General features: G+C 40.1%; 1 protein-coding gene and 1 pseudogene across 4 annotated transcripts; both read left to right on the top strand.

The window, feature by feature from the left end:
• The first annotated feature begins 46,378 nt into the window (after window positions 1-46,378).
• On the top strand, window positions 46,379-279,348 carry C11H11orf87 (chromosome 11 C11orf87 homolog). Of its 4 annotated transcripts, XM_078059036.1 has the most exons (3): window positions 46,379-46,382; window positions 276,153-276,227; window positions 277,319-279,348. In XM_078059036.1, the coding sequence occupies exon 3, from the start codon at window positions 277,578-277,580 to the stop codon at window positions 278,172-278,174; it is 597 nt and encodes a 198-aa protein (XP_077915162.1). In that variant the 5' UTR covers window positions 46,379-46,382; window positions 276,153-276,227; window positions 277,319-277,577; the 3' UTR covers window positions 278,175-279,348. The 4 variants fall into 4 exon arrangements, with proteins under 4 accessions (XP_077915162.1, XP_035932263.1, XP_035932265.1 ...); XM_036076370.2 differs by lacking the exon at window positions 46,379-46,382 and having other exon boundaries at window positions 276,057-276,227; XM_036076372.2 differs by lacking the exons at window positions 46,379-46,382; window positions 276,153-276,227 and adding an exon at window positions 276,347-276,501.
• LOC118525592 (52 kDa repressor of the inhibitor of the protein kinase-like) lies at window positions 259,264-261,630 on the top strand (annotated as a pseudogene).
• Window positions 279,349-288,279: the final 8,931 nt, after the last annotated feature.

Below are 288,279 nucleotides of genomic sequence, written 5' to 3'. Positions count from 1 at the left end.
GACACTCAGTGGTCCTTTTAATTTGTAAATTCATGTGTGTGTTTGTGATTTCTCTTCCTCCTTCTATTTGCTGTGTTCTCTCTTTCTGGGAGAACACTTTACCAACTGTTTCCTAGCGTGGGCCATTTCTGCCCGTGTGTTGAGTTTTATTAGCTTTATTAGTTCTGGCCTCAGGATATGTTCCTGTCCTCTGCCAACATCTGCGAGGAGCTTACTGCAACCCCAGGTGCCCCAAACCTTGATCATCTTTTGGCACACAACTGTGCTGAATAAGTATTTATCTACTGCCACAATGAAACTAGTTAGGAGCCACTGCAAGACGGACTGAAATGGGACGAGCTGTAGGGTCGTCTCTGCTTTAGGTCTGCTGGACGGCCCTGCCTCCCCTCCTCCTCTCTCCGTTTCTTTTGTTGGCCTCTGTGGGTTCCTGACTCTGATTCCCATAGATGTCATAGCACTTTCAGTTGTGTCTTGATACCCCCTTCAGTGACCCATTCTCCAAAACCATCTGCCGCACAGTCCCCGATTTCTCTGTCTTGCTCCAGAGTCATGCATTTAACCATTGAGTTCTTCCGGCTCTAAAAATTCCCCAAATTAAGAACCACCTGAAGATAGTTTCCATTTATTGAGCTCAGGTAGATCTCACAATCTCTGTTTTTCGTACGAGGCAACTGAAGCTTGCTTGGGTGAAAGAGTGAGGCTTCCAATCCAGGTCAGCCTCTAGGGTTTCATGATTTTCAACCTTCCACGCTGCCTCTCGGTCCTCACAGTGTAATTGTAAGGATCAGATGAAGCAAGCAATGTTAGAATCTGCACAGACGTTGGTGACATGGATGGGCGTGCAAGTTCTCTCTAGAGTTTTCTCATCTGAAAAGGTGATTTCTGGAGCTAGAGTGATTAACAGAAAAGAATGAATCCCTGATGATAAGAATTAAGATGAGCTAGCGGATGAGGGGAAGGTGAGCGAGGTGGGCTGGGTATCTGGGGAAGGGAGGCCTTTTGGACCTCATCCAGGCGCTGCTTGGACAAGACGAGTTAGGTGACAATAGCAGAGCTTTCGTTGGCATTGCTGCTTCTACGGATGACAAAGCCAAGGACAGTGTGTTCCAGCTTCAGGGGAGAAGCAAGCTGTGTGATAGGAGGTAAATCTCTGCCTCGCAAAAGGTTGAGTAACATGCTTCTTTAAAAAGTTCACCAGTTGGCTAAATTTAGGGTGGTGAACACTATCAGGCCAAGAATATACTTTGGCTTTGGGCCCATGGCATTTTCATTTGACGGAATTGGATGCATTTTCATTTTCTCTAAGCTTTTCTCTTGACTCTTAGTACCTTTGTCTTTGGAGGCAGGAGACTGTGCTGATAGTTGGGTGGAGCCCTGTAGCTGTGACTAATGTCCCTGTTGATAATGACAGTTAATAATCACCCTGTTTTTTGGGGGGATACTTTTTTTTTTTGTGAGTGGTTGGGTGTGCACTGTGATGTTTTTGTATAATTTTGTTTCATCAATCATCAACCTAGAGGGCATTTCTTGACACTTCTCTGCTTTTCTTTCTCTTCTGGGTTCCCTTCTCTGATTGTTTTCTCCAAAGCTGTTTTCAAAGACAAGAAGATCTTTGGCAGCATGAGCCCTTTGCCAGCCACAGGTGATCGGTCTGAATGCCTGCTCACCACCTTATCGATTCGGCGCCACCACTCCCTGTCGCTGCCGCAACTTCAGGGGTGTCTAGCTTCCCAGCCAGCGTGTTGCTAATCAGGTTGGGAAAATAAACATCCAGACCTATCGAAGTTGAGAAGCCATGAGGCAGAGTGAATAAAGTATTGATTCCAGCGTCAGCAGGTCCAACTTCCAGGACCAAGTTTGCTATTTATTGGATGCATTCTTTGCTTCTCTGAGTATTGCTTCCTTATCTGTAAGATGACGATACCACTTTCCTTGTTAGCTTTTATTTGGGTTAAAAGAGATGTGTGTCGGTGCTCCGTGAGTGGTTGTTCCTGTCCCTCTCTTCTTAGAAGGAGCAGATGGCCTGGCCTTGTAGTGAGGCCCTCTGCCACTCTACATTCAGCAACACCAATCCCAGGCTCAGGGACAGAAGCGAATCCATCGTGACCTCTAGGGAGAACACCTAGTTTTCACACTTAGGGACTTCTTTCTTTTTTTTTTTTTAAAGATTTTATTTTTTATTTATTTGAGAGAGAGAGTGAGAGAGAGGGGGAGGGTCAGAGGGAGGAGCAGACTCCCCGCTGAGCAGGAAGCCCGATGCGGGACTCGATCCCGGGACTCCAGCATCATGACCTGAGCCGAAGGCAGTCGCTCAACCAACTGAGCCACCCAGGCGCCTGGGACTTCTTTCTTTTTACCAGGTTTATTGGTTTGTTCCTCAGTAGACCTGAGTAGTTTTTTTTAATACAATTATTAATCTGACTCAGATTTGTTCATTCATGCAACAGATGATTTATTAAGCACTTCTATAAGCTAGCACTATGTTAAGTGCTAGAGACGTAGTCTCTGTCCCCAAGGAACCCAGAGTTCAGTGGAGAGATGGACTAGTCAACCTATAACCACAGAGGAGCCAGCTAATGCTAGCAAAGTAGGTGAGGATGCACAGAGGAAGGGCATCTAAGCCAACCTCGGGGAGTTATTAAGGGCTTCCTGGAGAAGGGGACATTTATACTGAGATCTAGTGATTTGTAAGAATTGGCCAGGCAGGAATATGACAAGGGTGGAGTGGGTCTGAAGGATGGTGAAGGTGGAGACAGTCCTATCTATGCAGCATGGAATGGCCTGGGCCAGCCTTGGTTCTGTCTCCCTAGAAGCTCCTGAGAGACTACGAGGCCCAGATGTATTTCAGAGGGTTGTCAAGGATGACTGATGAGAATTGTTCTTTTGTGGAGCATTTTAAAAGAGAACTTTATTACTTTTCGGATGGTATTCTGAAATAGTCCCAGTGTGATATTTTTGTTGGTTAGTGGGTGGGTGTTTGTGTGCATTTATGTGTGGAGAGGTGCAAGGTGCAGGGGAGAGTCACTTCTCCCAAGTTTTATGGTATGATGTTAAATGTGTTTTCTTTGTAGGGGTTCATGCTTTAGGCCCAGGCAGTCTGAAGAACAGGCTGTGAGACCTTCACCCCAGTTGGCCCCGCTACCCATCCCCACCTGAGTTGCTCATGAAACTCATTGACTCTGAGTGAGATGCTCCTGCATTAGACAGGGTTTAGACTGGCTGATGGAGAGGAAGAGCACATAATACTAGCAACAGGGGCCATGGATCCCTGCCCAGACATGAGGGGCACAGAAGTGTGTGTGTGTGTGTGTGTGTGTAAAGCATGTGGGAGGCCAGGATACCTCCGAAGCTAAATGCCACTTTTCACCTTCCTTTTCCACTGTTTCTACCTTGCTCATCTGTTGCAGATGGGGAACCTGACCTGGATTAGCCAGCTAGGGTCACAGGGCTCAATAGTTTCAAGTCTGTCCTGGTTGGGTAGGAGGCTCTTCCATTGGAAACTTGCATCTGTGATTTCAGGGGATGAGGATCATCCCTTTTATCTTGTTCTCTGTCCTGCCTTCCCACCCCTGACCCCAGCTGCCTTTGAGTATAATACAAGGGAGTTCTCTTTGGTCCAGACAATCTAGTTCATTTTGCATGTGATGAAGCTGATGCATCATGAAGTGCAGTGATTTGTCCAAAGTCACAGAGTGAGCCGGTGTGAGGACTGGGTCACTAATTATAGCCCAATACTTTTCCCAGTAAATATCGACAGCTTGATCTGACTTTCCTACATACGGTCCCCAACACTGGTGTTAGAAGTGTGAGAGAGAATGAACATGTGCTAAACATTGTGCTAAGGGACTTATACATACTCATCTCATTGATTCACCATTCCAGGCCTTCCAGTAGGGTGTGGGCATGGGCAGCAAAGGAAGGAGCAGGGAAGCACGTTACCCACGGATGGAACCGGTATTTGGAACAAGGTCCAAAGCCCACGTTCTGTCTTCCAGGCAACTTGAGCCTAAGAACTGAAGGGCTTTGGATTAGGGTCAGGAGTCACTGCCTTTTGTCACTGACACTACGCAGAAGTTCAAACCTGGGTCTGACTCTACATCTTCACAGTTTCCCTCTACACTGAGGCCTTTGGGGCTTAGTCCCTCCAGAGATAACATTACCACAATCCTGATTGAGTTCAGTGTCTTCCCTAGCTCGCTTTTGGGAGCATTTTTTTTTTTTTTTCTCAGCCTTCTTGATTCTACCCAGATTTATTCTTGGCTTTTGGACCGGTTAAAGAATATTTGCTGACTATGGGAGGAATATGTTTAAAATGCGAACTTACTAATGTCAGAGATGGATCTGAAATTCTTTCAAGTAGCCTTTCATAATGCTTTGCTGGCTTCTTGATCTCTACTTGCCTTTGACTCTTGGAGAATTGGAATGTAGAATTTCAAGGGGCTAGGATGGAGTTCTAGCAATATTTGTTGTCTTCGATTTGAGTTATTTATGTCATATCTGGGGTGTCTTTGTGCATTTTGAGTTCAATGTGCTTGTCTGAGATGTGCCAGGATGTTCTCATATGGCTGCACACTGTCTCTGATTTTCCTGAAGCCATCACACGTTTCTTAAATTTGCTCCTTCTTCCCATTCAGTCTCAGCTGCCTCTCACCTTCATGACAGAATTTTGAGGAAGTCTCAAAGCTCAGCACCTTTCCTTCCTGGCACATAGAGCACAGGACCAGACGACTCCCCAAGGCCAGGCTCCCTCTGGAGGACGGCGTCCTGCAGGTGCGGAGCGTGCTTTCTTCCTGGCTTGTGCGCGGATGTCTCTGACATTCCCAGCCAACAGCTCTCTGGCTTTTTACTGAATTACTGACCCACTGTGAGCTCTCACATTATCTTTTTCTCCCAGACCTGCTGTGGACTGATTTTTCTTGGGAGAGAAGCTCCTGAGACATACCAAGAGCCAGAAGGGCACTGGGGGAAGAGCACAGCTTATTTGCCTGCATGATTCCTCTGCAGGGGGCTGGGGGATGAGGTGTGGGAAGATGGCTCTAACTCTTCCCCCTTTTCAGAGCAAGACCTGTTTTTAGGAAGCTTTTGCGACTCTTCTAAACCCTCCAGATAATGGAAGGCTATCAGAGGCTGTGGGTATCTGAGCAAATAAAGGGGCTTTTCCGTGTGGAAGTGTGCTCTAGTACATCAGCTTCGGACCTTTCTTCATGGAAGTGTCTTTCCCACCCTCCCCCTGCCTTTAGTCTCCTTCCCAACCTATTTTTAGGTAGCAATAAATATGCCTTTATATTAAGTTCCTAGGGTGGTATTTGGCCCACACTAGGCATTCAGTAAATATTTGTTGAGATTATAAGCTGTGCTAGCTTTATCTAGTATCCATTCCTGATTTCTGCCTTATTCGATAACTTACCTCTCCCCTGGAACCGGTTGGATTCTCATTGCAATGTGTTCTGTGATGGTTTTCAGCTCTGGGTTCCAGTATGCCTTGTAGTTCTTATTCTCCTATATTATTATTCTCTAGAGTCTGGTGGTCTAAGTAGAATTCATCTGGGTTTGGGGGTTAAATTAAACCTCTGTGTGTTATTGCCTTATTTTAAAGATTACAAATGCCTCAAGGTTATGGTCTAGCCTGTCCTTGCAGTAATGCTCAATGCCTCGTAGTGCATGCAAACACTGACCTAGTACAAAATGCCAATGATGGGGTGAGTAGGTCCCCAAGGTGAGATGACAAAGGGGATTGTCTCTCTGATGGCATCCAGCCTAAATTACTGAGATGGAAATGCTGGTGGGGCTGGCTATATGGTCTCTCTCTTTAATCTTACCTCTTGAAGCTGCTTAGTATATTGCAAGAGTGAGGGGAAAATATGGGTGTGGGCTTACTGCTCTGGAATCCATTTATTTTGTAGAAAGGATTCCAGAATTAGGTGCTTTTTCTCCACTTCATTATCTGCTAACAGATTTTCTCTCCCTGTTACAGTGTAAGATTGATTTCTGTCTTCAGAATGTGTTCATGGGGATGAGGGCTTTTCAGTAAAAGCATTACAAATCATCCACAAACATCAGGCATCTTTGGGAGAAGGGAGGCTGTGTCTACAATGCTCATTTTTCACAGAGAGCACTACCACCTGACATCTTCCTGAATTTCCAATTTCAGATTGTCCTTGTCTGTTTGAAGCTTGGGTATGTGAATTCTCGATGAGCTTGTGCAGGCTTTTAAAATGTGCATGGTGTGAGGAGAAGGGGCAGTGACAGCTGACTGACACAGAAATGGCTAAGGAAGCCAGGCTGAATCAGAAACCCTGCTTCCGATGAAACCCCCATCTTTGCTGAGTGCCGGCTTGTCACCAATGAGACCATATTTCAAAGTGATTTCACAGGTACTCATTCATTGACTCCTCCCAGCATCTCATGAAAGAGACAGAGGAGGAAGGATTAAGTCCACATGGCAGAAACGGAAGCTGGGAGCGTGAATGTTTTTGTGACTGAGCCTTAGCCCAAAGCCGGTCAGCAGCAGAGGTGGGATAAGAACCCAATTCCTTTTCCACTGTACTTGGAGGGACGTGTTCCTTAGGAGTCTATATAAAGTGCCTTAGGTTATATAATAGCAAGGAACTCATAATGGATCAGAAAATTAGTCAGAAAAGATCTGGATTTTTAGGTAGCAATAAATATGCCTTTATATTAAGTTCCTAGGATGGTATTTGGCCCACACTAGGCATTCAGTAAATATTTGTTGAGATTATATGCTCTCGTCTCCAAGCCCTAAGCTCTGAGAAAATAGAGCTCTGTGTTCAGCACAGGATGTAGAGAGATGAGTGGCCACACCTACAGAGGTACAGCCCAGGGGCTTTGAAAAGGACCTCAGGGGCAGCAAAAAGTGTGGTGCGAAATGAGCCCTGGGATGCCTGCATCTCAGCCACACACAGCTTATTCATTTGATCCCATAGGTTTTTTTTTTTTTTTTTTAAAGATTTTATTTATTTATTTGAGAGAGAGAGCACGAGTGGGGTGAGGGACAGAGGGAGAAGCAGACTCCCCATTGAGTCGGGAGCCCAATGCGGGGCTCGATCTCAGGACCCCGAGATCATGACTTGAGCCGAAGGTAGATGTCCAATTGACTGAGCCACCCAGGTGCCCCGATCCCATAGGGTTTGAATGGACTGTTCCAGGGATTTTTTTTCCTTGAATCATTCATTTAGATTCTGGGAGCCTCTGTCAGGAAAAGAAACTGACGTTCTCCATCAGACATCTTTCATCGCTTCCATAGTCGCCTGGGACATGCATGATCTGACTTCTCCCACGTTGCCAGCCTCCCATTGGCTCTTTTTTTTTTTTTGAAGATTTTATTTATTTATTTGAGAGAGAGAGAGCACGAGCGTGAGTGGGGGGGATGGGCAGAGGGAGACAAGCAGACTCCCCACTGAGCAGAGAGCCCCATGATCCGGAGATCATGACCTGAGCCAAAAGCAGACACTTAACTGACTGAGCCACCCAGGTGCCCCTCTCACTGGCTTTTGACCTGTGATTTTCTGACTTGGAAATCCACCACATTGCTCATATATGGTTTCTTGCTTTGGATTTTCCTGATGCTCTTATGCCTTAGCAATGGTGTCTTCTCACCGAATATCTGGAGATGCTTTTTGAGACCCTGGGCTCCCTGACGCCTGCCTGCCTGCCTGACTTCAGACCCCAGCCTCCATCCTAACCTTTGGCTTCTGGGCTCCTCTAACCTCTGGCCTTTTGACCTGAAATGTGTCTTACTTTCAGTCTTGCTATTTAAAAAATTCTTTTTGTCTGACCACTCTTACCATTTACATGTAGGGGAGAAGTTATTTTGTCAGTTGAGAGTAGAACAAATCAAAATACCAATGGATAGAATTTTGAAAAAAAATCTTTGTCAAACTCTCCAATTTACTGATGAGGAAACGGGCCCAAAGAGGTTTAGTGGATTGTCTCACGGTTCACAGAGAGAGTTGACGGATGGGTCACGTGTAGAACCCAGGTGTTTTGCTCCCCCACTGCGTAACTATGGTGTCCCCTATTTTTTCTTAAATATATGAAAACATCTAAATCATACTGACAAAGGAAAGGACCAGCAGAAACCTCTTTCCTAATGGAACGGTGCACACCCCTTTCCTGTGTCCCCGGCCCCTAAATTACTGAGATGGAAATGCTGGTGGGGCTGGCTATATACTTAAGGTCCTAAGGCAGGAAAGGAATTTAAAATACAAGTGCTCTGATTGCTTAATGCTTCTGGTCTCCCAAGAGTCAAGGCTATGGGCCATTAGCAAAAGCATTACATTTGATTCCCACAAAGAAGCAGGAAGTGATCCCCATGGCAACCATGACCAGGATGGAAATGGCAGCTTGTATTGTATCCTGGAGCTAATTGTTGGCCGCAGAAGACCACAGACCGCAGATGTAATGAGCTCCATGGGACCCATGGTCTCACGCTGGTGGTCCTGGATGCCAGCCAGAGTTTGTGAGTGAATGAGCTTGAACAAACATGATTTGTTAAGCTGTGTAGATAAGAATCAGAGTCGGAGGAATCACATTTGAGATTTGGCCTGTATTTTGTCCTGGAGCATCTGTGCCCGGCTCAGTGCGGGGTATGATGCACTTTCTCAGTGTCTGAGAAACAGGGCGGGGCCAAGGGACAGCCTGGACGGGCCAGGTTTGTGTTTGATCCTGTCTCTCCTTTAATCGTGTCATCCCCCCTTGAGTTCTATCTTCGGGAACAGCCCATACTTTGTAGGAGCCCCACGTGGCCCTCTAGTTCTGCAGGTGGAACCGCTTGGCCCAGCTAGGACTTGGGGTGGAGTTCACTTAAAGGGGTGATGGTCTTGGACGTGAAGCTGCTGTGAGCCAGTTCACTCCCTCAGCCCTCCACTTGCTGGCTGGGAATGACTGCAAATGCAGGAACCTTAGGCCAAGGGTCAAGTTACTGAAAAGCAGGAGAGAAGAAACAGTGGCTTTAGACAAGTTCAGATATATGTTCACATTGTCTAGGTTGCTTCCTGCCCCAACTACCGTTGTGTTGTTTCTCTGCTCGCATTATCTTGTCCCCCTGCTGCTAAGCTTTCTCCCCCAGCTCTGTCAGGAAAGGCAACAGACACTTTCTGGCAGACATTTGTGTAGCCTCAACGGCCTGGGGCAGACACAGCCTGATTCTCTTTAGAGATGTTGTTGGAAAGGCTCAGCAGGTTCGGACTGGGAAAAAGGGAACTCTAGTGCTGGCTTACAGTAAGAAACCTCTTCCGTTCAGCATTCAGTGCTCAGTACACCTTCGCTGAAGCCTATGATGGGCCAGAACACAAGGGTGAATGATGGGAAGCTTCCTGGAGGAGTTGGTACCTGAGCTCTATCTTAAAGGATGTGTGAGCCAAGGAAAGAGCAGAAGGGAATTCCAGCCAGCATGATCAGCAGGAGCAAAAGCACAGAGGCAAGGAAGAGTGGGGTGTGCAGGATGCCCCCAACATCTGGATTTTGCTAGTGCATGAAGTGAATTGAAGCATGAGATTGAGACAGGAGTATGGGAGTCATTTTTTATGATGAGCTGGCCGCACTATTGAGTGTATCACTGTTGCTATTTGAGGCACCTTAAAGAAAGCTCTTTTCTGATTATCTGTTAATGGAGCTTCAGACGTTACAAAATAATGCATAATTGTCAAGTCACTTAAATCTGGCCAGAGAAAGTGACCAGGAGAGAGCATGGGAGTAAGGCCGGGCTTCTTCCCCTTTCACTAGAAGATCCGTTTGAGGGATCTGGGATCTGCCTGCAGCATTTCCTTTGCTCTGGTCTCTCAGTTGTCCCCTGGGGCCGTCTGAGGGTCCCACCTTCCTCCCTTTAGCCATGCATGCTGGGGAGTGGGTGGGAGAGGCCTGGGGCTGGGAATAAGGCTCTAGACCTGTCCCTAATACTTGACCTGGCTGATCTCCGACTAGTCAGTTCACCTTCTGAACTTCAGTCGGCCCCACTGTGAAATGAAGGGATTAATGCTCTGAAATCCAGGTGGGGAACTTTGCTCTGAATGCCCCTAGCTCTAGAGATGGTGCCAGCCATGGTTTTCCTGAGTTGTGTTTTTATCTTATTAAAAAAAAAAAAAAAATACACCCCGACACATTAAAACACGAGATAAAAATCCAATTATAAAATGTAATATTATAAATATAAAAAGTATTAAAAGTATAATATATAATATACATGTAGTTACATGTATATGACGTATACACATATACCCACACATTTCAGGGAATTAGAGCAGTTGTACTGTCTTAGCTCACATTTTAAAGTCATCTTTGGATTTTGGATATTTTGTGGTATCATTTCAGATAAAGTAAGTAAACCTCTGGGGAAAGCCGAATTGAAAACTGCCCCCACCCATCTTCCTTTTTTTTTTTTATAGTACAACCTAATTGGAATCTATATTAACCATGTCTTTTGGGTATACAGGGTGGGAAAGAGAGCTTTCCACAAGGAAGTGGGTTAGTAAGAAATGGAACATGGCCTGAAGACATTCCCAGGGCCAAGTGTGCTTTAGCTCTTAGAGGTAATGAGGAAGCCATTCAGTATATTAATAATACAATAGCTCCCATGAATCAGGTATGGCGCTCCTTATGCATTAGCTCTAACCTTTATACAACCTTGCGAGGTATGTATTATTTCCCCCATCTTGCAGGTGAGCGAACTGTGCCCCAGAGTTTCAGCAACGTGCCCATAGTCACACAGTGCCTAGGAGTTGGATTGTGAACTAAATCTGTCAGGAAAGCTGGTTTTTCCTTCTTGTTTATGCTGCTCCTCAACTAGAGTAACCTTAATGGGTGTGACACAGACCGTACCCCCCCCCACCCCCGCCCGAGAGTTCTAGGGAACTTGGAAACTGAGGAGTGTAGAAGCTTCATCTTCATCTGGGAGATGGATGTGCAATGGATTCTTAAATAAGATTATAGGAAGGACACAATGCTTACTGTCAGGGACAGCTAATTCTCTCTTTTGGGTGTAATAAAATACTGTGCTGTTAGCCCAGTAATTGTAATATGTAGCTAATTTACCTTGTTTGGTGGATACTTACTGTTTATATGCTCTGCATCTGCTGCTTCTGGAAATGGCAGCCCCCAAATATATCTCTGTGGTTTCTGCCAGAATGGCTAGATTTTTTCATGACCTCATCCCTTTGACTACCACGGACAAGTACAAGGCTGGACACCTGATCCGAGCGGGGCCGGTCCAAGTAGCCTGCTGTCTTGGCCACTGTTGACTGGCCCAGGTTTGGGAATCCGTCTGGATCTGGGCTGCAAAGCTCCTCCTTCATATGTTTTTCACTGGGATCAGAGAAAGCGGGAAGTCAGTCTCTGAGTGCTAGACCTTTAAGACCTACAACTCTGGGACTGCTGTTGACCACACTTTCCTCCGCACTGGTCCACCTGCAGAGAGAGAATGAAGCAGAGACTAGAGAATGGGAAGAACCCTGGTGGTGCCTGTGTTCTTGCTTTGAGTTGTTGCTGAGGTCAGAATATTCCTGACGTAGGTTCTGTATGACACCTCGGTCTACTTCTTTTTGCCTAAACTATTTCCAGTTGAGTTTCTATCACCTGTACGCAGATTAGCCTTCATGTTCTCACTTCATAACTTCATTTTTTGAATAAGCCTAGTAATTGTTGGTGAATCGGGTTCCACAGGGGCTGGTTATTTGAGTGTTTAGAGGGCTGTCCTGATGAAGCCAAGGGTTCGCAGTGTATTGAGATGCCCGGTGCCACACTGGCTAATTCACCGTTTCTTAGCTTACTGTTTTGTTAATGGTTGGCCTTGTTTTTCTAATTATTTTCAGCTTTGGGCCCATTTATTTAAAAGTGGGGAGGTGGGATGCTGCAGAACCAGAACTTCAAACCCTCAGCCGTAAAATAAAAGTGTGTTGGTAAATCCCTGGACTGGTAACAAATACGTTCTGTGCTTCGTGCTGCAGTTTTGCTTCTTGCTCTCCTACCTTCAGTTTGGTGCCCTAACTGGCTGCATCTGTTTTCTGACCTCTGAGCTTAGCCTCTGACTCTGGCTTTCAGCCAGCTCCATCTACACTGTGATCGTGATAGGTTGGTACGACCTGGCACCCTAAGTCCCACTGATTGGATTCTCAGTGTTCTCCTTTTCTGGGTCCTGGGTCAAGGTCCTAGAGCCTTGTTGGAGGTAGGACTCAGCTGCTGCCTTTGGTAATAAGAGAAAGCATTTAAAAGTATGTGGCTAGATCAGTTAAAATTCATGATCACTAGTTTTGATCACAGGTCAGTAACACCATCTTTTTTTTTTTTTTTTTTTTTAAATAAAAAGCAGCCTCTGTATTCATGTTCGGATGAGTTCAGCTTTCTCTAAAGTCTAGATGGAAAGCAGAGATAGCAAGGAAGGATGGGGCCTTCTTTCCCCCTTTGGGTTCCTGGGAACACATAGAGCTCCTTTTTTCAAGTCACATTACACAAAACATTTTCTCTGTTCTTATTTTTAAATATATTCACATAAATTTGAAGTAAAAAGATAAGAGAAAGTAATTTTTAAAAAAAGTACAAGTTGATATTCTGGCAATGATGTGTGTGTGTGTGTGTGTGTACATCTCAAGCATCACTTTGAACAACTATTTCCAATGCAGTTAAGAGTATTTTACTCAATACAGTTCCCATTTGGTTTTAAAAAGCATGAATGCTTGAGTGAACACCGAATGGCTATTCTGCAAAATGAAAATAAGTAGCTAATCACTTCTGGATCGCGTCTAACAACACTGGGCTATTACCATTGGAGACTACCGTTGGGATGGAGGGACGGCAGCAATGAGACTGGCCACATAGCCCCATGAAGACCCAACTACTTTTGGCTATAAATGCTCAATAAATGTCTGCAGAATGAAGATAGCTAGAGAGCACAGTGTTTGCTTATTGAGTTACATCCCAAATTGGGTATGCGTGTGAGAATTCTGCTCAAGGGACATGCCCCCCAGGCACCACACAGGCCTTCCCTGTGGATCCCAGGTTACAAGGGTTTGCTGAATGCTCTGGGACAACGCAGGCTTTTTCCACCTGCGTTATTGGTGTTATCTCATACTCCTATTGAAGTGGTGCTGTTCATCGCAGTACGTCATCAGCTATTTTCAAGGCGGGAGAATGGGAGCGGTGTTGGGGAAGAGAGCAGAGCGAACCCTGGGCAGAAGAGGTGAGGGTGCAGCTCCTAGAACAGGGTGCTGTTTGAGGAGGGAAAATGGAACAGGGATCCCTTTAGGATATGAAGGATGGGACTTCTCTCTTGTGTGTTCAAAGAGAGCAGGCAAGGGCCTCTTGGTTCCCTAGCCACAGCCTGTTCTAGCCTTATTTCTGCTCTTACGATTTCTCATTATATGCCTTATTTTTCAGTTACGTTATTCTCTGAAGAATGCTGGGGGTTCTCCACCCCATTGCTCACACTGATTTCTCAGTCTGGACCACACTGACGTTCTCCTGACCCTCTGTCTCTTTCTAGGAATGATGTCTAGTGCTCAAAGTCCAGCTCACATGTTACTGCCCTGTGATATCTTCCTTGATTCCCACAGGCAGAAAAGGTTCTCTCTCAAATTCCACACTTGGTATCACTCCTTGATCATTTATTACATCTTGCCATTTAGATAGATGCTATCATAGTGTTTGTATTTTTCTGCGACTTGCTTTACCCCACTCTTTTGTTTTTACATTCATCCACATCAATGTGGGTAGCTTTAGTTCATTTACTTCATTGCTATAGAATATTCTGTAGTTTCAATTTGCCACAATTTACCAGTTTCCCTTGGTGATACTCATTTGAGTTGTTTTCGTTTGGTTGCTTTTTACATATATTACTGCTCTGTCTTCTACCACACATATGCAAGTGCTCCTAGAGTCTAGTATAGCTTAAGGTGGAATTGTGGTTCACTGAGTGTTTTAAGGTTTAAAGGTAGTGTTAAATTATTTTGCAAAGGGACTGGATTCAGTGATAGTCCTGCCTACCAGTATAGGGGGGTTCCCACTGTCCTGCATTCTCACCAAAAATTGAAACTGTCAGAGTTTAATTTTTGCATTTCTGATGATGCAAAATTGCCTTTCATTGCAGTTAAAATTTGTGTTTCACTGATTACTGACAAAGTTGACAACTTTTCCATATGTTTACGATCAGTTTTTTCTGTGGAACAGTACTAGATAAACTTTTTGTCCAGTTTCCAGTTAGGTTCTGACTTTCTTATTGATACACATGAATTTATTATAGATTCTGGACACAGATTCTCTGTCAGCTACATTTCTTGAGCTCTCTTTTTTCCTAGCTTGTTGCCTTTTTTTTTTTTTTTTAGTTTTTAAATAGCATCCTTTGCTTCACAAAAGTGTCACATTTGTCATAGTGAAATATAGCAATCACTTTTTGTGCATGTGTGTGATTTTTGCGTCTTGCCAAAGTTTATGGAGATATTCTGTGTTTGCTGCTAAAAGTTTTGAAGTTTTGCATTTTACAGTTAGGTTTATAATCTACTGGAAACTGAGTTTTGTGTATGAAGGGAAGAAGTCAAATTTAATTTTCTTCTATATGGATAACCATTTGTAATAATGCCAGCTTTTAAGTAGTCTTCTTTTCCCACTAACGTGCAAAGCCACCTCTCTCATATATGAAGTTGCTATATACGCACGGCTCTGTCTTTTTTCTGTGTGGCCCGTTGGTCTATTTGTCTATTCTTGTTTGGTGGACATTGCCACATTGACTCTATTGTTATAACTTTAAAATAGGTTTTGGGTATTTGATATGGTGAGTTTTCCTCCTCCTTCTTGTTCAGGACTATTGTGGACCTTTGTTTCTTATATGGTTTTAGATTCAGATTATTAGCATCCACAAAACAAAACAAAAATAAAAAACATTAGCATATTATAATAACATTGAAGCTATAGATCAATTCAGGAAAACTGATATTTTATGATACTGAATTTTCTTACCTATGAACATACATCTCGCCATCTATTTGGGCATTTTTCAGTACCTTTCAAGACAGTTTTTTAATTTTTTGCCCTAAAGGCCGTATACATTTTTTTGTTCTTAGATTTTTTCCTAGGTGACTTTGCTTTCTGTTGCTATAGTAAAGATTATTTTAAAATTACTTTTTCTCTTTGTTGCAGGAACATAGAAATGCAAGTAATTTTGCATATTGATTTTATATTAATTCACTTAACTAAACTCTCTTATCAATTGTAATTTCTTTATAGTTGCTTTTGGGTTTTCTCTGTAGAAAGCATTAATTTACGAATAATTTATTCTTTCATTCAATAGACATTTATTGAGTATCTCAGTGTGCTAGGCTCTGCTCTAGGAATATTCTGTTCTAGGAAGTTAACAAAAGAAACAAAACCTCTTGCCTTAAAGTAGCTTACATAGACCATTTACCCCCAGTCCTTGTGTCTTTTAGACTGGGAAGGGAAAGGTGAGCAACTCGTCTGTAACCCACGCTGTTCAGGGAAGAGAGGGAAAAAAACTCAGAAGAATTAAATGACCTGGTCACATCTCCTTATAAACATAATGTAAATCTCCTTCTTATATGTGGGCTGCTTTTATTAAGATATGTCTGATCTATGTAGGTTGTTTGTATGGTAAACCAGTTGTTTGTAGATTTATGTGGCATGGCCCACTGGAAAATATCAGTATCAGCCATGTAATTTCTGGTGTACAAAATGGAGATGTTTCATGATAGAAATTTCTCCCCTTCGTGGAAATGATGTCCAGCATGCATCCTTACAGAACGCAACTTAAATCTGGACCGGGGAGCTTTCTTTCACAACCCAGTGAGGGAAGCTATCAGAATTCTCCGTAATTGAGCTGCTTCTTGTGGCTACCTGTGTTCTTTGAATCATTAATAAAGTTTGATATTAGGTAAGATCTCTGATTTTTGTGAGTTTGACTTGACAAATGGACAAGATCACTAATGGTCATCACAATGCCTTATTTTCTTACTGTAATGAAGTAAGATGATGTTAGTGGCTATCCGTGTTGTTCCTGATTTTATATAGAATATGTCTAATGTGCCTGCCTTTAAAATCTTTTATGTTTTGGGTAGATATTCTTAGCAGGTCAAGGAAATTCCCTTCTATTTTTTTTTCTTTCTTTTTATACTCATGAATAGGTATTGGATTGCTTTGAATGATTTTTCTCCATCTGTTGAAATGATGAATTTTTCTCTTTTAATCTGTTAATGGGGTGAATTGTATCATTAGATGTTAAATCAAACTTGCACTCCTGGAATAGATTCAGACTGGTCATGGTGCATGTACTAGTCAGGGTTCTCCAGAGAAACAGAACCCATAGGATATATATAGATACATGTAAGAGGAAATGTAGTATAGGAATTGGCTCATGTGGTTAAGGAGGCCAAGAAGTCCCATGATCTGCTGTCTCCCAGCTGGAGAACCCTAAAAGTTAGGGTATAATCAGTCCAAAGGCCTGAGAACCAGGGAAGCCCATGGTATAAGATCCAGAGTCCAAAAGTCCAAGAACCAGGAACTCTGAATTCAGAGGGCAGGTAAAGATGGATGTCCCAACTCAAAAAAGAGAGAGTCAGTTCATCCGTCTCTCACCTTTTTGTTCCATTTCGGTCCTCAGTCGATTGGATGGTGCCTGCCCACATCAGTGAGGGTGAATCTCTTTACTTAGCCCACTGAAATCAAATGCTAATCTCTTCCAGAAACATCATTATGGACACACCCAGAAATAATATTTGTTAGCTATCTGGGCGTCCCTTAACCCAGTCAAATTGACACATAAAATTAACCATCACAATGTAGATCTAATATATATTACTGGATTCAATTTGTAGGGTATATATAGGAGAGAGATTTTTCTCTTCTCATACTTTTCTGATTTTGGAAGCATGATGATATATTCTTAAATATGAATTAGGAATATTATTTTTTATTTCCTAGAGTAGTTTTTCAAAGATTCCATTTATTTTTCTTTCTTTGTGGGAAGATCATTAACTACTAATTTAATTTCTTTAACGATTATGGGGCTATTCAGGCTTTCTATTTCTTCATGAGTCACTTATGACACATTTCTTTTTTCTAGGGTTTGTTGGTTTTATATAAAAGTTTACTGGCTGAAGTCATTATCTTTTGAATTTTCTGCTCTATCTGTAGCATGGTCCCCTTTCATTCTTGCTATTGTATGTTTCTGTCTTCACTCTTTTTTACTTGATTATTCTAACCAGAGGCTTAACAGTTATTAGTATTCTCAAAGAAATATCTTTTGGATTTTTGGGCACTCTGTATTGTATCTTTGTTTTCTCTGTTGTTTATTTCTGCTCTTATGTTTATTATTTCTTTCTCTTTGGGCATTTTCCCATTTTTTTTTTTAATCTTAAAAGACGTGGATATTTATCAGAAATACAATTTTTGGGGGGCATCTGGGTGCTCAGGTCATGATTTTAGAGTCATGAGATTGAGCCCTGTGTCAGACTCCATGCTGAGTGTGGAGCCTGCTTGAGATTCTCTCTCTCCCTCTCCCCCACCCCCCTCCTGCTCTCTCTCTCTCTAAACCACCCCCCCCAAAAAAACAGTTTTTTTGAAGAGCCTGTGTCAATGACATGCCAGTCAGATATTTCAGAAATCACCAGGACGGGGGGGCTGGGTGGCTCAGTTGGTTAAGTGTCTACTTTTGGCTCAGGTCATGATCTTGGGGTCTTGGGATCAAGCCCCGCATCAGGCTCCCCACTCAGTGGGGAGCCTGCTTCTCCCTCTCCCTCTGCCCTGTTGCTCCCTCTACTTGTGCTCTCTTTCTGTAAAATAAATAAATAAAATCTTAAAAAAAGAGAAAAAAGAAATCACCAGGACATATGCTTGTTAGATTCTAGAAAGTCTTATCTAGAAAAATTGTGCTGTTTTAAATTTTTTTCTGAGGTAGACTTTCAACTTTTAAATTTTCAGCCTTTCTTCTATAAGCATGCAAAACTATTAATTTCTTCAAATTATTATTTTAACCTTCCACAAGTTTTGATATGTATTATTACTACTATTTAATTCTAAATACATTTTAATTTCCATCATTTTCTTTGACTCATACGTTATCTAGAAATACTTTATTTCCAATCATAAGGGGCTTAAATTATCTTGTAACTGACTTTTAATTTAATTGTGGTCAGAGAATATGCTGTGTGTGATAGGGATAATTTGAAATGTGTTGAGACTTATTTTATGGCCTAATTTGAGACAGTTATTGTAAATGTTCAATGGATCTTGATGATAACATGTATTTCTTATTGTTGGATGCATGTCCCTATAAATATCCATCAAATTGAGCTTGGCATGTAATTTTTGTCTGCTTGAATACTAATAATTGAGAGAGGAATGTTGAAAACTCCTGGTATGATAGTACATTTGTACATTTTTGATATTCTATTAACTTTCATTTTATGTCATTTGAAGTTATCTTGTTGGGTGCATATATGATCCTTATTTTTTGAAAATTTTTATCATTAAGCAATGACTCTATAAGTGCTTTTTATATCAGAATTAAATTTTCTGACATTACTTGCTTTCTTTTGATTAGTACTTATGCATCTTTGTTATATATAAAATTTTTCCATGTTTGTACCTTTTATATCTATTTCTTAGAAATAACATTTAGCTGATTTAAAAAATCTGACAATCTTTTAATTATGAATTACATTTACATTTATTATTATTACTGATATATTTGAACTCATTTTTACCAACTTATATTGTACTTTCTGTTTGATTTCGGTGTTCTATGCTTCTTTATGTCCCATTTTTTGACCTTATTTTAGATTATTTTTTCTTGTTCAACCTCCAGCCCTCACCCCACCTCTGGCTCTACTTGTTAGGATTATATACTCCACTTATCTCCTTTTCCTGGTTTTCCTTGTAGACTGAAAGTTTAAAATTAGCTTCTGCACTTCTTGAATAATGTAAGGGTCTTATGGTTCTTTATCTTTGATTATCCCTGTCTGGGCTTATGAGCTGTTGTTATTCAAGATTTTATTTCTAGCATTTACAAAAAAGGTCTTGCAATTTAAGTATTATTATTGTATTATACACAAAGATTTTTCACATTTGTCTAAATCCTTACTAATTTCTTTGTTCACCATTCTTTATCTCAAATCTTACCTTTTGAATAGTTTTCCTTCTTTTTGAAGTTTATCATTTAGAAGGTCTTTTTTTGAGAGTTAGTGGTAAGCTATCACAGTTTATGGTTGTCTAAAAATGTCTTTATTTCACCTTTGTTCTTCAAAGTCTTCCTGAGTATGTAATTGTAGAGTTATAGGTCTTTTCATTCAACAATTTGACCATTTCATTAGATTCTGGCTTCTGTTACTCTTGAGAAGTTTGATGTCAGTCTAGTTTTCATTTATTTAAAAATTTGTGTGTGTGTGTGTGTGGCTGTTTTTAAGATATTCTTTTAAGATCTTAAAATGATCTTTCATGTTCACCAATTCCATTTTAATATTTCTGTCTTTGTTACTCTGTGTTATTCTGATTGTAATTCATTGGTAATTCCTGAACCTGAAAATTGTATTTCACAAATTCTAAAAAATTCTTAGTCATTCTCTCTTCAAACATTAGATCTCCTCCATTCTGTGCATCAGCTTCATTTCTGAAATATCAGTAAGATCTGTTAGATTCTCTCACTTTATCCTCTGTACCTTAATTTATTTTTTCAATTTTTTGAAATCTCCCTATCATTTGTGTTTAATTATGGATAAATTCTTTAATTTTCCTTTCCAATAGGTTATCTTTTCACCTATGTCTAATTAGATTCAAAGTCTAATTATAAACTTTTAGTCTAAAATATATCTATATCCCATTTGTGAAATTTAAGACTTTGATAATTACATATTTTATTTCTAATATTTTATTTGGTTCTATTTACAACTTGGTCATTTTTGGTAGTCTGTTATTCTTGTTTACTTTTTGACTCCATTAAAAAATGTCTTTAAACATAATATATGTAGTATTTTATATTCTGAATCAGGAAATTCTGAGTATCTGAAGTCCTTGGTGGGGGGGGGTTATATTTTCTTTTTTCCTCTCTTTTGACTCTTGCTCTTAATATCTTATTTCTTCACTTGCTTAACAGTTTTTATTTTGAGCTTGTTTTATTTTTGAACTTAGTCTGTGAGAAGTCTTGGGGCCTAATTTTGGTGTCTTCACCCAGAAAGAATGACATATGTTTCTTCTGTGTACCTGAAGATATTAACAGCTAGGGTACAATTTTATTTACTCTCTGGATTTAGGGTTTCTCTGACTGTACCCAGGAGTGAGCAGACCTATGACTGTGGCTTGTAAATTCTTAAGGGGTAGCCATCACGAATGGGAATCTATCCTATTGTTTGCTACCACACCAGAGCAGAGGGAGATAGGTTTCCCTGTAGGCTCACTGTCCTGGGAGACAGAGTCTCCTAGCTCCGTCTCATTAATGCAGAAGTCTGGAATCCTTTGGCAATCCAGTGAAGCCTATACACCCTTTCTGGAATATTTTTGAGTGCATGAAACACAGAGGATGAATGACTACAATTTTATTGAAGTACAGTTGTTAGAGGCTAAATATGTCCCCTCCAAATTCACATGTTAAAAAATACCCCCAGTGTGATATTTTGGAGATGATATCTTTGGTGGCTAGGTCAGGAGAGCAATGGCATTAGTGCCCTTATTAAAGAGACCCCAAAGGGGCCTTTGCTTTTTCTGCTGTGTGAGGACACAGCAAGACAATGGACCTCTTTCAACCAGGAAGCAGGTTCTTACCAGACACCAGATCTGCTGGTGCCTTGATCTTGGACTTCCCAGCCTCAACAAGAGTGAGAAATAAATTTCTATTGTTGATAAGCCATCATATTTATTATATAAAGAAGTCATTGTATATAAGTCTATGGTATTTTGTTACAGCAGCCCAAATGGACTGAGACAGCAGTTATTAAAACACTAAAAGACAAATGTGTGATATATTAATACATGTGCTTTTTAAAAAGATTTATTTATTTTTAGAGAGAGAGTGAACACGTGATGGGGAGGGGCAAAGGGAGAAGGAAAGAGAATCTCGAGAAGACTCCTCCCTGAACGCAGAGCCTGATGAGGGGCTTGATCTCACCACCCTGGGATCATGACCCTGAGATCATGACCTGAGCTGAAATCAAGAGTCGACACTTAACTGACTAAGCCACCCAGGTGCCCCAATATATGTGCTTCTTTATTCATGTGCTAAATAATGGGATCTGATGATCTGTCTAGTAACTATCATAATTACAAAAGAGTCATAAGGAGCATAAACATTATTTCAGGTTACCTGCAACAGTAGAAATCTGTGATTTTTATTGGAGGCAAAGACGTGGCTATTGCTCAAACTACTGTGATGTGTTGCTTACATTTAGTAATTAAAGGAAATTTTAATTAGAGATATATGAAAATAAAGACATAATCTTTTTCCCAACCAAGCGCATGGATTCTCCTAATTCCCTCATGAATACCTTGAGAGCGCATGGACCCCAGGTTTAGATCCCCTGGGAGGATTAACCTTGTCTTTCCTTTTTTGCTCAAAACTCTAGGCTCCTGGTCTTAGCACTTTCCTCCCAGTGACCCCTGGCTTCTGCCTTACAGGTCCGGCTCTGGTTTCAACCCCACCTTCCTCTTCCCCCCTCTAAAGATTCCCTTACTTTCTTAGAGATCAACAATGTTTCAAAGTTTGCTTTTGTTACTTCTGCGGGAGCTCCTTGCCTATTTCAGAAGGACTCTTCATTATGTAAACGTGGCACAGTCTCCACACTGCCAAAAATAGAACTGTAGGCATCTCCCCTTATTATCAGGTCATAGAGGACAGGGGCTTTTCTTTTTGTTGTTTGTTAAACCAGCAGTGGACAAAGTGTCTACATGTAATAGATTCTCAGTAAATATTTGTTGAATGGACAAATGAATCCATGAGTGCAAGACTCAAAGATTACCTCTGACTTTTCACTTCCCAGAGCCAACTCTGTGAACTGTTCAAGGAATTTTATAGTTCCAAGGTTTTAAGATGCAGTCCTCCTGTGAACACTGTGTGACCTATGTTCACAGTGAATATTCTAGGTACAGATCTATATATAGAGATAATGAGTGAAGCACATATACCAGGCTCGGCTATATATAGATTTATCTCGCTCCAGAGAGCGAGGGAGATTAGAACAGAACTCTTACACAACTTCAGAAAGATGGTCACATTTTCTACATTTTTAATTGCTCTAATAAAATCATTTTTTTACAGAGAAACATTTTACAGGATTGTCTCTCAAACACTCAAATTTAAGTACCACACTTCTGTCTGAAGATAGATTAGTTTTCTTTTTGGTTAATATCTTAACATCAAGGGCAGAATCGGCCAGACTTCTCACTGCCGCTGCTTCATTCTGTCCTGCTGCCAAACAGAAGACGATGGGCTATAAATCAAACTTTGGGACAACTTTAGTACCAACGTAACTGTTTCCCCAACTGTCATTATTTCAAGCTGCTCTTAAGAATAAGCAAAAACACCCGGATGTGTTAGTGACATCTTCTGTTATGAAAGCTAAAATTGAGTGCTTGCTATGTTTGGCTCCCACTGTAATTAGTCTTTCCTTTATAAAAACATCGTTGCTCCATTACTCCTCTGCCATTTGTTAAGAGCAAATTATATATTACTTTTAGCATTTCATTCACCTTTTATCTACAAAAATGTGGTGCTGAATAAGAAAAGGACATTTTGTTCAGAATGTGCGGTGTTCTAGAATGCCAAGTCTCTATAGAAAGAAGAAAAATGGGAGCACAAATAGAGAAACCACAATAGAGCCATTTCGGATTTATTATGTTCAAGCATAACACACTTGGATACGCACATGCACATCCGTTTTGGAGTGGGAAACAGTGGATATAGCTCACACATCCCTTTAACTAAAAGGTCAGATAAGAATCTTTTTCTCTTTGTTTATTGCCAGATACATACTTTCTCCCCACTGTTGCGAGAGTTATATAGGCAATATTCAGGATTAAAAAAAAATGTTATTAAATAAAAATAGTGGCTGTGTGCTCTGAATTTCTGAGGTCTTTGGGTTATCTGTGTGTTGTCCTGTGGGGAAGCATTGTTTCTTCCCCACTGGCCGTTTCCAGGCCAGGCATTGCTGCGGCTCCCCATCTCTGTCCCAGAATACTCTGGGCTTACCTCTTTCAAAACACCACATTCTAGTGCAGTGGTGCTTTCTTTAAAAAAGAGTTGTTATTTAAATTCCAGTTAGTTAACACACAGTATAATATTAGTTTCAGGTGTACAATATAGTGATTCAATACTTCCATATGTCACCCGGTGCTCATCACGACAGGTGCGCTCCTTCATCCCCATCACCTGTTTCCCCCATCGCCCCACCCACCTCCTCTCTGGTGACCATCTGTTGGTTCTTTCTAGTTCAGAGTCTGTTACTTGGTTTGCTTCTCTCTCTTTTTTCCCCCTTTTGTTTGTTTGTTTTGTTTCTTAGATTCCACATATGAGTGAAATCATACAGTATTTGTCTTTCTCTGACTGACTTATTTTACTTAGAATACTCTCTAGCTCCATCCATGTCATTGCAAATGGCAAGATTTCATTCTTTTTTATCGCTGAGTAATATTCCAGTGTGTGTGTGTGTATATGTATACACACACACATACCACATCTTTATTCATTCATCAATTGAAGGACACTTGGGCTGTTTCCATAATTTGGATCGTAGATAATGCTGCTGTAAACATTAGGGTGCATGTATCCCTTTGAATTAGTATCTTTGTATTCTTTGAGGGAATACCCAGTAGTGCAATTGCTAGATTGTAGGGTAGTTCTATTTTTAACATTTTGAGGAACTTCCATCTGTTTTCCAGAGTGACTGCATCAGTCTGCATTCCCACCCACAGTGCATGAGGGTTCCTTTTTCTCCACATCTTCACCAATACCTGTTGTTCCTTACACTGTTGATTTTAGCCATTCTGACAGGTGTGAGGTGATATCTCATTGTGGTTTTGATTTGTATTTCCCTGATGATGAGTGGTGGTGAGGTCTGTTGGCCGTCTGGATGTCTTCTTTGGAAAAATGTCTATTCATGTCTTCTGCCCATTTTTCAGTTGGATTCTTTGTTTTTTGGGTGTTGAGTTTTGTGAGTTCTTTCTATATTTTGGATACTAAACCTTTATTGGTATGTCATTTGCAAATATCTTCTCCCATTCTGTAGGTTGCCTTTTAGTTTTGCTGATTGTTTCCTTCACTGTGCAGAAGCTTTTTATACTGATGTAGTCCCAAGAGTTTAGTTTTGCTTTTATTTCCCTTGCCTCAGGAGACCTATCTAGAAAAAAGTTGCTATGACCAGCGTCAAAGAAGTTACCATCCGTGTTCTCTTCTAGGATTTTTATGGTTTCAGGTCTTACACTTAGGTCTTTAATGCATTTTGAGTTTATTTTTGGGTATGGTTTTTTATTTAGCTCATTGTCTGTCTCTGTCTCTGGTCTGTCTCTGCCACTGGAGTCTGAGGGCTTGGGGGCAGGGTGTCATTTGCATTCCATCTTTGAATGCTTTGTTTTCAGCATCCTGCCTGGCAAAGAACAGGCTCTCAGCCTTGGAACAACAGAGCCTCTGCCCTCAAGGGCCTGTAGTGCAATCTGGCACCTCTTTTTCAAAGCAACATTGACAAATGGCAATGGCTTTCTATTCGAGCCCACATTTGTTAATGCTGCTTTATAACAAAAGGTGCCAGCATGTTATCCTGGCACCTTTGCCACAACATAAAACCGTCATCGCCTCGAGACGAGGGCTGTCCTGAGACCGGCCTCCGTGTTGGGGGACGGAGGTGCAGCAGGGAGGAGTCAAAAATTTACTGGTGTGTTGAGGATACGGGAGATACCTCCACATTCCTGGTTATTTATGTCCTTCTACCCAAGTCTCTCTCTAGCAGTGACTTTGGTTAGCTGTGAAAGGCCTGGCTTTAAATTAGTGGCGCTGCTGCTGTTGACTTTTGGGAGCAAATCTGAGCTCCTCCATATTTTAACTGATCTGTCAGGTGTTTCCAGTAGCTGCGAATTAAGCTGCCCCCCTCCCCCGCTTGCCGTACCATACTCGTCGGCCAGGACTTCCTGGCTGCAGCCGTTCTGTGTGAACGTGCTTCTTGGAATGGGACTGTCCCAGCGGTGGTTGCTTATTTTCAGGAGGTGGCCTTCGCGCAGGAGCTCATCTGTCCCTGTGTCCGGGCAGCCTCGTCCACCAGCTGCTGCGGCTGCCGCGGGCGTCCTGCCAGCCGAGCCCTGCAGGCAGAGAGTGGCTTTCTCTGCTGCTCCTAATTCCCCTTCCCTGCCATGTGTATTTCCATGATAAATCACCCAGGAAAGATTTTCAATGCGTTTTGACAGGATGAGGCTGTGTGATTCGGCTTGATCTCGTTAAGAGCCCCATAGCCAAATCCCTCCGAAGCACAGAAGACAAGCAAAGCTTGCAGACTGCGGAGGGTTTGTCTTTCTAGCTGAGAGAGACACTGGAAGACCTTAACTGACACGGCTGACTCCCTGTCCTTGACCTAAAGGAGAGAGGGAGAGAAAGATATTGCTGCAGGTGCTCATCTGCGAGGTCCCCGTGCAAGTGAAGTGTAGGTCAGTAAAAGCATTCCAGTAAGGGGCAAGCACCCAGGCTTCTAAGGAATGTACTAGCCCTCTTCGTTCGTTCGTTCATTCATTCATTCATTCATTCAAACATGTCAGTGCTAAATGTAATAGGCACTGTGCTAAGTAATAAATAAGACAAAAATCCATGCCCTCAAGCAGCTTGCAGTATGGTGGGGAAGAGAGACATGCAGATGGATGATTAGACATCAGTATGTGGAATGCAGTGGTATAAAAAAAGCCCCCGGTATTACAGTGAGCAAGGACATCACACTCCATCTGGAAGGGGTGGTAATGGGACAAGCTTCCTGGTGGAAGGATGCTGAGACTGGGTTCATAGGCACAGGTGTGAGCAAGGTGGATTTGGGGGGGTGGAGGTGGGCAGTCTCGGGCAGAGAGGGCAGCCATGAGCCAAGGCCTCTGTGCCCATCCCTGTTGTCTTCGGTTGCAAGATTTGCTTGTGGGCTGTGATTCTCCTCTTTGTTCCTTTTGTGTTTTACATCTTGAGATGTGTGTTCACTGTCTGCCCTGATTCTGTGTGGATTTCTTTGCAGGGACCAAATTTCTGCATCCTGCTTAAATGATCTGGACCATCTTCAGCCCACTCCTTGATTTTAGGTACCCCACTCTCCTCTTGATACGGACAGCTGTGGTGATTCTTAGGGAATTCATAACCAGTTAAAAGACCAAACGCACTTCCTCAGAAACATGATGGCCTTGCCCTGTATCTAGGTTGACAGGAAATTTAAAGTTGGGTTTGGGTTTTCTCCATGTTTTTATTCCCAACTGCCTTATGCATAAGAGGGGAAAATGGACAAATGGGTGGCCCAACTAAAAGGCATCCTGTGTATTCAGTGTCTCTTATCATTCTGTCCCTTCAAGAAGCAGGGAGCAGTGGTACCCACACCATTTTTATGAAAATTCAACTTATCTGCACAGTCAGAAGGAGCCTGTCGGATTTGAGAGAGCCCATGCAGTCAGGTGACCATTAGTGTATGTGACATGTAGGCTGTGGCAGAATAGAGAGGGCCCAACTGAAGTAAAGGCGGGAGCCATGAGCCCAGAGACTGCAGGCTGGAAAATCAGAGCAGAAATGGTGATGGAGATGGATTCATCTTTATCCTGTCCACAGTGGCTCATATTTAGGACTCTTTGCCTTGGCTAGACAGGAAGGAACTTCTTTTCTGCATATGAGAGAGGCGGGAATGCTTTTTCCAGGCAATTAGCTTAAAAAGAGTGCAGTTTCTTGGCTTTACAGAAATGCCAGAAAAGATTATGAAGTCTCTAAAGATCTGACAAAAGCCAGGGTGGTGAGTGACATTTTATTCATTAGGATGGATACCCGAGTATTCTGTACCTCTGAGAATGTTTTGTCCTTTGTACACGGGGATGGAGCCTCTGGGGCACCATGAGTTCCTAATAACAGCAATAAAACCACCTTACATTTGCACGGCACTTTGCAGTTGAACCTTGCTTTTATGTATGTAATTCAAATGATAGAAGGAACTTCTTGTGGGGGGAGGGTGGGAGGAGGAGATTTCCAAGGGGAGAGTGACTGTTTCTGTCCTTCAGGAAATTTAACCATCAGCTAAGGCTTTGTCCCTGGCGTCTGATTCAGGCTCGGCTTCAGCATTTCTCAGGGTAGGGTTTCATAATTAGGAGTGTGACCTTTCTTGGCTCTCCCCCACCACCCTGTGCTCCAGTTGCCATCACAAGGAGAGTCTTGAACCCGAGTCCTTCCTCGAAAAGCCTGAGACTCTGCATTCAACCCCACTCACAGTGGCACGTGGCTTCTTGCAGTCTTGGCTCCTGCCCTTGGTGGCTCAGAGTCTAGAACCTGCACGCTGAGAGCAGAGCTTCATGATATCACTGATTGGATGGGCGCCTGCTACTTGCTCCCTCGATCATGGTTCCAGAGCCCCTGCCACTGAGACCAGTCTGTATCACTGGACGGTGTCCTGCATCTTTCTGTAGTCCTTGTCACTGTGGCCATCACTGATTTTGATGACGGTCCTTCCACTTTAGTCTCCCTGTGGTGCCCGTTGCCACTGTAACCACCATGGCTACCATTTTTGTCTCTTTGACCACGTGTGGTATGTAGGCAACTCTACAACTGATTTCTGTGCACAACTTGTATCTCTTCGGTTTGCCCCATTTTTAGGTGCTCAGGGCCAAGAGAAACAGGATCTCATGACATAGCTATCCCGGTTGCTACTGGACTTGGCTCTTGCTTTCAGAGAAAACTGACCTGGCAGAAGTGATGGCAACACTCCCCCTTTCTCTCAACCAACCCATGCTTGATGGAGAAAACTTAGTTGAACCCAGGAAGACCTAGGGCAAATTTTAGTTATGCGCTCTTTCAATACAAGAATATATGGTTGTCATCCCATTTCATTATCCTGCCAGCAGGAGGGAATAATAATAGCTTCCTCCCAAGGGCGAGGCAAATAATATGCATTTATTCTAACGATCACAACCACCTTACACAGACGCTGTATCTGTGTTACAGATGAAGACAGGTTCGGAGAGGTGACATAATTGGCCCACATCATGTGGAGAGTAAGGGCCCCAGAGCTGGATGTTATGCTCCGATTTTTCTGGCCTCTAAGCCTGTGCTCTTTCCACCCCACGAGGTTTCTTCTTCTCCTTCCTTTCTGTAGTCAGCTGAGAGCACGCCCCAGGAGAGGCTTCCGAAGCAGGTTATCTAAAGCCATGTCATCTATTTGGCCTTAATCATTTTGATAAATATTCATTATCTTATTTGAGCCTCAGAAAACCTCTGTGAAGTTGGTAAGGCAGTAAGTATGAAAATAATAATTATAAATTTAGGAGACTGGAACTTAGAAAGGTTAAACGATTTCCCCAAAGTTAGAAAGCAAAGAGGTGATAGAAAATAGGTTTACTTCTAGGTTCTCTGGATCAAGTGCCTGTGAATTTTAAAGTAATCTCATTTTAAATCTGATTACAAAAATAACTTCTTTTTCTGATGAAAAAAAAAAGAACAAACCCTACAGGGAATAAAGTAAGGATCACACATAAATCCAACTTCCAAAGATCCTGTGTCCTCCCATCTGCTATGTCTGTGCAGGGGTGTTTCTGTGTAGGGGTGACCCCGTGTACTCTGGGACATGATTGTGCCCAGCCATGACCTGACTGCATGGGGTGGCATGCTGAGGAGGGTGACCATGAATTACCCACCTTTCCTCCCTGTCACCCTCATTAGTGTCTTCTCAGATTTGATCCTGCATCCTGACATCTTCTTCAGCCTTTTCTCTTGTCTCTGAAGACCAGGTTCTACCCAGAACTGCTCAGGACAAGTGACTGCCATGATGCTCTCCCAGCTGGGTGGTTAACCAAGACTTGGGTGGTTTATGTTCACTTGAGGATGCCAGGAGTTTCCTTGGATAGAAGAGATAAAAGAAACAACATGTTCACCTCCTTTAAAACCATTTACCTCCCTTAGACCTTGAGGGAATGATTAAGAGTGTCTTCAAAAAGTTGTCTCACTAAGGAAAGAAACATTTTTATAATTAAATTAGATCGTGTTGGGCCAAATGGGGAGTGATAAGTTCTTGATTGTCATCAACTGATCCATTTACTGGAGGGCAGTGACCTATGCAACCCCAGCTGAAACGTGCAGGACTCAAGGCTGGGGACCCACCCACGGTCAGCGAGGCGATGGAGGAGAGCTGAGAGAGCAGCCTGAGGAGGCAAAGTACGGGTGGCCTGAGCAGGACCCTGGGGTTGGAAATCTGATTTCTCATTTGTTCTGCTCACCAATTTCTTACAGTCGCCATTTTTTCACTTGCTCCTGTTTGGCTTCATGGAATGTAGTAGAATATGTTGATGACTGCCTGGAATTCTGAGTTTATCAAACTCACACAAAGACTCAGAAACACACTGATAAAAAATGGAGATTGCTGATGGAAAGTAAGCTTTATGTTCTCATAGCTCTTTACAGGCTGGGCTTACACTCACTGAAAAGCAGTCCGACTTTATGTCTCTGTGGGGTTAGGACAGCAAGCCTGGCTGCGGACCAACCCAAGCATCTGGCTCTACCAGACCTGCTATCAAGCTGGCGTTGCCTCAGGGTGACCCACAGGTGTCAACAGTGAAGGACAGAACAGCCATTTGCCCCGTTCCCTGGTCTGCATGGAGCTCTAATGTGACTAGACTCAGGCCCAGGGCTTCCTCTGTCCCCTGTGACCCCACCGGGCCAACCCTGCAACAGTTACTGCTTCTGAGGTCTTAGCTTCCTGAGCATTCCTGCAGCTGTAGGGAGGGACACATACTGGACATGCTTTCCTTCCTGTGTTCTATTCTTGGCCTGGCTTCGTATAATGAGAGAACCACTTTCCTCTAGTTCTAGGGACACGAGAGCAATGCTTATGTGACATTTCCAAAATGGGCTGGAGTGAAAAAGAAAAGGTAGAATTAGTGCTGGTGTGATCCTTAAGCTGCTCTTGATATTCCGGGTCGATACTGCCTGACTTGACTGTTTTTCAACAGTTAGAGACAAACTGATTATTCTCCCACCCCACCATAGTCTGTTCTTCCAGGCTTATTACCTGACTGTGATTGGGGAAGTTTGGTATAGCGTGGGTAGCCCTCTGTGATGAGATGAATTGCTATGTAATTATGGTTTTAACCATCTTATCCTTAAGCAACCTGGGTGCCCATCTGGCTCCTTGTCTTACTGGATCTCCCAGAAGCCATGATGCTGGTTTTCCAGTTTAAAAGGGCTGATCTTTAAAATATACACACCCTTGAGAAATTTTGCTGCCATGTATTTGGGACCCAAAATAATTTTTGACCAAAATGTTTAGGTTAGTTGTTTTTATGCAAATTTAAATGGAGACCAATCCTATGCCAGAAATTGGAAAGATTGTTGGGTTCTATGACAGATTCTAAATGGGATAAAATAGAGTGTGATCTATGGTAGGGTTTTTAGGGGGTGGGGGGAAGATGATTGTGTTGGTTGTTGGGGTCTCTGGTGGAGGATGGGGACCAGTCCTGACTCCACAGCAGCAATCAAGACGTGGTAGGAGAATGGACCTGAAGCCCACTCCCATACCAGGGGACGGCAGGAGAAGGCCGCACCTGAGGAGTGCTCCTCCCATGACCAGAGGCTCTGGTGGGAGGTGCCTGGCAGGGGGCTGAGGATGTGTTGGAGGGGAACTCTTGTGGCTGGCTAAGAGTGGAGTCAGGGGCAAGGGGTGCAGGGCCACACACCCTGTGTAAGTTAGTCTAATGGTGCCGCTCCTACAGTCCTTGCCCACTAGCGGGCCTGGGTACCAGAGACCTCAGCTGTTTCCTCCCTTCACCTTCTGCCACAGCTGATTGGCTCAGGGGGGACACCGGAGCCAGGGGTGGGAGTCTGTAACCTGACAAGTGGCTTTTGACATGTTCTGGGGTGAGGCTCTGTGTAGAGTTGAACTGGGTCAGCACGGTTCTCTTTCTGGGGGTCTCTTGCAGGAACTACAAGGTGGTGACGTGGAGCTGGGACTGGTAGCCATGTTTGTCCATGCACAGAAGTGCAGGCCGAGGACTGTGCTAAGAGAGAACGTTCCTCTTATTTCCATGTGGACAGGTTACATAGAGGGACACTCCTGGCCTCTTTCTGCCCCCCCCTTTTGAGAGGAGGGAAGTAGTTAATTGATGGAAGCCTGATCTTCCCTCTGATGCGGTCATTGGTGAGCGTAGGGGGCCTGCCTTTGCAAGGACTCTGCAGTGACGGGGGGCCAAGTTAAAGATAATATTTTAATCTCGGTCTGCTTGATCCCTATTCCTCTATCAACTGGTTCTGAATTAGATAGATGATGATTTCTGGATCCCCCAAGCCCCAATACTGTTAGATGATCTGGGAACCTTGGGAAGGAGATAAGATGCAGAATTTGGGGATTAAAATAACTGGAATACCCCAGGCTGGCAGCTCTATCAGGAAGCGTTAGTCGGTGTCTGCACTGACCTGTATTAGCTATGTGACTAGCATGAGAGGTTGTGTAGTTGACTTCTGATAGGCCTGGCCTTGGAAGTGGCTTTAGACCCTGGGTTTGGTAAGTCCGTCATGAGCAAATGATACTAGTGGGTTGTTGCGTACTATGGCAGCTTTGTCTGTAGGCAAAAGGATGCTTTAAAAAAAAAAAGATTTATTTATTTATTTTAGGGAGAGGACGAGAAAGAGAGCGAGCGAGCGAGACAGTGAGTGCAAGTCGGGGGAGGGGCACAGGGAGAGAGTCTCACGCAGAGTCTGCTGCAGGGCGCAGTCCCATGACCCGTGAGATCATGACTTGAGCCAAAACCAAAGTGGGATGCTTAACGACTGGGCCACCCAGGCGCCCCAAAAGGGATGTTTCTACAGAAGGAAGCGCGCGCATCTCCCCGGGCAGGGTTGTGGGTGGGGGCTTCGCACAGGCCTGGCAGAATGGTGGCCGCCGCTGGTGTTAGTGTGGTAGGGAAGAGGCTCAGAGAGGGACTTAATCCTCAAGAGGGAGCCTCGAGTCCCACTGAAGACCTGCCTTGAAGCAGGGGGCTGCCGGCACCAGCCGTTCGCCGCTTACCGTGCTTCTCCTCAAAGGTCACAAGCGTAGCTGCGTTCCAAGTGGAGCTCACTAGTGTGTGTGCGTTTGACACTCCTAGCTATAAATTGCTAATGCCAGAGCCAGGTAGCTTCTTTGAACTTGTGGCCTCGAGTTCCATTAATTGTGCTCAGGGACAAGGGGAATGGAGGGTGTGGGGCAGCCCAGGATTCTTTGTCTCAAGAGTCACTCGTCCAGCTCTGCTCCAGCTCAGGGTCGCATGTAGGCTTCATTTATGTCTCTAAGAACTGAGCGGGGGCATCGTCTAGCCTGGGTTCAGGTAGGGTTTTGTTTGTTTGTTTTGAGATGATCCCAGGAAGCTGAAGAGAGGGAATGGGGTCAGTGAGAAACGGCAGGCAAGCGCAACACAGGGTGTCATGGAACTGCTTCCCCTTGTGGGCGATGGTCCACTCGGCGAACGCTTGTCCCTCTGCAGCCTGAGAAACTGGACTACTTACCCACCGGCCCCTGTTCTCAGTGACTGAGAGCAGCTCTCTCTCTCTCTCTCCTAGGCTATATCTGCACAAGGGCAGAGTGACTTTCTGAACCTCTGGAGGGTCCTGAAGCAGAGGAGCCCTGGGAAGTGTCTGAGAGGGGACACTGGTGACACATCAGAGCGGTCCACCTCAGCTATGTTGAAGTCAAATAGTCTCAGTGGGGCAGGGAATGTGGATGGGGCCCCCAGAGTTTCTGTTACAGCCTGTTAGTTATAGAAACTCTGACCCTGACTTTGGCTTTCTGAGATCCATAAAGTAGCAACTGATTTTAAGAATAAACAAATGCAAAAAGTCCTTAGTGTACAGAGAATACACCATCAATAAGAACTGAAATAAAAGTTATCTTGATAAAATTATTTCAAATCCAAAGGCTAGAAAGGCTTAAGCCTGGAATCCTTGGTTTCTAGAAATCAAATTAACTTGGGAAATCAAAGAGAAACAAGAGGAGTTTGAAAATATATTTCAGTTTTATTATCTGAATGGTAACAAGGGAAAAAATAAAATAATGGAAGAAAGTATCATTAAGCTGTGATAGAGGAGAGATTTCTTCAGGAGATGTGTTGCAATGGAGAGGACAAACAGGAAGATAATTGAAAATTAGATATTTGAAAGCTAGGATAGACAGATAGGGAAGGGAAAATGAAATATGCCTGGGTATCGGGACTCTTTAGCAGGGCTTTAGAAAAGAGGGAAATATTTTATGTGTTACTAAATCAGACAGAGTGACCAGGGTCCAATAAAGGTGAGAAAAGTAATGTCTTAGGGAAAAACTGGAACAGCTCCTCAGAAGGTGCCAGAATCCAGAACACAATTGAAAAACACTCTTAGAACAGCAAGTTCTCCGTAGTAAGAGCAATGGGCCACCGTCCTTGCAAACTGGGTATGAAAAAATTGAGAGAAGAATACTAGGAAGAGGAATAACTTGGAAACACAGACATCATGTGCACCGTGAGGGAACATACCCAAGAAATGTATGGAATTGGTGCAATAAGAAGACACAGAAAAAAATGGGATTATTTTTGGGAGAAAAATGAGAGCAAGTAGATAGTAATAGATGAAGTCCAGGCTGGGGTTGACCTGGTGGGAGAATGTGTCCTCGGTGAATGAGATTGGGCATCCCAATGGGGTTTTGAGGGGGGGGAAGCTCTGTTTGAACAGTGGCTGATTGCGGTAGATCCAGATTGTTTCGATCTTGTATTTCTTGCTGTAGAATGTGCAAGACAAAATCTGAAGGAGTGTATTCGAAAATCATATGTCTGAGCCAGAAGGGAAAGTAAAAGGAAACAAGATAGGCAGAGCTTAGCATTACCTGTGTTAGAACAGAAAGGGATGCCTTAAGAAGCATCTTGAACAGTTAGAAACTCAAATGAGTCTTCCTGAGGGGAATAGGGAAACAACAGTGGGAAATGAGACGTACAAGCAGGGCTAGACGTTCTCCACTGAGTCCTCCGTATCCACTGTCCGTCCTTCCAGACCCTGCTCTGTGCCTCTGGAGGTAGACTGCTGTCCCTGAAGCTGCTTTACTCTCTAGATCCGGTGGGCTGTGGCCAATGGAAGGCCAGGGATCAGAGAGCAGGAGTGGAGAGAGACTGAGGCGCTAATTCGCTGGCTCCCTCCCATTACCCCTGCAGTCTGAGCTGGTCACCGCTTCCCTGCGTGGTTCCCTTCTCAGCTCCCTTCGCCTGCCCACAAATCCTCGGCGTGCTCAGAGAAGCAAGGAGAACCTAGAAGTTGTTGGTGCTACACCACTGCGGAACTCTGACCTTTGCAGTAACAGTTATTTCTTGCAAGAACATCTTGAATACCATTTTTTTTTAATAAAAAACATTTGATTTCTTAATCTGTTTGGATTACCTCTAAGGAGATGAGTAATGAAGGAAATTCGGGATTAGTACACAGGAATGGCTTTTAAGAGACTGTCTAGACTCTGGGACTCTTTCTCTTTCACAGAACTCCCCCTGAATATTTTTAGAGAAAATTCTCTGCCATATTCTTAAATACTGTGAAGGAAAGGGGATTAAGAAACTCTCTGCATACCAGTCTAGTGTCTAATACACTTCATAATCAAAATTGTTTTCTTTGAATTTTTTTTTTAAGATCTCGGATTGCAATTTGTATTTTCTATTTATTTTTACTGAAGTATAATTAAATGTAGTGGTGTATTAGTTCAAAGTGTACAGCATCCTGATTCAACAATTCAACACATTTTTCAGTGCTCACCCTGACAAGTGTAGACCCCATCTGTCACCAGACAGCATTATTACCATCTCACTGACTGTACTCCCTATGCTGTACTTTTCATCTTCATGACTTATTTATTTCGTACACTTGATCTTAGCCAAAAGGCCAAGAAGCGATGACTTATTTATTTTGTAACTGGAAGCCTGTACCTCTTGATCCCCTTTACCTATTTCATCCATCTGCCCACTTACTGCCCCTCTATCAAACTCTTGTTTGTTTTCTGTATTTAAGAATGTGTGTGGGGAGCTTATCTCTTTTTTCGCTTTGTTCATTTATTTTGTTTCTTAAATTCCACATGTGAGTGAAATCAATATGGTATTTGTCTTTCCCTGACTGACTTATTTCACTTAGCATTTTATTCTCTAGGTCCATTTAGTTGCCACAAGCGGCAAAATCTCATTTTTTTAGAGCCAAGTAATAGTCCATTGTACATATACACCGCATCTTCTTTATCCAGTCATCTATTTTTTTTTTTTAAAGATTTTATTTATTTATTTGACAGAGAGAGACACAGCGAGAGAGGGAACACAAGCAGGGGGAGTGGGAGAGGGAGAAGCAGGCTTCCCGTGAAGCAGGGAGCCTGATGCGGGGCTCGATCCCAGGACCCTGGGATCATGACCTGAGCTGAAGGCAGATGCGCAACGACTGAGCCACCCAGGCGCCCCTATCCAGTCATCTATTGATGGTCACTTGGGCTGCTTCCATACCTTGGCTGTTGTAAATAATGCTGCAGTAAACATATGGGTGCATCTATCTTTTCAAATTAGTATTTTCATTTTCTTTGGGTAAATACTCAGGGGCAGAATTACTGGATCATATGGTATTTTGATTTTTAATTTTGGGGGGAACTTCCATACTCTTCCAGTATATCTTCCACCAATTTGCATTCCCACCAACAGTGTATGAGGATTCCCTTTCTCCACATCCTTGCCAACACTTGTTATTTCTTGTCTTCTTTGAGAGGAAGACAGCGCAAGGGCGGATTTCCCCTCAGGAATAGTAAGTACATAATGTCAAAATTAGCCTCCCATTGGGAGCTCTTCCCCCATTGAGTTGAAGAGCACAAATGAGGCCCTCCCAACGATAGCAGAGACTGTCAGGTATCCTGGTGAGGCTGAACCCAGGGATCTTTTTTTTTTTTTTAAGATTTATCTGAGAGAGAGAGAAAGTGCAGGGAGGAGGGGCAGAGGGAGAGGGAGAGAGAATCTCAAGCAGACTCTGTGCTGAGTGCAAACCCGATGCAGGGCTTGATCTCACAACCCTGAGATCATGATCTGAGCCAAAACCAGGAGTCGGATGCTTAACCAACTATGCCACCCAGGAGCCCCGTGAATTCAGGGATCTTTATTGTCTGCTGTTTTCCCCTCATTACGCTAAGTCTTGCTATGGTCTGGGGTATACTCAGATTAATGATACGGAAATGCAGGGATTAACTGCTGTAGGGTCTTTATTTCATCAATATGGGACTAGTGCTGTATTAATCTTATGTGTCCTGTTAACTCTTTTGATTCTTTAAAAATGAGACGTATACAAGGCTTGTCATTTAACTCAGCCTGGGAAGGTCTGAAAAATGAAATTCATACAGTGGACAGTAGCCCAGGCAACAGCTACTGAAGAATCCAGTGTCTACCCAGGCACCATGAATCTTCTAACCTGAGGCTGAGCAAAATTAAACATTCACAGCAATTATAATAATCATATAGACTTAAAATTCTCTAGACCTTGGATTTAAAAGGCTGAGAGAATTTGATTTTGGACTTTACCTTGCAAAAAGGTTAAGTTCTGGACATTAATTTTTCCCTGGAAAATTAATAATTCAAGATGATTTATACTCAAACTTGGGGACACACTGTTGGTATTAATGGATTACAGTAGTTGTATATTGTTATTTAAGAGCATTGCAAAACCTTTGATGAGCTGTATTATATATAATGGTTAGGCAAATTTGGGTTGGGAAATAGAGAGTGAATTTTTCAGCTTTGAATTTAATTGAGTTAATGAACTGTGTTGTCAACCCATTTCAGAACTCTTGGAAAGCAAAATGCTACCTGCCCTCTGGTGGCCCCAGAAGAACCCACAAGGAAGCAATTGCTGGCTTTGGGAGATTGACCTCATGGAGATGGGGTCTGACCTCCTCCCCACTTACCTGTTTGAACGTGGGATAAGTGCAGTGGTTCTCGGTGGTGACTGCCCATTAGAGTACCCTGGAAAGCTTTTAAAAAACCCAATACTCAAGGGGCGGCCACCTGGGTGGCTCAGTGGTTAAGCTTCTAACTCTTGGTTGCGGCTTGGGTCATGATCTCAGGGTCATGATCTCAGGGTTGTGAGATCCAGCTCTGTGTCAGGCTCCGTGCTCAGCGTGCAGCCTGCTTGTACACAAACAATGAAGCATGGATCACTACGTCAAAAACTAATGATGTACCGTATGGTGACTAACATAACATAACATTAAAAAAAAAAAAAAGACTCTCTGCCCCTCCCCCGCCCAAATAAATAAATACATCTTAAAAAATTGCCAGTGCCCAGGCCACTTCCCAGACTTACTAAATCTGATTCTTTGGAGGGTAGAACCCAGGCACCAGTATTTTTAAAGTTCTCCTGGTGTTTGCCGTGGTGGCAAAAGTTGAGAACCACTTGCTTAAAGCTTGAGCAAAGAAAAGAAAGAAGGAAGGAAGAAGGAAGGAAGGAAGGAAGGAACCCCAATAAGTGTTAGACTGAAAACCATATCCCCCCTTCTTCCTGTTTCCTTGTGGGATGACTTTAGAGATTGGTATTCCTGGATACTTTCTGATCTCACTCGTTACCCTTTAAGGTAGTAGAACAGATTTTTGACTGGAGGACTCTGGGAGAAGTAACTGGGAATACACGTGCCTTCTCTTTTTTTCCTTTGGGTCCTCCTTCTGACAGAACGGTTTGCTCTCCTCTGGCTAAGAGGTAAATTTAGTGGTTTTTTTTTTTTTTTTTTTTTAACACTAAGGCCTTTGCTTTTTTGTTTTATTTTAAATGCTTGGGTTCTGTTTTAAAGACTTTTGCTTTTTATCAAGGGCTGTGTTGGTCCATCTCTGCTAGTTAGTAACTGGGCACGTAGAATTAATTCAGGGCTGAGATGTGAGAAAAGCCACTTGGTCCAGATTTCAGTTATATTCTCCAACTGGCTTTTTCAATTAAAAAAAAGTCAATATTTTTTACATTTATCTGCCTGACTTCTGTGGTTTTTTTCCCCCTCAATTTGTTGAGAGAAGATGAACAGAATAAACCAGGACTTGGGGTGGCTACCAAAGGCAGGGTAATAAATTGACAACCCTATCTGTTTGTTTATTTATTATTGAAGTACAGTTGACACACAATGTTACATTATTTTCAGGTGGCTAAGATAGTGACTTGACAATCCTGTGCACTATGCTGCGCTCACCGCAAGCGTAGCTGTGATCTGCCACCATGCAATGCTATTATAATACCTTGACTCTATTTGCTATGCTGAATCTTTTTATTTTTTTAAAGATATTATTTATTAGAGAGCACGAGCAGTGGGGAGGGGCAGAGGGAGAGGGAGAAGCAGATTCCCCGCTGAGCAGGGAGCCCGATGTGGGGCTCGATCCCAGGACCCTGGGATCATGACCTGAGCTGAAGGCAGATGCTTAACTGACTGAGCCACCCAGGCGCCCCTGCATCTTTTATTTTTATAACTTATTCACTCCATAACTGGAAACCTGTATCTTCCACTCCCCATTGCCCATTTTGTCTGTCCCCCCAACTCCTCCCCTTTGGCAACCACAAGTTCTCTGTATTTATGGGTCAGTTTCTGTATCTTTGTTAGTTGTTCATTTTGTTTTTTAGGTTCTACATATAAGTGAAATCATGTGGTTTTTGTCTTTCTCTGTCTGATTTTTTTTGCACTTAGGATAATAGCCTCTTGGTCCATCCATGTTGTCATAAATAACAAGATCTCATTCTTTTTATATATATAATAGAATATCCGTGTGTGTGTGTGTGTGTGAGTGTGTGTGTGTATACCACATCTTCTTTATCCAGTCATCTATTGATGGACACTTGGGCTGCTTCCGTAGCTTGGCTATTGTAAATAATGCTGCAGTTAAACAAAGGGGTGCGTGGGGTGCCTGGTTCACCTAGTAGATTGTGTGACTCTTGATCTTAGGGTTGTAAGTTCGAGCCCCATGTTGGGCATAGAGATTACTTAAGAAGAAAAAAAAATTAAAAACCATAGGGGTGCATATATCTTTTAAAATTAGTGTTTGACAATTTTTAAATCAATATTTTAGAAATACTTGTTCAACATTTTTATAAGGGAGGGGGGAAATTTATATTTTGCTAAGAACATTTTTATGCCTCTTCCTTTATGTCCAAAATTACCTGCATTGTACCAGATGTAATCTAACATTTTAACTTATTTATCTTTCATTTCTAGATTTTTATAGCACTCATGATTGGATAGGTTTAGTCACTCAGACTCACTAAGGATGGAAGTAATTTACATAGAAATATTTGCTAAGTCTTATTCAAAATATTTTGAAAGCTTTTTTTTTTATTTTTTTTTATTACCCCTGGCTTATATGTAGGCAAAGTATTTCACACTTGTTGGTTGATTCTGCTTTAACTTCATTTTTCTTCTGGAATTTTCTGAAACAGCCACCTTCCGTAGAGTAATACGAAAAGGTTTACAATATAGATAGTAGTCAACTGCTCATTTGCAGCAAAAGGCATTACACAATGTCGGTTGGGATTGCCAGCTTCACATTACTGCAGTCACATCATGAAATGTATATAACAGGGGTGCCCAGGTGGCTCAGTCGTTAAGCGTCTGCCTCCGGCTCAGGTCATGATCCCGGGGTCCTGGGACCAAGCCCCGCATCGGGCTCCCTGCTCAGTGGGGAGCCTGCTTCTCCCTCTCCCATTCCCCCTGCTTGTGTTCCCTCTCTCGCTGTGTCTCTCTCTGTCAAATAAATAAATAAAATCTTTAAAAAAAAATGTATATGCATACCTTGTGGAAATAGTCAGCACAGAGAGGTGAGCACCAGCTAGGATCACCTTCTGAAAATTTCACTTGAGGATACTGCCCTATTCCGTAGAAGCTGGCTCACAGTCTGCCTGTGATGCAGTCATATGTGGAAACTGGTACCACAGTCTGTTGTATTCCCTGATGCATTAGTGTCCCTTACAGACTGATTACACTGGGCACCTACCTTCCTGGCTCCTCTCTTATTCAGGGGCTGACCAGGATGAATCAGCAGAGACTGCTAGCCAAAGTGCCAAAGAGACGCCAGCCTTCAAGTTCGTGGTACTTGGATTATTCTGATGATGGCGGCTAGGTGAGAAGTGGAGGGTTAGAGCATAATGTGCACACCTTTTAATGTAAGGTCCAGAGGCCTTACCAGGTAGATAAATGTAGGGAGGATTCTGATGATGAACTGTTTATATAATATGATGATTTTTGACTTCACAAATATAGGAATTAAAATATTATGTATCTAGGATCCCCAGCGCAAATTAGTGAAGTGTTGAAGTAAAATAAAGTAAAATACTTTTCATCACTGAGATGCAGTGGACTATAATAGTCTTTAAGGAAATAATTTAAATAATTTAAAACTGTTTATGTGTATGCCCTACACATAGGGTATTATTATATCGATTGCATTATATAAACTTACTGAAATTTTGCATTAATATGTAACTGGCTTATTGATAATAATACTCTCCGTTTTAAAAAAGATTTTATTTATTCATTTGAGAGAGAGAGCGGGAGAAAGTGAGATCTCAAGTGTGAGTCGGGGGGAGGGGCAGAGAGAGAGGAAATAGCAGACTCCCTGTTGAGCAGGGAGCCTGATGCCAGCCTTGATCCCAGGATCCTGAGATCATGACCAGAGCTGAAGGCAGATGCTTAACCAACTGAGCCACCCAGGCGCCCCAATAATACTCTCCTTTTAGGTCAACTTTCTTCAGAGAAAATCAGAAATTAGCATCTGCAAAGATAATTAAGTGAAGACACACTGGATTATTTGGGTCATTTAGGAACCAACGGAGTTAACCACCTTAGGATCTCTTAGTCCTTGTATTAAAATGTAGCACTCTTCTTTTATCCATCTGTCATCAGGTGCAAAAAATAACCTGAAAGCACATAAGAACTCAGGGGTGCTCATGTCCTAGGTCAAGCCCTGTGTCACCTATAATTAACGAGGAGACTCCTTCTCCATCTAGACCTTTATTCCTCATGAAATTTGTGTCACTCTATTCATTGGTAGCACTTTGTGCAACTTACCTCCTCCTCCTTCAATCTTGGAAGATGGACAGGGGCCAAATATTATTACTTTATACCTAATAGTTTTATAAATTAGGGAATTCACTCAGTGTAACAATTAAGGGCCATGTCTATTTCATCTCTGTATTCCCAGCATAATTTTTAGTACAGAGTATATTTTCAGTGCATGCATGTTGAATAAAGGGACATATTTCTGGAACTTCTGCCCACCAACGTATTTTATTGAAGCACATTAGGAAGTCGAAAATGTATCTGCTCCCATCTTATTTTAAACTTCAGAATTACCCATAAATCAAATAAGTAGTACCTTCATAATCTTTAGAAGGGTTCAAATTTGATGAAACTCTGACATCATTTCTGAATGTGATAATGGTATAGATTGATAATGTAAAACTAAAAGTGGTTAAATTGGCTGAGATTTCACTTTGCTCAGCAAATCAGCTTTCCAGTCATTAAGAGTTGGCAGGGATGTGATGGAGCATTTGGACGTATGAAAAGACACTTGGCAGAAGCTTTCTGGTTTACACACTGAAAATCTGACAAGTTTTACAAAGAATAATTAATGATAAATCTTAGGAAAAGACAGGAAGCAGGAATACTCACATTTGTTATGATTATTTTATTTCCCCTACTCTCTTCTTCAGATGGGATTAATTTCTAGGGCTCTGTCTTCAAGTTTACTGATCCATTGTCCATTCATTTCCAATCTGTTGTTTAGCCCCTTGAGTGACTATTTCATTTCAGATACTGTAACTTAGAATTCTAGAATTTCTTTTTATTTTTTATAGTTTCCATGTTTCTGTGAAGAATCTCCATCTATTTACTGATTAAGACCATATTTTCTTTAAGTCCTTGAAGATGTTTATAATCACTAGTTTAAAGCCGCTGTCTGAAAATTCCAACATGTGTAACACCTCAGGGTCTGTTTCCATTCATAGTTTTTTTTTTTCTTTTCTTTTTTTTCTCGACTGTGGTCCACATTCTCCTGCTTCTTTTGCTGCTTTGTATGTCTAGAATTATTTATTGTAGGTTATAAATTATGGATGATACACTGTAATGGGTTTGGATTGTATTGCCTTCCTTTACAGAAATATTGAGATACCTAATTTTTGGGTGTCTCTCCTTGATCTTTTCAGGCTTGGTTCTCAGCTTTGTTAGAGTCGGGCTATCCAATAAACCTTTCTGTGATGATGGAAAAGTTTCATATTTGTACTATCTAATGTGGTGGGCACTAGTCACATTTAGCTACTGAGTATTTGAAATGTGGCTAATGAGACTGACAAAGTGAATTTTAAATTTTATTGAATTTTAATTAGTTGAAATTTGAACTTAAACTGCTGTATCTGGTTAGTGGCTACTATATTGGCCAGTGTGGGTCTAGATTTAATCTTATTCTGGGGTATGGTCCTTCCTCCTAGACCTTTCTGGAATCTCACTGAATGGCTGGGGTATTGATGAGTCTATCCATTCTGACGGGGCCAGAGCATCAGCATCCCCTGGAATTGTGTAACCTCTATTATCTTTGTTCTACTTTTAAATGTGTAACTGCCATTCTCTGCCAGGATTTTTGAGTTTCGCCCTGCATGTGTACACCCCAGCTCTTGGCCAAAAACCTGGAGGGAACCTTCACACAGACGTAGGCCATTGACTTGCTATAACAAGGACTTGGAATTTTTAGCATATTTTGATGTTACATATTTCCTTGTTCTGTTACTGTGCATAAAGATGAAGTTCTAAAGTGATCTTGAAGACTTAAAAAGTAAGGAAAGCAGTAATGATGGCTTTTTTGGCTCCTTCCTTCCTGTTCCCAAAGTACTTTCCCTTCCCCAATTCTGTCTCCCATCACATTGCTCTAGTGAGTTATCCATGTGTGTCTTCCCAGCCAGTCTACGTGCTACTTACGAGCACAGACTGTGGCTTTTCCACTTTTGTGTCTTTAGTACCAAGAACATGATTGACGCATAGTGATGCTGTATTTATTGAATTTTAGAGGGATTGACAGAAGGCAGGAGGCACTGAACTTTTTTTTTTTAGGTTTTTTTTTTTTGTATTTTAAGATTTTATTTATTTTATTTTATTTTTTATTATGTTATGTTAATCACCATACATTACATCATTAGGTTTTCATGTAGTGTTCCATGATTCATTGTTTGCGCATAACACCCAGTGCTCCATGCAGAACGTGCCCTCTTTAATACCCATCACCAGGCTAACCCATCCCCCCCCCCCCCAGAACCCTCAGTTTGTTTTTCAGAGTCCATCGTCTCTCATGGTTCGTCTCCCCCTCTGAATTCCCCCCTTTCATTCTTCCAGGAGGCACTGAACTTTTGACAGCCTGGGCAAACCAGCAGAGCAAAGGAAATCAGTCCTCGAGCGAGCTGTCCAAGTGAGCTGAACGAGGCAGCCAGGCAAGAGAGCTGTCACGGCACCACACACCGATAGTCTTGTAAAAGGTTAGGAAATTAAAAAGACTTTGTGTGTCCCGACATTACTCCACTGTTCCAGTGGGGTCCTAAGAGGGCAGATCTTGATGGCAGCAAATAAAAGTCATGTGAATAAATTCTCAAGCCCACAGTGATGTTAAGAGCAGATGTAATTTGAGTAACTGTTAAATGTCAGGCTTTGTATAAGTCTCTCACAACAACCCTATAAAGTAGGTGTTGTTATTATCTCTGTATAACAGACAAGGAAATGGATATAGAGAGAATAGGAACTTGACCAGTTTATAAAAAATAGGACTTGTCAGAGAAGGGATCCAGCCAGGCAGTGTGACTCCACAGCTCATGCCCTTAGCCTTTATATGATCTTGACTCTTGGATTCATTTCTGGATTATTATCTTGACATGAGGAAGAAGGATGCGTATAGCGTTGCTTACCAGCATCTTCCGCGTCAGTATTTTCGGCAGACACACCTATTCGGCAGGGCTGTGCTAGACATCGATAGTTAAAAGGTAAACTGTATATAGCCCTAGTCTAAGAAACTTGAAATCTTGTGGGACAAATAAGACATAGAGCTAAAAATTGAATAATGATGTAAAACATATGCTAAATATAATTAAAGTTCAAACAGCTATTATCAAAATTTATTATTACTTAGGATACTTGGGCCAAATGATCATATAATCTAACCATATTACAGGTATGGAAACTGAAGGACACAGAGGTTAACTGACTCGCTCAAGCCCTTAACACTCACTTGGCTGTCTCTCTGTCTGTCCATCCATCCATCCCCAGTATTTACCAGGTACCTACTTTTTAAAGATACTGTGCTTAGGTCCTAGGGGTCTATGTAAGTAAGAAACAGCCCTTATTTTCAAAGATTTTATTTATTTATTTTTATTTTTAGAGAGAGCGAGTGAGCTCACAAGCAGAGGGAAGGGCAAAGGGAGAGCGAGAAGTAGAGAATCTCAAGCAGACTCTGTGCTGAACACGGAGCCCAGTGTGGGACTCAATCTCAGAACCCTGAAATCATCACCTGAGCCAAAACCAAAAGTCAGATGCTCAGATTGACTGAGCCACCCAGGTGCTCCAAAAATCCTTATTTTCGAAGAGCTCCTGATCTAGTGTGAGGACAAGCCCATAGCACGAACAACTATCTAGTACACTATATAATATTTTTTTGTTTTATTTATTATTTTCCTCCATTATGGTGAAGGCAGATATGTATGTATATAAATATGTATTTATATATAACATATTTTTACTTTTTTGTTATATTTATATATTAACATGTTTTATATATATTAATATTAATATTATATATGTATATTTTTCTGTTTGCTTCACTCCTATGCCCCCATCTCAGGCAGATGGAAGTTTTGTGGGGCTTAAAGTTTATACAATATTTCAGTTTCCTTTGTAAGAAAAATAAGACAAAATTATTAACACAAAATTAGTTCTGAAGGGATACTTGTTTGGAATAAGAAATCACACTTAAGTGATTTAATTGCTTTTAAAATACACATTTATAAAGCTGACAAATAATATAAACACACATTTCAGAAAAATAAGATGATATTCTTATTAATTAAATGCCTTCACTGCCATACGTTTTCTTTGTATAGTTTTTGGCTACCTACTCCTTGATCATTTCATTTATTACAATAATTTTATAATTTCTATTTAAGATAGAATTATAATTCTTTCAAGGTTGATCCAATTTGTTTTTATTATTGGAAGTTTGGAGAAGTTTCTCTCACCTTGGTAGTTTGTTTGGTATCATCTGAGCAGCTGTAGACACACTTGCTCTTTGTAGTATGGTCACAGGGTTGTGTCCTATAAGCATAAGCCTTTTGATAATTTCAATTTTGCATGGTCTCAGTCTAAAAAAGAAAATAAATATATGGTGCATTTTTAATTGTATGAATTACATTATTGGATGTATTTTGGAAAGAAGATCTTGTTTTGTCTTAGAGTTGATGAGGACCAAATTGCTTATGTTTTTCCATATTTGGTTTTGGACAGACTAGTTTCTGGCTAGTGTGTTTAAGCCTCATTTCTCTGCCAGACACATACTTCTTGTGCTGGGCACTGTGGGAGATGTTCATCTTGCAAGACCAGGTCTGGCCCAGCATCTCTGTGTCACAGTGGCTGATGGGTGGGCACAGTGCACTGGGTATTCCTAGAAGCCATTCCTACTAGCAGAAAGGCTAATAATAAATTAACTGTGAACCATGTAAATATACCTCACTAAACCCAAAGTAAATATTGTCCACTTCAACTTCCCCTTGGTCAGATCCCCTGAGTACTTGCTGCATCTTCTGAGGGGAGGTCAGAGTGGGAAGACAGGGTGGTTTCAACTGCTAAGGTTAAAGTATCTTACTTGTGCAAATATGGCAGAAACGTATGACCACATGTTAGGGACCCTTCCAGGATATTAGAAGGTGTACTTTTAAGTGAGGGGCTCTGAGGTGCCATTTTTAGCCTTATGATAAAGCCACGTGGTACCTGGTACGTAGGGTAGTGCCCGGGACTGTGTAAATTGTGTGCTGGATGATTGAAGGATGATACAAAGAGCTCAGTGTCCTAACACAACGTTGCAAACATCCCGTGGAGGTTAAGTGTGGGCACGGTGGTGTCGGGAAGTATCTCCAACCGCATCTGGTGGAGAAGAGGAAGCAGCGACACGGTGTGAGGTGACACTTGAGTACGGGGCACACTTGGAGGGTTGTGCGTTTGTGGCAGAGGCCAGTTCGCAGGAATCTGTCATCTCGGCCCAGTGCTCCCTCCAGCACATCAGAGCAGCGGTTCCGTAGCTCTTCACCGCTTAGAAGCTGCTCCGCCGAGCCACAGTCGGCTCCCCGCTCCTGCCTGCTCTTTTTAGGACGTGATGCTGATACTCTGTGCGCTGAGGGGTGGGGTGACAGGGCAAGGAGTGCTTGGCTCCCTAGATGTTTTTACACTATGACACTGAACATGGCAAACATTTCTTTCACATGGAGGATTGTGTTAATTAATGTGCAGTTTTTTGGCTCCTGATTTTAGGCATTTACTTTTCTTTGGTCTTGGTGACAGCTCTGCTTTCTCACTTGTCACAGATACAGCTGCTACCAACTTTGCTTTCACTTACTCAGCACAGCACTGCTGAATGTCCGCTGTGCGTCAGGCACGGTTCTAGAGACAGGCGGTGTAGCCATGGACAAAACCAACAGTCTCTGTCCTCACAGAGTCTCTACGGCAGTGCGGGGCGAGGGGGGAATAAATACACACATACAACATAAAATAAGGTTAGATAGTATTACAAAGAAAAATATTGTTACATAGAAATTCTGTTACAAAGAAAAAAGGGAGTAAGGATGTAGAATGTGATGGGGGATTCTTTTAAATAGGGTGATCTAGAGACATTTGAGTAGAGAATTGAATTGAGTAATGGGCAAACCATGAAAATATCTAGGGGAATAGTATTCCAGGCAAGGAGAGCAGGTGCAAAAACCCTAAAAGTACTGCATACGTTTTCATCCTCCCCAGGGGACCTTTGCATTGCATCAAATGCTTGGGGGATGGGATCTGGGTCCAGTTGCTCTGTTACTGTTAACCACCTCTTCAGCTTCCCAAAGGAAGCTACAGAGCTGCCTACCCTGGAGCCGAGACCAAGAAGTGGGCCCCAGGTTCTAGGAATGTTCATCCTCCGACTCACAGCCATATCAGAACCCTTGCAGCGAGGGGTTAATTCTCCTCGGTGGTCTTTGGAGCACTGGGGCCAGTTTTGGTCTCTAAATAGGGTGATGAGTTTCCTGTCTCTGCTAAAGGCTCAGCCCCGGAGTCTCTAGTATCTTACTTTTCAGCAATATTACCTTTTACTTGCTAATATGGGACTTTGTTTGCATGGAGTATTGGTCCTAGCAGCAGGTAGTCTCTGTTGTGTTTAATTACCTGTTTACTGCATCTGCTTGCTGAGATGTCTAGTGGGAGAGAGTTGGGGCATTCTGGGAAGGGTATGGACTCTCTGAGGGCAAACTCATCCACCACTCAACAGCCATATGGCCTCAGGCAAATAATGCCTCTGTGGGTCTCAGTTTACTTATGTGTAAAATGGCTAAAAATGAGTCCTCCTTGATGTAAGTCCTTCTTAATTCCATTTCTCAATTCCTGGACAACTCCTAGCTGTGGTAGTGTTAAATTACCTTAATTTACCTGGATGATAGAGTAAGAGACACTGAAGTGCACAGTGAGCTTGCTCCCTAGATGGCAATCTACTGGTAGACCCACTAATTTTAATGATCACTCATTCACTTTTTCTCTTGGCAGTCAGACACTAGTTACTGGCTCTTGAGAGAGCCATTAATCTTGTTATTGGGTACACAGGCTGGGAGAAGAAACATAGTGTTCAAACTCTAACAAATGGCTCTCAGACATTGCCTCCTAAGTGTTATGGGTGGATCCAATGGCACTTGGAAGCTTAGATACCTGGCCTGGAGGGTATTGTCTGCTTTTCTCAAGTTTGAGCTCTCATGTGAGCTCATATGGTGAGAGTTGCTGTGAATCATTGTGAATAGCTCCTGGGAATAGCAGCATGTTTCCAGGGGATAGCAAATAAGTAGGGCCCATCTTTTCTATCCAATAAGTAAGTTATTCTTTCTAAAAACTGTGAGATGATAAGTCTTAAATGATAGCCGGCAAAGTCTATCTTTACTAGACACTGAAATGTCTCTGAGAAAGGCTATTCTGCAAAGTAGGTTGGCTTAGACAGGATCACTGCCTTGCACGGAAGCACCTGTACCATTATCCTAACAGAATGTTGTGTGTTCATTACCTGATGAGTCTGTTATTGTATCATCTTTTAAATCACAGAAGGGTACAAGTAAATGCCCTAAGTGATTAGACCCCCCCCAGCCTAGAAGACTTAATAAATCAGAGGCTTGTATAATAGGGCTCTTAGTGGAAAAAAAATTGTTACTTATTTTAGGAACTATTATCTTAATCTGTGTTTTCTCCTACATGTACTTACATTGTTGCTGTGATATCTGCCTCCAGTGTAGCCAGATAGCCCTCAAACGGGCCACCTCCATGCTAGTGAAACCCCTTGCTGACCACGGGAACTGGTCACGAGGGCTGAAGTGTTGGAGGATATCATCTGGAGGATGTGACCATTAGTTGACCCTTGAGCTGGATCTGGACACTTGGAGGCTTCTTACCTCCTCCCCTGTCTTTGGAATGTATGTTCAGCCCACCATTCCTGCAGCCAAGCCATTTTCAAGGACACAGGCTTGAGAGAACAGTGTGTTGTTGGGAACATCTAGATAGTACACTAGACTGAACCCAGTTAAGTCCTCTATATAAACTTCTAAGATTCTGGAAGGTGGGTGTGGAGATCTACTCTCATCTTAGGGCTGCTCAAGACAAGCCTCATATGTAAGTTCCCTTGCATACTAAACCTGTCACCTACGAAAGAAACAAACAAACAAAAATTGTGAAGAAGGCAGAACAGATATTCTTTTCACTTATTCATTCAGACATTCATTTATTCATTCATTCAGTTATCACATATTGTGTCTCAGGCAGGAATGGGTTTTTTTTCTTTTGTATATGTTATCTCCTTTAATTCTCAAGATGCCTTAAAAGGAGTTCTCAGAGTTCCCCCTTTCCACATGAAACAGCTTCAGAAAGATGAAGTACTTATCCAAAGTCCCCAGACTAGGAAGGATCAGAGCAGGGGTGATTTTCAGCAGGTGCACACCAAGGAAACTATACTTTTTGTTAAAACATCAAAATATTTCAAAATCTGTGATAAATAGTCACTGCCTGGGGCTTCTCAAGTGCCCCATCCCTCTCCTCTGGTCTCTTCCCCCCACCCCCAATTCCTTCCCATGACTTAATAACGAACTGCTCAGTGCCTGGCACAGCAGGGAGCCAGGATCCTGCTCCAGCATGGCAGCCCGTGTTGGTTCAGATTGGTCAGTGCCTCTGCCATGCTGGTCAGTCTTTGAATATCACTCCTGGACAGAGGGGAAATCAAAGTTTAAAGAGATGACATGGGTTGTTGAGTGTCCTAGGGAGGACTCAAACCCGGGTGTTCTGACTCTAAGTTATATTTTGTTTGCTTGTATGTTTCACCAGCATGACCCTATCTCTCAGTGAAAGGAATTGGAAATATTGAGTCTATAGATTTTAGATTTTTCTCTCTAAACAAAAAATTTAAACATTATATGGCTTACTTCTCAACAGGTTATTTAATAGATATGCCCAACATTAATTGGTGTAAACTGTAATGCTTTTATCAGACAGAAGCAAATAAGGGAAGTGTCTTGTGCAAAGGGTTTGGTTCTGGAATTTGTGGGGGTTAGTAAATTTAGGGTGGAAAACAGCACACTCTTTATCAGGAGTGTGCTTCTGTTCTCAAGCATATCTCATTTCATCCTCACATCCCTCAACAGAATCTCCTCATAGCTGGAGTGTCCCTGAAATTTCTGAGCATTTACAGTGACATAGCCGCTGTAGGCAGGGCCTACAATCAAGGCATGACGGAGAAGGAGGGAGTGCTCTGTGAAGAGCTTGAGCATCTTGGGGGATACAGAAGGGAGGGTTAAGAGGGGGAGGGAGTGGGAGGGTTGAGGTTGTAACTGGAGTGAAGAAAGCTCAGAGCAGCATGAGGATGAAGGTGTGTGAAGGGATAAAGGACTGGCTGGCTGGCATTTGGGGCAGGACTCAAGGAGAAGAGTGCAGGGCGCCTGGGTGGCTCAGTCGTTAAGCGTCTGCCTTCGGCTCAAGTCATGATTCCAGGGTCCTGGGATCGAGCCCCACATTGGGCTCCCTGCTCTGTGGGAATCCTGCTTCTCCTCTCCCACTCCCCCTGCTTATGTTCCCTCTCTCACTGTGTCTCTCTCTGTCAAATAAATAAATAAAATCTTTAAAAAAAAAAAAAATGAGAAGAGTGCAAAGCTGGCCCCAGTTTCCCAAATGAAGGAACCATTGAGGTTCTTTGAGTGCTGATGGGGCTGAGGTCCTAGATGGGGTCAGGGACTCAGAGCACATGCCAGAAGATGTGCCTTTGTCTCAGGTTCCAAATGGGATGTGGCAAAGAATGCCAATGTGCCTCCACAGACGCCCTTGTCCACCTGGGCAAGAGACAGGATTGCTCTGCTCCCAGAATCTTCACCTTGGTTTAGAGAACTCCTATCTCCTATAGCTGGGAGGAGCCAGCTGAGGCCTGGGTGGGTTCTGCTGGAGAGGGGATTGCAGCCCAAGTATGCAGACAGTGGTGTGTGTTTGCTCCCAGGATCTTCCTCTCGTGCAGTAAGCATCATCAGCCATCAGCCACGGGTCGTAAATGTGTTACATGTCAGATTTGAGATTCAGTGAATTATCCTTCCCCCCACCGCCATTGAAAAGATTCAGTTTCTGGGAAAGTCTAGTTATATTCAGACTCGTTTTATTCAAATTTACTTCAAAAGTCTAAAAGCTGGAAGTATGTTCTCTCTGTTGTTAAGAATCCATGCCTTTAGAGGAAGACATTCTATTGACTTTAACTCATAGTTCTGGAGGTGTCACACTTACTTCACACTGAGACCAGAATTCAGTCTCTCTCACTAAATGCTGAACTCTTGAAGGTTGGTTCAGAAGGGGTGTTTGATAAATGTTTGCAGAGCTAATAGTAAGTTTTTGACCATTTCTTGCTATGATGGCAGCTACTTCTTCTGTAAAAATACCTCTTTCAACAGTCCTTTCTTTTGCATTCTTGCCATCTCCGACCCCCATGATAGCGCAGGCTCTCATATCTCATACACTGGGTGGGCTTTTTCACTAATGTCTCTTCCTCCAAAATCTGCTTTCTCCAAGCTATCCTGAGGATTATTACCTACTATCTGCCCTAAAACGTTATGTTTACCGTGCCAATCCATTGTGCAAAAGCCATCCCTGGATCACTCCCTAAGTGGTAACAAGTAGTGTTCAGGATGTGGCACTGAATGCCTTCCATTATATGACCAACATTTTCCCAACTCAGTCTTTTATTTATCCTTTAGGAACCTACCTTTTCAGCCAAATTGATAGGTTGACTGTCTTGTGTTCATGCCTTGCACTTTCTTACCTCTCTTTCATTTTTTTAATGTTCCCCTTGCTTGGAATAGCAAACTTTCTCTTCTACTTATTTGCTGCTTTCTGAAACCAATGCGTGTTAAGAAATTCTGTGGTATTAGCTATAAATACAATGAGAATTCACTTGAGGTGAATCTAGGCTTTCACTCCACCGACATTGATTGAGCTTATTACTATGTGTTAGCTCCTGTTGGGCAATCATACTAGTAGTTAAAATGTATACGCTAGGCGCTATCCTAAGTGTTTTACATATAATTGCTCATTGAATCCTCTTAATTAATGTAGCTCAAATAATAATACTTTACTCTGAATGTGAACCACATAATCTCATAGTCTTGTTGGGGGAGACAGAAAGTTAAAGACCATTATGATACTATGTGGTAACAGGGTTAATCGCATGGTGTGTTGTGGGATTACATGTGGTATGGTAGTGGTTTTATGTTACTGTGGAACAAATCATCACAAAACACAAATTTATTATCTCACAATTTTTGTTGTTCAGAAGTGTGGGCATGGCATCATTGTATCTTTTGTGTATGGTCTTATTTGCCTGAAATTAAGGTGTCAGACTGTGTCTCATGTGGAGCTAGTGATTCTCTTCCAAGATTACTGGTTGTTGGCAGAATTCATTTCCATGAGGTTGTAGGACTTGTCCCTTATGTCCTGCTGGCTGTCAGCTGTCAGCTGTAATTCTCTTTTCTCTCCTAGGGGCCTCTGTAAGGTCGTTTCCTTGTGGCCTCTTCCAATGGCACCTTAAAACACCTTCATGCTTCAAACTTCTTACTTCCTCTTCTGCAACAAGCCAGATAAAAGTCTGCTTTTTTAAAAAATATATTTTATTTAACTTTTTACTTTTTAAAAGTAGGTTCCACACCCAGCATGGAGCTGAACATGGGGCTTGAACTCATGACCCTGAGATCAAGACCTGAGCTGAGATCAAGAGTGAGATGCTTAACCGACTGAGCCACCCAGGTGCCCCAACTGTGCTTTTAAACAGTTCGTCTGATTAGGTCAGGCCCACATGGATGATCTCCCAATTAACTCAAAGTCAACTAATTCATAACTTCAATTACATTGGCAGTATCCCTTTGCTTTGCAAGGCAAGATAATCATAGTAGTGATACCCTATTGTATTTACAGTAGGGGGAATTATATGTAGGAGAGAGTCCTTGCAGGTCATCTTGGAATTCTGCCTGTGGACATATGGGACAAGCCCTTCACCTAATTTTGGGATTGAAATGGGAACAAGTAAAGCAGGAAAAAGCTTTTCAAAGGAAGTGATATCTAAGCAGAGAACTGAAGGGTTTATAGAAATTAACCAGGTGACCAGGATGGTAGGGGTGATATTTGATATAAACCAATGTTCTTTTTGTTCCATATATTTCTTTTTGGCACTGAAATCTTTCATTTATTTTGTGTTTTTGATCCTGATATTTTCTTCTGCACTGTAACCCATCCATTTATTTCAGATGGTAGCTAGGGCAGCCTGGGCTTACAGCTTCAGGGAAGGGATGGGTCAATATTTAGCTTTTGTGTTCTACAGCAGACTTTTAAAATTCATGGAAGAACCAGTAGATAAAAGGCGAGTGTTTTTTTCTTTTTTTTTTCCAGATCAAAAGTTAAAACCCCGAAGAATTAAGACACAGAATTTTGAATTGTTAAGATTGAGAATCTGTCAGAACCAGTTTTTTTCCAAATGAAAAGATAGAAATTCCTCCTAGAAGAAGAGAGGAGAATTGATGAGAAAAGAAAGAGTTAGAAACCAGTGTAGGTATCCGATCAGGGGTGATGTACCCTGTACTTGGTTTGAGCCCTGTCTGGGTGAGGACAGTAGAATCACAGTACAGAGCAGAGGCTCTGAGAGCAGGACGGAGCTGAGTCCTGCTTCCCTGTTTGGAGTCTTGAGAATCATAAGTCTTAACAAAGTTCCCCTGCCTCCAGGGCAGGAGGGCATTAGTAAAGAGGTGGCTGTGGGCATGTCTAGACAAAGAGGCCCGAGGTAGCCTCACTCCATTTTCTATCACCCCAGAGAGGCTGAGAATATGAACCGCAGACCTGACCAGGCTTTGTGGACAGAAAGCAAGATGCAGCGGACAATGCTGGGTTAGTTTGTAGAACCAGAGACACATGAGAACTCAAGCCCAATACAGATTTAATACAATAAAGACTGATGATGGGTCAGTGGGAGGGTGCACTTCTCAGCAGGTGCCAGAAGCAAGAGTGGACAATACCAAGGTGTTAAGGTCCTCCTTACCCATTCCCCAACCTCAGCATTATGTATAAGCCTTCCTGGAATTTAGATGCAGCTCTATGCAGAAGAAGAGGCTAAAAACCCATAAATAACTGAGAAATCTCTGATTTGAGCAAGAAAAACCTAACAGGACCAGGATTAAATTACTACCTCTAGTTGGTATGGAGGCTTGAAATGGAAATCACATTTAATTACAGAGAAATAGAATTACATTCCTGGATACCTGAGTTTGTGGCCTGGGAAATTTGTACTCACTGCATAATTGTGAAAATGGGGGAAATCTTTGTGCCCAAGGAGGCTGGAGAGGGAGGGACTGGATTTTAAAGGATTTGCAGGTCAGAGAGGACAGTGGGTGGGGAATGAGTATAGAGAGCCAGGGAGGGAGGGAGGTAGAAATGAGGGTGAAGAGGGCTGGGAGCCTCGTTGGGGCACAGAATCATGTACAGAATGTATTCAGATACGTGGTTGCACATGGAGGGTCTAGTCAGATTATGAAGGGCAAGGTGGGCCTGAAGGGGAGGTGCTGCATGGGGTTGTAAGATCTGAAGCTTAATAGAGAGGGGAAAGCAAGGCAACATTTCTTTAGTGATTTTGAGGGCCATGCACTTTGCAAATAATGTAATAACCTTCAAGGCATGTATTATCCCCATTTTTACAAATGAGTACACTGAGGGGATGTTAATTTCCTTCTCTAAATTAAAAAAACTGATGGTTGATGAAGCATGGATTTAGGCCCGTACCCTTGGCCTGCAGCAGGGGCCATTTCCCACTGCATCCCTGAGCCTTCCTTCAGTAGATTTTTGGATAGGGGAGAGTCCTGAAAAATTAGCATTTTTGAAAGATTGGCCTGGCATAACTGTGAATAATGGATTGGAGAGGGTAGAGGTTGGAGAGTAGAAGCTGGAGCCTTAATTTGGGAAGCAGGCTCGATTTGGGAGAAAAGATATCTCCAAGAAATGATTTAAAGGGAGAAGCTTCATAAGATGGATCTGGTAGACAAGACAGGTTTTTGTTTTTTATTTTTCTTTTCTTTTAGTCTAAATGATTTCCCTCCCCAGTTTTCAAAGATTTCAACCACATTCTCCACAAACCTGCAGCCATTAAAAAAGAAAAAAAAAAAAAAATCATATAACATTAAAAAGTAATAGCCCAGGGCTTTTCACTTTTGGCAGGTTTCTTTGAGGACATCTCGTTCTCATAATTAGTTTCCAGAAGGTATGAGCTCTACCTACAGCCTTTCAAAGAAATAGTTTAACTTTCTCCAGGCTTTTTGATAGGAAAATTGACTTAGCCACTGTTGCAGCTTGCCACACATCAGAGCTACACAGACTGTTCTTTTGTAACATATGGGAAAAGAACAATGAAAGCACAGTCCTCTGCGATGTCTGAAATTTATGCAGTTTTATGCCCACGTTCTCATGGAATTTCTGGTAACAAGACATCTGGAAGCTTGCTATCAGCAGTCTGCCATCAGCAACTGGTCCCTCTTTCTGAGGTAGGTCTGCATATCAGGGGCTTCCACTGCTTTGTGAGAAGGAGTTCATTTTCCTTCCTCTGAGGACTTGCCATCACCTGCAGTTACGTGGCCGTCCAGGTTCTATGTAATATGTCAGGTTCATTGGTCGCAAGCAGTAAAAACAGATGCTGGCTAGCTTAAGCCAAAAAAAAAAAAAAAGAAGAAGAAGGAAAAGTAATGGAAGATTCCCGAGGTGTTTCATGAGACTGAAGGAAAAGCTAAAAAGTTGGAGATCTAGGGCCGTTGTGGAGATCTCAGCAGCAGGACTCAGACTGTTGCAGGATTCGGTGCCCATGGTTCTTGGTCACGCCTCTGCCGAGAACGAAGAGGTAGACCAGACGAAGAATGGGCAGCACAGCAGTTTACTGAGTGATAGCACAAAGCTCCCAAAGAGGGCGGGACTGAGAGGGTTGCCACCAGAGTTTCTAAGTCTAGGGGTTTTTATGGGCTCGTTGGTGGGCTGTTTAATCTGATTAACCCTCCCCATCCGTCTGTCACCAAATCAGGTTTTTGTCCACACGCTCATCTACCTATTAGGTAGTTGTTCACGTGGGAAAGGGTGGAGGGCTCCTTCCAGGGTGCTATAAAATCCTTTTAAGGGTGATTTCCTCTTGGGGCAGGTGGGGGTAGGGAGCCCTTGTCCCTGCCTGCCTTTCTTCCGACTATCCTTCATTAAGACCTCTCTAGAGTCCTGAGATTCATGCCATCCAGCTATGAGGGCTGGGGTGTCTCCCATTCACAGTTTATATTCCCAGGAGAGAATCTGATTGGTCCAGTTAGATGTGGCGTTCCCTTTGTGTATCAAAGGTCTGTCTTGGAAGGGAGACTCAGTATGAGTCAGGCTGGCATCCTATAATAGGTTGACAACAGTGGACTTGGAGGCAGATAGATTTGGGTTAAATCCCAGCTGTTCTCTGTTCATGTGTTTATTCATTTACAAATATTTATTGAGAATCTACTGAGAATTTATTGAGAATGTATTTCATACTTATAGGTGTTCAATAAATGTGGGTTTCCACTTTCTAGGGAAGAAATATAGACATAGTCTCCGTGTTTAAGTTCTGACAGTCAAGTTCATTATTCAAACAAGAAAGAGCTTATAGACCCTACCTCTCCTTCTCTTAAGAAGACAAACCACAGAGGACCCTTGATATAAATACTGAGAGGTATTTAGGGCAACAAGTGAACTACTAGGTGAGACTTCAAGATTGAGTCTATAAATGTGAATTTGTACATTTTTCAGGAGGATAAATAGTAATACACATCAAAAGCTTTAAAAATGTTTATTTTTGACTCAGAGATTTGACTTCTAGGCATTTGTCCAATAGGAATAATACACCAAGGGTAGAGATATCATACTATAAAATATTCAACATGGCAGGTTTAAAATTAAAAAAAAAAAAATGGGTGGACTTCAGGCAAGGCAGCCCCAGCATGTCCCAGTGTCTGGGCAAGGTTTAAAATTTAGAAATGATCTGAATGACAATAGAATGGGATTGGTTAAGTTGATAACCATATTATATATGTAACAAACCACCTAGCCATTAATATCATGTTGTAAAAGACTATTGATATGAAAGATGCCTAGTAATACAAAGCTTGCAAAACTATCATTCCCATGTTTTTTGGTGAATAAACAAGAAAAAGTATATACCCATAATATCTCGAGATAACAGTACTTATCTCTAAGTAGTGATACAAGAATTCATAGTTTTTACTTTTTATTGATTGCTTATATTTTTTCAATCTTTTTCCACAACAAAAGCATTCTTTTTATAATTAAAAAAAAAAACCCACAACAATTAAATATTTTGAAAAAATCCCAACGATGCCAGTTTGCTACTTGGGAAAACTTTGCCAACACGAAGGCCCCAAATCACTTGGCTTCCTATTTTAATTAGCCAGTCAGATCCTACCTCCATTTGCTGCTGTCAGAATCTTGAAGGAAAGCTGACCTTTCTTTTCCGTTTTTTTTTTGTCTCTTCATAACAGAACCAGCCTTTACATAGTCCGTCCTAGGTCACTATCAGAACATCTGCACTTGGGAAGTAACTCAGGGGACGTTAAAGAGGCAGGAAGAGCAGGCTTGGAAGGATCTGCAGAGAACAGTAAACAAATGACGGATTTATGTCTGCCATTGGTATCCTTTACAACAAGTGGATCATGAAGTATGTTGTGCCTCTCCTTGAGCCACAGAAGCAGGACAAGCACTCCAGTTTGCTTTGTCCCCTGGGCTGTTTTAACTTTATCTTGAAGGGTTTAAAAGGAAAGAAAAATTTGAACTCGTAGCTTCTGCTCGTTGCTTGGCAAGGCTTTCCTGAGACAGAGGCTTTGTGGAGGAAGAGCTGGCTGTATGTTTGTGTGCACTTTCCCAACCACTCAGCAGCTCTGCATCTTGGTTTACTCATTTGTAAAATGGAGGTCATAATACCTGAGCATTTTGAAGGTTACATATCATGTATGTAAAGCACTGAGCATGTTCTCTGATGTGTTAGCAAGCACTAAAATACAGTAAATAGTATCATCATTTGGGGCTACGTGTTGTAGCCACGGGAAATCCAACTCAAAGTGGCTTGTGTGCTAGAGGAAATTCGTTGGCTGACTTATCTGAAAGGATGAGGGGTAGAGGTAGCCTTGGGTGAGATTTGATCCAACTTCTTAGTAGTAGCACCATAAAAATTTCTTTTCATCATTCCACCTGCCTTCACCACCAGTGAGCTGCCTACCTTGACACTCTGGGATCTCCTCTTCTGACTGTAGTCAAAATTTCAGATTGTCACTTTCTTTCCTACAGGGAAACAAAGAAAAAGTCTCCTCTGGTATTTGTAGTTGAAGAAAGAAGAGGTTTCTTCTACTTGAAACTGTAGCTTCAAGTTGCAGCATTATGTTTCGCTGGTCTTGATTAGGTGTCATGCTCATACCAAAGATCATGGCCCAGAAAATGGGGTATGTTAATTGTCTGGGCTCAATCAAATTCTGTCCCTAGAGTTAAGGTTGGGTTGAATCGCACCCAAACCACACAGCTGAGAATGAAGAGGTGGTTTTATAAAGGAAATTTGATTATAAAGGTTATTGGATACTCCCAGAAGGAGAGGGATGGATAGATGTTAAACTGCAAACAACAAATGTTTACTACTGTGGTTTTAATTTGCATTTCCCTTATAAATAATGATGGTCAGCAGTTTTAATATGCCTATCGGCTTCTCTTCTTTTGTGAAGTGACTGTCCGGTTCTTTTGTTCATTTAAAAAGTTGATTTGTAGGAGTTCTTTCTGTATTTTAGTTATGAATATTTTTGCCAGTGATATGAGTTGCAAATATCCTCTCCCATCTGTGGCTTGCCTTTTCATTCTCTTAAAGGAATCTACTAATGAACAGAAGTTCTTAACTTGAAAAAGTTCAACTTCTCGGTATTATTCCTTAGGATAGGTACTTTTTATGTCTTGCTTAAAAACTCTTTTCCAATCCCCAAAAGTAAATTTTAGGTTCAAGTGGTTTCATATACTAAGTTTAATTCCAGCTGGATTGCAGACCTAAATGTGGAGGGTAAAATAAACAATAAAGATCACTTTTGGGGGAAAGTTTTTAATTATAAATTCATATATTATAAATATATTTGAATTATATATCTAATAGGCATTCACGTGTTTTATTTCTTCTTGTGTCAGTTTTGGTAAGTTGTGTTTTTTATGGAAATGTGTTTTTTTCACCTAAATTGTTGAATCTTATTGGCATAAAGTGATAAGTAAGATTTCTTTGTTACCTCTTAATGCTTGTAGAAGGGCTTGGCAAGCTTTTTTCTTGTAAAAGACCAGATAGTAAGTCTTTTAGCCTTTATGAGCCTTCCACTCTCTGTCACAAGTACTCAACACTGCTGTTGTAGTGGGAAAACAACCATAGATACTATGTAAATGGTAGCCTGGCTGTGCTCCAATAAGACTTTATTTGTGGGCACTAAAGTACAACTTCCATATAATTTTCATGTGTCACAAAATATTGTTCTTTTGATTTTTTTTTCCCCTCAACAATTTTAAAATGTAAAAACCATCCTTAGCTTGCAGATTCTACAAAAACTGGTGGCAGCTGATTTGGCCCACGGGCCATATGGTTTGCTGCCCCATGGTCTGTAGCATTGGGAGCACTAGCTTCTCTTGCATTCTCCAGTTGATAATTTGTGCCTTCGCTTCTTCTTTTTCTTGATCAGTCTTGCTGGAGGTTTTCAAGTTTTATTAGTCTTTTTAAGAAGTAATTTCTGGCTTTGCTGTGTTTCTCTATAGTTGCCTATTTTCTATTATATTGATTTATGTTCTTTATTTTTCCATCTACTTTATGTTTAATCTTACATCATCAATTTTGAGGTTCTCTCCTTCTCTAATACAAGAATTTCAACCTATATATTTTCCTCTCCAAGCATTACTTTAGGTGCATCCCACAAATTTTGTATTTTCAAAGTCGTTCAGTTCACAGTATTTTAAAATTTTCCTCTGTTTTTCAATTTATGGTGCAAATCTTTTAGATGACATTGTTTTTTTCCCTTTTTCCTTTTTTACTCTATTCTGACAATTGCTTTCTTAATCATAGTGTTTTCTGTATTCATAATGTCTTCTCTATTTCCTCTCTATTTGTTTAATCAATTTTCTGTTTGTTTCTCTTTCCCTGTCTTCTTTTGATATAATCAATAGTTCTTATTATTACAATTGTTTTTTCTGTTTGCATTTTGGCAATACCAAATCATAGGTTTATATTGCAAAATGACTGCAATAATTCTAACTAACATCCATCACTACACATAGTTACAAACCTTTTTCTTGTGATGAGAACTTTTGAGATCTACTCTCTTAGCAACTTTCAAATTACAATACAGTATTATTAATTATAGCTGTATGCTATAAATTATGTCCTCATGACTTACTTATTTTGTAACTTCAAATTTGTACCTTTGGACAACCTTCACCCATTTTAACTACCCCCACCCACTGCTCCACAGTCACCAATGTGTTCTGTATCTATGAGTTTGTTTTTTTTTGAATATTCTACACATACCTGAGATCATACCGTATTTCAGAATTTGTCTTTCTCTGTTTGACTTACTTCACTTAGCATAATGCTCTCAAGGTCATATATCACAATTTCTTTATCAATTTAGCCATCAAAGGACAGTTAAGTTGTTTACATTTCTTGGCTATTATAAACAATGCTGCAATGAACATGTAGATATCTTTTAGGGTTAGTGTTTTTGTTTTCCTTAAATAAATACACAGAAGTGGAATTGCTGGATCACATGGTAGTTCTATTTTTAATTTTTTGAGGCACCTCCATACTGCTTTCTGCAGTGGCTGCACTAATTTGCATTTCCACCAACAGTGCACTAGGGTTTCCTTTTCTCAATCTCATCACCACCACTTGTTATTTCTTATCTTTTTAATAACAAGTGTGAGGTGATATCTCATGGTGGTTTTGATTTGCATTTCCCTCATGATAAGTGAAAAATGACTGTTCAGGTCATCTGCCCATTTTTAAATCAAATTGTTTATTTTTTGCTATTGAGTTGTATTTTTTATATATCTTGGATATTAACCTCTTACCAAATATATAATTTGCAGATATTTTCTCCCATTCAATAGGTTACTTTTTCACTTTGTTGATTTTTTTTTTTTTTTTCTGTGCAGAAGTTTTTTAGTTTGATGTAGTCCCACTTGCTTGTTTCTCTTTTGTTGCCTTTGCTTTTGGTATCAAATCCAAAAAATCACTTCCAAGACACATGTCAAGTGGCTGTGGCCTGTATTTTCTTCTAGGAAAACTCCTGGTTTATGGTTTCAGGTCTTATGCTCAAGTCTTTAATTCATTTTGAGTTAACTTTTGTGTAAGATGTAAGAAAGTGGCTTATTTTCTTTCTTTTGCATGTAGGTGTCCAGTTCCCAACACCATGTATTAAAGAGATTGCACTTTCCCCATTGTATATTCTTGGTTCCTTTGCTATGCATTAATTGACCATATATGTGTGGATTTGTTTCTGGTCTCTCTCTTCTGTTCTGTTGATCCCCATGTCTGTTTTTATGCCAGTACCACACTGTTTTGATTATTACAGCTTTCTAATATACTTTGAAATCAGGAAGTGTGATGCCTACAGCTTTGTACTTTTTCAAGATTTCATTGGGTCTTCCATTGTATTTTTTAAAGTGAGTTTTCTAGGATTACAGTGTGCATTCTTACTTTTTCATACTCTACTTCATTTTAATATTCTGTAACTATATGTAAAAATGTAAGAATCTACAGTGGTACATTCTTTTTATCTTCAAACTGTGTTCTATTGTTGCCATAGATTTTACTTCTATATATGTTGTAAAGTCTGCATGATACAGTGTTACTATTTTTGCTTTACAAATTAGTTGTTTTTTTAAAAATTAAAAGAAAATATAGTTAAAAATTTACTTACAGGGGGGCACCTGGGTGGCTCAGTCGTTAAGCGTCTGCCTTCGGCTCGGGTCATGATCCTGGGGTCCTGGGATCGAGCCCTGCGTCAGGCTCCCTGCTCAGCGGGAGGCCTGCTTCTCCCTCTCCCTCTGCTCCTCCCCCCTGCTTGTGCTCTCTCTCTCTCTCTGATGAATAAATAAAAAATATTTAAAAAAAAAATTTACTTACATATTTGCCATTTCTAGCACTATTCTGTTGAACTGAATTTCCATTTGTATTATTTCTCTTTCGTTTGAAGACTTTAGCGTTTCTTGCGGTGTTGTTGTACTGACAATTAATTCAGCTTTTATTTACCTGAAAATGTTTTTATTAACCTCCTTTTTGGAAGGTTGTTTTTCCAGATATGAAACTCTTAATGTTTTAAAAATACTCTAAAGAAGTAGTTTCTTTTGCCCTCCATGGTTTTTGGTGAATGGTAGCTGCCATTATTATAATTTTCCCCCTGTGTATAATGTATCACTTTTCTCTGACTGCTTTGAAGATTTTATTATTTGTTTTCAGCAGTTTGGCTATTATGTAACTCAGTGTAGTTTTTCTTCTTATTTATCTTGCTTTGAGGTTTGCCAAACTTTTTGGACCTGTTAGTTGATTTATTTTACCAATTTGTGAGACTTTCAACCATTATTTATTGAAAAGAGCTTCTCTGCACCATTCTCTTTCTTTTCTCCTTCACAGATTCCAGCTACACATATGTGAAACTACTTGATAATTTTCCAAATATAATTGAGGCTCTGTTAATTTAAAAAAAATCTCATTTCTGTCAGTGTGGATAATTTTTATTGATTTGTCTTCATGTCAATTTACCCTTTATTCTGCATAATCTAATCTACTTTAAGCTCCATTGGTGAATTTTTCTTTTCAAATATTATAATTTTCAATTTTAGAATTTCCATTTGGTTCTTTTTTTTTTTTAATAGTTTCTACTTCTTTGTTGAGATTCTCCATCTGTTAACTCATTTTGCCTATCTTTTTCTTTAAATCCCTCCACACATTTCTAACAGCTGTTTTAAACTTCTTATCAGTTAATTCCAGTATCTTTGTTTTCTTTGGGTTTTTTTCTTTTGACTTCTACTTCTCTTGGTTCTGGGCCACTTTACATGTCTAGCATTTTTTATTATATGCTGCACATCATGAATGGGAGTTGGATCATGTGACCTTGTGTCTCCATTCAGCCCTCACTTCCAAGGGAGTTTCTCTCTGCTGAGGGTTGTCGAATCTTACTCTGCATACAAACAGCCCTGCATTTAGCCAAGGGCCTAAGGGAAAACACCAAGGTAAAGTTCTGAGGCACTTACTTTGCAAAGCTTTTCAAATTCTAGTGCCTTGTCCCACAAAATCCAGTCACCTCAGGAGGAATACACACTGATGTCTGCTTCCTCAACTCAGAGAGATAGCTGCGCTCTACTTTCTATCTCACTTTGGGTCCGCCCCTCCCCCACGCCTGAAAGGGTCCCCAGGTAGAAATCCAAGGCAAATGCGGCTTTGACCTGAGTTTTCTTTCTCTCAAGGACTGTGGTTCTGTGCTCCTTACTGTCCAATGCATGACAACAGTTATCTTACACATTTTGCCCAGTTTTATACTTATTTGTGGCAAGAGAATAAGTCTAGTTACATTAGTTATTCCATCATGTCCAGAAGCAACTCTTCCTATATTATAAAAATGAAGAATGATTTCTCTGGTGTTTTGAACTATTTGTCGCCATCATTTTCTTGTCTCTGTACTCATTCACACATTTTAGATAAAGGTGAAAGTCATTAGAGTTTTGCTTGCATTTTGGTGGTTCTCAAATTTTGATATGCTGAGGAATCACCTTTAAAAATATATAGGTTAGGGGGGTGGGAGGATGGGTTAGCCTGGTGATGGGTATTGAGGAGGGCACGTTCTGCATGGAGCACTGGGTGTTATGCACAAACAATGAATCATGGAACACTATATCTAAAACTAATGATGTAATGTATGGGGATTAACATAACAATAAAAAAATTAAAAAAAAAATATATAGGTTAGGGGCGCCTGGGTGGCTCAGATGGTTGTGTCTGCCTTCGGCTCAGGTCATGATCCCAGGCTCCTGGGATCAAGCCCCACATCGGGCTCCTGTCTCAGCGAGGAGCCTGCTTCTCCCTCTCACTCTGCCTCTCTCCCTGCTCATGCTTTCTCTCTCTCTCTCTGTATCTCTGTGTCTCAAATGAATAAATAAAATCATATATATATATATATATATATATATATATATATGTTATTTGGAAATGGGATGGAGCCTGGGATTATGCATTTTCAACATGTACATAAGGAGATTTTTGGTATGTTTGATCTTAGTTCCACACTTTTCAAAACACCTTCTGTGTTGTGTTGGATAATAGCTTATTTGTCCCAGTGAAGTTGCACCTTCAGCAAATCTGTATCCCTGAGAAACGTCATGAAAATTCACATATATTATTTCCTCAGAGGGATGTAATCACTTTACAGTGATGGTGCAGCATTTTCTTTAGACATTTATTAGCCTTGAGAACTGATATGTAATTGGGATTTTATTTTGTAAATTGGCAGATTATTTTCCCCTGATAGACATAAGTTCACTACATGTAATTTAAGACTGATTTTAAAATATAGGAACCCTGGAAGTACTTAAAGATGACATTATAAATCAGGCCCCATTTAGTTTCTTGTGATAAAGACTAAAATGTTAGGGGTTTGGAAGTCTGCTACATTTAAAGTTTACAAATTGCTCTCCACAGGAAGCGTCTTGCCCTAGGCTCTGGTATGATCCTCCGTAATTTGGTTTGACAGAAGGAATCCATGAGGTTGTTTGATTGTTTGCTTTTTGTGTACCTTCTGTGGCACATTTCTTTTCTGAGGTAAAGAATTTTTGTTGTACTCATGAAAGGATGTTAATCTTCCCCATTACTTGCTTAATTCTCAGTCTCGCCTGTTTGAAATGTATAAACACTGAACTTTGTCTATATGTATCCAAACTAGAAATTATACAGGAACATGAGCAGATATAGTCCATTATTACTCTTTTTCAGACATTTTCTGGTTTTGTTGAATAATGAAAGTCAGCATAGCTCAGGGAAACATTAAATAGAGTTCATGAAATAATGCTGTCCTTAGGGAGTCACTATTTGAATTATAGTCTTCATATATTTAGCTCTTATTTACTAAGCAAACACTTCTCTCAATGACTGAAAAATCCCTAAGAGATGGTAGCAGAAAAAGGAATGGGGATAGTAGTTTTCCATGGATGGTAATATATTTTCTTTTTTCTTTTTTTTTTTTTAAGATTTTATTTATTTATTTGACAGAGAGAGAGACAGCGAAAGAGGGAACACAAGCAGGGGGAGTGGGAGAGGGAGAAGCAGGCTTCCCGCCGAGCAGGGAGCCCGATGCGGGGCTCGATCCCATGACCCTGGGATCATTACCTGAGCTGAAGGCAGACGCTTAACACCTGAGCCACCCAGGCGCCCCGATTTTCTGAGTGTGGTTAAGAAGGACCTGAGTCATACACTGTAGTGATTTCCTTTTTGTCAAAGTATGGGCAAAGTAGTCACCTCCCTGTAGTCATCTTCATGGAGGGTTCTTTTAATGTTGATTCCAAGAGGGTACTGTGAGCTTACTATGTTTCAGGCATTGTATCAGGAAGTTGAAAGCTGAGACTGAGTGTCTTATTCACCACTGCGTCTCCATTGTTTAGCAAATGCTCAATAAGTTTCTTTGGAATAAAGGAGTAAGTGAAAGTTTCCACCCTTGAGGAATCTAGATGAAGCACAGAAATGTAAATGAACTCTTATGATAGAATTTGATATGTGTTCAGTAGAAAGAGGTATGAAGTACTATGTGATTAAGCTGGAAGGAACAACTAGGTTTGGAAGGGGTAAGTGGTTTCTTAATACCTTTTTGTAGGTGAGGACCATTAATGTAAGAACATTAAGTGTACCCACTAAATTAAATTAGGAAAAAATGTGGGTTCCTGTTGTTGGAGAAGTGGTTGAGCCCCTAGTGGTGCCAGCATGTAACTGCTAGATGAGGATATGTTAAAAGGACACAGGAGCCAACCTGAAAAAACTCAACAATGGCCAAAGCTGAAGCAGTTTGAGCAACAAATCAATAAAAATAGTATTGGATTACAACTCAAAGAATAAAATGAATATTCATAAGTGCATATAAATCAATGAGTAAAAAATAAAGGGATAATTCTTCCTTACAAAAGAACTCAATGTAGAAAGAATGAGGGACATAGAAAATCACCATTAGAAGACCAGTAATAATTGCTGCAGACAAGATCCACTGATGAATGTTAAAATCCGTGGAGAAAGAAGATTTTTGCATAATATTTACTCAGTACAAAAGGAAAATATTTACTAATTACAAATAAATTTTCTACAAAAGTGGAAAATCTGGGCACACTTCGTTTTAACAGAGTGATCCAAGTTGATACCCCAGTGACAGCTCATATGGGCATCATGCACTCTGTTTTGGGATGCGCTGAGACAGGCCTGTTCCCTCTGTTACATTCTTCCCAATCATGGATAACCTCGGTCTAGTCATGAGAAGCCACCAGACAAACTCAAACCGGGAGACAAAACACCTGACCACTACCAGTACTCTTTTCAAGAGTGTCGAAGTCATGAAAGACTGAAGAACAGTCACAGATTGGGGAATACGAAGGAGAAATGACAAATGAATGCAGTATGGGAGCCTGCAATAGTGAACATCTGGTGAAATCTGAATAAAGCCTATGGTTTAGTTAATATTATTATGTTAATTTCTTAGTTTTGGTAATTATACTGTGGTTGCGTAAGATTAAAACATTAGAGGAAGCAGGGAGAAGGGTATACTGGAATTCCCTACTATTTTTGCAACTCTTTTATAAGTCTAATACTATTTCAAAGTAAAGAGTTAAAAAATTAGAACCTCTGCAGTTAAGCTTATTTTGCTCCTTTGGGGACAACTGTGCACTTTGTCCTTATTGAATTGGTCTTTGCTAATTGAATGGAAACAAGGCTGACGTGGATACTAGTAGGTGGATGACTTGGAGGAGACCGTTACAAATGCCTCCGGTTTGTATGACCACCAGACAGTAACACTGAGGCAGCTCTTTCACATCTGGTGTCTCACTCTTCAGTTAAGGCAGAGGGTAGGGCTCCTCTAGCTCTTGGGTAACCACTTAGGATAAGAGCACTTCTATATCTTCAGCAATCTGAATGCTTTCTTATTCTTCTATGGAAGAATTGACAAATGCTTTGAGCCCAGGACAGAGTTGGTTTGTGTTGATGATTTTACTCCTGCATAGTATTCTATGGGGGGCAGATCTCAGAGACAGGGAGATAATATATTGTCAGATAATATTTTGACTATTAAATCTGTGAGGGGCTTAGGAATCTGGGAAAGAGCAGAGTTACCAAGGTTTTACAGATGGAGGGTTTTATAGATCCTTCCTAGGAGGAACAAAGTTTTCTAATCAAGAAATCTGTAAATCATTTTTACCAAATTAGCAAGTTTTTATTGAGCAAGGACTTTTCATGGGCTAACCCATTTAAAACATAAACAGAACAGTTGGAAATACAGGTGAGGAAACTAAGAGAGGTAGGTTACCCAAAGACACAAACTTGGCAGCCTTACTTGTAGGTGGAGGAGCATTCTAAGAATATCAGGTCCACCCGTTAAATTAGATAAAAAGGACACTTGGTACTTTCAGGGTGTGCAGTATGTGCGATTGAAGCGCACAGATTCAGAAAGTCTGATTTTAAAGTGAAATGGGGGAGCTGGGATAAGAACCCAGTCTTGTCCAAATGAAAAACTGGGATTCTTTGTATCACATCAGATGAATTTTGTAGGCATTCAGATGGAAGAGGTGAAACTTGGACTCGAACTGGATGAGTGGATAGAATTTGGATGGACAAGGAACAGGCAGAGATGTAGTCATGTTGGAAGTAGACTAGATTCTTAATGGTTCCTCAATGATTTAAAGAATTTTTACTCATCTTCTACCATTTTTTCCCCTGAACATGGGTATCTCTTCAAAGAAATTCATCTGATGAGTATCTTCAAGTCCAACTGATAAAATCATATTTACTTTTTTGTTGGTAACTTGTTCCCAGATTCTTAAGAATTTCTCTCCTCCACTCAGAGGGGGCTTGAGATAGTACTAACATGCTGAAACAATGCAGAGTCCTCCTGCCCTGTGCCTTCTATCTGACAGCCCTGGCCTAAGTCCTTCATTTCTTCTAAAATGTTTTGGGTTCTGCAAGAGGGTGTGGTCTGAATGGGGCCTTTGATTAAGAGCTCCTCTTGACTGTCAACTTTGCCGAGACTTAGGCATATTTTCATAAAGATGATGCACGGGCAGATCAAAGATAGATCCCTGTAGCTTTCCTGCTTATCCTGTCTGCAGCCCTTCTCATTCATTAGAGAGAGCTGTTTAGAATTTCAGAGGGACTAGGGACACTATATCATATTTAAAGGGTCTATCCATCAAGAAGATCTAACAATTGTATATATCTATGCCCCCAATGTGGGAGCAGCCAATTATATAAACCAATTAATAACCAAAGTAAAGAAACATATTGATAATAATACATTAATAGTAGGGGACTTTAACACCCCATGCAGTGAACAGATCATCTAAGCAGAAGATCAACAAAGAAACAAGGGCTTTGAATGACACACTGGACCAGATGGACTTCACAGATATATATAGAACATTCCATCCTAACTCAACACAATACTCATTCTTCTTGAGTGCATATGGAACTTTCTCCAGACTAGATCACATACTGGGTCACAAATCAGATCTCAGCTGATACCAGAAGATTGAGATTATCCCTTGCATATTTTCAGACCACAATGCTTTGAAACTGGAACTCAATCATAAGAAGAAATTTGAAAGGAACTTAAACACTTGGAGGTTAAAGAGTATCCTGCTAAAGAATGAGTGGGTTAACCAGGAAATTAAAGAATTTAAAAAATTCATGCAAACTAATGAAAATGAAAACACGTTGGTCCCAAACCTATGGGATACAGCAAAGGTGGTCTGAAGAGGGCAGTACATAGCGATTCAAGCCTCTCTCAAAAAATTAGAAAAATCAAAAATACACCAACTAACCTTACACCTAAAGGACCTGGAGAAAGAAGAGCAAATAAAGCCTAAACCAAGCAGGAGAAGAGAAATAATAAAGATTAGAGCAGAAATCAATGACATAGAAACCAGAAGAACAGTAGAATAGATCAACGAAGCTAGAAGCTGGTTCTTTGAAAGAATTAATAAGACTGATAAACCTCTAGCCAGACTTACCCAAAAGAAAAGAGAAAGGACCCAAATTAATAAAATCATGAATGAAAGGGGAGAGATCACAACCAATACCAAGGAAATACAGGCAATTTTTTAGAACATATTATGAGCAAGTACATGCCAACAAATTTGCCAATCTGGAAGAAATGTATGCATTCCTGGAAATTTATAAACTACCAAGACTGAAACAAGAAAAGGTAGAAAATCTGAACAGACCAATAACCAGCAAGGAAATTGAAGCACTAATCGAAAATTTCCCAAAAAACAGGAGTCCAGGGCCAGATGGCTTCCCAGGGGAATTCTACCAAACATTTAAAGAAGAAATAATACCTATTCTACTGAAACTGTTTCAAAAAGTAGAAATGGAAGGAAAACTTCTAAACTTGTGCTGTGAGGCCAGCATTACCTTGATCCCAAAACCAGACAAAGACCCCATCAAAAAGTAGAATTACAGACCAATATCCATGATGAACATGGATGCCAAAATACTCAACAAGATCCTAGCCAATAGGATCCAACAGTCCATTAAAAGGTTTATTCACCACGACCAGGTGGGATTTATTCCTGGGATGCAAGGGTGGTTCAGCATTCACAAATCAATCAATGTGATAGACCACATTAATAAATAAAATTAATTTTATTAATTTCTATTATAATAGAAAAAAATTAATAAAAGATAACTATATAATCCTCTCAATTGATGCAGAAAAAGCATTTGACAAAATACAGCATCCTTTCCTGATTAAAACTCTTCAAAGTATAGCGATAGAGGGAACATACCTCAATATCATAAAAGCCATCTATGAAGAGCCCACAGCGAATATCATTCTCAATGGGGGAAAAACTGAGAGCTTTTCCTATAAGGTCAGGAACACGACAAGGATGCCCACTCTTACCTCTGTTGTTCAACATAGTACTAGAAGTCATAGCCTCAGCAATCAGACAACAAAAAGAAATAAAAGGCATTCAAATTGGCAAGGAAGAAGTCAAACTCTCTCTCTTTACAGGTGACATGATACTTTATGTGGAAAACCCAGAAGTCTCCACCCCAAATTACTAGAACTCATACAGCAATTCAGCAATGTGGGAGGATACAAAATCAATGCACAGAAATCAGTTGCATTTCTGTACACTAACAATGTGACTGAAGAAAGAGAATTAGAAATTGATCCAATTTATAATAGCACCAAAAACCATAAGATACCTAAGAATAAATCTAACCAAAGAGGTAAAGGATTTATACTCTAGAAACTATGGAACACTTATGCAAGAAACTGAGGAAGACACAAAAAGATGGAAAAACATTCCATGCTCATGGATTGGAAGAATAAACATTGTTAAAATGTCAGTGCTACCCAGAGCAATCTACACATTCAGTGCAATCCCTGTCAAAATACCATCAACATTTTTCACAGAGCTGGAACAAATAATCCTAAAATTTGTATGGAACCAGAAAAGACCCCGAATTGCCAGGGGAATGTTGAAAAAGAAAACCAAAGCTGGGGACATCACAATGCCTGACTTCAAGCTATATTACAAAGCTGTGATCATCAAGACAGTATGGTACTGGCACAAAAACAGACAGATCAATGGAACAGAATAGAGAGCCCAGAAATGGACTCTCAACTCTATGGTCAACTATTCTTTGACGAAGCAGGAAAGAATATCCAATGGAAAAAAAGACAGTCTCTTCAATAAATGGTGCTGGGAAAATTGAACAGCCACATGCAAAGAATGAAACTAGACCATTCTCTTACACCACACACAAAGATAAACTCAAAATTGATGAAAGACCTAAATGTGAGACAGAAATTCACCAAAATCCTAGAGGAGAAGATAGGCAGTAACCTCTTCAACACTGGCTACAGCAACTTCTTTCAAGACCTGTCTCTTAAGGCAAGGGAAGCAAAAGCAAAAATGAACTATCATCAAGATAAAAAGCTTCTGCACAGCAAAGGATACAGTCAACAAAACTAAAAGGCAACCGACAGAATGGGAGAAGATATTTGCAAATGACATATCAGATAAAGGGCTGGTATCCAAGATCTATAAAGAACTTCTCAAACTCAACACCCAAAAAAACAATCCAGTCAAGAAATGGGCAGAAGACATGAACAGACACTTCTCCAAAGAAGACATACAGATGTTCAACAGACACATGAAAAAATGCTCCACATTACTTGTCCTCAGGGAAATACAAATCAAAACTACAATGAGATACCACCTTATACCAGTTAGAAAGGCTAAAATTAACAAGTCAGGAAACGACAAATGTTGATGAGGATACAGAGAAAGGGGAGCCCTCCTACACTATTGGTGGGAATGCAAGCTGGTACAGCCACTCTGGAAAATGGTATGGAGCTTCCTCAAGAAGTTAAAAATAGAGCTACCCTATGACCCAGCAATTGCATCACTGGGTATTTACTCCAAAGATACAGATGTAGTGAAAAGAAGGGGCACCTGCACCCCAGTCTTCATAGCAGCAATGTCCACAATAGCCAAACTGTGGAGGGAGCTGAGATGCCCTTCAACAGATGAATGGATAAAGAAGATGTGGTTCATATATACAATGGAAGATTACTCAGCCATCAAAAAGGATGAATACCTACCATTTACACTGACATGGATGGAACTGGAGGGTATTAAGCTAAGTGAAATAAATCAAGTAGAGAATGACAATTATCATATGGTTTCACTCATATGTGGAATATAAGGAATAGGGCAGAGGACCACAGGGGAAAGGAGGAAAAACTGAATGGGAAGAAATCAGAGCAAGAGACAAACTGTGAGAGACTGTTGACTCCAGGAACCAAACTGAGGGTAAGGATAGGGAGAAGGGTTAGGGGATGGGGTAACTGGGTGATGGGCATTAAGGAGGGCACATGATGTGATGAGCACTGGGTATTGTATGCAACTAATGAATCTTTGAACATTGTATCAAAAACTAATGATGTACTATATGTTGGCTAATTGAATTTAAATTAAAAAAAAAGAATTTCAGCAGGACCAAGAACAGTGTTAAGTGAACACTGAACATTGAACCACTCATTTTACCATGATAAGTTCTAAAGGTTAGAAAAATGTCCTTTGCTACCATAGAGTGGACAATTCATGTGCTGAGCAGAGTACAACAAATTCTAACTGGGACCTTAGGGGGAGTTACAAAATATATGAAGTTGTGTTATATAGTAGACATTTAAGAGAGACTTAAAAGTTTTATTTAATTCTTTCCAGGGCAATCCAATAGTTTCCCCATCTCTTTCAAAAGTTGCTTGCCCTAGAATGGAAAAAGATTGATTTAATCAGTAAGCACTTGTTAAACAAATTTTTTTCCTTTTCTTCTTCTTCTTCTTTCTCTTCTTCTTCTTCCTCTTCTTCCTTTTTTTTTTTTTTTTTTTAAACACTATTTTCAAGTGTTGTGTTAGGTGCTAGAGGTAAAAAGATGAATAAGATATTGCTCCCACCCTCAGAAATATGGTAATCCAATGAGAGAAGCTAACAGTAAGAAGGTATAGTAAAATGTCATGGTACTAGAATGAAAGTCTATATAAAGATGTGGGGAGGGGCTGGGTGGCTCATTCCGTTAAGCATCTACCTTTGGCTCAGGTCTTGATCTCACGGTCCTGGGATGGAGTCCCACATTGGGCTCCCTGCTCATCAGGGAGTCAGCTTCTCCCTCTGCATGTCCCCACACTCATGCTCTCCCTCTCTCTCAAATAAATAAGTAAAATCTTAAAAAAAAAAAAAAGGTGGGGAGTGAGAACCTCTGCAGGTTGGAGATGGTTGTTCTAAAATCACATGGATTCATGGTCATCAGTAGCTTAGAATTTGGACAATGTGTGGTCCCTTTGGTTGTTAAAGGTTTGTCTTAGTCTGTTCAGGCTGCTGTAACAAAGCATCATAGACTGGGTGGCTGCTAAACAACAGAAACTTATTTCTCACAGTTCTGGAGGCTGAGAAGTCTAAGATCAAGCTGCCAGCAGATTCAGTGTCTTGTGTGGACCCACTTCCTGGTTCATAGATGGCTGTCTTCTGTTTCACATGGTGGAAGGGGTGAAGGACCCCTCTGGGGTCTCTTTTATAAGGGCATTAATCTCATTCATGAGGGCCTCATGACCTAACCACCTCCCAAAGGCTCCATCTCCTACTATCATCACACTGGGGTTTAGGATTTCAACATATGAATTTTGGGGGAACAGAAATATTCAGTCCATAACAAGGCTCTAGCAGAAGTGTTTCCTAGAGTCAGTATAGACTAACAAAACAATTTCCTGGGTGAGAAGTTTTTAAAAAATTAATTTAAAGGCCAAACTAATCCCATGAAGCTGGGAAAGAATCCTAAATGAAATCAGAAATTTCTAGAGCAATTAGGGTATTGGTGACTTTTGTGGAGATAAAGATGATTTTGATACACTGATAAGACAGGGGTAATAGATGAACTTAGCCAATGCTGGCTTGATCAGCTCCATTTTCTTTTACTTTTATTTTTTTGAGGGTGGGGGGATTTTGAATCTGAGTGAAACATCTTTAAATGTGAAATCTCAGAGGATAGAGAGGCATGTTCTACCTTAGCTTGCTTCAAAAGATGCCCTAAGAGTATATTTCAATGTTAAGAACAGGAAACAACATGAAAAGTAATGTACTTCTATGTGCAGCTGGTGGCGAATTATTGTTAATAAACCAGCTCCCTGTGTTGGATGTTGGCTCACTGTCATCTGTCTTATGGTCTACAGGGTGTACGCATAGGTCAAATTAAATTCATCCAACTTTTATTGAGAGCTTGTTATTCACCAGGAACATAGTGTATAGGATACAAAATGGACCTGGGAAACTGAATGCAAGAAGAAAGAGTGTTGGCTTCATTCATACTTTCTGTTATCACAAAGTCAAGGGATTTTAACAATTTGTAAACCCAAGAATGACCGAGAAGAATACAGATTTTTGCCTATTACATGTAGCTTGTTGAAACAAATTGTTATCTTAACAGCTGGTGCCAGAATTTCTCTTAAAGAAGAAACTATCTATTTAGGGAAGTACCTTGCTAAAGTGCTTGAATAAAAAAGTGAGACCCTGAACTGATGGTTTAATAGAAGGTAAAACAAGAAAAGGGTGTAAGACACTTATCCTTAGATCTGAAGAGAAGATTATTGTAATAAGGAAGCCAAGAAGGTAGGAACGATGTGGCAGAGCATCCTCGGATGGCTCCGAACAGGATGTCTAATTCAATTTTAAGTTTTCGTGTTGTGGTGAAATCTCCTGTTTCTGTCCCTCCCACAAATCTTCAGTAAACTCTGCTCCACACAGGGCTGTGTGTGCGTGTAGACAGAGAGGTGGAGGGAGAGGGAGAGAGAAAATACCATGGAAGGGGACTCTCTTCCATGTCTGTGCTGACATCCAGGTTAGAAAAGACACAAGGCCATTAGGTGAGTCAATCTGTAAAAGGAATAAATTTGCAAAACTGTGGTAGAGGTGACCAAGAGAATTTGGGCTACCTCTACCTCGAACCTCAAACTTAGAGATATTTTGGGGGAAGCCATTGGACATTGAATCTGTCTTATCTAGAGCTTTAGTGTCATATAATCCTATTCAATCATCTTACTCTGTTTGATTGCCTTTATAGCACTTGATATTGCCTGAAATAATCTAGTTATTTTATCTGTCTTTTTCTTTCTTTTTTTTTTTTTTATGATTTTATTTATCTACTGGAGAGAGAGACAGAGAGCTTGCACAAGAGAGAGCATGAGCAGGGTGTGGGGGGGACTGTAGAGGGAGAGGGAGAAGGAAGCTCCCTGCTAAGCCACCCAGGTGCCCTTTATCTGTCCTTTTCTTGTTTGTTATCTTTGCCCTCCTCCCCCCACCCCCATGCCTTGAATATCAGCCTTTCAGAGAGCGGGATCTCGCCTGTCTTGTTCCCTGCTGTAAACCCAGTGCTGGCACAGTGCTTGCTACGGTAGTAGGTGCTCAGAAAGCTTGTGCTGAATGAAGGCTCTTTGAACTACGGGGACGACATACAGCTCACTCTGATGTTGGCCTTTGAAATCTTCCTCTGCTTGTGGTCAGTAACACCCAGTTTTGCCTATATTTAGACTGTATTTCTTTTCAAGTGTGTTAGTCAGTGACTATTTCTTACACTCAGTAGTTTTTAAAGTCATTTTGGAGTAAAAAAATGAGGCATTGATACTTTCATCCTTATTTTTAGAAAATGCCTTTTCTTCCCCTTTCTGTCCCTTAACCCCTCACTATTTCTGACTCAACATCAGCATGGCCATTTCTGTCTGTACCCAGATAGTGGGGGAGTTGGAAATGGTAATTTATTTAAGTGGATAAGAGGGTCATCCTGAAAAGAATTATACGTCAGTTGGTGGGATCGGGTGGGTGTAGGTGATAGACCATATCAGGAGGATGCTGTCCATATTCCTTGTGCATTTCCCTCTTGTTGCATGTTGATCGAAAAGATGCTTGTAGCTGGAGATGGCTAAGGACCCTCCACAAAGATCAGATCCACATAGGCATGGAATAGTTTGCCAACTTTTCATTTTGATCTAGGAATGAAGGCTTGTATTTGAGAATTCCCATGGACATTTTCCTCCCAGTGTTGAATATTCCCCTGTTGGAAATTCACATTTTTGTATGAAGTTTGATCTCCAATTTTTGACACTGAGATACTGTTCATTAAACCTACACTTTTACTGTCTCTCCTCAGCATTACTTAATGTTTCAAATTTCTCTTGGGGAAAAGGTTGTCAGATAAAATACAGAATGCTGAGTTACATTTGAATTTCAGATAAACAATGAATAATTTTTTCGTATAAGTATGTCCCATCCAATATTTTGGACATACTTGCATTAAATTATGTATTGTTTCTCTAAAATTCAAATTTTTCTAGGCATCCTGTGTTTTTATTTGGTGAATATGGCAACCTTACTTAGGAACATCCCTTGGGAGTGAGATGCTAAAATCTGCATTTTAGGACATCTGTAGGTTATGCAGCAGTATGAGCCTGTCTCGTGCTGGGAAGAGAACGTGAAGCCACTGCAGTGTATCACCCTGGCAGGAACTGAACTGCTTTTCCAGCATTTTCTTTTCAAAACACGTGCCAAAGTAATTTTCTAGATTGGAGTAATGAATTCCAGATCTTTTAATACCATGTACTGTAATTAGCTGGATAATAATCTGTAATTATTCAGGGAAAGTGAGCCCATGTATAAATTATTAGAGTTGTAAACTATGCTCTTTCAGTGGAGGAACTTTTGGCCTTTTCTAATCAGCAATGGCATTCAGAATCCTGTGATGAGTATTTGGCCCTCTACGCTGGGCCGCCAGCCTCCTGTCTTCAATATCCTCCTAGACCTCACTCACTTTCTTTGGAGAGCCAGGCAGATGATGCTGGGTCTGCTATGTCAGAACATGGCACAGAGCCCAGACCAGGCACACAGAAAGCAATGTGAGTTCTGCGAAGCAGAAGGCACTTCTACAGTAGTTAGGGATGTTGATGTCCCCAGGTATGTAGCTTGGATGTCCTGAATCAGGCAGTCAGGTGGGAAGGGGAGGGTGTGGTGAATGAAGGGTCCTTTGGTGAAAATCACCTCCTACAGAAGATTACAGTGGGATATGCTTTCTCCATGCAGCACCTCTGTTTGGGCAACGTGATGGTCAGAGCTGTGAAGTCATTAAACGTTTATCATTAGAGCTCACTAGCACCTTTGTTCTTGATAACCTTCTTATTCCTATAATTCTCCCAGTCTGCTTAGTCACCAACAGCTAACTTATTATCACTCTCTCAAGAATTGAAACTTAAAAGAGGAAATCTGGCAAGGACTGTTTCTGAGACTTTATCCAAAAAGCAAGTCTCTAACAGTGAAATTTCAAACACTATGGAGACTCTGGGGGAAATATGTGGGAAGTGGGAACCTTCTGGCCTTCCTTGGTTCATACTACATGTAAAACTGATATAAGGCAAATCATGTCTCCATCTTGGTGTTGAAGATGGAGAGGGCCCAGTGTAGTGACAGATTTTCCCAGCATTATATCCCTCAGCTGCCATCCTCATGGATTCTTGGTGGTCCTCTGACTGAAGGGTCCAATATCCAGGAGTCTGACAGTCTTTCAAATCTCTTCTAACCGAGTTTTGTATGTTCACTGTTAAAGGATCCTGATGAGTCTGCTCATTAAATATGAAAGGGAAAAAAATCCCATAATAATGCTTATAAGTGCCAAGTATGTGTTTAATTTTCATAACATCCCTATAAAAATATCGCTGGAGTCATTTTACACTTAGCAGAGTGAACCTCACTGAGGTTAATGATTTGCCCAAAGTTAGTGGTGAAGTCAGAATTTGAACCCAGGTCTCTCTGTATCCACACTGTTTATGGACTCCCATTACATTCTATTGTTAAAGGTGGTCACAGAGTGGCACCCGGTGAAGAACCTGCCTCTGTTTAAATTTTAGAGCTTGGAGACAACACCTTAGAGACTATCTTGTTTCCTGTCAGCACTATTTCCTTTCAACGACTGCATGACTTTGTGACTCATGTTTCAGTTACAAGATAGGTTTTGGTTGAGGATTGGCTATTTATGCATCCTTGTAAAGAGTGCTCCTGCCAGTATGCCTATTTTTGTGACCTCTCATAGGGTCAGGGATCAGGTCTGCCTTGTTTTCTTTTTGCAAGACCCACATCAGGAACAGTGAGACGTTTGATGATGATGGTGATGATGATGATGGTGTTGATGATCATGGTGATGATTATGATGGTGATGATGGTAGTGATGGTGATGATGATGATGGTGTTGATGATCATGGTGATGATGATGATGGTGATGATGGTAGTGATGGTGATGATGGTGATGATGATGATGGTGTTGATCATGGTGGTGATGGTGATAATGATGGTGATGGTAGTGATGATGGTGATGATGGTGATGGTGATGATGGTGGTGATGGTGATGATGGTGATGATTATGGTGATAATGATGGTGATGGTAGTGATGATGATGGTGATGGTGTTGATGATCATGGTGATGATGGTGTTGATGATCATGGTAGTGACAGTGATGATGGTGTTGATGGTAGTGATGGTGATGATGATGGTGATGGTAGTGATGATGGTGATGATGATCATGGTGAGGATGGTATCCTTTAGGAGCTTTTGATTGAAGACACATAAATGTATTCTCCAGGCAATACATATATAACCAGAGACTAAAGCATAAACAGTAAAAAAAAAAACCCACTCCTCCTCTATACGTCAGTGCCTAATACCTGATGGATCAGTTGGTTGGGTAGAATTACAAGCCAATTTTGAGGGCCACATATCTGATATTTGTTAATATTTTTTCTTGCCTGCAACCTCGTTTCTTTTAGGCCCTGGGTTTTTGTTGATATGTATCGACTAGTGATATTTTTCTTAAATATCATTTTAACTAAAGCATACAACTGTTTGGATGTACAGGAAAAGTTTTTTTCCTCCCTTTTAAGGCTCTATCAAGTACTGTTACTTAGAACTTCATCAGTGACCCATTCAGTCCTAATAGGACTACTGAAATAGGAAGCATTCCCATTGATTCGCCTCAATGTACAGTTACTGACTTCCTGCTATAGCTCGTGCAGTGAGTAGGGAAATACAAACTTGGCAAACACGTCTGAAATCTACACAATGAAATGAGAACTGAATCAGTGACAAATGAGTGCTGTGCATGGTAGGATCAGAGGAGGAAGGTCACTTTGAGCTGGTGTGGCAGCTGAGGCTTCATGAACTACGCAAAATATGACCTGGATCTGAAGTTCACTTGGGATATTAAGGCAACACGGAGATGGTCAGTGTGTTCGCTACACTCCGAAGAACAACTGTGGGATTCAAAATGGTGTTGGTGAGTTGGAGAAAAGGTCAGAAACAGATGAAGCACAGTCCAGGAAGGCACTGCCCATTCCTTCAGGCAGAGAGGACAGAAAGGGAGGGTGTGGTTCATTTCTTTGTTTTTGTTCAGTTTTTGTTAAGCACCTCCTAAGCACCTCCTATGTGCACAGGATACGTTGGTGAGCAGAAATAGATGTATCCTGACGGAGGTCTAGGGACAAACACATGCTTTTCTGGGCTCTGTACAGAACTAAGTCTGTTACTTAAAGTCTAGATAATGAAGGGTTGAAAGGTTGAAATTCCTAGAGACAGAAAAAAGTGTGAGGACAGTGGTTGGTGCTTTTGGGCCGAGAAAAGGCAAGAGATCAGAGTGAGTAGAGCCGCTGACGATAGGTCAGTGATATGACACTGCGTTATCATTGTTGTTGCTATTGTTTTAAAGGCAAGCCTAACACTGGCCTTGCATAAAGAAAATTTCACTGGGTAAACAAGGGATCCTATTATATGAAGGTAAATACTCTTGCGTCCTCAGCATCCAGAAATTTTGTTCTTTCATGGATTAAGACCACACCAGGGAAAAGCAAAGGAAACGAAGGGATGCACTCCTTTTTGTCTTGGTCCTATCCCACTTTCTTTCCACTTTCAGCCCCTTCCTCATCCATGCCTTCTCTAAGAAATAGATGAAAATGTAGAGACTTGTAAGAGGCCGTCTATCACGAGGCATGTACCCACTGAGATTCTGCAAACTATTCCCTTGTAATTTCCAGCGGTCACTTTTCTTTGCAGAATGTGGCCAGCACAGTGCCCTCAATATCAGTGCCTTCCTGATTTCCAGCCGGAGAGCTGGTCTATTGTACCAGTAATGGCCGTATTTGAGCCTAAGAGTTGAAGCCGGAACCTACTGTCTATGCAGACAGGGGAATTCACAGAACAATTACTGTGGGAAGTGATTGTTCGCAATTTGGTGAAAAACAGCCTAGCTGACTTATATGCACTGCAGGATAATTTAGCTCTGAAGTGCAGGGAATAATAACCAGGTCCTTTCTGGAGGACCCCCATAAGTGAAAACCAAAGCCACAGCAGCTGACTACATGAGTTCAGAAAGTGCCCTCGGGGGGAGCTCTTAGCCTCTGAGAGCCTGTAATACAAGCTTTGTCAGTGTGCTGTTTTCCATTGTTTTCCTTTTTCCTGCACAGACACACACAGCCCACCCATCTCTTTACCCATGCACTTCAGGGTTGGGGTAGGATTCTGTCACTCACTCAGCCCGCTGCCTTCCTACTTTTATGGCTAATGCATTTTAGGTGGAGGGACACATCTTTGAGCTAATTCATAAGGATGAACATTAGTCGCTAGCAGGCGGATAAAAGAATCTAGAACAAGTAGCTTCTTTTCCTGTGATAAATCCATTCCTTGTCACGGATTTTACTTCAATTTTCTTAAATAATAAAATATTTTGACCTTTGAAAAACCTGTCGTCTTTTCCCAGAGAGTTTATTATGCCCAGTAGATAGGGAATTAAGGGTCGTCAGTTTGAATGCCAGGTTTGTCGCTAAGGACCTGTGTGACCCTGGGCAAACCACCTTCGTGATGAGTGGGGGTCAGTTTCCTCATCTGCATGTAGCTGCCGGGGTGCCCCTTGGCTGAGCCCAAACATAGATTGGGCTGGGGATCCTGACAGCCCACGCCCACCTTCCACTGGGCCTGTTCTCAGCAAATGGCATTCGTGGGGACCTCTTTACCCTTCTCGGTGGGGAGAGATGGGAAGGACGTTTCTGTAAAGGTACGAGGGTGACACAAGAAACGATTAAGATAGTGAAGGGGCAAATAATTTGGATTGATTTTGAGCCCGTAGAGCCAGGTGAGTTAGAGTCAGAAGCTGAAGAAACCGTTTTTGGGAGAGTCTCGGTGAATCTGTAAGCACAGGCGATGCTGCTTCCGGGCGCTCGTGTGGCACAGTGCCGTCCAGGAGTGGGACGAGGGCTGTTCTCTGCCGTCAACGACAGGCAGCAGTTCAAAAGGGAGGAGAACTCAAAGTAAAGCCTTCTTAGGTTTGGGAAGGTTGACTGCTCTTTAGGGAGGGTACCGGGAAAAGTGGTGCTGGGAAGGGGTCTTTGGCATCCTCTCTGGACACGGAGATCTAAACAGATGGCCCTTTCTAGAGAAAAATGTTGGACCCTATCAGCCCTGGCCAGACTCCTTGGCTATGAGACAGCACTCCCGCAGCCTTGGCGTGCCGTCAGAGAAATACATTTTTATAATGGAGAAAATGGTGAAGAAATTTGATCAGCCTCTTGTAAAAAGGAGGTCACAAAATGAAGGCTTTCTTGGAGAGTTCTCTTTCAGCCTTACGAAAAACCTTTGAACTTTGGCTGAAACATGCCTCCTGAGAAGCCTGCTCTGGAAGGAAATAAAAGAAGGATGTTGACAGTTTGCAATGGCTTTTCACTGTTCTGGCAGATAATGCCTGCATTGCTCTGATGGAGAGCTGGGATATATTTAAAGGTTTATTTGTTTATTTTAGAGAAAGAGAGAGTGTGAGAGTGAGCAGGGGGAGGGGCAACGGCAGAGGAAGAGAGAGTCTTAAGCAGGTTCTGCACTGAGCATGGAACCCGTTGTGGGGCTCCATCTCATGACCCTGAGATTACGACCTGAGCTGAAACCAAGAGTTGGATGCTTAACTGATTGCACCACCATTTCTATTTAACAGAAATATGAGAAACCGTAGGACTGTGCAGGTTAATTTTCTTAAGCCTGAGCACCTGGAAGGGGATGAATGCACTCCACCTATGTGTGTCATTGTTCATATAGAAAGCCATAGTCTGGTGGTTTTCAAACTGTGTTCCACAGAACCCTCAATTTTCCTCAGTGCCTACTTAAAGGTGTGGGGTAAGAGGCCAAGGGAATGGGACTCCTGGTCTCCTACTCCTGCTTTGAATATTGAACCACTGCTTATGACTTTGTTTAAAGAAAGCACTCACTAGTTAACCATGGCCATTGTGATAGAGGCGGTGGATAGAAGTGCCTTAAAAACTCATTGTTAGAAAAGCCTTAACGCAGGGCTTTGGTGAAGGCTCAGGCTGCAATGACAACATGAATAAATTTATGGTTCTCTGGACTTCTCATGGGCTTAGAGAGAAAAGGAAGAACCTCAGACCATTTGGAATAGTCACTAAGATCCTGCCAGGGTTGAGGAGATGGTGCAGATAGTACATTCACATTTCAGATCATTGTCCGGGTAGACTGCCAGGCCGCCAAGACTGCAGGGAGCCTCATCTAACGCTGAAGTGTGAGTGTTTCCAAAACAAGGGCCAGGGACTTCTTGAAGCAGAAAAAACCCACTGTTCTGTTATCGTTGGACAGAGGATAGCTATTTCTAAGAGGACTGCAAGTTTGGGGAATGTGTAATTAAGGATTCAGAAGCAAAATGTACTAGAGAGCATGCGATCTGTGTAGCCTTTTCTTCCTATCCCACCATCCCCCAAATCCCTAAATTCTCAATTCCCAAATAGTAGAGCCTACTTCCCACCTGCCTAATGTATTCGAGAGCTGATGGAGCTCTTGAGGAAGGGGTTATTGAAGGCATCTGTATTCTCATAGCTGTTCAGGCCAAAACCTTGGCATCTTTCTTGACCTCATATTTCGTGTCCAATCCATCAGCTTGTTTTGTTGTGTCTGTCCTCAACATGGATTCACAATTCTGCTTCTTCTCGCCACTTCCCTATCACCCTATCACTCAGTCTCCTTTTTCTTTTATCTGGATTCCTGCAACAGCTTCCTAACTTGCATCCCCACTTCCACCATTAATTCTCAACAGAGAAGCCAGGATGAATCTATTAAAGTGGAAGGAACTTGGGTCAAAACCCTGTTTCACTCATGGTAGAAGCCAGTGTCCTCATAATGGCCTATAGGGCCTCTCTACTTGACCTGACCTTCCATTATTTCTCTGAACATCTCCTATTTGCTCCAGCCTTTCTCACCTCTTTCCTGTTCCTTGAACATTCTGGACTGACTCTTGTCTTAGAGTCTTGCACTATTTGTTCCTTGTGCTTGAAATGTTCTCCCACTGATGTCCCCAGGATTAATGTACTCATAACCTTCAAGCTTTTGTTCAAATGACATTTTTTCAATGAAGTCTTTCCTGAGTACTCAAAATTGTTCCTAGGCCCTTAGACCATATAAACTTGCTGCTCTTCCTTACTTGGTTCTACTTTTTATTGTTTCCAAAGCATGTTTTAGTGTTCTATAAAGTTCACTTCTTTATTATGTTTATTTTGTATCTTTTCCTGACTGAATGTTAAGTTTAGTCATGAGGACGGAACATGTCCCATGAGGACAGGGATTCTTGTCACTTTGGTTTGCTACTGTATCCAAACTGCCTAAACTCATGCCTTGCTCATATTAGGTGCTCTATATGAATTTCCTGAATGAATAAATGAATGAATAAATGAATGAATGAATGGATTGCTAAGGGAGCTGGCCTAGATTCTTTCTATTATCTCTTTTACTTTAATGTGGTGTGATTCTATCATAAAAATAAAGAGCATTTTTTAACACCTTTGTTTTCTGGTCAGAAAAAAAAAATACTAGATTTGGGGAGTAAGATAACCAACTGTATCTCTTCTGATTGGACAAAGGCTCTTGCAACAAGTATTCAGCACTGTTATGTGCTTGGGGATGGCTTTTAATGACCCCACTGTTGTATTTTAATGAAAACCCAACAGGAAGAAGGAAGGGGGGGAAAAGAAATCAGGTTATGATGACTAATTTCCTCATCCCAAGGAGAAGAGCTCTTGTCAGCACTGGGAGCATATGGTAAGGTAGCTGCCTAGTAGTCATACCTAACATGAATGTTCTGGTCTGTGCTAATATTTCTAACTGTAAATTGATAAACTGGCATTCAGGCATGCAACTCAGTCTCATTTGTGTTTTAGTGAATGAGAGTTAGGTTCTCAGCCTGAGCAGAACCTGAACGTGGTGACCCAATTGTGGTTGGGCCTTTTGAGGTTCTGCTCAACTCCTGCTGATGCTACATAATATTGATATATCTTCCATCACTCAGTCTACTGGTTTGATCAGGAACATACCTGTTTGAGAGAATGGGATGATTTACATCTTTATTAACTGGAATTATTGATAAGAAAGTTCTTTATGCCTAAAAATATGAGTTCTTTAAAAATCGTATGGTTGTGATGATTCTATCCAAACCCCAATTTTATCATTTCTACCAACTTCTCTCATCCTTACTTTATTGCTCAAACTTGTTTTACCATTCTTTATTTACTTGTAGAAAACATCTTCAGAAAACCCAAATGGAAGTAAGCAAGAGCAGCAGTACACGTGGGCTATTCTTTTTTCCCCCAGCTTTTTTGAGGTATAATTAACAATGAAAAATTGTATATTTTTGAGGTGTACAACTTGATGGTTTGATATACATATTCACTGTGAAATAACTACCACAATCAGGCTAATTAACATATACATCACCATATATATATATGTGGTGTGTATGTGTGTGTGCATGCGCAATGATCTTAAGATGATCATCTTACAAATTTCAAGTATACAACACAGTATTGTTGACTGTAGTCTCAGTGTTATACACTAGATCTCTGAAATTTATGCATCTTGCATGACTGAAACTTTGTACCCCTTGCCTGATACACCCTCAGTTCTCCTCATAGCCCCTGGCAACCACCATTCTACTCCCTGCTCCTATTTGACTATTTTCAATTCTACATGTAAGTGAGATCATGCAGTATTTGTCTTTCTGTGTTTGGCTTATTTCACTTAGATAATGTCCTCCAGGTTCATCCGTGTTATTACAAATGGCAGGATTTCCTTTTTTATGGCTGAATAATACTCCATTGTGCATATACAACATGTTTTCTTTATTCACCCTTTGATGGACACTTCAGTTGTTTCCGTATCTTCTCTATTGTGAATAATGCTGAATTTAACATGGGAGAAAAGATATCTTTTTGAGATCCTCGTTTCATATCTTTTGGATATGCATTCAGAAGTGAGATTGATGGTTCATAAGTTAGTTCCATTTTTAATTTTTTGAGGAACCTCCTTACTGTTTTCCGCAATGCCTGCCTGCACCAATTCACATTCCCACCAGCAGTGTACAAGGGTTCCCTTGTCTTTACATCCTCACCAGTGCTTTTTATCTTTCTGATAATAGCATTCTAACAGATATGAGTTGATATCTCATTATGGTTTAGATTTGCATCTCCCTGATAATTAGTGAAGTAGAGCACTTTTTCATATACCTGTTGGCCATGAGTCTATCTTCTTTGGAGGTGTCTATTCAGGTCCTTTGCCCAGTTATTAATAGGGTTATTCTCTCTCTCTCTTGCTATTTTTTTGCTATTAAGGTGTATGAGTTCCCAATACATTTTGAATATTAATCCCTTATCAGTTATCTAGTTTACACATATTTTCCCCCCATTCTGTAAGTTGCCTTTTCACTCTGTTGGTTGTTTCCTTTGTAGTGCAGAAGCTTTTTAGTTTGATGAAATCCCAATTGTCTATTTTTGCTTTTGTTGCCTGAGCTTTTGATGTCATTTCTAAAAAGTTACTGACATGGGCTAGTCTTTATGTTAATATCTGGAAAGCAGAATAAACTGAGTTTCGTAATAATCAAGTTCTCCTTTGAAATCATATGTCACTCCAAAAATGTACAGGTAACCATTTTGTGGGCAATCAGTGGAGAAGAGGCAGTACTCACATACCCGGAATCAAACCCACAAAGCAGCCCTCCAGAGCCTTTCTGGGCACAATGCATGGTCATGTCCCACGATGTTGATTATTATTGTGTCCCACTTTTCAGGCTGGAAGGAGGGAATGTATATTAGCCATTCCTCCAGGTCCTAGACAGTTTTTTTTTTTTTTTCCCCCTCTATTCAATATATACTCTGCTCAGAGATTGGATCCTGGGAAATTGATTGCATCTTTTCCCTAGCTACTTCATGTTAATGGTCTTTTCATCTGAGCATTGGGTGAGTGATTGCAATGACCCAGTTTGTTGTAATATCATGTGCATGACTGTATTGTGTATTGTCACACTGCATTAGAGTATGGTGATGGCTCTGTTTGAGCACAGGGGACATTTTATAGAATCTCTGCTGTGTGATTTGAGAATATTACTCTGCTGCATATGGACTTGCCTTAAGTACTACAGTGAAAAAACAACACAGAACTTCCCACTAAAATATAATAAGTCCAGAGTGGAATGATGCAGTTCTGAACCTCGCTTTCTTTCACTTCCAAACATGTACCTGTAAGAATTGCTCAGAGGCTCTGAATATATAAATTGTAGAGCAAGCTAGGTTTTATGAATGCAATCTCTTTTGGTGGTTATGGGTCAAACCAACCCTCTTAACCTCCTTTGGTCAGATTGAAAAGGCCTTCCTGTTTCTTATTATATATTTCAGCATTTGATGGTATATGTGGATAAAATACACAGACTGAGCTTATCTTGAAAGAATTCCAGGAGCTCCAGCATTTTGGCAAGGGCAGTAATGATGTAAAATCCCTTGTCTGCTGGATGATTAGTGAGGCTCATTTTGTGTTCCTTCTTCTAATGTATCCTTTCTCTTTTGGGCCAGCTTTAGACAAGTGATTTGACAGCTGGCTTATTAGTTGGAGGATTTAGATCATAGGTTTAAATTGTTTATTGGTTGCCTCTGGATTTGAGTAACCGACATCTTCACATCTTTCAGCAGAAAGATTGTACCTCCGTAGGCCCTCAGTCATTGCTAGTGACTATTCTTACCTCTTTCTTCTTCCCTTCTGTATCTCCCTGCGTGCTGGGCAATTCTTTGTGGTGGAGGTAAAAATATAAATGGGGAATTTGGGGAGAAATGAAAAGCAAGAGAGTTTTCAGTGCATCAGGCAAATAGCACACAAAGGTATACAAATAGTTGCCAATGAGCTTTTGGGTTGGAGGTCTGAAGGCCAACAACGGTTGCAGTTTGTCTTGGAACATGCTTCTCACCACCTGTGGCTTCAGGCCAGTGGTCCACTTGGCCCTGGGGGCATAAGAAGTGCCCCTGGGCTATTGGCGGAGATATTTCTATTCCTCATTCCTCCTGACCTCTATTTCATGGTTTCTGAAGTTGAGGGTTTTATGAATGGTCTGCGCTTTGTATCCTGCTGGGTGAAGCTGCGGAACTTGTGATGTCAGGTGAGTTCTGCCCAGAGGAAAATGGGATTCTTTAGGGCACGTTCCTCGGGGCAGACCTGCTGTGTTTGGTGCAGAGCTATGCCTAAACACAGGTCAGTGAGAGGGGGAGATGTGCTGGGGTTGCAAGAATGGTGGGTGGGTGGATATATTGGAATTTGGAGAAGAAAGGTGGAATTTATATCCTTATACAGTGAAACTATGGGAATTATCATCTTGGCCTACTGTTCCCGATGCAGATTGGCCCACTGCCTTTTGGGCTGATCTGGACCAGAGCAGAATTCCAACCTGCATCTTGAAGCTGTGCTATACCCTTGTTTCATTCACTTGCTCAATTGTTTGTTCATTTATCCCATCCATTTACCTATCCGTTCGTTCAACACCTGTGGGCTAGACTTTGAGCTGAGCTCTTTTGATTAAGAGTAAAAAGCCACTGTTCTCTCCTCACATTCTGGTAGAAGAGATATAGACAGGTTGGTGATTATAGCATCGAGTGCTGTTGTGCTAAAGGTAAGCACAGAGCTTGGAATTGAGACCTTTGTGGAGTCTTATAGGATGAGAGAGGGTTAGTGTGGTGAAGGAGGAGGAGAAGGGACTTCTGGGCAGTGAGACCGTGTCTCACCATCAGATTGAAGATGCTGTTTCAAAACTTTCCTTCTCTATTTTCAGACTGACTGGAAGAGGCCTGGTATTGTCTGGGGCCAAGTTTCTTGCATGTTTACCGATTCACCTGACAGCTTTGAGTCTTATTTGCTCTAGCGACTGTTCAGTTCTCAAGAAGAACATGGAAGTGCCTGCTCAATTGATTTCAGGAAAGACCGATGTGTGTGCTAGCTGCATAGACACCTTTATGGAGATTCTGCTTTTCTTTTTAAGGAATTCACAACAAGTTTTGTAATGAAATCATTCCGGTTAAAATAATCCCTACAAACTGATGAAAGCTTGGATAGTCTTCAGGATTTCCTGCCAAGACTGGTATTCAATGGCAAGACCGGAGGTCAGAAGATAACTACTTACAAAGGTGGTTGCAAGGGAATTGTTAAAGAAACGTTCTAACACGGTGGAGTTGAATCCATTGGCTTGGCCCTGTTCTTTGAAACAAAGGCCCAGCTTTGATCCTTTCACACCAAATCTGCAGTGGTTCACAGCAGACAGTGTTTCCTCCTTTATCCTGTTCCTCATGTATACCGCTCCTCCTTCCGCTCAACCAAAAGCTCATAGATTCATTTTTGGCTTTCTCAAGATGCCTGAGAGGGCTGAGGTATCATACCACACACTGCAGATTCTCTTTCTGACTGTCAGGAATTGCCGAAGGTAAAGGGACCTTTTCCAATATCACATTACAGTGTCTAGGTATTTTTTCCTCTCTTTTCTGAAGTGGGGGGAAAAAAAAGAGGCCTCGAGTTTGAGCACTGCCAATTCCTATCAAGTGTAGGATCTCCATGATGAGAGCGCTCTGTGGCTTCCACACCCAAGACTTATGTTTTGGTGAGGTTCAATGGTAAATACCAAGCAACAAGAGGTGGCACCTAGGTGACTCGTGCCCTAGTTGACGTCTGCTCTGAAAATTTAGAGGTAGGTCCTGATTTTTAGACTAAGATAGCTAATTTATGTTGAGGCACGGGGAAAGTGTTTAGATCAGAGAAACCTCTTTAATGGGCTAGAGGTAGGGGATGATATACATGTGGTGGTTCAGAGGAGGGAATTGAACCAATAGATGAGGGAACACTGAGCTTACATGGAGATTGAACCCACGACTTTGATCCCATTCCAACCAAACTCATGCGCTCTCATTGAAGTTCTCAAGGGGCTGAAGGTGGGAATGGGAAAGTAGGCACATTAGTGTGATGTATGCTCATTGGTATCGAACAGATCTGGAATTCAGATCTGGGTCTCCCACTCATGAGCTGTGTGGTTTTAGACAGGTTACTTAACCTCTCTGATTGTCCATTTCTTTCTTTTTTTTTTTAAAGATTTTATTTATTTATTTGACAGAGAGAGACAGCGAGAGAGGGAACACAAGCAGGGGGAGTGGAAGAGGGAGAAGCAGGCTTCCCGCGGAGCAGGGAGCCCGATGCGGGGCTCGATCCCAGGACCCCGGGATCATGACCTGAGCCGAAGGCAGACGCTTAACGACTGAGCCACCCAGGTGCCCCTGTCCATTTCTTCTTATGTAACATGGAGAGAATTAATTTCAGGATGAGTAGTAAAGACAAATTAATGAATACTGAGATAAAAAGAGGTATGTACAAACATGACTAGGCACTCCATAAAGGAAAGCTAAAATAGTAGGCAAGATTAGCCAGAAAGTGAGGAATGTGGGTAAGACAGGGCTGAAGCACGGGTGACTGCTGGGACGATGGGAAACCTTGATAAGACAATTGACCGCACCACTGACCTTCTCCACTTCAAAGGCAATAATCATAGCAATAAAAACAATAATAACAAACAACAATGTGGGCTTTAGTAGGATTTTGAGGTTATTAAATGGTATGACTCTGACTCAGCAATGCTCAAATGCTGTCCAACCTGCATTCCTTCTCCCCCCAGCACCCCTCTTGGGGCCTGAGCTTGAAGCTTAATTAGCACTACCTTCCTTCCAAGTCTTGGGGTCTGAAACACTCTTATTAGCCACATAGATGAAGTGGTTAAATAAGTCGGAGAGCTAGCCGCTCGGTCTACAGAACAGGCTTGGACTCAGTCCACCCCCAGCTGCGTACCTATCGGGCAGTAGAAAAGCACCGAAGAGAGATGGCAGGCCCAGCTCTCTGGACAGTGTATTCCCCCAGCAAGGTGCATACCAGGAAGGAGAGGTCGCAGAGCCCAGAGGGATTCCCACCCCATTAGGAAGACATGGTCCAGCCTATCCCTGGCAGCTCCTTCATCCCTGGAGGAAAAGGGGCCCAGGGGTTGAAAGTTTCTCTCCCCAACAACAAGAATGGTAGCCAGCATTTGCTGAGTGCCTACCGGCAGGACTGTCTGGCTCCAAATCTCATGTCTTTTACCTCCCTGCTAGGAAGTCCCAGAAAGGAAGAAGTGCTGCCTCTCCGATCTCAAAGAGAAGAGCGTGAATCTTCTTTGTGAAAAGTATCCTAGCTCTGGCACATACTAATGTTTTCGATTTGCCTTACGTTTTAAGCTTGCAGAGTGCCTTTAATCATACCCTACTTCAGGTGTATTTTCTCCCGCTCTCAGCTTTTTAAACTGCCCAGCTTGGTAGATAAGTTACTTTATTTTCATCTTAGAAATCTATACTGAGAAATCTGTGTCTGTTATCTTGCCAGGCAAGCATTCTTGTCCTCGGTGCAGAGAATCAATTTTGTTTACATGTTAATAGACTTAGGTCCGGGTGACGTGTCCTTACGTCTTCTTCAGACAAATACGAGCTTGTGATGCTCTGTTAGAATGCACCTAGGGTGCAGAGCTAAAACAAAATAGATCCAGCTACGTCATTAGGTGCTTCTAATTACACACTCAACAATGCTAGGAAACTTCTCCATTCACGTCTTCTCTGAGGAGCAAGGACACAAAAAGCCAGCTCTGTCACCGCAGATACACCCCTCTTAGGCTGTGGTCTTGGATTCTCTTCTGTGTACTTTCAGAAGCCTGATGGGTTGATGGAAAGGTTTTTATGTATGGGGAAGCCGCACCCTAGCATTACCTGTTCTCACTACTGTTATTTCAGCAGTAATTTGGTGCTATCCAGAGAAGGTTTGTTAAGCCTGGCACATTCCAGATGTTTTGGAGAATTGTTTTAAAAGAGATCACAAGACTTAATTCTTCCCCACAAAGAGATTATAATTTACTGGGAATATCTGGCACAAACACCTGGCATTCATGAATGAAATGAATTAGAACACTGAAGTGCTCAATTCAGTGTAGAAAAATTTTCAGAAAGTGTTTCGGGGAATAAGCATATTAGGAACACACTTGGCAGCCACAGTGTTATTACACACTCACATGTTGCAATCAGGTGTGAGAGTCATTGCAGGTCATTTATTAGTAATAATAACTGAAGTCCTAAAATTTGTGAATTACTTCTTTTTCATATGAATTAAGGTGGATTCAGTGTCATCCCTAAATTCCTCGCTTGTTTGCATGTTGGCATGCTTTCTTGAAGGAGAAAGAATCAAAGTGGTTGAAGCTAACAAGCTGTAATTACAATACTGCTCCCTGGTTAGGAGCTTGCGCCCTGGAGTCAGGTCATCTGAGCTCAAATCCCAGTTCCCTCACTTTGACCTAGCATTGCTGAGATTCCTCGTTTTGCTCTGAGGATGCGAGGAGATCATCCGGGTACCGCCGCGCTTACCTTGCCATGAGGCAACCACTAGATAAATGTCAGCCAGTGTCATTATTAATTATGTGCTGTGCTGGGTACACAGCTATTGTTCTAAGAGACCAGAAAAAGGAGTGAGCAGTGTTGGCCGTGGTTCAGAAGGAAGGCCTAACTGCAGGGTCAGTGTAGGGAACAGTGCAAGCTTCCAAGAGGGGTTGATTTCCTTCCTCGCTGCTGTGTGCCTCAGCGGTTTAGGGTGCGCACCCCCATGTATGCCTGCAGTCCATTTTCCCCCGTTACTGATAAGCCCTGTTCTGCTGTCTTTAGAGTTTGGCTTGGTCCTTATGGGATTGGATTGTTTGGCTTTGGGAAGGTGTGCGATATCTTGATTCTCTTTTTCTCATACACCTGGAGAAAAACGCCACCCCTGACTCTGATTTGTCATTTCTCTTCCTACACCGATGTAGACCCACCCCACCCAGGTCAGGACCCTCCCCCTGAGGTGGATCTCTGTACTGTTCTTCAAACCCTAACTTCCCTTTCCCTCACTAACTCAGATCATCACTCCCCTTAAGCCTACTACTTGCACTCATTTTTTTAAGTAAAATAATTGTATTACACATATTTTAAAGATACATCAAAGGGAAGATAATGAAGCTTTACAAATGTATATTCATGTTCCATAATTTTGAAGATTTTGCCGTATTTGCTCTCTGTCCATCTCTTTTGGCTTTTTCTTTGATGAATTATTTTTATTTATTTTTATTTTTTTAAAAGATTTTATTTATTTATTTGTCAGAGAGAGACAGAGCGCAAGCAGGGAGAGAGGCAAGCAGAGGGAGAAGCAGGCTCCCCACTGAGCAAGGAGCCCGGTGTGGGACTCGATCCCAGGACCCTGGGATCATGACCTGAGCCGAAGGCAGACGCTTAACCGACTGAGACACCCAGGTGTCCCTGATGAATTATTTTGAAGCAAATTCCAAGTATGTTCTTTCACAGCTATGTGCTGAAGAACGTATCTCCAAAAATCATGGACATTCTCTGATATGCCCACCATGCTGTTATCATGTCTAACAAAATGAAAAATATTTCTTTGGTATCATCAACTACCCAGTTAGTTACCAAAAATTTTTTTAAAGTTGGTTTGTTTGAATCAGGGCCCACACAAAGCCCACAAATTGTGTTATGTTGTAAAATTCCTTTAATCCAGATTAATGTCCTTCCTGCGCTGCTCCACCCCCCTCCTTTTTTCCATACTGTTGGCTTACTGAAGAGAAGGCGGTCATCCTTGGGAATGTTTGTTTCTTTGTGAAAGCTTGATCCCTCCATTGGTGTTGAGTTTTCGTGGAAGAGTGTGGAATGTTTTTCCATTTGTCTAAATGTACTTTTTCATCTTTCCCGTACTGTTTACAAATTTTCCTTGTATAGACGTTGCATGCTCCTTGCTCAGAGTATGACGAGATAGTTTGTCTTTTCAAGCCTTCTCCTCCTTAAATAGCATAATTTAAATAGCATAATATTCTAGTGTGTATTTATGTGGGAGCTATTGATGCCATATATTAATTTTATATCCTGTTAATTTATTGCATTGTCTGATTTTTATAGTTTTTCATTGATTCTCTTGAGTTTTCTTAATATACAGACCTGCTATTTAAAAATAGATCTAATTTTAGCTCCCAATTGCTCTATCTTCTAATTACATTGGCTGATTCTTCCAGTATCATGTTAAGTGGCAACAGTGGGTGACTTTGTGTTGTGTCTTGCATTAATGAGAGTGCCCGTTAAGTATTTCCCCATTAAGTAAAGTACATGTTTAATTGATTTGTATTTTAGGAATGAGTGTGTATTTGGGAGTGTATGTGTAATCAGAAATACATGCTGAATTTTTTCAAATTACTTTTTTTAGCATTGTTGGAGATGATTGTATGACTTCTCCTTTGACCTGTTGCTATGATTAGTTACATTAATGGATTTGCTCATATGGAATCATCTTGTATTCCCAAAATAAACTCTCTTTGATCATGACATATTTTGACATAAGATTCTATTTTTAATTCTTAGAATTTTTACATCAGTTTTCATAATGAGAATGCTACATAGCTTTCTTTTTCATATTATCTCTATATGCCTTTTATATCAATGAATATGTTTGACATAAAATATTTGATTTTCCTTCTTTTTCTGTGTTCTGGAATAATTTAAATAGCAACTAGACTATCTGGTTTTTAACTGTTTTGTAGTATTCCAGTACAGCTTGTAAAACTGTTTGGTCCTGGTGCTGTTTTGAAGAGTAGCTTTTTGAAAACTCTCTCAGTTACTTATATGATAATTGACCTGTCTGGATTTACTATCTCAACTTTTTATTTTGACTGAAGTTTTCCATTCATCTAGGTTTTCAAATATTTCCTTAGAATTGTGCTAATATAATTACATAGATTAAACAAGTTCCTTGTTTTGATAGTTATTTTACCTTTGCCATGTTTATTTTGTATATTTGTGCTTCCTACCCTTTTTACTAAAAACAAAATTACTGTAGATTTGTCCATTTTATTAATTTTTTCAGAAGACAAGATTATTTATTAATGCTATATATTCCATTTTCTAACTCTTATTTCTGCTTTTATCTTTAGTAATTCTTTTATTTTGCTTTCTTTTGACATTATTGTTCTTTTAGTCACTTTTGGAGTTCAGTATTTAACCCATTTTTTTTCATTTTATAGATATAGATAATAAAGTTATGAATTTTTATTTGAGCCATTTCCTTTAGCTGTATCCTTCAATACAGTATATTGCATTTTATTTATTGTTGCCCTGTGGAAGTTATGCAATTACTTTTTATATTTCCTTCTTGACATCAGAGTTGAATGAGGTTTTCTTATGTGTTTGTTTACATTTCCAAGTGGAAGGACTTTTAAAAAATCTTATTAATTTCTAGTTTTATCGCACTTTGGTCAGAATACACTATATTTTTAAAAATTTACTATAACTTTCTTTGTGGCCTAATGTGTTGTTAATTTTTGTAAATGTTCCATGTGTACTCTTAAAGAAGGTGCATTCTTTATTATTAGGAAGTGTTCAATACATATCAATAAGATCTGTCTTATTGCTTGTTTATAACTTCTATATCCTTACTAATTGCTTTTGTCCATTTGATCTATCTGGATCTAAAAGAAAGCAATATGAGAATAGTTGTTTATTTTTTTTCCTCCGGTGAGTTAAGTCCTCTTGCAGTTATTGACATAATGGATATGTTTGGTGTTGTTTTATGTTGGTTTTACTTTAAACTCCTGTGTTTTCTTTGCCTAGTATTGGCGTTTCTTTTGTTATTTGAAAGTTTCAATTTTTGTTAAAACAGACACATTTCTATCTTTGTTTAATATGCTTAGTCACTTCTTACTTAGATATAAGCTATTGGTTTTCTGGTATGACCAGTACAGAGGTTAACTAGTCACCATTTTATTTTTCTCCACTGTCTCTCTCCCATGCTCCAATTTAGACAGTATTCTCTTAAGTTCCAGCATGTCTGTGACCTCTATATCGAAGAAAATTTTAGATAGATTTTAAACCCGAGTTTTCAGTTTCTTTCTTTATGTTAAAAGTGCTACATTGTTTACCAGTATGAAATAAAATAGTCAAGATGGATGTCTAGTCTGCTCTGATGTTCTTTTCCTATAAATGACAGACTTTTTATAGATACCCAAAGGACTTTTCCTTATATTTAAAGGCTATGACTTTTACCAGGGAATGTTTTTTGTGTTGACACTTCTGGATCAAGTTTCCATGGCAATAGTATACTTTTCAATATATTTCAATATATGCAAGTTTTCTTTTACTTTAGGAAATTTTTCTTGAAGTATAGTTTTAAACATTTGTTCTATTTCATTTATTTATTTTTCTATTTGGGGAGTGTACCAATAGTCTATTTATTCTTTTTATATTTTATATTTACATTTTTCTTGACCATACAAAAGTTTGAAAATTTCTGACTGATTTTTTATTATTTTATTTATTTCCCTTCTATCCTCTGTTTCCCAAAAGGTACTTTCTTTTGTTTCTATTCACTCTTGTGTTTCTTTAATTTAGTCTTAGATTCTGAAATTCGAATTCTTTTCTGAAATGTCAATTCTTACTTTATTTATTCTTCTTCCTAGTCCTATAATATCTGAGCTTTTCTATGTATTTGTGCTGTTGTTTTGAAGCTTTAATAATTCTTAAAATTTTGACTACCTCATTTTGAAATAATTGAATAAAGTTTTCTGCTTTGTGGCCACATTTTAAGATTTGTTTTCATTATTTGTCAAAGTGTTATAATGTTCTTTTTCAACTTTTTTTCCATGTCATCATTTTGCATGAGGCTATTATTTTATTCTTCTTCTGCTTGTTTAATATGTTATTAGGCAATTAGGAGAATATGTCTATGGAAGAACTAAGTTATGGTTATATTATTCTGGGTTTGTCGTTCGAAGTGCTCCCTCCTATGCTGTTACCATGAGGAACTCAAGGTATGGCCTCTCTCTGAGCTGAGCTGGGTTGAGAAACCTTCCTGACTCTCTATAGACCTTACATTCTCTGGTGATGCACTCACCTTTAGAAGTTGCACTTTGCTATTACAGTGCTTTCTGGGTTTACTTCATCAGTTAGCCCCCACTCTCTCCTTTATCTTTAGCCTGTCTCTTCCCTGACTCCTCCTCCTTATCCCATAAACACAATCATCTTAAAAAACAAATCCTTTTTTGACACTGTATCCCCTTCAAGAAACCATCCAATCTTTCCTCCTCTTTTTACCCGAACATTGATGACTCACAGTCTTCATTTCCTCATCTCCCAGTTACTATAACTCATTATAAACTCCTTTCTATTTTCACCACCTTTTTTGAAGTAGATGTTGTTGCAGTCACCAGTGAGTTCCTACTTGCAAATCCAATGGATGCCTCTAGACATATCTTATTTGACCCCACTGTCGTATCAAAACTGGTGATCATGCCCTCCTATATTCTCCCATGTGTCCCCTTAATTCCTTTCTGACCGTTCCCTCTCCTTTCCTCACTCCTTCCTCTCCCTTTGCCCATCCTTGAATATTCCTGCTTGCTCGGGCTCCATTTAGCTCAATTATCTTTTCATCCTCTATTGTCTTGTTTGTGGTTTCATCTACTTTCAGAACTTTACTACTCATAGGCTGGTGACTGCTAAAGAAAGCCCAATTCTCTCCTCCGAACTTCAAACTTGTTAATCTTTCTGTGGGCTCAGCATCCCCAAACGAATGTTAAAAAGATATCTTAAAGTTAGTATACTTCAACATGAACTTGTCTTTCTTCTCTAGGATTCTTGATCTTGGTGGTGGCAGTCACACAATTTAGAAACCCAGGAATCATCCTTGATTTCTTTCTTTTTCAATCATCTCCCTTCATGTATACACCAAATCCTGTAACATTCTATCATCATCTCTCGCCTCATGTGATACTAAATGGTCTTTTGGCTTGCAGGCTTGTCTCCCTCAATTACCAGCATGATCTAGCTGCTCATGGCACTGCCTTACTTTAAATTTTCTATGGGTCCATGTAGCCTTCGTGATAAAATTCAAGTTCTGTGACTTGAAGCGCAAGGACCCTTTGGCTTTCTCAATAGCTTCTTCTTTTATCACTCCTAGACTGTAACAACGTGTTTGATCCAAACTCAACTGCTTTAGCTCTCTGAACATGCCATGTTGTCTTGGTTTCCCATGACTTCGCTCTTGCTGTTCCCTTCACCCTCTTTTTTTCGCCTGGGTCACTTCTATTCATTCTTCAAGGACAAATTCAGATATTACCTCTTTCATGAAGACTCCCTGACATCTGGCTGTCCCTTTCTCCAAAGCTAAACTGGATTAATTATCCTTCCTCAGTGTTGCTCAGCATCCTCAGCTCCCTGATGTCATTTTACTAATCATAGTATATTGCAATAAATAATATTTATTTTTGCCTCCTCCCCCAAGTCTTCCTTCAGATTTCCACGTTCCACATAGAAATCACTTCATATATATGCTATAGAACAAAACTACCCATTTTGATTTAGCACTATGGATATAGGCAGGAACATGATTGTTTTATTTCTTAAAATTTTTATATCATTTATCATATTAGCCCAAATGCCTTGCACATAGTTCATGCTTAATAATTATTCTGTACTAGATAAAATTGCTGGATATCCCTGCTCTTAAGGAGCGCAGTCTTTGGTGATATGGTGAGACCAGAGGGAAAAGCTGCCAAGCTTAAAATGTGAAGAAACATGGCTTAGAGAAAAAAAGTCCCTGAATGAGGTTATCTGGAGAGCTGGTAGCTCTCACTAACTAGCTGTGACCTTGTGAGTCCACCTTCCTGAATCTGTGAGTGCTGTGATCCCTCAGAGCTCTAACATTTGGTTCTGAGTCATAGTCCAACTTGTTATTTTCGAGAAGCTATTTCAAATAATATGGGATAGTTTGCAGTTACGCCAGTGCAGTGGACTGACAACTTAAAACCCAAGACAAAATCATTAACAACAAATATCTTCCCTGCAGACACAGATTCATGAATTCTTACCAGATGCATGACCTGAATTTCATGCTAGCTCTCTTCTACTTGTGAGCCCCCACTCATTCTGTTCCTCCCACCCACAGTGTTCTTCCTTTTCCCTCTGCCTATCCATCCCACCCTTCTTTCTTCCAAGGCCCAGATCACATCCTACTTCCCTATCTGTATTTCTCCTTTCTCTGCGCTTCTGTTTGCTGGAATTATGATCATTACCACACTTCTGTGTTTAATTGTTCCCCAAACATTTAATGTGACTTAAGTTTACTTTTTTTTTTTTTAAAGATTTTATTTATTTATTTGACAGAGACAGAGATAGCGAGAGCAGGAACACAAGCAGGGGGAGTGGGAGAGAGAGAAATAGGCTTCCTGCCGGGCAGGGAGCCTGATGCAGGACTCGATCCCAGGACCCTGGGATCATGACCTGAGCCGAAGGCAGATGCTTAACGACTGAGCCACTCAGGCGCCCTAAGTTTACTTTTATGATAAAATTTTTTGAAACTCATAGAAGACTGAGGTGTGTGCCTTTAAAATCTTCAAGCCCTCATTAGGGACTAGCACTGTCAGGTTCATTGTGGGTCCTTATAACATCCTTGCAGGATGATTGATTTATGGTGCCAGTAGTAGAAAAGGTGAACATTGAGTGAGGGCAGCTGGTGTCGTGGGAAAACTTCCAGCTGAGTTTCCTCTTGGAGAAACTTCAAGTTTCAGACCAAGCCCAAGATCTTTGCTATGAATCCAAACTCTGCTACAGTTATTTTGTATAGTTTTTAATTTTTAGGTTGTTAACACTGATTGATGATGATCATTTGCTCAGGGGGGTTGAAAAAGATCTGTTGGGGACATGTGATGCTTCCCTCTTGAAACCACAGGAAGCTTGCTTATTGGATAGAGCATCTCTTGAACAAAAGCCTGCCACTATTGTTAAAGATGCCTCAGCTGCGGTGGGACAGATGCCTTTGCTCAGAATGAGCTGCCCCGATCCTAATAGCTTCCTGCTCAGCCGCTCTGACTGCGACTGCTGTTCCTCAGCGTTCCATAGCTTTGCCACACCACTTGAAGCTTTGTACCAGATCGTCCTTAAAGCGTTTGTCTGCTCTCCCTTGCAGAGTCACAGGCAAGCTTGTCTGTGTGTGACCTACTCTACATCTGTTGGCAGATGGAGTCACCAAAAGCAATCCTTTTTGGAGGCATGCCAGGAAGGCAGAATGGGAAGTACATTGGCCCCAAGTCAGCTGGGCAGGTGCTGAGGATGACAGATGCGCTGAGTCAAGGAGCTCTCTGCTGCAAGAGAGGGTAGGCAGTATCCTGTGGATTCTGGCTGACGGCTTATTCCACTGTCAGGAAACCCTTGGTTTCTCTCAGAGGGGAGTCTGAGTGTGCCTCTTTCTCAAATTTATTTAAGCAGTTACTACTAGATGCAATGCCCCAAGACTCTTTGGCATAAGGTTCTTATTTGTACCTTTCACGAACACTTTATAGAATGTGGCTCTACTCCTTTAAGATCTAGTATTCAATTCAATTCATTCTAATTCAACAAATATTTGTTAAGAGGCTGGGTTGCTGGGATTACATCTGTGAAGAAGATAGATATGGCATATGTTCTTTGACATTATATTGAAAATTTCTCTCATGTTCTTCTGGAACTTTTAAAATTTCATTTTTATATTTCAATCATTGATTCATCTGGAATTAATTGTGATATAAGGAATGAAACAAGGATGATTTTATCATTTCCTAGATGGTTACCCTGTTGTTTATTTTATTTGTCTTTTAATTCCAGTATAGTTAACAGACAGTGTTATATGAGTTTTGGGTGTACAATATAGTGATTTAACAATTCTATGCATTGCTCATCATAAGTGTGCTCTTAATCCCCTTCACCTATTTCACCCATCCCCCCACCTCACCTACCTCCCCTCTGGTCACCATCAGTTTGTTCTCTAGTTAAGAGTCTGTTTTTTGGGTTGTCTCTTTATTTTTCCTTTGTTCATTTGTTTCATTTCTGAAATTCCACATGTAAGTGAAATCATACTATATTTTTCTTTCTCTGACTGACTTATTTCGCTTAGTATTATAATCTTTAGATCCATCCATGTTGTGGCAAATGGCAGGTTTCATTCTTTTTTATGGCTGAGTAATATTCCATTTCATATATATATAAAATGTGACATACATATATGTCACGTGTTCTTTATCCATTCATCTGTTGATGACATATGGGCTGCTTTCATGATTTGGCTATTGTAAATAATGCTGCAATAAACATAGGGATGCATATATCCTTTCAAATGAGTGTTTTTGTATCTTTTGGGTAAATACCCAGTAGTAAATTATTAGATCATATGGTAGTTCCATTTCTAATTTTTTGAGGCACCTCCATACTGTTTTCCACAGTGGCTACACCATTTACATTCCAAACAGTTCATGAGGGTTCCTTTTTCTCCATATCCTCATCAACACTTGTTTCTTGTGTTTTTGATTTTAGTCATTCTGACAGGTGTGAGGTGGTATCTCATTGTGGTTTTGATTTGCATTTCCCTGAGGATGAGTAATGTTGATCATCTTTTCATGTGTCTGTTGGCCATCTGGATGTCTTCTTTGGAGAAATGTCTGTTCATGTCTTCTGCCCATTTTTTAATTGGATTATTTGGTGGGTTTTGGTGTCGAGTTTTGTAAATTCTTTCTATATTTTGGATACTAACTCTTTATCAGATATGTCATTTGCAAGTATCTTCTCCCATTCCGTCGGTTGCTTTTTAACTTTGTTGATCGTTTCCTTTGCTGTACAGGATCTTTTTATTTTGATATAGTCCCCATGTTTTATTTTCGCTTTTATTTCCTTTGCCTCAGGAGACTTATCTAGAAAGATGTTACTATGCCAATACCCATTTATTTTTTGAATAAGCCATCTCCTTCCCTCCATTCACAGTAGTGACTTTGCCATGCAGAGTTCTTCCCTTGTATCATGATGGTATTTCGTTCTAAGTGGAAAATCTTCTTACTGTTATTTCAGTGGCAAAAAATTATGTGGTGACCTGAGTCTCGAGACAAAAACTTTATATTAAAACCATCCCACACCTTATTGAAATTAATATAACTTCAGTAATTAATACTTAGCTATTATTACATGATGTAACAAAGCCAAGTTTCATTAATTAATTTCTCTATAATATGGCTGCATACCGATAGTCATTCATCTCTTTCATAACTGTTGAATGCTGTTGTAATCTTAAAATAATCTTCTTAGACAAAGCATTCATATGATTCTTAATATTTAAGTAATTGAATTTTTAAGTAAAAAAAAAAATCAATGAAATCTATGTAAATGAAAAGCTTATAACTAGAATGTACTGGATTATTTTAGGGGAAAACCCAGTAGAATATGCACCAAGTACACAACTCCAAAGTGTCTGCCTATTGGCTCCAATTTCATAGCACTCTGTTGCTCAGAGGGAATCCTAATTGATCATAAATACAAGTGAAGTCTCATAAGCCAGAGCAGGAGTACTAAATGAAATTCTTTATAATTTGAACTCTTACCACAAGATATGGCTATACTAAAACCAGGTACGTATTTGTGTCTATTTCTTTAGAAGTTTTATTATCTGTTTTATTATCTGTCTGCTTATTTATGCACCAATATCATACTCTTCTAATTATTGTAACTTGATTATATACTTTATTATCCGAGAGAGCTAGTCTTCTCTCAATACTTTTCTTTTTCCAGAATTTTCTGTTTTATTCCTATGTGTTTAGTTTTCCAGGTAAACTTTAGAGACACCATTGTTTAGCTATTAAAAATATCTACTGATATTTTATTGAAATTTCTTGAGATCTACAATTACTTTCTAGTGAATTAATTTCATTTTGATATTGAATCTGCCAGGACAAAAACAAGTTATGTTCTTTCACTTATATTTTCTTTTAGGTACAGAATTTAAAAACCTCATACAATACAATCTTGCACATTTTTTTGTTAAGTTTATTTCTAGGTCTTTATTCTTTTAGCTGCTGCTTAAACAAGATCTTTTCTAACTGGTTATTATTTTGTATACAGAGTGACTATTAACTTTTGTATATTTAGTATCAAGTTAGGTGAATTATGCTATTGTTTGTTATAAATTTTCAATAGATTTTGTTAAGCTTCCCAGTTATATAATTATATAATTTTTTTTACTGATTTATCAGGGATTACCACAGTTAGAAAGTATTTGTGTGTTAAGAAAATGTTCTTTTTATTAAGAGTGGATTTGGAATTCTGTCAGTTACCATCTTCTTGTCAATGGAGATAATGATATGATTTTTCTCTTTTGACTTATTAAGAATTAATATGATGATTTGTATCAAGAGATGTCCAATATTGAACATTCTTATGTTCTTTGAGTTAACCACACTTAGATATGGTGATTTGTTCTTTCAGTGGGCTGTGTATTCTATTTACTGATATTTTATTTAGGATTATTGCATTGATATTTTGTAAGTAGATTTTTGTGTGTGTCATCTTTTGCCATCAATATTATACTAGCTTCTTAAGAGGAATATTCTGTAATAGTTTAGAGAACTGTAATTACATATATAAAAGATTGATACAATCACTCCTGGAACATCTAGATGCTTAATGTTTCTGTAATTTAATGTTCACTGTCAATTTTTTTTTCATTTATCTCCCTCTTGGTTTTAAATTCAACTTGTAGTAGGTTTTTATTTCAAGCAAAAGTAGCTTTTCTTCTTTCGTTTTGCACATTTGAATTTTTTTTTTTTTTGGTTGCCACTACATTTATATGACAGTTATCTGATGTGGGACTGCCGGTGGCTCATCCAAGTCTATTATTTATTGTCCTTGGGCACACAATTTACTTCCTTTCCCAGCCTGCCTTGAAGTTAGGTGCGCCATGTGTCTGGGTTCTAGACAAAGGAATATGAATGGAACCGATGTGCACCAACTTTGGGCTTAGCTTTTGTAAATTTTCCAGACACCTGCTGTGAACCAGTACTGTTCTAGGGATTTGGGCTAGGGCAGTGCAGAAAGACCAACTCTCTGCTCCTTGAAGTTTATAGTGAGCCTGAGGGAACATGATGTGAAGAGAAGGAAAATCTGGGCAGAAGACCATAGTATGACCGAAACCCAAGAGTGTGAACTTCAGGCAACATAGGAGAGAGCATGTAGATTGGTGTGACCAGAATGTAAATGGTGTGAGAGGTGACGGGGTAGGTGGTGAGAAGTGAAGCTGGTGAGGTGGGCAAGGACCAGATGGCACAAGGCCAGGCTAAGGGGTTGAGTGTAACAGGAAAGTCACATTTTCAGGTGTGTGGTGTCAGTCACATCACACTGGTAGCAACCCAGAGAGTGGGCTGGACTGGTACTGCCCAGGAACCTGAAGAGCCATTCAGTAAGTGTCCGGGAAAGGATGCTGAGGGTAGGAGGGCAGGGTTGAGAGGAGAGACTGTTAGTAAACTTTTGTTACTGACCAGATGTGGGGGATTAAAAAAGGGAGGGTTGAGAGTGAGTGCCAGGTTCTTAGTGTAGACGGACAGCGTTGTTGTCTACTTGGACAGGTATACAGGACAGAGAGCAGGTTTTATCCACATTCTATTCTACAGGATTGAAAACATGTTAATTTGCTCAGTATCTATCAGTTAGACGGTTGCTTATCTAAAATTTAGGGGGAAATTCTTGATGACATCTTTAGTTAGTGTTGGGCTTTTTTACCATAAATGGTCGGTTTGTATGAATTTGTTTCATATTTTTTTCCTCTTTCCCTTCAGGCAAAATTGTGTTTATTTATTAAGAAAAAAATTTTCAAAATATTGTTAGACCTAACTTTAATGAGGTTTCATGCTTCTCTTCACAAATTTTTGCTTCATTTACCTGCAAGCAGAATTGAATAAGCATGATTCCTAAGTGGAGAGTTTATTCACAGCTTTCTTTAGAATTTAAAAAAGGTGTCAAAATTGCCAATAGAAAGTGTTTTCTGTCTTCTATTAATGTCTTTTCACACTTCTTACTACAGGCTGTTATCATTCTTACAGGAAGTGAATAGTTATGAATCATAAGTCTCACAGCTCAGCATAACAGTAATTGGCATTTCAGAAAGGTATCTGTCAAAGGTAAATTAGGACACATGTCTGAGTGATATTTTATATTCATAAGTTTCAGTGAAACAAGTTTTTGAGGTATAGGAAAACTTGTCTGTGAAGGCTCCTTGGATTTGACTTGTAGATTAATGATAGGGGAGATAGGGGATATTTATCCATTCTCTTATCATTAGGTTCAAGAACATACAAAGATAGGAGGAGAGTAGATCACTTCTTGTATACTTTCTATTTCTCACCTTCTCTTACTACCTGTAAAAATTCACATTCATTTAATATTAACCCCAAACGTGACAACTGAAATATTAGAAGCAATTCACAATACTAAAATTACACCAATATAAAACCTTTCATCAGTTGACATTTTGATGCAATAAGGCTTCTTTGTTTCTTTGTTTTTAATAAGTCTCATGTTAAAAAATATGTAGAATGTTATTTTCCACCAGTGTTTGTTTTTAAATATAATTGTATGTGCTTTACCTATTTTGGAACTACATGAAGTTATTAAAATACTTTTAATTTCATTTAGAATTTTACATTTTTTTTTAAACTCCTCACAGTTCTTGAGTTTAGAGATTTACTGTATTATGCACAAGGCAGCACTTATTGTGCCTTTTTTTTTTTTTTGATAAGTGAAGCTATTTTTTTTGAGGATTCCTCCAACTAAATGTTTACTTTTCGTAGCATAGTTCCATAATTCCTAGGTAATCCTTCATGTGTGCTAGGCAAAATAAATCTTCAATTTCACTAAAACATGATTCTGATTTTGGTTGGTGACATTCTTTCCTTGCCAGGTTTTTTTCATATTTAGGTCTATGAATTTTTTTCCAGAACACCATCTGTCTATTCTTTTATCTTCTTTGAAACTGCCAGCATTCTTAGGCAAATGTGTAGGGAAGTGAGGCATATTCCAGAAAAAGAATGGGTGTTCTAAGATATTTAAACCAAACTACATGGCTAAGGATATCAAAAGCTGATCTAATACTAGACAATAACATCAAGGCAAACTTCCCTTTCCTTATTGTCAATGTCATTTCTATAGTTTTTTTTTCCCCTGGGTGCATTAGTTTAAAAACTTTTTATTTTGAGATAATTATAGAGTTACATGCAGTTATAAGAAATACGGAAAGATCCTGACCACATTTAATCCCTTTTCCCTCCAGTGGTAACATCTTGCTAAACCGTACTACAATATCACAACCAGGATGTTGACATTGACACTACACATGAGTCTTATTCAGATTTCCCTGATTTTAAATGTACTCATTTATGTGTGCTGTTATGTTTTTAGTTCTATACAATTTTAAGACTTGTAGATTTCTCTATCTGCCACTATCATTGAGATACAGACCATTTCTGTCACCACAAAGATCCTTTGTCTTCCCTCTCATAATGACACCTTCCTCTCTTCTATCTTGTAACATTTTGTCATTTCCAAAATGTTGTATAAGTGGAATCATACAATATGTAAATGACTTTTTTCCTCAGGCGTCCCAGTTCCCTGGAGATTCATCCAGATTGTTACATGTATCAATAGTTCATTCTTTTTTATTGTTGAGTAGTATTCCATGGTGTTGGATATGCCGCAGATTGTTCATCATTCATCCCAAAGACACAAAGGTTGTTTCCAGTTTGGGGCTATTTATTACAAATGAAACTGCTATGAGCATTTGCATAGAGGTTTTTATTTCAGCATAATTTTCTCTGTGATAAATGCCCAAGAGTGTAATTGCTGGGTTGTATAGTAATTGAATATTTAGTTTTAGAAGAAACTTCACCAGCAATGGATGAGTGCTCCAGTTTTTCTGCATTTTGTCAGTCTTTGGTGTTGTTACTACTTTTTATTTTAGCCATTCACATAGGTATTACTGGTGATTTGTGTCTGTTTGCTTTTTGTATAATTGCTTTTCTATCCTTTTTTTTTTCATTGATTTTTACTCTTATCTTTATTATTTCTTTTGTCCTGCTTGGTTTGGGTTTACTTTGCTCTTCTTTTACTAGTTTCTTAAGGTAGGAATTTGTTATTGACTTGTGATCTTTTCTTTTGTTCTAATGAAAGCATTTACATAAATTTCCCTTTCAGCACAGCTTTAGCTGCATCTCAAATATTTTGATGTTGTGTTTTTATTTATATTCAGTTTTACGTATTTTTAAATTTTTATTTTAGGATTTCTTTTCTGATCCTTGGATTATTTAGAAGTGTGTTAATTTCCAAGTGTTTAGAGATTTTCCTCATGTCTTCCTGCTTTTGATTTCTAGTTTATTCCATTACGGTTAGAAAACTTTATATGAATTCAGTGTTTTTTAATTAGTTGAGGTTTGTCTTATGGATGAGGACATGATCTACTTTGGTGAATGTTCCATAACTACTTGGAAAAAACGTATGTGTTCTGCTGTTGTTGAGTGAAGTGTTCTCTATATGTCAGTTAAATCCTGTTGGTTAATTGCATTGTTCAGTTCTATATCCTTCCTAATTTTCTATGTAGTAGTTCTATTATTTGTTGAGAGTGAGATCTGAAATCCCTAATCTTCATCTGGCATAATATACATTTGCATCTTTATTTATTCACCTGTTCTTTTGCCCCTCTAGAATGTCAGCTTTATGAGGGCAGAAATTTGTGTCTATTTCATTTACATCTGTATATTCAGCCAGCAGTATGTTGGATCCAGTATACTTGACTGTAGTAAAAAAGAATTAAGACATACTACATCTTTGTTTGAGGAACTCTTCAGTCATCTTGGTTTTAGTGCTTGGAACAAACACTAGCTTGAGTAGGTGTTTTAGTGATGTCTATGGAATGAATAGATGCATTTCCGTGGATCCATTCCCACATGCTGGGAGGCCTGTCAGTCATATTGTTTCTCCAAATAGCCCAGCTTTGATTTGGCCCCTGCAAGGTTGGTGTCTTTGCTTGTTAAGCTCTCTGGAGAAGTGGTGGTGGCTTCCCCAGAAGGTAGCAGCTGACACTTGAGATCTAGCTCTTCCTTTGCTTTGTAAAGTTTTCATGGCACAGCTGAGAATATTTACAGAATTTTTCCCAGTGTTGTCTAATTACATTTTAGTATTTTGTTCAATATTGTGGAATTACATTTTAGAGATTTACCATCTCATTATACAGTAATTTGGGTGGTTGTGGGTGAAAATTGCGGATGATGATTCTGGCCATTTTGTGTGTCTAAAACTCTTCAGTGTGGGCTGGAGAAAGCTTTCAGGGATTTAAGGAGCAGTGGGTTTTCCCCTCCTAACAAACAAAATATTTTACTTTTGTAAAATGGTAAGAATATCAAGATGGCATTGAAGGTCAGCAATGGATAGAAAGCAGGCCTTCAAAGCAGGCAGATTAGGTTCAAATTCCAGCCCTCCTACTCAATTGTTGTGCAACTATTAGTTAGGTAATATTTTTACCTCAATTCCTACCTCTCTAAAGTGGGGATAGAAGCTTTTTATTTTTATTTTTAATGTTTTTTAGAAGCTTTTTAGTTTGATATAGTCCCACTTGCTCAGTTCTGATTTTGTTGCTTGTGCATTAGGTGTCATATCCAGAAAATCATTACCAAGATCATGTCAAGGAGCTTTATTCCTGTATTTTATTCTAGTATTTTCACGGTTTCAGGTCTTACATTTAAGTCTTTAATCCATTTTGAGTTAATTTTTGATTGTGATATAAGATTGGGGTCCAGTTTCATTCTTGTACATGTGAATATCCAGTTATCCCAGCACCACTTATTGAAGAGACTGTCTTTTTTCCATTGAGTCCTCTTGACTTCCTTCTCAAGTAACAGTTGATAGTACATGCTTGGGTTTATTTCTGGGCTCTCAGTTCTGTTGCGCTGGTCAGTTTGTTTTTATGCTAGTACCTTACAGTTCTGATAACTATAACTTTATAGTATAGCTTGGAATCAGGAAGTGCGATGCCTCCTGAAAGAAACCACCGACAAAGTGAAAAGGCAACCTACAGAATGGAAAAAAAATTGTAAACCATATATCCAATATGGGGTTAATAACCAAAGTGTATAAAGAACTCATACAATTCAAGAGCAAAAAGTCAAAGAACCCAATTAAAAAGGACCTGAGCAAAGGACCTGAGTAGAAATTTCTCCAAAGAAGATAAATGAAAGTTGCACAGATACATGAAAAGGTGTTCAACGTCACTAGCCATTAGGGAAATGCAAATTAAAACCACAATGAACTATCTCCTTAGACCTGTTAGGATGGCCATTGTCGAAAAGACGAGAGATAACAAATGCTGGCGAGGATGTAGAGGAAAGGGAGCCCTTGTGCACTGTTGGTAGGAATGTAAATTGGTATAATCACTATGGAAAACAGTATGGAGGCTCCTCAAAAAATTAAAAATAGAACTACCATATTATCCAATTCCACTTCTGGAAATATATCCATAAGGAAAAAAAAAACACTAACTTGAAAAGATATCCATACCTTCATGTTCATGCCAACATTATCTACAACATCCAAGACATAGAAATGAACAATATGGATGTCCATCAGTGGATGAATGGATTGCAAAGTTGTACTATGCATGCAGTGAAGTCATTCAGCCATAAAAAACAAGGAAGTCCTACTGTTTGTGAGAACATCGATGGCCCTTGAGCACATTATGCTAAGTGAAATAAGTCGGACAAAGACAAATAGTGTGTGATCCCACTTATATGTGGAATAAAACAAAACAAAAGTCATAGAAAAAGAGATCAGACTTGTGGTTACCAGAGGTGGGAAGAGGGGGAATTGGAGAAAGATGGTCAAAAGGCACAAACTTCCAATTGTCAGATAAATCAGTACTAGCGTGACACACAGCATGATGACTACAGCTAACACTGTTGTAGGATAGACAAGGAAGTTGTTAAGAGAGTAAGTCCTAAAAGTTCTCATCACAAGGAGAAATTATTTTTTCCTTTTTTCTTTCCTTCTTTATTTGTATCTATATGAGAAGGTGGATGTTGACTGAATTTATTGTGATCATCATTTCACAATATATGTAAATCACACCATCATGCTGTATACCTTAAACTTATACAAGGATGCATGTCAATTATTTCCCAATAAAACTGGAAAAAATAAAGTGTGGATAATAGTTGAATATATTACATTACAGAAAGATTGAATGAGATGTCTAAAATGGAACCTGTCATAACTTAGGCACTTGATAAATATTAATTTACTTAATTCTTACCCTATTTTTGACATGTGAAAATGAAGAAGTCTCTCCATCTCCAAGAACATTTATCTCCTTTGTCCATGTTATGATTTGGCATTGCTCACAGTCAAATGTATTGTGGGACTCAGAGAGCCTGGCATAGACAACAATCAGTGGATATTCAGACACTTCTAATGAGAATAAACATACAAGGGAAATGAGGAAAGCAAGCTAGATGTGGGCACACATCCCTGTGAAAGAAGAATAGATGGAATTCCAAAGTCGTTACAATAAATATAGTCACAGAACTCTCTGTGTCTGCTGATTACATGCCATCCACTCAGTTTCATTGTCAGATTGCAGGTGTCCCTAAAACAAGGTCTTTGTCATATCTATAGTTTCACATTTCCTGAACCACATAAAGTATCCACTGGATATTTTGTAAGTAACATTTCCACTTGTTCTCATCTTTTTGTAGGGCATAAGGACTGCAGTTTGCTTCTCCGGAACTCGGAAATGAAGGAAAGAAAGATTTCCCCGTTAGGCAACTAAAATATTAATGCATAATGAACCAGGACAAACATATGTAATTCTTTATTAAAGATTTCTCCTAGGAACTGTACCCTGATTGAAGGCTAAGTTGCCCAAAGAGGTCATTAAAATTTTGAGTCATAGAACACCCTTTATTTTGACTGCAGGATTATGAATCAACAGTCTGATTATAGTTTATTTCCCTTTATGGCATGCTGCAAGAATGGTGCACTGGCTAGAAGATCAAATGAATCTGATCCCCTTGGGAATTTTATTTCTTATTTAAAAATAAAGATTGCTCTTAGTCTTGTAAACTTTGTCATTGTGCTATACTCTTGATGTGCAGACAAAATTAGGTTTCTGGGGCTTTAAGGCCATGGGCTAGGCCTTTGACCAGTGCCGTTCATTTGGGAAATCTACTCTGGGAAGCCTCTAGTCAAGCGACATGCCAATTTGACACATAACTCTCAGCTCATCACTGGTTCTTCTGGTCCTCTTTGAAACATGAAACAATGTGAGTAACTAAAAGTAACCAATTTTATAAAACTAAAAGATTTAGATCTGGAAGTGACCTCATACTCTCTTTTATATTTGCTAATGAAAATACTGTAAAGTCTGGGAGAATACTAAGATACTGTCCAGTATTACCTTTTCCACTTAATTCAGAAATCCTTTTTACTATCTCTAGCAGGTTATCATTAGGCTTCTTACTGAAGCTCATTATCTCATGAAGGAGCCTCTTTATTTAAAAAATACTTACGTTAACGTTATATATTGTGAAATACACAGATCTGAAGTGACACTAGATGAGTTTTACATTTTGATGAGTCAGCACAAGGGCATAGGCCTGTGTAACCTCTGCTCCAAACAACACATAGAACATTATCTCCTCATTTTTCAAACAGATGTGATTATTAGAATATTATTTCGTATGTTAAAGTACAATCTACTTAGAACTTCTTCATGCTAGTTTTATTTCTCTCCTCTGAAGCATGTACATACAATCAGCCCGATTTCTCTTTTCCTTGATGGTCCTTCAGATATTTGAGAATTGAATATGAAGTTATAAACTCTTCAGAGGGTGAAAAGTATTACATGTTTCAACATGATTCCAGAACATAAGTCAACCTATTTATTTAGGAATTCTGGTAAAGTGGAATCTACTGCTTCCCATGTATTAATTGTGTGATGTTGGGAAAGTTTCTGTGCTTCCATAAACTGCAGTGTAAAATGAGGACAGTGCCTACCCTATGGGCTTGTTGAAGAAAAAAAAATGATATAATGTATTTAAAATGCTTAACATATTTCCTGGCCCTTAGCGAGGTATACAGTAGAAAGTAACAGATATTATTTTAGACAAAGTAGATTTGAGTATTCTTGAAAAATCTTTGGGTATAACTTGTTCATAATTCTGTCTCCTTTTTTTGACAGGGATTAAGGAGTATAATATAGTGAAAAGAAAACTGGATTTAGAATAAAATTATCAGGGTTTTAATCCTGGCTCATCTATTTATTAGCCTGTGACTCTTAACAAAACAGTTAATTTTCCTGGTGCATTCTCACATATCTAAAGAAGGGATAATAATACTGCGTAACCTACATCATAGTGTTGAGCTGTTCAAGATTAAAGTATGGTGTGAGTTAAAGTTCTTCTTAAGCTGCAATTTTTTATAATAAGTAAGGAAGAATAAAATGATGGTGCTCATAAGGAGACAAGATAGGAAAGGTCAACCTAGAAGTACTTCAGGCTGAATATGCTAAATATGCCTTTGTGGAATTACAGCTACACCTCACATGGTGATGGCATCCAGGGTGCAAGTTATAAGCAGATGATTGGTACCCAAGGGTTCCTCTTGAAACACAGAGCATTTGTCTGCTCATGAAACTCAGTGGAGGATGATGTCTAGCTTGTGGATGAATGCACATCCTTTGATTATCTGGGATATACATCTGTTGGATAAGAGATCCTCGCTGCATTCACAGACTTCTCATTGGTGATTATTCGTTCCAGTTGAACCTACTCACCTACTCTCCTTTCCTGTTGTCACCTGTTAATAGGAATTCCAGTCATTACTCATTGTCTGTGAAGCACTTCTGGATTTTTCTCTCTGAATTCAGAACAAGGGTTTCAGTTGCCTGATAATCTCTCTCATGTTCTCAGAATATCTTCACTGATTTGTAGGTAAAAGGATGCAACATTAATGATCATTAATGCTCAAGTGACAGTGGCCCTAAGTGTCCTCCTTGAGTGCAGCATCCCAGTTTTTTTCAGCACTTCATTCCCCTCATATCCCAATTCTTCCCCTGCTATTTGTGGGACAGTCTCAGTAGTAATAATGTGATAAGGAACAAGAATATTTGCTCTCACCACTTCCATTCAACATTGTTCTAGATAGAGCAATAAGACAAGAAAATGAAATGAGAGCTATCCAGATTGGAAAAAACAAAACAAAACAAAACCCAAAACTGTTTTTATTTGCAGATGGCACGATTGTCTATGCAGAAAATCCAATTAAATCTACAAAAAAATCTTCTGGAAGTGATGAAAAAGGTCATCAAGGTTGTAGGATGTGAGATAAATATATAAAAATCGTGTATTTCTGCATATTGGCAATGACATATCCTATATGCTAATCATAAAGGAAAAATGGATAAATTGAACTTTATTAAAATTAAGACCTTCTGTTTGTGAAAAGATGCCACTAAAAGTGTAAATACAACCTATGGAGTGGGAGAATATTTTCTCTATGCACATATCTGATAAATAAAACTCCTATCCAGAATTTTTAGGAACTTATATTTTTAAAAAGACAGAAACTTTAAAATACTTAAAAAACTCAAACAAAAACTTTCAGTGGCGGGGCTCCTGGGTGGCTCAGTCCTTAAGTGTCTGCCTTCAGCTCAGGTCATGATCCCAGGGTCCTGGGATTGAGCCCCGCATCGGGCTCCCTGCTCCACGGGAAGCCTGATTCTCCCTCTCCCACTCCTCCTGCTTGTGTTCCCTTTCTTTCTGTGTCTCTCTCTCTGTCAAATAAATAAAATCTTTAAAAAAAAAAAAAAAAAACTTTCAGTGGCCAAGAAACATGAAAAGATGCCAAAATGAATTTGTTGGGGACAGTGTCAAAAAATTGTAACTCTCATATTCTGCTGGGAGTAAAAATTAGTGTTTTCACTTGGAAATTTGTTTGAAAAAAAATAAAATAATGCATATTCTGTGACCTAGAAATATCTAACAGAATTGAATGCTTTTGTCTACCAAAGGCATATGATTTACAAAATGTACAAGATTGTTCATAGCAGCACTATTTAAAGAGTCAAAACCTGGAAACTAAAATATAATCAGAAAAGGCAGGACTGTATAGCAGTGGAAATGAAGTTCATTACATGTAGCATGGATCAATCTCACAAACATAATTAGCAAAAGAAGCCAACACAAATGGCTACTTAATTTTTTTAAAAAATGCAGGTTCAGGGGCGCCTGGGTGGCTCAGTTGGTTAAGCGTCCAACTCTTGATTTTGGCTCAGGTCATGATCTCAGGGTTGTGGGATCAAGGCCCACGTCGGGCTTTGTGCTCAGCGCAGAGTCTACTTCTCCCTCTGCTCCTCCCCCTAATCACTCTCTCACATGCTCTCTCTCTCAAATAAATAAAATAAAATAAGATAAAATAAATAAAATTGGTTAAATGCAGGTTCAAACAGGAAAAACTACACTGTTACATGTCAAAACACAGTCTTGGAGAATTTTAGTGGGTTGATTAGTTCAAGTTCTGGTTAGTTTGTGAAAATTCATCCACATATAAAATTATTATATGTACACTTTTCTATATGTAATATTTCAAAAATTTTTAATTTAATTTTTATTTTTTTTAAAGATTTATTTATTTGACAGAGGGAACACAAGAAGGGGGGGTGGGGGAGGGAGAAGCAGGCTTCCCGCCGAGTAGGGAGTCCGATGTGGGGCCCGATCCCAGGACCCTGGGACCATGACCTGAGCCGAAGAGATGCTTAACGACTGAGCCACCGAGGCACCCCTCAAAATTTTTTTAAAAATGGGGGGTGAGGTATATTCCTAGACAAAATAAAATAGTTTTCTTTTTTGCCAGTGGACCTGAAGTAGAAGAAATCCTTAAATGAGTTCTTCATGCAGAAAAACAGTATCCTTGGTGGAAACATGAAAATGCAGGAGAGAATGAAGTGTAACAATGCAAGGTATAAGGACTAGAAAAAAAAAAGAGATGAAACTGTTTTGTTTTCATAGATGATATAATTGAGAATCTATGGACAAACTGATAGAATTAATAGGTAACTTTAGCAAGATCATTCAAAATAAGGTCGATATACAAAAATCAGTTTTATTCTATGGATCTGTAACCAACATTTAAAATATGAAGTTTAAAAATAATAAAATTTAAAATAGTGTCAATAACACCAAATACCTACGGATAAATCTTTCAGAATATTTATAAAACCTCTACATAGAAAAATGCATAACATGGTTGAGAGAAATTTAGGAAGAACTAAATACATGGAAGGATATACCTTGTTCAGAGATTGGAATACTCTGTGTTGCAATGATTTTAATCTTCCTAAATTGACCTATAATTCCAACTCAATCACTGTGAAAGTCCCAGTAAGTTATGCTTTTGTTTTTGTTTTGTTTTGAAACTGACAAGCTGATATAATTTACACGGAAATGCAAAGGGCCAAGAATAGCAAGACAATCTTGAAGAAGTTGAACAAAGTTGGAAAACTTAGCTATCCATTTTCAAGACTTATTTATAATAATTAAGACAGTGTGGTATTAGCCCAGAGATAGAGAAATAAACCAATGAGACAGAAAAGAAGGCTAGAAATAGACCTAGACTTACATGTTCACTCGATTTATGACAAACATTTTACTGCAGTCCTTTGTGGAAAGGATGACTTACCAACAAATGGTACCTGACTAATTGGAAAGCCATACAGAAAAAAAAAAAAAATCTTCACCCCTTACTTCATACCAAACTAAACGTCAACTTCAGATGGGTTATATATAGAAATATAAAATGCATAACAGTAAAACGTTTAAAAGAAAACGTGATGGTACATCTTCATGTCTTTTTGATATGTAAATGTTTCTTAAAACCAGAAAGCACTAAAATGTAAAGGAAAGATTGACAGATTGGATTTCAATAAAATTATTTCTAATCATGAAAAGACACCACTAGGAGAATGAAATGATAAGCCATAGATTGGAAGAAGATACTTGCAACACATGTATCTGACAGTGGATTTATTTGAATATACAATGGGCTCATAGGTATCCATGAGGAAGAGTCATCCCCAAAGAAAAGTGGACAACCACGTGCACAGGCACATCACAGAAGAGGATATCCAAACAGCGAAAATGTATGAGAAAGGTGCTCAACTTCATTGGCCATCAGGGAAATTCAAGTTAAAAATCATACTAATATGCACTGAAATGGCTAAGATTGAAAGGACTGACAAGTCTAAGGATTGGAGAAGATGCAGAGCAATTGGAAGTGTCATACATTCTGGTGTGATTAAAAATTGGTACAACTACTTAGGAAAGCTCTTTGGCTGTATCTGAGGAAGTTGAACAGATAAATACCCGATGGCCCAATAGTTCTGTTCTCATCTTTATGACTTGGCAATAAAGCATACTAAAGTGTACTAAAAGTGTGTGCAAGAATTTCATAACACTATAATTCATAATTTCCTCAATCTGGAAAACCAACTTGTCCATTCATGACAGAATGGAAAAAATACAATACAGCAATGAAAGGAACAAACTATTGTTATTTGCAACAACCTATGTGAATCTCATAAATAATGGTGAGGGAAAGAAGTCAGACACAAAACAATATTGTATGGCTTCATTTATATAAAATTCATAAATAGGCAAAGCTAATCTATCTTGTTAGAAATCAGAACAATGTTTACTCTTAGAGAATAGATATACTTATTGGGAAGGAGAACTTCTGGTAATATGTTATTTCTTTATTTGGGGGTAGATAAATGAGTGGGTTAACTTTGTGTAAACTCATAGAACTGAGTACTTATGATTTATGCCCATTATTTGCATTATAATTCAATAACAAAATCTTAAAGTAGCAACATATCTGTTATGTATATGTATATCTTAGCCTCATATCTGTAGCCAGAAGAGCATCTTCACCACAATCCTTGTCTACCCTGAACTGTATTATACTTATATACCCCCAAAATCCCATCAAAATTTTTTGTTATGGTTCCACTTTGCTCTGAGAGAGGACACCTAGTTGTGTGGAGCTAATGAGGTCAGTTCCATATGCTGTAGTATCCAAAGGCAAATACCACTGAAGTGAGGAGAGAGTCTTCAGTTTTCCTTTATTCAGAATTCCTAGCAGAAGCTCACCTGCTTTTCGTTTCTGTACTTCTAGTGACAACACCACAGACAAATCTCAAAAGCCATTTGTGTAGGTACATCACTGACATTTTGTGTATGTGTGTATTATGCATGTATTTTCATCTCATTTCTTAATTTTTAATTATGACATATGAGGAAGATGTATAAAACATAGATACTTGTAACCACCACCAAGATCAAGAAATAGAGCATTACCAGATTGCAGAAGGGTCCCCCACCCTGGCCCGGATGCCCCTCCTTTATCTTTGTGTACTTATTCATATGTGTATGTGAGTGTAAATTTGCATCGATACAATATTTTAATTTACCATCCATATTTCAGTTTTATCATTTGATTTAATAATGTCCTTTATAACAATTTCTTCCTCCAGCAAAGAACCCAGTCTGGGGTCAGAGGTTACATTTAGTTGTCACATCTCTTTAGCCTCTTTTAATCTGAAGCATGGTGGTTTTGATCACTCAGACAAGTATCGCCTGACTTCCCCACTCTACATTACTGTTTATTCTTCTCCTTTGCGATTGATAAGTGGTCTGTTCAGAGACACACAAGTATACTGGTTCTTATTAAGTTTCTCCTTGAATTGGTATCCATTTGAGGAGTTTTGCCTAATCCAGTCTTTACCACAATGATTACAAAATGATGACTTTTCAACTCCCGCACGAACATTCCTTCCACATTGACCAGTTGGCCCTCACCATTCTACTGTAAGCAGTTATTATGTGCCATCTAAATAACTCCTTATTTATTTACTTATTTAATTATTATCTGTATAGATTCATAAACTAGTGTTTTTTTCTATTTATAATTTATTACTGAACCTAATTCTTTTGATACTGGAATTGTTCCAGGTTTGACCAGTGGAAACGCCCTCAAGTTGGCTACAGTATCCTTGTATATTCTCATGATTGGTGCCCCCCCTCCTTTGAGCACTGTCTTACTTTCTGGTATAATAAATCCAATCAATTATTTAAGATCTAATTCAAATGTCATCTTTTCCAGGGCAACCTCCAAGATTAATTCTGTTCCAAAGATGGTGTTCTTCTTCTTCTTTTTTTTTTTTAGCACATAGATGTATAGATTATACTGAATGATTGTTGCTTACACATAGAAGTGATTTCTAAATGTTTCACTATTTGATTTATCTCTTCAATAGATTGTGTTTCATGACCAAGGTCTGCATTTTCTACCTAAAAAATAAGATCACCCTTAGAATCTTAAATTGTTTTCGTTATACAATAGATGCCAAATAATGCTGTTCTTAAAAATCAATGAAGGAAGGAAGGGAAGAAGGAAGGAAGCAAGCAAATCGTCTCCTTGGAAAGTGTTTCTATTTTACACTTTTCAATTTACATGTTGATTGGAAATGAAGCTAAATGTTGGAGACTAATTAGAGTAAGGAAGAAAGCAGTGGGAATTAGGTATCTTTATACCAGTGATACAGAGAAAAATCAAAACAAAGTCAGGGACCTTATCAATGAATATTTAATGATCTCAGTTACCCAAATGACTGGTTGATTTATTTTTATTCATAATTTGAGGCAGCTTTATTGCATTATTATATTTTAGCAGGTGTTCATTTTTTGAGATGATGTAGTTGATACTTTTATTATTTATTTTGGTAAAGATTGTTTTTACCAAAATTCATTTCTTGAATAGATTAAGTTGTTGACTGTCTTGCTATAGGGTTTGTGGTGGTAAATAGTTTATTGTCAGGAGGTGAATAGTAGAGCCCTTCACCCTTGATGTTCTTTCTCGAACTGGTCCCATCATGTCCATTCTCTCTGTTGGCTCTAAACCTGCAGAGATGAGATGAAGTGAGTTTGTGGGTGTGACCCACTTGCCTCATGCCCCATTTCTATAGGGTACGTGGATTTATTCCATTTATCCAATTCAGCAGAACTTCCCAACTGAGCTAGTCTAGGAGATACAGTGAATATCAGAGACCATTTATGTAATGAAAATTTCATTTTTTAAAAGTTGTATTATAAAAATAACTTCAGTTAAATTCATTGTGTTAAAGCCCTTTGAAGACTTAATTTGTTAAGATAACCTATTAATCATTTGTATGCAGTTGGGTGTGTTTTTCACAGACTTAGGGAAGGATTGGTCTGGATGTAACTGTGGAGTCAGACCCACTCATCTCACAGATAAGGAGTTTGGGACCCAGAGAGGTCAATGAGAGCTAGTTAGTGACAGACTTGGTAAAAGAACCAGCTCTCTACTGACTCTCGGTTAGGCATTCTGTTTACTACGTGTTAAAGTTATAAGGTTATAAGGTGTCAAATTCACTCACCTCATGGCATAACCGCCATACTCATCATCTGCTTAGCAAGCCTTTATCATTAGAGAAAGCGTGGAGCCTTCAGCCCACCCTGAGCATTACCCTGAATTCCAAATGTCTGAAATCTAAATTTCTGTGTTTTTACTAAGCCATTACAAGTATCAGGTACTCTCTTTCTGGGTAGAAAATGAGTTAACCCGATAGAAAACAAGCCCTATAGAAATTTCTGCATTCTGTAAAGCCTTTCAGCTTAATTTGTTATCTATTTAGTTACACTGCTCCATCACAGTAAACATGGTATCAGCAACAGCTTCTTTGCCATGCTGAGGTCAGGCCATGTTATGCTCATTAGCTCTTCTGTCCTCACCTATCCCCTGGCCATTTCATTCATTCAATAAATATTTGAGATTTATTATGTGCCACACTCAGTGCTTATAATTGAGGATCTGAAGGAACTTGTAAAAACTGATCACACCCCTCACTGAGCTTGATAGGCAATTGAGAGCTAAAATCACTAAAGTGATAAATTACAATAGAGGAAGAATATGAAACCCTGAAACATATGGTTCATAACATATGGAAACCATAACAGCCCAGGAAGCGATGCTTAAGTTGAGATGTGAAGGACCATTAGGAGTAACCAGATGAAGGGACAGGGTAAGATCACCCTAGGCAGGGGGAACACCACGTGGGACAACTGGAGGCAAGAGAGAAAGCCAAGCAAGTGCAGTAATGGCTGGAACATGGACAGTCAGTGGACTTAGGGGAGATAAGACTCAAGAGCTGGCAGAGAGCCTTGATTCCAGGGATTCTAGAGGCCCTTGAAGGCCAGTTGACGGAACTCTGATTTTATTCTAGGGCAACAACATGCCAATGAAGGAATCATACCTTTTTTCGGGTCACTTGTCTTACTATATTCCACTCATTGTTTTATAGTTGTCTCTCTCTGATAGACTCTGCACTCCTTGAAGGAAAGGCTTTATCTTCTCCATCTTTGTACACTGAGAGTCCAACAGCATGCGTGTCACAGACCAAGTGTGTAGTGACTTATTGAAGGCTGAATGAATGATACAGTTAATAAGAAATAATTATCATTCTCTCTGGGCCAGCCTCTCGAAGAATGCAAGCTTACTTTGCACATGTGGTTATGTTAGACTTAAATGATTTCTGGAGAGTAGAGAGGATGAATTTCTGAGCTGTTCTAGAAGTATGTTCATAGGATATAGTTTTCTTCATTATATCCCTAAAACAAAAGTATAAGAAGTTAAATTTGGCTCATAGGTCATTGGGAAAAGGTCTGCAGCTATGGGTGAATGCTGTCTTTGTTGTTTGCTCCTCACAACAGTTCAATTTTCAGTCTAGATAACAGTCAGAAGTGATTCTTATTTAAAGTGTGTGTTGACAAACTGAAAGGCAGCCTACAGAATGGGAGAAGATATTTGCAAACAACATATCTGATAAAGGTTAGTATCAAAAATATATAAAGAACTTTCAAAACTCAACACCCAAAAATCAAACAATCCAGTTAAGAAATGGGCAGAAGACATGAATAGGCACTTTTCCAAAGAAGACATCCAGATAGCTAACAGACACATGAAAAGATGCTCAACATCACTCATCATCCAGGAAATACAAATCAAAACCATGATAAGATACCACCTCACACCTGTCAGAATGGCTAAAATTAACAACACAAGAAACAATAGATGTTGGTGAGGATGCAGAGAAAAGGGAACCCTCTTGCACTGTTGGTGGGAATGCAAACTGGTATAGCCATTCTGGAGAACAGTATGGAGGTTCTTCAAAAAATTAAAAATAGAGCTACGCTATGATCCAGCAATTGCACTACTAGGTATTTACACAAAGGATACAAAAATACAGATTAGAAGGGGTACATGCACCCTGATGTTTATAGCAGCATCATCAACAATAGCTAAACTATGGAGAAAGCCCAAATGTCCATCAACCGATGAATGGATAAAGAAGATGTGGTATATATAGAATATATACCATGGAATATCACTCAGCCATCAAAAAATGAAATCTTGCCATTTGCAACAACATGGATGGAGTTAGAGTATATTAGGCTAATGAATTAAGTCAGTCAAAGAAGGACAAGATAAAAAGGAGAGAGGGAAACAAACCATAAGAGACGCTTAATGATAGAGAACAAACTGAGGGTAGATAGAGGGAGATGGGTGGAAGATGGGCTAGATGGGGTATTAAAGAGGGCACTTGTTGTGATGAGCACTAGGTGTTGTATGCAAGTGACGAATCACTGAATTCTATTCCAGAAACCAATATTGTACTGTATGTTCACTAACTAAAATTTAAATTTAAAAAATCTATAAATGTGATAAATGTTATAAAGGAAAAGTATGGAAAGCTATAAACATATAATTCCATCATTAAATATATTTGATTTTTTTTTTTTAGATTTTATTTATTTGACAGAAAAAGAGACAGCGGGGGCAGGAACACAAGCAGGGGGAGTGGGAGAGGGAGAAGCAGGCTTTCTGGGGAGCAGGGAGCCTGATGTGGGGCTCGATCCCAGGACCCTGGGATCATGACCTGAGCCGAAGGCAGACACTTAATGACTGAGCCACCCAGGCGCCCCAAATATATTTGATTTCTTAAAAAAAAAAAAAGTGTTTGTTAACAAAAGCCCTGGAAGCTTTGGGTCCCTCTTGACAGGGAAATATTGACACTCTAAAGACCTCATCCATAAACCCTATTGTTGTAGCAACTTGAGTTGCTTACGAAGCACAGTTCAAAGTGTCCAAATTCAGGCACACTGGCTTCGGGTCAGCCCCAAATCATTTGCTTGTTATTTCTGTAGATCTCTTAGGATTCAGCATAGAATCATCATACTATTTGGTGACTTGGTAAATTCCCCCTTTGTTTTGTTTTTTTTTAATTAGGGTAAAAAGCCACAATCTCATAAAATTGTTGTTTTTGACAGTGGTGGGTACAATTGTGACTGGTTTTGATAAATATTCTTAATCATTAAATGAAGTATTTCACTGATTTCTGACCCTTCTCTTCAGGATAGGTAGTAGCAGCCCTCCATTCTGTATTTATTGCCATGGAAACCAAATCCAGGCTAACTCTGCTGCTTCAGAAATGCTCATTGGTCTGTGGGTTTCTTGGTGAGGTTCTTTGCTGATACTGTAATCCCTTATGATCTCTTTCCATTAACACTTGTGTGTGTGTGTTGTGTGCTTCTTCACTTGAATTAGTAGCTATTTTGATCTGAATCCATTTCTAAAGGTACTGTATGGATTAGTTCCAACCAGAGTAGGCTTGTGTGGCCATGTTGTGTGTGTGCACGTGTGACCGTTGAAGGAAGAATCTGAGTGGAACTGCCATGATTTCCTCCCAAGGTGTGAAACATCACGTTTGGGCATCTCTCCCTAGGAAGACTACTGTTTTTCTTCTGCCATTGGTCTTGACTGTGTGTGTGTGTGTGTGTACACACACAGGAAGGTGTATATATGTCAGAGTACTCGTCTCCACTTATAATGTATGTGACTGAAGTTATCTGAAGAAATACATTTTTTGGTATATTTAACATTACAGTTCTTTTTATGTTTTCCTGATTGAATGGGGCAAATACGTTATGAATGGGGATTTGCTACTATCTTTCACTTACATCTCATAAAATACTAAGATGCAAATCGTGCCTACAGTGCTCCGGCCTTACCAAATTAGATGTTCCTTTCAATGAGTAGGAGCTTGTATTTCAGGCTGAAACTGGGTCTCAGCGGAAAACACAAAAACAAAAGAAAGTGATGCCATATGGCTTATGAGTTTGTAGAAACAATAACTAATACAGTGTGGTATAAGGAATTTCTAGCATGCTCCAGATTAAAACCACAGGGCCTGTGTTGCCCTGTGAACTGACTGGGCTGCTGCACATGGACTCCAGTGACTCTCTGTTGATTGACAACAGGATGATGGCCATTTCTACTGCCAAGGTGATGGAGGCCAGATACCATATAGGGCTGTGGTATGAGGACAGTGCTTCATAAATATTGTAGGGAGAGAAGAATAATGAGGATAAAACCTAATGTTGACCTTGCTTTTCTTCCTTGTTGGCAGTTTGCCCTTCTAAAAGGGGAAGGTGGATGTACCTCTCTAGGGGCTTCCCTTCAATATCCTTTGCAGCCTTCTTTGACCTGTCCTCTTTCTAGAGGGCTTCCCCAAGTCTGAGGTCAGGAAGTTGTCTTCTACTTCTCTGTGATTTCTCTCTTGGTAATAGGATCTACTCTCAAGGCTTCAACTCCCATCTCTCTGCAGCCTTCACTTCTCTCCTGAGCTCTGGCCTTCATTTCCAGCTTCCTGCTGATTGAACGTGTCCTCCTGGATATCTTACTTGCATTTTCCCTAACCCAACCCATCAGGTCACTTCTTTGGCATTTTTCGTGTTGTTAAAGAATTATCATCATTTTCTGAGTCAGCTGGGCTTATACCCTAGTCTCTTTTGTGACATTCTTTCCCAAAACTACTGTTCATACATTACCGACTTTACTTCTTTAATAATTCTTACATTCCATTCCCAATTATATAACTATGGTGTAGAATGCTCATTATCTCTCATTCAACATTTGCTCTATACCAACCAAACTTTTGAACAACCAGCTTCTCCTTTTCCCAGCCCATTCTGCAAATTGCTGCCAAAGTATTTGTCCTAAACCTTATCTCTGATTAGCCTACTTCTTTATTCAAGAATATTCAGTGGTTTCTCATTGCTTCTTAGCCAAATTCCACAAGGTATCATTCTCAGTTTCATTCTATCTTCCACACTTGTTCCCTGGCTCTACCCTAAATACTTCATGGTGTTTACTGAACTGGAAAACTTGGTTTGTATCCAAGTAGAGTTTGTGTCAAACTAGCAATTTTTAATTTGTTTGAGTATTGGCTTATCTGTCTCACTCACTAGACCGTAACTTCCAGGGGCAGGTGCTGTGGCTGTTTTCCATCATAATTGTATCCTCTTCCTTAGTATAGTACTTGGCACATAGCACAGTAGGTAAATTTGGAGTGAATGAATGTATTATGTGATTTGCAACCACAGAAGTTTGTGAGTGCATTTCTTATGCCTGAAATCTTATTTGTACAACTTTGTCTATTGTGATACCTTCTGTGCTTCAATCCTCAAATATTATCCCTCTTATCAATTGTTTCCTAGTCTTTCCCTTCTCATCCTACCTTTTTTCTTCATTTCCCCAGCTGAATGTGTTCTTTTCCTCCTCTTTCTGGTTGCTGGGAAGTTCTCATATGTCACTTACCATATAAGAGCCTCAAATTTTGGACATTTGCACACTATTACCTCCAAACAGCAGTGAATATTTTGTGCTGGCTCTCTTTGGACCCATTCTTCTCAATGATTCAGATAGATGTGTCAAAAGCATGTTTATTACATTTGCAGATGACATGAAACTGGGAGAGAAGCCAATTGCCTTGGTATTCAAGAAAGTCTAGAGAAGCAAGAAAAGTAGACTGATTCTAAATTAACAAAAAAATGTGCATTACACACAAAGGCTTTAAACAAGCTGTACAAGTACATGATGGGAAGCATGCAGATTAGCAAAAATTTATGTCTTGGTTGACAATTGGTCCAGTATGGAAAGGGTGATGTGGCTGCCAAAATGCTGAAGCAGTCTTGATTTGGATTATAGATGTATTGATAGACTCCAGAATGAAGGAGGTGATAATTCTCCTTTACCTTAGACTGAACTGTCCACAGATATGGAAACGCTGGGTTATATTAAATGGAGAAGGACCAGGATTCTGAAGTATCTGGAAACCAATCAGTCATGGCCTCTATAAGTAACTGGGTCATGACAGCTGCATCTGACATGATAGATGAAGTTTATTGAGGAAAGATAGAAAGCTATGGGAGGCCTTTGGGGAATCAGAAAAGAATGGAACATTCTACTGGCCTGAGCTGTCCCAGGTAGAATTGACATCCTCCAGAGAATGAGTTTCTTGTCCCTGGAAATGCTCAAGTAGAAGCTGGGTAATGCAACTAAATAGTTTCTAAGGTCTTTTATACCTCATAGTCCTAAGATTCTAGATTTTATTACATTTTCTTATTTCTTGTGAAGATGAGGGGGAAACTTCTTCTATATTCATTTATTGAAACATAAATCAGAGACTTTAAATGTCCTCAGTACTATGTTGTACCAGGTCCTGGTGATACAATGATGAATGCATAATTTTGACTACTTGAGGAAATGGATGTGAACTAATAATTGTAATATGTTTTGATGAGAGCTGTAGAAGTACTTAGGAGATGCATGGGAATATAGAGGAAGGGCATGTATCTTTTCTTGGATGATCTAGGGAAGGCTTGAGTCATTTGAGACATTTGAGTGAATGGGAGCATGCCAGGAGCATGGAAAGTCAATAAGTTCTAGACCACTGGGTGGGTGAGTCTCAGTAGATTCAGGTGAATGTATACAGGGGCAAGTAAATTAATTATCTTTAGTAGTCCAAAGATTTTTTTCAACATCAATTTCTTTTATAAAAGAAATACTTGTTCATTTTATTTTTTTAAAGGTTTATTTATTTATTTTTGCAAGATAGAGCAAGCACAAGCAGTGGGAGGGCAGAGGGAGAAGCAGACTTCCCGCTGAGCAGAGCAAGGAGCCCGATGTAGGACTTGATCCCAGGACCCTGGGGCTCCGTCGGTTAAGGGGTGGACTCTTGATTTTGGCTCAGGCCATGATCTCAGCGTCCTGAGACTGAGCCTGCCTCAGGCTCTGAGCTCAGCAGGGAGTGTGCTTGAGATTCTCTCTCCCTCTCCCTCTGCCCCTCCCCTCACTCACAGGCTTGCACTTGTGCATGTGTGCACTTCCTCTCTCTAAAATAAATAAATATTAAAAAAAAATACCTCAATAAATAAAAAATGTATAGAGAAGGAAAGAATCTAGTTCTGCTCCTGAGAGAGAGCTCTATTAATATTTTGGTTGCTGCACTGTAATGTAAGGAAGCTTGGTGGGTGGACTTGTAGTTTTAGGAGGGTGATCTGAGAAGACCTTTTAGAGGGGATGGTAAATAAGCAGAAACTTGCAGAATGAGGAGTGGTCAGGCAAAGGAAAAACTAATGTTAAACTTTGCAGATGGAGAGAATAGTTAAGCACAAAGGCTGTGAAGCAGGAAACTGGTTGCTTAAGGAGTAAGAAGAAAAGGAATGTGGTTGGAATGTGTGAGCCACCAGAGAATTAGAAGTTGAGGTTGGTGAGGGAGGCAGGAGACCAAACATGCCTCCTGAGCCCAGAGCCCCAGAGGTCATGCAGACGACATTTGCATTTCATTCCTAACACATTGGAGATCCCCAGGGGATTTTTATTTTTATTTTTTTAAAAGATTTTATTTATTTATTTGACAGAGAGAGACACAGCGAAAGAGGGAACACAAGCAGAGGGAGTGGGAGAGGGAGAAGCAGGCTTCTCGCGGAGCAGGGAGCCTGATGCGGGGCTCGATTCCAGGACCCTGGGATCATGCCCTGAGCCGAAGGCAGACACTTAACAACTGAGCCACCCAGGCACCCCTCCCAGGGGATTTTTAAAGCAAGAGCCACAGCACGACCTGGTTTATGTTTCTGAATTATGAGCGCTTTGTGGGGAATGGACGGTGCAGTATGGGCCCAGGTCGAAGCAGCGACTAGTTGATAGGCTATTGGAATAGTCCCAGCCAGAGCTGATGATGGCTCACACTAGAGTAGTGGGAGAGTGACAGACAGTCTGGAATTTTAAAAAACGAGAGATAGGCTGGGGCACCTGGGTGGCTCAGTTGGTTAAGCCTCCGACTCTTGATCTCAGGATCCTGAGTTCAAGCACCGCCTCAGGCTGCAGAACTAATAGGGCTTTGTGATTTCATGTAGCATGTGATGAAAAAGTGAAAGAAAGGATAATTTATCATTTTACCTAGAAAACCATTGTATCTGTCGATTATTTTCATATTTAGTACAGTTACCATAAAGTAAAATCCACGTAGTTCTCATTACAGAGTGTGGTTTCAGTCATTCTTAACTGTTGTTTTTAAAAAATATTGAGTTAACTGTTCCCCCCCAGATAGAGTTATAAGCATATACTTGGTCTAGGCGGGCCTTATCTGACATGTGAAATAAATATTCTTTTGCTCTTCTGTTGTGCAAATCTTCCTCTGAAGATTTGACAAAAAAGCTTTTTTTTTTTAAAGTATTTTTCATATTAAATGAGTAATGATTTGGTTTATTGTAGAAAGTTTAAAAAAAATGGTGGACAGAGAGAGCATAAAAAAGATCATTGATAATCCTATTACCTGGATGTATACCTGTTAACATTTTGTGGTAGAAATTTTCAGACAAGGGCAGATTTATATGGCGCTAATGAAGCTGACATAAGTCCCTTTCCAGGCTTGGATAGGAGTTCAGGTAATTTTGTATTCATCATTTTGTATTCTTTACCTGAAATGGTCTGTCCCCATATTGTATAAAATTTAGGCTGTACAAAACCAGGACCCAGTCCTATTTCCAGATTCTTTATATAATTACAAGTAAATTTCAGTTTATCAAAAATAGGGTCATACTTCTACTCACTTTTATCTCCTGAATTATTATCAGTGCCTTTTTATGCCGTTGAATAGTCTATAATCATTTTTATGGGGCATTATCTTTGGTTATATGCTGGTACCATTATGTAGTTAATTAAATGACCACTTTTGAGACACACTAAATAAGACTTTTTTTTCTATTTGTGTTTGATACTCATCAAATTCATGCTGTGGATCTCTTACTAGGAGGGACAAATTAGAGTGCTCTGATGAGGTGTTCTGGAGTATTGCTGTCTACATGGCTATTTCCAGGAGAAGAAATAAAATACTGGGTGAATCATTTGTTTCCTCTATATGTCTCTTCCTGTCAGAGTAGTATTGTGGCTTTAGGAGAAGTTTGCGGTGATTCTTGTTTTAGTTAGAGTCAATTAGATTTTCCATAATATGGAAATAAGTAAATTAAAAATTCTACTTGGTAATGTTTAAAACTTTTTCAATTAATAGCATGCTCATTAGAATTATTAAGCTAGTTTAAAATATCTCTGGCTACTTCAAAAAGATAAAAATAGATTGGGTGGATGAACTCTTACAGTATTTGCAACATGCTTATTAGGTATTCACTTATAGCAGCAGGGAATCTTAATAAAGAAGCCAGTAGTCTAATTTAAAAATACTATATGGAGATAATTTTGGGAATCCAACAAATGCCTAAAAATGTGATTTCATCCCCAAGAGTACACAGTTATACCCCGAATTTTTAAGCTAACAAAATACGTTACAAAGATGAATAAATTGGTTTTCAGATAATAATGCAAGCCCAGTCAGGTATCATTGCATGAAATTACTTAATGCCGATAAATGTTAAGACGACCATTTGAATGGAGGTGTTAGAAACTATTGCTCCTCAAAGGGTTTTGGGTATTTTCTGGTTTATGAGCTGTTTCTGCTCTGTGGTGTCTGCTGCTGTATTTTTACCACTGGTGTGATGATTAAATGTGGAGGGTTGGTGACTCCCAGGCAAAATGGTAGGACTGGACTGATGTGGGTAGCGTGGAGAGAATATTTCCAACTCATGGAGTTGCTACGGTGTAATCAAGTTAGAAAGCCCATAATCCAGCTCAAAAGCCAGAAAGAAAAATTCTAAGGATATGGAAGCTAAGAGGAAGCAAAGCCAGAGCAAGAGAAAAGTTTACATCTGAAAGGCCCTCAGAGCTATTGAAACTTGATGGAGCCTAAGGGGCTAGAGTTTAACCAAACTTTGGGGAGGGTGAGTGGAAGCCAAGGCCTGGAAGTGAGTCTCCTGCCTACACTCAGAGCTGGGAAAGACTTAATCAGGCCCGAGAGCAATCTGTCCCGTCCATTGGCCCAGGACCACAGCAACCACAGCAGGTAACTTGGGTAATAAGTGGAAAAAGTCATCTGGGAGGAAAAGGAAACTTCAGCCTCTTCTGGAGGTGTGAGAGTTGAGCCAAGAATTTTTTTTTTTTCAACAAATACTCATTTGTTGTGTTTATGTTAAGAACAGCCATGGATTGTTCTAAGTTCTTCACAAACATTAACTTATTTAATCCCGATAATGACTTTCTGAGAAAAAACTGGTTTAGTGAAAAGAGGCAAACACCAAAGTGCCCCATGGGGTCTCTTCCACAGCTTCGGCTGCATGGAGCTCCTGCGGGAAATAACTCTTGCTGAAGATGTGCTAAGCCGAAAATTACAAAGCACAACTGAAAACAACCGTGACAGAAAATCAGCAGTCACAATAAACAGGAGAATTCATTTTCATCACAGATAATAGACTACTATGTGGAAGTGATTCCATTTTCTAGGTGATGGAAATTGAAGTTTTGATATTTTAAGTGACCTCTGTCACACGGGCACTCCGTGGAGAGCCAAGATTAAAATCTGAACTCCAGAGACCAACCTCTTGGTCACTAGCCTCTAATGTGTTTTTTTTTTCCCCCCTACAAAATTCAATTCCTTACAAATTCCATATAAATTTACCAAATTCTGGATCTATAGTTACCTCTAAATATAATTACAGAGACACATTTCTGTCAATAAATAACCACAGTTAAGTGAAAGTGCTAGTTAAAAGAAACACACACCTAAACCCAGGTAAGCTCCCTCTCAGTGTAAAGTATACATCTCATTAATTTCTTGCTCAAGTTTTCTCTTCTTCTAGTTGCAAATTTAGCCTGACTTTTTCTCCCCAAAGGCAGAAACCTCAGGAGCTGCCTGGTGTTCTCCCTCCAGATACAGCAAGCCCTTGCTGATCTCCTTGGCCACGTGAGAGCAGAGGTGTGGTTTTTTTCCTTCGGTCTCTGGTAATCACAAAGCTTAGTGCCAACAGTGGGTATGCATGTTTTCCCCCTCACCATCTGTCCAGGAAAGCGTTTCAGCTGTCAGTCCTCTCTCAAAGTGAACTAAATCCTGTGAAAGGAAACCTGGTACTGTGGTCTGAACTTGACTTCCTCAGGTTTTCTCCATCAGGGGCCGCTTCCTTGGTTACTCCAGGCACACACCATTTTGTACACTCATCCCATTCATGTTCCTGCTTTAATAATGCCTCTCTGCATCCAGCAAACTTTTTCTCTCCAAACTTTGATTTGTGAAGGCCCTGAGCTCTCTCCTTGTGGTGCCTAGAATGGTTGTTAGGACACAGTGCTTAATCACACGCAGTCATTTATTTACCTCACATTTCACTTCAACTACATCCTTCACCCTCTCACCATCCTGCGTTGATGTTAACTCTTTGGCTGAATCCACTATGGACTTTAAGATACTCTTCTGATCAGAGATACCTCTTAACCTGTGGTTCCCATTGTCCTCACCCCATGGAGCCCAGCCCTCTGCTTCATCAGGCAGACATACTTGCTCCTTCTTGCACTTGACCCTCTGTCACCTTTAGGCCTCTATAAATGTTGCTGTGCTCCCACCCTAATGTGGGATTTTCTCCTTTGCCTTTATTGCTAAACTACTTGCTTCTTTCTCTGGAAAGCCTTCATCTCTGATTTACTTTCAACGTTCCGTTGCTCAGACATGCTATGATTCCTCCTCAGAGCCTTACAGAGCAGCCTCTGTTGGCTCTGACATTGGAGACCCCTCCCACTGCACCAGCAATCCCCCTTCACCTTGTCCTCTTGCCTATACCAGCCCCCGCCATCTTACATGAACAGATGCCCCTCTGAAGTTCAATAAAACGGACAGGCTTTTCTCTAAACTTTCCTGCCATCTTGGGGACAACACTTGAGAATGGTGCAAAATGCAGAAAGACAATTGCTTAAAACGGGGCTACATTGAATTGTCAAAGCTTTTTTTCCCCTGCACTTTCTGTCTCCATTAGGACTGGGGACCTAAGGGCAAGGGGGAGAACATTTAAATAAGAAAAAGAATGTAATTTTTTTCTGCACATAGAAGGAATTGTGTACAATTTTGACCCATGGCCCATTGGTCTTTGGGAAGATTCAACAAGAAGACGTGTAAAAAGTGCTTTGCTCAGCAGCTGATACTCAGGGTTCAATGAGAGTTGATTTATTCTCATTTATAAATTGATAGGAGGTCCTGAACTTTTAAGAGGCTTTTTCTGCTGATGAAAACTCCGAACATCTTGTCTGACAGCCAGGAAAAAGCTTTTCTTGAAACAACCAGGGCCTCAAAGAGGGGCAAAAATAGAAATGAAAATCATAGGAAGAGCACACAACTTCCTTTTTCTCTTCTCTTACAGTAGCCTGAATAAATGAAATACGTTAGCAGATATGGGTGGCTTGTGAGTGGCTATGAAAGCCACTCCAGGTCACCACTATTTCTTAGGCTTTATGGCCCGCCACACAGCTCCTCCGCACCACCATTGTGGTCTCAGTGTGGGGCTCTGAGGCACTCACTTTTTACTGCCAATTAGGAAAGGGACTTTTCCCTGATGGGTCATCCCGGCTCTATAAAATTTTCTGGAAGAATCCTTTGAGTCCGGTAGGATTGGAGCTGTTCGCAATGATGCCGTTGGAGACACATAGCTTTTTATAGGATTTGCTCTCAAAAACAGTGTTCAATATCAAAGATCAAAGAAGATAATGCCTCTTTGGCACACTTTACTGTTCCTGGCTGTCCCGAGGGTTGCACGATAGCGTTTGAGGTTGTTGGTGACTTACTCTCAATGTAGATAAAGTCACAAAATAAAAGTTGAACAAAATTAATTAGGTCTGGGGTTAGGTAGAACCACTGGAGAGAGGACTGCTTTGGAAGAGCATTCCTTGTCACATCATGTGTCACTGCTTCCTTCTAAGCTCTGTGGAGCCTGGAGCTTTGGGGATGATGCCTCCCTGAACACTCCTTTTAAGTTACAGGACTGATAATTATGTGGCAGCTCTTTCCAAGGGGATGTATCTAAACTGGGCCTCACTGAAATTACATTAAAACTGAGGATTTTTTTTCCCTTAAAGGTTTGAATATATCTGATACCTGTTTAAATATATTTCTAGTTTTTGAAATTTTCATAAATCTTGGGGTTATTCTGTCTTTGATCTGTAATTTTAGGACTTTAGCAGGCTTGTGATCATATAATCTCAAATCCCAAATGAGACCATTTGATAGGATATGCTTTTTGGGTCAGGTAGTGGTCTGGGAGATGTCATTTAGATGTCATGCTATAAGAGCGTTTGTCTAGACTTAAAAAATGTTTTGGAGAATTAAAGATGTCATAGTTGCAACCAGGACTTCCAGAATTTTGGACTAATTATTGCTAGTTCTTTCATCTCTATGAGCATCCGTTTTCATATTGGCATATTTATTTCTTCTGAAGTATAAATGTGAAGATCAAGTGCAATAATATTTGTAAAAGAACTTTCAAATAAATAACATAGTGTACAAACTCGAAGTTTTACAGAAAACCGCTAGTTGGATAGTCACAGTACTAGGGAGCTTAATAAGAAAGGGTGGCCAAGACTCTGTATAGGAAGGGAAAGGAACCAACATTTTTAGAGGCCTGTAATGTGCCTGGTATTTATCACCCATGATCTCATTTAATCTTTAAACAGTCCCTGCTGTTAATCCTCACTGTATGTGCAAACAACCTCACACAGTTTCATAAACTGCAAACCTATGGGTGAGACCCCAAAGCCAAAGTTTTCCCATGGATGCAGTTAGTACATACAGTGTGAATATATCAGACTGTCAATGAAGAACTTCTCCATCATTTGTTGGGTTGGATTTCTTCTGGTAGCAGCTTGACAAGCTTCCAGAGTGCTATTTCTGAGTTGTATGATGTGGAAAATTCTCAGTTCTGTAAGGTGCTTGATTTTGATATTGGTTTTATGGCCATAGTTTTTCCATATTCTATTCTTTTAACTAAAAATTATGAAATGTTTCACATAGCCAAAAGAATATATCATGTATGTAAACATGATATCAAACAGTACATACCTACTCTCCAGTTTAAGACATAGAGTATTTTCTTTCTTTCTTTTTTTTCCTTCCTTCCTTCCTTCTTTTCTTAATACTAGTTTAAGATAGAATGTGTGGAGCCCAACACGGGGCTTGAACTCATGACCCTGAGATCAAGACCTGAGCTCAGATCAAGAGTCAGATGCTTAACCGACTGAGCCACTCAGGTGCCCCTAGAATTAGTGTTGACATAGAATATTACCAGTTTTTAAGACCTTTGTGTTCTTTCTGCAATCACAACTTCTGCCTTTTCTCTAAGAGGGATCTATTCGCCTGAATTTCTAGTTTGGTATTTTTTGACTTTTCTATATGGTTTTATATGTTTTCCTACGTTTGAATCCTCCACACAGTATAATTTTTGGTTTGAATGTTTTTGAACATGAAATCAATAATATCTTACACTATAAATTCTTCTGTCACTGGTTTTCAACTTACAGTATTGTTTTTAAGATCCATCTCTGTTTTTACATATGGATGGAATTCATTCTTTTTCATTGTTATATAAAATAACTTTGTATGGGTGCATCTGGGTGACTCAGTCAGTTAAGCCTCTGCCTTCAGCTCAGGTCATGATCTCGGGGTCCTGTGATAGAGCCTTTTGTCGGGCTCTTTGCTCAGTGGGAAGTCTGATTCTCCCACTCCCTCTGTGCTTGTGCACTGTCTCTCAAATAAATAAATAAAATCTTAAAAAAAAAAAAAAAAACTTTGTATGAATGTACCAGGATTTACCTGTTCTACTGTTGATGGACATTTGGGCTTTTTACCTGTTCTGTGCTATTATGAATATTGGTTTATGTTTTCAAGTCCATGTTTATTATATAAATATTTTTTTTCTGGAGTATAAATCTGGAAGCAGAATTACTGCTCCATGGATTAATGTTCAGGTCTACTAGAAAATGCCAAGTTGTTTACCCAAGTGGCTATTTTTATTTCAGTATATACTCCTACAAGCAAGACATAAGAATTCCTTGTCTCCACATTCCTGCCAGCAATATATCAGACTGATTTGCTGATATCATTGTGATTTAAATTTGAATTCTCTGATAATCAATGAGGTTGAAAATCTTTTCATATGTTTATATGTCATTTATATTTATTTTATTAAAGTCTTCGTATCTGTTGCCCATTCTTCTATTGAATTGTCTTTTTTCTTATTTTTAAGAGTATTTTCCCCCTGGGTACTAATTCTTTGTTGGTTATACATGTACAAATATCTTCTACCAGGTTGTGGCTTGCCTTTCCACTTTCTTTAAAATATCATTTGATAAGCAGAAATTCATAATTTTAATGCAGCCAGACTTAATCTTTTCTTGATGGACCACATTTTTTTGTCTTAAGAAATCTTTATGGATGTAAGTGAAAAAGATTGCATTCTATTTTTTTTCCTAAAAGTTTTATCATTCAGATTTATCTTTATTTCACCTTGAGTTTTAAAAATTTTTTGTAGTGTAAATAATTGACCTGGATTTATTTTTTTTCTGTATGGATATATAATTTTCCCACCTGTTTGTTCAACAGTCTACCCTTTCCCCTATTGATCTACAATACTGCCCGTTTCATTCACCAGGTTTACATGTTGAGTCAACATTCAAAAGATATTTATTGAATGCCTACTATGTGCTAGGCATTGTTCTAGATGCAGACAATCATATACATGTGGGCTCTGTACTCTGTTCTGATCAATTTGTCTTTTTCTTTGTCAATATCAACAGTTTTGATTACTATAGTTTTATATGAGTTTGATCTTTTTCTCTTTACAGTTAAATGACAGTTTGGGTATACAGTTCTAGGGTTGGAAACAATTTTCTGTCAGATCCTTTGAAGGCATTCTTCTATTGTTTTTTAATGTTCACTGTGGCTGTTGACAAGGCAGAAGGCATTTGATCTTTGATCCTGTGCCTGAGTAATAAATTCCTCCCCTCCCCCTGCCTTGGAAGGCTTTTCCATCTTTCTATTTTCTGAAATATTATGATGATGTCTTGGTGTGGGTTTATTTTTATTCATTGCTCTGGACACTTAAGGGACACTTTTAATTTGGAATATCATGTTCATTATTTCTGAAAATTTTTCTTGTATTCTAAGATGATTTTTTAAAAAGATTTCTAGAAGATTTTATTTATTTAGTTGAGAGAGTGTGAGAGGGAGCACACGAGCAGGGGGAGGGGGTGGGGGAGAGGGAGAAGCCGACTCCCCACTGACAGGGAGCCTGACTCGGGACTCCATGCGGGGCTCGATTCTAGGACCTTGGGATCACGACCTGAGTCCAAGGCAGACACTTAACCAGCTGAGCCACCCAGGCGCCCCCATGATGATTCTCTTTCTGAAGAACCTATTAATCAGATGTGAGACCTTCTAAACTTGTTCTCCAATTTTCTTATCCTGCTTCTCCTATTTTCAATCTCCTTTGTGCTAAAACTTTATCTTCCAGCCTCTCTGTTGAGTTTTCCACTGACAGCATTATATTCTTAACAGCCAGTGATGGTTCTCTGCCTTAAAATCTTTTTATTTTATGCAGCATGTTGTTCTTGTTTCATAGATAAAGTACTTTCTCATCACTTTGAGGATTTAATGATAATATTATGTTAAAAAAATTATTCTTACAACAGTCTGTTTTCTTCAAATTATATATTTTGTGTGTGTTTGCTTTAGTCACTGTCTGATACCACAGGCCATCCTGAGGTGCTTTGGGGTCCTTGTCTGCCCACAATGCTTAATTAATAGCAGGAAACTAAAAAGCACACCTAAAATTCTATTTCTTTGTGCACGCACCTGTGTGTGTGTGTGAGAGAGAGACAGAGACCGAGACAGGCAGTGTTGTTAACAGTGAGATTCATCATAGAGTGGGATTTTAACTGTGATTACAGGGAATTTATTAATCGATCTAGAGAAAATTGGTATATTTGTAATTTTGTTTTTCCAGTTAATGAACAAGATCTATTTCCCCACTTGTTTAAGTCTTTTAAAATATATCTCAATATCAGTTTTCAGAATTTTCCCCGAAACTTTGTTGTAACAATACAGAGATAGGGAAGTACATGGGACAATGTAGAGATACGAAGTATCTCTATAGGGAAAATTCTGAAACCTAATATTGATTTATATATCCTATATATTTTAATATATATCCCTATGTACCATATTTTTTTATTGTACTATAAATGGTACATTTAAAAATTCAGTTTTCTAAATTTTTGTTGCTACAGCATAAAAATGGAATTGATTTTTGCATTTTCACTTTGCATTAAGCAAATTGCTAAGCTCTCTTATTAATTTTGATAATATATAAAAATTCATTTAGATTTCCTAGATACATAATCATATCCTCTGAAAGTGTTATCTTTTATCCTTTTCAATCCTTATGTCTTCTATTTTTCTTGCATTAGTTACCATGTTGCTGAGAATTCCCAGATGCAATATTGAATAGAACTGGTGATAATGGGCATCTTAGTCTAGTTTCTAATCTCAAAGGCAACTTCTCAAGATTTTATCTTTACTTATTAATTCACTTGTACATTTGTTACACATAAATATTACTAATTTGGAGAAATTTCTTTTTTCCCATCTGCTAAGAATTTCTATAATGAATGGATGTTAAACTTTTTGGATTTCTTTTTTTTTTTAAGATTTTATTATTTATTTGACAGAGAGACACAGCAAGAGAGGGAACATAAGCAGGGGGAGTGGGAGAGGGAGAAGCAGGCTCCCTGCTGAGCAGGGAGCCCGATGCAGGGCTCCATCCCAGGACCCTGGGATCATGACCTGAGCCGAAGGCAGATGCTCAACTGACTGAGCCACACAGGCGCCCCAGGATTTCTTCCTTTATTTTATTTATTTTTTGCATTTATTGAAAGGATCATATAATTTTTCTGCTAGTTTCTGTTAATATGGTGATTAGTTTTTTAATGTTAAGCCAACATTAAACTAACACTCCTAATTTTTAAGAAAGGCTTATTTATTTAAGAGAGAGAGAGAGAGAAAGGAAATGAGGGGGAGGAGCGGATGGAAAGGGAGAGAGAGAATCTCAAGCAGACTCCAGGCTGAGCGAGGAGCCTGATGTGGGCCTCAATCCCACGACCCTGAGATCATGACCTGAGCCTAAATCAAGAGTCGGATGCTTAACCAACTGAGTTGCCCAGGCTCCCCAAACTAACACTCCTATTTTAAACCCAGTTTGATCATATTATATCCTCATTCACATATCTTTTGGGTTTTGTTGTGCTAAAATGTTTAGAATTTTTGTCAAGCTGTGTGTACAATTTCTGAGGCACCATCTGTCCCCCTTTTCTTCCAGTCACTTCCCTGTCCTTTCCTGTCCTTCCTTCTCTCTTTCATGTTTTCTTTCCTTCTCTTCCTCCTCTCTTTCTTTCTTCTTTCTTTTTCCGCTCTGATGGGTTCCATAGCAGCCTTCCCTGCAGTTCTCTGAGGTGGGATTTGGAGAAAGGTACTGTGGATTTAATTCTGGTCCATAATTACCCAGAAGTTAGAGCCACTGGGGGAGGCCCAACCAGAAGGGGCATGGTCTCATAACATTCCTCACCTCTCTGCTCGGGTCTGCCCTTGGCTCTGTTGTGGTTGTCTAGCTGAATCTCATCCGAAGCCAAGTTTTTTGATATTGGTACATGTCCTTCCTTAGGTTAAAAGCAGTTCAGTGCTCCTTAGGTATTTATCTTCCCTTCCATGGTTCCAGCTTTCTCTGCAGCAGGGCCTGGCATCTCTAGTACCTGCCAGTGATTCAACCTGTTTGAGATGTGTTTGTATGTGTATATCTGTGTGCATGTGTATATGGATGTCTGTAATCTAGCATTACTTTTATTGGTATGTATACATATTACCTAGCATTGTTTTCAGCAAAAGTGTCGATGTGCATAACCTATTTACTATTACTTTTATTGGTATGTATACATATTACCTAGCATTGTTTTCAGCAAAAGTGTCGATGTGCATAACGTATTTGTACCATGTTTTTAATGATTCATATAACATTTTTGTTGTATTATAGCAGAAGGTTTTCAGGAAAACTGTTCTTGGTATTGCCGGAAAAGAAAGTTTCCTTTCTGTTTGTTTGTTTGACTAGCTATCGAATGGGGGGAGCTTTATAAGTATTTGCCATTAATAATATCATTTAAAAGTGTAAGTGACCACCTTGGGAGCCCTCTGAAGAGCCGGGTCTGGTTGTGAATTCACCCCTCTTCATGCTCTTTTTGGCAAAAGGTATGGGGATCTTAAAACTTCCTTTTGTGTTCTGGGTCCTTAGGCCAGCACCGGGTTGCACAGCACTGGTTAATATTAATATCATTGAGGTGATTTTGTACTACATAAAATTTATCTCCAGAGTGTAATGTATAAAAGGGATTAGGATGAAAATGAGCAGAGTTAGACATGGTTTTGAGTGAATACTGAAAGGAAGGCAGCCAAGAAGCTTTCTCAGCAATGGGCCAAGCCCGTCTTTTCATGGTCTTTGATCTGTGCTTTGATTGTGCTCATCCACCGGGTCACAGCAGTCTGTTCTTGACTTAGCTCGTATGGCACTTGGAATACTTTGATTCTGGCTTAATTTAGGGTTTTCAATGTCTCTTCCTCCTCAGTGTTCACTACCTTGCCATTTTATATTTACATATTCATCTATTATTTATTTTTTATTTATTTTTATTTTTTTTAAGATTTTATTTATTTATTTGACAGAGAGACAGTGAGAGAGGGAACACAAGCAGGGGCAGTGGGAGAGGGAGAAGCAGGCTCCCCGCTGAGCAGGGAGCCCGATGCGGGGCTCGATCCCAGGACCCCAGGATCATGACCTGAGCTGAAGGCAGACGCTTAATGACTGAGCCACCCAGGTGCCCCCTGTCTATTATTTAACTGTAAATGCTTGCTTTGTTTTGGAGGATGATGCTCCTGGAAGTGAAGGCGACCAATGGATGCTGTTCTGGTTGAAGAAAGAAGTTCATACCTACCAGGAATTTAGACAAAGAGACATACAAAGTATGACACATATGAAGAGTCTTCACTGATCAGGGGGATGGCCTCTTGCTGAGCAGCTTGTGACCAAGTGGAGACTCGGGGAGGGAGAAGCAGAGAAACAGGTCTCCTTGTTCATGATAACAGTGTGGCTGGAGCAAACATGGTGAGGATCTTCAGTACCCCCCTAGTGATTGCTGCCCCCATTTCTTTTGTGTCGTGCTTTGGTTTTCTCATAGACTTCTGAGCATCTAGGAATCTTGGCTCAGATGATGCCACTCTACCAAGGTCACCCTGTTGCTCTCAAGGTTTGTGTTCTTAGGTTTGTTTTGCCCTTTGTGCTTGTCACCCGGCAGCAGGCTCAAAGAATGGCAGCACCTCAAAGTTGAGAAAAGGCTGGGCTTGCCCTTCCCCTGGCTGTCACTCAGGTGTCACCCTGGCCTAAACACTTAGCTCTTTGGTTCCATGTCTGCAAAGGGGATGGGCCTTTACTATCGTCTGCCTGCTTTCCTCATAGAATTGTGCCGAGGATCAAGGTTGGCTGGTAAAATGCTTCTCTTATCGGCGTAAGGTTCCCCATTCCCTGGCTTCATTGACATATGAACTTGCTTTAACATACCCAGTTTTCCTTAGGGAAAAAGTGCTGCTTTAGAGATAGTGACAAAAGCAGTCCTTCTCTGTGGATAGATTACACTGCGGTTTTCTTTTTTAAAAAGTAAGAATTTCCATACGCATTCCAAAAATTCACCGCATTTGAATCCCTTTTCAAAGCTTCAAAGTTTTTCTTGATTAGACAGGGGGAATTAAAAAAAAAAAAAAAAAGGTGATACCCTTTGTTTTCATGTCTCTGCCCTTAAACGTTCTGTTCAGAAAAGGAAGGTGGTTTTAGAGTATTTCATGTATTTTATTCAGATGCTATTCCTGGGATCATTAGCAGCAAAAGATATCGGAAGTCCCAAAAGGGAGAATTTTGCAGACTAGAAGAATCTTGTACATACCTGATATAATTAATTCTTTACAAATCTGAGTTCTCTCAGACTACTGGACCCTCTAGGACAAAAATGGGCCTCTATTAATCTTTGAATCACCTCATAATAGGGCATTAATACTTATTTATTAAATTAATAAATGCATTTACAGAAACATCGCCTGCTGGAAGAGTAGATTTACCCTTTAAACCCTGTAGCTCTCTTCAAGTTTGCACACATTTGGAACATATTTCTTGAGCTCCTACAGTTGGCAAGAGTCTAAGGGCAGAGAAAACCCTGTCCCTTTTCTGAGAAAGGCTAATTATCGGGGCAATTGGGGCATGAATAAGGTATGTGCTGCACTGTGGGATTGCAGAAGGAATGAGGTCTAGCTCTTCCCAGGTGGGTGTGCAGAGAGGGTGAGGGAGTGTTCCAAGTATGCAGTAGAATTTGCCAGAGAGACAAGGAGACTCAGCAGTCAGTCCAGAGAGAGGGAACGGCTTGGCCAGAAGACCAGAAACCTAAAACATGACCTGTGTCTTTTGCTGGAGCAGACCTCTGCCGTGGCCCCTCTAAGGGTGGTTCTCTCTGACGTTCTACATGCTGGCACAGGGAGAAATTTCTAGCTCGGGTTACTTGCAGCAATGCTGTATAATCACACCGGTGCAAGGATCTGTGGCTTTCATCTTTGGATTTTATTGTTTTCTTGACTATAAATTCTTTCAGTGTGAAATTTACTGGGTTTAAAATGGTTATAACTTAAAGTTCCTTCTACACGATGCAATGCAAAATTATTTTCTGAAAATACTGAAGAGTCTTCAAACCGTGTACTTGGTGCTTGTCTCACTGTAGCGTCATTTGAAGGTATTCTCAGTTTAAAAATACCCTATTACTTTTTTTTTCAGTAGGCAAAAAAAAATGGTACTTCATTAAAAGTTTCATGTTTGTCATCTTAATAATCATTTAAATGTCTTGCAGACATTTATTAGCATTTTCTCTTGTAACCTGTGTTTATAACCTTTATTCTTTTTCTCTTAGGAGTTGGGGAAGTAGATGGGGCAAAGTTAATATTTTCTCACTGAGTTATATGTGTTTTAAATACATTTCCACATCATTATATTTAATGTAGATATTCATACGTAGTTTCTTGACTAATTTCCAAATATGTTTAACATGTAAAAATATTTAATATTTTTATGCTGTCAAATATGTCAATATTTTAAGATTTGGAGAGATTTCTGGTAAGTCTAGAATGTCCTTTGCTACTGAAAGAACAGATAAATTTTCAACTACATTTCCTTCTCTTCAATTTGACATCTAACTTTTTAAACGTCCTGGAATTTATTTGGATAGCATGGTATAAGAATTGAACAGATTATTCCCCAAATGGCTAAAAAACTGGTCCCGGCATGACTTATTGGGTGTGTCTCCCTTTTCTCCTTGTTCTGTGATTGTATGTTGATTTTCCTATACGTACTAGCTCCTATTTCCTGGAGATGTATCCCTTCTCAGATTTGCCCCACTATTTTCATACCAGTCCCACACTGATTAGCTTTAAAATGTTTTAACATCTAGTGATGTTTTAACATCTAGTGAGACCATTACTTTTTCTCAGTTTTTTGCCTTAGCTATTCCAGATGAACTTTGGAATCATTTTGTCAAAATATTTATTTATTTATTTTATTTTATTTTATTTTTTTAAAAGATTTTATTTATTTGTCAGAGAGAGAGAGAGAGAGAGAGAGCACAAGCAGGGGGAGGGACAGGCGGAGGGAGAAGCAGGCTCCCTGCCAAGCAAGGAGCCCGATGCAGGACTTGATCCCAGGACCTGGGATCATGACCTGAGCCAAAGGCTTATGCTCAACCCACTGAGCCACCCAGGCATCCCTTGTCAAAATATTTAAAAACACAGTGGGGTGTTGATTTTGGAATATATTAAACCTTCAAATTAACTTGGAAACATTTACGTTGACTGCCCAGATTCTTTTTAAAAATTATTTTGTTTGTGTACAGTTGAAACGCAATGTTACATTAGTTTTAGGCATACAACATAGTGATTCAACATCTCTATACCTTATGCTGTGCTCACCATGAGTGTAGCTACCATCTGTCACCGTGCAATGCTATTACAGTACCACTGACTATATTCCCTATGCTGTGTCCTTTATTCCTGTGACTTACTCCTTCCACAACTGGAAGCCTGTATCTTCCAGTCCCCTTCATCCATTTGTCCATCCTCAACTCCCCTCCCCTCCAGCAAACCTCAGTTTTTTCTCTTTACTTATGGGTCTGACTGTGCTTTTAATTTGCTGGTTTTTATTTTTTTTATAATCCACATATGATATTTGTCTTTCTCTGTCTGACTTATTTCTCTTAGCATAATACTTTCTCAGTTCATCCACATTATCACAAATGACACCATCTCATTCTTTTTTATGGCTGAGTAATATTCCCGTGTGTGTGTGTGTGTGTGTGTGTGTGTGTGTGTGTGTTTACCTACTGCACCATCCTTATCCATTTGTCTATTGATGGACACTTAAGTTGCTTTCATATCTTGGCTATTGTAAATAATGCAGCAATAAACATAGGAGTGCATATATCTTTTCAAATTTTGTTTTCATTTTCTTTGGGATAAATAACCTAGCAGTGGAATTATCCGATCATATGGTATTTCTGTTTTTAATTTTTTGGGGGGGACCTCCATCTGTTTTTCATAACGGCTGTATTAGTATATATTCCCACCAGCAGTGTATGAGGTTTCCTTTTTCTTTACTTTGCCACCAACACTTGTTATTCTTTGTTTTTTTCTTTTTAAATTTTAGTCATTCTCACAGGTGTAAGAGGATATCTCATTGTGGTTTTGAGTTGCATTTCCCTGATGATGACTGATGTTGAGCATTTTTTCATGTGCCTGTTGGCCATTTGTATGTTTTCCTTGGAAAAAAATTGTCTGTTCCGATCCTCTGCCCATTTTTTAGTCAGATTGTTTGGTTTTTTTAGTGTTGAGTTATATAGGTTTTTGTTTTTTTTTTAATATTTTGGATATTAACCCCTTATTAGATATGTCATTTGCAAATATCTTCTCCTGTTTAGCAGGTTGCCTTTTTGTTTTGTTGATGGTTTCCTTGGATGTGCAAAAGTTTTTTTATTTTGATGTAGTCCCAATAGTTTATTTTTGCTTTTATTTCCCTTGTCTTTAGAGACCTATCTAGACAAATGTTTCTTTGGCTGATGTCAGAAATTACTGCCTGTGCTCTTCTAGGATTTTTATGGTTTCAGGTCTCACATGCAGGTCTTTAATTCATTTTGAGTTTATTTTTGTGTATGGTATTAGAAAGTGGTCCAGTTTTATTCTTTTGCATGTAGCTGTCCAGTTTTCCCAGCACCACATATTGAAGAGACTGCCTTTCCCATTGTACATTCTTGCCTCTTTTGTCATAGATTAATTAACTGTGTAAGTGTGTGTTTTTTTCTGGGCTTTGTATTCAGTTCCATTGATCTTTGTGTCTGTTTTTGTGCCAGTACCATACTGTTTTGATTACTATAGTTTTGTAGTATTTCTTGACATCTAGAATGTGATACCTCAAGCTTTGTTTTTCTTTTTCAAGATTGCTTTGGCTATTCAGGATCTTTTGTGATTCCATACACATTTTAGTATTCTTTGTTCTAGTTCTGTGAAAAATGCTGTTGGCATTTTTGTAGGTATTGCACTGAATCTGTAGATTACTTTGGGTGGTACAGACATTTTAACAGCAGTAATTCTTCTAGTCCATGAGTATGGAATGTTTTTCCATTTGTGTCATCTTCAATTTCTTTCATTAGTGTTTTATAGTTTCCAGAGTACAGGTCTTTTACTTCCTTGGTTAAGTTTATTCCTAAATATTTTATTATATTGTGGCAATTATAAATGGAATTGTTTTCTTAAGTTCTCATTCTGCTACTTAGTTATTAGTGAATAGGAATGCTACCGATTTTTGGGTATTAATTTTGTATTCTGGCACTTTATTGAATTCACTTATAACTTCTAGTAGTTTTTCAGTAGAGTCTTTAAAATATTTTATGTATAGTATTATGTCATCTGTAAATAGTGACAGTTTAACCTCTTCTTTACCAACATGGATGCCTCTTATTTCTTTTCTTGTCTGATTGCTGTACCTAGGATTTCCAGTACTATGTTGAATGAAAGTGGCAAGAGTGGGTATTCTTGTCTTGTTCGTGGTCTTAGAGGAAAAGTCTCAGTTTTCCTGCTGAGTATGATGTTAGCTGTAGGTTTGTCATATATATATGGCTTTTATTACGTTGATGTGTATTTCCTCTAAAACCACATTGTTGAGAGTTTTTATCATGAACAAATGTTGAATTTTGTCTGCATCTGTTGAGATGATCATATGGTTTTTATCCTCTGTTTTGTTGATGTGGTGTATCAGTGATTGATTTGCGAATATTGAACCATTCTTGCATCCCTGGAATGAAATCCACTTGATTGTGGTGAATGATCCTTTTAATGTGAATGCAGTTTGCTAATATTTTGTTGAGGATTTTTTTTTTTTTTTGAGGATTTTTGCATCTCTGTAAAACAGGGAGATTGGCCTGTAGTTTTCTTTTTTTGTGGTTTCTTTGTCTGGTTTTAGTATCAGAGTAATTCTGGCCTTGTAGAATATATAGGTAGATACATTTGTATCTATACAGATATAGATATAGATATTTTAAGGGTTTTACTTTTAAGTAATCTCTATACTCAATGTGGAGCTTGAATTTACAGTCCCAAGATCAGGAGTCATATGCTCTACCAACTGAACCAGCCAGGCACCCCATGGCATTGTAGAATATATTTGAAGTTTTTCTTCCTCTTTTATTTTTTGGAATAGTTTAAGGAGGATAGGTATTAACTCTTTAAACATTTGGTAAAATTCACTTGTGTATCCACGTGGTGCTGGACTTTTTTTTTTTTTTTTTTGTAGTTTTTTGATCACTGACTCAGTTTTGTTACTAATAACTGGTCTACTCAGATTTTCTATTTCTTCCTGATTCATTTCTGGAAGATTGTACATTTCTAGGAATTTATCCATTTCTTCTAGGTTGTCCAATTTGTTGGCATACAGTTTTTCGTAGTAGTCTCTTAGAATTCTTTGTATTTCTGTGTTCTTGGTTGTTACTTCTCTTTTGTTTCTCTCCTCTTTCATTTTATTTATTTAGGTCTTTTCTCTTTTTCTTGATGAGTCTGACTAAAGAACCAGCTCTTGGTTTCATTGATTTTTTTTTTTCTATTGTGTGTGTGTGTGTTTGTTTTTTAGTCTCTATTTCATTTATTTCTGCTCTGATCTTTATTATTTCCTTCCTTCTACTCATTTTGGGTTTTGTTTGTCCTTTTTCTAACTCCATTAGGTGTAAGGTAAGACTATTTATTTGGGCTTTTTTCTTATTTCTTGATGCAGGGCTTTATAGCTATATATTTCCCTTTAGAACTGCCTTTGCTGCATCCCAAAGATTTTGGACTGTTGTGTTTTCATTTTCATTTGTCACTGTATATTTTCTGATTTCTTCGATTGCTTCATTGATCCATTGGTCATTCAGTATAATGTTGTTTAGCTTACACATGTTTGTATTTTTTGTTTTGTGTGTGTGTGTGTGTGTGTGTGTGTGTGTGACTGATTTCTAGTTTTATATTGTTGTGGTCAGAAAAAGATGCATGGCATGATTTCAGTGTTCTCAAATTTATTGAAGGCTTGTTTTGTTGCCTCACATGTGATCTCTTTGGAGAATGTTTCATGTGCACCTAAAAAGAATGTATGCTCTGTTGATTTTGGATGGAATATTCTGTATATACCTGTTATGTCCATCTGGTCTAAAGTGTCATTCAAAGACACTGTTTCCTTATTGATTTTCTGCCTGGATGATCTATCCGTTGATGTAAGTGGGGTGTTAAAATCACCTACCATAATTGTATTGCTATTAATTTCTCTCTTTATGTCTGTTAATATATTTGCTTTATGAATTTAGGTGCTCCCATGTTGTGTGCATAGATAATTGCAATTGTTATATCCTCCTGTTGGATTGATCCCTTTATCATTATGTATGCCATGCTTCGTCTCTTGCTCCAGTCTTTGTTTTAAAACTTGACTTCCCAGATTCTATACCCATTGACCAGGGTGTAGAATTCTGTCTTGTTCCCTAATTTACACATACATACACATGAATGTACACACCACACACACACACACACACACCCCACATAAACTGCTCCTTAGTAATTTGTCTTCTTATCCAGGAAACTGGCTTGTCTACTCTTTCAAGTCTCTTTTCTATCTCTCAGTTGTTTGATTTCAGTGGTAGTTTCAGATTTTTTTCCCATGTAAGTATAACCCTCACTTTACATAGTATCTCTCTTTGCTTTAAAAATTTAAATAAGTTGGCACACAGAGTAGAAGTCTACAACTTATGGAAGTTCAATGTCCCCCTTAAAATATTTTGCAACATCACTGTTTTTATGGTCACTACTGGCTCTCAGCTCCTGCCTAAAACTGACTGAAAAGGTTCAGTCTATGGATCATTTGCCATCTTACCTTGGCTGCCCAGATTCTATACACAGTGACCAGGGGTTGAATTCATTCTCATTCTCTAATCTGCAACCCCTCCCCCCAACACAGACACATAGGCATACAAACACATACATACTCACACAAACATACATACTCACACTCAAATTCATGTGCTCATTCATACACAGTCTACTCTCAGAAGGTATTTGTAGATTTGGGAGGCTTGGGTACAAGATGGAGAGGACATGAAATTGAACCTTAAACACTCAGGTTACTTAAAACCCGTTGGCTATCCTGCCTTGTTCACCAGGCATTTTCCATCCCCAAATGCCGCTTTCTTTATCACGTAGCACAATTCAGGTATTTCTTTCTTTCTCTTACTCCCCTTGCCCTCATGGCTTCCCCCTTTCTCCAGTGACTCAACAAGATATTTTTCCAAATTAATACAGTTCTGTCCCTGATCCAGGGCCAAATGTACAAATAATATCCCCAACACTATAGGTTTTCACATTTCTTGGTGAGCTTATTCCCATATATTTTAGCTTTTTAGTTGCTCTTAAGAATGGATGTTTTTATTTTCTTTTCACTAATTATTGGTGGTATTTTCATGAAACCTTAAAAATTATATATTCATTTTATATACTGACACTTTTCTAAACACATCCTAAACATTCGGCTCTGCAAGTATATTTTTAGAAGTCTATAATGCCAGTTGTGATTAATATACTCTCCTGTTTTCCAAAAGTTGGATACCTCGTTTTTGTGTTATGTCGTATTGTACAATATGGGTGGAGGGTTTTGGGAGAGGGGTGTTTGTGTGTGACCACCCTCCTCCTGCATCAGAGATTCTCTAATATTTATAGGGTAAGCTCATGGAAGAGATAACATACAGGTTACAAGAAGTAGCTATGAAATGATGTTCCCTGATTTTTCTTGAAATATTTGTTTTTAAAGCCACTTTCTGGTGAAAAGAGGTTGCCAACTGTGGTAGCAGTGAGCTTTTTTCCTCTTGCTGGTTTCGCCAGCTGTAAGCGGCCAACCTGTTTCCGGATGAAAGAACAGGAAACGTGCATTCCTCTTTGTTCACTGTTTCCCCAGTCCCATCATTTCTCATTCTACATTCCTGACATGAAGTTTCTGACACATAACTTTCCCACATTCCCCTGGCTTTGTGATGATGATGATACCCTCTCTTACCAGTGGTTAGACTTTGGAGATAGTAATCATAAGTGTTGAACTGCATTTTCTCTGTTTTACTGTGGGGTAGTAATTGAGATATAAAACTTAACAATGAGTTTAAAGAGCCCCGTATTTGCAGAGTTGGCACTTTGAATCCAATTTCCCACTGAGGATAACTTGGAAAGCTGGAGAAAAGCCTACCTAATGAAATGAGTGAACTAAGAAGATAGTAAAGAATTCCTGGGTGAAGATATGGAAACGTCAAATCTATCTGAAGCTCTTTTTACCCCCAGATGTGTTCTGTTCCTGAGAAGCCTGCTAATAGGCTGAGAAGCTGACCAGAGTTTTTGAGAGCTTAGTGGGGCAGACACTGGACAGTTCACTGACATAAGGGCCTAGTGAATGTCTCTTGCTTTGGATCAAATGTGGAAAGGCTAAAATCTACGGGGACACGTGAACTAGGTAAGCTAGAAATGAGCAGGTTTTCTTTCATAGGAACCATTGCCCATATTCCAGATATCTCATGTTTGAAACTGCCAGAAAGAGATGGAAATTCTCTTTGGAAAAAGCAAACATCCCAGTGCTTAATTATTTCTACTTTTTTTTTTTTTTTAAGTTTATTTATTTATTTATTTGACAGAGAGAGACACAGCGAGAGAGGGAACACAAGCAGGGGGAGTGGGAGAGGGAGAAGCAGGCTTCCCGCAGAGCAGGGAGCCCGATGTGGGGCTCGATCCCAGGACCCTGGGATCATGACCTGAGCCGAAGGCAGACGATCAACGACTGAGCCACCCAGGCGCCCCTATTTCTACTTTTTAAAAGGTGTAATGTGTAGCACATAACCAAAAATACTAGAAACGTGAGATAAGACAATGTGAACAAAACCCAGGAGAAAAAATGGACAATAGAAATATACTCACAGGGGCTCCAGATATTTGAGTGAACATGCAGATAGCTATTAAAATAAGCATGCTTACTATATTCAGAGAAATAGAAGAGATGGTTAAAAATGTCAAGGAACTGGACAGTATGAAACAGAAGTGGCAGATATGATTAAAACAAAAAGCCAAATACAAATTCAGGGGCCAAAAAATACAGTACCTGAAATGATGAACTCATTGAATAGGTTTAATAGCAGATTGGATGTAGCTGATAAAAATAACAAACTATAAGTCAATATAAGTATCCAGAACTTTGAGAAATGAAAGAATAAAAGGATGGAAAACATACAAGAGTAGATTAAAAAAAAAAATGGAGACTATAGCGAGGAAGTCTTAATACTCAAAATTGAAATCCCAGAAAAACAGGAGAAAGGAATGGAGGAGAAGCAATATTTTAAAAGATAATGGGCTAGAATCTTCCAAAACTGATGAACAGCATCAAGTCACAGACACATGAAGTCCTATAAATGTCAAAGGAAGAAAAATTTAAAGAAATCTTTATTGAACATGGAAATATTAATGAATATAAAAGACAAAGAGAAATTCTTAATAACACTCAGAGAAAAGTGGACCATTTTCTTCAAAGAACCAACAGTTAGACCAAGAGCTGGCTTTTCCATAGGAAAATGAAAACCAGAACACAGAACACAGTGGAAACATATCTTCCAAAGTTATGAAATAAAACTACTCCCACTCAAGATATCTATACTCAGCAAAAGTATCCTTCAAGAATAAAAGTGAAAAATTTTCTAGACAAAGAAAAACTAAAAGAATTGATCAGTTTTAGTCTCTCACCAAAGGATTCTTTAGGATTTTAGATTTGAGAGTTGTAAAATGGATCAAAGAGAATAAAAAGAGTGAATATGAGGTAAGCAAATATAAATAATTGTCCTACACAACAATAATATTCCATGAGTTAAAAATAATTAAAATGCTCAAAAACTACAGTATGTAAGTTGGAGGGGTGGGGAATTTTCTCTAAGGTCCTTAACATTGTTTGGGAAGGAAATAAAATTCCAGTTAACATTAAACATTATGCTTTATGCTCTGATAAGGCATGTTTTAATATGTAGAGTAACCCCTAAAAAACAATAAAATCGTGTAACTACTAAGAACATACAGAAGAGATTAAATAATTAAGATGATTAATATAATCATTGAACTTATTTAACAACTTTAATAACTAGAAAACCCCATGTCAAGGAGTTAGAAAAAGATTATCAATTAAACCCAAATAAAGTAGAAGTAAGGAAATAATAATGATAATTTTAGTACAAAATCAGGGTAGATTTTTGAGTAGAAATTAAAAAGCTGATTCTAAAAAAAAAATAAAAGAATAGCTGATTCTAGAATTTATATGAAATTATGCAAAGGACCAAGAGAAGCCATGGCATTCTTTAAAAATCATGTGAGAGTATTTTCTTTGCCACATATCTAGACTTATGAAAAAGTCTGGATATTAAGAGAATGTAATACTGGCTTATGCGTATGACAAATGGCACCTGGGTGGCTCAGTCAGTTAAGTGTCCAACTTGTGATTTCAGCTCAGGTCATGATCTCATGGGTCTCGGGATCAAGCCCCACATTGGGCTCCATGCTCAATGGGGAGTCTGCTTGAGATTCTCTCCCTCTTTCCCTTTGCCCTGCCCCAACTCGCATGCTGTCTCTCTCTCAAACAAGTAAATAAATCTTAAAAAAAAAAAAGAAGATAAATGGACCAGGGAAGCAAGATAGTCCAAAAACATAACCAGGCATGTGTAGCCACTGATTTATAACGTAGGTGGCGTATTGCAAAAGCAATGAAGAAAGAAGAATTACTGCTAGATCAATTAGGTATCAATTGGATAGAGAAAAAAGTGAAAATTTGACCCTATCTCACATCATAGACACAATTTAATTCCATGTGATTTGGGAATCTGAATCTGAAAGGCAAAAAATAATGCTTCTGAAAGATAATATTAAAAATATTTTCAGGTAGGGAACTATTTCTTACATAGGATACAAAAATTCTAAGCATAAAATTTTTTCTTTCTTTAAAATACAGTAATTTTCAACATGTGCAAAAGTAGAGAGGCCGGCATATTAGCCCCCCACATGTAGGTGCTTCAACAATTATTCACACATAACCGATTTTGTTTCATCTGTACCCAGCTCTACCACCAACCCCCCAAGAGGGCTCTTTTGAAGCAGATCTCAGGCATCCTACCCTTTCATCCATAAATACTTCAATAAGTTTTTCTAAGAGATGAAGGATCTTTTAAAAACATAGCTATAATACCATTATCACACCTAAAAATTAAAATGCTTCCTTAGTATACTCAAATACCCAAGCGGTGTTCAAATTTTCTTAATTGTCTCTTCATTTTGTTCACAGTTAGTCAAAATTTGTTTCCAGCATTTGTTGTCGTATCTTTAAGTCATGTTCACTTTATCCTTTCTTTTTTCTTTGCGTTTTCAACTCCTGAAAACCAAATGCTGGAAGGTTTTCTCTTCATCAGGTGATCAAGGCACCAGTTACCCAGTGACCCCTCCCTTTGGGCGGCCAGACCATCATTTCTGTGACTCCTCAGGTCTGCATCCTGAGGTGATTGTGGGGGGAGGGGAGGAGAAGAACAACCAGGCAAGGGGTCCACGTAGCTGGTCTGCACAGGGGAGGGTGCTCCCTGGCCCTCCTGAGCGCCTTTAAGTCTCCTAATCTGTAGATCTTCCTCCCCCTTGCCTTTGCACATTATTTCTGAAAGTAACTGGGTTCTTTGTCCTGCAGAGCGCCCTGTGTTCTGAATTTTGCGAATAGTTTAGTTTAGTTTGTTTAGTATAGTTTAGTATGTTTAGTATAGTTTAGTATGTTCCTTTGTACCTGCACTTCTGTACGTTGGCAGTTAGACACTTGATCAGATTCAGTTTCAGTATTTTGTAAAGAATGTTGATGTTGCGTTCTTACTAGCGGAAGGAATATGATATATGCTCGTCTCTATTCTTTGTGATCTTAATATTGATCACTGAGTTCAGTTGTTAGCCCAATACATTCATTTTAAAATTCCTCATCATCTTTGAACATAATGGATTTAACAGCCTAGATCCATTGGATAATTTACCTAGATCCTTTACTTCATTAAAGGTTGCAAAATGGGGATATTTAAATCTCCCTTGTTCATATGTTAAATGAATTCTCTAAAGAACACTCTTTTATCAACTGCTTAACCTGAGTATAGTTCTTATAGGAAAGGCAGGATTAATCCTTGATTCTATCCTTCTCTGTACCAGTTCTCAGAATAATAAATTGCTTCTCTAATAGTCCCCAATATCGGCTAATGAGATTTAAGTATTATTAATTCATGGATTTTCAAGATCCTTGAAGTGTTTCAGTATATCACATTTATTCATATTTTGTGTCCAAATTATCCCATTTTTTGGCCAGAGGAACACCTTCAAACTGATACCCGAGTCCTTTTGACATGATTCAGTAGTCTTTGGTAAATAGGTGACTTGCTTTCTTCTGGGACTAGAGGTACTACCAGGTTCTTACTGTTTATTTCCTTCCCCATATATATAATCAGCTTTTTTTCCTATGCCAGACTTGATCATTTTGATTATTTCAGTCATTGTTTCTACACCCTTTCAGTGGGTAGAACTAATAGCTGTGATTTTTTTTTGAAAAGGAAATAAATTAAAGTTCCAGTTAACATCTAGGAGCACAAGGTTTTCTGACTTTGACTTTATTATGTATTTTTTCCTCTTACCTAAAAGCCTTGGTTCCTAATAACATTAACATTATTATATTTTATTTTATTTTTTTAATTTGAGTAGAGTTGACACCCAGTGTTACATGAGTTGCAGGCGTACAATGTAGTAATTCAACTTCTGTGTACATTATGCTTTGCTCACCATAAGCAGGGCTGCCACCTGTCACCATCCAACACTATTACAATATTATTGATGATATTCCCTATGCTGTGCCTTTTATTGCCATGACTGATTCTTTCAGTAACTGGAAGCCTATATCTCCCACTGCCCTTCACTCATTTTGCCCATTCTCCCCCCCTTTCCTCTGGCACCCATCAGTTTGTTCTCTGTATTTTTTATGGTTCTGATTCTGCTTTTTTGTTTGTTTATTCATTTGTTTTTTAGATTACAAAAATGAGTGAAATCATATGGTATTTTTCTTTCTCAGTCTGACTTATTTCACTTAGCATAATATCCTCTAGGTCCATCCATGTTGCTGCAAATGGCACAGTCTCATCCTTTTTATGGCTGCAGAATATTCCATTGCCACATCTTTATCCATTCATCTATCAATAGATATTTAGGTTGCTTCGATGTCTTGGTTATTGTAAATAGTCCTGCAGTAAAATAGGGGTGCATTTATCTTTTCCAGTTGGTGTTTTCATTTTCTTTGGGTGAATACCCAGTAGTTGAATTATTGGAGCATTGTTTTAAGTTTTTTGCTTTCTCCTGCTACCACTAACACATACACGTGCACGCACACACAATGTTTTCAGAAAAAAAACAGTTCTACATATTAGTTCTATGTATTATTAATAATACATTATTAAAATAGTTTAATGTTCTTTGAGTTCTTTTTATCTTTAGGATACATCCCCACTAAAGATCTGCAGTCAAATCACTCTTTTAAAATCACTTGAAATAATTTCTTTCTCTGTGGTTACGCAGTTATTTTTATCTTACTTGTATAATTTGTTTAGTTGTTTTATAATTACCAAACATGAATCCAAAGATAAATTTACAACATAAGGTCTAGCTTTCCTCCCTGACCCCTCACTTTATTTTGTTACTCTAATCTTTTTTTATTAGTTTGTGTTTTATCCTGCCATTTGTTAAAAAATAAACGTGCACACACACACACATGCACGCACATACACGCACATGTTCCTTTTTTCAACTTAGCAATAGTAGTATATTTCATAGTATATAGAAATATGTCACAGCTTCTTGTATTCGAGTAGTATTCCACTGTGTGGTTGCACCATGACTCCTTCTACCAATTCATACTGATGTCTTTATGTTGTTTCCAGTGTTCTATTATAGCAGAGAGCGCTGCTGTGTGTAGCTAGGTGTGTACATCTTTTTCACTTTTGCGCATATAGTGGTATTGTTGGGTTAGAGGGTAAATGCATAGGTAACTTCCTAGATAATGCTAAGTTATCAAATAAAATATTTTGATTGAAGTTAAGTGCTTTAGCAAAAGACATCGTTAAGAGAATGAGAAGGCAAATCACAGAGCAGAAGTTATTTGCAACCACCTCAATGACAGAGGGCTCTTACCCAGAATGTGTATATGTACGTATGTGTATATAAATCTTAAAAATCTTCAAGGAAAAGAAAGACAACCTAACCAATAGAAAAATGGGTTCAATCTCGTTAAGATTATGAATACAAACCGAAATAAACACTTGTAATGCTAACATGAGAAAGACTGCTAAAACCAGGTGTTGGAGAGAATAGGAAGCAATTGGAAAATCGGTGGGATTATGGATTGGTACAGCCTGGAAAAGAGTTTTCTAGTACTATTATGGTTTTGTTCTTTAAAAATATGTCTTTTTGTCATTTCAACAGAAACTGTGGAGAGAGGAGGTAGATATAAGTGCTTACATTGCTACTTTGAACAGAAATACTCCTCTTAGTTCTTGGTTCTTGTTATTTGCTCAGAATTAGACTGTTTAACTCTTGTTATTTAGGTGTGTTTTCTGATTGTCAGTTCCCCTCAGATAGGAAGATGCTATGTCTTCTGTCCTTGAGTTTAGCTTAATTTCTGTTATTTTCCCCCACAACCTCCTGATTAGATCTCTTCCTCTCTTCCTGGGCGCCATATGCTCTACACCCCTTGTGGGGGCCAACACCTTGAGTAATGCCCTAGTTGGACACTCAATGAATGTTTGAGTAATTTGAATTGAATATGGTCTTTCTTTATTTCCTTTATGTATTTTCATCAAAGCTATTTCCTTAAAAATGGATCACATTATTTCTCCCCTGGATTGTCAGTTGATACAAGTACTTGGTCACTGCGGAAATACTAGCCTCTTGCTCAACCTTGGCCTCCCAACCCTCGATAGCTACATCTCTTCCAATTCCCAACGATGGCTCAGAGAGTAATTTGTGGCTCACAGATCCCTCCTATAATAATAATTTTGTGGAGGCAGTGAAGTGGTAGGGAAGATGTAGGTTAGGAGTAGGGGTAATTATATAGCTACAGATCTTTCACTCAAATCGCAAATTCTCAGAGGGCATGGTAAAACCCGGCTCAACTCGAGTTTGATTCAGTATCCAGGATGTTTGACCCTCGATGTTGGCATGGTAGTGAAAGCCTCTGTGCAGGGATGAATGTCATCATCGAGGGGATGGCTACAGCCTCATTCTGGTTGGCCTGTGGTATGGACGACAGGCTGCGGGAAAGGATCTGACAATCGCTAAACAGCAACCTAGAACTCAGGCCAGATAGTCTGGGGTTCAGGGGGCAAATAGGGCATGGAAGTGCAAAACAGGGACCACAGCAAGGGTCTTTTCCCAAGAGTGGGCAAACCCAGCAGAAGGCTACAGTCAGTGACAGCCAGGGGTTGTCCAGGGCTCACACAGACTCTACTCACTGGGGTAGATGGGTCTCTGAGTGCACCTGGAAGCCTGGGGAGGACTGACCCCACCTCGGCTGGGGTTTATCCTGCAGAGTGAGTCTGGGCAAGGTGGGGATTAGCCTGTCATCTTTGTTCCCACCAGTGGTTCCTCTGTTTTTTTTCAATGTCGCTCCCATCTTTAAGACCTGTTGCTCTTTGCCACTGGGCTTCTTTATTTGCCAACCAGGAAGGTTCTCATTCCCAAGGAGGGGTGGCAGGTGAAATGAGCACATCTGAGCTCCTGCTTCCCAGCCTCTGATCCCATGAGAGGAGCCCCCGTGGAGCAGAACCTTAAATCAGGCAGGCCCCAGGGATTGCTGCCGGTGGCGCCGGCACTTTCTCTGCTTTGGGACTTTACAAACGGAAGTTTGGCAGATAGTGATACTACTGGGTGCTGACAGACCTTGCGTGTTCGTCTCGCCAACTCCTCCTGCCACAGCTAGAAGGCAAAAGAGCCTCACCCAGTGCCGCCGCCCCGGCTGCAGCCATCTGCCAGAAGACCAGCTGCATCGCCGAGAACAGTGCTGGAGGAGGAAAGACAAGAGGACCACACCTGAAATGAGTCAGCTGCTTCCGCTTCAACCCCAGAACCCAGCAGAGCTCCCAAGTGGTTTCTTGTTTTCCTTTGCTCAAGGGACTCTGCACTCCTCCCCACCTGCTGCTCAGCTCTTTGCCGGTGAACTTCCTGAGGGTGAGCAGTGTGCCCCCCTCCTCCTCTCCTTTTTTGGGACTGCTTTACAGAGTTTGCGCAGCATTAGGGCCTGCCTTCCAAGCAGAGATTAGGTCACTGTTTGACCCTCTAGTCCCCTGATCTTTAGTCTGGTCAATTAAAATCAGTTCTCTTCTGTCACGGATCCCTTTCAATCCCAATTAATGCTGCTCATGTTTAGGCCTCCCAGAGAGAGTTACCAGGATTTGGCTATTCATATGCAGGTCAAGGAAGTCTGTAAAAAAATTCTAGGATGTCGGCTGAGTCAACTTTTCTAGACCTCAGTGTTTCCATTTCTGGAGTGGGACGTAGAATGAATAAATTCTAACATTTATAGAGTACTTAAATATGTCAGGCATTAATCGAAGCACTTTATATTAAGTTATTTAATCCTTATGACAGCTTTGAGAAGTAGGTATTAATATTATTATTATTATTATCCCTATTTTACAGATGAAGAAACTAAGGTAAGGGAATTTAAGTAACTCTTCCATGCAGCTAGGGGTGGTAGAGCTAAGGTTCAGGTTTAGACAGCTGGACTCCGGATCTTGTGATTCTACCTACCATTTTATGCTGCCTCTTTAGACTCCTTTCCAGTTTCAAAATTCTCCAATCTAGCTTTTCTCTTTTCTCTTCATTTTCTTATCATGGAAGACACAATTGTTAGACTTTAGGACTTAATTCATAATTATGAATTTCTCCTCCTGGTAGGAACGTAGCAAGTCGTGTCTGGATTGTTAGAATTCTTTGCTGACTTCTGGCCTTTTCCTGACTCTCCAATTCCAGGAACTGCCCACCAGGTATACCCTGCCATTCCTCCTCAACCTCCAGGAGTATCCACTGACTTTTCAGATCAAGTGTCAACTTCTTGCTATCTTCAAAGCCTTCCAACTCTATGAATTTGTGTTCCCTGTGTTATCATTGCTTTCTAGCACATTCCTCATTATAATAAAATTGCATTCTTGTTTTCCTATCTTCCCACTCTATTTTGTCTTGAACATTCTCTGTTTTCATAAGGAAACTACTGTTTTACTTTTGTTTGGTTCTCAGTTTATAATGTGCTTTGACATTGATCTTCCCATGGGCTCCCCAAGACAAACTCATGAAGCATCTCCCTGGACTGTTACAACCAGACATTGATTTATCTACCTGTAGACTTGTCCACGCAATTTCTTCCTCCTCACTGCTGTCAGAGGAATCTTTGAGAAAGAACAAATGTGTCCCTATCACTCCCTTGCCTAAAACCTTCCAGTGGATAATAATGTTCATAGAATCTTCCTGTTTTCCACCTCTAGCCTTACCTCCCACCCCTCCTACACCAGCCCTCTCCTCACCAAATGACTCAACAATATTACCTAAGCCAGTCCCCAGAACCCATCACAATGTTTTACCCCTCTGAGCTTCATTCATTCCCTCCCTGGGGCGTCACCTGCCCTGCCTTTTGGTTTCCTGTCTCGTTCCTATTGTCCTTTACAATTCTGGGACCTGTTCCTGCATAGTTTCTTGTCTACCTCTCTGCTCTGAGATCATGCTCCTTTAGTGTGCCCATCCACATCCTAACACTTAACCAGTTTGCATTAAAATGGTCTGTTATGTGCCTTCTCTCCAGATTAGAATTTTCCTGCCCTGCATAAAGTATATCAAATATCCCTTTGAAACTTTTCAGTCCCCAGGTCTTAGCATTCCTGAATTCTGCTAAATAAAGTATGTCAACCTGAACTGAACCACATCCCCATTTCATTGATCAGTAAACTGAGTCTGAGAAAGGTTAAATCAACTTCTGCAGGTCTCATGGCTAGAAAGGGGTAAAGCTAGGGCTAGATTTCAGGACTGTATTTTAGGACTCTTGCCCAAGTTGTCCTAAATATGTAAATAATCACCCTCCTATTTTATGTGACAAGCCTCAAGATCTATCTTCTCCCTCAACTCAGGTTTATAATGACCTCATTTACCTGACTGCCTATTTTATATCATGTTTGCTGTACTTGTCTCTAATCTTTAGATCAGGTACTGCTCCTTCTTTTCCTTTTGCCCCATTGCCTAATGAAGTGCACCCAGTGGGTCCTGATCAGTGCTTGCCTTCTGACTGAAACACATCAAACAAACCTCAGTGCACATGGACAGCACACTTGCTCAGTTTGTGGAAATAGATATTAAGCCCCACTCTGTGCCTGGGGCTGGGTCTACTCTGGCTCTCCCTAATTTCTTCCAGTGTAAGCATGCTGTCAGCATCCCGCTGCACCCTCCGTTTCTCCAAGACATCTCCACTTGGCTGAACAGTTCTGGCATCTGACAGAGCCTTAGCAGGGTTTTCTTCCTACTGTATGGTGGAAAGCACAAAAGCCTTGGAGTCAAAAGATCTGGGGTTGTGTCAGAGCCCGTGGGCCCCCATTCTCCCATCCAAATGTTGGGAGTTAACATAGCATATGCTCTATTTAAGTTCCAGAGTTATTGTAGGATGAAATGAGATATTGCCTGTGAAATGTATTGTGTAAATTTCAGATACACACATGTATATATAATGCACTTGATCCTTATGATTTGGGGATTCTGTGTGTGCAAATTTGCCTAAAACTTATTTGTAACCTCAACATCAGTACTCATAGTAATTGCATGGTGATCTGTGGGCACGCACAGGGCTGTGAAAAATCTGAGTCATTCAACATGCATGTTCCCAGCTGAGGTGGAATAAGGCGATGCCCTGCCTCCTTGTTTCAGCTCTCTTACTGTAAACAAGTGTTTTTCTCACAGTCTGTTTAAGTGCCACGTCTTTTGCATTTTTATGCATTTTGCTAGTGATTTCACAGTTTAAAATGGCCCCCAAGCCTTGTGCTGAAACGCTCTCTTGTGTTCCCAAGTGCAAGAAGGCTGTGATTTGTTGTACGGGAAAAATACATGTGTGAGATAAGCTTCATTCAGGCATGGGTTGTAGAACTGTTGGCTGTAAGTTCGATGTTAACATGCCAGCAATATAGAATTCAGCTAGATGCCTTTAAATGGAAACACTCGTAAAACAAAGTTATGTCTTTTTTGGTTGATGGAAATGTTATGACCAGAGGCTCTGTGTTTATAGGAGCAAAGGTTTAGTATTTGCTAGTTTAGTGTTCACAATAACTTTATAGAACATAACTACTAATGAATAATGAGAATTGAGTATAAGATTTTAAGAGAACCTTCTCATTTGAGGCCATGCTCTTCTGTCTCTGATCACTCCCAGTTCTTAGCCCAGGGGTTCACAAACAGTTTTTGCTCCTTAAAAATCTTGGAGGATCCTGTTAAAATCCAAATTACAACCACAACCCCAGAGATGAAGATTGAGGAGCTTTAAATGCAGGTAATGGTCCAGGAGCACATGTGGAGAGGCCCTGACTCAGACAAAGGCTCTTGGGGTGGTGCGGTGGGGTGGGGCTGGTAGGATATGGACAGCCATGAAGTCATCACCTTAGGATCACTCAGTCTTCTGAAGACTTTGTATCAAATCGGTTGCTCTGGGAGTCTTTCCCCCTGGCCTGACCCATATTCCTGTAGGTGGCCTTTGTATCTCTCACTGAAGCTGCTAGAACCGGGGATGAAAAGAAGGCCTAGGAGAAAGAATGGAAAAGCCACACTTGGTCACTTATGCCTTTGATATTTTGGAGGATCCCAGGCACATCCTTCTCTTCAACTTTTCACCAAATGGTCTCCTGAGACATGGATGAGGAGAAGCCAACTTGCATCCCCCTCTGGCCTGCAGACATGAGGCGCATCAGCAGCATGGGCCACTGCAGTCACATTAATGCTTCAGGCCAGATAAGAGGTAACGCTGGCCAGTACTTAATCCATTGCGTTTTGTCAAGGGAATGCCAGTGTTTCCTACAAATATTCACTTTTCTAATTAATCTCTGCTCCCAAACATGACAAGAATATGTATATACATATGACAAGGACTTCATGTGGTGTCCAGTGGACAAACGAAATACTTTCTTAGAACTCTGGAACCCAGAGAGCTGGTGGGCCTCATTCTCAGAGAAGGGCACAAGGACTCAAGGAAAGTCTAGTTGAAAAAGGTGGGTGCAGGGCGCCTGGGTGGCTCAGTTGGTTAAGCATCTGACTTTGGCTCAGGTCGTGATATCGGGGTTCTAGGATCAAGCCCCATGTCGGGCTCTGTGCTCAGAGGGGAGTCTGTTTGTCCTTCTGCCCCTCCCCTTGCTCCTGTTCCTCTCTCTTTCTCTGAAATAAATAAAATCTTAAAAAAAAAAAAAAAGAAAAGAAAGAAAATGTGGTTGCAGTGGAAGAAGTTGCACTGTGGGCATCAGTCTGCCTGGATTCAGATTCTTGCTTTGCTGTTTTCTAGCAGTGTGAGCTTAGAAAAAACACCTAATCTCACAGATCTTTCCCTTTTAGAAAAATGGAGCCAGTGGCTTTTTGTAAGGGTTAGAAAAGACACTGTGAAGGTTCCCAGCTCAGTGCACCTTAGAATGTGAAAAGAGCTCCGTAGATGGTAGTTTCTTCTCCTTCCCTCTTCCTGCCTTCTTGTAGACAACAGGAGGTCTTCTCATTTCTTACCCGTCCGTGTGGTATGGCTAAGTTCCAAATGCTAGATGAAGTGCTTCCTCCCCCCACTTCTCCCCTTCCCCTTCCTTTGAAAACTTCTTCCATTTCTTTAGAGCCTTTTGTGGAGATGACCTTACCAATGAGCCAGTTCAATGTTGATGCGATCATAGTTAGGAGGGAGTTAATGCATCCCCCTTCCCTGTGACATAGTTCCGTTTTATCAGAGATTTTCTGGAAATGAAAACAGGGAATTTCAGAGTGACTTAATTTGAGAGTGGGGGCTTCTCTCAAGTCAGGAAATATTTAGCAGATGTGAGGGGGCTGGCCTTGACTGACCTCATGCGTCTGATCTTTACCACTGGAGGATGATTCAAAGTTAAAGAGAGAATACTGGTTCATTGTTTTCGTATAACACCTAGTGCTCCATGCAGTACGTGGATCACTACACCAAAAACTAATGATGTATTGTATGGTGACTAACATAACATAATAAAATCAAATTTAAAAAAAAGAGAATACTGGGATCCTGGATTTTGAAACAAGACAGCCCTATACGTAAATCTTGACTTTACCACTTTACTGTGTCACCTTAGGCAAAGAACAACCTTTCTGAGACTCGGATTCCTTATCTGTAAAATAAGGATCCCATGACTTGTCTGTTAATGAGGATAGGCAGTATTTTATGTATCTGTCTGGCTCATAGTCCAGGATCAACAAATGGCAGCTTCCATTTCAGATCAGTGAAAGGTGGACCTGGAGATGGCTAACAGCTAGTGGGCTTAGTGAATATGAAAGATGTCAATAGTTCTCAACTAGTTTTACTAGTAATTTCACAACTAGTGATAATTTCATGTCGTGTTGATTTCGGGATGAATCCTAAATAATTTTTCTTTACTAACAAAGAACCAACATTTGGGATCACCTTTTGAATATTGCTTTTATTTACTTGTCTTCTAATATGTTTTCCTAAGTGGGAGAGAATGGTGGGGATTAATAGCCAGTTACCAGGAAAGTATGTATATGAAAGTATATCTTGCATGTCAGCATCCTTCATTGTGTATATTAAGGTATTAAAAAAGGTTGAAAGTCACTGAGGTAAGTCATAGAGCCAAAAGAAGAAGCTTGTCAGTTGGATACTGATAGTACCTTTTGGGTTTGTGTTTCTCCCAGTGTGTGTTTCTCTTTGCTTGTAGGTAGTCATTTGAGTGCTCACAGTTGACTGTATGACCCATGCTCTCTGTCTCTTTCTCCACACTCCTGTTTTGATTGGTGTGAAACCATTGCTCAGAACTTTCTCTGGGTCCAGACTGGTTACAACTTCGGTTGTTTGGATAATGGCCTGCAGCTCTCTGATGGCCAAGTGCCTAAGACCCCTGGCTTTACTCAACTGGACTTCCACATCATCCCTCTGATGTGTGAGCTTGAGAGTTACCATTAGCGAGAGTTCCTTCTTAGAAATAGGACTTATTTGTCTCATGGAACAAGTAACAACGCATCCTTTCCCAAGATTCATTCAAATCAAGTACTCACTGAGCTTCTGTTGAAAACAAAGAGAAGTCGATTGGCCATTGTGAATGATCCACCTTCTCTAGGCTGAGTTGGGTATAACTTCTATAAGAATCTAATGAGTTGCATTTGCAACTTTATTTCTTCCTCTCTTCTGATTTTTCTTTATAGCTCTGACAAAAGCACACAGCAGCCACCAAGCAGGTGCTTCTTCAGTGTTTAAACAAGTGACCAGGGAAGGTTACGTTCTTTTAATCTAATTCCAGTGAGATTAAGCACAGGAAGACTTGTTTAAGAAAAATTGAGGAAACTGTTGAGAAGCGTTTCTGATTACACTAAACAAAACAAAACAAAGTAATAAACAAGGGGAAAAAAGGTTATTGAGCTCTGATTGCTCTAGAAATGACAAGTGACAGTGATGGGTGATTAGGTAATAGGGAAGGAAGGCAGGAATGGTTATGGAGCAAGCACTCCAGGCTGGTGGGATGCCAGGCATCTGCACATATTTTTTTCTCTATATTTTCCAGATGTGAAAACCAAGGCACAGAGAGCCTAAGTGATTTGCCCCAATTCACACAAGTAATAAAGAGAAGATCCAGAATTTGAAACTAGATTTAACTTGTTTCCCTTAACCTACCCACTTAATTCTGAGGAATGAGAGGATGTGACATCAGAAACCCTTTACTTGTGAAGGATACTAATAGGCTGGGTTGCCCCAATCTAATAAAAAAAATTACATGCCTCTAACTTGAAATTAGAGTGGTGAAATAATACGCACTGTTAGGCAACTGATGTATTTGATTGCATCAATACTAAAGATTTCTCTTCCAGGAGGGGTTAGACAGAGTTAGCTAACATGACAGACTGGGAAGAAATGTTTTGATATCTCGAATCAAAAAGCAATTCATATCTCATATATAAGGAACTTTTCCATTCAATAGGAAAAACAGGACCCACAGTAGTGAATGGACAAAAACCAAACCAAACCAACCAAACAGAAAAAACACCCTGAATTTTTTTAAATAGATGATATGGTTGCAACTCACTAATAATCAGAAATGTGTAAATTAAAACAATCACTTTTTTCGTTTTTACTAACCGTAGGTGTAAATTGAATACCACTGAGTGTTAGCAAAGATGTGGGGAAGCAGGACGCTTATTCAACTGGCAGATCTATGGACTGATGCAAGCACTGTGTGAAGCCATCTGGTCACATAGGCCTCTGCCCCATGACCCAGCAATCCCGTTCCTGGGGATGTACCCCAGAAATAGCCTCATGTAGGCCCACATGAGGATACGGCTGACTTGTGGTAGTGAGGTCTTCGAGCAGCTCTGCGGTGGATGCTGTCTCTGGACTATACTGTAGCAGTTAGGAGCATGAAGCACATACCCCAAGATGGATAAACCTTAAAAATGAGATGTAAAGTGAAAAAGGTAAAGAGAATGAGGTCTTTTATGCAATACTATTCAGGTAAATTAAAGATATTAGATATTATTTAGGTATTTTGATGAGAAAATTTTTTTTTTAAGGTTTTTTTTTTTAAAGATTTTATTTATTTATTTGACAGAGAGAGACACAGTGAGAGAGGGAACACGAGCGGGGGGAGTAGGAGAGGGAGAAGCAGGCTTCCCGCCAAGCAGGGAGCCCGATGTGGGGCTCCATCCCGGGACCCTGGGATCATGACCTGAGCCAAAGGCAGACACTTAACGACTGAGCCACCCAGGTGCCCTGAGAGAATGTGTTTTTTTGGCTTTATTGAGGTATAATTGAGAAAGCTGCAAAATATCCACAGTGTATGATGTGATGACTTGATATATGTATACATTGTAAAAGGTTGCTCTCCATCTAGTTAATTAACACATCCATCATCTCACATATTTTTTCATAGTTTATTTTTTTATTTAAATTTGGTTAATTAGCATATAATGTATTATTGGTTTCAGAGGTACCATTCATCATCTCACATATTTATATTTTTTTGTGTGAGATCATTTAAATTCTATCTTAGCAAATTTTAATTAGACGATACAGTGCTATCAGCAATAGCCACCATGTTATACATTAGACCCTCAAACCTTGTTCATGTTACAGCTGAAAGTTTCAATCCTCTTGCCAGCCTCTCTATTTCCTTTAACTCTCAGTTCAGTTTTCTACTCCCTGTTTCTATGAATTCAAATGGAAACACTTTTCTACTCTCTGTTTCTATGAGTTTGACTTTTTTTTTTTTTTTTAAGATTCCAAATATAAGTGATACTATGCAATATTGGTCTTTCTCTGTCTGGCTTATTTAGCAATGCCTTTCAGATTAATCCATATTGCTGCAAATGGCAGGAATTCCTTCTTTTTAAAGGCTAAATGGTATTATGTGTGTGTGACATTTTCTTGATCTACTTATCCATTGATGGACATTTAGTGTGTTTCCATATCTTGGCTATGGTGGGTAATGCTGCAACATGGGAGTAATGGTTATTTTTTAAGATAATAGTTTCATTTCCTTTGGTTGTATACCCAGAAGTGGGATGCTTGGATCACATGGTAGTTATATATTTAATTTTTTAAGGAATAGCCCTACTATTTCCCATAGGGACTATACCAGTTTATATTCCCACAGATTGGGTACAAAGGGTTCCCTTTTCTCCACATTCTTGTCAGAATTTGTTCTCTTGTATTTTTGATACTAGCCATTCTAACAGGTATGAGGTGGTATCTCATTGTGGTTTTGATTTGCATTTCCCTCATGATTAGTGGTGTTGAGCACCATTTCATATAATTGTTGGCCATTTGTGTGTCTTTTTTTGGAAAAATGTCTATTTGGATACTTGCCCATTTTTAAATTGTGTTATTTTATTGCTATTGATTTGTATTGAGTTTCTTACATATTTTGGATATTAACCACTTATGGATAATTACAAATATTTACTCCCATTCAATGAGTTGCCTTTTCATTTTGTTGTTGGTTTCCTTTGCTGAGCAGAAGCTTTTTAGTTTAATGTAGTACCAACTCATTTATTTTTGTTTCTGTTGCCTTTTCTTTTGGTGTCAAATCCAGAAAAATCATTGTCAAGACCAAAGTCAGGAGCTTACACACTGTGTTTTCTTCTAGGAGTTTTACAGTTCCAATATTTAGGTCTTTAATCCATTTTAAGGTGATTTTTGTGTATGATTTAAGATGGGGTCCATTTTCATTCTTTTGCATGTAGCTATCCAGTTTCCCAACAGTGTTTATTGAAGAGACTATACTTTCCCCATGGTATGTTCTTAGCTTTGTAGAAAATTAATTGACCATTATAAATTGGTTTATATCTGGGTTCTCTATTCAGTTGATTTGTGTCTTTTTTTTTTTTTTTTTTTTAAGATTTTATTTATTTGACAAAGAGAGACACAGTGAGAGCAGGAACCCAAGCAGGGGGGGTGGGAGAGGGAGAAGCAGGCCTCCCGCCGAGCAGGGAGCCTGTTGTGGGTCTCGATCCCAGGACCCTGGGATCATGACTTGAGCCCGACGCAGACGCTTAACAACTGAGCCACGCAGGCACCCCATTGTGTCTGTTTTTTATACTGTTTTGATTTATTATAGCTTTGTAATATAGTTTGAAATCAGGAAGTGTGATGACTCCAGCTTCATTCTTATTTCTCAAGATTGCTTTGGTTATTTGGGAGTCTTTGTGCTTCTGTAGAAATTTTAGATTGTTTTTTCTATTTATGTGAAAAGTGCCATTGAAATTTTGATAGGGATTATACTGCATCTTTAGATTGTTTTGGGTGGTATGAACATTTTAACAATATTCTTCCAGTTAATGAGCACAGAATATATTTCCATTTATGTGTGTCTTCAGTTCCTTTCATTAATATCTTCTAGTTTTCAGTGTATAGATATTTCATCTCCTCCTTGATTAAATATATTCCTAAGTAGTTTTTTCTTTTTTGATGCTATTGTATATTCTCTCCTTGTATTTAACTTTTGATTATTTATAATATATCTTGGTAAAGGTCTCTTTAGAGTCATCTTATTTGGAACTCTCTGGGCTTCCTGATCTTTGTGTCTGTTTCTTTTCTCCAGGTTATGGAAGCCATTATTTATTTGAATAAGCTCTCTGCCCCTTTCTCTCTCTCTTCTCCTTCTGGGGCCCCTGTAATGCATATATTGATCATTTAAAAAAATTAATTAATTAATGATTTTATTATTAACATATATTGATCATTTTTATGGTGTTCCATAAGTCTATTAAGCTATCTTCACTCTTTTTCCTTTATGTTTCTTTTGGATGAATTCCACTGCCCTGTCTTTAGTTACTGATCCTTTCTTCCAAATGATCTAGTCTGCTGTTTAACCCCTATATTGATTTTTTTTAGTTCATTTATTGTACTTTTTTTTAAAAAAAGAATTTATTTATTTGAGAGAGAGAGAGTGTGAGTGGGAGGGGCAGGGGAGAGGGAGAAAGAATCTGAAACAGACTCCACACTGAGTGCAGAGCCCAATGTGGGGCTCAATCCCACAACCACGAGATCATGACCTGAGCTGAAACCAAGAGTCAGATGCTTAACTGACTGAGCCACCCAGGCACCCCTCATTTATTGTATTCTTTAGCTCTGTGATTTCTACAAGGTAGTTTTTAATATTTTCTATCTCTTTACTGAAATTCTTACTTTGTTCATACATTGTTCTCCTGACCTCGATGAGCATCTTTATGACCATTATTTTTAACTTTTTATCAGGTAAACCACTTATCTCCATTTCATTGAAATCTGTTTCTGGAGTTTTACCTTGTTCTTTTGCTTGGATTATTTTTCTCTTTTTCTTCATTTTCCTTGACTCTGTGTTGGTTTTGTGTAATAGCTAAAATAGACACCCTTCTCAGTCTTGACAGAGTGGCCTCTTGTAGGAGTTGAACCTCATCAGCTGGCTTGAGCTCCTGGTTATCTCTCAAACCTTTGTGATTGTCCCAGCAGCCTTCTTTTTTCTCTGTGACTCCCAGTAGTTGAGGGTGTGCCAAGACCTAGGGATCCATTCGTTGGGCAGTAGTGCAAAAGCTGTGGTGTAGACATGTGTTTAAGCTCCTTCCAGGGAGATACTGTTGACTTAGAGTAGGCAAGAGAGAGAGAATAGCAGATATGCTGGTTTCCCTGACCCTAGATGTGTGCTAATAAATTAGAAGCCTGACCCTCAGGTAACAAAGTATGTAGATAAACCCCTTTCAGAGAAAGACTGGGAGATAGGCTTTTTTTTTTTTTTTTTCCTGTTTTCTCTGCATTGGGGCCCTGGGTATCAGAATAGCTGTGGCAAGTCCTCACATGCCCATTAACAGCTGCTTTTTTGTTTGCTGTAGTTTGGTGGTCTCATGAATGCAAACCTCATTGGCTTTCAGAGTTAGGTGTTTTGGGGGCCATTCCTTGGGTGGGAGTCTTAAAAGTCGGAGTGCTAAATGTGGGATTCAAACCCTTTACTCCTCAGGGAGAAGCTGGGCATTTGGAGTTCCTTCCAAATTGTGTGATGCTATCCTGTGGTGGGGTATATGATGTGGTTCAGCCTTTCCTATATGTTTAAGTGTGGGCATTTTCTCATTCACATGATGTCTAGGAGTTGTTCAGCTAATTTCTGGATTTCTTTCAGAGGTAATTGCTTTGTTTATAGCTGTGTATTTGATGTATCTATGGGAAGAGGGGAGTTCAGGAGCCCATGTCACTATCTTGGTTGACACCCTCTCGAAAAACTTTTTAAGGAAGCAAATAGATGTGGTTTTTAACTTCTAGCAGATCCAATTTTTGAGGTTTAAACTCCTGAAAATGGGATGCCTGGGTGTTTCAGTTGGTTAAGCATCTGCCTTCGGCTCGTGTCATGATCCCAGGGTCCTGGGATCGAGTCCTGCTTTGGGCTCCTTGCTCAGTGGGGAGTCTGCTTCTCCCTCTGCCTACAGCTCTCCCTGCTTGTGGTCTCTCTCTGACAAATGAATAAATAAAATCTTAAAAATAAGTAAATAAACTCCTGAAAATGCATATGGACATATCACATAAATCTTCCTTAATAGATGCATAGGTCACTTTATCAGATGTGTTTCTAATCTATATAAAAGCTTTTATGTATCTAAAAAATGCATTGAAGTTTAAGTTGAATGTATGGAAGGAGTCTATAATTTTGTATCAGAGCAAAAATTATTTTATAAACAGAATAATCATTACTATATTTATTTTTTTCTTTCTTTGTCTTTTTGTACCTGGGATTTCTTAATGCAAAACACGAGTTTTTTTCTTTCTTTCCCGAATAACCCTGGTATTGACTATTCATTTGATGAAGCCATTCATGTTGTCTCAAAAATTTTATCTTCTGCCTCATTTTTCAGGGATGTTACCGAGGGATGATAAAGTTACAAGGAACAAAATAAGAGTGAGCTGTAATTGGTTCATTCTGTATGGGTGCTGAGATTGCAAAGTACTTTCCCATTCATTTAGATTTTCTGAGGATGGATTAAGAAAAGTGAATGGATGTATGTCTGTGTGGTGGAAATTCCCCCTTATTCTAAATGAAATAAACAGGCACGCCCAGTAGAGTGTGCGGGCCAGAGCCTGGTTACAGATGTGTTGCCAGAAGACTGGCAGAGGTGAAGGTGGGGCTCACATGGGGCAGGAACATCTTAAATGAATGCCAGAGAGAGGTGGACTATGTTCATGAGGGTCACTACAAGGCGGGTACATATGGCTGGAAACGCTCAACACTGATTCCAGGGTAATTACTGAAGTGACTAGCTCTGTTTAACCAAACTGTGGAGCCAGAATCATCTATCAAGAACCTGAAATGGTAGCTGCTCCATTTTTTTAAAAAAGATTTTATTTATTTGAGAGAGAGAATGAGAGAGAGAGAGAGAGCGTGAGAGCAGGGAGGGTCAGAGGGAGAAGCAGACTCCCCACTAAGCAGGGAGCCCGATGCGGGGCTCGATCCCGGGACTCCAGGATCATGACCTGAGCCGAAGGCAGTCACTTAACCAACTGAGCCACCCAGGTGCCCTGGTAGCTGCTCCATTTTTGAGGCAAGAAGACAAAAATCTCAGAGTTAGTGATTTCTATTAAAAGGTGACATCTGCCTGTCATTTCAGGGTGACCTAGCATCTGTACATCACTCAAGAGTAAATCTAATCAGATATAGCACCCCAGCTGCACAGTGTAGAGTGCCTTCCATGTTTGCAGCTAAAGACTTTATCTTGCACTCAGCTCAGATGGCGTTGGGGGCTGGTGACTGGCAAAAACTATGGAATGTATTGGATTATATGTCATTCATTATATAATGTATATTTGTCACTTATTTTGGCAGTTCAGCATCTTCTATTTGGAAAAGTCTTAGGAGCCTGTCTCCCTCTATGCAAGCCTAAAATGCAAGATATTCAGGCTCCATTGCAGTTTGGCCACAAGCACATATCTTGTGCCCTACCAAGCAGATACAGCTGCCTCGAATCTTGAGGCATGAACCAGAAGTGCTAAGCAGCTCGGATGGAGGAACATGAGGAGTAAGAACATGAATTTTCAGGGGCAACAGTAATAGCAGAGTGGCTCTACGTACTGACTAGTGCCCAGGGTGGTGGTGGTTGTAGTGGGGTGTCCAGGGTTCAGAGGCGATCACGTTCTCAGTGGTCTGGTTTTGTGATATAGGAATTTGGATTGTGGTCCAGGTTAATACATTAGCTTCCCTTTTTCTTGACTGTTTTCTAAGCCTGACTTAGAAACTATGAACTACCCAGTAGCCTTTCAGCAAATTTGTTTTCTGCTTATGTCATCCAGAGTTGGTTTCTGTTGCAACTAATAAAGCTGACTGTTGCAGGATGCATACCCAGGTTTCTGCTGGTAATTGCTTTTTGGAATCAAGTTTGTGACCTATGGCTTATTCACATATGATTTGTCTCTGAAAGGGTCTAAAGCTACATTATAAATAGCTTATGATAATAATCTTTTAAACTGTGATTTCTATGTTACATATTGAACTTATTAACAAAATCAGTATTAATTTTTTAATTTGAATTCCAGTATAGTTAACATACAACACAAAATCAGTATTCATTGGGCACCTGCTATGGGCCAGATATGCTAGAAATGAGGTTGACCAGTAGCCCCTTGCCTCATTGTGTTCACAGTCTGAGAGGGGAGATGAACATAAAATTGGGCCATTGCAAATACAGTTATTGTGAAGGAACAGGAGCATATAGGAGGATCATCTAATCCAGCCGTATAGGGGATTGAGTAACTGCATATAGTATATCTTTACCTGAATGTTCTGCTTTGTCTGAAACTCATATTCATTTTTTACCTTCTGCCTAATTACCTAATTTCTTCATTATTGTATTTCCATTATAACACCCTTATTCTCCACATTACCTAGATCTACAGTTGAAGGATAATTTTTTTTATCTTTATTCTGTATGTTCACTCAGTTACCCAAATTGTGAACTAAAGACACATACTTGCAAACCATGCCTGAAACAATAGTTTCATGAAATATACTTTATGTGATGGTCTCCATTATTTTCTACCCTATTCTATTTTATTTCATGTTTAAAAAATGGTGTTTACAACCCACTACATTGATCTCATGACTTACTCGTGTCTTATTTGTTTTACTGAAGTATAGTTGGCACACAATGTTACATTAGTTTTTCGGGTACACAACATAGTGATTCAACAACTCTGGACTATGCTGTGCTCACCATAAGTGTAGCTACCATCTGTCACCATACAACACTATTACAACACCATTGACTATATTCCCTATGCTGTACCTTTCATCTTTGTGACTTTTTCATTCCATCACTGGAGGCCTGTATCTCCCAGTCATCTTCATCCATGTTGCCTATCCCCCAACTCCCCTCTTCGCTGGCAACCATCAGTTTGGTCTCTGCATATATTAGCCTGTTTCTTCTTTTTGTTTGTTTGTTCATTTTTAAAAAATTAATTATTTTTAAATTCCAGTATAATTAACATACAGTATTATATTAGTTTCAGATGTACAATATAGTGACTCTACAATTCCATACATTACTCAGTGCTCATCATGGTAAGTGTGCTTTTAATCCCCTTCACCTATTTCACCCATCCCCCCACCTCACCTACCTTCCCTCTGGTAACCATTAGTGTGTTCTCTATGGTTAAGAGTCTGTTTTTTACTTTGTCTCTCTTTTTCTTTGTTCATTTGTTTTGTTTCTTAAATTCCACACATGAGTGAAATCATACAGTATTTGTCTTGCCCTGACTGGTTTGACTGCAAAGGATTTCATTCTTTTTTATGGATGAGTAATATTCCATTGTGTGTGGAATATTACACACACACACCCCCCAAATCTTCTTTATCCATTCATCTATTGATAGACACTTGGGTTGCTTCCATAATTTTGCTATTATAAATAATGCTGCAACAAACACAGGGGTGCATATATCTTTTTGAATTAGTGCTTTCATTTTCTTTGGGTAAATATCCAGTAGAACTCACTTGTGATTTATTAGCTATTTTTGAAAAAATCTGATTTCTTCTATATATTCAGACTTTACTTCCAACTAGATCTTTTATTTTTATTTAAGCATGACTGTTCCAAGCAGTAGTATCAACAACAAGTAAATGTTCCTTAAACCACTTTCCCCTTGTCTCCCCGTTCCTCATTTTATTTCTTCTCCATTCATTTACAGTTAGCTTTCATCACTTGTATGCCAGAGAAACTGCTTTTTCTAAGGTCACTGACTACCTCCATAATTCTAAACCCAATGGATATATTTTAGTCTTTTTCCTACTGAATATCTCCCCCCTTCAGAAACACTTTTTAACATGGTTCTTGTGACCTCCACCTACTGGTTTTCCTTTTATTTCCCTGGTCTACCCTTATTTTAAGTCTTCTTTTCAGGCTCATCCTCTTCCATCTGGCCATTCAAAACTTCTCAAGACTCCAACCTAAATTTTTTCTCACTCTGTGGTCTCATTGTTCTCACAACTTTAATTTCCGTGAACATGCTGATGTCTTCCAAATAGATAACTTTTGTCCCTGAGTTTTTCAACTTTGGCATTATTGACATTTGAGGCTGGGTCATTCCTTGTTTGAGAGGCTGTCCTATGCATTGTGGGAAGTTTAGCAGCATCCCTGGCCTTTACTTACTAGATACAAGTAGCAACCTTTACACCTCCAGTTGTGACAACCAAAGTTTCTTCAAACATTATTAGCTGTCTTCAGGGGGCAGAGTCACCCCAGGTTGAGGATCACTGTCTTGCCCTGACTTCTCATCTGCAGACTAGGCTGCATTTCCAACTACCTAATCATCATTCCACTTGGATGTTTCAAAGACATCTCAAATTCACCACATCAAAATGGAATTTAATCCTGGTCCTCTTCTAATAATAAATTCATCTAATGCCTCAAACCAGAAAGCTGAAAGTCATGCTTGACACCTTCCTCTCCTTCCATCACCATTCTTCTCTTCCCAAGCTCAAAACTCATGGAAATCACTGAAAGTTCAAAAACCCTTGGTTCTTTACTTTCTGTTCTTTCTTCTAAATGCACTATGCAAGTCTCATTATTTTTCTCAAAAAATCCTCCAAATTTTCCCTTTCTTCTCTTTGGTGCTGAGCCTTCCACTTCACACTCGAATGTACCAACAACCTTCTTGCTACTCTTCTCTGGCTCCAGTCTCTCTCTCTCCTCCTCTCTAATATACATATAAACCCAGAGATCTTTTCCTGAGATTCTGCCAGTGATTTTAAAGTAACTTTTTCATTATTCATTTTTCTGCTCAATAACCAAAAATGGACCCTGAATTTTTCTTTGTTTAGATTCTTCAGTCCAGTTTTTATAGCTCTTCTTAATCTGACACCTCTCTATCAGGATGTATGACTGGCTCTCACCCAGATATGCCCTCTGCAGCTGACCGATCTCATCCACATCTTGTCCGGACATTTACACGTGTTCTCCCTGTCTGCAACTCCACCTCCTCTCTTCTGCCTGTTGAGGTCTTTGCCTGCAAGGGCCAGCTCTGTAAATCTTTGCTCAGCTAACCTACTCCACCGAGTGTTCTCTCCTCACTAATCTCCCATTAATACTTTCAGTCAATACCAAATTTGTTCTTAATTGCTTAATTTCTTTTTAATTTCATGCATGCTAGGTTTTCTGCTCCCAACTTGATGCACATTTATTGAAAGCAAGATCTTCATCTTACATGTCATCTGCATTCACCATTTCACTGCTCAGGGTGACCAGTACATAGTACATGTTTAATAAATGCTTGAATAAATGTTGCTAGGTTTTGAAAACCTTCTAGAGAAGGCAGAAGGACTCCTCCAATCTTTTTTTTTTTTTTCACCCCCAGGAAATTCTTAGACCTTTACAGACTCTTGTTTTGCAGGTTAAACCTCATTGTCTTGTTTAAACTCATAGAAATAAAGATAAAAACTAACTTTTTAATGAACATAAAAATCTGTTTCCTCACATAAAAATCTATTTCCTCCTTTCAATTTGTTGAAGTTATGTTTTTAAAATATTCTATGACACTAAATATTTAATGCCTTTATTAAAAGAATTTACTCCCTACTTGCAAATGTTAGGATTGTTCTCTTGAAATCACTTTTGAAATCCCCTTTGTTTTCTTTTTTAAAAGAGAAATAAGAAATGGAAGTATCATTGGAAGCCAATTATTTTTGGGATCAATGTCTACTGAGAAAAAAAAAAAAAAAACATGATCAGGAGAATGAGCCTATCTCAGAACAGTGAGCAGGCATTCTGATTAGGCTCCCAGAATCAATTTCTGTGGGGGTGAGTTTTAATATTTGAAGGTTAGAAAGGTGAACTTAAGCTGAGCACAGTGTATGAAAACAGCCTACTTTTGCTAAACAAATTACTTTGGAAGCGATTCAGTGCTGGATTCAGAAAGGGTTGTGCTGGCTCTCGGAGGAGAGGGCTGGGAGGGAAACTGTAGTTTCTGCCAGGGAGACGCCAGTTATCCACCCAAGCCCATCAATCAATTGTGGGTGTCAGAAATGAGATTGAATGTTCTGATTCCTGTGATAATGGCCAGGAAAATGAAGATATACTGGAGAATGTCCAGATGCAGAAAAGACTTTCGATGTCAACATTCTCCCCTAGAGATGAATTCTGTAATACTTTCTCGAGGATCATACTTAGTATTCACTCTCAAACATTCTCTAAGGGTCTCAAAGACTTTTGCAAATGCCATCCCATTTACTGTGCCTCTTTGGCAGGAGAAACACATGTTGTGGACTATTTTCCAGACTTTGGATGTGAGTTAATAAGGTTCATATGCAGACGTAAATAAAATTGATCTGACACCTATCACGTGCCAGACATTGTGTGTTTATGGAGTTGTAGCTTTCATGTGTTTTCTCAACATTCTGAAATAGATATTAATAGATATAATAGATAATCCCATCTCACAGATAAGAGAATTGAGGCTCAGAAAAGTTACGCGGCTTGAGAAAGAAATCTTGTAAGAATCAGTTTCCTGGAGGAAAATGCATGTAGTTTGACTTCAAGGGTCATATTTGTTTCATGCTGCTCTGGAGAAAGTCTTGTAAATGTGCCAAATCCCATGAAACTCAAGTTTCCTTCCAGCTTAAAACACACCACCACTTGCAATAAAGTGGGTGTGCTATTCTATGGCTATCCGTTTCTCATATGTGAACTAAATGACGTGTGGGCCATCTGATGTCAGGTCATACAAACTGACTGGGATTCAACTGAAATCTTTTCAGAGTACATGAGCTCACACATCTGCATATAATTGCATATGACAAAATAGTCCTCACAGGTTGTAGGCCAGGGCTTTCACATTTGAGGACCTCGAGACACATGAGGACTGTAGTGTGATTTCATTGAATAGTGTGGTGTTCTTCTGTTTAACTAGTTTTGAGATTACTATTAGGCAAGGCAGATATTCCCATGAATTTGTCCCTGGCCTCATCACTCCCTGATCATTACTTACAGCCAATTCATACCATTAGTGACATGTCTGACCTTTAAAAGCACGATTTTAAATTCTTGATGAAAGTCTTCAGAATCCATTATAACTTTACTTTGTGATTTAGTAGTGCTGCTGCCTGAGGATTCCAGGCTTCACTACCACAGAGGACAGTATAATCATATAACTGATTAATTCACTATAGGCTGGCCTGCGAGGTGCAGGGGATAGAGTTATATTTAAGACATAGTTCTTAGCCTCCAGGAACTCACAGACTAGTGAGGGGAATAGATATATAAAATATATATACCATATTATACAAGAAGTATGCACAGGTAAAGAGAGACTCTGCACTAAAGGTATGTGCAGGTAAAGAGTGAAGGCTTCAGTAGGGCGTGTAACTTCTGAATTATGTCTGGAAATTACAGAAGTTTGCCAAGAAATTAGGCAAGAAAGTCCATTTTTGACACATGGGAAGGCATAAATGTTTTAAAGTACATGACCTAATGGGGAAGAGCAAGCTGTCCGGCTGTGGTTTTGACATCATGTGCATAGGGATGATGGTAAAAGTTGAAATAAGAAAGGGGAATGTTAGATAGAACATGAAGGATGTTGTGTGTTGTCCTAACAAGTTTATATTTTATTCTATAGGTCATGGGAAATTATTAAATGATTTTAATTGATGAAGTAACATGATCAGATTTCTGTTTTTGGAAGAAACTCTTTGGAGTTAAAATGAAAAGGGAAAGCCAGTCAAAATGGAGATTATGTTAGGAGCTTATTCAGTATGATGAGAAATATGAAGGCTTGACCTAAACAAATAGTAGTGCATAAAAAGAAGTATAGTCTCAAGGGATTATTAAGGGACAGAATAGCCCAGATTGAGGAAAGGATAGAGGAGTGTCTTAGGTACAGTGATCTCAGCTGAAAACAGGCTGCTGCTGCATTGTGGTCTTGCTCACAGGTAACCACAGAGGAGACAGTGGTCAGGGAAACATTCTCCCAGAGGATGGAACTTTGGGCACTGTCCTTGATTAGCCACTTTGTGCAGAGAGAGAAGTGGTCCAGGATAAAGACACATAACCTCATTGACTGTGGTGAATGTTTTGGTTGATTGATCAGGGTCTTGGAAGGAGCAAGATACGGATATTGAAGACAAGTTTTCTTTAGTCACATGCCTACTGCCACAAGTTTCTTTCTGGGGAAGAAACTCTGGAGTGACCTACAGGAGTGGACACAAAATATGAGGGTCTTCATATTGTGTGTTAATGTCCACCAGAAAGCATCTCCTGCAGAACACCACCAAACAGCCAAATGAATGGGATGATATAGCTAGTAGATGTCAGTCAGCCTCTCCTTGGTTTTCCCTGTGTTTGTACATTAGGCTCATAAATGAAGTAGATAGGATGGTCCTGCATGGACCTGTTCTCACTAAAGTTGATCTAACTTCTGCTGTTGAATATCTAACCTTCCAGTAACAGAGACCAATGTTGAACCCCTTGATACAATATCATATCTTGAGGAGACCATGTAGCTACTTAGAAGAAACTTTGATGAATCTAACCCATTTCCTTAGAAAAGAAGACATTTCATACTGATTTGGACTAAAACACATTTTGGGTATGTGTTTACCTTCCTGCCTCCTCAGCCTCAGCCCACATCACTGTCTGAGGTTCACAAATGTCTCATTTAGTGCTATGGAAAACCACATAACAGTGCCTCCTAATCAAGGAACAGTTTTACAGCAAAAGAGTTATGGCAGTAGGCATGTGCCCAAGGAAAATGCTAGTCCTTCCACTTAGCACACTATCTAGAAGGGCTTTTTAAAAAATTTTTTTATTAACATATAATGTATTATTTGTTTCAGGGGTACAAGTCCGTGATTCATCAGTCTTACACAATTCACAGCACTCACCATAGTACATACCCTCCCCAATGTCCATCACCCAGCCACCCCATCCCTCCCACCCCCCTCCACTCCAGCAACCCTCAGTTTGTTTCCTGAGTTTAAGAGTCTCTTATGATTTGTCTCCCTCTCTGGTTTCGTCTTGTTTCATTTTTCCCTCCTTTCCCTTATGATCCTCTGTTTTGTTTCTCAAATTCCTCATATCAGGGAGCTCATATGATACTTATCTTTCTCTGATTGACTTATTTCGCTTAGCATAATACCCTCTAGTTCCATCTACGTTGTTGCAAATGGCAAGATTTCATTCTTTTGATGGCTGCATAATATTCCATTGTATATATGTGTGTATACACACACACACACACACGCGCACATACACACATATATATACATACACATACACACTACATCTTCTTTATCCATTCATCTGTTGATGGACATCTAGGTTCTTTCCATAGTTTGGCTATTGTGGCCATTGCTGCTATAAACATTGGGGTGCATGTGCCCCTTCGGATCACTACATTTGTATCTTTGGGGTAAATACCCAGTAGTACAATTGCTGGGTCGTAGGGTAGCTCTATTTTCAACTTTTTGAGGAACCTCCATACTGTTTTCCAGAGTGGCTGCATCAGCTTGCATTCCCACCAACAGTGTAGGAGGGTTCCCCTTTCTCCGCATCCTTGCCAACATCTGTCATTTCCTGACTTGTTAATTTTAGACATTCTGACTGGTGTGAGGTGGTATCTCATTGTGGTTTTGATTTGTATTTCCCTGATGCCGAGCGATGTTGAGCACTTTTTCTTGTGTCTGTTGGCCATTTGGATGTCTTCTTTGGAAAAATGTCTGTTCATGTCTTCTGCCCATTTCTTGATTGGATTATTTGTTCTTTGGGTGTTGAGTTTGATAAGTTCTTCATAGATTTTGGATACTAGCCCTTTATCTGATATGTCATTTGCAAATAATAGAAGGGCTTTTTAAGGGACAGCTGAGACATCCCTTAGGGTGGTACCCTGTGAGGATGGATTGTTATCCTTCAGGATGTGGCATACACCTTAAATCTTAGACTGTTGTATGGTGTTGTGCCTCCAATTCATGGATCCAATAATCAAGGAATGAAAATAGGAGTGGTTCCATTTGCCATCATTCCCAGTGACCCATTTGAGAAATTTTGTGTTTCTTATCCCATTGACTTTAAGTTTGTGTGCCTAGAGGTCCTGGATTCCAGAGGGGCATATAGTCCTCAGCGGACACAGTGAGAGTCCCACAAAACTTAAAGCCACAGCTACCACCTGGGCACTTTGTGATCCTTGTATTAGAAGACCACTAAACAGGGGTAATTGAATCTGATTATCATGAAGAGTTGAGACTACTGCTACACAGTGGAGCCTAGAGGGATATACTTAGGACTTCAACGTTCTACTAGAGTATCTATTACTGTTAATGGCAAAGAACAAAACCTTTGGAATGATGAGGATCAGGTCTCCATGGCTCAGAACGCTTAGGCAAGGGGCTCCCAGTTGTCCAACCAGGCAAACCACTTAGACCAACAGAAGAACTAGCCAAGGTAGAGGGAATCTAACATGCATAGCAGATAAAGAGGGAGATAATGAGTGTCATTTATGGTCTCAGGACCAACTGTAGTAGGGGGGGATAGTGATACCTGCCATTAACTCTTCTCTTAGAAGTTTTCTAGAAATTGTGACCAACTAGAGTCCTAGAGAAGCTGTGCATGGTTAGTGTGAACAAACATGAGAAGTAAGTGGATCTAAGCAGTACAAGTGTTTGATTAGTTACCTTGTTCTGCACAGATCCCCTTCACCAGTGTACCAGTCCCACAGTTGCTATAAGTTCTCAGTGCTAAGGACTCATGACTTTCCTTTCTCCATAGAATTATTATATGGTTTCACTCATATATGGAACATAAGGAATAGCATGGAGGACCACAGGGGAAGGGAGGGAAAACTGAATGGGAAGAAATCAGAGAGGGAGACAAACCCTGAGAGACTCTGGATTCCAGGAAACAAACCAAGGGTTACATAAGGGAGGGGGGTGGGGGGATGAGGTAACCGGGTGATGGGTATTAAGGACGGCACGTGTTGTGATGAGCACTGGATGTTATACACAACTAATGAATTGTTTAACACTACTATATGTAGGCTGAGTGAACATAATAATAATTAAAAAGAAAAAGAATTATCCTCTGCTGAACAGGAGCCATTTTTTCCCAGGAGATGTATCCCCAGCACCTCTCTAGGAGGAGCCAGCAGCCATAATTGACTCATATGGGGATACAAGAGGCTGATTCCCTTGAGTCAAGGTAATACCACTTGTTTGAAGCAAAAATACATATCCTTGTTTAGCATTTTCTCCTGACTTGCTTTCCTTATTTCCTTTCTCATGAGAGCAGGCTACTAATAAATCATTTGAACAAGAGTCCTAGTCTCAGGCACTGCCCCTTGGGAACCTGACTTGAGTCAGGAGATCTGGCTTGGAGAGAGATAATACGGAATGAGAAGCCTGTAAGTAATAGCTGATGGTATGAATGGATGAGAATGCTCAGGGTGAGTACATAAAATGAGAAGAGGAATAAAGACAGGGCGCCTGGGTGGCTCAGTTGGTTGGGTGACTGCCTCCGGCTCAGGTTATGATCCTGGAGTCCCTGGATCGAGTCCCGCGTTGGGCTCCCTGCTCAGTGGGGAGTCTGCTTCTCCCTCTGACCCTCCCCCACTCATGTTCTCTCTCTCTCTCATTCTCTCTCAAAATAAGTAATAAAATCTTTAAAAAAAAAAAAAAAGAATAAAGACAAACTTTGAAGAGCCCTGGGTTTGCATGGGAGTCCAGAAAAAATAATTTAGAGCAGAAGATAGTAAAAAAGGAGGAGAGAAATGAGAAAGTAGTAGAAAAGGGTGAGAGCATATTTCAGGTCTCCTCAGCTTCTGTGGGGTATGAGTGCCAGTAACTCCTGTCTTTGGATGTAGAAGTCAAAAGATGGGCAATTATTATGGTGAAGGATGAAAAGAGGCTGTCAGATCTGATGATTGGAAATTCACTGGTATCCTGAGAAGGAATAGTTTCATATTTACTATAGAAACTCTGTATTTATGGATCAGTTGATATTTATGACACCACTTACGGGATTCTCTGCTCACGCATGCTTTACGGCACTGTTCAACATATGCCATTTTTGCTAAACTCAGGTTGTAGGAGTAGGGGCCAAGCAGAAGTAGCTGGAAGATTCTGTGTCCTAGTGTGTTGCTGAGCATGAAGATAGGTCCATGAGAAAACAATGGATTATTTCATAAGTGATGTTGCAACAAATGGCTGGCCATCTGTAAAAAGAAAAAAAAAAAGCTTTAAATTCACTTCTTATATATAAATAAGCTCCACATGGACCAGAGATTTAAGCCTAAAAAATGAACTATAAAATTGTCAGGGTAAAAAAATAGCCAAACTTTTTATAGTATTGGTGGGGGGAGTGTCTATGCAAAACACAACTCAGAAACCATAGATGAAAACAGTACATTAAAATTTAAAATTTCTGCAGGACAAAAATAATAGTATGTAATAATAGCTAAGGTTTGAATACTGTATGTGTGTTTTAGAAAGTACTATCTCATTTATTCTTGTAAATAAATATCTGAAGTCAATACTATTGTTATCCTCATTCTAGGTTAAAGCAATAGAAGCCCAGAAAGATTAGGCAAATATTTAACATTACAAAATAATAAGGAGCAGAGTTAGAATTCAACCCAAGTGGTATGCTTCCAGGGCCTGTGTTTTGTATTTAAATTTTTATTTTGAAATAGTTTTAGATTTACAGAAAGTTGCAGAAATCGTACATTGGAGTTCTATATATCCTTCCCCCAGATCCCTCTAATGTTGACATCTTACATAACCACAGTAAAATTCTCGAAACTGAGAAATTAATATTGGTATAATACTATTAACTACAGACTTTAGTAGACTTTCCTCATATTTTCAGTAATAGCCTTTCTGTGTTTCAAGATCCAGTCTGAAATCTGATGCTGCATTGAGCAATGGTATCTTGATAATCTTTTTCAACCTGTAACTTTTCTTCAGTCTTTCCTTATATTTCATGACCTTGGCACCTTTGACCATTACTGATTAGATATTTTACAAAATATCCCTCAGTTTGGGTTTCTCTGATATTTTCTGATGATTAGATTGTGGTTGTCCATTTTTGGTGACAGTGTCAGAGGTGATGTTGCCTTCTGCATGCATAATATCATGGAGTGTGTGATGCCAGTCATCTTAAAGGTTAACCGTTATCATTTGGCCAAGGTGGTTATCTGCCAGATTCTGCCAGTGTAATATTAATATTAACATTTTTCTCTTTTGAATTAATAAAAATTTTGGAGGAGACCCTGGACTCTATGTATGCAAATATCCTGTTTCTCTTTACATGTTCACCTGCTAATTTGCATTTCTTTGTGGGTCTTCCCTGCAGCATTTACTACTGTGGTTTCTCAGTGGTGACATTTCTATTCTTCATGAATTTATTAATTCAAAATCTTTTGTAAGGAAGAATTTCCCTTTCTCTTTCTTATTTATTTTTTTAATCATTTGTATTAGGATGGACTCATGGCTATTTTGTTTTTGGGTTATAATCTAATACTGTAGTTATTTATTTTGGTCCTGCTTTGGCAACTGAGAGCTCTTTTAGATTGGCTTATATGCCCTTTTAAAGATTTATTTATTTATTTGAAAGAGAGAGAGAGAGAGAGCATGAGCGGGGGGAGGAGCAGAGGGAGAGGGACAAGCAGACTCTGTACTGAGCACAGAGCCCGATGATGCGGGGCTGGATCCCAGGACTCTGAGATCATGACCTGAGTGGAAATCAAGAGTCAGATGCACGACGGACTGAGCCATCCAGGTGCCCTGGCGTATATGCCCCTTTAAAATGCCCTGATCCTTGGGTCGCCTGGGTGGCACTGTCCGTTGAGCCTCCAACTCTTGGTTTCAGCTCAGGTCATGATCTCAGGGTCCTGGGATCCAGCCTGCATTGGCCTGTGCTCAGTGGGGAGTCTTCCTGAGGATTCTCTCTCTGCCCCTCCCCAGCTCCCCCTCACCCACTCGCCCTCTCTCTCTCAAATAAATAAATAAATAAATCTTTAAAAAAATAAAATTCCCTGATCCTTTTTCCTTTCTCCCTCCCTCTTCCCCTCCCTTCCTCCCTCCCTCTCCTCCTCACTCCCTCCCTCCTTCCTCACTTCCTCCCTCCTTCCTCCCTTCCTCCCTCCTTCCTCACCTCCTCCCTCCCTCCATCGCTCCTCCCCTCCCTCCCTCCATTCCTTCTTTCCTTTCTTCCTTCCTCACTCCCTCTACCTCCTCCCCTCCCTCCCTCCCTTCCTCACTCCCTCTCTCCATCCTTTCCTTCCTTCCTTCCTTCCTCCTATCCTTTCTTAGCACTGGCACCACAAGTTTCTTGAGGATAATCATGTATTTTCCCTGCTTCATAAGGAGAATCAATCACTTCTCAAAGGAGCTCTGGCTATTTTTATTGGAAAAGAGTATTTAGAAACAAACTACTTGGGGGTTCTTTCCTTCATTTTTGAAGTTTATTTTTCACTGGACATAGTATTCTAGGCTGTTTTTTTTTTTTTTTCTTACAGAATGTCATGCATGTTGTTCCACTATCTTCTGGTTTGTATTGTTTTTGATTAGAGAATAATGGTGGTTTTCTTTTATCACTGTTCTCCTATATTGAATGAATGCTTCTTTTTTAAGATTTTATTTATTTATTTGACAGAGAGAGAAGGGAGAGCGAGCACAAGGTGGGGGGAGGGGCAGAGTGAACATGAGAAGCCAGCTCCCCACTGATCAGGGAGAAGGACCCTGGGATCATGACCTGAGCTGAAGGCAGACACTTAACCCACTGACCTACTGAGCCACCCAGCCACCCTTCTCTGATTGCTTTTAAGATTGTCTACTTATCTTTGATTTTCAACAATTTGATTATATGTTCTGGTATGGGTTTTTTATGTGTATGTGACCAGTGGTTTATTAGTTTTTTATATATGTGGTTTTATAATTTTCATCAGTTTTAGAAAAATTTTGGTCATTCTTTTGTCAATTTTTTTGCTCTTCATCTTCTGGTACTCCAGTGAATGTGTATTAGACCAGTTGATATTGTCCCACAGGCCACTGAGGCTGTTTCTTTTTTTTTTTTTCCTTAGCTGATTTCTCTCTGTGCTTTAGTGTGAGTAGTTTCTATTGTGATGTCAAGTTTATCCATCTTTTATACTGCATATTTAAACTGCTGTGGAATCCAGTGAATTTTTTTTTCATTTCAGATATTATGTATCTTTTTATCTTTAAAAGCTCCATTTGTTTTTTTAAAAAACTTAATTTCTTTCCTTACTATATGTATATGCATATGTATTTTCTTTTAAATATATATACATGTTCTTTTATATATTCTTTATTTTCAGTCCTTGAGCAGAATTCTGATAGTATTTTTAGAGCCCTAGCTGGCTAATACACATAATCTTTGTTATATATTGGTTTATGTTTCTTGATATCTTCTGATTATGGGTTATATTTCTCTGTTTTCATTGCATGTCTAGTAAATGGTGATTGGGTGCTTAATGTTGTAAATATTATGTTATTGAGTGACTCTATTTTGTTGTCTTTTAAATAATTTTAAGGCATGATTTGGTAAGCAATTTTCTTTTAAATTATGTCAATCCATTTTAGGACTTAAAGACATCATTTTAATTTTTATTGTAGAAATAAAATTTACAAGTTTAACCTGTTTTTAAATGAACAAGCCAGTAACATTAAGTATATTTACCCTGTACCACCATCACAACTATCCATCTATGGAATTTGTTCACCATTCTACACTGATGCTCTGTGCTATTTAACAATAAACCTCCCAATATCTCCTCCTCCTAACCCTTGGTAACCACTATTCCACTGTCCAGGTTTCTGAATTTGGATATGCTAGGCATCTTATGTAAGTGCAACCATACTATATTTGTTCTTCTGTCTGGATTATTTCACTAGCATAATGTCTTCAAGATTCACCCTTAGTGTGGCATGTATCAGGATTTCATTTCTTTTCAAGGCTTAATAAGATTCCATCGTGTGTATATACCCATGTTTTGTTTGTCATTTCATCTGTTGGTGGTTATTTGGGATGTTTCCACCTTTTGGCTATTGGGAATAATGGTGCTCTGAACATTGGTGTACAAATCTCTGTTTGAGTGCCTGGTCTTAATTATTTTGGGCATATAGCTAGAAGTGTAATTGCTGGGTCATACTTTTTGGGGAATCACCCAACTATTTTCCACAGTGGCTGCACCATTTTCTATCTGTACTAGCAATGCATAAGTGTACCATTTTCTCCACATCCTTGCCAACACTTATTTTCTGTTTTTTTTAAATAGCTATATTAATGTGTGTGAAATGGTATCTCACTGTGGTTTTGATTTGCATTTCCCTAATGATTAGCAATGTTACTATTTTCATATGCTTATTGGCCATTTGTATATATTCTTTGGAAAAATGTCTATTCAAGCCTTTTGCCCATTTTTAAATTGGGTGGTTTATTTTGCTGTTTTGAATTGTAGGTGTTCTTCCTGTGTTCTGGATATTAATGTGTTATCAGATATATCATTTGCAAATATTTTATGCCATTCTGTGAGGTTCCTTTCACTTTCTCTTCGATGTCTTTTGATGTACAAAAATTTTAATTTTGATGAAATGAAATTTATTTTCCCTTTTGTTGTCTATATCTTTAGTGTCATATCCAAGAAATCATTATCAAATCCAACCTCATTGAAGCTTTTCTTCTGTTTTCTTCTAAAAGTTTTGTAGTTTTATCTCTTATATTTAGGTGTTTGTTCAATTTTGAATTAATTTTTGTATATGGTATAAGGGTCCAACTTCCTTCTTTTGTATATGGATATCCAGATTTTCCAGGCTTATTTGTTAAAAAGATTGTCTTTCACCCCTATAGATGGTGTTGGCAATGTTGTCAGAAATGATTTGACCATGTATATGAGAGTTTATGCCTGGGCTCGGTATTTCATTCCCTTGGTCTGTCTGTCAGTCTTTATGGCAGTGCCATACTGTTTTGATTATTGTAGCTTTGTAGTTAAGTCTTGACACTAGGAAGTGTGAGACTTTCAACTTTGTTCTTCATTTCCAAGATAATTTTGGCTATTCAGGGTCCCCTGAGAGTCCACATAAGTTTTAAAATGGGTTTTTCTTATTCTTTAAAAATGTCACTGGGATTTTGATGGGGAGCACATTGAATCTGCAGATCACTTTGGTCAGTATTGATGTATTGATATTAAATCTTCTTACCCATAAATATAGGATATCTTTCCTTTTATTTATGTCTTCTTTAATCTCTTTCATCAGTGTTTTATAGTTTTCAGTGTGTAAGTCTTTCACCTCCTTGGTCAAATTTATTTATAATTATTATTTTTTTGATGTTTGTAAATGGGATCATTTTCTTAATTTCTTTTTCAATTGTACTCTATTAGTGTATAGAAATGTAACTAATTTTTGCATGTTGATTTTGTATCTTGCAACTATGCTGAATTTCTTTATTAGTTCTAAGAGTTATTTTGTGGAATCTTTAGGCTTTTCTCTATATAAGATCATGCCATCTGTGGACAGAGATAGTTTTACTTCTTCCTTTCCAATTTGGATGCTGTTCATTTATTTTTTTTATGCTGTGGGTTATTCATATATGGCTTCCATTATGTTAAGGTAGTTTCCTCTATTCCTAGTTTGTTGTGTGTTTTATCTTTTTTTAAAAGGTGTTGGATTTTTTTTTTTTTTAAGAGAGAGAGTGTATACATCCAAGTTGGGGGGGGGGTGCAGAGGGAGAGAGAGAATCCCAAGCAGGCTCCGTGCCCTCACAACCCTGAGATCATGATCTGAGCTGAAATGAAGAGTTGGACACTTAACTGCCTGAGCTCCCCGGGCACCCTAAGGTGTAGGATTTTTTTTACAAGCTTTTATGCATCAATTGAGGTGGTCATGTACCTTCTTTTCTTCCTTCTGTTAATGTGGTATATTATATTGACTAATTCTTGATATTGAACCATCCTTCCATATCAGAAAAAAAAAATCCAACTTTGTATCATCCTAGTGATTCTGGTTTCTTAGTATTTTGTTGAGGATTTTTTTGGTCAATATTTCTAAGGGCTATTGGTCTGTAGTTTTCTTGTCCTATAATGTCTGCATCTGGTTTTGGTACCGGGGAATGCTAGCCAAATAGAATGAGTTAGGAAGTGTTCCCTTCTTTTTGGATTTTTGGGAAGAGTTAGAGAAATATTAGTGTTGTTCTTGAAATGTGTTGTAGAGTTCACCAGTGAAGCCATCTGGTCCTAACCTTTTTCAGTGTTGGGAGATATTTGATGACCAATTCAATCTTCTTACTAATTATATATCTATTCACATTTTTCATTTCTCATGATTCAGTCTTGGTAGTTTGTGTTTCTAGGAATTTTTCCATTTCATTTAGGTTATCCAATTTGTTGGTGTACATGGGCTCATAGTGATCCTTTATAATGCTTTTTATTTCTGTAAGATCATTAGTAATGGCCCCACTTTTGTTTCTGATCTTAGCAACTTGAATTTTCTTTCTTTTTTCCTAGTCAATCTAGCTAAAGGCTTGCCAATTTTATTGATCTTTTCAAAGAACAAACTTTTGGTTTTGTTGATTTTTTTTTTATTGTTTTCTTATTCTCCATTCAATTTACCTCTGTTCTAATATTTCTTCTTTCTTTTCTTCTGCTAGTTTTGGGTTTAGTTTGTTATTCTTTTTCTAGTTCCTTAAGGTGTAAAGTTAGATTGCTGATTTGACTTGAGATTTCTCTTTTTTTTAAATGCGTTGATAACTATGATTTCCCTTTATTCGTTAGTATATTTATTTATTTTTTAACGTACTAAAAATGTCTATTGTCTTTTTTAAAAATATTTTATTTATTTATTTGAGAGGGGGGGAGAGAGAGCAAGAGAGCCCAAGCAGAGAGAGGCAGAGGGAGAGGGAGAAGCGGACTCCCCACTGAGCAGGGAGCCTGATGTGGGACTTGATCCCAGGACCCTGGTATCATGACCTGAGCCAAGGCAGACGCTTAGCCAAAGAGCCACCCAGGCGCCCCATAAAAAAATGTCTATTGTCTTAAATGTCTCTCTCTATCCATGTTGAACTATACTGATGGTTGAAATAATATGCACTCTATTAAAATTTATCTTTTATTTATTTTAATTCCATTGTAGTTAATATACAGTGTTAATAGTTTCAGGTGTATAATTTTCCCTTTTACCACTACTTCTGCTGCATCCCATAAGTTTTTGTATGATATATTTCCATTTTTATTTGTGTAAAGATATTTTCTAATTTTCCTTGTGATATCCTCTTTGACTCATTAGAGGTTACATGTGTGTTGTTTAATTTCCACATATTTGTGGATTTTTCTCATTTTCTTTCTATTGATTTCTGGTTTCATTCCATTGTAATTGGAAAAGATATTTTGTATGATTTCAATCTCTTTAAGTTTATTAAGACTTGTTTTGTGACCGAACATGTGGTCTGTCCTGAAGAATGTTCCATGTGCACTTGAGAAAAACATATATTCTGCTCTTGTTGGATGGAGTGTTCTGTATATGTCTGTATGTCCTTTAAAATGTTCAAGTCCTCTCTTTCCTTATTGATTTTCTTTTTGGTTGTTTTATCCGTTATTATAGGTAGAGTATTAAAGTCTCAAGCTCTTCTTGTCAAGTTGTCAATTTCTCCATTCAATTTGCTGCACATGTTTGGGAGTCTTGATGTTTGGTGTTTATACGTTTATAATTGTTTTATCTTATTAGTGAATCGATCCTTTTATCATCATAATAATGTTCTTCTTTATCTTTTGTGACAAGTTTTGAATTTAAGTCTGTTTTGTTTGATAGTAGTATGGTCATGCCAGATTTCTTTTGGTTACTATTTGCATGGATCCTTTAACTTTTAATCCACTGCTGTCCTTAGATCTAAAGCAAGTCTTTTGTAGACAACATATAAAGGAATTCATTTCTACTAGACTTGTCATACAAGAAATGCTAAAGGAAGTCCTTCAAGTTGCAATTAAAGGACACTAGATGTTAAGTTGAAGCTATATGAAGATATAAAGATATCTGGTAAAGGAAAAACAGGGGCAAATATAAAAATCAATATTGTAATTTTGGTTTGTAATTCCACTTTTTATTTTCTACAAGATTTTAAAGACAAACGCAAAAGGATAGGTAAAAATCTACATTACTGGCAATGTATAAGGATTAGTTTGTGGAGTTAATAACAAAGGGAGATGGGATAGATTTTGTATATGATGGAAGTTAAATTGGTTTCAATTCAAAACAGACTATTATAACTTTTGGATGTTATATGTAGTCCCCATGGTAACATGAAGAAAATATGAATAGAATATACATAGAAGAAAATGATAAGAGAATCAAAATATGCCACTAAATTATTTCATTAATTAATATGAAGAAAGACAGTATGGTGGAAATGGGAAAAAAAAAAACAATTAGATGTGGAAAACAATGAAATGGCAAATGAAAGCCCTTCCCTATCAGTAATTACTCTAAATATAAATAGATTAAACTCTATAATCAAAAGACAGAGATTGGAAAAATAGGTTAAAAAATCTTTTTTGCCATTAATTCTTAAATAATCTCTGCCCCTTTCTCTTCTAACTTCTGGGACTCACATAATGTGTACATTGGCCTATTTTATGGTGTCCTTAGGCTCTGTTTACTTTTCTTCATTCTTTTTTCCCCTATTCCTCAGACTAAATAATTTCAAATGTTCTATCTTCAAGCTTGCTAGATTTTCCCTCTATCTGCTCAAATCTGCTATTGAATCCCTTTAGTAGATTTTCAGTTCAGTTTTTGTATTTTTCAGCTCCAGGATTTCTGTTGGTCCCTTTTTATAATTTCTCTTTGTTGATATCCTCATTTTATTCATGTCATTTTACTGATTTTCTTTAGTTCTTCATCCAGTTTTTTCCCTTTAGCTTTGTAAACATAGTGAAAATAGTTTTTTAAAGTTCTTTCTTAGGGGCGCCTGGGTGGCTCAGTCGTTAAACGTCTGCCTTCGGCTCAGGTCATGATCCCAGGGTCCTGGGATCGAGCCCCGTATTGGGCTTCCTGCTCAGCGGGGAGCCTGCTTCTCCCTCTCCTACTCCCCCTGCTTGTGTTCCCTCTCTCGCTATCTCTCTCTCTCTGTCAAATAAATAAATAAAATCTAAAAAAAAAAAAAAAGTTCTTTCTTATAAGTCCTATGCTTGTGCTTCTTCAGTGACAGTTTCTGACAATTTATTTTCTTCATTTGAGTAAGCCTTGATTTTCTGTTTCTTTGTACATCTTGTGATTTTTTTTTTTTTAATATGCAAAGTCGGCCACCTCTCTCAGTCTTTGCAGCCTGGATCTGTACTGGGTAGTCATTCACTAAGTAGTTAGATATGCTCTGAGCCTAGAGATAAGCTCAAGGTAAAAGCTTAAGGTCTTTTTAGGTCTTTTCTGAGCATGTGTTTTACCTTAGCATATGTGTGTCTTTTTCAATTGCCTAATATGTGGGACTACTCTTGAATTCTTAATTTCCCAAAGAGCCTTACCTCAACTCTTCCTTGAGTCTTTAGATGGTCTATTGTATGTCTCCACCAAGAATAGGCTTCTGTGGGTCTGTAGTCCCTCTGCAGTTTTCATGAGCAAGACTGCCCACTTCTCCCAAATTAGTTGAGATAGAGACATGGTCTCAGGCAGCCCTTAGATGAGTTAGACTGTTGCAGATAAAGTCTACTGTCCTCCCTTTGGTTTGAGAGAGAGAATTGGGAACTGGGATGTCACCTCCTCCAGACCAAGAGCACACTGTGCCAGAGTGTAGGTGGGACAAGGATGAGTAAAAATGCCACAAAACTTCCTCCTGATTCTAAAGTAGCTTTTTCTGGATTGTGTGTTTGTTGGTTCCTGCAGAACTTTGACTGTTTCCCAGAGCTCCATGTAAGGTTAATTTAGCCAGTTTCTAGTTGTTTTTGTTGTTGTTTATTTTTAGAGAGAGAGAGAACAAGAGCATGAGAGGGGGCAGAGGGGCAGAGGGAGAAGCAGACTTCCTGTTGAGCAGGAGCCCAATGCAGGGCTCTATCCCAGGACCCTGGGATCATGGCATGAGCCAAAAGCAGATGCTTAGCCAACTGAGCCACCCATGTGCCCACCCCCCTCCCCATCCCCGTTGTTTTTAAATGTATCTGTGGGAAAATGAGGGCTTGAGGTTTCCTAGTCCACCATTTTATTTGTACCATTTTTCTTGAGGACTGTTTTAGTTTTGTTTTGGCAAGTTGTTTGATGTTAGTTCCAAGGTGTTATCATTTTGGGGGTATTTATTGTGTCCCTGTTTGTTAAAAAAGTCTCTCCCCTCTGACTGGATGAAACTAGAATGTCTGTAATCTCTGTGATTTGTGGAAATTGTTCAGTTTAGGATTTCTGGTGGATTTTTGCCCAATATTTTGAGTTTTTCTACATACATCCTCATCTTAATATTCAGGAGTAGATTCAAGAGAAATCCTGTGCAGATTTCTAGAAATTTTTTTTACATAAATTGATCTTTTCCAATAATATATCTTTCAAATTTCAGCTGTGTCAGCCTCGAGGGACTCTAATCTTTGTCTCCTCAACTCAGTGAGATCACCATTGGTTCCTCAACCCTGAACCATTGTTCAGAGAATAGCTCCAAGTAGAAATACAGAGGTCACCTGTTTTTTTTCTTTCATTGTTTACATTCCTTAACTGATTGCCTATTTTCCACTCTCAGAAAACAGCTGCTTCACATGTATTTTCCTGTTTTCTAGTTACATACAATAGGAAGGCAAATTAAGCACCACTTACTTGGTTATGGTTGGAGGGGGAAGAGATCTATCAATGGCCTTTACTGTTGTGAACGCATATTCGACTTCTTCATAATTAAAAAAATATAAGTTAAAATGTACATTTATTACATATACAGTTCTGAAATTGAGACTTTTATGTATGAGGAACACACCTTGACAATGGCAACAGTCCACAGTGCCCAGAACAGAGACTCACATATAGTTAGCTGTCAATATGTATTTGTCAAAAAATCCTCTAAGCAGTCAGGGGACAGGTCTGTGCAGAACACAGTTGCAGGAGAAGTAGATTTTGAGCCCAGATATGTCGACCCCCCTCAGCTCTGCAGTCAGTTTGCTTCTATTTCTAACTCTGTTGCGGCAGGAGCTCCTGAATTGTGATTTGTTCTCTACTTGTTCATCCTTTAAGGCCTTTACCCTTGAATTGCCTTGGGGCACCCTAGAAAAATTACAGCTTCACTGCTGTAGCTAATATGTCAGAGAAGGAGACATAATTATTTCCTGTAGAAACTGGACTGTATGTATAAAATATAGGAAAGGCTGGAGTGCATCTGGGGTTTGCCATCACCGTTATCTTTGGGTAACATAATGTTTATTAAATGCCCAGGGTTATATGTGTGTGTGTAGTCATTTTCATCACTGCTGGGGATGTCACAAAGTCCTGAGATGATGCAGGAATTGGTCTTGTGAGAAATATGGTTGTTGTATTTTTAAATCATTTAAAGGATGTTTATATAGAGTAGTCCTGGCATTGGATTCCCATAGGTCTTCCCTTTCTGCCACTAATGTACCTAGAAAGATCTTATCACATTTCTAATATTAGCTCTGACCTCAGCACCTAAAGATTACTCTGTCTCTTTGATTGGTTGCTCACTTTTTTGGAGATGGTGGGTACAGGAAGTAATTGGAATTGTTGCCTAGAATATAGAGTTGGGGAAGATTTCAAAACTTAGTTTAATCACATTTTAATTCTGTTGCCTTGGGAAAATTACCAATTCTTTCTGGGACAGTTTCTTCATTGGTAAAATGAGGGTAATAATTCCTTCTGTATAGAGCTGCTATGAGGATTAAATGGAATAATTTTTGTAAAGCTCTTAGCACAAAGTTTGGAATGTTATTAGAAACCAAATAAGTTGAAAATATTATTATTAGTGGCAGTGAAGATGTATTGCTAAATTCCAAATAACAGTACAACAAATATTTTAGTCATAATTGCTGCTTTGTTTTGGTTCTGTCCTTCACATAACAGCCTATGAAGATATTTTTAGTTTTAGAGTCACTTTTTTTTTCAAGGCAACAGATATCCAGCTATTCTATGTTCAGAGGACCCCACAGCATTTGGCACTGAAAAGACCCCACAGCAGGAGTCTCTGAAGTTAGAGCCAGACCACAGCCCTGTTGCCATTTGCTCTCTCCTCTCCTCTCCCACTTTCCTCCTGTAACACAGGTACACTGACACAACACAAGCTCATCCTAAGGCTAAGTTTAGGACTTCAGAGGCGGAACTGCCAGAAAAGAGTTCTGACTAGTTTGTCACTGTCCATCCACATAGGATGCCATTCCAGTAATAAACCCAATCTGCATCTCTGCTGTGCAGGCAGATGGCGATTGATTATTTTTACTAAAAATTACACTCAGAATTGTTCTCTAAAGATACTGCTGCTGAGCATATGGCCACAGCCTAAACAGTTAAGATTATAGGCTATCCACAGGCTCCAAGGATATTGGTGAAGGGTTCCTAGAAGAGTTCCTAGACTCTAGCTCCCAAGTGTGTGTTGAGGAGAGTGATGAGCTTTGCAGAGGACAAACAGTTCTCTCTCATTTGGATTAATGCCTATGCTCTTCTGAGGGGTTTCAGGGTAATTCTAAGTTGGTTGGCCATTAAGATGTTTGCCCTTTAGCTTCTGTGGTAGGTTGTGGAAATTACAGGTGATTTTTTCCTTCCCAAGGAAGTGTTTTCTTTATTTATGAAAACAACACATGATTATTTAAAAAAATTTACAAATATGGCACTTGAAAGAAAAAGATAAATCCCCCTCCCCTCTCCCTACATGCACACACACACACACACACCCACACCCACACACTGTCATCCAAAGATAATCACACTTTGACTTTGGATTTTTTTCCTTCTAGACTTTTACATTTTTTTTTTCTGTAACCAGATGTTTGTGGCAGACATATTTTATTGCCCACTCAACAGCTATTAGCCTTCCATTCTTGCTATTAGAACCCCCAAATTGTTTGAGAGACACTGTGCTTGGTCTTAAGTGGTGAATCATAATTGTGATAGATTTAGGCCACTTCTGACAACTCTTTTCCACTTTGCCAACGATTGAATTAAGGGCAAGCATGTGTCCTGAGACAGGGAAATGCATGAGGATGTCTCCTAGGCACGGGGTTAGGGAAAGATGTTTATCTCTGATTAAAAGTAGAATCAAACAAAGAGAGTTTTGAATGTTGACTTTTAAAGACATTCTGTCTGGAGGATTAACAGCTACTTGTGTCCATAAAGCTACATGCCTTGGGATGTAAGTGAATACCCCGAGAATGAGGGAGTGCGAGGTTGAAAAGAGCTGCTGCTGCAGAGCCTCTGACCCACCTGCATCTTGTTAATAAACAATGAATGTCAAAATGGTGCAAACCAGTGTTAGTTTTTGTTGTTGTTGTTACTTCCTATTGGAAACATACTCTCTGATGCATCATTTTTTTGAAAAACCATGCTGAACAACGCATCAGCTGTGAGGCTGAAGAAAAGACTTGTTTTTGGAAGTAGGGGAACAGCTGGAATCTTCTAGATTCAGGGAGGTGTCCTAATCGATGCTTTAGACATTACCTCTTGATTAAGTGTTACTCTAGTGAATGAAAACACAGTGGAACTGAGACTGCTCTTTCCTCATGTACCTATGTCTTTTTGGAACACAGATTCTTCATAAATTATTTGTATTACTGGCCTGCTTAGAATATATTTTGAAAAGTGTTTCAAGGTTGGCAAATGTGATGGTAGAAATTAGGCTGGCCACATTCCATTCTGGAATAGGTGAATTGCCATTTGTCTGGTCCTGGAAATGGTAGCACACAATTCATCTGCTTTTGAACAGGTGTTGTAACATCCTGTTAGGAATGTTGCCCTGGCTACTGGTCAAGTCTTAGCTGATTCTATAGAGCATGGGAGAAGTAAGATAGAAGAGAAAAATGATGACCTTTTTCTCTGTAGGAAAATAAAAGAGTGGAAAATGTTCTTCTAAAATGAGAATGTGATAACCTACAGCATTCTGAACAGCCATGTGTTGGGGGTGACCCTAGCTCCAGAATAATAATAGATAGCTACCATTTTGGTTACTAGAGTATTCCTATTATTTTACATTTATCTCTTTCAGTTTAGTCCTTACAGGTAAAGGTCTCCAGCTCGTTTGTAGGAGAGTATTGGTGCTTCCCACTTAAACATGAGAAGGGGCCTCAAGTAGAATCTGCTCTACTTAGTATTTCTTCCCCATCATTCTCTCCTGTACTTCCTTAGGTATTTGTAAGTCCAGTGGATTTCTCCTGGTTGACTATATGACTGAATCAATTCTATTTATCTGATATATTGATTCTGAAAAAGAATTAGAAATCAATATGGAAAAGTGAAATCTGATTCATACTATACACAAAAAGCCAATTTCCCAGTAGATTATATTCCTCAATATGCAAAAGAAACATATGGGAGAACATCTTCATGGATTTGGGTATGGAAAGATTTTTGAAGAGGAAATGAAATGCACTAAATATAAAGGAAATGATTATTAAATTGGACTATACTAAGAACTTATGTTTCTCAAAAACACCATTAAGAGAGTACAGTGGACGTTCTAATGTGTCATTTAGATTCCTCTTCAATGAAGAATTAGTTGCCTTACCTGCTGGGAGTGTTGGCAGCCAGACAGCTGCTCACAGATCGTTCAGGAATTGTCTCAGCCATGGAGATCTGCCTTTTCCAAGACCACACCTCTTTCTGGGATGGCACATAGCTAGTGAGTGATGGATGTATGAGTATAGAGGTCTGGCTATTTTCACCAAACTTGTGACAACTCTAAAAGACATTCTAATTCTAAAACCTTCTTTAGAGTCAACCTAGGCCATCATTGGTCCTTTATCACTGAGTAACTTCTCTGCCCAATCCTGATTCTGGCTTTTCCCTTCTATAGTTATTAAGCCACGCAATGGGAGAACTCCTTAATAAATATTCTGCCATTTGAGTCATCTGGGTAACCGAACCTGTATCAGAAAATAGAAAGAAAAAGCACAGAGTTGAAGAAAATATCTGCAATTCATGTAACTTAAGAGATCATAAGTGAAATGTATAAAGAAATTCTAAAGGTTGTTAAGAAAGATAAGGGACCCAATATAAAAATGGGCAATAGATTCGAACAGCCTGTTCACAAAACAGGCAATGACCAATAAATTTGAGAAAAGGCAGAATGAAGGGGGGAAATCGGAGGGGTAGACGAACCATGAGAGACGATGGACCCTGAAAAACAAACTGAGGGTTCTAGAGGGGAGGGGGGTGGGAGGATGGGTTAGCCTGGTGATGGGTATTGAGGAGGGCACATTCTGCATGGAGCACTGGGTGTTATGCACAAACAATGAATCATGGAACACTATATCTAAAACTAATGATGTAATGTATGGGGATTAACATAACAATAAAAAAATTTAAAAAAATTTGAGAAAAGGCATTCAACCTTATTATCAATCAGAGAAATACATGTTAAAAAACACAGTGAGATACTACTACATACTCACCAGAAGGTAACATTAAAAGGACTATCAATAGGAAGTATTTGTAAGGAGCAATAGGAACTCTTATACACTGCTATTGCTGAAGTTAGCATAATCACTTTGGAAATTGACACAACAGATTGGGATTATCTAATAAGGTTTATATGTATACACTATGATTGACAATTCCACTCCTAGATATACACCCAGAAGAAATGTGTGCATATGTTTAGGAGTCAAGATAATGGTTATCTTTGGAGTATAGTAATAGGAAAGAGGTATAAGCAGACAATTGGGGTGCTAATGATGTTGTATGTGGTAATTCATTGAGGTGTACATTTATGTTCTCTGCACTTCGCTGGATGTGTGTTAAATTCCACAATTAAAAAAGGTAAAAAGAATTCGCTGTGAAACCTAGAAAACTAACTCTAATAAGATTTTAATACTGGAGTTATAAGATATTTTCCTTCTCCACCATAGCAAGAGTGAATCAAAGAAATAATGAGGACTGTGGAGGCACAAGCAGAATGTCCGGAATGTTGTCAGTATTGGAGAGGAAGAACAGCTAAAAACGTGTGATGATGATATCAAGGGAAGATCTTTATTTTCTAGAGTTACATCAAGATTATGCCATATAATTAAATTACAACAGATTTCAGCATCTCAGATTATAATGGTAGTGGAAAGAGGAGTGGTTCTATCACACCGTTTCCATGGACAAGTTATTTAAGCTCTGAATCTTTGTATCCTTGTTGCTAAAATGTTAATAAGACCCATCTCATGGTGATATTGTAAAGAATAAAGAAAATAGGTACAAAAAGTGTCTGCACATCATAGATACTCAATAATAATAGTTTGTCCCAACACCCCTTTCACAGTCTTATTGCATTGTTGGCTTACTGTATTGGGCATTTGAGATTGACAGTCCAACGTTCAATCTACTCCCTTCCTACCATGTAGTAATGATGTGGCTTTAAAAATATGTTCTGGTTCCAGGATTGGATTCTGATTAGTCTAAGATATTCATGGCAGTCCCATATTCCTTGCCAGTGATTGGTTCAAGAACCAAGGCTAAACTTTCCTGGGGAACTCCTTTCTTAAGACTGTGAAAAATTCAGTATGAGAATGAAGATGACCCACCGCAGAGGGCATTCCTGAGGGAATTGTAGGGAAACAAAGGTTAAGTCCTACTCATAACACAACTGAAGTAGCCCCCTCTACTACTCAACTTGTGGTTGTATTAACAAATAAAATTTTATTTTTCTTAAAGCCTATATGGATTGGGTTTCTATCATAGTCAAACTATTCTAACTAACATGCTCATACTGATTTATGATAAAAATTGTTAGATCTTCTTTATATGAAATGTTTTTTGCATCCTGTATCTTTATAGTTGATTTGGGAATTTAAGTAAAATACAGTATAATTATCCTGGGAGTTATATGCCTATTAATACCACTTAATTGAAGTCAGGCTGTTCTGATCTGTTTGAAGTCTCTTTTCTAGCACTTATATTAGCAATATCTCTTCACAAAATACCTGGATGTGGCTTTGGCCTTCCCAACACAAAATAAGTAGGGTCCTACTCCCTCCTTCCTTTGTAGTAACTTCTCCCTTGGTGTCTCTCTATCTCTCTCTATCACTCCTTTCTCTCTTATCTGGTTGTGAGTCTCCCTCTGTTTTTGCAACTCTGTCTTTCTGCCTCTGTATGTCTGTCTGTTTTTTTTTTTTTGTCTTTCCTGGTCTTTTTTTCCCATGTTGCCACACAGGGAGACTGCTTTTCTTGCCCAGGATTGATAATTGCTGGAATAGTAAGTGACTGATGTATGTTTCTGACTATTCTCTTTTCTAACCTAAAGGGTTGTAGTAGGGATTATGTGGAATAACATATGAAGTGCCAAGAACACGGCAGGCACTAAATTAAAGGCAGTTACCATTGCTCTTCTCTCTTAAATCTTCTTCCGAATAGCCAAAAGAACATGCCCTGTGTTCTCTCCACTTTGAATAACTTGTCATTCTAAAGTGTGGGGGATCCATGACTGAGTAGATCTGGTATTTCATTTCTTGGTTATTGTGAACTCTTCAGAGGGCTTGGCTACCCTCCTTCTAAAGGTACTTCTCATTTCCACTGATTACTTATTTTTCTTTTTTCTTTTTTCTTTTTTCTTGTGATGTGAAGTTTATAGAGGAACAGTGGGATAGACAGAACATGGTCCTCGGAGCAAAATACTCACGTGTTTCCTCTATCCAAGTGGTTTGTGGAGTATTGCTACAAAAATACTCAGTTTTTCTGGTATTTGTCTTATCCTCAAAGTTCTCCACCACGTGCTTCCATACCCAGGTCCTGGATTTTACTAAGAGAATTTGTCATCTTGACTTAGAAACCTCTTTTTAACCCACCTTTAAAATCTGTTTCTCTTAGATACTGTATATCCCCTACTTATGAATTCTAGTCAGGATTTGAATGCTAGTCATGACTTCCATCCAGTCAAATCTTGGGAACACTTAAAATATTTTTAGTCTTATATATCAAATATATTTGATAGATGTAGTCTCTTAGTCTATGCAGTGGTAATTAGGACAATTCATTTACTAAATATGTATGTAAGTGTGATTATATTTTTATAAATATGTATATGTATATATATTTATACATATATAATTATGTATATCTCCTACCATATGCTAGGACTAGGTGATGGGGCACAATTGTGAATAAGATCAACTAGTCTTTTCATCCTTATGTCATCTCCTATACTGGGTTGAATAGTGTCCCTCCACCTCCTCAAAATCTGGAATCTGGAACCTGTAAGTGTGGCCTTATTTGGAAATAGGGTCATTGTTGATGTAATCAAGTTAAGATGAAATCATACTAGATTGGGGTGGGCTCTAAATCTAGTATTACAGGTGTCATTACAAGAAGAGGGAAATTTAGACACACATAAACACACAAGGGGGGATGCCAAATGAAGAGGGATAGAGAAGAAGGCCATGTGAAGTCAAGGGCAGAAACTGGAGTTGTGTGTCCACAAGTCAAGGGGTACCAAAGATTGTCAGCAACCACCAGAAGCTAGGAGGGCAGCAGGGAACAGATTCTCCCTCAGATCCTCTGGTAGAAACCAACCACAATGACACCTTGCTTGCAGACTTCTAGCCTCCAAAACTGTATATTCCTACTGTTTTAAATCTATCCAGTTTATGGTTATTTGGCACAGCAGCCCCTAGGAAACTAATTAGATATAGAGTCCTTCCTAAGCTTTCTTTTTTTCTTCTAATTTTTCTTTTTGTTTTTTATGGGAGGAGGTCTTTTCTTCACCTTATCCTCTCTACAGTATTACCTAGGCATTTATCTTCATCTCTCTTGGCCATTTGTTTTAAATCTTCAGGATTAGGATTGTAATCATTTTTTCTTGTTTTTCATGGGACGTGTCCTTTGCCTGCCAGTAGACTTTGATTTTGGCATCATAAATCACAGTCTGGAAACTTGTTTTTTGATGTCATCTATTTAATCGATGACAAGCATTTCCATATCTTGCATCCCCAACCTAAAGTATGACCTTCAACAGGAAGAAAAAAATGTACCTTATCCTTCCCATCATTCAGTGATGTACTCATTGCATGTATCCCCTTAACAAATGTCATCCCATTTAGTATTTAGTTCAGTTTGACTTGTACCCTCTGTGTTACTTTTGTCCTTCTGGAGAAAGTGTATGTGCACTGAGGGTGGAAAACACTGTTTTCTCATTTTCTTTCTCCTTTTTTCCCCTTTCAGAATGTTGAGCACTGAGATGAGCACAAAGCCAGCATTGAATACTTGGTTGACTGATTTGCTTTGAGTCTTATGTTTTCCCAGGGAAGTTTTGGGCCAAGGACAGATATTCTGAAGTTGGTGGGGTCAGTGTACCAAGCTTCACTCTTAGTAAAAAATGCCGAAATACAAATTTCTGTCAAGTGCTCTGCCATGTGCCCTTGAAGGTGGGGCCAGCTTCCAGACATGTTGTCATCCCTACGTATTTGAGGTTCTGTAAGGCTGCTATCTTACAGTATTCCTTGCACCATTATAAACATTCGTTCTGGAGTATGGTCTTCTTAGCAGCTTGGAGGGAGTAATCACATGAACACATTCTCTTCTCCACTCTCACATTCTCCACTTCCATCAGACTTTTTAGCCATGGAATTAATCCAAGCCATGTATTCAAGTTGGAGATTTTCCCATCTGTCTTATATACACTGATCAGTGGATTTCAATTCAGCAGTTATTTCAGAGCTTTTACTTGTGTCCAGGCTGAAGCCTAAGTACCCAGAGACTCTTCTTTTATGCATCAATCTGAACAAAGACCAGCTATTCAAAGAATTGTGTTTACCTCCTTTGGAAGGCTGCTGGCTCTCCTTACAGTCCGTGACTCCCTAGTGCATTTGTTGACCAATGATTATGAAACTCTGTCACTTTCCCTCCTACTCTCCTCTAAAACGCCCTTAAACTGCACTAGTACACCATGCAATGCTAAAAACTTCTCATCTATGTAGTTAAGTGTTGATCTGGCACAATATTTGTCATATTTCCATTTGGTTTAGTATTTTATTTTGTAGATTAAAGGATCTTTGAGTATAGACACTGTATTTGTTTTATCTGGCTTGGACTATGTCTCTCCCCTGGACAATTTTAATTGAGGGTGATCTATCTATTCCAGATACACTCTTGACATGGGTCCACAAAGAAGGTAATTGACTTTTTTTTTTGGTAATTGATTTTTAAAAAGACAGCATCACACCATATATATACATATGAACATGGTTCTATTTCATTTTCTCAAGGCTGTATAAAAATGGATGGTAGTTATAAAGGATGATTTGAGAGTCTGAGGTATAGGTATAAGAGATTAATGAGAGATAAGGTTGAAATACTGGATTGGGGCAGTTTAGAGAGAGGTCTTGATTCTTATGTACATGAGTTTAGATATCATGGCATAGGTATAGGGAACATGTTCAAGGTCTTTGAAGAAAGAAGTGACATACTTTGAGTGATAGTCTTTGAGGACATCAGTCATGCCTCCAAGTGCAGGCTGGACTGGAGAAGGGCCAGGTGTGCAGGTGAGAGGCAATGAGGTCTTCCTGATCTAGAGGCTTCTCTGAATTGTTGAGCTGAGCAAACATGACCAACGGTTATATTGTTGCAGACCTTTCCACCTAGGGGTTCTTGTTACTATTCCAGGACTGAGAAATATTATCTAGTTGCCTGCAGACTGAAACCTAAAACTGTGTTGGGTTTCCATTTACCCATGGAAAATCAGGGAGCTAAAGGTGATGAGTTGAGAATAAGCTGGGGGTGAGCCAGAGAACATTACTGGGAATTCTCCTGAGCAGTGATTAGGCTTCTGTGGTATACATATTGCATGCCTATTTCTGTCTCTACCTAAACCTCCACAGGTCTTAAATATACATTTAATAACTAGAGTTTCACAGAACCAAAGATTCACAGAAGGGAGACTTCAAAAGGGAGGATGCACCACAGAATGGGCATTTAATGACACATGAGCAAGTGAGGAAAAGGGGAGGTCCTCATTTTCTCAAGTTTGTGAGATTATCTACAGATGCAGGAGTAACCTGAATAAGTAGGCCTGGGTGAGTCAGACATGAGAGCGTTGACTTTGACCTGAGCCTTGTGCTCTTAGAAAATGGTGTTGGGTAAGAGATCTTCCCCATTCGCTTGTGATTAGGGAAATAGTTTTTGCAGAGAGCTTCTCTTCCTTATATGACTTAGATAAGACTCGTGCTTCTCTTGGTTACCTATGACAAGGTCAGACAGAGACCCTCCAAATTACCATTATTTGCCTCGTAAATGATTAGTGGACTTGTTTGTACCCACTGCCAGACCGTGTAGTGGGAAGAGCATCTTTTGGCCTAAATACATCTGGATTCGAGTGTTAATAAGTATTGGTCTTGGGCAAATAACTTAATCCCATAGTCATCAAGCTGACTCAGCTATAAAATGGGCATAATAGTAGCTACTTCACCGTGCTTTTATGAGGATTAGAGAAAACAAAATGTTTTTATCACAGGGCCTGCAGCGTGGTAGGTGCTCAGTAAATGGTAGTAGCTATTACTAATACTGAGGCATCAGTATTCATACGCTCTGATAGATACATAGAGGAAATCTCCATCTTGCCAGGATTTACTTCAAAAAAGAAAACTTGCTACCTCACCTTGACTGAACTTAGTTAAGCTTTTCTCCTTCCCCAGGCCCTTGAACTCTGACCCACCGTCAGTCTGAGCCAACAGAGAGGCTCCTCCTTATTGTGCTGAGCATAGACTGCCTGCAGGGAGATTATTCCCTGATCAGCAGTCCCAGCAATCCAGCCCTTCATCCCAGTTACCCACATCCAGTTCTTTCCAGCCTGGTGCACGCCTCTTTATAAAATAATAGCCTTTTTCTGCCTGGCTATTGAGACACTTGCAGAATCTCATGGTCAGAACCTTCTCTATTGCTATAGTCTCCCTGTTGTAACAGTCCCTTCCCTCCCTCTTGCAATCATCCTTCCAAATAAAGTCTGTCTTTACCTAAGTCCAGACTTTTTTTTTTTTTTTATTTGACAAGTGGGATATGGAGAAAGAAACTGTTGAGAGGAGCCTGGAAAGGGGCTTCTGCTGACAACCTTTTTCCCCTTCTTCCCGGAAATCCCAACAACAAAAAGGAGACCCACAGTAACAACTGGGTTAAACAACCTATTGTTTTCATAGACTCTTCTAACTAGAATGGATCTTAGAGATTAACCTCAATTTGCAAGTAAAAAAGCCATGGCCCCCTGTATCAATTTTCTATAGTCTTGTAACAAGCCAGTCAAAACTTAGTAGCATAAAATAGTATTCATTAACTTAGCTCAAGATTCTGCTGGTTGGTTACCTAGGCTGGATCCAGCTTTTCTGGGCTGGGTTCACTTGTGGGTCTGTGGGCAGCCACCAGGTCAGCTGGGGCCTGGCTGGTTTGGGAGAGCCTCGACTGAGACAGCTCACCTCCATTCCACATGGCATCTCCTCTCCCAGCAGGCTAGCCTAGTTCGTAGGGTGGCTGGGAAGGGTTCTAAGAGACTGACATTGCTTCCAATGCATTCTCTCGATCAAAACAAGTCACAAGGCTGGCCCATGTTCAGGAGGTGGAGAAAGAGATTTCATGGCTTGATGGGAGGCACCGCAAGGAATTATGGCTGTTTTCACAATCTATAAAATCCCACGAGGTGAAATAGTTGGCCCAAATTCAGTTCACCCAGTCAGTGGCCAAGCTGGTGCTGAAAGAAATGGTATATGTCTTAGTTCAGTACATTTTGCTGGTCTCAGCTTTGCAGTTTCCAGATGACACTATTCCGATTAGGGCCTCTTGAACTAGAAGAAAGAGGAAGACCATCTCTTTTCAAAGGATTTACCATGGAAAGCAGGGGAAGAGGGAGACAGGTAGAGCAAGCATCATTATTCAGGTTGTGCCTACATAGGGGTGACCGGCTGTGAAGAGGGCAGGAGCTCTCATTAAGTTGGTGCTCTGCCCAAAAGCCACGTGCTCTTGCACAGGGATTTTTTGCTTGAAAAAAGGATTTCCTCTAATTTCTACAAAGGCACTGTTACTTAGTAAGCCCGAGGGGATGCCTATCTCTAATCCTCTCAAAGCTCCCTGTGAGCTGGTTTTGGCTTTGGACATACAGCTCTCAATACTGCTAAGAAGCGGGATATGAAGGTAGCTGTCCCAAGGTCTTCTCCCAAATTGACCATTTTGATGGACAGGCCAGAGATGTAAGCATTTGGAAACCTAGCGTAGGTACAGAGAAATTAACTGATGATAAGAGGCAAATCCAATTTTGAAAGCCTATAAAGGAATTTCAGGAACAGGAAAGGTCCTCCTTAGTGTTTTTGGTTCATCCTACACTTGGCTTCCTGTTCCTCTTACCACTTTCCTCCAGCCCCAAACCTCTCTAGAAATAGCAATTCTGTAGGTGTTGTCGACCACATTGGTTGTGTGCTTTGTCTCAGTCACCTCCCTAGCAACTCATTCCTTATGTTCACTGATTTCTGTGGGCTGTTGTACTTGAATTTCCTCTCCGCACGTGGTTTGTTACCCTGTGAAATCTGATCTCTTCTGCGACTTCAAAGAAATTTGATTTCTTTGCAGGAGATTGATGGTAAGAATTAAGTGAATGATGTCCTCTCAAATTGGAAGATCTTCTTTAAAAAAAAAATCCATAAGTGTTTTCAGGCAATTGGTTCTGTGCTACCAAAATGTGCTCTGTGTGACACTCACCCCATGAGGCGGCTCCTGACAACCGCATCCTGCAGTTAATTGAGTTTGGGAGATATTCCATTTTTGCATTCCTCTCTTAGAGGGTCATATGTACTTTGGCATGTTAGAGGAAGCTCCTCCAGGAACAGACTCTATTTAACATTTTTTTCAAATGTCCTGAAACGTCTTTGCTTATGAAGACCTTTAGTCTCTTCAACCTACTAACATCTGGTAGATCTCGTATTCTGGGGTATATACCAGGAAATGATGCTCCAGCTGATACTGCAGCACACAGAAATATGGGTTTAGCAGAAATTAGGTAGGATTAAGAACCACATGGCTTGAATTCTGACCACATCTCACTGCTAGCCATCTTTACGACGTAGGGGGGACCGGTCACTCAGCCCCTCCTAACTTCAGTATTACCTTCTTCATGAAGCCTTCCCCGATCACCCCTGGCTTCTGTGGCCTCTCATATTTCTGAAATTCTCTTGCATTCACTGTGCTACTCATCTCATCTTTGTCTTTCCCACAGAGACTTACTGCATCCCCTGGCTTTAATCTGGTCCCTCTCTCATGTAGGCTTTTGCAGAATTCTGTTGTGGAACTTTGACCACATCTAGGTGACCTTCACTCTGGCACTGGAAGGATGATTCTAAAACACAAACTCATGTATGTAACTCTTACTTTAACCATCTTTTGTAAATCCTTGTTGCCTGCAAGATAAATTCAAACTTGTTACTCTGTCCTACAAGGCATACACCAAACTGGCCCAATTTAACTTCCCTGCTTGATTTCTTACTACTCTTGACCAAACACCTGATAGTCTACCTACCCTGGACTCTGTTGTTTCCTGAATATGATAAGCATTCAAACGTGGGACTTTCTGCTTAGAATCTCCTTATCATCCTTCCAGGTCAGTCCTGAATATCACTCCCCAGAACAGCATGCTCTCGCTTTTATGTTCATGTAATCCTTTGTATTTACTCATATAATACAGCACTTAATCACATGGCATTGTAGATGGACATGGGTCTGTATTTATCATATATTATGAGCTCTTTGATTGCAAAGCCTGTATCATAGGCTTAAAGGTGTCTCAGTCCGTGGCACAGCATCAGCCATATTGAAAGTATTCAGTAAGTTTGTGTGAGCAGATTGAATGTGAACCAGCCCCTTCCAACTTATGGTGATCTAGTCAAGGGGATGGCATGTATATGGCTCTCCCTCTCTAACAGTCTCCCTTTCAAACTCATTGTAGTCATTGCTAATCAAAAATGGCACTTTTCCCACTGAACCCAGGTGTATGTTAGAATCCATATCATCACATTGCTCTAGGAAGTCACTATTGATTGGTTAGAGTTGGCACTCAACTTGGAATCTGTTTCCATCCTTGATGTATTTGGACTCTCTTATAGATGAGAAAAGAGACTTAATGAGTTGTCCAAGAGGTCACACAGCAAATAAATATCAAACTTGAATCCAGGTTTCTTTATTACTGCCCTAGCACTCTTCCCACTATATTGAGATGCCTACTTTGTGAATTTCTACTTTATCCCTGTATTTCCTGGGCTCTTTAATAGGTTTGAAGTCCCCTGAGGGGGAGAACTGAGGGTTATGCATTTGGGTATGCCTCTTGTTGTCTTGCATCTTGTGGGAGCTCAGTGTATGTTTTCAGGAATGCTGAATGGAGGGTTGCACCCTCACCGTGCTTCTCGGATCTGCCACTCCACGTGGCAGCATTGGCTTTGGCATCACAATGACTCTGCACTTACGAAATTGCCAGACTTTTCGTGAACACTACGTTTACAATCATGGTTTCACCGAGTACCCCCACCCCAAACTCAGTAGGCTGTAGTAACGCCTTAGTCGTCACGGCAGGGGAAAAAATAAGACACACTGTAAATCATGCAGCACATCAAGCACACCCAGTCTTCCCTTCCCCATATGGGACTTGTGAACATACATTTAAATAGGCAAAAAAATAATCTTTACCCTTTATATCCCTTTTTGTGTGTGTGTTTAGAATCAATGATAGATTCTTTTTCCTACAGCAGCTGCTTACACATAGCTGTGAATCAGGAAAGCACTGGGAAGTGTGATTATCTGAGGGGTGCTAATGTGGCTCTCAGCTTCAAATTATCCATTTTCCCTTCTCTTGCCCTGACTGTGACATATCAACATGCTGAAAATTCCAGCCCTGGAGTCATTTTTCAGGCCAATGCATGTTTCCAGAAGGCAATTGCTAAAATACCACAAATGCCCATGAAGATTGCCGTATGGAAATATTTGAACCAGCCAATTTTCCTTAGAAGGATAAGAGTATGGGTACCTAGGTAGAGAAGTTGTTCAAGTTTTTCAAAAATTTTTCAAGAATTCCAGAGCAGGAAAGTCTAAAGCTTGGGGGTTTCCTGTGTATGGACTTTCCAAGCACCCATAGGACAGCACATGGGGTATTGATATAATAATAATAGGGTATTGAATAGGGGACCCCAACATGGATGCAGAGATGGAGAAAATAATAGAAAAAAAGTTTGGTCTCAGGGCACCTGGGTGGTACAGTTGGTTAAGACTCTTGGTTTTGGCTCAGGTCATGATCTCAGGGTTGTGAGATTGAGCCCTGCATTGGGCTCACAGTGGAGTCTGCTTGAGATTCTCTCTCCCTCTCCCTCTGCCTCTCCTGCTTGTGCTCTCTCTCTCTCTCTCAAATAAATAAATAAAACTTAAAAAAAAAAAAGCTTGGTCTGAAATTTAGCTCATGGATTTGATGACCAAATGGCTAGTAATTTGGGGAGTCATACCATTCTTTGGGTGATACATTTTTTACCATTTTTGTTTGGATTTATACAGAAACTTCTACCACTGACAGTTTGGCTCTTTTGTTTCTCACCTGAAATATTGCGGGTGCTGTTAGTTGGTTTGCTGCCTTCTGGTACCCCCAGCATTGTTCCACTCTACACTACCTCCAGGGTTATCATTCTAAAATAACAGGCCTGATCAGGATGTCTGGGTGGCTCAGTTGGTTAAGTGTCTGCCTTTGCCTTAGGTCATGATCTCAGGGTCCTGGGATCGAGTCCCATATTGGGCTCCCTGCTCAGTGGGGAGTTTGCTTCTTCCTCTGCCTGCCACTCCCCCTGCTTGCTTAGTCTCTCTCTGACAAATAAATAAAATATTTAAAAAATAAGATACAGATCTGATCAACATCCACTTTGCTATCTTGGTCTCTCTGTTCCCTCTCCTTGGTGGGTTTCCCCCTCTCCGCTTTGCCCACTCCCTTCAGTCCACACTCCAGGCCCAGTGCAGATGTTACTTTCTCAGTGAAGAGTTCCATATCCACCAGTCGGTTAAATGCTATCTTATCTGTGCTCCAATTGCATTTTTCAGGTACTAATTTTGTGGCATCACCACATGGCATCCTTTTCAGTGGTCTATCAATCTGTTTTTCCCCATCCAAGTTATAGACTCCTGTTTTCTGTTTTCTATAGACTTTTGGATGCATGGAGCTTAGTACAATGCCCGACACATAGTGTGACTTTGTCAACTGGTTTTGGAACTGAATTGAATGCAAGGCATTTGAGGATTCATAAAATAGAGCAACTTGCAATTAAAAAAAATAAAGAACTCTATGTTTTGGGGCATTCTCAAGAATTGGAAGCATATCTTTCAACATGTAACGTATTCATCTATCTCATTTGGGCATTTAAAAATCTTTTTCCGTTAGGTAGAAGAAAATTGAATTAAAAAGAAGCCTCTGTTTACACTGAATTCTGTCTTTCTATCTTGCTTTTTCTCTTTAGATAACTTTGACTTTTATAGAGATTGCTACTCCCCCTCTTTCTAAAGAGTTAGATCTATTTTCCTTCCCCGTCTTCCCCCACCTTCTCTTTCCCTGTCTCCCCCACCTTCTCTTTCCCTGTTCCCCTCCATCAGGGTTGTAGCTGTCATCCATCATCATTACCATCATCAGCCCCCATTGCCCTTATTCTGTGTGCCAGGTACTTTACAAATACCAGCTCACACTTAATCCTGCCAGTGTTTTGCAGCAAAGGTCTCATTTTCCTTTTTTAAAAAAACAAAGAAACTGGGGTTCAGGGAGGTTTAGGAACTTGCAGAGTGTCACAGAGCTGGGATTTAATGCTAGGACTCTCCCTCCCTCCTTCTCACCTTCTCTTTCTCTCTCTCTCTCTTTCTCTCCCCTACTCTTCTTCCTCCTCCTCCTCCCAACCCCATTATTATAAAAGAACAAAGCTAGGATTTTAAATTCTGCTCTTGTACTTCTGGAAGTGAATTCCTTTGGTTGGTTAATAACTGTGCATGGTTTGGGCAGTTTTTCACCCACTTAGACAAACCCCCTTCCGAGTCAAACTCAAGTTGAAAGGCTGGGTGAACCTCACTGTTGTGGAGACAGGCTTGTGCTGTCATGCAGATCTGCATAACTTGCTAGTTATCAGCCCTACATCCACATCCAGGGCCTGTGCCTATTCACTGCTCTCCGTGTGGGTGGCTCTTTCAGAGACAGATTTTTGTCTTCACTTTGCTGGCTTGTTCTTCCTGATCCCTTATTTTAGATCCAAATGTTTTCTTCTGGAAATATTATATTTTGTTGTGGTCTAGTTTCCCCAGTGCAATAGCAAATGGAGTTTTTGTGGATTTCTGGACAATTAGATTAAAAAAAAAATGAAACAAAACTATTTTATGTCCCTAAGGAAGCTAATTCTTAAACTTGAATAGATTGCCAGGGACCCTTAATCCAGGATTTGGGCACACACACTTAAAATGGGTTACAGATGATTCTCTAACAGGAAAAAGTGGGGAACATCCCAAATTAAGCTAGACAATTTTCCTTCTAACTTGTTAAATTCTTAAGTATCACTGACCCAGATAAATGCTAACAGATGGCCTGAGAGCTAACTTAAGCTTCAGTGTGGCCATCCTTGCAGCCTCGTCTGAGCTTACAGATACTCTTAAAGAAGGGTGCTGGCACTGAGGAACAGCATGGTCTCTCCTCTGGGGGGGTGGGGGAGCATGCAGTGTAGACAGTGTGATGACTGAAGCATCTTCTCTATGTTGACATTTTGTCTCCCAGGGCTTCACTGTCCCCAAACTCTGAATGTTCCTCCAAAGGCCACTGCTCTTAAGTCACTGTTCTATTGCATTTATTTTTTTTTCAGAGGCGGGCACTGCCCGCCCCAAGAGACATCCCTGGTGCCAGCATCCTTTTCTTCCGACCTATCATCTGCTCCTGTGAATAGTTCTACCAACCGCATTTTCTGTGGTTTGCTTCGTTATGTCTTCCGGCCCCTTACACTGTGCGTGATTTTTATGGAGTTGGTGTTTCTTGGGGAGGAGAGCGGAAAGGAAGGAGGGGGGTTTATAAAAATAATGAGACCGAGCTTTGCTTAAAGATGTTCCAAATCACCCACTTGTAAATTGACTGTTTAGAGAGGCAGCTTTCAAAATTGGCCAGGGAGCTAGAAGGAGAAGAAGTAAAAATAATTCAAGCTCAGCAGATATATATTTAGATAACAAATTCAAAGACAGGCAGATGAAGAAACCTGGATAAACAACTAAAACCCAGCAAATGAAAATAACATCGCAATTGGGCCACGCAGCTGACACATCAATAGTAAATCCTGACAAGGAAAAGTTGCGGACGAGGCGGCCCAGGGACGCAGAGATTATCTGGGAAGCTGGGATCTAATGGCTTCAAAGTCCCAGTGTCCTCCCCCCGAGGACGGCTCTGGAGGCAGGGTAGTGTGACATTTCCTCTTTGCCTAGGCATCAAAGGAAGATAAATATATGACCCTGTGATACCAGCCTGTGTTTCATCCTGGCTCCCATCCTCTGTGGCCCCCTACCGAGCTTCAGGCCCTTCTCCCATGGCTGCTTCATGAAGGAGCTGTGTGCTTTTGTTCTTCCATCTACTCACTCAGTCGCCTGGAACCATGGTAGTTTCATATGAATACTGATTCCTATTTGCCCATGATTTATAGATTATGTTCCAGGATGTTCCCATACAAGTCTCTCAAAAGCTTGGGAGTTAGATTATAATGCTCTCATTTCATAGGTGGTTAGAGATAGGGGAACTCACTCAGTGAGTTTGTCTAAGATTTTACAGCTCTCGAGCGGTAAAACTGGCATTTAACGTTTACTGTGCATTAGACAAGGCACGGTGTTAGTTGCCGAGACCCAAAAGGTAAATAAGACATGGTCTCTGCCCCCAGGAAGATTAGAAACCAGGAAGGGAGAACAAAGAAGAATAAAGACATCTGTATGGATACCAAGGAAGAAACTAAGGAAGGTAAGAGAGGTGTACACTGAATAGGGCTGATAAGAGTTTAAGGAATCTTCCCTTCCAAGGGCATTTGAATTATAGTTGAGAACAGCTGAAGCTAAAAGCAATCTCTAAGATCCAAAGGAATTAATCATAAATGGGGCATTTCAAGTATTGATGACTGGCAGGTGAGAAAGATACTTTTGGGCAGGAAATCCTGCTGGCTGACTCCTGATTTGGACAATATGGAGAGCTTTGTATTGTTAAATATGACACTTTGGCTTATGTTTTAGAGGCAAGTGGCTAAGGATAGACTCCCCTGTGAGTAGATTAAAAGTCCATCATTAGAGCGTTCAGACTGGAAGTCATCTCCTCCCTCGACCCTACTCTGCAATTGTGTGTGTCCTAGCCTGTATATGGTCATGTATGTGAGCACACCAAGCCAGCTGGTTGCAAATCCATCCCTGTGCGGTACCTCCTCTGGGTCTCCTTCTCTAATCCTGTCCTCATTGCTTCTGCAGCAGGGTCTCACTCTTCAACTAAACCATCACAGTGGCCCCTCACAGCTTCCCTCCGGGCTGTATGCCCCACTGCCGCTCAGCGGCCGATCCCACGCACAGCCATGACCCACAGCACTGCTGCATTAAAAAATATCAGCTGACTCCCCTGGTTAAGAGAAGAAGATCCATGGTGTGGTACTGATGGCCATGCATCGCAATTTGCCCAGAAGCTGGGACATTTTACCCCTGTGTTCCCAGCATCACAGCTCTGCCCTCAGATGTGCCCCGGGTTGAGCGTCACCCTCCTCTTGGTCTTCAACCATCTGGTCTCTGCCTACCTTTCCAGACCCATGGCCCGCCCACCCCTCCTGCCGAGTCCCCGGTGCTGTAGATCCAGCCCTCTTGGTCATTGCCAGCCAGGACTGGACTTGTGCAGCTTTGCATGTTGGCACTGGAGTGACCTCTCAGCCTCTTCTATGCAGTCTCATCTTTCAAGCCCAGCTCAAATGCCACTGTCACCTTCTAGCCAACTCTGTTCACCCCTTGCTTCTTCTGGACCCAGAATACCACTTTGATCTCTATCATAGCTATTGGGTCCTTTAGTCCCTGTGTTATAATTGTTGTCTATATATAAAGACTCGTCCACTAGAGTGTAGGTTCCTTAAGGGCAAGGACTATGTTGTTTCTCTTCCCATTCGTGTCTTCCTGGCCCAGGATTTTGTATATGAAGGGGGCTCTAAAGTGATACATGGCTTAGATGTTGAATGGTTCAGTAAATTGGGAATTAATTCATGGCTACACAGTTACAATAGGATTTTCTCTTTTCCAACAGTTACATTTTCAGGGGCCTGTGTGACCCTTTGCCAGAGAGGGGCCTCATATGACTTCTTCTTACAGAACTGGGTCATAGCTTTCAGCCACAGACACATTATCCTTCACCAGATATCCCTTGCATCATTAATAACCACTATCCCTTTCAGTCTGCTTTGTTTATTGAATACTTGCATCCTACTTTGAGTAAACCAATATAATCAACAAGGTTAGAAACATTGTAAGGGGTAATTGTTTGCTTTGTGTAAGGATTCTTCATAGGATGGCTTTTGGTAGTCAATCTTGTTAGATTTTCTATTGATTTACTTTAAAAATAGTGTGAAGAATGCATTTATTAGATAAAGGCAGAGCCTGTATTTTGAAGACTCTGAGTGGATTTGTCTTGATATTGGTTATCCCTTCTTATTTCTTGATTGTTTTGAGGTAAATTCAGTTCATGTTTGACCATTCTGGGTTTCTGGCCCTGTTAATACAATGAAGACTTCCGATCTAATTGTTCCTGGAAGGTCACCTCGACAGGTGAACCCCTCTCGTTCTTTTTGACCATCCGGTATCTTCAATGCCTGTCAGTATAGAAGACAAAAAATAATTGTTTTCCTACCTTCCCTTGTAGCCAGGGTTTTGGTGTGTGGCCTCGGTGCTTGCAAGCAGGGTGTCCTCCCCAAACTTCAAGCTGGAAGCTAGTGCTACTAAGAAAAAGGCACCTGAGGGAAGATCACTGTGGCTTGGAAGGCAGCAGTCACATCTGCTTTTCCGAAGCAGCGGAGTCTGTTCCCAGCCTTGCCGTGGTGGAGGTGTGGTTGTGGGGCCTCAGGCCAGCTGTGGGGGCAGCGGTGTTTCCAATGAAACAGCCTTGTGGCGTGATTTTGCTATTATTCCTGGCTGCAGAGCCTTTTATTCTGCTTCTCTGGCCTTCCAGAATAGTCTGTGAATGACCCAGTGTCCTTTAATAAACTAGCTATAGTTAGGTTTTACTATTCAGAACTAAGAAAATCCTGATAGGTGTAGAATCTGCATTATGTCTGGTGCTAGTTCATACTGTTGATTCTGTCTCTGGAAATAGTCTGTCATGGCAAAAGGGATGGTGAGCCGAGAGTGCTCCTGCTGTGGCTTATGTCTCCGTAGTGAAGCTGGTGTCTGTGGGATTAAGTCCTGGAGGCTCTAATTCTTAAGTAACTCTCCCATCTGTTGACTTTTCTCCATCTCCACTGCCATCCTCTGAGGCCAGGCTATCATCAGGCTCTCCCTGGGCTACTGCACCAGTCTGTGCACCTGCGTCCCTGGGTGCAGTCTTGGCTCCCTGTAATTCACCCTCCTACTGCAGTCAGAGGGAGCTCCCTAATGCATGCATTTGGTCCTGGTATTCCACTTTGTGAACCCCTTTAATGGATCTCTCATACTCTTCAAATAAAATTGAAGTCCCAAAATGGTTTCAAGACTTGAATGTTACAGCTCTATTTAGCTTTCAAACTTTATATCTCACTTCTTTGTTCCTCTTATATTGGAGTCTGCATCAGTTCCTCAAACATGGTTCTAACCTCTGGGTCACTCTGTTTCTTCTGCTTAGAACCCTGTTCCTCTCCTCACTCTGCCTTTTTTGTTTGGATTACTCTTTGCAGTAGGCAAGGTATTGCTGGCTGCCATAAAGATATAAATTCAAATCTTCAGCAGATTCAACACAGTAAGAGTGCATTTCTCATTTGCTTCACAGTCAGTCCAGTGATGGTATTTCTGATTGTTAAGCCTTCTTCATGGCCATCTGGAAACCTTGGCTCCCTCTGTCTCCATGGCTCCCCTGCCCTCTGGGTCCTTGGAGATGCCCCCTTTCAGTGGTGCAGGGGAAAGGGAGAGAATGAAGAATCTCTGAACCAGGCCTGAAGGATATATGGCACTAATCCTAATTACAAGGGAAATGGGAACTCCAGTCTATTCGTGTATCCTATAGGAAGCAGACATAGGAGTCTCTGCCACAGAACTCATTAATTTTCAGGGTTTCAGCTGTGACTGCTTTTTAAAGCATCTCTTTGATTCTCTGATCCCAAGTCTATTCAGTACCCCTTTTGATGCTCTCAAGCTAGCATGTTTTCTAAGAGAGGCATTAGAACACAGAAGCTAAAAATAGAGCATAAATGAGCAATAGACTCACATGGATTTGCATCTCAGTTTCACTATTCAGTAGCTATTGGATTTGAGCAAGTTACCTAATTATGTTTTGAGCCCAATTACCTTTTCAGTGAAACTTGGGTAGAGTAGCCCTTACTTCAAAGTGCTAAAAATTAAATGAGATGACGTATGTAGAGTAATTAGCACCTTGCTCATGTACACAGTAAGTGTTTGCTAAGTATTACTACTCACAGTTTTCTTGCTTGTCCACCTTGGCACATGAGAGTCTATAAAGCACATGCTGGTCTGGGATGTAGTGTTTCGAAGGGCGCTGGCGCCGGTCGGTGAGGCCTCACTGCATTCATCTCTTCCCAGCTCTACTTTCAGTGACCTCACATCGGATGAGTGAAACAGGCCGTTGTGTGAGTATTTATACCATAGAAGTAAGCAAACACTATCAACTTTTTTTTTTTTTTTTTAACCTGCACACCCCTGCTTCTGCAAAGGTATTCTTTACCTTGTTCTTGGGGGAAAGATCTGTGAAGAAAAAAGCCCCATGTAGCCCCTCCTATGCAGTAAGTGGTCAGTAACTATATTTTGAGAAACTGGCTCACAGTGCTGGGAGAAGAGGCACTAGAGAAAGTAGAGCAAAGCACCATGTACCCCAGAGACCGTGAGTAGCGCAGGATTGAAGAGTGACGGGTCTCCGGAATCTTACCAGTGGTAAGAGGGCTTTCCTGTCTGAGCTGGTTCGGAACCACAAGGAGAGCCAGCAAGGTCCGAGCACCCCAACGACACGGGTTTGTGTCCCTCATGTATCGCCAAGGGGCGCAGAGGGGTAAAAGGGAGAAGTTTTTCAAGAAAAAACAAGCTGGTAGTTCTCTGAGCAAGATGATGTGAGCAATGGAATGAGGAGCAAAGCCCATAACTGATCTGCTGTCGCGTTTCATCCGCTGTCCTCCTGGGGCAAACTGAGCGGACTCGTTTCGTCGTGTAGTAATTATTTTCCATGTTTGCACTTGTGTCAAGATTGGCTTGGGCCACTCCCTTTATTTTATATATACTTATTGATTTTGAGGAGAGGATCAGTCGTCTTATATTATTTCAGCCCTTTCTGGAAAGTACCATAGCGCTTAGGGGCAGGACCAGAAGCAGTTACCTGGTTCCATCCTCCGCCTCTTGTCAAGCTCAGCTTTGTTTTCCTCACAGAATCTGGCCCATGTTCAAAAACTATTTATTAAAAGAATAGTATTGATTAATTATATCAGAGCCCTTTCATACAAGAAGTCAATCCGATCTATTTTAAAAGACACACAGAGCAGCTTTCCTATCCTTACCCATTTATGTGAGGGGTTTTCATCCTTCCTTCCTTCCTTCCTTTTATTTTTAAAATTTCAGCCTAACTGCATGTGTGTTACTTTGCAAATGTGACAGGGAAGGTGGTAAGTAGTGGTTAAATTTTATCCTTTATTTATCATCTCAAATGCAATATTTTCTGCCCATAAAGACTAGTTCGGTTCCAACACCATCTTCTCTGAACCTTCAAGAATCCAACTCCGCCACCTTTTTTTTTGTGAGTTAGAAGTCCTGCAACACTTGGATTCCCTGTTACATGACACGGGTCTCTCCACAGCCCTCACGTCTTCGTGTTGAAATTTCTTCTGGACCCGTCTGCTGGTCTAAGCTGTGACTTGTGTGAAAGCTGGGGCTTTGTTTTATTCCTCTTGGTTTTTCCAGCACAGTACATAGTATCTGGCACGCAGGAGGAGTTCTAGAAATAGGTACTGAATGTCTGCATGTTTCATCAGTGATTGAAAAGGCTAAGCCTTATAGTGCCTCTGAGTGCCTTCTAGAGCAGAGGATATAGAGTTCTTAGACACCGAAGGGGATTTAGAAATCTTTTCAGTTCCCGAATTCTCTTTCACAGATGAATAACCCGAAGGCTCAAAAAATGGATCTTAAAACTGAAATTCAAAGTGAGTTTCCTGAGGTCACACAGCTAGTACTTGGCAGAACTGAGACTTGAACTCAAGTCGCCGGCCCCTGAGCACACTCTTTCTGTAACACTGTAGGTGCCCTTCTGCTGGTGTGCACATTCTGCTCGACTGTCCCAGGCCGACTATGGTGATAAATAAAAACTGAGCAGATCCCCTTGGGGAGCAAGCACACTTTTTCAAAGGTCCATTTGGCAGAGGAACGGCCATGAATTGCTACTCGGAGGTTGCAAAGGTGTTTTCATTCCCGCAGGAAAGAGAATATATCACAAAATGGAGACTAATTTACACTCGTCGCTGCTCCTTCTGATCCATTACTTCAACTTCTGAGTTTATCCTCGAAAGCACAAAAGAGAAGGGACTAAGGAGGAATTATTATTTAGAAAATGTAATCCAATCTGAAGCTGTGAAAATTCCAGCCTTGTTCCTATTGCGGGAGAACATATCCATTTACTAGGAGATTAAAGTAATGGCTATGTGCATTTCTTCCAAATAGTCTTTTAAAACCTGTGACGGAATAATACACCCCACACAAGAGAGCCGCCTGGCCAATCACAAGTGCGTAACGAAGATAAGCCGAGAACTAGAAAACAATGAGAGGTCCATTACCTAACCCTGAAGCCCGCCCCCATTCTGACTGCTGTGTTTGGAATCTCCGTTATTGAACTGAACCTCCACTGGGCTCTTGACTTTTCTGAGTACAATGCCTGCAGGCTACAGGGTTATTGCTGTTGTTTTGTTGTTTTAGCATAATAATTTCCCAGGAGATAGGGGCTCTCTCTGATAGCTCCTGCCTGATCAGCAACCAGAAGTGTTTCTGAAATACATCATTGTTTTTAACAGTGTTCCATAATTAAAATGAGGGGAAGGCGGGACACAAAACATTTTTGCTGATGCATTTAGCAAATGCATTTCATTGATGATTTCATTTCCCCCAAAATCAGTGTCCAGAGCTACTGTGCGCTGTGGCAATAGGTACTTGACAAGGTCAGCCCGGGAAACATGACAGAGAAGTCGTCAAGATAGCTCTCTCCTTTAGGTATCCCATCATCTTTTGAAAATTTCTAGGTACCCACTACAGAGGCCAAAATCGTTTCAGAACCACCAGTATACCTGTATGATGGGCCATGGAGTATGTTCTTTTCTATTCTTCTAAGTGCAGCACAGAGTTCAGTACTTAATAGGTGGTCATTAAATAATTGTTAAATGAATGAATGAATCCTCTCGGTTATTTTGGCTTTAAAGTGTTTTCCTTGACATTAGTGGACTTGATTTGTACTTCAACCTTAAGATGTGGGATCTATTAATGACATTTTACAGCTGTGAAAATTGAACCTCAGAGAGATTAAATTACTTGTCGAAGTTGATATAAAAAAAATTCACAAAAGCATAAAAATAATTCATAAACATATTTAAATGATTATAATTTTATTAGTAATAAAAATACACTAAATTGAACATACCATTTTCACTTATATTAGCAAAAATTAGAAAAAGCAATATTGAGTGTTGACAAAAGTGTAGGAAAATGGGAACTGCTTATATACTTCTAGTATAAGCATAAGTTACTACAACCTTTTCGGAGGGCAATTTATCAATATGTAAAAATCCTTGAGAATTTGTAAACCTTTTGATCTAGCTATTCTGCTTAAAGACATTTATTTTAAGAAAATAAGTACACAAGGTATTATAGGGTGATTATTAAAACATTACGTTAAAGAAAATAGGAAGTTAGAAATCCACCAATAAAAGATTGGTTAATTGATGTATGTATTGCTTAATGTGTGAATATCCATGTATTAGAATACCATTCAGAAATTAAATTTGAGGTGAGCCTGGGTGGCTCAGCTGGTTAGGCATCTGACTGTTGATTTCGGCTCGGGTCATGCTCTCAGGGCCCTGAGATGGAGCCCAGAGTCGGGCTCCGCTCTCAGCAGGGAGTCTGCTTGAGATTCTCTCTCTCCCTGTCCCTCTGCCCCCCACCCCACATGCACTTGTGCACATGTGCCCTCTCTCTAAAATAAATAAATAAATCTTTAAAAAAAAAGAAATTAAATTTGATATTGATATGGAAGAACTTTCATGACATATTGTTAAGTCAAGGAGGCAGTCTACAAAATAAATTGTATAATGTGATTGTTTTTTTGGTTAAAAAACCTTTATGTCTGTGTGCTTGTGAACATGTATAGATTATCACATGCTTATGTGTATGCTTTCATGTATCTGGAAGGATACATCAAATTGTATGTTAAAAAATCCTTTGGTATGTTAATCATTCTTTTCATTTTCTGTATCTTAAGATGTTTTGGCATCTTGAGGGGACTTACAGCCCCTGGGAGAGGAGAGGCTGTCCTTCCCAGGAGGGCTAGCTAATTCCTAAAGATAATAAGCAATCTAGAAGCACATGTCTCATTTGCAGGCAAACTACCCTCCCCCACACACTTATCAAACTCACACACACCAAGCCAATATTTCCCCTGTCCCAGATCAACCCAAGGCTAGGTGCTAGACAGCTAGAGACGGCCCCTAAAGCCTACAGCCCACTGACATTATTCAAACTGGCTAGTCCTAAGATGTTTACTCCGCCCTTCCTTGCCTTTCCCACAGACATCCCAATAAAACTCAGGCCTAGGCTTTCCACTCACTCCTACTTCTACCTCCTGACCCAAACCTGATGCTTTCTTGTGGGCCCGCTTGGCTTGGCATGCCCCTTTGGGAAATGTAAGTAATGAGTTCTTCTTTCATTTTTTTTTTTTTTAAGTTTTTTTTATTTATTCATTTGACAGAGATAGATACAGCGAGAGAGGGAACACAAGCAGGGGGAGTGGGAGAGGGGTAAGCAGCCCTCCTGCAGAGCGAGGAGCCCGATGCGGGGCTCGATCCCAGGGCCCTGGGATCATGACCTGAGCCGAAGGCAGACACTTAACGACTGAGCCACCCAGGCGCCCCGAGTTCTTCTTTCAATAATATTGACTTCTCCATGTCATCATTAGTCATCTCTGTAAATTAAAATCCTGTGGTTACAAATGAGATGTCTGGGTGTTAAGAATTCACGTTAATTTTACTTTATGCTTTCTTCTTTTCTATATTTTATGTGTGTGGGCATTTTAAAAAAAAGAAAAGCATCCTTTTTTTTCCCCCTTATGGTTTTGATCTCTTCATTTATTTTAAATATTCTTCTTTTAAGGATTATCTGAGAGCATCTGGTGTTTGGGGAAATCTTATTCCTGTTGCTTCTGAGTTTGCTGGCTCACTCGTGGTAGATTGTTTTCTTATCTGGTTAATAGCTCTGTGGGCTCATCTTACCTGGGCCTTATCAGAGGAGATCTTACATAGCTTCCTAGAATTGTTTCCCCAAAGGAGTTTTTCATTCTAACCCAAGGGTATCACTAGCAGCTGTTTCTCAGTTTGAAGCATTTCTGACCATGAAGGTGGTATGCATCCAATCACCAATGCAGTACGTGGGCAGGGGATTTTGAATTTCCTATCTAGAGCACACGTAGCAACACACAAATTTCATGTGGTCATCCTGAGCTGGTGGTTCCTTCTTTTCCTGTTTTCTAGCTCATGCTTCCATCATCATTCCCTCCCCTCTGGGCCAACATTTTGCTTTTGATCTTTTTTATCTTCACCCAAATCTCTTCATCTTCCTCCCTATTTCCCTGTCATGATGACCTACTTCACCTTGACCTCCTCTCCATTCACTCGAGAATCTTAACTCTGCACCTTGCTGGAGCCCAGAGACTCATCCACCATATTCATTTGTACATTCAACGTCAAGATTCTTAGTTCCTGAGCATGGCATGCTGCCCATCATCACTGCCATAATACCCATGGTCGCTTGAGCTCACAAACTGGCTTCTTTCTCTGGTTTTTAGTTTCATCTTTGGTTTTTTTCTTTCTTGTTTTTTTTTTTTTTGTCTCTCCCCACCACCACCCCCCCCCGTGCCTGAGGATTTCCCTTACTTTTTTAAGGGCTCATCCTTGATTTTTTTTTTTAAAGTCCTATTTTATTAAGCTTTACTATGTATTTTGCATTGTGAGCTTTAAAATTATGTCCTGGAAATGTAAATCTTATACAAATAGCAAGAAAAACAATAAGCTGTTTCATTTTGGAAAATGAAATGGTTTGTCCAATATCATGGACATATATCATAGACATTGTCCAATATCATGGACAATTGGCAGAGGCAAGACTTGAGTGTAGGTCTCTGGCTCCAAATTCTTTGTACTTTTCCATTGTCTGCTCACCCCCACCTCTTAAAAAAGAGTAAGTAAGGCAATGAGCACCATATGAGAAGGCAGAAGACCTAGATTCTTTTCAATCAATATACCACCTGCATGATCTTGAGCAAGTTTTATTACTTCTCAGATTCTTAGTTTCACTATTGGCAAAATGGGAATAATGTCTACTCTGCTTATTGCCAACCTTGCCGTTAAGATATCCATTACAAAAAAAGACTTAAAGTTCTTTTAAAATATTCAGAAAGAAAGAAAGAAGGAAAAAATAAGCCATTTAGTAAAAGGATGTCCTATGATCATTGTGACGGAGGTGATGTTACACATACTTTGATCCTTAAATATTTTGTTTATAGGTAACCTTTTATATTCCATTTGATCCTTCATCATCAAGATTTCCAGTCTCCATATGGTCCTTCCCTTCCCTTGTCTTCACAGTGTCCTCTGAAATTTGAGGTTTTTCAAACGTTTGTTAAAACCCCATCTGTGGGTATGGAGAGTTCATGGACCACCAACGGAGTCAGCTGAGTAGACACACTGTCACTGTAATAAGATGAGTTAGTGGAGGTGAGCACAGAGTGCTGGGAGGTCCCAGGGGAAGGGAATCCTTTCTTTCCATCTCTCCCTCATTAAATCATATTGGTCTTGTGGACTAGTTGTTTGGAGCCCTACTTCTAGCTAGGTGAGTGGATGAGCCAGGAAAAGCTGACCTGATTTGAGGTTGTTGAACTTGTTATTCTTCAAGAAATGGATTTTCTAGAGATAATGCCCCAGGCTGCAATGATGAGACTGACGGTGGGGGTTCCGGCAGCCCTAGCTAGTAGAGGGACTGTTCTGGAGCCGGCAGTCTTCTGATGCATCCTTGGATCATATGGTATCTGTTAGCTGAGTCAACACATGACCCAGAGGGACCCCGAATGGACAGCTCACACTGAGTTTCCCTTTAGAAGAACTATCTGACTGGCAATGACAAGATTTTTTTTTAGGGGCATGACTTCATGTCTAGATAGGGAAAACTTTCCTCCCTGAAATGCTATTCATGTTTGTCACGTGTACCCTTGCAGCGGTCTTGTCAAACAATACCAGACCCGTGTCAAGTGCAAAATCAGTTGTGTTGTGACCTTTGTGAGTGGCTGGAGATGCCTCTGTCTTTCAGGTCTGAGTTTATCACACTTATAGGCTACAGTAAATTTGTTCTGAGGAATCTGCTCAAGGAAAATAAATCAGGGGTTGGTGAAGAGAGTGGGGGTGGTTGAAAGGGGGCGACTAATCCTAGAATAGGTTAAAAAAGCAAAACACTCAAAGTAGAAATATTAAAAATAGAGAAGCCTCCAGGACCAGATGGTCAGAATTGTGAACAAGCCTGGGGACAAAATTAAATAAACCCTCAGGGAAATATTTTGTCATCTTGTTTGGAAGCCTCTGTGGGCACTTGGAGCTGCTAGAAAGCTTCCCGTGCCCCCTTCTCCATTTAAAAGCTACGGTAGCAAGAACGCGAATCTGACCTACTTTCCAGGACACTTTTTTTGGTCAGAAAGGAAAGATGAAATGATATTGAGGCAGTGGGGTACAGAGATAAAAGGACTGGATTTGCTGTCAAGAAATCTGGACAGAAGTGCTGACTCTGTCAATAAAAATAAAATAGTAAGATAACAACTAACCTTTATTGAGTGTTCAGTGCTCTACATAGGTTACCTCATCAAATGCTTATGAAATCCAGATGTAGGGGCTATTGTTCTCGTCCTACCCACATGGGTACCCTGGAAAAGGCATAAAGGAGGAAAACTTCCTTGGACCCTCTTAGGTTCTGTGCTGGCTTAAGAATTAAACTGATAGAAGATAGATTAACAGGAGAAAACATACACATTTATTTAATATTTTCACGTGTATACGGGACTCGTCAGAAGGAAAATAAAGGCCGGAAGAAGCTGTTAGCCTCAAAAGTTTATAATCTTTTTACACAGAGGACAATAAATTGTGGGCATGTGACAAAACAGAGGGGCTTGGGCTAGGGGCCAGTGGCTGGGAAATATATGGGGTAAGCTAATGGAAGATAAATTATTTTTGTAGGTTTGTCTGTACACATCCATTCCGACATTGGCTCCCGGTCTCTGGTGATAAGGAGATCCTTCCCTTCCTGGTACGGGCAGGGCACCTTTCTCACAGGAAATTTTATGAGCTGCTTTTAGATGGAAAGGGGTTAATTCACAGAGCGCTTCCTGCACCTGCTGACTTGACTAAGACATGGCTTCAGCCCAAAATAATCAGTATGGCAAAGTGGCATATTGTGGGGTGGCATGTTCTGAACCCCTGAATTCTGTGCCTCTTAAGGAGCAGAGCCAACACTTGAAGCTGGGTCCTGTGTTACTCCAGAGACTGCTTCTAACCGTAGGCTGTCCAAACTCGCCCACCTGCATAACTTTCTCGCTCAGCCTCGTCATTCTTATTTCACTGTCACGGGATCCAGCCAGACTTGTCCTCTCTGTTGATAAAGATGTGTGTAATTTCTGGTTTAACATTCATCTGTCTCTCGGATTGTAACTTGCCACAAGGATGGTGCTCTATCGGGATTGCCGTATTTCCAGCACCAGGCACAGGGTCTGACGTAGGGTGGGTGCCCAGTAAATATTCACCAAGTGAATAAATGACACGTAGTAGGTCTCTTTCTTTCACTCCTCCGTCCTCAGATCCAGCAGCAGCATAGTCAGATGAGTCTTTGGTACCACTTTCTCCTGCTTCTTGAGGGACTCGTCCAGAGCCACTGACGACTTGCTTGCTAGTTTCTCTTGATTCTGCCTTTGGAAACAACACTCATTTATCTGAGGCCATTCCTGTCCCAGCTAGAGTAACTGACATTGCCATGTATTAAAGTCTCTGTATATAATTTAAGAAGTGGTGGCATAGTCAATAAGAATTTAAAAAACACCTTCTCTCTGCCCAGGCTTATGCTAGTCATTGTTGGCTCAGGAATATCACCAGCCTTGGCTCCTGGGGGCCTCGGGGCGGGGCGGGGGGAAGGAGAATAAGCACTAGCAAACAAGGCAGTTGTTGAGAACACTATATGGGAACAAGGGCCAGGTTAGGAAGCTAACACTGGGGGGTCCTGAGAGGGGGAGGCCTGGTGGAGAAGGGGTAACGGGAGGGAAAGAGCAGAGGGGAAGAGTTTGAGTAAGTAAAGGAAAGGAGGAAGGGCAGTCCCTAATGGTCCCTTTCTTCCTTCTCCAGAGAATAGGGGGTTACACACTAATTCCTGCTGGTCTCAGTAAAAAAGAGCATCGACTTACTACTTACTGAGCCTTGAGCACCTGCTTTTACCTGCATGGTATAGTGTATAACTAGGTCAATACAACCCAAGGAGGTAGAACTCATTGTTGTTATTGTTTTTATTGTAGATAAGAAACTGAGGCACAGACTGGTTAACAACATGCTCAAAGGAAACAACATTTTGTAAGTGGTGGAACCAACATTTAAGCCTGAGAACCTGCCTCACGAGATGTGTTCATGGGGAAGGAGACTTCAGCATGGGTTTGTGGTGAGGAACTTCCCAGCTTTCAGGATGCCCTGCGTTGGAAGATGCAGTAAGTGCTCTCCCCTAGAGCTGGGCTTCTGTGCCCTTAGAAGCTCCTCTGATTTCAGGGTCCTTATGTGTGTATTCTGTCTCTGGAAACACCAGGAAAGTGAAAATCACAAACCAGATGGGGTCCTGGTATGCAGATCAGAATTAGGGAAACCCCTAAGGCTCAACTAGAATGGCTAAGTTGGCGTGTGGTTTGGACATGCCTAACCTCATCAGGGTAAACTCAGAAACCATGCAGATTAGGAGGGGGATTGACAAACCCATGAGTTGTCAGAAGCTCAGAAGGAGCTAGTCACTAATATTACAGAGAGCGAGTGACATCTTGCTACCACATCTCACCCCCATCAGATGGGAGGCATGTTTTTGGAAAGGCATTGTAAAGAGTTCTCCTGGTGAAAAGTCAGCATCATTCAGGGAAGGGTCTGAACACATGATTTATAGGGGTCCTTGGAGTGAAGAGGAGAGTGATCTGGAAGGTCACAAAGCTAAGGAAGAAGATGAAATGGCTCAGTGTACCTCCTAGTTTTGTGTCACTTCTTTGAGATGGTTGGGGCATGGCTCTGCCTAGGCTTGTCTCTGCAGTGACCTTGCTAATGGCTTTTCTGTGTCTATAATGTGAAGCCTGCAGTTGATGACTTCTGTCTAAATTTCAAGTGGACTCTGAATTAGTGTGCATTAAGATAATAGAAGCCTTTTTACATGTGGGTGTCTTGTGTCCTTAATTTTGTAAATTCCTGAATGACCGGTACTATACCTTAATTGCCTTTTATAGTCATTGTGGAACTAATGATTTCCAGACTCTCTTTCAATGCTAACATCCTGAGATGTATAATTGCTTCTATCTAGACTTCTAGGGGGTCCCTGGGGTTGGGGTAGAATAAAGAAAACTGGGAAATATGTTCTGTCCTGGCAGCTGTGACCGTAGGAGTGTCTCTTCCATTAGTTATCACTTTTAGGGATGAATGATGAGAAATGGACATCTGCTGTTTTACCGTCTTAAAGGACTCAAACTTGTATCTCATTTTCAAGTTTTATGTTGAGTTTGATGGCTAACAAATCTCAGTTCAGTTTGGGGTGGAATTTTCAGGGTCGTGTTAGAGAATTGATTTATTTTTCTTCTTGAGTTTTCCTTTAATGCAAAAAGCCCAATTCTGAAACATGAGGTAATGAATAAAACATGCCTGCTTGTCAACATATGAATATGAAAAACCCTGTTGGTTTAATATTTTCTCAAGAAGATCAATATCTACAGTCACTTTCTTCATGAACAAAGGATATCTCCCCACTCTTCTATTAAGGAAGGGTATGCTCACTGAAGGCAGGGCTGAGGGGGAGGGCAGAACTCATAATGACAAGAGTGACAAGATTAATGTATTTATATTGTGTGAATATCAAGTACTAGAGTCTGATGCTCTTGTCCTTGCTTCAAAGTGTCCCTATTGCTGCTGAAAGTGTATTAAGGGAGATGTATTGATTCTTCAAACTTCATAGTGTTTGCCTTTTTGCCAACATACTCATTCTTTTTATCTGTTGTTTCCAATCTGTCCCCATAGCTCTCTTGATCCATCTCATAAAGGGGTCATCTGTCTGGTGATCTTTTGTATAATATTTGTGGGAACTGAGGGCCTTTGAGGGGAAACTTGGTGTTTTTCTCGCTCTGAGTTCATTCTTTTGCATTGCTCAGTAATATTTGGTGGTATGTAGGTATTAGAGTTTCGGGGTTTTTTTTTTGTTTGTTTTGTTTTTAACCATTAACCCACCGAGGAACATCTGTGTTGTTTTCTATTGGGGGTGCTTATAAATGAAGCCGCTGTGAACATTTGTGAACAAGTATGGGTGAATATAAGTTTCCACTTCTTTTGCATAAATGTCTAGGAGTGCAATTGCTGGGATGTATGGCGAATTTAGTGTTATAAAAGTCTGCCAAACTGTTCTCCAGAGTGCCTGTACTATTTTATATTCCCACAAGCAGTGTATGGATTTCTCCATGTCCTTGCCAGCATTTGGTGGTGGTACTATTTTTTAACTTTTGCCATTTTGTAGGTGCATAATGATATCACATTGTAGTTTTAATTTGCATGTCCCTAATGGCTAATGATATTTAACACCTTTTCGTACGCTTATTTGCCATCTGTATTTCTTCTTTGGTTAAATGTCCATCTATTTCTTTTGTTAATTGATCTTTCAAATATCTTTTTTTTTTTTTGTAAAATGTCTGTTCAACTTTTTTGCCTATTTTTTCTATTGGGTTTCCAGTATTTTTGTCTTTCTGGCTTATAAGAGTTTCTTATATATTCTAAATTTAAGCCCCCCTTTTTTGGATATATGAATTACAGTTATCTTCTCCCATCTGTGAATTACCTTTTCACTCTCTACATGGTGTCTTGTGATGAATGGGACATCTTAATTTTAGTGAAGTCTGGTTTATCAAAACTTTCTTTTATAATTAGCACTTTTTTGGGCATCCTAAGAAATCTCTGACTACCTCAAGGTCATGAAAATGTTTTCCTATATTTTTTCCTCAAGTTTTTATTGTTGCTTTTCTATTTTCTTGAAGATTATGCCTTTGAAATAGTTGGGAGAATTCACCAGAGAAGCCCTTTGGTCCTGGGGTTTTCTTTGTGGATAGGTTTTAAATAAACGGTCAAATTTCTTAAATAAACTACAAAACTATTAAAGTTTTCTCTTTATTTTTCTCTTGGCTTTGGTAACTTCTGTGTTTTGAGGAATTTCTCTTTTACTAAATGTAGCCTAATTTTTGGTGTAAAGTTGTTCATAATATTCTGATTATTTTTTTGATGTCTGAAAAATCTGAAGTCGTGTTCGTCTTTCATATCTGTTAATGGTAATTTGTGTTTTCCCTCTCTTTTTCTTGATCAGAATTGGTAGTTTATCAATTTTAGCTATAAGAAAACATTTGAGTCTCCTGTTTTCTAATTCATTAATTTCTCTTATGTTATTTGCTTTCTTCTACTTTGCATAGATTTGATTTACTGTTCTTTTTTTTTTTTTTATAGAGAGAGCATGGGGGGTAGGGTGTGGGGGGGAGGGGCAGAAGGAGAGGGAGGGAGAGAATCTTAAGCAGCCTCCACACCCAGTTTGGAGCCCCACATGGGGCTTGATCCCACAACCCTGAGATCATGACCTGAGCTGAAATCAAGAGTCAGATGCTTAACTGACTGAGCCACCCAGGCTCACTTTCATTACATTAATCTTAAAATGAATAGCAGGAGCACCTATGTGACTCTGTGCTCAGCATGGAGTCTGCTTGCTTATTCTCTTCCACTGTCCCTTTCCCCACTCACTCACTCTCTCTCTAATATAAATAAATAAATCTTTAAAAAAAGATTAGTGTGATGAAGCTTAAATGATTGATTTTCTGCCTTTCTTTTATAATATAGATGTATAAAGCTAATAATTTCCCTGGAAGCACTGCTTTAACTCTGTTCCATGAGTATTGATGTTTTACATGTTGTATCTTCATCATCGAATTCAGAATGTTTTCTGTTTTCTTTTTTGATTTTTTTCCCTTGAATCACATTTTATTTCTAAATATATTGTTTAGTTTTTATGCAAGTGGATTTTTTCTGAGTATCTTTTCATTACTGAAGCTGGTTTAATTCCATATGGCCAGAAAATACATTCTGAATGATGTCAGTCTTCAGAAATCTGTCGAAGCTTTCTTAATGGCAAAATAATACTTTTTGTAGAAGGTTAAAATGGCTAGAATTTTAAGAATGTATGTTTTATGAATGCATGGAGATGCAATAAAGCTATATAATAAGAGAGAGAAAAAAATGATAAGCATGGATTTCAGGATGATGACGGTTACCTTCTGTGATGAGAGGAAGGTGTGTGTAAGGAACGGACCGTACCGTTGTGGCTATATCCTAACCACATAGTTAGAAGCAGATTATTGTAATATCCCTAGCTTCCATTCTGACTTTTGGATTCCTGGTGTTTATCATGTTTAATATAACCAATCATTATGTTTATCAAAACCTGTTTTTAGTACTAAGAACTATTTCAAACATAGAGAAAAGGGCTCCCCTCTACCACACAGGATTAAATTATGTTAACTATTTTGCTTTGTTTGTTCAGATCAGATTTTCCTCTACATCCTTTTAAAGAAACAATATGTTACAGATATCATTAAAGACTTCTAACATAATTTTTTCTTTTCTCTACTCACGAGGCAGAACAATTACCCAAAAATGGTGTGTCTCATTCTCATGCAAGTTTATATACTTCCACTACATTTATATATATTGATAAGTTATCATTTCTATTGTTTTGCGTGCTTAGATTTTTTTAAAAACTAGAGTTATATTTTAAAACTTATTGAAGAGAATATATTTAACTGCCGCATAGTAATTCATTGTATTTAAAAAATCTGTTTAGCCATTCTTCAACTTTTTTATTATTATGAATAGTAAATACTTGATATATTTCTGGGGTAAGCACCTAGTAGTAGAATTTTACTAGATTTTGTAAGATTGCTCTTCAAAATGATTTTAATAAGTTAAGTGGTTACCGGCAATGCATAATTAGTAACATATCTTACATCCTTGTCAACACCTGATGCTCATTTAAAAAAATTTACATTTTACTGAAATCCAGATACATCGAACATCTTTTCAAAAGTTTAATTTTTTTCTGCAATTACATGTCTATATTTTCTGCCTTATTTTTGAGTCTATTTGACTTTTTATTTTTCGTTTATAGTGGTGTGTAAATACATACACATATTCTATAATCTGTATCCTAATCCTCTGTAGGGTTTATGTATTACAGGTGTATTCTAGGCTGTGTCTTATCTTTATACTTTGTTTATGATGTCTTTTGTCATTCAAAAGTTTTAACTAACATAGGCAGATTTATCACTTTATATTTTGTCTTTTTAATGTTTTACTTAATCCTTTCATGCCTGCGTGCCATCAACATATTTTATGTATTTTCTTCTAAAAATTTTCAAGTTTTATTTTTCACAGATAGCTTTTTTTTTTTTTTTAAAGCGTGCATGCACACAGGTGAGTGAAAGTGGGGAGGGGCAGAGGGAAAGAGAATTTTAAGCAGTTTCTCCATCTCACTAGCCTGAGATCATGACCTGAGCTGAAATCAAGAGTCTAATGCTTAATGTACTGAGCCACCCACGTGCCCCCATATATAGCTTTTGAATCTATTTGGGATTTGTTTTTACATGTCATCTAAGGAAAGACTGTTTTCCCCCCCCTTCTTTTTTTTTTTTTTTTAAAGATTTATTTATTTATTTGAGAGAGCGAGAATGAGAGAGAGAGAGAGTACATGAGAGGGGGGAGGGTCAGAGGGAGAAGCAGGCTCCTCGCTGAGCAGGGAGCCCGATGCGGGACTCGATCCCGGGACTCCGGGATCATGACCTGAGCCGAAGGCAGTCGCTTAACCAACTGAGCCACCCAGGCGCCCCTTCCCCCCCCCTTCTATTGAAAAACTATGTCACTAGTTATATGGATAGCCCATCATTTCCTTGGTGTTTTGTAATGTTAGCTCTGTGATATACTCCATTTCCATATACACATATGTCTGTCTCTTTGTTGGTTCCAGTGATCTAGTTATCTTTACATGAAAAAAATTCAAAACTATAAAAATCATTATATAGTAATAGTTTCTGTGCCTCTTCAAATTTATCTTGGCCCTATACTTCTAAAAATAAATTTAGGATCAACCTGTAAAGGTTTTCTTGGAAATGAGATAAATTTGAGAGAGAATTATCTTCTTCATAATATAGTCTTCTCAGTCATGAACATATGCCTTTCCATTTATTTATGTTGCCCTAATGTTTTATAATTTTATCCATAAAGGTAAAGTATTAGTTTTTGTTATAATTACTTCTAGTTACTACATTGCTTTTGTTTCTATTGTAAATGAAAATAAAACAGTAATAATTATTGGTTTAAAGAGATGCTATTGATATTTGTTTCTTAAACTGTTATTCATAAATTCTGTGTTCAGTTCTATTGGTTTGTCTATTTTTTTTTTTTTTTTTTTAGCAATATCATACTGTCTTGATAACTGTAGCTTTAGAGTAAACCTTGAAGTCAAGTAGTGTCAATCTTCTGACTTTGTTTTTTAGTCTCAATGTTGACTTTGCTATTTTGGGTCTTTTGCCTCTCCATATAAACTTTAAATCTGTTTGTCAATATCTACAAAATAACTTGCTAGGATTTTGATTGGAATTGTTTCAGATCTATAGATCAAATTGAGAAGAGCTGACATATTGACAATATTAAGTATTCCTGTCCACGAACATGAAATAACCTCTCCATTTGTGGCGCGAGCCAAGCTACTCGTGCTGTTTGACAAAGTCCAAGTATGGGGGACGATCCTGAAAACAGGAGACTCCACAGCTGGCTCCCGCTCTTCTCTCTCATTTTGTTTATGGCAATCTTTATAATTGTGGGAATATTTCTGGGGTTTCATGATAAAGTGACTACTCATCTTAGTTACGCCTATCTAAGCAATCATAATGAAACTAATTCCACAAGGCCCCCCAGGCGCCTCAGAAGCGGCAAGATCCTAAGAAAGGAACAGCTCAGGCTGTTCCACAGTTCACTATATTTCCTGCGCTATAGAACAAAATAGCAAGACGGTCACGCTCTGTCTAGCACCTTTCTCTTTGCGTATTGTTTTTTAGTTTTAGCAAAAGTCAATAAGCAGAAATCAATAAAGGTCATGTTAATCATTACAAAGGAAAAATAAAAGAAGGCTATGGCTGTAATCAAAAAAATGATCTAAGATTATCTCAATCAATTGTGAAAAATCATAATCACATGTTACGAAAGTATGGAAAAACAAAAAAATCCTAACATATAAATAAAGTTCCTCCAAGGCTGTCAGGAGGAGATGCTTGCAACCTGACCCTGTGTCTGTGTCTCCTCATTCGCCGACGCCATCCTTTCCTACGAGAGACCCACCCCGGCTGGAGCTGGACTCCGGCACATTTGTTTAATTCTTTTTTTATTTCTCTCACCAGAGTTTTGTAGTTATTCTTATATAAAGCTTGTACATTTTTTGTTAAATTTATACCTAAGTATTTCATTTTGGGGGGTACTAATGTGAATGGTAATTTTAATTTCAAATTCCATTTGTTTATTGCTGGTATATAACAGAGCAATTAACTTTTCTCTATTAACCTTGTGTCCTGTAACCTTGCTATAATTGCTGTTAGTCCCAGGCTTCTGTTGTTGTTTTGCTTTATTTCATTTTTGTCAGTTCTTTCAGATTTTCAATATGGGCAATCATGTCACCTGAGGACTAAGACAGTTTTTTCCTTCTCAATCTATCTTTAATTTCCTTTTCTTGTCTTATTGCATTAGCAAGGACTTCCTGTATGATGTTGAAAAGGAGTGATGAGAGCAGACATTCTTATTTATTCCTGATCTTAATGGGAAATCTTCTAATTCCTCATCATTAAGTGTGATGCTAGCTGTAGTTTTTTTGTAGATGTTCTTTATAAGTTGAGAAATTTCCTTCTATCCCTAGTTTGCTTAGAAGTATATCATGAACGGGTGTTAGATTTTGTTAAATGCTTTTTCTGTATCTATTGGTATGATCATGTGATTTTTCTTCTTTATCCTGTTGATAGATTACACTAATTGTTTTTTGGACATTTAACCAGCCTTGTATATCTAGGATAAATCCCACTTGGTTGTGGTATGTAGTTCTTTTTATACATTGTTGGAGTTGATTTGCTGATATTTTGTTGAGGATTTTTACATCTGTGCTCAAGACACATGTCTTTGTCTAGTTTTGGTATTAAGGTAATATTGGATTCAAGGAATGAATTAGGAAGTGTTCTTCCTGCTTCTATCTTCTGGAAGAGATTATAGAGAATTGGTATAATATCTTACTTAAATGTTTGGTAGAATTCAAAGTGAACCTATCTGGCCCCTCCCTCCTTTGCTTTTTAAAAATCTGTTTTCTGAGGGTTCCTGGGTGGCACAGTCGGTTAAACAATCTAACTTTCAGTTTCAGCTCAGGTTGTGATGTCAGGGTCCTGAGAGCAAGATCAGGCTCCACACTGAGAACAGAGTCTACTTAAGATTCTCTCTCCCTCTCCCTCTGCCCCTCCTCCTTGAGCACGTGCTCTTTCTTTCCAGAATAAATAAATAAATCTTTTAAAAAATCTGTTTTCTGTGCCTGCAATGCACTTTATCATTTATTATATCTAGAAAACTATGACTTACCCTTTAAAATTTTTTTCTCTTAAAAAAGTTTACCATATTTCTGTTTCTCTCCCCAAAGCTCCTGGGTGTGTGTTCCATTTCTACCACTTTTTGCTTTACCTCCTGAGGTCTTTCGTTTTATAAGCTTGTCCGCTGTATGAGGCACAATCCCCAACTCCTTCCTTTCCTTTACCTTTGAAGACATGTGTACCGGTCCTTTTTTGTGCAAGAGGCTTTATTGCTTATCACTGTGCAGAAAGAATGAGGTCGCAAAAATAATTAAGTATAAAATGAATCTTTTATAGTCTTTAGATTAATAATCTCTGGGCTGTGTTTCTTGCTTTTGACTTTTTATGTTTACAGAGCAAAATAGACTAGGTTATGGTGTGGTAATAAGTAACCCCAAATATCAGTGGCTTATCACAACAAAGTTTCTATCTTCCTCACACTGCATGTCTCTCATGGTCACTCAGGGACCCAGACTAATGAGCAGCAGCCGTTTTTAACAGCGCTGGCTGTAGTGCTGGAGGCAAAAAGAACCCAGAGTGCACATGGGCTCTTAAGTGACACATATCTTCCTTAAAACTCACTTGCCAAACCTAGTCACATGGCTTTATCCAATAACAGAGTATCAGGAAACAGTTGGGGGAACAGCTTTAATAACCACAGTGAACAAAATCCTCCTTATATTTCTTAGGGAGAGGCACACATCTTTAATTGCGCCAACACTTCTCTAGTCTCTGGGGCAAAGCATACCAACCTCCTGCTTTTCTTCACAATATGAAACTAGTTTGCCGAAAGTATTTGGGTAAAACTATACATGTCTTCATGTTTCATAAAGACATTTTTCACCTCTAAGAATATTAGAGCAAGAGATACTTATTCCAGGGTCTCTGATTCACATAGAAATCATTCCCTTCATGCATTTGAATTCTAGTCTTAACTATAATTAGCTCTGTAACCCGGAATTGATGATGATGATGATCATGATGACAGTAAATAGTAATGATGATGATGAAAGCTGACAATAATTTGGTGATTACCGTATTCCAGACATTTTCTAAGGAGTCTATGTGCATTAATTCATGTAATTCTCACAACAACCCTCTAAAGTAAATTATATGCAGTAATAATAGCCCCATTTTACAGATGAGGAAAGTAAAGAACCAGAGAGTTAGGAACCCTGCCCAAAGACTCATAGTTCATAAGCCAGTGAGTAAGGGTTCTATTTTGAGCAACCTGACTCAACTGCCAAGGTAGTCTAGCTTTCTATCTTCTAGTTTCTTAACCATGCTACTTGATACGGTCTTTTATTTTACTTTATATTATTTTGATGTTGTGACAACTTCCTTTTTTCTAGACTAGTATTTGTGGTATATACCAGAATACAAACAATGGCCATCCTGAGTCAGTGACAAGCTTTACTGTTTTTTCCCTCTTTGCTTTCAAATGTATTATCTTTTAGTCTATTTTTAGGTGTTTTTGAACCATTTGATAGTCCTGGCTACATTGAACTAAAGGCACTGATAAAATGTCATGGGCCATGATGTTGACTCTCCACTAATATCCAAAAGTATATCATGGGCTACATTAGCTCGGTCAAGGTCTAGTCAGAAAAAAAGACCCCTTTAAAGGCATTTCATACAGAGAATTTTGGGAAATGAAATGATTGGCTATGTAGGAGAGAAGAAGAATCAAATAGGAAAAGGTGATGTAATGAGAGCAGAAAGCCACTGCTGCCCCAAGGGCTGGAAAGACAATGGAAGAAAGTTTGTTTTCAGCATCCCGAAGGCAGGACCATTTTGTAAGAGTTTGGCCATAATGAGGGGGCTGCTCAAGGACCTTGGAACACAGGAAGGGTGGACTGTCTGCAGGAAAATAGCTTTCTGTTAAACATGCTACCCAAGGTAGACAAGAGAGGGAAACAAAAATCATGGCTTCTCCCTGTCTCCTCTCCCCACTAGTCTACCAGTTCCTCCCCTTGGCCAAAAATTTCCAGATGCCAGCTGACACGCCTAAGACGTATATTTCCTTAAGATCCAGAGGAAACCAGGGAAAGGGCAGATAATGGTATTGAGAACAAATAAGCAAATGACTGGCACACTGACCATCTCAGTAATTCTCTCTGAAAGAAAGGAATAAATTTCATATAGCTCAATCAGCACCATTAAAAATTCATTTCTCTCTTAAATTTATGTTACATGATGCCATTGGCTTGAATGAATTTTTCACTTTTAAGATGAATGACTTCACATCATACGTATGCAGTCATACTTAATAATAAGTTTTACTAATTATTAGGGTTTGTAATTCTTATAACATAGCAGACAAAAGCTAATTATTTATGGTCTGTTGTATATAATGATATGTCCCTTTCCACCTCTCTTCCCATTCTAGTTGCCTGAAATAGCAACATTTTATCTCAGGTTTACTCACTCTGTTCTCCAGTGAAGGCCCAGGAGTAAGAGTTGTTGACTGATGTGTGGGATTATGATTCTTAAGAGTAAAATGGAGATCTATGACTATGTCTATGTGACATAAAATTACCTTGTTAAAGGGAGAACAAAACCACCACCACTAGTTATGGTGAATCATGGAGAACAACGCTTGCCGTACTGTGTTTCATACACAAATCATGCAAGATGCTCTGTGGAAAAAAACAAACTGTAGTAAAGCAACTTTGAGAAAAGCTCATAATGTGCCCCCTTTGAGGAAAGTCACAATGTCTAATAAGGGGTTGGTGACAAAAAATAATTGTTTAAGCCAGCATTCCAAAACTTTTATAAGAAGAGTCAGGCTCCCATCATCATCTAAGTAAGAGGTAGTAGATGTGTGAATGAGGGCTGTGATCAAAGGCATGGTGTGAGAGATGGAAGTGACATTGAATTGAGGGGATTGCCTTCAGACTGGACTGGAGTGGTGTTACATTGAAGAGAGAAGTCACGAGAAGCCAATGTTTTTAATGATCAAAAGAATAGTTGTGTCAGTAATACACATGGGGATGTATAAGGATGTTTCTGAAGAATCATTTATAGTAGTAAAAATCTGAAAACAAAGAAATACTCATCTATGGTAATTATTGAATAATCTACATTGCATATAACATTATATGTAATAGCATATAATACATTGAATGTGTTGATATACGTACATATATACATCTAGGATTATTACCTCCCTATTAACAAGAATGGGTACCCTTTAAGCTAATAGATTTGGAAGAATTTATATCATGTTCAGTGACAAAAGCAAGTATATAGAATATGATCAAATTTTAGTTAAAAAAAACCAAAATATGAGAATGTAAAAATTGTATCCATCATGATAGACTCCATTGTTTTAACAAACAACTCCAAAATAACAGTAGCTTAAGAGAATAAAAGTTTATTTCTCGATCTTGTCATGGACTAGTCCACTGTGGGTCAGTAGGTGTTCTTTGCTCCTGTCCTTTCAGCTGGCAGTTGGGGAAAGAGGACAAATGTCACTTGTGGAAGTATGGTTTGCTTCTTTTTATGAGTCAGGTCTGGCCGTGGTGCACATTGCTTTCACTTACATTGCTTTGGCCACACCCAACTTCAAGGGAGGCTGGAAAAGGAAATCCAGGTACAAGCCCAGGAGGGAGAGGGGAGCATGGTGTTGATGAGCATTACCAGTCTCCTCTTCAGTGCTATCATTAATAATGTGGCTGTGGTGGGGTTTGAGAGACAGGGGAAAGAGAATGATTATAATAGACACTGAAGTCAGGCTGAGATATTGAGTAGGGAGATGGGAAGTTCTAATGGGTTTAACTTGGGGAACCATCCAGGGTACTTGTGAGGTCCTTGCTGGCGAGACCCAGGAGACTGTGGGGAATGAACATGGATCATGGAAGAGAAGTAGGAACTAGGGTAAGGTATTGAGTTATTTCCCTGGGATAAACATATGCACATTGAAAAGGCTGCCCAGGGCGCCTGGGTGGCTCAGTCAATTAAGCGGCTGCCTTCGCCTCAGGTCATGATCTCAGGGTCCTGGGATCGAGCCCCGCATCGGGCTCCCTGCTGAGCAGGGCGTCTGCCTCCTGCCCTCTGCTCATGCTCTGCCTCTGTCTCCCTCTTTCTCAAATAATAAAGTCTAAAAAAAAAAAAAAGACTTCCTAGAGATTGAGGATAGAATATTCACTGACTTCTGTGAAAGGAAGTGGGAAAAGGAAGAAAGCAAGGAAGCAAGGGTGAACTAGCCAGAGAATTAGGAAGAAAACCAGGCTATTACAGTGCCATGGTGCTGAGCTTAATAAACTCTTTAGGTTCTGAGCAATAGCCCTGCAACAGATGATGTGGTTTTATTTTTATTTATTTTTTAAAATTTTTATTATTTTTATTTTTATTTTATTTTAAACCCAGTGTAGTTACCATACAGTGTTATATTAGTTTCAGGTATATGATATAGTGATTCAACAATTCTATATATTACTCAGTGCTTATCAAGATAAGTGTGCTTTTAATCCCCTTCACCTATTTCACCCATCCCCCACCCATGGCCCCTCTGGCAGCCACCTGTTCTCTAGAGTTAATAGTCTGCTTTTTGGTTTGTCTCTCTCTTTTTTCTTTGTTCATTTGTTTTGTTTCTTAAATTCCACATATGGGTGAAATCATATGGTATTTGTCTTTCTCTGATTGACTTATTTCATTTAGCATTATACTCTCTAGATCCATCCATGTTGTTGCAAATGGCAAGATTTCATTCTTTTTTATGACTGAGTAATATTCCATTGTGTGTGTGTGTGTGTGTGTGTGTGTGTACGTACACACACACCACTTCTTCCTTATCCATTCATAAATTGATGGACACAAGCTGCTTCCATATTTTAGCTATTGTAAATTACATTGCAATAAACACGGGGTGTATGTATCCCTTCAAATTAGTGTTTTTGTATTCTTTGAGTTAAACACCCAGTAGTAAAATTAGTGGATCATAGGGTAGTTCTGTATATAATTTTTTGAGGAACCTCCATAATGTTTTCCACCAACAGTGCACACAGGTTCCTTTTAGATGATATGTTTTTATAAAAGAATTTGGGGATGAGAGAGAGCTGAAGAACTCATCTCGGTAGGTAAGAGGAAGAACCGTAAGAGGAATTAGGGTGGTTTTCTAGGACAGAAGTGTGTCTCTCGCGGCATGTGCTCTCTTGACTTCACACCCCTCTCTCTCCCAGTCTCTCTGCCTGCTTCCACTTACTGTTCCACTGAATGGCTGACTCTCTTTCCATGTGTGACTCACACTCATCCCTTCCAAGAGAGGAGTCAGTTGATTTGGGTGGATGCTATAGAGCATAGGGGGCTCTTGCAGGCAGAGGTTTAGGACTGGGCTTCCACAAGAGCTGTTGGCAGAATTTGTGATGCAAACATGGTCAATTAGCTCAGAATCGGATGCCTTTCTTCTCCAGGGATTAACACAGAACAAAAAGAATTAAATAACACATACACAAGCTTCATTTTTAATGAAACCAGGAGATACCTTTTGTGTAATGGTGGCTGGAAGCATGTGTGAGGCAGAGCTGTGGGAAATGGTTTTGGGAATGGTGGGGGGATGGAGTGAGAAGTGTGCAGGCTCAGGGTCCTGAGTGACAGCCAACTTCAGGAAGGACCAACACTGCAGTTCCTCAGGAGAGAAACCAAACCTGCAAGTAAAGAGCTGAACCAGCTCAAACAGGACGAGAGTCAGGCTGTTGTCACCTGCACAGGGACAGGTGAGCAGCCAAGGGGACCAAGTATCAGAGGACGCTTAGACTTCAAGTTGTAGAGATTCCAGGTAAATCATTTTGGAAGAACTCAGGAAGTAATTGTTTCATGAGTCCTTTTTAAGGAACCTACTAAAAGAAGAGAAGCAAGAGATGCCTGGGAAATTTTAGCAAAAGACTGGTGGGGAACACTGACTCTACGTAATATTAGAATTGAGTGTGAAAAGGGAGAAAGAACACCATTTTGGAATGAGGAGGTGAGAGGCTTAATAAGCTTCTTGTTTACTTCCTCTTTGCTCCAAACAGATCAGCTGCATGTGTGTTACTTACAATTATTGTTCCAGGAGAAAAAAAAGATTTAACATGGAAAACAAACATTATGAAACAAGGTGATCACAAGTGTGTCTGACAGAATATTCTAGAGATCTCTGTGTGTTTTGCAGGCAAAGTGGCTTCATCGCCTTAATTAGACTTGTGGTAACTTGTGTTTGCCTTTTCGGAGATGCATCAGGGTGGATGGGGAGCTAGCATGTGACCTACAGTCCCAGCAAGATCTGCCCCAAAGCCTGGCTTCATGGGAATTGCTTGGGATCCAAATGTTGGTTCTTCACAACCCTGCAGACTCTACTCCCCGCCCTCTTTAAAAAGATTTTATTTATTTATTTGAGAGAGAGAGAGAGTGAGACCAGGGGGCAGGGGGCAGGTGCAGGGGCAGAGGGAGACCCAATGCAGGGCTCAATTGATCCCATGACCCCAAGATCACGACCTGACCAAAGGCAGACACTTCACTCACTGAGCCACCCAGGCACCCCCAGACTCTCCTTCATTTGTTCACTCTCAGGTGAGCTTTGGTTGACTGAGTACAATTATTTGTGAGTCTGATAAATATCTGTTTTTTCTCTTTCCTTCTCAGCCCTGTATCTCCTTAATTGTCCCCTTGGATCCCTTGCATCCCAGAGCCCTTGCTGAGCACAGCTTTATGAAGATTTGAGGGTGGTGATGGCAGGATTGCTTGAAAAGCCAGTCCCTCTATCCCTCTGAGGAAACTTAGTGCTGTTATATTATCTGCTGCTGATTTGTTATAAGCTCATTTTAATTAAGCCACATAGTGAGTGCTGAATAGGCTTTACAGAAGTTCATGTGGAAAACAAACAGGAAAAGAAAAATGGCCTGGTAGTTTCTTTCCCAGTGGCACCACAATAAATTGGTCAGCTTAGTTGAATCAACCTAATTTTATTTCCATGAAATAAATTTATGAGTTCATTTGCTTGGCTCAGTTGATTGGTCCAATAAGTGTCATATGCATGAGAATGGAAGAACCAGTTGGCCTACTTGCACTGCCAAGGAGTGACAGGTGTGTGTGTGGGGGGGACTTGGCTCATTGCTCAGGGTGGTTAGAGTTTCTGTTCAGTCATGAGTGGTGGGAACTGTCTTATCTGTGTAATTTATGGAATGGAGAAAGTTCACTTTGCCCACAAGTGGCCCCTCTGTGTTTCATGAAACCCTAGCAGTTCTGTCCAAACATTCTTGGGCCCTGAGGATTGATAGGCAAATATAAATGATATGCAAATTCAAAATACAAATGCCCTGTGGAATAATACATAAAATCACTATGATGTAGTCATACCACAGCTCAAATTCATGTATAAGTGGCCTTCTGAGAACCTACCAGGGTCCCAATAAATGGGGCAAAAAGAGAAAGATTTTATTTTATATTTTTATTATTATGATGATGACTTTTTTTTTTTTTTAAAGAATGATTTTAATGGGGGCGCCTGGGTGGCTCAGTTGGTTGAGCGACTGCCTTCGGCTCAGGTCATGATCCTGGAGTCCCGGGATCGAGTCCCACATCGGGCTCCCTGCTCGGCGGGGAGTCTGCTTCTCCCTCTGACCCTCTCATGCTCTCTCTGTCTCATTCTCTCTCTCAAATAAATAAATAAAATCTTTAAAAAAAAAAAAAAAAAAAGAATGATTTTAATGGATAGAAGGGAGGCAGGAAAATGCAGAGGGCACAGGGGCTACTTGAATAAGGTGCTACTGTAGTGAGAGTTGGAGCCTTGGAACTAGGGCTAGAAAGGAGTCCCTAAAAGGGAGCTTGGAGCCAGGGATGAAGGCAATTTATTTTATAATTCTGCATAGGGCCAGAGCTGCTGCTGCCAGAAATGGAAATTTCACATCCACTGCACTGACCTCCTTTCCTAACATTATCCTGAAGGCCTCTTCTATTTGGGCTAAAAGGTGAGAATAAGGAGGACAAAAGAGCAAAGAAGGGCCAGTTATTTTGGGTAGGCAGAGAGAGAACATATGAAACATTGTGGTTAAAATCGGACAGAAAGAAGCAGCAGTTAAAAGTCAACCTGTAGGAAATTAGACCAAAGGGTAAACTTCAAAGTTCCAGCTTTGCCTCTGTGGAGTGTCACCCCTCTCATCCCTTTTCAGCAAAAAGGAGAACAGTGAGTTTCTCCCAGGGATGGCCAGGAACCAGGCGTGGATAATATAGTGTGGGATATTGTTTCCGTCTCAAGATAAAGCCCTGTGCCCTTTGCCAACCCAAATGATGTGTAGGGGTAGGTCCGCAGAATTGTGATCTAATTATTTTTCCATTGGGAGATTCACTGGGATTTAATCCTTTGCTTGGAGGGATCATTGTGTGCTGACTACTTTGTGGAGGGAATGATCCTCTGAGCCAACATTTTGAAACATCATGTTGAGGGTACTGATGAGGGCTGAGGATGGAAGCTGGGCTCTAGAAGTACGGCCCCTGGGAATAAAAATACCACCACCATGCCTGTGAGTATGAGCACGTGGTATGAGCATGTGGTATGAGCACGTGGGAGCAGGAGCTGTGCCTTCAAAGTTGTTGTAGGTTGGGTTCGCTGGAAAGCAGACTGTGAGGTGGGTATCAGCCTGCAGGGTGTTTCTTAGGGAGTGCTTTTGAGATCCTGACATCCAGGGAAGGAAAAAGAAGGGAAGGGAAGGAAGCAGGATTGGACACAGGGAGATATTGAATGTGCTCATGGGGCTGGCGTGGCCATTCGGTTGGCATGAGTAGGAGGGAATGAATGGGCCTTTATATCCCCACAATGATTGGATTCAGGCTTCCCTGTAACGAGGTGGGGCCTTGGGTAGAGCAGGTTTTCCCAGCCAAGGCAGCCACCACCAAAAAGGGACAACAGCTTAACGATGTCTTCCAGGAAAGTTCCCAGCAGCTGGGAAATAAATCTGTAACATCTGACATCCTTAGCACCTAACATAATACAAGGTGTACAGTCAGGGCTAACACATGTTTTCTGACCAGATGTTGAACTGGTTTCTTAGGAAATAAGAAAAAAAATCACCCTTCTCTGGACTCCATCTCTGCAGTCCCCTGTGACATCCCTCCACATTTATCGTTGGAAGGTTGGGGTGGGTTAATAGATTTATAGAAAACCACTGCTGGGATGCCATTGAAATTAGCAGAACCATCCCTGAATACATAGAATCAGTTACATTCTTCCAAAGTGATAGTCAAGTGGCTCTCAGTTGGCAGCAAGTCAGCCCACTAAAGGACATTTGACATGTCTGGAGACATTTTTGATTATCATGACAGGGGAGGGTGGTGCTGCTGGTATCTAGTGGGTAGAGGTCAAGGATGCTGCTACATGTCCTACAGTACACAGAACTCGTAACAAAGAACCATTCAGCCAAAATGTCAGTAGTGCCAAGCTTGAGAAATGCTGTCTTAGCCCAGAGAGTAATAACGAGAGTACCTGATGCACTCTCTCCCCTCAAGATGCACCCCGTCCACCTTACCACATATATTTTGTGGTTTCTGTCTTATTACAACTAACTTCTGTATGGATTCAATGTTGCTGAGTCCTTGTCTCATTCCCTTAGTAGACCGGGAGTGCCTGGAAAGCCAGAATAGTTCTTACGGACTCTGTGTCTCACACACACCTGGCACATGGTAGGAGCTAGTTGAGTTGTAGTGTAATACTCTGGGAGAGCATGGATTTCGGGGGGCTGATCCCTCTGTGGCAGACAACACTGGTGTTCCTCTCAGGGCATCAAGTACTTGCTAAGAGATGTCAAGAGGTGGGTCCCAGGTGGGTCGCTTGTTGAGCTGGTTGGAGGAGAGTGGAGCATTTGCAGTGTGCACTGCTGACGGGGGCTGACCATGGTTTGGTTCGACATTGGTCCCTACTTATGTGTCAGAGTAATCTGGGGTGCCAGAATCCTGGCCTGAAAGTCGTATGTGATTGTTCCTTACTTCCTCAGGGTCTCAAGTGGAGGCTGACTAACAAGGCCTCTGAACCTGAAGACAGGAAGAAGCATCCTAGGAAAAGATCCTAGGAAAAGAGGACTGTCTTGTATTGATCGTTTATTCCTTTCATTCCCCCAGTGATCAGGACCTGTTCCCCTCTGCACAGAATCCAGGGGACAGATGGTCCTCATCCTCATTTCTTTGTGTCTTTTGGAATCAAGACAGCCTGAAAGTTTATGTAAGGGGCGATGTGCTGGGCTGCAGTCCTCTACTGGGGAAAAAAGGGTATAAAAGCTTCTTCCTCTTTTCTCTGCTGGGAAGAAAAGTAGAATTACTTTAAAAAAAATTTTTTTTTAATTTTATTTTATTTTAAATTCCAGTATAGTTAACATACCATGTTATATTAGTTACAGGTGTACAATATAGTGATTCAACAATTCTATACGTTATTCAATGCTCATCAAGATAAGTGTACTCTTAATACCTTTCACCTATTTCACCCATCCCCCACCCCCCCTCTGGTAACCATCAGTTTGTTCTCCATATTTAAGAATCTGTTTCTTTCACTCTTTTTTTCCTTTGTTCATTTTTCTTTGTTTCTTAAATTCCACATATGAGTGAAATCATGTGGTATTTGTCTTTCTCTGATTGATTTATTTTGTTTCGCATAACACTCTCTAGCTCCGTCCATGTTGTTGCAAATGGCAAAATTTCATTCTTTTTTCTGGCTGAATAATATTCCTGTGTGTGTATGTGTGTGTGTGTGTGTGTACACACACCACATCTTCTTTATGCATTCATCTATCTGTGGACACTTGGGCTCTTCCATAATTTGGCTAATGTAAATAATACTGCAATAAACATCAGGGTGCATATATCCCTTTGAATTAGTGTTTTTGTATTCTTGGGCAAATACCCAGTAGTATCATTACTGGATCATAGGGTAGTTCTATTTTTAACATTTTGAGGAAACTCCATACTGTTTTCCACAGTGTCTGCACCAGTTTGCATTCCCACCACCAACACTTCATGAGAGTTCCTTTTTCTTCATATCCTTGCCAACACTTTTTGTTCCTTGTGTTTTTGATATTAGCCATTCTGACAGATGTGAAGTGATATCTCATTGTAGTTTTGATTTGCATTTCCCTGATGGTAAAGTGATGATGAACATCTTTTCATGTATCTGTTTGCCATCTGGATGTCTTCTTTGGAGAAAGGTCTGTTCATTTCTTCTGCCAATGTTTAATTGGATTATTTGGTTTTGGGGTGTTGAGTTTTATAAGTTCTTTATATATATTTTGGATACTAACTCTTCATTGGCTGTGTCATTTGAAAATATGGAAAAGCAGAATTACTAATCAATTTTCAAAGCTTGCCTTAGAGAGAGGCTGGATCCTTGTCCGCATTGACAATAACTCTGGGTCAACAGACTGTATCAGTGCCCCCAACAGCTTGTCATTTTAATCTGCAAGCTTATTAGACCATCCTGTACAATCAGTTCAGAGTATTAAAATTCCCCAAGATTAAAACTGCTTCAGTATAGGGTATGTATTACTGTTCATGGAGCCATTTATTTTTCTAGAAGAAAACTGTAGGTATTTCCTATCAGTGGTAGAGCAATTTGGCCTAGAATCCTAGCTCTTGAGTCTCACGGGATCTATCCTAAGTGGGACTATAATGCTCCTCCCTCTCTAGTCCTTGAAGACCTGCTGTTTGGCCTTCAGCTCTGAAGGAGACATCGGAGGCAATGTTTTGCCCATGCCAGTAAAGCAGATATCTCCTTGTCCTGTGGAAGAGTATGTCATTTACCTAACACATTCAGCCCAACTGGCACTTATGATCTATCATTCAGTTAGGTGTTTAGGATGTGTCCTAGCCTAGTCATAATAAAATCATTATGAAAATCCAGGGAGAAGTGCATTTTTCTTGGGCAGACATTAGTTTTTAAATTAGAACATCTCCCTCTGTTATTAATTATTTTTTTTGAAAATACTGTAAGTGATTGGATCAAATTATAAATCAGTCACCTGCCAAATTAAATTCTTAAAATCACCATCATTACTGGGTTATGCTAATGTGAAACTCAGGAAACATTAGAATATTCTTACATATTTAACAGGTAGAGAGACAGGCTGATGTTTCCCCAAATGCCTCATCTCCCAAGCCACCGACCTCCTTACCATTCCTCTAATGAATGTTCATGCATGCACACACTCACACACACAAGCACACCCCTAACAACAATCTAGCAATAGATCAAAGTGATTAAAGCCCTAGATCCATAAATCTAGTCACATTTGGAATAGTGACTTGCAAGCCTCATCATTAGTGATCAGTGATTCCAGCTGGTTCATATCACTGTGGAAGTCTGATCCCAAATCTATCTGGTCTTGTACTTGGGGAGATACACAGAGCTATAAAGTAATTTAAGGCAAGATGGGTAGGGGAGGTGTTTCATTAACAATAAGAGAAACTTCAGTAGACATTAAGTGCAATTTATTGCTCAGAAAAATTAATCTGTTTAATATAAATTTTGTGTGTGAGAGAAAGAGAAAGCGTGCGTGAGTGAGTGCAGAGAGGGGGAGGGGCAGAGAGAGAGGGAGAGAGAGCATCTTAAGCAGACTCCATGCCCAGTGCAGAGCCCAACACAGGGCTTGATCTCAAGATCCTAAGATCATGACCTGAGCCAAAATCAAGAGTCAAACGCTTAACGGACTGAGCCACCTAGGTGCCCCTGTTTAATATAAAATTTAAGCAAATTTCATAGGTACAACCTCCTGAAAACTTTATTTTTTTTCCAGATTTATTGTGATATAATTGACATAACATTGTGTAAGTTTAAGGTGTAAAACATGATGATTTGGTACATGTCTATTTTGTGAAATAAGCACCACTAGTAGTTTTCGCATATACAATATGGTATTGCTAACTATAGTCACCATGCTGTATATTATGTCCCCTGAACTTATGTATCATAAAACTAGAAGTTTGCACCCTTTGGCCACTTTCCTTCACTGTCCTGCCCCCAATTCCTGACAACCACTGATCTGCTATAACTCATGAGTTCATTCTTTTTTTTTAAGATTCCCCATGTGAGATTGTACAGTATTTGTCTCTGAGAAAGGTTTTAAATAATAAATCTATTAATATATGAATAATATAGTAAGGTTACTATTTAGAGGCAGAGGCCAACTCTGAGTTCACAGTGTATCAGGCAGTTACATACAAAATGAACAAAGAAAAAATGCTGGCTGCAAAACCACCAGCTGGAACGGCAGGAAAACCCAGAGTTAGGAAACCAGAGATTGCCTGAAAGTGTGTGGAAGAAGATGAAGTTTGGAATCAGAAAGGCCAGGTTAGCAATTTACTGTTTTTGAGACTCAGCGGTAAAATCAAATATGCCTTCTAGGTCAAGATGGAAATCAAGGAGGGGTGTGTGTCCACGCGTTTTATAAACTCCAGTGGTATATCAGTTATTGCTTATCATCATCATTATATTTTTCAATATTTACAATTAGACTGATTTTTATTGAGCAGGGCACTGAGTTTTGGTCTCTAGAAAACAGCAAGCACGGTTTTTTGAAAGATGGGAATAATTCCCTACTCCATCTGACTTACTAGGAACATCTCTTTCAACAGACAACCTCTGATTTCCTTTCCCAAGGTGTTTTTTTTTACAGTTGAAATAAAAGGGACTCTCATGGAATAATTTGTCTGGGGCAGAGCGTTTCAAGAATTTTCTACTCATCACACATTTCGCTGAGGAAGGGCCCTGTCTCTCAGGGAATGAGGCCCAGGAGTGGTCCATTTGATAAGAAAAATGAGGCCATGGCAGCCTGAAGCCGCCTGGGTCACAGGACATGTGGTTGGGGGTATTGGGAATGGCAGAGAGTTAGGGAGACCAGAGGGTTCTGGCAACTAAGATGCAGGACAATAGATAAACAGGAAAGCGCTGTAAGCCACCTCATGACGTCACAGGCCAGTTCTGCTCGTGAAAGATTTATACTGACATGTCTTCAGTATTTCCCACAAAGAAAACCCTACATGAATATGGGTTTTATAAATCTGGCTTTCTCTATTGCCTTATGTGTGGTTATTCCTTTTTGCTCTTTTCTTCATTGGTGGCAGGGGGGAAGAGAGAGAGAGAGAGAGAATGAGAGAGAGATTGTAAAACAGCAACACTGAGATGGTGTTCTGGTTCCTGGTGAGTTCTGATCCTGGAGGAGGCAGGCTGAAGACCTAGGCAGAGAGCAGGTGTGGACTAAGGGCGAGGAACTTTGGGTTGATGATGTGGGGTGGGGCCGAAGAGGGTTAACTCTTTGATGCTGAGTCAGCAAAGGTGCCCAGAGCTTGGGGGCATCTGATGGAAAATAGCAACTTGCATCACCTGTCCAGAAGCATAACCTGATGTCACGTCAGGGCCACGTGAAGGATGCAGGTTAGTGATGTGCTGCCAGACTCAGAAAGATTGGCTGGATTCCAGAAAGAAGGTGGCAGCAGAGGATGTAGCCCATGTCTGCAATTCGGTAACAGTCTGGGCAATGACTTGATAAGTAGCCTCTGACTTGGATAGGATGGCCTCAGTGTTTGGGTCTCCTCTGGGTGCTGGTGTCTCCATCTCTCTCTCTCTCTCTCAGCTCTGCCTTGCCTCAGGCAGCTGTTCAGTCTTGGATCTTTTCTGCTTGGTTACCTGGCCTCTCAGGCCCTGCTTTTCTCCACTCCTCCATTTGAGAGAGAGCCTAAATCCTTCACATCAGTGAATGAATTATTCCATTAGTCCTTTCCTGCCTTCATAGTCACCCTTGACACCCTTCTAGAGCTGCTTGCAATCCCCAAGTGCACAGGGCCCCAGTAGGAGAAGGCATATTCCAATGGCATAGTCTTATCACTAGGATGGAATGCAAATCCATACAACCAGGTGAACCACAATTTTATTTCTGCAAGATGCCACCAAATTCAGTTCAGCAACTACTCAATTTGGCCATGCGTGAGGGAGAGCATACGTTGGAAATAAATCAATTAAACCAGTTGGATTAAATTGACTGGTCATTTCGGCCCAAATGCTTGATGGCTTTGCACTGGAGAGACATAGCCTTAGAGAGCTTCCAAAACACAGTTCCCATAGCAACTATACAAAGAAGAAATGGCAATAAGAAACAGTGCATGTGAAATTTATTTTATCTTCTTTTGCCTGACTTCCTGTAGGCCCATCTCATATTCCCTTAGGCACTGGCCATCTGGGCATGTTCTTTTTTTTTTTTTTAGCAGTTTTCCCCAAGAAAGGACTCTGCATAAAATGCCCTTTCTTATCTGCCTTTGACTGACAGATTGAGATTGTGATTTGCAATTTCAAACTTCAGACCTTTGTGTCTCTAATGAAATCCTGCCTCAAGCTGGCCCCGTCCTTCTCTCTTGAACTTTACTGGTTTTCTTAGCTATAGGATTAGGGAGTTTATTGCAAAAAGGGATTAAGATTTTAGCTTCAGGACCTGCTCTGGATGGTTTCTCTCAGGGAGCACATCATTTTGCACATGGCAGCTCCCGAGGCTCTGAACACCTCAAAGAAAAATCCAGCTTGAAGGGTATCTCCTTCTCTTGCTCCCTGCCTGCCTTTTCATCAGTAACGAGGAGGTGATTCAGAATGTTCCATATTAGGGAAATTTACAGACAGACATTTAATTCAGCCTCCTCTATTGATCTACGTCTTAATTCAGATATCCATCTTCTGAACCTTGAAAATGTCTTCATTAGGAGCCATGTGGGGTTCTTCACATAAACACACAACACAACAGAGCCACCTCACCCTATGTAAAAGAATTTATTTCCTTTCCTTTTTGAAATCACTCTCCCCGAGAATTGCCTCCAACTCCTGTTTCTAAGACTTGTGCAAAGAGCTTTCGCTTCAAGTTGCCTGTTCAGTCCCATCTCACAAAAGCAGCTTCGGTCTTTCTTAACTACTCCTCCTGGGATACAGGTCAGATTCCCTCAGGTTGACATTCAGAGTCTTTCACAGGCTCACCCCAGCCCACTTTTGCAGTTTATGCCAAAACAAGAAAACTGCAAAAATCTTTTCTTGAGCCAGAATGGCTTCTTACCGGATTCCCAAAGCACCTCACCATTTCCAGCTACATTATCTTTGTTCTTGCCAAGCTTTTTACCTGCAATGGCCTCTGTCTACCTCTGTGCTATTAAAAATCTTTCTCTCCATTCTCCACTTCAATTTTTTAATCTCCTTTTAAGGCCAATTTGTATCATACAAGTGTGTGTGTGTGTGTGTGTGTGTGTGTGTGTGTGTGTGTGTGTGTATGCAGTTGTTAAGGGCTACTTGTTTGGTGCTTCTGTCCATGTAATTGCTGTGTGAGAAACCACTGCAAGAACTAGCAGCTTAAAACAGGAAGCATTTACTCTTATGCCCAAGGGTCTGCAATTTCAATTTTTACTGCACTAAAACTTTGTGTTCTGCCTATTCATCTCTCCCTCTCCCCCAGTCCCTGATACCACTGATCTTTCTCTCTTCATAGTTTTGCCTTTGCAGAATATCACATAGTTGGAATCATACAGTATGCAGTCTTTTCAGCTTGGTTTCCTTCACTTAGTAATATGCATTTAAGTTTTCTCCATGGCTTTTCATGGCTTGGTAACTCTTCTTTTTTTTTAAAGTACTGAATACTAGTCCATTGTCTGGATGTACCACAGTTTATTCATTCACCTACTAAAGCACATCTTCATTGTTTCCAATTTTGACAATTATGACTAAAGCTACTAAAAACATCCATGTGCTGGTTTTTGTGTGGACATAAGTTTTCAGCTCCTTTGGGTAAATACCAATGAGTGCAATTATTGGATCATATTGTAAGAGTATGTTTAATTTTTTAAGAAACTGCCAAACTGTCTGTCAGTGTGGCTGTACCCATTTTGCATTCCCACCGGTGATGAATCAGAGTTCCTACTGCTCTACATCCTTGCCAGCCTTTGGTGTTGTCAATGTTCTGGATTTTGGTCATTCTAATAGGTGTATAATGGTATCTGGTTGTTATTTTAATTTGCATTTCCCTGATGACATATGATGTAGAGCATCTTTTGATATGCTTATTGCCCGCTGCATATATTCACCTCTACCATGTACCCAGAGATAGTCCAGAAATGGGTCTGAATGCTGTGAGAGTAGTTCCAAGGGGTGCTGTGGGTTTGGAGTAGGCAGTCAGTGAGTATTTCCAAATTCTCAGGCATTTGAAATAAGGACTGTGTCATGGCACTATGATTAATTGAGATGGGCAGGTGCTGGTATCTTTATTTGGATGGTATATTTATTGGGTTTTCATGGAAAGCAGAAGAAAGACTGGACCCTGATCAAAAATTTCCCTGAGAGTCATTGAAATCTATTCAAGGGTAAAACATTGGTTCTTTATTTCCACCTTTGTAGAAATAATTACAATATATTTGGTTGAAGCCTTCATTTGCTCTTGGCAACAATAGCTCTCTTTTTCTTTTCCTTTCTTCTTTCTGTCGTCTCTATGGTATAGACTTCAAGTGTCTCCTTAAGAGAATTCTTGATTGGCCTAATGCAGACTTACAGTGTCTCTGCTGGGCCCTGACACTCCCAGTGCTTTCTCTTGCTGATGATGCACATGTAAAATCTTTCCCTGGATGACTGTTGTTTGCCCTGAGAACGTGGAGAGGCTACCAAGGACTTCATGGGTGAGATCTGTTGTAGACAGAGGGTGGGTTTGCAGGTAAGGCTGCCCTGAGTTTGAATCACAACTCTGCCGTATCCCGTCTCTGTAAACCCAAGTTAGGTACCCATGATGAGCTTCAATTCTCTTATTTGAAAATTGGGATATTATCTTCCGTAACTGATATTACTGTAATTGATGACATTTATTGATTATTTATAATGTACTTGGAAGGGTAGCTACAAGAATTAGGTGAAACAATGCATATTTTTATGTAAAACATCATGCTTGACGAATAGGAGGTGTTTATATCGCACATCAGTTCTCTTATTCGTGACTTCTTAGGAGCTTCTGTTTTCAACACTGTGCTGCCATTCCTCTCACGTCCAGTTCATCAACACATTTATAGTCCTTAATTTTATTGAACTTTAACCAAATGATTAATCAACCAATGAACAAATTATAAATAGGTATGTTAATGAGTACCTACTATCCTGGGGCCTGTAAATAAGTACTTACTTTTGTGATAGGCCAGGAAGATACATGTTTTTGGAATTTCTTCTAGAAAGTCTCAAGCTGTACCTCTCTCCACCTCAGTGGTTTTCAGCTGGAGACAATTTTGCTCCCCCCAGTAGACACTTGGGAATGTCTGGAGATATTTTTTATTGCCATAACTTGGAGGGGGAGAGAGTACTACTGGCATCTAATGGGTAGATGTTTAGGATGCTGCTAGATACCCCACACCGCACAGGACAGCTCCCTGTCCACAATAAAACGTTATCTGGCCCAAAATGTCAGTAGCCCAATTGGAGAGAAGGGGATTCTTTAAGTGAAGAGAATATTTTGCAAAATCCCACTCTTACTTTAAGAATCATGCTGGATGTGGACTTAGGCAGGGAGGTGTCTAATAGTGCTGAACAATTTGGGTAGTTCACATTAAGGCTATCCCTGTAAAAATCCATGTGTCTCTGGTTGATTAAATAAATGTAAGGAGCAGTTTCTCTCATCTCATTGCTGACAGATTAAGGTAAATGACTCCGAATTCTTGGCAGAAATTACTGGCAACAATCTTGTTTCCAACTGGTCTAGAACCTGAGATGAAAAAGTGCACAAACATGGGTTGACAACCAAAACCCAGGCCCTGAGCTGTCCTGCCTCTCACTCACTTAAACTTTCCTTATATTCGAAGCTTGGATGCTCAGAGAATGACCCATCCATTCCTCTGGAGCTCTGAAGGATTGAGGTGTTCACACAGCCCTCTTGGGCAGCTTGTCCTGTGAGGATCCCAGGCCCGTTGTACCCACCACCCACCCTGATTCCTCCTTTCCGTTTACCACTTGTTCTGTGGAGTCTAGGAGACCCTACCTCTTACGTTGCATGTGGCACTTGACAAAGATGAGTCCAGGAATTGAAGTTTATCATCCAGAATCAGGCTCAAACTATCAGAAGTTGTTTCAAATAACAGAACTTTGCTGAATTATCCCCGCATGAAGGGGTCAAAAAGTAAAAATCAAGGAGAGAGCTAGGCTGAAAACTGGAGAAAGTAATGTGGTAGAGTCTGCATAGCTGTTCACCAAATCTGTTTCCTTTTTTCTCCTAAACTCACAGCTAGACTTTTCTCACCTCCCTTGCAGTAGTAAACTTTGACCATATAACTGGCCGGTGGAACACAGGAGTAAATGTTGTTTGTCGCTTCATACTAGACCCATAAAAACTTGCCACATATTTGCCAACCGCATTTGGATGTTTAGAGCTGCCTTGAAAGTCTTATGTTGAAGATGGGCAGAGACTCTTCCTCCCAAAGTAATATAAGAGCCAGGGGATGAGAAGCAAGAACATATCCAGGGTCCTGGATAGAACGCAGCTGGGGACAAGAGAAGTCAGCCAGAAACCAGCAGCAAGAAGCAGATGCAAAAAGACAGTGGTGATGATAAAGAAGGGGTGTATGGGATTTTGACTAAGCACGTATGACTTGCTAGGGAGCTTTCACTCTGGCTGCATCTTGCAGATACCATTCGTTTTCTGGACAATGATTTTGGACAGTCAAAGAGGGATTTGAATTATGTTGCTGTGATAAAATCACAGCCCTCCCTCTGACCCGTCTGCCCGGGCGGAGGCAAGAGTCAAAGGAAGATGATTTCACTCTAGGAAACATCATTAATGTCCTCCTCCTATCCACACCTTCCACTTATTCTGGCCAAATATTTTTCCTTCATTATGCTCCTTAGGGTAAGAAATCGTTTTTAACTAAGAAAAAGGCATACTGATGAGAAAACAAACAATTCTTTCCTGAACTTTCTATTGCAAGTACCCTCAGGTTTTAATTAAGAGTCTCTTTTTTTTCCCACCTCAAACCTGGCCTTCCTGAGCAGCACAGGTGCCCATAGAAATCATTTGGAAATGGCCTGGGAGCTTGTTTAATGTCATTGCCTAATCACTTTGCTAAATGTCACTGCTTCAGAGCATGCATTTTTATCTCAAGTTCCTCCTCTTCTCATCTTCCCTCTCAGGTAGGAGCCTTTCAATAAATCTTCAAGGAAGAACAAAAACTTCTTCAGTTTGGTTTCACTCTTCTCCACCCCCCCCCCCCCCGCCCCAGTATTCCGGGAGAGATTCTAGGCAGGGAACACTTATACAAATGGCCAGATAGTGTTTCTCTTGCAATGAGTAATGTTGTATTTTGTGACAATTAAGATTCCTTTTAATGCAGAGATTTAGAGTTTTATGTCTTTCTGTCCCTTCCAAACTCCTGCAGCTTTAGCGAGGCTGTGTGTCCCCTTGGTCCCCTACCACCACCCTCTTTACATACCCAAGTGCATAAACAGCACTTCTCAGCTTTCTGTACATGTTTTATAGGTGTGGATAATTCCTTTGTTCTTCCTTTCAACTTCCTCCCTGACCCCGGACTTTTATTCCATGCTCATTTTCTCCAACTTGCTGATAAGTAAAGGATAGTAGTACATTTGAACATATTTTAAACAAACCACGAAAAGGAAAGTACAACATTACTCATTCTTTGGGGCCTTAGCATGGAGGAGTGGCACAGAAGAGGGTGGTGGTGTACCCAACATCAGAGCACTTACATATATGTAGCAAACATTGACAGAACTGAAGAGAGAAATAGATGTCAATATAATAATAGTAGAATTCAATATCCCACTTGCAACAATGGCTAGAATATCAGATCAACTTCCTATAAGGAAATAGTAGATCAAATGGGCCTAGTAGGCACATATAGAACATTCCACCTAACAGCAGCAGAAAAGGTGCACATGGGGTGGTCTCTAGAATAGGTCATGTTAGGCTACAAAAAATCTTAGCAAATTTAGCATGGTTGAAATCATACCAGGTATCTTTTCTGAGGAAGACAGAATGACACTAAATATCAATAACAGAAGAAAAATTAGAAAATCTACAAATAGGTGGAAATTAAGCAACACACTCTTGAACAACCTTTAGGTCAAGGAAGAAATCAAAAAGGAAAACAGAAAATATCTTGGGACAAGTGAAAATGGAAACACAACATACCGAAATTTATAGGATGGAGCTAAGGCAGAACTAAGTGGGACATTTAGAGTGACAAATGCCTGCATTAAAAAAGGGAAGAAAGATCTCAAGTACACAACGAACTTTACAGCTCAAAGAAAAAAAGAACAAACTAACCCTAATTTTGGCAGGAGGAAAGAAAATTAAAGATTAGAGCATAAATAATATAAAAAACAGTGGAAAAACCAGCAAAACTAAGAGTTGGTTTTTGAAAAGATAAACAAAATTGACAAATGTTTGTCTAGAATAACAAAGAAAAAAGAAGATGGAAATTCAGGAATGAAAGAAGTGACATTAAAACTGATGCCCAGAAATAAAAATGATGAGATTATGTACCAACACATTGAACAGCCTCAAAGAAATGGATACCTTCCTCGAAACACACAACCTACAAAGAATAATGAAAAAAAAAATAGAAAACTTGAGCAGATCAATAATAAGTAAGGAGATGGAATCAAGAATCAAAAACCACACAACAAAGAAAAGCCCAGGACCAGACAGCTTCACTGGTGAATTCTACCAAACACTAAAAAAAGAATTAATTCCAATCCTTCTCAAACTTCTCCAAAAATTAAAAAAGAGTGAACACTTCCGAACTCATTTTGTGAGGGCAGCATTGTCCTGATTACCAAAGCCAGACAAAGACACGCGTTTAGAAACATGGCTTCGGAACCTGGAAGGAATTCTCTGAGGGTATTCACACTGCTATAGAAGTGTCTCTCTTCCAGGAAGAGAGACATTCTTAAACCCAAAGAGTAAAGTGGCTACCACTTTGAGACTAAATGATCTAGTGCTACAGAGGCTGGATCTGGTAGGGTCTGCCCAGAGAAGGAGAGTGGAGGCATTTGGGATGAAGCAGGTGGTCAGAGGTGACTGAATTGGGATGACTGGAAGATCCCCAGATGACCCTATGAGGTGAACTGTGGGGGTGGCGTGGAAAGAGCCATGAGTTGGGGGAGATTGATGGACAACCATTCTCTGTCCCCTTTCTGTGACTTTCTGTGATTTATCTCTGCTTGAATCTTATTCTCTACTGTCGTCCGCACAGTTCCCTCTACCGGGCAAGCTTGAGCTCATTCTTCCAGAATCATTTCCAGTATCATCTTCAAGAATCTTCTTCTGTGAGACTTCCCCTAGCTCCCAGAGGGAGTTGCTTTCTTCCTCCTTGTGTCTGGCGGATCATGTTTAGGCTTGTCATTGTAGTGTATACCACATTGCCTCATTTCCTCCTAGTAGATTAAAAGGCACATTATAGATTTTCAATAAATAACCACAAATTATGTAAGTAATAAATTGAGTGACGGTGGGAGCCAAATATTTCTGTAAAGTAGGGAGGCCTGGAGAAGGAAGTGTTACAGAAGGTAGGCATGATGGCTACATGGATAGTTTAGAGAGGTCTACAGACATTTACTGCCAATGAACCAGGAGGTCTAGGAGTATGAAAGTCAACAGATAGAATCTTATCTTGGGTAATTTAAAAGTGATTGAAATGTTCCTAAAATCTAGTAGGATAAGCTTGCTTGTCCTGGGTGAAATTACCTAAGGAAATTGAATCTCAAGATAATGCTACCTCCTGTTTTTTAGATACCAATAAAACCCAAAATCCAGAATGGGGAAAATACTTTTTTTTTTTTTTCTCCAGATAGAAAGCTGGTGATCTGTGCTTAGCTGAGCATCATCTTCCTGGAATATCCTGTCATGTCATCTAGCCTTATTCTCCCTGAATATTTAGCACATCTTTGTATGTTCCTATACAATTATAATTGGCTTACATATGAAATATATATGCTTACAGGTCCCATAACTATGGTTATGGATTTTGTATATTGCTAATCTCCTCTAAGGTATCTAGGTCATTGCTTTTCATACAAGAGATGTGAAATCACAGAATGTTAGCATATAACCTAAAATTCTCATTTTGCAAAAGAGAAAACCGAGCCCCAGAGACGTTATACAAACTTATGCTATACGTTTGTTTAAACAATGAATCATCACATCATTCATTCAACAAATACTTCAGTGATTTAATGTCCAAAAACATAAAGATGTTGGATGAAAAGATGAATGACACGCTCCCGGACATCAAGAATGTCACAATTTTCTTGGGAACCAGCATATAAACGGCAGTATACGGTCCATGGAGTACATCCTTTGGTTCAAATCTTTGAAAAACAGTTTGGTGATATATAAGTTTTTTTTGGTTTTTTTTTTTTAGTGACTTTAGTCCTTCATTTCCACTCCAAAGAAATGATTCAGTGGGAATAAATTTGGATGTAAGCAAAGATTTATAGAGTGGTTTTCCCCCTTTTTAGACAATAGTGTTGCTTATGAGGGTGTTGCTAGATTTCAGAATAAATATGGTTTATGATACATGGAATTCTTTGCATTCATTAAAATGTATGTGGAGGGGCGCCTGGCTGACAGTTGGTTAAGCGTCTGCCTTCAGCTCAGGTCATGATCCTCAGGGTCTTGGGATCGAGCCCCTTGTCCTGCTCCCTGCTGAGTGGGGAGTCTGCTCCTCCCTCTTCCTCGGCCCCCTCCCCCACTTCCCCTGCTTGTGCTCTCTCCCTCTCTCCTCTCAAATAAGTAAATAAAATGTTTTTAAAAAATAAAATGTATGCTGAGGAAGAATATTAACATAGAAAGATGATTATGACATATTTATTTTTTGAGAGGCAAAAAAGTAGATACCATTGCAGTTTATATTTCATGAACCTATTTTTTAAACGTATATCTTTATTTATGCCTAAAAAAAACCTCTCAAAGTATTAATAGTCATCTCCAAATGGTAAACGACAGATACTGTTCTTTTTCTTGTTTCTCTTGGCTGTATTTTTTAAAATGTTTTACAATAAATACACATTTGCTTTAAAAGAAAAAAGAAAAAAATGACTTCTAAGGAAAATAAGTTATCTGGAAATCAAGGCAGCACTTTAGTTCCTGAATATCTGGATCTATCCACATGGAGCCAGAGGGTGGGAAGGTCTGACCTGTCCTGACCCATTCATCAGCAGCCCACCGGACATGAACAGTTGTTTTTCACTGAATTGTCCAATTAAGCATTAACTGCAAATTCTTTTTTTTTTTTTAATTTCACGGAGGAAAGCCTAGAACAAATGTTTTCTCTAAATCTTCGTGAAGAAGAAACAAGCAAAAGTAAATACATCAGAATCGAAGATGCTTTAGAAAAATACCCAGAGCTCATGAGAACCCGGCTCTGCTCACTCTCTTCTGCCGCTGAGTTGTTACCTCCTCTCCGTGAGCTCCGTGTCCCCACCAGCCTCCAAGGGGGCTCCCAAATCACCAAGTATCTCTTCATATTCCGTGCTGGTCTCCTGTCTCGATGGGTTCCATTCTTTGAAAACGAGTAATTCAGACATATGCGCTATCTCTTTATTAGAACAGCAAGTTACCCAGCACATCCCACTTTCTGATTGTCCAGGGTAGACAGGTATTTACTGATTATTAGATCTCACTAATCTCTGTTCTCAACAAAGTGCTTTCAATCTATTAGAAAGGCATCAGCCTGGCATCAAAAGGACAAACTGAGACAAATTCAATGGGAACGCTGCACCAAGGTCAGAGCGAAAACAATATTTACCTCGCTTGCAAAGACCTCCAGGCACTCAGACAGATTAAATTAGAACAGGAATGAGTACATGCTCTCCTCTATTTAGTTGGCAGGAGGTGCTTTATTTTATATAGATCACATAACCATCATTGAAAATGTATTCTATTTTTAAAGTGTCACACCCTGTCAGAGAGAGAATCTGGCTTCTTAAAGGACACGGTGTAGTCTAAGGGGCACAGAAGGAAGAAAGAGACAGAGAGTGAACATTTATTGAACATCTCTGGGTATCTCCTATAACTCTCACCCTGGAATCCTCACTGATCCCAATTCTGTGGCCTTCCTTTCAGGGAGTTACTATGATTCCCATTTCACAGATGAACAAATTGAGGTTGAGTTTCAGAGAGCTTAAGAAATAAATCCGTGGTTGCGTGGTTGGTTAAGTGGCAGGGACAGATTCCGGACCCAGATGTGCCAGATCCCAAAGCCAGTGCATTTTATGAAGCATCCTGCTGTTTCTGCAGGTCAGACAGAATGAATGCCATCGTGTCGTGGTAAATCAAAAAGGAGACAGAGAAATCAAGTGACAGGGGAAAGTAGACTTGGCCTTTAGATGTTGAAAGCCTTCTACGAAGTGTGACATACTTTCCCACACGATACTAGTGGAGCCTGGGAGATGGGGAGGAAGGCAGGAAAAGAATCTGATCAGGTATTTGCACCTTTGCAGACAGACACTCAGTGGGACTGACCCCCAGCAAAGTCAAGGTGGAGAAGGTCATTATCTCTGGTGTTGAGTGGGTCTGCGGCTTCAGGTGGGCACAGCATGCAGGCCTGCTGTGGGAATCCAGGCCCAGGAGATTCAGCCTCGATCAAGCATGCTCCATACCTTCCCCACACTGCCTGCCCATTCCTAACCTCCCCCCAACCCCTGTCTTTGTTCTACAACCTTCTGATTTTAAGTCAGGCTCAGCTCTGGCTTTAAGGGCTTATAAGCAGTGATTCTGCCATCAGAGATTTGTTTCATTTGTGGGCAGTGGTTGTGGGTTGGGCTTGTGTTTCTGATTTAGAGAATCAGGACTGAGTTCAAGGTAACCCATTCTTCACTGACCTCCTTCTCTCAAAAGCTGTTCCCCTTGAAGCCTATTTGGATCCTGATCCCCTGCAGACCTTTTTCCAGGTGCTCAGGACCATGCTGGACGTAACAACATTCTGCACCAAGAGAACCACTAGGTCACAGCCCTCTAGGCTGGAAGATTTAAATAAAACTTAGCTCTCCCATATCCCCTCTCCTTAGGTGCTGCAAGGTAACTGGTTACATTTGGAAATCTAAAATCATGGAATTGTAACTTTGACTTTAGAAGTTACTAGAGTTTAATCCCAGATCTCTTCCAGTTCAACTACTTCCCCATTCACCAATAGTTATTTGGAAGTTTGGTCTTATGTTCAATGGGAATTGTTCTTATAGCTACTGCTCACTGGTGCCAATTCTGCTCTCCATGATTACTGTGCAGCCCACAGAACAGCAATGTTAAAAAATGCTCAAAAGAACTGAGTACCTTAATGAGATTGTTGAGAGGCTTCTCGTAAGCAGAGGTGTAGTAGGAAAGTAAGCTCTAGGCAGGCCACTTCCACGAGTTACCTCTGAAAGCTCATGGATCCCATTCCCTCTGTTAGGTGGTGTTTGGGGTTTTTGTTCTTCATGTGAAACCAGCCAGGAGTAGGCAGGTCTCCAGCTCCAGGCTGTAAATCTTCTGAGGACAGCTTCTGTTGCCAAATATTTAGAGAGGATGGGCTGTGTAAGAAGAAAATCTCAGGCTCCCATGTGGTCCCACTTGACATCCCAGATAGAGCTAAAGCCCTGGCTGGAAGAAAAAAGTGGAGGTGGATTATTTGTGAGTTTTCGAGGATTGGCTTGCAAATAGACACATGTTAATTATATGAGGGCCTGGTGTAGAGCATCGAACACTTTGTATCAGTACAGAAACAAATAATAGGAGCTCGGTGCGTTGTATGGAGTGGACTACAGCTCACCCACCCACTGCTCATTGAAAACAAAACAGCCACAACCTCAGCAAAGAGGAAGTTAACTCTGTGGGTCCTAGGGAATGCCTAGGCCATACCAGCTCTGCCCTTTCTACGACACGAACCTTCTGGCTTTAGGGCTCGATGGACCCAGACAAGGTCGCCGCTGCATGGGCCCAGCCCATGGAGGGTCTGTCCACAAGTCCAGTGGCTATCTACTCAGTATCTTCCAAAGAGGCACCTTGGATTAATGGAAGGAGCAGGCTTTGCAGACAGGCAGACTTGGGTTAGAATTCTGGTTTCAGCACTTAGTCGTTGTGTGCCCTTGAACGAATTATTTAACCTCTCCTTTTCTTCCTCTGTAAAATGGAGATAATTCTCTATCCCATAGCGGTGTGCCACGGATTAAGTAGGATCGTGTTTGCAAATGCAAACATTATAGTAGCTGTTCACTGAGTATTTGTTCCCTGTCCCTTTTCCGTGGATGGCTTCCTTGCCTGTCCCTCTTTCTCTAGTCTGCAATTTGGGGTAAGGACGTGTTAGGAAGTACTTTCAGATATCACCCCGCACACACCTTGCCTTTGGGAGCTCTGCTCATCATCACCTCCGCAGAAAGATGAACCAGAGGACAGGGAAAAAGCAAAACTCAAATCCATCTACTTAGTTCTCTGCGGGCACAACTGTGGAAGGAGGCTAAAAGCTCTTAATGGAAGTGAGTATGTATGAGGCTTCTATTGATGATGCATCTATTCTAGATAGTAGAAAGAGAAATCAAACATGATGCCTGCCTCCCAGGGCCTTGCTGTCTAACGACGGAGTTGTGTTTGTAGGTAAATACCTTCAGGACTGTGATAAATGTTATAACAGAGGTATGCCCAGGTCTTTGGGTTAGTAAATTCCACAGACTGCTTCTCTCTCTCTCATGTACAGTGCAGCTAAAGAGGGTTCCTGGCTTGTCACTGTTGAAGTAGCAACTTACTATGGGTCTGGGAAGGACATTAGCCTTCTTAAATTCTCCTTGGGTTCTGTTTCTAGTGAATTAATTCCTAGATGGTGGTGGAGAACTAAGAGGCAACTTGCTATTGTTAGCAAAGAATGACAGGTGTGGAGATAATTTTGAATTGTGTTAATGTCGTGAGACACAAATGATCTCCTGTTGACATAATACTTGATGTAAATAATGGATTACTGTGTATTATGTTTCAGTGTCCTTGCTGGAAAGCTCAGTCTAAGAGCAAGAGGTGCTTGTGAGATCTGATACTATCATAATCCCAAGAGTTGGCTTTTTTCCCTCTCATTAAAGAAGGAAAAAAGTCAGTTTCTTTGGATTGTCTAATCAAATTCCTGAGAATAAAAGCACTACACGTGAGGTAGCTGCTGAGCCGAGGACAGGCGAGCGGGCTGCTCGGAGGACGTGGGGAGGAGAGGGCTGGGCTGGCCAAGGGCAGCGAAGATGCTCAACTTCTGTGCCGCCCCCAGCTGTGTGTGGAAGAGCATTCAGACCTGCCCTTCCTCAGGTTCCCACAGAACCCTGCCAGATGCCAGAAGTGGGTGGATAATTGTAGCGAGAGCAAACTTAGATGATAAAATGACTGATCAAGTAAATAAACATTATAGATGATATACCAAACACTTTGAGACCTCTGTGATCTTTAGAACTAGTCCTTATAGGACAGTTCTTCAATCTAATATTTATTAGTTTTAGAGAGAGGGTGGGGGAGGGGCAGAGGGAGAGAGAGAATCTCAAGCAGACTCCCCGCTGAGGGGACAGCTAGACGATATCAGAGGTATCGGCTCTTACCAGACACCTGAACAACTCACAGAGTTGACACAGAAAATGACTAAAAGAATTGGGTGAAGATGAAATCAGGACACTGAAACAGAAAAAACAAAAACAAAAACAAAAACAAACAACTTATGAAACTTCTAAACAGGAACAGAAACAAAGAAATAATAGCAATGCTCAGAACCCCAGTGCAGAAGAAAGGGGCCAAGAATAGGATGAAGACATTACCTTTAACCCTTGAAGAAAAGGAAAACAAAGAATACTCAAAATCTTTATTTGGAATTTTGATTCTTCTGGGAAACCAAAACTTACCTACCTCTGGATGGACACGTGGCTGATGAAATTCCAGAAGTTGTCTGCTCCTGATAGCTTTGCAGCCCTGCTAGGGTGCCAGATGGATTCAGGTGAAGAGGTGCTGAGGAAGCTCTCTGCGACCCCAGCAGGGAAGAGCAACACAGGTGCTAGACATCTGTGAGAGCTACATTCAGGAAGAAACCCGCAGGGACGGGAGAGACCCTCCCTTGATTTCCATGATCGCTGACTGTGTAGTGGGTATTGCAGAGGAAGAGCACCTGCCTGTGTTGGCGAGGCTTGTCGACAAATCCATAACCTGGGGGAGGAATCTGTGGGCTTCCTACCTTATGAAGCTGGTGCAGAAATTTCAGCTTTGCCATTTCACGCTATGATAACTGAGAAGTAGGGATTAAACATGGATATTGTCATAGCCAGGCTTACATTGTGTCCGGTGGATTTTCTTCCAAAATTGAAGTTGTTGCCTGTAGATTTTTAGAGAAATACTCCCAAGCTATCTACATACTCTGCTCTTCCTGTGCCTTAAATATGTGGTTGGCAAAAGCAAGGTCTGTTACGGGATATCTGTTGCATTGCATTAGAAACAATTGACAAAATTCATTGTTGTTGTTGTTGTTTTTTCCAATCAATCATCACACCTGCTTTTAGAGCATGGCAATGTAATTTCTGTCCTCTTTGAGAACAGTGAAGAAAGGGGCAAAGAACAGAAGGAAATTGGCCATCCTCAGCAGACAGTCAGGAATGATGCTTTTGAAATTTTCGTGACCTCCTGCAAGCACTTGCTTTATGTTTAGATAGTATAGTGACACAAATACTAGATGGAATAGCTGTGGCTGTCCAAGTATTTGCGCTCTGTAGTGCAGTAATACACTTTGATTTCATTGTTACCATTGTTGTTCTCGAACCTGTTCTATCTTTTACAAGAGCTTTTGGGAAAAATCTCCAAGGGCAAACCTCTGATACCTTCTTTGCAGCCAGTCATTTGACTGCAATGCTTTGTTCACTAAATGAATTGATGGAACATATTGAAGTTTATCATAAATTTTGGTTTGCGGAAGCCACAAATTTGGCACCCAAGCTTGGTATTCAGATGAAACTCCCTGAGAACGTCTGTAGAGCCCAGCAAGGCAACCTGGAATCTCAGCTGATGTCTGAGAGTTCCTAAGGAAACTCTAAGTGTTCCAACAGTGGGGCACACTGTTCAGGAACTGGAAGATAGAGTCTCAGAACAGCACCTGAAAGCTCTTAAATGCTTATCCCTGGTGCCCTCAGTCATGGGACAGATCCCATATAATACACTGGAGGAGCACCGTGCTGATGCGTACAGAAGTGACTTACCCAGTCCCGGCACACTCAGCTTAGTCGTACTGTTAAAGAATCAGGTGGGAACACAGAGGGGAAGATACAGTTTCCATCCACCATTTATGAAGCCCTCCATCTGCCAGACATCAATTTTTTTCCCCAATGTTTGTGCATTGCTGAAGGTCCTATGCATTTCTGTGATGAGGGTTGAGAATGAATGCTATGAAAATAAGTCAAAGTGTCTCAAAGCGTACCTGAAGAACACTTTGACAGGCCAAAGGTGAGGTAACTTGGCTTTGCTTAGCATAAGTTTTGACGTAAAACATGACCTAAATTTAATAATGGTGGACACATATCAAACTCAGTACAGCTAAGTCAGAGCTTCCCACAGATAATTCTGAAACCATTGAGACTACCTAAGAGACTTTGAACATAAGCTTTCTCTTCTATTTGATACTTGAAAAAATATGAAAGAAATTTCAAAACAGCTTCCAGAAAAAAGCTGTAAGTGTATGTAGGCCCTTTAATAACGGAATATCTTGACCTTAGGCCTCTCATTGAGGACACTGGCCATTGATAATCTGCCTTTAATGGCCCCTGTTTGAACTTTCCCACTTGGAAGACCTAACTTTTTCCAGAAGATAGCATTAACAGTGCCACATCACACTTCTGCAAGATCTCTGCTAATGGCACTTTGGAATTGTGTTAGTTGTCATTTTAGATATAACATTTATTTTTATTTTTTTAAGATTTTATTTATTTGAGAGAGACAGAGAGAGAGTAAGAATATGAACAGGGGGCAGAGGCAGAGGGAGTAGACTCCCTGCTGGGCAGAGAGCCTGACATGGGCTCGATCCCAAGACCCTGAGACCATGACCTGAACTGAAGGCAGATGCCCAACTGACTAAGCCACCCAGGCACCCCTAGGCATAAGGTTTATTATCACTGTAGATCCAATTGCTGGGTATTGGGTTATCAATTCTTTGAAGAAATGAATTTCGAGGAGGTGTGGGAAGAAGGAATACATTTTATAAAATATAACAAGGTTCACTACTGACCTCTGACTAGTATTTAATATTTATATAAATATAAATATTTAATATTTAAGTATGTTGTTAAATATCTGTAATAGACAGTTTAAGGGAATTACCAGACAGTGAGAGAAACACGTGAGCTCCCGAAACAAGAATCTCAGAGTAGGTTTTTGTTTTTATCAGATGAACTTAAACAAGTTACAGTTAAAGTTTGAATGGAACAGTCTGCTTTTGTTGTTGGTCCACATCTAGTTGCTGCTGTTAACATTCTTTTGTTGAGGTTATATCTTCATGAGCTTTGCAGCAGGTGTAAGTTGAACACTTCTGTTGCATGGTCGAGACAGGATCAGAGGCCATGGATACCAACAACTGATTTGCCTGTTTTCTTCTGTCTTTTCCTATCTCTGTATCTATTGCCTCATCTTGGTTTATAAGTGAAACCTGAAAAACCTACAAAAATAAGTGTTTTGTAGTTTGTCTAGGAATAATACAGAAAATATTACTATTATTTTTGGTGATGAAAATAAGTTTTGTATAGTTTATTTCAACCTAAGTAAACTGTGAGGTTTTTTTTTAAAGTATTACCCTTAAAAGGTTTAAAAAATTTTTTTTATTTAAATTTGAGTTAGTTAATGTACAATGTAATATTAATTTCAGGTGTACAATATACTGATTTAGTGCTTCCATACAAGGCCCAGTGCTCATCATGACAAGTGCACTCCTTAATCCCCATCACCTATTTCACCCATCTCCCACCCACCTCTCCTCTGGTGACCATCAGTGTGTTCTCTATAGTTAAGAGTCTGTTTCTTGGTTTGCCTCTCTCTCTCTCTCCACTTTGCTCATTTGTTTTGTTAAACAAATTCAGTAAAGTTGCAGGATATAAAAACAATGTACAGAAATCTGCTACATTTCTATACATCAAAAATGAGGAAGCAGAAAGAGAAATTAAGGAATCAATCCCATTTACAATTGCACCAAAATCAACAAGATACCTAGGAATAAACCTAACCAAAAAGGTGAGAGCCTGTACTCTGAAAACTATAAAACATGGATGAAAGAAATTGAAGAGGACAAAAAAAAAAAAAAGAAAGAAAGAAAGAAAGAAAGATATTCCATGCTCATGGATTGGGAGAACAAATATTGTTTAAATGTCTATACTACCCAAAGCAATTGACACATTTAATGCAATCCCTATCAAAATACCAACAGCATTGTTCACAGAGCTATGTAAACAATCCTGAAATTTGTATGGAACCACAAAAAGCCCCAAATAGCCAAAGCAATTTTGAAAAAGAAAAAGCTGGAGGCATCACAATTCCAGACTTCAAGTTATATTACAAAGCTGTAGTGATCAAAACAGTATGGTACTGGCACAAAAATAGACACACAGATCAATGGAACAGAATAGAAAACCCAGAACTGAACCCACAACTATACGGTCAGTTAATCTTTGACAATGCAGAAAAGAATATCCAGTGGGAAAAATACAGTCTCTTCAACAAATGGTGTTGGGAAAACTGGACAGCAACATGCAGAAGAATGAAACTGGACCACTTTCTTCACCATACACAAAAATAAACTCAAAATGGATTAAAGACCTAAATGTGAGACCTGAAACCATTAAATTCCTGGAGAACACAGGCAGTGACGTCTTTGACATCGACTATAGCAACTTCTTTCTAGATATGTCTCCTGAGGCAAGGGAAACAAAAGCAGAAATAAACTATCTGGATTTCGTCAAAATAAAAAGCTTCAGCACAGCAAAGGAAATGATCAGCAAAACTAAAAGGCAGTCTATGGAATGGAGAAGATATTTGCAAATGACATATCCGATAAAGGGTTAGTATCCAAAATATATAAAGAACTTATAAAACTCAACACCTAAACCAATTAATCCAATTAAAAATGGGCAGAAGATATGAACAGTTATTTTTCCAAGGAAGTCTTCCAGATGGCCAACAATACATGAAAAGATGCTTAACATCACTCATCATTAGGAAAGTGCAAATCAAAACTACAATGAGATACCACCTCACACCTGTCAGAATGGCTAAAATCAATAATACAAGAAATAATAGGTATTGGTGAGGATGTGGAGAAAGGGAAACCCTCTTGCACTGTTGGTGGGAATGCAAACTGGTGCAGCCACTGTGGAGGACAATATGGAGGTTCCTCATAAAGTTAAAAATAGAAATACCCAAGATTCAGTAATTGCCCTACTAGGTATTTACCCAAAGAATACAAAAAAATACTAAATCAAAGAGACAAATGCACCCTGATATTTATAGCAGCATTATCTACAATAGCCAAACTGTGGAAACAGCCCAAGTGCCCATTGACTTATGAATGGATGAAGAAGGTATGGTATCTATATACAATGGAATATTATTCAGCCATAAAAAATGAAATCTTGCCATTTGCAATGATGTGGATGAGCTAGAGGGTATTATGCTAAGCGAAATAAGTCAATCAGAGAAAGACAAATACCATATGATTTCACTCATATGTGGAATTTAAGAAACACTTGAAAGATTTTTGTACATCAACATAATCATGCAAAAATGTATTCTGTGATACAAAAAATAATATAAGACTGCCTGTTGGATTATCTGTCCTTTTTTCATTTTTGGTTTCTTGATGTTAATAATGATCATAAACTTATTTGAAAGAAAATATACCTGTGTTTCCAATAGTCAAATGGCATTAGAGACAAAAAATAATCCATTCTTCCCTTTCTCACTAGCCCATCAGACGTGAGTGTGCAGTGGCCATCTCTCCTCTTCTGCATGGCGTTTCTCTATCCATTCAGTATTGGAGTCAGGCAAAGATTGCTTTTACGTCACTAGCCCTCCATACCCCTTCCCTCCTCTGCCTTGGCCAAATGAGGATTGGCTTCTATATGGAAAAGCTCTGTGGACAGTTAGATGTATGTGTTGCTGCCGTTGTTGGTGGGGAGGGGACCTCTGTGTACGTGGGTCACATTCTTAGGCAAGAAATCTCAACGACAAAAGTCTGACAGTTGTGTTGGTGGCAGATCCAGGAGAGGGTTGCTCAAATTGCATGAATCTGCATTCCTTGATCTCATTCTGGGCAAAGGTACCTGAGTGTCTCCCACTGAGTGAATGTGGGCCATATGGGGGAGCTTGCAGCAGATGTCCTCAGTACTTCAGGTATGTTCCTTAGACCCTTCCCTTTCAGTGTGCTCATGCTGACTTCTAGTTACTAATGACTCTTTCCTAAGGATTTTTCTAGAACAGGAGCATGCCACTCTGCCTGGGGTGAAGTAGGCTAGATGTGTCAGAGAATTAACTCCTCTGGAACAGTCTTAAGATTGACTTGAAATGTGAAGTTAGGGTGTATTTGTATACTTACAAATACCACGATTCTCTTGTTTCTTTTTTTTTTTTTTAAAGATTTTTTATTTATTTATTTGAGAGAGAGAGAATGAGAGAGAGCAAGCACAGCAGAGGGGGGAGGGTCAGAGGGAGAAGCAGACTCCCTGCCGAGCAGGGAGCCCGATGCGGGACTCGATCCAGGGACTCCAGGATCATGACCTGAGCCGAAGGCAGTCGCTTAACCAACTGAGCCACCCAGGCGCCCGATTCTCTTGTTTCTAAGCTAGGATGATTCTGAGGCATGCATCTGACAGTATTTCCCAAATTTCCTTGTGGGATGAAACTCTAGTGGTAACGGGCTCTTTTCTGACTGTCTCCTCTTCCCTCATTACCTTTCCGGGGTTCTCAGCAACTCCTAAATAAATTACTGGCATTCACAGCCTTCCTCGGTGTCTACTTTTGGAGGAGCCCAGACTAAGACAGGTGGCACTAGAAGAGGTCCAAGGAAGAAATACCCTTATGATAGGAATCTGGAACTTGCCAGACAGATCACAAAAAGGGCTCTATTATTGGTGGTGATAAGAGAGGTGAGGATAAGCCCTGGCATGCCGAGCATCACAATTATGAATATTTTCATCTGTGGTGAATTGGAATGGGAAACAGGCTTACAGAATATCTCCAGCATTTTTTAGCTATGGTGGCAGTGATAATGATGACTGTGGAATTGATGTTAATTGTCACAGTGGCACTGAAGGGAAAAGACCACCTTGGTTTAGCTAACCATCAAATTATTCTCCACATGAGGCCCAGAAGACCTTTAATTCAGCATTTAAAGAACCCATATTTCCTGTATCCATAAGGCAGATGCACCTGAGTGTGAAAGAAGTGGGATTGCAGAGACTTGACTCTTAGCCCTGGCAAGTCTCCTATGCTAAAATCCAGGGCCTTGGTGTGGGAGGAGCATGGACCTGAGACCTGAGATGTGGAGACTGGGGACTGATGTACTTGAGAACCTTGAATTAACAGATTCTCCTGAATTCCTTTCTCTGAAAATGGTTCCCTTTCCCTTTGTTTACAGGAGAGCAGATTCTCCTTGCCTAGAAATCATGCAGAGGGAGACACCTCATAAAATGATACTTACCTTCTTCAAGGTTTTCCTTTACTTGCTTCAGAGATTCTAGGACAGTAACTAGGGTCAAAACTCAGCTTGAACTCCTGAGAAAATATTTTCCCTGATCCAGGAAAAAAGAAAAAAAGGGTTCCTTAACAACAGAGCTGCAAGACTTGGCTAATATGTCCTGGCAGAATCAGGAACATTATACGTATACTTTGAGGGTGCTGCCCCAACTATGAGGAGTTTAAGGCTGCGTAGACAGAATTTTTAAAATGTGAGCATTCTCGCATGACATCAGCTTTAATGTCCTAGGCAGAACTACTCTTGTGGACTCAATATGCTGCTGGGATAGTTCTTCCAAGTTTGGAAAATGATAGCTTGCAGCAAACGAGATGCCATTAGTATATAAGTACCCAGCTCTCTTGCTGCTTATGTGGGGAGATTCTTAGGTGGGTGTTGAACACTCAATTCCACAGTTTTCTCTTAAAATTAAGCAGCTAGAAGCTGAAAGAAATATCAGATTCCTAGGGATGAAGAAATGGTCACCAGTGACAGCTGAGTGAAGGAGGGAGTGTAACAGGTCAAGGAGGAAGTTCTCCATCCTGAGTCAACCTGAACATCTCTTAGCCCCAGGAGTGTATAGTCATCTTGGGACAGAACAGTCCAAGTAAAAATTTTCTATCCCTTCACTATTTTTGCTTCTGCTTTGAAACCAGAGAGATAAGAAACTATCTAGCAATCGAGGGATGGGTGGTGAGGAAAAAGGAAGAGATATACAAGTCAGAGAAATACAGAAGAAGCCAAATATTACTCCTTTTCATGCCTCTAGGCTTTCAGTCTAAAATAAGCTAGAGTTGTGAGGAAAGATAAAATATGTGATTAATTGGTTTTTGAATTTTTATGAGTGTCTGAGAGTAGATATTCTAATTATTGAATTGACCTTGTATTCTGATTTAAAAGGATAGAAGAACGTCTTTTAACTAAAAGTGATCCAAAAAATTATGGTATCTATCAAATTTCTACTCAGCCGCAGAGTAACTATTTCTGGGAAGTCTCTAGAGATACATTGAAACAAACCAAAACACAAAGTTTCATTTGATTCCATCAGATGTGTCTGTTCAGCATGTCCCTTCTACTACATTGTTGCCTTTGTCTTCCTCAGAAACACTCCAGCTTTTCTCCCCATATGTTCTGTTACCAAAAAAAAAAAAAAAGGCATAGTTGATAGCAACTGACCTAGAGAAAAGGTAGCATAGAGTGCTGGGAGAAATCTTAGTTGTCTCATGTGTGTATCGCCTAGCCCATCATACTTGGTGGTTGGTAACTCCCAGGCTATTTTAAAGCCATTGTAACATTGTTTCATTTGTCTTCTTTTGCAAGCATAAAATAATGTATAGACAATGGAGGGGAAAAAAAGAGTATGAGATAAAAGGTTGAAGAGCATGAGGCCATTTGGCTTTCTTTCTTGATTCTCAAAATAAATACAGTAATGTTTGCTTCATAAGGAAGAGAGAAACAGGAGGAATTGTGCGGTAAGTCACTTACCATCACTGTGTTCCCTCAGAATCTTCAAGAGCACTGAGTGTGCCCAGAAACAGATCTGTGACCTAAACCAAGTGTTTCTCTCTTGCTGTGTATTTTTGTGTTGTAGAAAACACAATCCAAAGCTGTAATCAAAATCTAGCAAGATCACTTCCTCTTTCTTTGCGTGAATCCTTGTTTAACATGGAAGGCAACAATTATTGTTGGAACTATTTATTCTCCTCCAAATGCTCTTGATTGATCCCTGGGACCTGATGTTTTTTGAATTTGTTATAGATTGACTTATTAGAGAATTCCTGATGGTCTCATTCCATCTTGATCAAATTCAACAGCTCAGAGAAAACAGTAATTGAAATTGTCATAAAATATGGGTGGGGCTCAAGAAGCCCATCTCTTCATTTGGACCAATGTTTCCTAACTGTCCAGAGACAAGTTGTATGTCTAGGGTAGTGGTTTTCAACAAGGGGTGATTTTGTACCCCCATCCCTGTGACAGTTGGCAGTGTCTAGAGCTATTTTTGATGGTACCCCGGGGAGGGGTACTGCTGGCATCTAGTGGGTAGAGGCTGGGGATGCTGCCAAACAGATGTATTAGTTTCCTATGTCTGTGTAACATAGCAGCTTGCAGCAACACTGCTTTATTAACCCACACTTTTTTAGGTCAGAAGCCTGGGAGATTGGGAAGGGTGCTTGACCAGGTTATCTACTTAGAGTATCATGGGGCTGAAATCAGGGTGTTGGTTAGGTTGGGCTCTTATATGGAAACTCTGGGGGAGAATCCACTTTTAATCTCATTGACGTTGTTGGCAGAATTCAGTTCCTTATGGTTTTAAGACTGAGGTCCCCATTTCCTTGCTGGTTGTCAGACATTCTTAGCTCCTATAAGGAACTCCTCATGTCCCCTGTGTTTGCTCATGTCCCTCTCCATCTTCTAAGTCAACAACAGCATGTTGAACACCCCCCAATTCCTTCCCCCCCACCCCAATCTTATGCTTTGAATCTCTGACTTTCTCTTCTGCCACCAGCCAGAGAAAATTCTTCTTTTAAAGGGCTCACCTGATTGGATCAGGCCTGTCTGCATAATCTCCGTAACTGAAGATCACCTATTTGGAACTTCAGTTACATCTAAAAAAGTTTCTTCACAGCAGCCCCCATTAGCTTTTGATTGACTATTTGGAAGAGGAGAGACCATCTTGAGAATGCTGTTTACCACCACAGTCTATAATGCACAAGGCAGTCTCTTACAACAAAGAATTACCTGACCCAAAATGTCAGTACTGCTGAGATTGAGAAACCTTGGTCTCGGTGTACCTTTTTGTGCATGGTGGAAATATCTTCAGCTTCTCTTTCTCATGAAGGGATGGGCCACTGGCTTTCTGATCGTGACCCCAAACTCTCATTTTCCAGGAGTTGTTGGACGCAAAGACCTTATGAATTATTTGACACCTGCTGGTCCATCTATCTTTACCCATTGACCACTCTAGCCTCACATCCATCAGTATGTGTAGTTTACGTTCTTCTGTTCTTTGAGGCAAGTGGTATTTTATTTAAATATATTAGGAAAAGGGAAGAATGTTAACATTTTTTTGCATTTGGCCAGATAATCGGAATATAATCATGCATGTAATTAGAATGCAAGTTCCTGATTACAGAGACTGCTCCTTGGTCACTGATACCCTGAGCACCTAGCACAATTTGTGGCTCATGGTAGGGCCACATTATTTATTTGTTGAATGACTGACTTTTGCAGTCAGGGATAATACAGCAAGACAAATCTTGACTTTTGGTACAAATATCCAGATTTAAATGGGTCTTAGGCTTGATTAGACAATGCTTTATTATGAGGTATAAAGGGATAAAGCATATGTTTATGCAACTAGAGACTAAAAATACCTTCATAGGTATATAAAGGTGTGTAGGCTCTCAGTCTTTCTAAAACTTAGAGCAACCACCTGGTTTAAATTCTTAGCCCGGTATGAAATCTTTATAACACTCCTGATGGGTCAGTCTGGTTTGCATTTGAAACTTTCCAGATGGTGTCACAGGATTTGGATACTTTGGAATAGAAATCTTGAAAGTTTTTTTTCTCCTGAATACTCCCTAAAGAATTTTGGAAAATCATAGATTCCTTTGGATATTTTAATTTGACATCTAAAACTTTTTAACCATAATATTTGTAAAGAATTAATTTCTGGCATTTTTCATATCATGTATGTACTTTCAATATATTTTTCAGAACATCAGATTGATAGATTTAGTTCATTCAATTTGTATAATATGTCTTCCATACAATATATCAGGTAAATGCAGTTCCAATTGTTAATCAAAATAGACAAATGAGGTTTACTTTTTGTGCAAAAAGTCTGGATTCATTTTTCAGTTAAATAAACTGGAATCCTTGTATCCCTGTGACAACTTCTCACTTCTAAATTCTAATTCTAAGATAAATCAATATACAGATAGACATAGAGCCTTAAAATGAGTCTGTCACCTGGATGAAATAAGGCACTGCCCCATCAGTATTTCTTACAGATGATCTTTATGCTTTGCTGTCACCTCGTCAGGAATTATACAACCTCATGGTATTCCTTTGTTTTTATATCCTGAGTAATGCACAGTTGGTGAGGATTGGCGAATGTAGGTTCTTCTTTTGTAAAGTCGGAGTGTTGATAAAGAATAAGTTTTAACCTTAGATAGAAACATTTTAGGGAAAAGGACACATAGAGGTTGAGGATTTGGGAAATGATTCCTTGAAAACTATACATACCCATTTACCCCTGGAAAAATCTTAATGTACTCTCAGGAATTTGAGTCCCCCATTTTTAAAAAATTTTTTTATTGTTATGTTAATCACCATACATTACATCATTAGTTTTTGATGTAGTGTTCCATGATTCATTGTTGCGTATAACACCCAGTGCTCCATTCAGTATGTGCCCTCTTTAATACCCATCACCAGGCTAACCCATCCTCCCACGCTCCTCCCTTCTAGAACCCTCAGTTTGTTTTTCAGAGTCCATCGTCTCTCATGGTTCGTCTCCCCCTCCGATTTCCCCCCCTTCATTCTTCCCCTCTTGCTATCTTCTTCTTCTTTTTTTTTTTTTTTTAACATATATTGTATTATTTGTTTCAGAGGTACAGATCTGTGATTCAACAGTCTTACACAATTCACAGCGCTCACCATAGCACATACCCTCCCCAATGTCTATCACCCAGCTACCCCATCCCTCCCACCCCCCACCACTCCAGCAACCCTCAGTTTGTTTCCTGAGATTAAGAATTCCTCATATCAGTGACATCATATGATACATGTCTTTCTCTGATTGACTTATTTCGCTCAGCATAATACCCTCCAGTTCCATCCACATCGTTGCAAATGACAAGAGTTCATTCCTTTTGATGGCTGCATAATATTCCATTGTATATATATACCACATCTTCTTTTTTTTAAAATTTTTTTATTGTTATGTTAATCCCCATACATTACATCATTAGTTTTAGATATAGTGTTCCATGATTCATTGTTTGTGCATAACACCCAGTGCTCCATGCAGAACGTGCCCTCCTCAATACCCATCACCAGGCTAACCCATCCTCCCAACCCCCTCCCCTCTAGAACCCTCAGTTTGTTTTTCAGAGTCCATTGTCTCTCATGGTTCTTCTTATACCACATCTTCTTTATCCATTCATCTGTCGATGGACATCTTGGCTCTTTCCACAGTTTGGCTATTGTGGTTGAGTCCCCCATTTTGAAGACTGCTGGTTTTGGTGACAATCTTCTGCATGATTAGAAATGGCTTTTTAATACTGAAATAGTGATATGAAATATACTTTCTACCCTTTATCTGTTCTACTATGTTTCAGTTCTCTCATAAGTACCTAGAGTAGGAAAAATTCATCTTCTATTGATGATGCTCCAAACATTTGAAGATTCTCTGCTGCATCCCTGATGTCTTTCTATCTCAAGATTCATATTTTTAGTTCCTAGAATTGCTCATTATCTGTTACTGTTTTCAGTCCTTTTACCCTTATAGTTATCCTCAAACTTATCATAAAGGATCCTCAAACTTACCAAAATTGTCCTGAATTTTGATGTCCAAAACAGTATAATGCTTCTACTGTCAGGGGTAAAATATTAATCCTAGTAATTTTCTTTCTAGTGTAAGGAACTACCATTTATTGAATGCTTAGTGTATGCTTAGTGCACAAAATAATATTGCAGAGAAGATATTGTTGCTATTATTCTCATTTTACAGATGAGAAAACTGAATCAGAATAAGACTAGGTAACTTGAACAAGGTCTAGAGCTTCAGTCATTACTTTGCTTATTAATTAATTGCTGGCTGGGCCAGCACTTGATGTAACAGCAACATGACAGCTTACGGAGTGTAGGGATGCAGGGCCCAAGGTAGTCAAGATAGATGATTAGGCAGAATGTCAGGACCTGAATATCCTCCGGCCAAGTCCCTTTAAATCTGTGAGGAGCCTCACATGTTTCCTGCTGCTGTGGTCTAGAATGACGTGCCTAGGTAACCTGGTGCATGGTGGGCTTTCCAAACTAAACTCTGCTCAGTCCAAGGGAGTGTGTTGAGTGTCTGGTGGACCACTGCCAGGGGAGTGGGAGGGAGACCTCCAAAATGGGGCTTTGCATCTCCCCTCCTCTGCTTCACTTGTTCATACTTGTAGATAGCAGTAGAGATAGAACTGAGATAGGGATAGAATTAGAGATTGTGTGTGTGTGTGAGAGAGAGAGAGAGAAAGAGAGAGAGACCACTAGTTATGAAAAGAATACTAATTTTGGAGTCCATTTGCTTAGGTTTGATATCCACAAAATACTTACTATTAAGTGACTAAGTGACCTGGGCATGGTCTTTAGCTCCCCTGAGCTTTCGTTTTCTCACCTGACATATAGCAGGTAGTCAAAGGTTTTTGTTGAGCAAATAAGCCAATGAATGAATAAATAAATAAATAATTTTATACTTTGGCAAAAATAACTTTGCAAGGTTAGGTTGAGGATTAATGCTACTACAGCCTGGCACATAGTAGGTGTTTTGCAGATAATAATAATAATAATAGCACTCATCATTATTGATTCAGTGCTTTTATTTTGGATTGGTCTAACAGGTGCCCATGTGGTACGTCTCTCTATGCTAGATGGAGATCCCTCATCAAAATTGAAAGCAAGTATTATATGTTGCTGAATATTTGGAATGTGCCTAAGTCATGAGGGCCATGCCTATTAGAAAGGGAAGACTGGGAATCTCAGAAGCTTCTTGGCCCTCCAGTCTTGAAGGTGTGGCTTGAGAAGTTGGGTGGCGAAAACAGTGGCAGCGTGTTGTCTGGGAGAAGTCTCGCCATTGTGCCAGATGTTCCAAAATCATACAGCAACTCAGTGAGCTCAGTTCTTACAGACCAAGAAGCGTGCATGTTTGCTGTCATTGGTGTTCTTGGGGCCTGAATTCCACTACCAGTGACATCCAAGTCTATGGGCACATTCATTCTCTGGGTGAGAACAAATTAGGAATCTACAGCCCATTCTTCTTGAAAGAGAAAGGTGTGGGGTGGGGGTGGGGAAGTCTGCTGGGCTTTTGATATGAAAATTGATGTCTTTACCTAAATCATTTCCAGTTAAATACCATTGTCTTGTGTATCACATTCATCTGCTGTAGACTGTAAATTCTCCAAGGTAAGACCTTGTCTTTTCATAGGTTGTGTAAAATGGTGAAGACACTTTCAGCACTTGTGGTATAACAGATGGTTATCATTTATAACAAAAGAATAAGAACAATGGCAGCCTACTCATGTCCTAGAAGCTTGGTGTGCAAAAGGAACCCCATTACATATTTATATTTATATTTATATTTATATTTATATTTATATATGTCATAATCCCCTAACAACATATTGTAAAGGTGTGCATGTTTCTCCCTGGGAAAACCTGACAACTCATTCTTCAAAGTCTAGAAAACAGACTAGTGAGAGTTAATTCTAATTACGTAAAGATTCTTTGCTTTACAAGACAGTTTTTCTAAAAGTCTCTTTAAATAGACACATCTCTTTTTGGAGTATTCAAAATTGGATTTGCCTTACAAAATGTTGATTAAGCTCAACTTTTCAGGAGCAAAGAGACTGTACAAAAATGGGGCATTGCATGTCAAGTGTTATTGGTGAAGTCTCACTTAGTGATCACAAGGCTCACCATTCCATCCACTGAGCGCATCAAAGTCAGAATGTCCAAATATGGCAGGTGGCTTCTACAGGGCATTGGGTGCCCTCATTCTAGGTAGGAAAGCTAAGCCAGCATTGGGGTCATTGACCATCATTAACCGTGTGAGTCTGGCAGCCAAGGGCATTAATCTGTGCTCTGAAATGATCTTGCATTATTCAGCATGTACTGACATTAGCTTAAATAGGGATACTTTTTTTTTTTTTATTGAGACAATTATGAAGAAAAATCTGATTGCTTTTATTCAAATAGATGAAAACAAAATTTTGAGGAGTGATGATGCATTTCTTACTTCATATGTAAGTCATGAGCAAGGAGAGGAAAAGGAGAAATTGGAGTAGGACCAGATAGGAACACAGGGTCCAAAGGGACCCCCCCAGATTACAGACAAACTTTTACTCCCTGTGTCAAACCCTCTTTTTTAAATAAAACCCTCTACTTGTAAGCAGATAGGGAGGTGTCAATCATTCCTACTCTCTCCCAATTCAGATGCATATCAGAAAAAAGCACTATTTACTGCACCACTCCATTTTGCAAGTAAGTATTGGACTCAAAGATGGGAAGAAAAGAAGACAGGGAGGGAAGAAGGAAATGCACATTTAATAAGACAAGTGAATGATTCCAAAGATCATACAGTGTCTTTATGTGCTATTCCAAGCTGGTTTCTCTAATAGGAAAATGAGAATGCTTCATTTTAAAGTTGCCTACTGTAACCAGATGCACTATTCATGTGTTTCCAAGGGTCCTAAAGCAAGAGTTGATTCATCTCTGCCTAGATGTAGGCAGGCTGATGAGAATCTTTCAGGAAGTTCTATCCATTGTGCTGAAAGGCAATTGTTAACACTATAGCAAAGGGCTACACTCAGAATTTTCATAGGACAGTTTATTTCTGTACTCCTCTGAGTTATTTTCGCCTTCCTGCCTTGTAAGCCTTGCATGTGCTTTGTGTGCTCACAAGTGTCTGGATTTCAAAAGAGAGTGTTTAATACACAGAGTGGTCTTGGGCCTGGAGATAAGTGTGTGAGCGAGTAGAGAAGAACCATGAGTGAGGTGGAGTGAGAGGTTAAGTTGAAGACTCTGGTGGAGAGGAAAACAGTAAATTCACATTGTTTGATGTTAAAAACATGTTTGGGTTTGTATTTCATGTTTTGCCACACGCGTTCAGAAATGCCTGTCTCATTTCTCATATTCACGCTGTTTCTGTTCAGAACCAGGCCAGGATAGACAGGCTTGCAGAGGAGAGCAATCCTCATCAGCTGAGGGAGAGAGAAAAAAATTGAATGTGTACCCTGAGGGGAGATGGCTCTCTAGAGTGTAAAAATGTGTTCCTGCGACCATGTAGAAAAGGGTTGAGGGTGAGGAATCCGGCAGCCAGAGAGCTGAAGCTCCCTCCCTTCCTAGGCATAGGAGTGCAGAAGGGGGGTTGCTCACGGCGTGGTGGTGGGGGTCACTCCTCCTCGTGCCTAGTCTCTGGCAGGGGAAGGACTGGGAACTGGGAATGTGTGTGGCAGAGGCTCACTCTGCCAGGACGAGATGCTGAGGTATGAGGGTGGGGTGGGGGCCTGAGGGGTGGCTTGGAGCCCTGGCGGTGGCTGCCTGACGTCACCGGCCTCTCTGGCAATAGGCTGCGAGCTGAGCTCCCCGAAGCGGCGGCGGCAGCAGCAGTGAGGCTTGGTCTCTGGCCCCTTCACTCCGCGCCTTCTGCAGCCACCACTGCAGCCGCGCGGCGGGGGCTCCCTCCCTGCAGCCAGCTGGTGGCCCCAGGTAAGGGACGCGGTGCCGCTAGAGGTTCCAGGCTGCCGGGTGGCGGGGCGCGAGTGGGTCGGACAGCCCGGCGGCCTGCGCAGGCAGCCCGGGCGGCAGCTTCGGCCGCCACCCTGCCCAGCCCCGGCTTGCGCGCCTCCTCTGTGCGCCGCAGTGCAACAGTTTGCAGCTGCCTCTCGAGAACGGCGCGGGGGCTCTGCTGTGCGCTGCGGGTCTGCCTGGCTCTGGTCCCCGGGAAGAGCCTCGGGCTGGGGCTGGGGAGGCTGGAGGGCAGGTCTGTTCCCCAAACTTTGCAAATGAGAACCCATACCCTTCCATTTCCTGTCCCCCTAGAAAGAAGCAGGATACTGCCGAGTGCGGGGCACAGGGAGATGGAGAGAAGGGGGCGTTTGCGGGGATGTGCTTTAGCTGAAAAAGGTGTTTCAGCTGCCTTTTTTTTTTTTTTTTTTTTTTTTTTTTTCTGGTTGGTTGGGGGGGGGGGTAGTACCAGGAAGAAGGCTGGAGAATGGATGGAGCGCGATCCAGCGCGTCCGCTGGGGCCACGGACAGAGGCGGAGTAGGATGTGGTTGCTGTGGTACCCCCATGGGAATGGGACTTAAGGGACCTGAAGCCGGCCAGGGAAGAAGAGTCTGGAGGGGGGGAAAGAGAAGGCAGTACTGCGTACCCGGAGCCCGCTCGCTCGGCGGCGGGGGGTGGGTAGGATCCATAGGAAGACATCCACTCAGAGGGCGAAGGAGGAGGAGAGTCGGTGCTCTGGGGAGAGGGGACCATGTTCCCAGGCGGCCGTGTGTCTGTTGCAGTTAGAAAGTTGTGGAGGGCCCAGGAAGGCTGCCTTGTCTGCTGAGTAATCTGTTTCTCCGCGGTGCCGGCGCGGACCCCTGCCCAGCGAGCGGTGCGAGCGCGAAAGCTGGCGGCTCGGGTGCGCGGCCAGGGCGGGCGGGCTGGGGTCCGCGGGCTGCGGAGAAGACGGGCAGCGCCCAGCTGAGGCGGTTGCCCAGAGGGCCGCTTTGCAGTGGTGGCTGAGGCTTCCGGTCCTCCGCACTCCCCTGGGCAGCGGCCGGGATCCTAACTAAGCCTGTTCTCTTTGCAGCCTGGTGCCTTGGGAGAGGAAAAGGGCGCGCGGACACGCGTTCCAGGCGGGGCCGGAGAGGATCTCCTGGGCACCGCTCGCTTCCTGGCCGGCTTGCTTGCCCGCAGCTGCTCCCTCGGTCCTTCGCTCGCGCGCGCGTCCCCTCCCACACCAGGGAGTAGTTTTGGGTGGCGTGGGCTCCGTCCTCTTCTTGCCTGGTGGGAACGGTGTGCCCGAGAGAGGAAGTCGGGTGGGCCCGGCCCCTCCCCGCCCAGCGCCGATGAGTGCCAGGGCGCCCAAGGAGCTGAGGCTGGCGCTGCCGCCGTGTCTCCTCAACCGGACCTTTGCTTCCCCCAACGCCAGCGGCAGCGGCCACTCGAGCGCCCGCGGCCCGGGTGCGGGGGGCGGCGGCGGCGGCACGTGCATCACGCAGGTGGGACAGCAGCTCTTCCAGTCCTTCTCCTCCACGCTGGTGCTGATTGTCCTGGTCACCCTTATCTTCTGCCTCATCGTGCTGTCCCTCTCCACCTTCCACATCCACAAGCGCAGGATGAAGAAGCGGAAGATGCAGAGGGCTCAGGAGGAATACGAGCGGGATCACTGCAGCAGCAGCCGCGGCGGCAGGGGGCTGCCCCCGGCGGGCGGCCAGGCCCCGACCCACGCGAAAGAAACCCGGCTGGAGAGGCAGCCCCGGGACTTTGCCTTCTGCGCCCCCTCCAACGCCTCCTCTTCGTCTTCGTCCCCTGGCCGCCCGCGCCAGGGTCCCTGCGCTCCCCCGCCTCCCCCACCGGCCCCCAGTCCGCAGGGAGCACACGAAACCTCCTCCTGTTTGGACACAGCTGGCGAGGGCCTTTTGCAAACGGTGGTACTCTCCTGATTGTTTAGCCTCCCTCTTCTCTCCCCTTCCTCATTTCCAGCATCTTTGCCATCCTTGCTTTTTCTGCCCCTCCATCTTTCCTCTGCCACTTTTCTCTGTCCTCCCTCCCTTTTTCCTTCTTTCCGTATCTGCCCTCCCCTTACTGTTTCTCCTCCGCCGAGGCACTGTGCGGTATTTGTAAATATTGGGCGAGGAAAGTCTCGGAAGAAGAAATAACGCTGATAATACTTTATTATTAATATTTATAGTAATTATTATAATACTAATAACACAATCCAAGCGCATGACAAATCACATAATTTCTCATTGTCAATGAAGGACGCGTCTTCCCTCTTCACCCTGCACACCCCTACCCCCCCCCCCAATAAGGAGGAGAAACCGCACAAGCTACCAAATCTAAAAAAGGCATTGATTCCTGGACCAAAGGGAGTGGAGGGGGCCTGGTGTGTTGTACATAGCTGTCAAGTTAAGGTTCAGTTACCTTCCCTTCCTTCCCCCCCCCCCCCAAGCTTTCACTTTTCCTTCAGCTCCCCTCCCTTCCCTATTCCCACCTTCGCAGGGCTCAGGCAATACTATATTATAGAGAAAACGTCTACATTAAGCACCAGAACTACAAGAGACCACAGAGACAGTCCCAGAAAAACGTGTATGACATGTACCGATCTCTGGTCAGCCCTCTTTCTCACCCCTTAGTTAACCATTCCCTTTTCCAGGACCAGGCATTTGAATTTACTTTTAGAAATATCCCTCGCTGGCCGAAAATCTTTAAATGAGTTGAAAGAAAAGAAAAGAAAGAGACAGAAAAAAAGAAAGAGAAAGAAAGAAAGAAAGAAAGAAAAAAGAAAGAAACTCTACTGCTTTAGCTCTCTGCCCCGCCCCCAGCTACACACCTTTGACTTGGGACATTTTCAGGATTCACAAAAGATCCAGAAGCTGTCCAGCCGGGTGTGGTGCTGACATTGCTTCACCGGACTGGTTACTTTGTTTGGTTGTGCAGGCAGAGGAGGGGCTGTTTGGGGAAGTGACTATTTTGGCTTTTTGTTGGTTTCTTTCTTCTTTTTCTACAATCGGGGTTGCGTGTACTATTGGTTTTATTATTAAACATTGCATAAGTTACCTTTTTTTGTAAAAAAAAAAAAAAAATACTAGGTGATGTGCAGTACTGAAAGTGCAGTATCTAACCAACCAAAATGTTTCTGTTTCATTTTTAGAGCAAGTGCACCTTTGTTATATATTTATTATATTGGTACCAAATACAGAAGCAAACTGTAGTTCTGTACTACATCCTCCAAACTGTATAGTCTTGTTCTTAATTTCCAGCTGTTGATATAACGGTTACCACTGGATGAGCAATTCAGTGGTACAGGACTGGCTTCTGCTGTTTCCAGAAGTGTTCTTTTGTACCTTATTCTGTAGTAGACTGTTATAAAAAGATAACACATATGTTTTCTTTTTTTCTTTTGCGAATAACAGAAACAACCACAACAGAAAACAAACAAATAATGGATGTGCAGGAATGCCATCTATTAAAACATGGTTAATATTTAAACAGTGCCTGTAGTCCTACCTGCATGCAGTTACCAGCTGGAGGCAGTGGTGTGTGTGCTTGCTTGTACTGTATGTGTTTGGGGGTGAGACTGGTGGGGGTATTGGGCAATTTGGATGACAGGACATGCAAATTTCAAGAGAAGTTAAACCCAGTAACTACTTGTAGGATAACAATATTTGAAGCATGTTCAGTTAAAAATTTGTGCTTGCATCTGAGATGCAGTGAAGGAAGGGCTCTTTTTCTCTTTCTCAGTCTGGCTTACCTATGTTCGCTGGATATACCAAAAAAGATGGAGAGAAAAACAAAGAGAGAAGAAGATCGATATTTTTATTCTCTCTCCTGATGCCAGACAAGGCCATCTATGTTAGAAATGCAGTCCACCTATGGTTATTTAACACTTTGTTTCCCTTGGATTGATGATAGAAGGGGCCAGAAGGGTATTCCGATCTTAATTATATGCAGTGGCATCCTTTCTTGGGAACCAGTTCTTTGACAGCTATCTAAATGTTTGGATAATGTATGAATGAGAATGTTCTACCAAAAGCTCAACTAAAAGAGTTCTTATTAACCTGCAGGGTGTGAGGCAACAGTGCCCCTAAGTGCATCCCTCTTCCAAATAGCTAGTAATTCTAGGTTCTCTGTCTTGGTTCCAGGCTTCCGTGCTCTTATCTGGAGAAGAATATTACCTCTGAGGTTTTAGGTCATCTGTTAAATTGCCCAAGCTCAGACTGCATCTTTTATACAAATAATTTAATAAGCTTAATTTTAATCACCCATTAGATATTCACTCAAGTCCTTTCCCGAAGCACAGAGGATCATCATTTAAGCATGCCATGTTGTAATATTAGGAAGACCAGGTATAATCTTTGGGTTCAGTATATTAAACAAGGAACCAGATTCTCTTCCAGTGCCTTAGTCACTTCCTAGTAATAGGTAAAAGAGTGCATTAACTCCCTCGGGCCACTAGGGAGCCCTTTAGTGCATCAAGCTCTACATTGTACATCAGAATGACTAAGGCGCTGTGAAGAAGAAAGTCCATTAATTTTTGTAGCTCACCCTCATCTAGCTGTAGCTCTTTAAGACCTTATTACAGAATGACTTTTGGACTTGAAATTTGAATAGAATCAGGGACTCAGAAGGGAGCTTCCTCATTTCCAATAAGCTCCACTAAGTGCATGGATATTACTTTCTCCCCCTTGTTTGGTGCACTTCTTACAGTGAATAATTTCCCATTTTATTAAAGCAATAAGATGTTCTGTTGTGAGCAGTGCTGGATGATGATTCCATTTCCTTGGTGCTGAAGCTACTCATACGTTTTTGCCTTATGAATCACAGTGCATTCAAGGCATGCAATAATAATCCCCTTCTAAGGAGCAGCCTGTACACTCTAGGGGGTAATTATGAAATTGTCCTATATAATTTTTCCCCAAAGAAGTAGAGGAAACAGGAGAAATGAAAGCATTATGTATACTGTTTAAAAAACATGTTTATACCTCTAAACATGGGCACACATCCATAATATTCTCTTATTGTGCACCTTTAAATATGTATGCCTTTCTCCATTAACTGACTGTGGTTTAATATTTTTAATAGTGCTCTTTGTAAAGATGATGTGGTTTGTGAGTCAAATTTCATGCTGAGTTTAATATACTCAGAATTCTAAGCTTCTGGTGGTGTCACTTGAGATTTTTTATGAGATAGTGAATTACATGAAATTCTAGTAACACCAGTCCCCACACCAAATTATTGCAATAAGCACATATCCAAGCAATTTGCACAGACCCTGTTTAGAACACTGCATCTTATTGAGCTCAATTGACAGTCTCAGGAGTTTGGGATGCTACCAACAGGGCATTTTGGATTTCATTTATATGAAACAAAAGGCAATCTGGAAATAGCTGAATTTATTTTAAGGATTTTATTCGCTGATGTCCCGTCAAATGAATTGCTTCAAATCCCTATAGCTACCGTTCAACTTCTGCACTTGCTATTCGGTATTAATAAGGTGGCATGCTTGATTCTTACTGTTTTTAAAAATGAGAAAATTGGAGCGAGAATACCATTATGTCAACTGTATGGGACTCTGAATCTTAAAGATGTAGATGAATATAATCTTCTTTAGAATTTATATACACCCATAGATATGTATTTATATATGCATACCTTTTGTACAAATTTACAATGGACTTTTTGTATTCTCTTTTCTGTCATTATAAGAACGAGATGGAAACCAAATCGTTGTTCCATCCTCTTATCCAGAGAGGATACTGAGAAGCCAGGTATATGCATGTACTTATTTCTCTGGGGTTAAATCTGAATGACTTTCTCTTTATTTAATGAAAGGGGAGAGTCTTGTTTGGCCCAGGGAGTTGGTAATTAGATAAGCTTCCTTTCCTAGTTAGTGACTCAAATGTAGCAATGATAATGAACTTGTGACCATACCTATGTGGTCTAAATATCTAGATGGAAAGCAAAAATATCTAGAAGAGCTTTAGGGCTATCTAGACCACAAACTTGGATTGTGGCTTGATTTTTTTTTTTTATTTTCAGCCTATATGTTGTGTGGAGATACAACTTATATCTGCATAGCTAAGGGTAAAGTGAAAATTTGACCCTTATCTGTTTAGTTTGGTATGTAATTTTTGGAAAATATGGATAAATTAGCTTTTAAAAAAACTTTGGTGTCTGACTTTTCCACTATTTCTATCTATATCGATTGAATTAATTAGATAATGGTTAAAATTCCATTTTTTTCCATTGTGTAGACATATGCTTTCAATGCTTTTCTGTGGGTGACAGTTGAGCAATTGCTAGCTGATGTTATATGGAAGTTATAGGTTAAATTAGAACCAGGAACTTTAATCTAATCTGGTCAGACTCCTCAGGTCCAGTCCCCTGTGAATCTGGACTTTGAATCTGAATTTGGAAAACCACTTCTCTGAGCCATCCTCTTTTGGAATTAGTGATTGTGGCTCATAGATGTTCTAGTTCACATTTGAATGAACTGAGCTATCTATGGAGGGGTTGAATGGAACATTAATCTGATTCTGATTTGGTTTCTGATTTACTTGATAACATTTGAGAAACAGTTTTGATGACTTGACATCAATACTTACTAATGTCACCAACCTAGTGATATAGTTGGTGCCATGTAGGAATGCTTAGCTAAGAATAAGAATTTAATTAACTTTAGTTGAGGACAATGTCTTACCAAGGTAGTTCTACCTGTTTGAAGCAGGGACACTTGTGATTTCGTTGGGTTGCTACCATAGGGAGATTAACAACAAGAATAATGACAACAGCAACAGAAAAAACTGATTTTTGAACTCAAATATATCCAACAGAATGAAACAGATATTAGAATTCATGGAAAATTTGTTTTGCTTTTCTATCAATAAAAGAGTTTTCTTGTTAATTGGCTTTTTGGACACTATTTCCTTATTGATTTAGAATATAGTAAGATTATAAAACTACTCATTTTACTGCCCTGAGATGCTCAAAGAAATTAGTTTTTATTTTTAATTATTACTCATCAGAACTTCTTCACAAGCCAACTGCATCCAAAAATGGGAAGTTTATAAATTTAATATCACCCAATAAACTGAGTCCAGTCCATTAATTTAGCAGTCCTTTTAGGCAGATGCTCAGGCTCTCTAGGTCATATACTTAGTCGTTCAGATTTGCTCTTTTCCTGCCTTCTCTAACATAATCAGGTATGTGGAGAAAGGATATGGTTGACCTGATTTTGTGGCGATGAGGGAAATTGGAAGCCTCACATTCATATACATTCTTTGGGTCCTAGCTGAACTCCGCTGGAAAGCAGTTGATTAGGATGGCTCTCCAGTCTGAGATGCTGTTGTCCTTTCTAGATTTTGTGCTGACTTTTGCCACTGCAGTCTTAGACCCCAGACCTTTTTCCCCGAGTCTCAAGCCATCTTCCCCAGGAGTCCGTATATCCTGCACCCTGCCATCCCTAGGTCCAGCAGGACTCTCACACTTTGTCCTCTTGTAGATATAGGAACTTCTGGGTATCCTGCATGCCATGACCTACTACTGAGAGGCATGGCACCACCCATCATTGCCACCCCACTTCAGCTAGTCCTGCTCCGTGTCAGATGGTGCCATGAATTAGGGCTTACTGCTCCACTCTGATACATTCCAGGGGGTGGGGTTGCCAGTAAACCCTAATCCCTGGGCTTCTCCAAAACTATTTACATGTTTATGAAGCACCACCCCTTCTTTTTGTGTGTGGAGAAGAGAAGCATGAAAGCCTTAACAGCTGCCTGTCTCACTCTTCTATCTCATTTTTTTCTCAGAATTGCTCCAAACTGCAAGAAGCAGATTTTCCTCTCAATGCCCCCTTTTATCTGCCTGAGATTTTCTACCATAGGTGGCATCCCATCTCTGCAGTGGGCTTTGTCTCTTTCCTGACTTCAGCCTTATGACTGGCCTTTAATGGCAGTTAGGGTATAGGAGACAGAGAGAGAAGCTTATTGATAAGGGATCCTAAATTGGGAGATATTTGAAACATAGAATCCTACCATACTAAACCTTTGTATTCCTGAAAGGACTTTAACTCATAATTAAGGTCCTACTCTCCCACTTTCCTAGAAGGTGAGAGCTTGATTTTTATACTACATTTATTTCTTTGTGAACTTCTACCCAATCCCTCCACCTTTGGCTAGAAAATCTGGGTATGGATTGCATCTTTTACCCTGTATCACTATTTGGTCTCCAAGAAGGCACAGCCTCTTTCCAATACTGGGTCATTACTTTGCCCTACCCCCACCCGAGAAGCTGCAGATTGCACATTGGAAATGTTCTCCTTGAGCTGGGAAAAACTTCTAGTGGATATTGAATTCTGGAGTGGAGATGAATAGCTTTCTCTACCAAAAGGTGGCAGGAAGTATGGATTGGTGCCACAATCTAATCTCTAACCATGGTCTCCTTCGTTCCCAGGAGGTTAAGTATTTTTTAACCTCAGTTTTTTTGGTTCATGAGAAGGCATGGGTATTTACTCAGCTAGGTCTCACAAGACTGACAATGGACCTACTCACTAACTCCTTGGATCTTCCTGGGTTGACTTCGCTAATTAAATACCGGCTGGGTATTCTCTTTCTGATCAGCTGCTGAAGTCCAATCTCTTTTTTCCAGTAATACCTCTCTAAATTGTCCCAGTCTTGAACTGATGCTGATAGTATTGGGCATTCCTCTCTGAAAAGTTGGTTCTGCTTCTCAAAACTTTACAGATCAAGAAGGGGCTCTAGTGATAACTTTTCTTATCCCCTCTTTTCTACTTTATGCTGACCATTCTTTATCTGCATCTGCAAGTCTTCTCTCTCCCTGGGTTATGGCTTTGACTTAGGATTTTTAATTTTAGCCTGGAGGTTTATAGTGACTCATTGGTACAAAGCTCCACACAAATTCTTAAAAATCCTGAGAACTACCCTGAAATGCACTGAGATGTCAAAAATACTCACCTTTCACATACAGATGTGCAAAACAAGCATGGCTACTCTATCTTCCTATGATTCATCTTATCTCTCATAGGGACCAACTTGCTGGGTAGCCCTTTTGAGAAAATTTTCAAACTCTAAGATTTTCTCTTCTTTTCTGCTTCTTTCCATGTGATGTCTGGGAATGATTTCTGTTACATGATGGTGGCTGAGGAGGAAGGTTCCTCGGACTTGTGCCGTCCTAAACAGATCCCTTCTGGTTTGAGCTGCACAGTGGCTAGTCCTGTCTGCTTCCTGGCTTGTACCCAACATCAGAACCTGGGATTCTGGACTTTTTTATATAGTCTCCCCAAACTGAGTCAACAGTGGCTCTTTTGTGCCAAATGCAGGATTTTGCTGTTTTTGCTGTGTTTCAGCATCTCTGGGCCCCTTCCACTGGGGCAAATGAGTATCTCTGAGTCCCTTAGGACATCCCATTCAGACCATGCGAAATAAGAAGGCTTCTAGTTGCCTGTAGTCCCTACTGCTGTCACAGTGCCACTGCCTTTCTGTAGGAGAGAGGAGAGTACTGTAGATCTCTCCAGTAATGGTTCCCCCTAGTATGGCCAGGGAGATTTTCCAAAGCCCCTACTGGCTTCAAAGTCCACAGACTCTCTGATCCTATCAGAATACTTAACCACTGGACCTCTCTCTATAGCTGTTTGTCCCTGAATCAAGGGCAGTCAAGGGCTTTGGGGACCAAGAGCCTTGGAATCCATCCTCCTCAAGCAATATTTGGCTCCCTTCTTCTTCCCAAATTACCCAGAACTAGAAGGGATAGACTTTTTCTCTGTGGTCCCTTATATGGTCCTCTGGTACAGCCAAACAGGAAGTGGTAGATTTGGGGTATTTTGCTTTCTAAATGTAATATCCTGTGCCCTGACTCAATCCTCACAGGTAAGTCTTAAATGGAGGATAGGGTGTAGAAGAGGGATTGACCTACCAATAAACGGGCCTCCATTAAGAGGTGCCTAAGACATACTTTATTGGTTATGCTTATTTATACATAGGGAGTTATTTCAAGTTGAATGGCTAGAATTTGGTGATGTCGAAAGATACCGTCTCCGCCTTCTACTTAGCAGTGTGTGAAGTCCCTAAATTAAGAGCTTGGTCCCAGGGGTTTATGTTGTAGACCCCAGTCCAGTCTCTGTGGGAGAGATAATAAGTGTCACCAGTGCCTTAGTATGGATCAGCCTTTCTAAAGATCCTGCCACAGAAAGGAGAGGAGGACGTGTAGATCCCTAAGTTCCAAAGGTGCATGCATCATCAGGGAAGAACAAAGAAAGGAGAGGCTAGGAGACACCCTTCTCTATCTTTGCCCTTGTGCGCCACACCCCCTTCCTTCTGCCACATTGTGTCCTATCGGGAGATGTACAAAAGATCATGGTTATGCCCAACATGTGAGAATGTGGCTATGATATGACAGGCTTGTTTGCAGGGTCCACCCAGGTTAGTCCTGTTCTTAGACTCACACACAGGTAGCTTCATTTTTTTGTGCCAGTTACACTGCCCTGTTTCTGACAGTTGTCAGTCAGCCCATCGTCCTCACTGTCTAACCACATGCCTGTAGCTAATCCTGGCTTGGCCACTGACTAGGTGTCATTTACTTTTTTTTTTTTTTTTTAATCTGGTTGATGAGATGATCCCTTTGGACCTTTCACCTCTAATACTTGAGAGCTCGTTCAGTCAACAAATATTCATTGACAGCCAACTCTAGGCCAGGTATCACTTTTGTGCCAGAAATACAGTTTTGCACAATATAGGTAAATGTCTTGCCCTCGTGGGGATTTCGTTTTTGTTTTGTTTTGTTTTTTTGGAGACACATAAACAAAACACATGAATAAATTAAACTATGGAGTATGTTATAAGGAGAAAAGAGCTATAGAGACAATCATACAGTAAAGGGGGATAGGGAATGTGCCAGGAGAGAGTGTTGGGTTTTAAATAGGGTGGTCCAAGAAAGCCTCACTGAGAAAGTGATACGTAAGCAAAGAACTGAAGAAGCCATGCAAATATATGAGTTCACTGATGAAAGACTGTTTGGCTGTAAGGATTTGTAAAACCCATTTCACTCACGCCCCTAATTTTGTAAGTAAGCAAATAGTGATCTTGGTAGGCAGAAAGCAAGAAACTGATGCTTACTGAGCAGTATGTTAAGAGACATGCCTCAAGTAGCGGGGGAGGGGTAAAATCTGACCCTAACCTTGAAGGGCTTATAGTGATTAAACAATACATTTCAATTCAGTTCAATGGTGATAGGAAATACAGGTAAAAATTACTTTGGGAGCACAAAATATGCTATATGGTAGGGTTAGGAAAGGTTTCCCAGAGGAGGTGTAATACTTTAGGTGGGTTTTAAAGGATGGGTAGGAGTTTATCAAGAAAAGGAAAAGCATTTTAAGCAGAAAGAAAAGCATGTCTGAAAGCACAGAGGTAAGAATGTGGTGCTTATTTTGAGAATATTATGTTCGCACTGGGAGTGACATAAAAGAAGTCTGAAAAGTAGAAGTAAGCCAGATTATTAAGGGCCCTTCAAGAGTAGCTTTTGAGAAGATGCTGTTCTGTTGTCAGTGGGGAGTCAGTGGGAAATTTTGAATATAGAGCAGAATTATACATTTGCATTTTTAAAATACTACCCTGGCAGCCTCAACATACAGAATAGATGCGATGGTGGTCAGAGACCTGGATGTAGAGACACCAGATGGAATACAGCTTCATAAATCCTGCAACAAAAGATGAGGGATTGAACCAATAGGGGTGGAGATGAAGAATACTGGTATGTTCAAGAGTATGTTAGGTTATGGAATTGATGGAGTTGGTGATTAATAGATGCATGGTGTGAGGGAGAAGAAGTAAAGAGAGAAGGAAAAAGCAGGGAATAGATGGGTACTTTGTATTTTGTTGATTAGGGCAACCCCAGCCGGGGTGCTGCTTAGCTGTCATGAGTTGGGGACAAAGTTAATCATTAATAATGAGAGTTCAAACGGAGGTCTGGGCTTTGCTGGCACAGGCTGAATGGGTTTGTCCCCAGGCCATGCTCAGACTGTGGTGAAGCCTAGTT

Source organism: Halichoerus grypus, chromosome 11, assembly GCF_964656455.1.
Source record: "Halichoerus grypus chromosome 11, mHalGry1.hap1.1, whole genome shotgun sequence".
Lineage (NCBI taxonomy): Eukaryota > Metazoa > Chordata > Mammalia > Carnivora > Phocidae > Halichoerus > Halichoerus grypus.
This window is presented reverse-complemented; position numbering and strand designations above follow the sequence as displayed.

What these genes read in the sequence shown, in the direction of transcription:
- C11H11orf87 (XM_078059036.1), top strand. Translation starts at nt 277,578, where the DNA reads ATGAGTGCCAGGGCGCCCAAGGAGCTGAGGCTGGCGCTGCCGCCGTGT.